General features: G+C 41.8%; 1 protein-coding gene and 1 non-coding gene across 2 annotated transcripts; one reads left to right on the forward strand and one right to left on the reverse strand.

Annotated features, from left to right (window-relative positions):
* Window positions 1-21166: 21166 nt before the first annotated feature.
* Window positions 21167-177966, forward strand: diaph1 (diaphanous related formin 1). Its single transcript, XM_080201194.1, has 17 exons — window positions 21167-21519; window positions 100234-100260; window positions 104548-104691; window positions 106859-106960; window positions 110325-110455; window positions 115070-115150; window positions 117352-117412; window positions 121247-121386; window positions 122402-122510; window positions 123541-123651; window positions 125592-125710; window positions 140182-140298; window positions 154882-154997; window positions 155224-155288; window positions 158253-158432; window positions 170820-171434; window positions 177829-177966. Exons 1-17 carry the CDS (start codon window positions 21415-21417, stop codon window positions 177964-177966), a joined length of 2361 nt encoding a protein of 786 aa, XP_080057320.1. The 5' UTR covers window positions 21167-21414.
* LOC145352048 (U2 spliceosomal RNA) lies at window positions 166370-166559 on the reverse strand. The gene has a single exon (XR_013888503.1). It is a non-coding gene; the product is annotated as a U2 spliceosomal RNA (small nuclear RNA).
* Window positions 177967-258440: the final 80474 nt, after the last annotated feature.

A 258440-nucleotide genomic window follows, 5' to 3' on the forward strand; every position in this document is an offset into this window, starting at 1 on the left:
TTTCTTTACAGCTGACTCCTGGAGTTATTATCGTGCTGTATATTACTCAGGTGAAAATATTTTGGAGGCACAGGTGCAAATCCCAACACAGCAGCTGGTGGAATTTAATTTCAATTAATAAATCTGGAATATTAAGCTAGTCTCAGTAATGGCGACCATAAAATTCCATCGGTTGTTGTAAAAAATAACCTGGTTCACTTATATCCTTTAGGGAAGGAAATCTGTCATCCTCCCCAGTCTAGCCTATATGTGACTCCAGGTCCACATCAACATGGATGATTCTTAACCGTCCTCAGTTCAAGGGAAATTAGGGATGGGCAGAAAAATTGCTGGTCTTGCCAGTGACACCCACATCACATGAAAGAATAAAAATAATTCCAGTAGTCATTGACACCAGACATGAAGTTCATCTGGGAATCAGACAAAAGATTTATTGCCATTATAAACAGAGGGAAACAATTTTCACTCCTTCTCACCTTATCTTGGCTACATTGGATTCAGCAATAAAGTAAAGAGAACTTGTCACTGCCAGGAATTTGTATTAATTATTGTTCTAAAGGAAGGTTCATGATTAAGAACAGGAAATTCTCACAATTTTTTATATATCTTGAAATGTACAATCGTCAACCTAATTCAGTTCATTAAACCATCGGACCATCCTGTCACACAACAGGACATAATGTTGCATCATCTTTCTCTGGTAACTGTTCAGTTTCTCTTGTTAAGAACCCTCACTGAAGTTAAATGCGAGGGGATCCCAAAACACAGAAGGGTAACTTGGAACATGATTCTTGTGTTTTTTTCAATTTGTTATAATGTGAGAACAGATACGCAAACCAGTGAGGGAAAGGCCCAGACTTGTGGTAGTCATTCACATAAAAGATTTGCTAATAGGAACATAGGAATTAGGAGCAGAAGTAGGCAAATTCAGCCCTTTGAGCTTGCTCCGCCATTCAATCAGATCATGGTTGATCCTCCCTGGTCTCAAATCCACCTCTCCACCTGGCCCCATATCCCCTTGTCACTTTTTTTTATCAGAAATATATCTATCTCCTTCTTGAACCCATTCAACAATTCAGACTCCACCGCGCTAGGGAGCAGCGAGTTCCACATTTTCACCACCCTCCGTGAGAAGTAATTCCTCCTCATCTCAGTTTTAAATCTACTGCATCTCGACCTATGCCTGTGACCTCTTGTTCTGGATTTCCCCAAAAAGGAAACATTTGGCCTACATTCACTTTATCAATCCCTTTTAAAATTTTATATACTCGACCAGGTCCCCTCTCATCCTTCTAAACTCCAGCGAGTACAAGCCCAAACTGTTTACTGTCTCTTCATACGTCAACCCTTTCATCCCTGGATTCAATCTGGTGAACTTCCCCTGAACTGCCTCCAATGCCACCACACTTTTCCTCAAAGAAGGAGACCAAAACTGGGGACAATACTCCAGAAGTGGTCTCGCCAATACCCTATACAATTGCATTCTTGTTGAGTGTTTTGCTAACAAGTAAAACGCCCAATAAGAAAGGCTACACTCCAAAACAAAGGTACACTTAACTACAATAAAGGCTACACACAAACACTGTATTTTGGAATTAATCCTGTTCTCATCTATCTATGTTTCGGAACTCTGCAATCTGTCCCTTGTCCATAAACAATCATCCCATAGAACTCTTATCAGTTAAATCCAGCAAATTGTTAACACCCATGTGTTATCGACGTTGATGAGAAAACCTTCAGCTAAGTGGAGATTTTCAAATCAACAGCTGAAGGTTCTTATAGTCAAAGGAGATTCTCCACAACTTTGACTCTGGCTGTGAGTAAGGAAGGAATTCAGAGAACTGTATGCTCGATTGGACAGGAAGGTGGAAAAGGTTCAAGGAGGTTCGGGCGACGAATGGATCCCAAGCCATGTAATGAATTATGAACCTAGACACAAATCCTTTTCCTGATAGTTTATTCATTTACAGAATGCAACAATACATATATCTGCCTCCTACTAACTTCTACTTCCTGAGCAAGAAGTAAGGAGGGCCAAAAGAGGTCACGAAAAATCATTGACCAGCAGGATTAAGGAAAATCCCAAAGCTTTTTATACATACATAAAGAGCAAGTGGGTAGCCAGGGAAAGGGTTGGCCCACTCAAGGACAGGGGAGGGAATCTTTGTGTGGAGCCAGAGGAAATGTGTGAGGTATTAAATGAGTACTTTTCATTAGTATTCACCAAAGAGAAGGACTTGGTGCATGATGAGTCTGGGAAAGGGCATGTAGATAGTTTGTGATTTCAAAAACCTCCATCAAAGAACAAAAAGCAAAGAATATTACGGCACAGGAACAGGCCTTTTGGCCCTCCAAGTCTACACTGAATGAACTAAACTCCCTACTCTTCCGGGGACCATATCCCTCTATTCCCATCCTATTCATATATTGTCAAGATGCCCCTTGAAAGTCACTATAGTATCCACTTCCACTACCTCCCCTGGCAGCGAGTTCCAGGCACCCACCGCCCTCTGTGTAAAAAGCTTGCCTCATACATTTCCTTTAAGCCTTGCTCCTCGCACCTTAAACCTATGGCCCTGAGTAATTGCCTTTTCCACCCTGGGAAAAAGCTTCTGACAATTCATTTTGACCATGCCCCTTGTAAATCTTCCCTCAACTAGCTTCTCCAATCTGCTCATGTAACATCCCAGGAACTACTTAGGTAAAGTTTTTCTGTACTGACTCTCCCTGAAACCTTCACATCCTTTGTAAAGCACAGTGCCCAGACAAGGACACAAGACTCAAGTTGAGGTCAAATCAGTGTTTTTCATTTCTTTCCAATTCTCTAATTCTTTGAATTGTTATTTTATGATAAACACTGAGTTACAGTAAGAAAGAAAGTTAATTTTAAGTAAGGAAATTTCATTTGTGCAGTTATTAGTGAGTGGATGCTTGAAACGTCATTACTTTCGTGGTCTTACGAATTGACAAATTGCTCATTTTCAGTGATGGTTTAGTGGTTGTCCATTTGTTCAGTGGGTAGCACTCTCACCTCTGAGTCTGCAGATTGTTGAATTGTGTCCCACTCAAGAGATTTGAGCCCAAAATCTAGCTGAGGCCAAGGGCGGCATGGTAGCACAGCTGCTTCACAGCTCCAGAGTCCTGGGTTCGATTCCCGTCTCGGGTCACTGTCTGTGTGGAGTTTGCACATTCTCCTCGTGTCTGCGTGGGTTTCCTCCGGGTGCTCCGGTTTCGTCCCACAGTCCAAAGATGTGCGGGTTAAGTTGATTGGCCATGCTAAGAAATTGCCACTTATTGTCCAGGGATGCGTAGGTTAGAGGGATTAGTGGGTATAATATGTAGGGATATGGGGGTATGGCCTGGGTGGGATTGTGTTTGGTGCAGACTTGATGGGCCGAAGGGCCTCTTTCTGCACTGTAGGGTTCTATGATTCTATGATTCTTATTGCATTTCCTCCATTGCAACACAGCCTACATTCCCAAAACATTTCACTGTTTGCAAAGTGCTTTGAGATATCTCTAGATCTATCTTTCTTCCTTCTGCAGATCTCCCTGTTGGTTAATCTAACTTAATTGGGCGAGCTGTTTCAGTCTTGTTCACTGAATGCCAGTTTCCCGGCACAATACTTCCATACAGATTGGTGCAATGTTTTAAATTTATGACGACAGTTACATTTAAAACGAAGTTGCTTGTATTTTCACGCAGCAGACTTTTTCAGAACACAAACTATGCTTTAAGCTCACAAACTGGCAAGCTTTTAAACTCAAAATTTAGTCATGCATAAAAATGTTATTAAAGATTAACCACAACCAATAAATCTTCAGCTTCCAGGCTTGGGTTGAGAAACTGTTCATGTGACTGTTCCACCTTTAACCTGTGAATGTTGTCACTTGACCTCCTCACTCTGGGTGATTTATCACTTTTTATCAGGTACCATACAATCCCAAGTGTAGATGATGCAGGAACCAACCTTGAGTTCTGTCATGCCTTTATTCCTGAAGACTAAAATTTACAGAAAGCTTTAATATCTATTGCCATTACATGTAGAATTTGCAACAAGCAGGGAGCAACAGACACTTAAGGAGAAAATAGTTTTTTGCTTACATTTAAGGAATTTTCAAACTGCACTTTAAAGGGTTCAAAACTGAGAAACAAACTTTCATGTGTGGTTGTGGGACTGGTGCGGGGGGGGTTGGGTGGGGGGAGAGAGAAAGAGAGAGAGAGGGTATCCAAAGACTGACTGACATCTTTAGTAAAGACAAAGGAACACAATGGCTGTTTCATCTCTAGGACCCTGTGTGTAATTGCCTCCCTAGACTAACTGTTGTATCTCAGGTCCAGTTGGAATACACAAAGAAGGGCCTGCTTGCCTTCTGCTTGCCGAAGTCTGCCCTGCTGACCAGTCTGTCTGTGTGTGTGCTGCGGGGAAAACCACCTGGACATTATCCACACTAAAGGTATATAATACAGCAGCAGAGAATTCCCTGGAAACAAGAAATAACCACTTCTGCGAAAAGATCTAAAAACTCTCTCTGAATGTGGAAGTCAACCAGCCAGCAAATAAAAAACTACAGTTGGAAAAAGGAACTGAAGTATCTGTACCAAACCACAGAATAGTTAAATCGAAGAATCAAACTACTCACCTGCAAAAGTCAACTATATTGGAATCAACTTGCAATGGCTGCAATGCTTCATCATCAAATCTTTGCAGTTCAAGGACTGTTCCATATAACTTCTTATTTTTATTTACTTACAAAGAACAAAGAACAAAATCAGCCCGGGAAACAGGCCCTTCGGCCCAACGAGCCCGCGCCACCATCTCAACACCACCAGTCCCCCTCTCTACCCATGACCCCTATCTAATGTTTTATGGCCATCCAGATTGAGGGAAACTGATTTAGGGATGATTTATTCCTGCCAATCAGCCTAACAGCACATCTTTGGGGTGTGGGAGGAAACCGGAGCACCCGGAGAAAACCCACGCAAGCACGGGGAGAATGCGCAAACTCTCACAGACACTGGCCCAAATCCATGTGTCTGCACAGCAATCAGCGATAGTCACCAAGCTGTCATCTTGCCCAGTACCTTGTCCAGTTTAGGCACACACAAACGACATGAAGCACTAGGCCAATCTCGAACAACCAAGAGCAGCCCCAGTATGACCCATCGCGTGTATGCCCCTCGTTGGACACGAGGTGGACCGACTTAAAACCTGTGAATGAAAGAGAAAAAACATTATTATCATACTATACCCATTTACATTACCAGGGACACCCCAATGCTAATGACCCTTATTTAAAAGGTTCTTCTATATCCACCTATCTCCAACTCAGTCATGTGCCTGTCTAAGTTACTCTTAAAGGACTCTAGCGTGTTTGCCTCCACCTCCTTAATGATGGACTCATTCCTTATTTCGACTCAACATGAATCTGGATGCATGTATTTTCTCCCTGCATTTTTAGTAGTTAATAAACTTATTGTATCTTAACTCAAGAAAGCCTGGTTAACTTGGTTCCCTTTAAAACATAACTAATGAATCTGGAAAAGTTATCCAAGGAAAAAGAATCTTGTTGCTATCAGCAGAGGATATTGAGGTAATTAATATTAACAGACAAAAAAAATGAACAAATTCAGGTGACTAAAGGGCGGCATAGTGGCACAGTGCTTAGCCCTGCTGCCTCACAGCGTCATGGACCTGGACTCGATTCTTAGTCTTGTGTCACTGTCTGTGTGTAGTCTGCATGTTCTCCCCGTGCCTGCATGGGTTTCGTCTGGGTGCTCTAGTTTCCTTCCACAGTCCAAAGATGTGCAGAGAAGATGGATTGGCCGTGTTATATTTCCCCTTAGTGTCAAGGAGACTAGCCAGGGTAAATGCCTGGGGCTATGGGCTTATGGGAATAGGGCCTGGTTGGCCCAATTGTGGTCAGTGCAGGATCGATGGACTGAATGGCATCCTTCTGCATTGCAGGATTCTATGATTAAAATCTGACATCCCCAGGGCCTGCTGGCCCGCACCCTAGGGGGCTAAAAGAAATAGCTGCAGAGATGGCTAATGAACTGGTTATGATTTTCCAAAATTTCTTTGATTCTAGAACAGTCCCTGAAAACTGGAAGCTAGCAAATGTGATAGCACTATGCAACAAAAAAGGGAGAGAGGAAATAGGGAACTAAAGACCAATTAGTCTGACATGAGTCATCAGGAATCTCTTATTGAGGAAGTCTTAAAAAAATTAGAAACTTATAGTATAATCAAAGACAACATGGTATTACTAAAGGAAAATCCTGTTTGACGAATCTATCAGAGTTTTTCTGAACATGTAACTAGTAGGATAGTTACAGGGGAACTAGTAAATGTAGACTTGATTTCTAAAAGATATTTGATAAAGTGGCCATGAAAAAGTTTAAGGTTTTAATGCATAAAATAAAGAATCATGTGGTAATATATTATCATGAATAGAGGATTCTTTAAGAGAGAGAATGGAATACATGTCACGGTTTCAAATTGGCAGGCTGCGACCAATGGAGTACCACGAGGATCAGTGCTGGTGCCTCATTAACACTTCACATGGGGCAAGAAGCCAAGAATAATGTATCTAAGTTTGCTGATGATAACAAGCCGGGTGGGGAAGTAAGCTATGAGGAGGACACAAAAAGACTGAGAAGAGATATAGACAGGTTAAATGAGTGGGCAATATAACAATATAAGAAATAGGAGCCAGTATAGGGCATACAGTTCTATGGGCCTGTTCTGCTATTCAGTATAATGGCTGATCTTTAGTTTCATCTCTAATTTCCCAAATCCTCCCCTTATTTCCTGATTCTCTAAGAGATCAATATCTATCTCTCTAAGCCTTAAATGTATTCAACAAGAGAGCTTCTATAGCTCCCTGGGGTAGAGAATGCTAAATATTTACAATCCTTTAAGTAAAGAAATTTATCCTTATCTCAGTCTTAAATAATTGATCCTTATCCTGAGACTGTTGTTATGGTCACGTAAAAGATGTTTCCTCCAAGTGTTCTGTGAACTAAGAATGTGCATACGTATATGTAGCCACATTTTAATTGTAACTGGTTTAATTTAAAAATAACGCTTCAGCAACCCAGCAGACGGAGGGCAGCGCAGGTACACGTGGTCACGGCCCGACGGGTCGGTTCGCTCCAGGATCGACTTTATGTTTGTGTCCCGCGCGCTCACGGTCAGGCCCACCGACGTCAGGCCGGTGTTCTTTTCTGACCACTGCCTCCTGCTGGCTGACTGTCAGCTGGAGGCAAACCAGAAAGTGGACAGGGGGTCCTGGAAGCTGAATGTAGAACTGTTGACCCCAGAGAACCTCGAAGAACTCAGGAGGGTTTACCACGGTTGGAGGACCGTCAAACCCTTCTTTGAGTCTCCATCGCTCTGGTGGGAAACCATCAAAGGCAACATCAAAAGGTTCTTCATTCGCAAAGGGGTTCAGAAGGCCAGGGAGAGACGGGGGGACATGTCCCGACTCCAGAAAAGCATGCAGGAACTGCTCCAACTGCAGTCGATGGGGGTCAATGTCAGGAAGGAGCTCCAGGAGGTGAAGAGCCAGCAAGCCTCGCTCTTTGCCTCGGAGGCCGCCAAGGTCATCTTCCGGTCCAGGGTCCGCTCCGTGGAGCAGGACGAAAAGTGCTCGCGTTTCTTCTTCCAGAAGGTACACAGAGAAACCTCTGTGATCAGCAGCCTGAAGGAAGAGGACGGCTCAGTAGGGTCATCGCAGTCTGACATACTGAGGATCTGCAAATCCTTCTATGCCGGACTGTACGACCTGAAGCCGACAGACAGCACAGCCTCCCAGTCTTTCCTGTCATCTATCACGCAGGTCTTAGACGACGGCGAGCAGGACAGCCTGGACAGACCGGTATCTCTGGACGAGCTGACCAAGGCCGTCGAGTCCTTACAGAAGGGTAAAACTCCCGGAAGCGACGGCTTACCGGCGGAGTTTTATTCGGCGTTGTGGGACTTGACGGGCCCGGACCTCCTGGAAGTATACGAGAGTATGCTTCTGGAGGGCAGGATGTCAGAATCCATGAGGAAAGGCATCATTACCCTCATCTACAAGCAGAAGGGGGAGAGGGAAGAAATTCGGAATTGGCGACCCATTTCACTATTGAACGTGGATTACAAAATTCTGGCCAAGGTCATCGCCAACCGGGTCAAGTCTGCTCTGGGGTCAGTAATCCATCCTGATCAAACCTGTGCTGTACCTGGCAGGAAGATCTCTGACAGCCTGGCGCTACTCAGGGATACGATCGCCTACGTGCAGGACAGGCAGGTGGATACGTGCCTCATCAGCCTCGACCAGGAGAAAGTGTTTGACAGAATATCGCACAGCTACATGATGGATGTGCTCTCCAAAATGGGCTTTGGGGAGGGAATACGCAATTGGATCCGGCTGCTCTACACAGACATCAGTAGCGCAGTCTCAGTCAACGGGTGGGAAACAGATAGCTTCCAAATCAGGTCTGGAGTCAGACAGGGCTGCCCTCTCTCCCCCGTCCTTTTTGTGTGTTGCATTGAACCCTTTGCCCAGGCCCTCAGAAGCGACCCAGGCATCAAAGGGGTGACAATCCCAGGCAGTGGAGGCACGCAGGTCAAAGCCTCCCTGTACATGGATGACATGGCTGTCTTCTGCTCGGACCCATCGTCTGTTCGCAGGCTCCTCCAGGTCTGCGAGCAGTTCGAGCTGGCCTCGGGAGCCAAAGTCAACCAGGGAAAGAGCGAGGCCATGTTCTTTGGGAACTGGGCCGACAAATCCTTTGTCCCCTTCACCGTCAGGGCAGAGTACCTGAAGGTGCTGGGGATATGGTTCGGAGCGGCAGGGGCATGCATCAAAAACTGGGAGGAGCGCATCGCGAAAGCCAGGCAGAAACTGGGCTTGTTGGAGCAACGCTCCCTCTCCATAACAGGGAAAAACCTGGTGATCCGGTGCGAGGTGCTGTCTGTGTTGTTGTACGTGGCGCAGGTGTGGCCTATCCCCAAATCCTGCGCTGCAGCAGTGACGCAGGCCATCTTCAAGTTTATCTGGAGATCAAAGATGGATCGCGTCCGGAGGGAAGCGATGCACAAATCTCCAGAGAACGGAGGGAAAGACGTTCCCAACGCCGCCCTCATCCTGATGGCCACCTTTGTGTGCGGCTGCATCAAGCTGTGCGTAGATCCTCGGTACGCCAACAGCAAGTGCCACTATTTTTTGAGGTTCTACCTGTCCCGAGTGTTGCGGAGGATGGGTCTGGCCACACTGCCGCGGAACGCTCCGAGTAGTTGGACCGTACCGCAGCACCTGTCCTTCGTGGAGAAATTTTTCCGCAAACACACCTTTGACCACAAGGCGATTAAGCAGTGATCAGCGCGTAACGTCCTTGGGGCCCTGAGAGAAAAGGAGACGGCGGATCCTGTCGGATGGTTCCCTGAGCAGACTGTCAGTGTCATCTGGCAGAACGCCTCATCACCAGAACTGACAAACAAGCACCAAGATCTGGCTTGGCTGGTGGTGAGAAGGGCACTCCCCGTCAGATCCTTTATGCACGCTCGAGGTCTCAACATCACTGCACGCTGCCCTCGAAGCGGCTGCGGGGCTGATGAGACGGTCGCACACCTCCTTCTGGAATGTGCCTTTGCAAAGAAGGTCTGGAGCGAGATGCAGTGGTATTTGTCGAGGTTCGTCCCGAGCAGCTCGGTGACGCAGGACTCTGTGCTCTACGGGCTGTTTCCGGGAACGCACACCAAGACAAATATCCACTGCTGCTGGAAGGTCATCAACTCGGTGAAGGACACACTTTGGTCCGCCCGAAACTTGCTGATCTTCCAGCTGAAAGAACTGTCCTCGACCGAGTGTTGCAGACTGGCACATTCCAAGGTCCAGGACTACGTGCTGAGGGACGCGCTGAAGCTTGGGGCAGCCGCCACAAAGGCACAATGGGGAAAGGCCACGCTGTAAGGCCTTTTAATGGAGGCAGACCGAGGGCCCAGGAACTGCAGAATACCCTCGACCTGCGTAACTGTGTGCCCATCTGAGCACTAACGGCACACAGTAATCTTTTGAGGCGTGTATATAGTTTTTAAGTATTGAAATGTAATCATCGTAATTAGTACAAATATGTAAATATTGAGACATGGACATAGTTTTTCAAGTACTGAAATGTAGTCACTGTAGTTTGGACAGATCCGCAAAAATGTTTTGATTCCGCATTGTTTTGCTACTCGAAGCCCTATACATTGTAATAGATTACTTGAGATTTTTATGAATAAAGTATATTTTTGGGAAAAAAAAATAACGCTACAGAAAAGTTTTAGCCTTAAACTAGAAAGGGTTAGCATTCTCTGTTCTGGTTCCAGAAAAAGGTTACTCTTTACGTCAGTTATGTAATTAAAATGCTGGTCTAGATAAAATATATTTATAAAGGTGGGATTGAGTCCTGTAAGATATCAATGCAGGCCTATAGCTTGTAGTTGGAGTGTTGGTTGAGGAGATGTATTCAACAACAACCTGTTCTGGCCCCCCAGGCTGACACAATAGTTAAATAAGCCCACCAATGCCTCTTCTTTCTCAGAAGGCTAAGGAAATTTGGCATGTCCATTACAACTCTCACCAACTTCTACAGATGCACCATAGAAAACATTCTTTCTGGTTGTATCACAGCTTGGTATGGCTCCTGCTCTGTCCAAGATGGCAAGAAACTACAAAGGGTCATGAACAAAGCCCAGTACACCACGTAAACCAGCCTCCCATCCATTGACTCTGTCTACACTTACCACTGCATCAGAAAAGCAGCCAGCATAATTAAGGAGCCCATGCACCCCGATGTACTCTCTTCCACCTTCTTCTGTTGGGAAAAAGATACAAAAATCTGAGGTTATGTACCAATTGACCAAGAACAGCTTCTTCTCTGCTGCCATCAGACTTTTGAATGGACCTACTTCACATTAGCTTGGTCTTTCTCTACACTTTAGCTATGACTGTAACACTATATTCTATGCTTTCCCATTTCCTTCTCTATGAATGTTGTGCTTTATTTGTATAGTGTGCAAGAAACAATACTTTTCACTGTCATATATGTGATAATAATAAATAAAATCAAATCAAATCTTTGGAATTCGCAACCCTAGAAGGTTCTGGAAATGCAATTATTGAGAGTGGTAAAGACAGAGATTCTTAGGTTTCTGGAGACTAATGACATCAAAGGAGATAGCATGGGAATGTGGTGTTGAGGTAAATGAGTATGCATGATCTAATTGATGATGGAGTAGGCTCGATGGACTGATTGGCCCACTCCTGCTCCAATGTCCCGTGATCAGTTGCCATACTGGAGCAGAATCAAACAATTTGGTTTCTCACATAACAGGATAAGAAAAGTTCATTCAGTCAAACTAGTCAACATATGTACTCCATATCAGATTCCAACCAGTCTAATTCCAAGAGAAACTGCTAGAAAATCTCAGCAGGTTGGGCAGCCTCTGTGAGGAAAGAAAAGAGCTGACATTTCAAGTCCAGATGACCCTTTGAGTGTTGAGATCAATCTCAACACTTTGTAAGAGTTATTCAATTAGACCTACTCCCCTGTCCTTTCCCCAGAGATTGGCAAATTATTTTCCCTGGAAGTATTTTTTTCCTCTTCATGTTAATTATGTCCTTGGTCTGGACTCAGTTCATAAGTGAATACAATTCTACTGAAAAGCATTTAGACAGTTACATGGGTAAGATGAGTATAGAGGGAAATGCACCAAATGCGGGCAACTGAGATTAGCTTAGGGGTTTAAAGAAAAGGGCAGCATGGACAAGTTGGGCCGGAGGGCCTGTTTCTATGCTGTAAACCTCTATGACTCTGATCTGTTTACATTCACCATGTTCAACCCTTTTACAGCCATCTTCTTTGAGAAGTTTGGACTTTTGAAGAAATAATCCCATTTTACAATGATGGAAAAGATGTGTTATGGATAGGAACAGGGGCAAAACTGGACTGACTTTATTTTCTCAGTATCTGTGTTTTTAATTTTTGAAATAGGCATTGGGGTGATTCCTCAAACCCAGGTTTATGGGGTCAAGTTTTAAAGTGAGACACAACAAATTCACTTCGGGATAAATTCAAAGTAAAGTTTATTCACACATTCAATGCCGGAAATGATTGCACCTTGACACAAATGCACAGTACACAGTAAGAAGATAAGGAAGAGGGGTTTTCGAGCTATGAATAACTTAAAAGAAAAAGGTCCTCAGAGGTCGAATCATTTCATATGGTTGCCAATAGTCTCAAACATCAGAATCCAGCAATGGTTCCTTCACAGAGGAGATATAGTTCAGCCAGCTGAAGCAGGATTTTGCAGAATTCCTTTAAAGTTTATGGTGACACAGAGGGATGAGGTTGGTATCTAGAGGCTTGGTCCTTTCAACTGGCAATGACAAAGATCTTCCAAAGAAACAGTGGTCAAGGTGATTGTGGCATGATGTAATCTGTTAGTCAGCCTGGAGTTCTGCTTTGATCTTCTCAGGCTGGGGGTTAAACGCCAGACAGAGTTGTGGGTTTAAAAATATAACATTAAAACCTTCCATAGGCCAGAAGCTTAGGTCATGTGATGTTGTCCATTAATGAATCAATTGTGGGCTAACAAGTTTCCCTGCTTCTTGTCAAAATTCGCTGTTCACTTTAGAAGATAAAGAAAGATGTTTGCACCTCTGCATATATAATAAGTTTCAATAGCTTCCCCTTTGTTATATGACCAGGCTGGGTGACAGATCATCTGCAGGTCCCTGGTTTCATTGTGTCCTCACTGTGAGAGGGTAAGATTCCACAGGGATCAGGGTTGAGCTTTTGTCCTGTAACTGCTATTGGAAATTTCCGGAAAGTGTAGGCAACTTGTGAATCATGTTATCTGAAGCAGCCGTCTATTGGTTCTGCAAAGTCCACTTTTTAAATAAGTAAACTGTGGTTTAACAGTTTATGATCTCTTTCATGTTTTAGGGACACTGTACTTAGTATTGCAAACATGTTCCCTTCCAAGGTTGTTACTTGCCCTTAGTTTTGGAAAGTCCTTTCTGTGGTAGTGGGAAGAGAATGAAGAAAAACGAGGAGAGACACGTCAAAAGATGTAAAAATAATCACAAAAACTCAACTCAACAACAGAAGAGCTAACTCTTTGCCTCAAACTATATGGGAAGCTTCCTTTATATCTAATGGAAGAAGTATACCGAAATTACAACACAGAAATGAAACATTGGTTTACCTTCTACATGATTAAATGCTCATATTTACCCATCCTATCCCAGTATTCAAGCCCTTTTATTTCATTTGTCTCTTCAATCCAATCTTGAGTGTTGCCATAATTGGTGGTTCAGATTATGCAACTGGACTTTGTGTGACCCTATGGAGATTGCCTGCCGCATTCCTTACATTATAACACTCACTGCACTTCAAAACACTTGATTGGTTGTGTAACAAATAGGGAAGTGGCCAATTGCTTTAGCACCGTACATCTATGAGCAGAAATAATTTAACTTTTGAAATAGACTATAGTGTGGATCCCCAAACATTCTGTGTAGTCAATGTTAATGTTTCTCATGGCAAACACTCTTCAAGAGTAAATCAGAAGTATTCATTTAACCTAGAGGTGGGGGGGGGGGGGCAACGGTGGAGTGGTCATAACATCTACACACACACACACACACACACACACACGAAGGGGATAGAAGAGAACTAGAAATAGCTAAAAAAATCCGCAAAGATATGAATAAAAGTCATAGAATCCTACAATGCAGAAGGAGGTCATTCAGGCCATCAAGTCCTGTTTTCAGCTCCCTGAACCCACCTGAACCTTAGCTCCTACATGACGAAACCCTCACTAAATTCTGACATTCTGGATTCTAACATTCACGTGAAGTCCAGAGATGTGCGGGTTAGATGGATTAGCCATGCTAAATTGCCCCTTAGTGTCCGTGGGGACTAGCTAGGGTGAATGTATGGAGTTATAGGGATAGGGCCTGGGTGAGATTATTGCCGGTGCAGACTCAGTGGGCCAAATGGCCTCCTTCTGCACTGTAGGGATTGTATGACCTCCAACAGCAGATAATATGTTCACCTCCTCTTGACATTCAATGGCATTACGATCATTGAATCCTCCACCAACTCCAATCTGCGGGTCACCATTGACCAGAAACTTAGTTCAAACAGCCACATAAATCTTGTTTCCCCAAATCAGTGCACCATTTACAAGGTACAGGTCCAAAACGTGACAAAATATTCTCAACTTGCCTGGAAATTGTTAACGAAAACAAAAATATGTTTAGAAAATTCCAAATGTAAAGTTCAATTAAAAAATTGCAACACAGTTCTGTGTTATTGATTGCTATGAGTATGCTTTGAATCACGCTGCCAATTTCCTTCCATAGCAGGATGAGATTGAAAACAAAAATAGTTTGAACATATTGCACAACAGAGGAAATCAATTTATTGATTCATTTTTTAACCCAGATATAAAAACATTGCTCAAACAATTGGCATGTTATTGGTGGTGTAATTTACCTCTTTGTGTTACAACAGCGACTGTATTTCAAAAAAAAATTAATTGGATTAAAAAGAGCTTTGGGATGTCCTGAGGTTGTGAAGCCACTATATAAATCTAAATCTATCTTTCTTGTATGTTATATTCGAAACCTATTCCTGCCAGTAGGGGGAGAGTTAGTAGGAAACATAAACCAGGCAGAGGAAATATACGACTGAGATATCAAACATCTATAAACATTCACAACTTCCTGAAATTACTGTTCCTGTACAGTGGAAGCCGGTTGGGAGATTGGGGTGAACTTAAATCATAAATAAATACATTTCAATATTTTAACGCTACACTACAATAGTTCAGCAGATAATAGGGAAGACAAATGGAATGTTGGTCTTTATTTCAAAGGGAATGGAGGCTAAAAATAGGGAGGTCTTGCTAAAACTGTAAATGGCATGAATTAGACCACACCCGGAATATGGTGAAAAAAAATTTGGTCCCCTTATCTAAGGAGGGATATACTTCATTGGGAGGCAGTCCAGAGAATGTTCACTGGGTTGAACGCAGGTATGGAGGGATTTTCTTATCAGCAGTGGTTAGGCTGGGCCTGTACTCCTAGGAGTTGAGAAGAATGAGACACAAACTTATTAAGACATGTAGGATTCTCAGGACGATTGACAGTTTTCTCCTCTTGTGAGAGAACCTAGAACCAGAGAGCATAATCTCAGAGTAAGGGATGTCGCATTTAAGACAGAGAAGAGGAAGAATTTCCCCTCTCAGTTGGGAGTGAATCTGTGGAATTCTTTACCGTGGAGAGCTGCAGAGGCCGGATCGTTAAGTATGTTCCACGCTGAGATAGATAGATTTTCAATCAGCGAGGAAATCAAGGGGTAAGGGGATAAGGCAGGAAAGTGGGGTTGAGAATTATATCAGATCAGTCGTGATCTTATTGAATGTAAGAGCAGACTGGATGGTCTGAATGGCCCACTTCTGCTCCAATATATTATAGTCTTATAGTTACCACATCTTGATTTTCAAAATGGATAATGTATTTTCAAAAGAAGACCAGAATTTAAAAAAAAATTAAATAAAGCAAGCATTTGTAAGCTGCCATTGGGTGTGATTTCAGTGCCTGTAGTTTCACATTGTGTGACAAGTAGTGCAATGACAGTGTTTGTAGTTTCACACTGCGTCACAAGTGGTGTAATGACATTGCTTGTACTTACAGTGTTGCGCTCTTCAAGTTTGCAGAATGTGATTTAAAAAAAAACACAAAAAGTTGCGTTTTCAGAATTTAAAGAAAGGGAAATATTCCCGTTTGTAACGGCTGAGAGTAGTGGATGCATTGCCTGAATTTCCCAACAGCACTGCGAGCATTTTGTTTTACTAACAACACAGAAAGAGACGGGACCTCGTTTCGTTACAGAGGTTTTAAAAGTGAGAGAGGCTGAGCAATTCAGTGTTGAAAGTGAGGTGTAATTTTGAAAATGCATCATGGTCTTTTTTTCTTTGCTGTTCTAAAGGAAGTTACTTAGATGAAAACACACACAACAAAAGAATGATTTATAAAAAAAATCATAAAATCCCTACAATGCAGAAAGAGGCCATTTGGCCCATCGAGCCTGCATTGACAACAATCCCACCCAGTCCCTATTCCTGTAACCCCCATGTATTTACCCTGCTAATCCCCCGACACTAAGGAGCAATGCGGCATGGTCAATCAATCTCACTCGCACATCTTTGGTTGAAAAGTGAAAGGAATAAATGTGAGTTCAACGGTGTGCAGATTAGATGTGATTGCAGGAGGTGCAGAGGAGATTTACCAGGATGCTGCCTCAGATGGAACATTTAAGTTATGAAGAGAGGTTGGATAGGCTTGGGTTGTTTTTGCTGTAAACACAGTAAGAAGCCTGACAACACCAGGTTTAAATCCAACCGATTTATTTGATAGTAAACTCACAAGCTCTCGAGGTTCCCCTCTTCACCAGGTGAACGGAGAGTTCCGTCTGAGGCCAGGACTCTCCATTCGCCTGTCGAAGAGGGGAACCTCGAGAGCTTGTGAGTTTACTATCAAATAAATCGGTTGGATTTAAACCTGGTGTTGTCAGGCTTCTTACTGTGTTTACCCCAGTCCAACACCGGCATCTCCACATCATTGTTTTTGTTGGAGCAGAGAAGACTGAGGCTAATCGAACTGTATAAGTTTATGAGGGGCATGACAGAGTGGATAGGGAGCAGCTATTCCCCTTAGTTGAAGGGTCATTACTAGGGGGTATTGGTTTAAGGTGCGAGAGGCAGGGTTTAAAGGAGATGCATGAGGCAGATATTATACACAGAGTAGTGGGTGCCTGGAACTCATTGCCATGGGAGGTAGTGACTTTTAAGGGGCGTCTTAACAAGTACATGCATAGGATGGGAATAGAGGGATATGGTCCCTGGAAGGGTAGGACGTTTCAGTTAAGTCGGGCAGCATGGTTGGTGCAGGTTTGGACGGCCGAAGGGCCTGTTCCTATGCTGTGATTTTCTTTGTTCTTTGGTCAGTCACAAGGGGACATATGTTCAAGGTGAAGGGCAGGAGGTTTAGGGGAATTGTGAGGAAAAACATTTTTACCCAGAGAGTGGTGACGGTCTGGAATGCAGTGCCTGGGAGGGTGGTGGAGGCGGGGTGCCTTACATCCTTTAAAAATTATCTGGATGAGCAGTTGGCGCATCATAACGTTCAGGGCTCTGGGCCAAGTGCTGGCAAATGGGATTAGGTGGGAGTTCAAGTGTTTCTAATGTGTTGATGCAGACTAGATGGGCTGAAGGGCCTCTTTTGGGCTATATGATTCTATGATTCGAGGTGGATAGGCTATGTTTTTATATATATTCATTCATGGGATATGGGCATCACTGGCTGGTCAGCATTTATTGTCCATCCCGAGCTGTCCTTGTTCAGAAGGCGGTTGAGAGTCAACCACATTACCATGGCTCTGGAGTCATATGTGGGCCAGACCAAATAAGGATGACAGATTTCTTTCCCTAAAGGACATTAGTGAACCAGATGGGGTTTTCCGACAATCGACAATGATCATCAGTAGATTCTTAATTCCAGATACTTTTTATTGAATTCAAATTGCACCACCTGCCATGCTGGGATTCGAACCTGGGTCCCCAAAACATTTCTGGATTAATAGTCTAGCGATAATATCACTAGGTCATCACCTTCTGTGAGGTTACAGGAATATGAAGGGGGAGAGGGTCTGGATAAGATATTCTGTCAGAGAGTCAGTGAAGATTCATGGGCCGAATGGCCTCTTCAGCACGATAGTAGTCATGATGTGGATATGCCAGCGTTGGACTGTGGTAAAGACAGTAAAAAGTCTGACAACACCAGGTTTCAGTCCAACCGATTTATTTGATAGTCAATTCACTAGCTTTCGGGTTAGCCCCTTCGTCAGGTGAGCGCCATATCCTGTTCTTATGAGGGCATCTTTCAGCGTCTGGAGGTGTCTGTCACGATCCTGGCGCTCGACTCATAGATCGACAGTTCTGATGCGCCACAGCGAAAAATCGCACCGATCTCCTCAGAAGACAAACACGGGACACAGTGGACAGAGTACCCTTCGTCGTCCAGTACTTCCCCGGAGCGGAGAAGCTACGACATCTTCTCCGGAGTCTTCAACATATCATTGATGAAGACGAACATCTCACCAGGGCCAGCCCCACACCCCCACTTCTTGCCTTCAGACAACCACACAACCTCAAACAGACCATTGTTCGCAGCAAACTACCCAGCCTTCAGGGGAACAGTGACCACAATACCACACAACCCTGCCACAGCAACCTCTGCAAGTCATGCCGGATCATTGACATGGATACCATCATCACACGTGAGAATACCATCCACCAGGTACACGGTAAATACTCTTGCAACTTGGCCAACATTGTCTACCTGATACATTGCAAGAAAGGATTTCCCGAAGCATGGTACATTGGGGAGACAATGCAGACGCTACGACAACGGATGAATGAACATCGCTCGACAATCACCAAGCAAGACTGCTCCCTTCCTGTTGGCGAACACTTCAGTGGTCATTGGCATTCAGCCTCTGACCTTTGGGTAAGCGTTCTCCAAGGCGGCCTTCACGACACACGACAGCACAAGAGTCGCTGAGCAGAGACTGATAGCCAAGTTCCGTGCACATGAGGACGGTCTCAACAGGGATCTTGGGTTCATGTCGCACTATCTGTAACCCCTGTGACTTGCCTGGGTTTGCAAAACCTCACTTACTGTACTGTCTGGAGACAACACACATCTCTTTAACTTGTGATCAGTGCTCCTTCCACTCACATTGTTAGCCACTTTAAGACTTGAACAGCAGGTTAGGTGTAAAGATTCGCATTCTAATCAGTAATCTGTAAACTGTCTGTGCTTTATATGCTCTGTCTGAGGCCAGAACTCTCCATTCACCTGACGAAGGGGCTAACCCGAAAGCTAGTGAGTTTACTATCAAATAAATCGGTTGGACTGAAACCTGGTGTTGTCAGACTTTTTACTGTGTTTACCCCAGTCCAACACTGGCATATCCACATCATGACACACTATATGTCAGTGTGTTGCTGTGACTGTGAATGAAGTGCTGTGTGAGTGCAGAGAAGTGCTGTGTACGTGTGTGTGCGCGCATGCAGTGCTGGGTGTGAGTGTGCACTGTTGTGTGTGAATATGCAGTGCTATGTGTGTGAGTGTACAGTGCTGAGCGTGCAGTGCTGTGAGTGTGCAACACTGGGTGTGTGCAGTGCTGTGAGTGTGCAACGCTGGGTGTGTGCAGCGCTGTGAGTTTAATGCTGCGTGTGTGCAGTGCTGTGAGTTTAATGCTGCGTGTGTGCAGTGCTGCGAGTTTAATGCTGGGTGTGTACACTGCTGCGAGTTTAATGCTGGGTGTGTACACTGCTGCGAGTTTAATGCTGGGTGTGTGCACTGCTGCGAGTGTGCAATGCTGGGTGTGTACAGTGCTGTGAGTTTAATGCTGGGTGTGTGCAGTGCTGTGAGGTTAACGCTGGGTGTGTGCAGTGCTGTGAGTTTAACGCTGGATGTGTGCATGCTGTGAGTTTAATGCTGGGCGTGTGCAGTGCTGTGAGTTTAATGCTGGGCGTGTGTAATGCTGTGAGTTTAATGCTGGGTGTGTGCAGTGCTGTGAGTTTAACGCTGGATGTGTGCATGCTGTGAGTTTAATGCTGGGCGTGTGCAGTGCTGTGAGTTTAATGCTGGGCGTGTGTAATGCTGTGAGTTTAATGCTGGGTGTGTGCAGTGCTGTGAGTTTAATGCTGGGCGTGTGCAGTGCTGTGAGTTTAATGCTGGGCGTGTGTAATGCTGTGAGTTTAATGCTGGGTGTGTGCAGTGCTGTGAGTTTAATGCTGGGTGTGTAGTGCTGTGAGTTTAATGCTGGGTGTGTGCAGTGCTGTGAGTTTAATGCTGGGCGTGTGCAGTGCTGTGAGTTTAATGCTGGGCGTGTGTAATGCTGTGAGTTTAATGCTGGGTGTGTGCAGTGCTGTGAGTTTAATGCTGGGTGTGTAGTGCTGTGAGTTTAATGCTGGGTGTGTGCAGTGCTGTGAGTTTAATGCTGGGTGTGTGCAGTGCTGTGAGTTTAATGCTGGGTGTGTGCAGTGCTGTGAGTTTAATGCTGGGTGTGTGCAGTGCTGTGAGTTTAATGCTGGGTGTGTGTAATGCTGCAGGAGTGCCGCCCTGCACCTGTTCCCTTTCCCCAGGCAGTGAGATCGCGCTGTCACTCAGTCCGGGGGGCGGGGCAGCTCCAGCGCGGAGTCTCTCACAGCGGAGCCACCTTTGATCCATACCGCCCCCTCTCCCTCCGCCCCGCCCCCTACCCCCTACCCCGCCCCCCCGCTGCCCGCTGCCCGCCTCTCACATTCGGACCCGCCCCCTCACCCTCCGCCCCGCCCTCCTTTAGCATCGCCCCGCCCCTTCACTCTCTGGCCCGCCCCCTCCCTCTGGCCCGCTTCTTCGTCCCTCGGCCCCGCCCTCACTCCGCCCCGCCCCCCTCACTCTCCGCCCCGCCCCCTCACTCCACACCGCCCTTCGCTCTCTGCCTCGCCCCCTCGCTCTCCGCCCCTCCCCCTCACTCCGCCGTGGCCCCCGGCTCTCCGCCCCTCCCTCCACGCTCCGTCCCGCCCCCTGGCTCTCCGCCCCGCCCTCCACACTCCGCCCCGCCCCCTCATTCTCTGGCCCGCCCCGTCCCTTTGGCCCGCTTCTTCGTCCCTCGGCCCCGCCCTCGCTCCGCCCCGTCCCCGCCCTCGCTCCGCCCCGTCCCCCTCACTCTCCGCCCCGCCCCTCGCTCTCCGTCCTGCCCCCTCGCTCTCTGCCCCGCCTCCTCACTCTCCGCCACTCCCTCTCACTCCGCCACGCCTCCTGGCTCTTCGTCCCGCCCTCCACACTCTGCCACGCCCCCTCCCTGTCCGGCCCGCCCCCTCCGCCCCGCCCCCTGGCTCCGCCCCCGCCCCTCGCTCTGTCCCGCCCCCCTCTCAGTCCTGACCGCCCCCTGTCCCCGTCCCCCTCTCTCACCCGCCCGCCTCCCTCTCTATCTTTCTCCCACCTCCTGGAGGAGGCGACAAGCAAACTGACCCCGTTTCAAAAAAAAACCTCCACGGCGAGCGGAGGGAGAGACGCCGAGCTGCTTGCCCGCCCGCGCTTAGCGGGCTTGCGTAGGAATCCCCGCCGGCAGCCTGCGCCTAGGCCCCGGCTTCCACAGCCCAGCCCAGCCGCTCAGGCTGGAGAAGCCAGAGCGCGGGAGAGGCTGTGACAGGGAAGCAGCGACCCGCCATTAAAAACCCCCTGTTCCTCCCAGCCCAGGATTAAAACCAAACACACCTGTTTCACAGAAAAAAAACTTGGAGAAAGTTGAAGAATGGAGGGACATCAAAGGAGTGAAGCTTCAGGTGTTTCCAGAGGCAAGGACAAGTCCAGTAAGGCAAAGAAAAGCCTGGACGAAGGAGAAAAGAAAACCAAATTCGTGAGTCTCTCATTTAATTCAATTATTGTGAACTGATTCGGGAGTAAAGACTTCAAGGCTGTTTATATTTCTCTGGGGATTTTCACACTAACTTCATTGCAGTGTCAATGTAAGCCTACTTGTGACACTGATAAATAAACTTATTCCTCTCTGGTTGAAGCAGGTCCCTTACCTGTCTGTGCAGGTACTCTCCACCACCTCCCCTCTACTTTCCTTAAACAGCCTCAAGGTGTTTTTTTGCTGTAACATTAATGGGCTGGATTTGGTCCAGGTTTTGGAGATTTTCTTTCACATGTACAGCTCTAAAGTCAAGGGAAAGTAGGTTGGACCCCTCACTGTGGTCTTTGGCGCCCTCCCTGCCCTACATTTCAGTGTGAGAAAGATTGAGCTGGTGGTGTATGTTTGTGGAAGTACAGACACTACTTACTTCCCATTTCTTGCAGAAGGGAAGTTGCTTTCTTAATGCTGCCTGTTAAATGTGCCAGGCAGTAACACGCAGCCCTCTCTTGCATTGCTTAAGAACTCGTGTACATAAGTCGCCGTTCATGGTAACGCCTGACCTGGTTAAGATAAGGCGTCAGATCAAGATCAAGATGGGACTTCTCTCGTCAGACTGGATCTTGTTTGTCTCTTTCGTGGGGACCTTGAATTGGATTCAGTTGGATTTTGAATTTGGTTTTTGGAGCGAGAGAGGGATGGGTTTGGGTTTGCCTGGTCCATTCTGAGCACTGGCTTTGTAATTTTAACTGTGGAATAAAAATTAAAAATAAAAGTCAAAGTTTAAAGCTTGAGCAGTTGTTGGAAATTATGTTCAGTATTTTCGTCACAGATTTCTGCAGCGCCAGGTCACTGCATTTACTTCAAATGAATAAGCAAAATTTGAGTTCTTTCTGTGCTAATTTAAACATAGGGAAGTCTTGAAGTTCCTTAAAGTTTACTAAAGCTGTTTTATAGTTTACGATTCTACAGTGCTAACATGTCTCGAGCTCAATTGAAAGGCATGCATTTTTTGACTAATTTTGCATGTTCGATGGCTGAAGCATGACTTTGAGAGACAGGTACAGCAGTAAAATGTAATGAAGATGTTTGTTTATTCCAGTACATACATACGTGACCAGTTTGTACAGAGTACACAGTCATTACATCACTTCTTAGCACTGTCATTCATGTTGCTCAAACCAATTGTCCACTGAGGCAAAATATGAATTGTTTGTTGTTATAGGTTTCTATTGGTATTTTGTCAAATTAAAAAAACATTTTTGCAAATGTTTTGTTTGTCTATATCTGGAAATCTGCATAACAAAATTTAATCAATTGGTTTCACGAACCTGTTGTTTTTAGATGTAATTTGTTTACCTTTGCACCACAGGCCTCAGCCTGTCTTTGTTTAATTATCAATAGCACTATTGTCTTTCATAATCATTGTCTAATATGTTATTCATTTCATTGCTTTTTGTGGGTTCTTGCTGTGCCTGGATTGGCTGCCGCATTTGCCTAGAAAAACAATGATGACTACATTGTGGAATAAATTTTCTTCTGAAGCCCTTTAGGACAAAGGATGTAAAAGACACTATACAAATTCAAGTCTTAGCTTGGAAAGCTTGTTGGGCCACTTTGAACATTGCATTTCCAGTGAAAAATTATCTCAAATTCTATCATTTTTCATGCCTCAGATTCCTTTGACCTAGTATCAGCGTTATTATACTACAATGGAGCCTTTCAGTAACCTTTTCTTTGTGGGTGCCCGCGATGGCTCTGTGCAAACTCATCTTTAGATGACAGATTGTGACTTCAAGCCTCAATCTAGCGATTTAAGCACAATAATTAAGGCTGACAATTCAGACTGGATGTTAAACCAAGGCCCTGTCTGCTTTCTTGGATGGAGGTAAAAGATCCCTACGTGCTATTTTCAAGAAGAATAGGGTCGTTTCCTCTGATGTCTAGGTCGATATTACCCTTCAATCAACATTTAGGGATGGGCAATAAATGCTGGCCGAGGCAACAGTGCACATGACCATAAAATGAATTTTAAAAACTATTGACCAGATAATTTTTTTTTAAAAATTGCTCTTTACGGAAGCTTGTAATGCTCAAGTTGGCTGCTATGTTTCCTACATCACAACTGTGGCTACATTTCAAAATTACTTGCTTGGCTGTAAAGCACTTTAGGAAATCCTAAAGTTGGGAAAGATGCTATATATATATCAAGTGTGGTGATATGTTGACAACACTTAATTTTGGAAATGGCTTATTCATCCTGTGAAGTTTTAGTGTGATATTCTTGGAGAACATCCTTGTGAATGTGGCATTTTAAAATGTTGATGCAAAATCGTTGAATTGTTAACAAAATTGAGAATGTTGGCATGATGCATGCAGATGAGGAATAAATTCAAATATCACCCAAACAGAAAATGCTGGAGAAACTCATTAGGTCTGACAGCATCTGTGGAGAGGGAATAGAGCCAATGTTTCGAGTCAGCATCATGCCACAGATGCTGTCAGACCTGCTGAGTTTCTCCTACATTTTCTGTTTTCAGATTGTAGCATCCACAATATTTTGCCTTTACCTTAATGTAACCAGTGCCTTGAACACCAACAGAATTTGAAAGCTGAATAATGAACTAGTGTTTTACAGTATTCAATTCAGAGGAACAGTTGCCCTTGGCAGTGATAGAAGTGTTTAATTATTGGATTTATTTTGCATTCTGCGTATCTGAATTTTTCAGTAAGTGGTGAAATTCATTTGCAAGACTTCCATTGGAAACATACTCTGAAAAACTACTATTTTGCTTCCAGTCAGTGATAGTTGAATTGGTTTCTGTGCAGAAGGGTCGATGTAGCATTACTTTCTGTGCATTTTCAAATAGAAGTAATTGGCAAAATGAAGGAAAATACCTGAACTATTTGCCATATTTCAAGTGTAAACTTTTAAGAACTATACTAGCCTTAAATTTTTTTCACGCAGCATTTATAATCTGGAATGCACTACCTGAGCTAGTGTAAGCAGCATCAGTAGTGATTTTTCAGAAGAGAATTGGGTGCACGTGGAAAGGAGAACTTTGGGTAAAGAGCAGACAGTGGAACAGATAATTGGATAGTTCAAGGGTGGGCAGACAGACACAGTGGGTCAGCAATCATTCCCCTTCTCCAATTCACAGAACCATAGAAACCCCCCATCTGGCCCATCGAGTCTGCACTGACCACAACCCCACATATTTACCCTGCTAATCCCTGAACACTCAGATCAGTTAGCATGGCCAGTCAACCCAACCTGCACATCTTTGGACATAACCCACACATAATTGTCCTTGATGAGCCACTTTCGTGAACTGCTGCAGTCTATTGCTGATCTAGCCTGACTAAATCTGCATAAGATTAACAAATCAGTTGTAGAATGGTTGGGGAGTAGTGATGAGTAACACCATCCTTGTTATCATTCCTCGACTTGGATCTGGTACTGATTTTTATGAGTAAGTGATTTGTGTTGATCCCATGTTATGTCTGCTGCTTGTTTTTTTTAAACTGCTTCTCGGGATATGAGCATTGTTGACGAGGCCAGCATTTATTGCCTATTCCTGGTTGTCCTTGAAGAGGTGATGGTGAGCATCTTCAACTGAGTGACTTGTTCTTTCAGAGGGAAGTTCAGAATCAGTCATGTTGTTGTGGATCTGGAATTATATCTACGTCACACTGGGTAAGGATGGGAGATTTCATTCCCCGCAGGACATTGGTGAACTCTGTATGATTTTAAAACGATTCAGTAGTTTTGTGATCTTTATTAATGAGACTAACATTTTACTCCAAATTTACAAATCAAATTTAAATTCCACTAGTTGCTGTGGTGGAATTTCAACTTCTGTCTTTAGATGGTTAGTCTAGGCCTCTGAGTTACTAATCTGGTAACGTTACTGTCATGCTACCATTTCCATTGTTGACATGTTGAAGAGGTTAGCCATTATTTATCAGCTGTGTATAGATCAACCAGTAACTCCATTCTTTGGAGTAGGAAATGGAGGCATTAAGCTGAGTCTTTTTAAGGTTAAATTGGTGACACGAGTTCAAAAAAGGTCAGGGCAGCCCTCTGGGAAATCTTGTATGTGAGCTGGGTAATGTGGTTCCTTTGTGGAACTCAAAGGGTAGACTTGTTATGGGAAAAGTGGCAACCCTTCCTTGGTTTAAGTGGGATGATCTATTTTGGAGCATAATCCAAGGTAAAAGTTTTTTTAAGTTTATTTATTAATGTCTTAAGTTGACTTATGTTAACATTGTAATGAAGTCGCTTGAAAACCCCCTAGTCGCCACAGTCTGGCTCCTGTTCAGGTACACTGAGGGAGAATTCAGCCTGTTCACCTAACCAGTACAACTTTCAGACTGTGGGAGGAAACTGGAGCACCTGGAGGAAACCCACGCAGATATGGGGAGAATGTGCAAACTCCACACAGACAGTGACCGAAGCCGCAAATTAAATCTGGGCCCCTGATGCTGAGTCAGATGTTTGGTTGACTTGAAAAGTGAGGAATTTGTTGACTGTTTACCTTCTGGAATCTGGTGGTGCATTGGGCAAGTTGCCCTTCTACAGCGTTAAAAAGAGAATTTGCCTTTATCCTGCATGTTTCACCATCTTTGGACAGTCTGTATATTTGTAATGTTGTCACTGTTATGATGTGGGAAATGGACCAACCAATTTGGCCCCACAAACAAGCAAAGATGTAATGACCAGATAATCTGTGCTAATGATGTTGATTGACAGATAAATATTACTCGACTGTCCAGGGGAGCTCCCCTACCCTTTGGAAAAGAGCCCTGGGACCTTTTACAGCCATTTGGCAGACTTACTGTCTTATTCAAAGAGGTGCAATTCTGGCAGTGCAGCACTCCCAGATTTGTTCTGCTTGAGTGAAATTTGAACTCAGATCCTTTTGATATACTGTGCTGACACCATTTAGCGGAATGTAAGAAAATCCAATGTAATCATTAATGATCACATTTTGCAAAGGAAGATTTGTTATAATAACCATATTGATATAAAATCAGTTTCCACATAGAGCACTTATCTACAAAAATAGAACTATTTTTAGTTCTTTAAGTGACTATTGGAGTATGGAAAAGGCTTCTCCTTTTGGCTCTCCAATAGGTAGTAATGACACAACACTACAGCATTGGTTGCTGTTGAAAAGTTACTGCATTAACACCATTCTTCCCATACAAAAATGGAATGATATTTCAGTAGGTACCTGTTAACTTACAGTGTGGAGAGGTGAAGTTGTTGCCAGAGGGCTAATCTTACACACAATACAATTGGAACAAAATTTAGTTGTGTTTTATACCCTTAAAACCTGAAACCTATTCATGAAGTTATGGTCAATTTTTAATGGGGTATTTCAATACCTGTGTAAAAGTTTTCAGATGGAGGAATTCATCTACTGGTATTCTACCATGGAAGAGGTCTTGTGGCACAGAATCGGTAGCATCTCTGCCTCTGAGCCAGAAGCTCTGTGTTTAAGTTAGTCATAGTCATTCAGTACAGAATGGGCCCTTTGGTCCACAAAGTCTAGACTGACAAAAATACGAATGTACGCTAATCCCACTTTACAACACAGTGGTTAACACTGCTGCCTCGCAGCTCCAGGGACCAGGGTTCAATTCCCTGCTTGGGTCTTTGTTTGTGGAGTTTGCATGTACTCCCTGAGTCTGCGTGGGTTTCCTCCTACAGTACAAAAATGTGCAGGTTAATTAGGTGAATTGACCATGCTAAATTCTCCCTCAGTGTACCCAAACAGGCACCAGAGTGTGACAACTAGGGGATTTTTTATAGTAACTTCATTGTAGTGTGAATGTAAGCCTGCCTGTGACTAAAAAATAAACTTTAACTTTTAGCCTTGAATGTTATTAGATTTCAAGTGCTCATTTGCGTACTTTTTAAAAGTTGAGGTTTCCCTTCTCTACTATCCACCCAGGCAGTGCCTTCCAGACTCCCACCAGCCTCTGGATGAAAATTATTTTCCTCAAATCTCTTCTAAACCTCCTGCCCCTCACCTTTTAAATTATGCCCCCTCATTATTGACCTTTCAACTAAGGGGAACAACTGCATCCTATGCACCGTGTCCATATCTCCCATAATCTTATACAGCTCAACTAAGTCCCCTTCAGCCTTTTGTCATCTAAAGAAAACAATCCAAACCTATCCAGCCTCTCTTCATAGCTCAAATGCTCTATCATGGTGAATCCAACATCCTGGTGAATCTCCTTTACATCTCCTCCAGTGCAATCATATCCTTCCTAAAATGAGGTGACCAGAACTGCACAGTATTTCTAGCTGTGGCCTAACCAAAGTCTTGTACAGCTCCAACATAACCTCCCTGCTCTTATAATCTTTGCCAGGACTGATAAAGGCAGCTGTCACTTGTGCGATCTTCAATAGCCTATTAACCTGTCCTGCTGCCTCAGGACTTGTTGGAAGACATGTTCATAATGTGGCTAAATGGGTTGATTGTCAACCTGTAAGTTCTTCCAACATCTCTAAGGCAGTTGGCAAGAATGAGAGCCCACATCTGGTACAGTGATCCTTGATGCAGTGTGGCACAGTGGTTAGCATTGCTGCCTCACAGCACCAGGGATCGGGGTTCAATTCTGGTCTTGGGAACTGTCTGTGTGGAGTTTGCCAGCTCTTCCCATGTCCCAGTGTGAGTTTCCTCCAGGTGCTCTGGTTTCCTCCCACAATCCTAAAATGTGCAGGTTAGTGAATTTGCCTTGCTAAATTATGAGTGTTCCAAGGTGTGTAGGTAAGGTAGATTGGATTATGGATCGGAGAGGTGGTGTAATGTGTGGGCCTGGATTAGATGCTAAATTAGTGCAGACTTGATGGACCGAATGGCTGGCTGCCTGCACTGTAGGGATTAAATAGAACATAGAACACTACAGCACAAACAGGCCCTTCGGCCCACAAGTTGCGCCGATCACATCACCTACCAACCTACAGACCTATCTATAACCCTCAATCTCATTAAACCCCATATACTCATCCAGAAGTCTTTTAAAAGACCCCAGCGAGTTCGCCTCCACCACCACTGACGGCAGCCGATTCCATTCACTCACCACCCTCTGAGTGAAAAACTTACCCCTAACATCACTTCTGAACCTCCCTCCCCGCACCTTAAATCTGTGTCCTCTCGTAGCGACCATTTCAAACCGGGGAAATAGCCTCTGAGAGTCCACCCTATCTATTCCTCTCAACATTTTGTAAACTTCTATCAGGTCGCCTCTCAACCTTCGTCTCTCCAGGGAAAAGAGTCCCAGCTCCCTCAACCTAACTTCATAAGGCATGCCTCCCAGTCCAGGCAACATCCTTGTAAATCTCCTCTGCACCCTTTCAATAGCTTCTACATCTTTCCTATAGTGAGGCGACCAGAACTGCGCACAATACTCCAAATGAGGCCTGACAAGGGTCTTATAAAGTTCCAGCATTACCTCCCGACTCCTAAACTCAATCCCTCGATTAATGAAGGCCAGTACACCATACGCCTTCTTGACCACCTCCTCCACCTGCGAGGCCGATTTAAGAGTCCTGTGGACCCGGACCCCAAGATCCTTCTGCTCCTCAACACTACTCAGACTTCTGCCCTTGATAGTGTACTCGTTCATCCCGTTGGTTCTGCCAAAATGGACGACTACACATTTATATTCTCTGATTCTATGACCTTCAAGCTGTCACTTTTCTCGCTTCAGGCTTGTGAGCTGTTCCTGGAAAAACTGGCTATGGAAAGCACATGTAAGCATGTGCTTTATCTGCTTCAAGCATCTGTAAGTGTGGGAAGTTGTTCAAGTCTTTTTCCAATGTCTGATTCTTTAAAAAAAAATGATGCAAGGAATGTGGATTACACTGGCTAGGCTAGCATTATTGCCCATCCCTAATTGTCATTGAGACACTGCTGAGCCACCACTTTGAACTGCTGCAGTCTAAGTGATGCAGACACACCCATAGTGCTGTTGGGGAGGGAGTTCCAGTATTTTGACCCGTTAGCAGTGAAGGAATAGAATATATTTCCAAGCCAGGATGGTAAGTGGCTTGGAGAAGAAATTACAGATGGTGGTGTTTCCATTTGTCTGTTGCCCTTGTTCATCTAGGTAATAGCGGTAATGGGTTTAGACGTTGCTGTCTTAAGGAGCCTTGATGAGTTCCTGCCGTGTATTTTAATGGCGAAGTTGTTGCCTGTGTGTGTTCATGGTGGATGGAGGAAATGTTGGTGGATGGGGTGCTAATCAAGCGGCTGCTTTCTCCTGAATAGTGTTCAGCTTCTTGTGTTGTTGGAGCTGCATTTATCAGGCACATGGAGTGTTCCATCACACTCCTGACATACGTATTGTAGATGGTAATAAGGCTTTGGGGAGTCAGGAGGTGAGTTACTCATCGCAGGATTCCTAGCCTTTGACCTACTCTTGTAGCTGTAGTATTTATGTGGATATTGCCTGGCACTTCTGTGGCGCAAATTTTACTTGTCATTCCAAGCCTGAACATTGTCCAGGTTTGGATTGGTTCAGTACTGTCCTTGTGATTTCCTGCTGATTTTCAGTGGGGCAAGACAGTAAATACATGGCCAGCTAATTGATTATCTCTAAAGTAATTAATTGATCAACAATGGAATCATTTTGGTTAAGTACATTTTAACATTTCAGAAGCACTCTGATTTGTCCATGTGAAGTCTGCTGCACTCAGAGCTCAGCAAGAAGTCCCACAACACCAGGTTAAAGTCCAACAGGTTTATTTGGCAGCACAGGCTTTCGGAGCGCTGCCCCTTCATCAGGTGAGTGGGAGTTATGTTCACAAATAGGGCATATATAGATATAAACTCAATTTATAAGATAGTGGTTGCAATGCAAGTCTTTACAGGCAATCAAGTCTTAAAGATACAGACAATGTGAGTGGCGAGAGGGCCAAGCACAAGTTAAAGAGGTGTGTATTGTCTTCAGCCACGACAATTAGCGAGAATGTGCAAACCCAGGCAAGTCGTGGGGTTACAAATAGTGTGACATGAACCCAAGATCCCAGTTGAGCCAATCCTCGTATGCGGAACTTGGCTATCAGTTTCTGCTTAGCGATTCTGCGTTGTGTGTCATGAAGGCCACCTTGGAGAACGCTTACCCGAAGATCAGAGGCTGAATGATGTTCGGAGATCAGAGACTGAATGTCTATACTTTTAAGACTTGATTACCTATAAAGACATGCATTCCAACCATTATCTTGTAAATTGAGTCTGTCTATATATGCCCTGTTTGTGAACACAACTCCCACTCATCTGATGAAGAGGCAGTACTCCGAAAGCTTGTGCTGCCAAATAAACCTGTTGGATTTTAACCCGGTGTTGTGAGACTACCTGCTGTGCTTACCCAATCCAATGCTGGCATCTCCACATCATGGCATTGAGAGCTGCCAATTCATTACTAATGTACTTCACGGTATTGTATTTGCTTCTGGTTAATAGCAAGTCTACAAATTGGAAGGTCGGTCGTTGTTGATATTAGTGTTGCTTTGAATGATGTGATTACTGGGCAAACTTGATTTTCGACATTACAGAACAGCTGCTTGTAGAGTTACGTAGAGCAACAACTTTTTGTAATGCTGGAAATATGACTTATTTTGCTACATTTCCTATACTGCTGACACTTTAAATGATTTTCCTGCTTCAGGCCCTATTCTCCTCTCTTTCAACATAACTGTCATCACCTTCCTTAGAAATTCCATCTGTCACCCCGATGACCTGTTGCCACATCACTAACTTTATTTGCCTTTCCAAATTCCTACAGTGTGTAACACATTCCAGATCTGTGCCCATCCCTCCTGCAATTCCTTTCTGAATCACTCTATTCAGGTTTCCTGCTTCTGTCTTGCCTTCAGAACTGCTAAAATCAAAGTTATGATGGGCATTGTCTGCAATTCTGATTTGTGGTGCATTATTTCTTGACCACCAATCTTTCTTGATTCTAACCTTAACCATCTAAGCATCACCTGATTGTTGGAAATATTTTCATTTCATCTTTGCATCATCTTGAATATATTCTTGGTTCCGTGCACCCAAGGAATTCGCTTGATCTCTCTTGATGATACCAAGGAGTGTGAATTTAACACTAACCTGATGACATACATAAGAACATAAGAAATAGGAGCAGGAGTAGGCCATCTAGCCCTTCGAGCCTGCCCCGCCATTCAATAAGATCATGGCTGATCTGTTGTGGCTCAGTTCCACTTTCCCGCCCTCTCCCCATAACCCTTAATCCCCTCTCTTATCAAGAACCCATCAACCCGCTTCTTAAAAATATTTAGCGAGGCAGCCTCCACCACTTCAACGGGCAGAGAATTCCAGAGATTCACCACCCTTTGAGTGAAGAAGTTCCTCCTCAACTCCGTTCTAAACCGCCTCCCCTTTATCTTGAGGCTGTGCCCCCTAGTCCTACTGTCTTTTTTGAGCGGGAAGAGTCTCTCCACCTCTATCCTATCCATCCCATTCATCATCTTATACGTCTCAATGAGATCTCCCCTCATTCTTCTAAACTCTAACGAGTACAAGCCTAGTTTATTCAGCCTCTCCTCATAGCTCAATCCCCTCAACTCCGGTATCAGCCTAGTAAACCTCCTCTGCACTCCCTCCAGGGCCAAAATATCCTTGCGCAGGTGCGGCGCCCAAAACTGCACACAGTACTCCAGCTGCGGCCTCACCAATGCCCTATACAGCTGCAGCAAGACCTCCCTACTTTTATATTCAATCCCCCTCGCTATGAAGGCCAGCATCCCATTCGCCTTCCTGACCACCTGCTGCACCTGCAAGCTGGGTTTTTGCGACTCATGCACAAGGACCCCGAGGTCCCTCTGCACCGTCGCCTGCTGCAGTTTTTCGCCACGTAAGTAATAGTCCTTCCTACCATTCTTCCTACCAAAGTGGACCACCTCACACTTGCCAACATTAAATTCCATTTGCCATTTCCTGGCCCATTCGCCCAGCCTATCTAGATCCTTCTGCAGACTCTCCACACCCTCCGCACAATTTGCCTTTCCCCCAATCTTGGTGTCATCAGCAAATTTCGACACCCTGCACTCAGTTCCCTCCTCCAGATCATCTATATAAATGGTAAATAGCTGAGGCCCCAGCACCGACCCCTGGGGCACCCCACTAGTCACCAACCGCCAATCCGAATAGCACCCATTGACCCCCACTCTCTGCCTCCTATTTGACAACCAATCCTCTATCCACGCTAACACCCTACCCCCAACTCCATGTCCCCTGACCTTCTGCAATAACCTCTTGTGAGGTACCTTGTCAAACGCCTTCTGAAAATCCAGAAAGACCACATCCACCGGCTCTCCTCTATCCACTGCCCTAGACACATCCTCATAGAACTCCAGTAAATTTGTCAGACACGACTTCCCTTTAATGAAACCGTGTTGCATCCGCCCTATCAAGCAATTCCCTTCAAGATGTCTCGCAATTTCCTGCTTAATGACGGATTCTAACATTTTACCTACCACAGACGTTAAACTAACCGGCCTATAATTCCCCGCCTTTTGCCTGGCACCCTTCTTAAACAACGGCGTAACATTAGCCGTTTTCCAATCTTCCGGCACTTCCCCGGAATCCAGCGACGTCTGGAAAATAACCACCAAGGCATCCACTATCACCTCCGCCATTTCTTTCAGAACCCTCGGATGCATTCCATCCGGTCCTGGGGACTTGTCCACAATCAGCCCCTCCAGTCTGTCGAGCACCACCTCTCTAGTAACAGTAATGTCATTAAGACCCTCCATTCCTACCACCTTTCCATCGCTAACACCCGGCAAATTATTCAAGTCCTCCTCCGTGAAGACAGAAACAAAAAAGTTATTCAAGACCTTAGCCATATCCCCATCCCCTACCACTAGCTCCCCTTTCTCATCCTCTAAAGGACCAACGTTAATACAATACGATCCTTTCCTGCCTTTATTAATCCCTCTGCTTCCTCTGAAATTTCAAGCTGCTTGTCTTCAATATAGCCTGGGCTGAGCCACAATTTAATCCAACCAAGCACTGGAAGGACTAAAGTTGTCAACTTTCACTTCCATCACAAACTCAAAAACATGTACCACTGACTCCATCTCTCTTTTGACCAGCCTCTGGCTGAACCTGCTTTTCATAAGCAGGGCACCATAGTTTACCCTGACCTGACCTCTGAACTTTTAATTCCGTGTCTGCTCAGTTTATATGCCAGACATGCTTTGTTACCTCTATAATCTCCTATCTAGTGCTGTTTTAATAGGTTCCCTTCTCCACATCGTGGCCATTTTAGCTCCCCTAAACCCAAATTGTGACTGCAACAAGTTCTTGTCTTGCATCTTCCTGGTCCTGTGTACCAGCATGTCACATATAAAATTCTCATTCTTACGCTTAAATCTGACCACGTTCTTTCCCTTCCCTAGCTCTCATGTCCTTCACCACTACACTTCCCAACTCTCAATCCCTCTGACACTGATCTTCATATTTCCTTCCCATTTTTTCCACCAACGTTGCTATTTATTCTGCCACCTAGGCTATGTGCTGTGTAACTGGCTCGCAAAAATGCTGCAACATTCCTTCTCTCATATTCTCTTTCAAACCCACCTCTTTCAGCAAGCATTTGACTTTTCAATCTAATATTTTCTCACTCGTTAGCAGCCACTTTTTTTTATATTTTAATGATTACACCTCTGTGTCTTGAGTTGTTTAGATCTTTGTGAACACAGATATGAGCAACAGAGGAATGATGATGTGAAATTTTCCTGACGGCATGTTTGTATTTGTGGCCCATTGGTAAATATTTTAATATTTCCAAATGTAGAACTGCAGTAATTATTTCACCAGACGGCATTATAATTTTCACCCCTTACTTCCAAGTAATGGCTCCAAGGAGGGAATATATAGATTTCTAACAGTGGAAGGGCACAGGTTTAGGAGGAGAAGGCAGTTCAGATGTACTTGCAAAGTTATGAGAGACAAGTGCCTTGGAGGTGGACACAGGAGGTGTGGCAGTGTGGTCAACCAGTTCATTTTCAAAGAAAGTGAAAAGGGATAATGCAGTACAATATTCTGGTGTAGATTGCAGTTGGCGACGGGTGAGCGTAAGTCTGATTGAAAGGATTAAAAAACAAAGGTTGATGATGCATGTTTCCACAAATTGGGTGTCAACGGTACCTCCCAGAATTTGGATTGATGATGACGTGTTTAGGGGGGCCACAGAGGTCAAGGTTTTTAAGATGATGCCACAGATGTCAGAGATCCTAACTGTTGTTGAGGTCAGCTGATTATGGCTATGGATGGAAGAGCTGATCTAAAGGGTGAAGTAGGTTAGTTGGGAAATTGGACAAATAAAGAAAGTAGGGAAGCAGTTTAGGTTTAAGCTGAAATTGCTGTTAATTTCCCCAATTGAGCAGGAAACAAAAGAGACTTAAGTTACTGGAGTTTTGGAGGGTGATGGAATGTGATAAGTATAGTGAAGGGTGAATTTCTTGAATGGAGATGCTTGTGGATTTCCTGTGGTTATGGTCACGACTAAAGATTGTGCAATAACCTCCATGATTCAAGCCGGAGGGGCTTTGATAACAAGCTTTAACATTCACTGATAACAGTTGTTGTTGTTCAGAGGACTACATAAGCTATATGGCATGAAACAGATCATTTGGTTAAACCAGCCCACACTGGCATTCATCCTACTCCAGCCTTCTCCCATCTTTCTTCATTTAAATCTGTCATCATCACCCTCTATTTCCTTCACCTGAATGTGCTTGGCAGGTTTCCTGTTAAATGCATCTTTACTATTCACTTCACTACTCTGTGGTAGTGAGTTCTACATCCTGGCCACTTTTTGTGGAAGGAAGTTTATTCTGCATTCCCTATTGGTGACTACTTTAGTCATTTTTTTTCCCCCAGAAATGGAAATATTCCCTCTGTATCTACTCTGTCAAAACCTTTCACAATCTCTGGTCAGCCCTCAGCCTATTTCAAGGAAAAAGCATTTTACTCCTTTCCTGATGCATATTAATGTTTACTGTATACATATTCATAGCTCCATACTAACTGACAAATTAATAACACAAAACAGAATTGTTTTGTATCTGATTAGATTTGCACCTTCATGGATTATCATTAAATGAAAAGCACTTTCCCGAGCCTTCTAGCTTTTGGAGGAACAAGTTTTACTTCCCATGTTGCTTGGCTACCTTGGAGCAAAAGAACAATTGAAATGGAACCTGGAAAGGAGAACAATTTTTTCACTGCCTATATTGCTTAGGGAAATGGATTAACATTGACGAGCCAGGTTTTAGTAACGTTAAAGATGCTCACTTGTTCTGAATAAAATAATGCCTTTTCTACATATGAGATGACATTTTGGTGGGATGGCTATTGAGAAGCTTGATACAGGAATAGGTAGCATGAAGCAGATAATGGAGAAGGTTAGAGGAATCTATTCCCCAGGTTTAGTTCAGTTGGGCATCATGGTCGATGCAGGCTTGGAGGGCCAAAGGACCTGTTCTTGTGCTGTGATTTTCTTTGTTTCTTTGGGAAAATGTGACCGGACAAGAGATGAGCTATGTTTTGTCAGCTAGCAATGAGCCATGTACTGACTTGGTTGTTTTGGAAGATCTGATGAAAGGTCACAGAACTGAAACATTGATGACTTGCCTCTTTGCAGATGTTGCCTGATGTGAGTGTTCCAAGTTATTTCTGTTTCTTAGTTCAGATTGTGGCACTGTGGTTAGCACTGCTGCCTCATGGCACCAGGGACCCGGATTTGATTCTGGCCTTGGGTGCGAAGTCTGCACGTTCTCCCCATGTCTGCATGGGATTCCTCTAACAGTTCAAAGATGTGCAGGTTAGATGGATTGGTCATGCTAAATTGCCCCTTTGTGCCCAAGGATGTGTAGTTCAGGTGGTCTACTCATGGTAAATGTGCAGGTTACGGGGGTAGGGCGAGTGGAGGATAGCTGGTACAGACTCAGTGGGCTGAATGGCCTCTTTCTGCGTTGTGGGGATCCTGTAGTTCTAAGATGTCGAGATTGGAATGGAGAGAAGCTTTAGGCCCATCGAAGAAACAGTGGGAAGACAGGATCAGAAAGTTAGCAAAGGATAGAAGTGAGGCGAAATGGAGCAGGACAAGCTGTAGAAATGATTCAGGGTGAGAAATGTGAAAATGTTATAGAACAAAATTCCATGATTATAATATCCATGTGCAAATTAGGTTTTAAGAGATTTTAATTGCTCCAATTTGTTTCCTAATTTCCTGCCTCCAGCCCTGAAATTAATTTGTGCTCAGGTTTACTGTTGCAGTTTCTGGTAGTGCACTGTTCTGTAAACTCAGACACCATTTTTCATATGAGCAGTGAAATTGGTGATCTGCAGCACAGTGAATGACTTGCACACTTTCCACACTGTTGTTGGATTGCTATGAAGCAAGAAACAGTTGCTAGACATTGCTGTCTTAGTTGAGCTTTATTAATTCAATTTAGGTTGTGCTTGAAACCTGACACTTTGTTAAAAGGTTATTTACTGGTGTCACAAGTAGGCTGACATTAACACTGCAATGAAGTTAATGTGAAAATCTCCTAGTCACCACATTCTGGTGCCTGTTCAGGTACGCTGATGGAGAATTTAGCATGGATTATACACTTAATCTTAAATTAGAATAGAGAAAACTGAAACTCCCAGCAGATAAGGCAGTATCTGTAAAGAGAGAAAATAAGTTAGCCTTTCATATTGATGACATTTTGTCAGTACCAAATTTGTTATAAATGAGTGATTTATAAGCATGTATAGGTGTCTGTGACTCGAGGTTAACCATTCAGTTGCCACAATGCAATTGGCTGTATGCTCTGAAGGACGTGGTCAGACCTGCTGAGATTTTTCCAGCATTTTCTGCTTTTGTTTTAGATTCCAGCAGCAGTAATTTACTTCAAAAGTACTTCATTGGCTGTGACATTCTTTGGGAAGTCCTGCAGCTGTGAAGCTATATAAATATATATTTCTTTGTATAAATTCTGGTGCTTAATGTGCCAGTGGAGGAAGTTAATGTCTTTTCATAGCAGAATAGAAAACCACAATATCGCCCATTTCCAGCTGAAGAAGTTTTATTTATTTAGAAAGTAGCTGATGTCATAAACAGGTGTACTGTCACTTGTTCATAACTTAATTTCTGAATGGCTTTTAATAGAATAAATGCAATATGTCAGAATAATTTGCCTAATACTTTTCATGGATGATTATCTTTGTTCAAAGTAGTATTTTATCATTTTTGCAGCTCTTTGCTGCAGTTTCCAAGGATATAGATTTTTAAATGTGAAAAATCCATCTATTCAAGCCTGCTTTGGGCATTTGCAGCCAGCATTAATATATCACATGTAAATTAATAAAACTCCCAGGATAATTCATCACACTATGAGCAGATAAACATTTACTCTGAGTCAAGGAGGAGATAGTGGAGTCCTGAATAAAAGTTTGGTTATCAAGGTATATTTTAATTGTCTCAAAACTGGAGGAGTGGGTGGGCTTAGGGAGGTTTGGAACCTGGCTGACAGTGATGCGGGATGGAAGTAGGGATGTGCATAAGAGACCAGAGTTGGAAAAGCGTTGAATTCTTGGAAGGAGGACTAGCTAAGGTAACTGCATGGTGTTATGGGGATAGGGCCTGGGTGGGATTGTGGTTGGTGCAGACTCGATGGGCTGAATGGCTTCCTTTTGCACTGTAGGATGCTATGATTCGTTCTTTATTTCTGACCACTTTTCCGTTTCCAATTCCCATGATCTGTTCACTCTCATAACTTGTTCATTAGTACATATTCCAGTTCTGACAGACAGTCATTACCTTGAAAGGTTAACCCAACCATTTCCTTTCCGTCTCAGATGCTGTCTTAAACCACTGAGTGTTTGTAAATTCTTACTCTGTAAATTCTTCAGCTTGGTGGCTGGAAGCTGATGGTGCTGCATTTCAATTTGCTGCACTGGTCTTTTGGTAGTGAAGGATTAAAATTTCCAGCTTTGGAGCTGCGCTTTTTCCCACTGCTGATTTTCTCTTGATTTTTTTTCCCTTTGAAATCCGATTTAATAAAGTATTAACTGTTAATCGGAAACCCAAGATCATAGCTCAGGAGCTGTATATAATTATCATCTTGAAATTGTTTAGGACTCAAAGAAATAATTCACTGAAACTGTTGGCTAATAGGATTATGGTTTTAAGTCTTAGATCAAGATACAGGTTTGTCATGAATCAGTGAAGGTAAGAAATTAACTTAGCGACAAGTCCACAGCTTGTATGCATTTCGGTGTGGTCAGTGTGTTTCAGCCCATATGTACACACAGCAGATTTTTCTACATTATTAGAAATGCTATTTGCACAGAAACATTTCTCATTAAAGCAAAGAAAGCAGAATCAACTTAACCTGTTTTCAATAATTTCATTGCACCTCTATTTATTTTATGTCCCTGCCCCCACTTTAAAGAATGAAATTTAGCTATGAGTGAGTTGATCTGATTTATTGTTGTCTCATTATTAGCATACAGTGAAAAGTATTGTTTATTGTGCGATATTACAGACAAAACATACCGTTGGTAGAGAAGGAAACGAGTGTGTTGAATGTAGAGTTACACTCATAGCTAGAGTATAGAGAAATATCGACTTAATGCAAAGCAGGTCCATTCAAAAGTCTGATGGCAAAAGGAAAGAAGCTGTTCTTGAGTTGCTTGGTACATGACCTCAGACTTCTGTATCTTTTTCTGACGGAAGAAGGTGGAAGAGAGAATGTCCAGGGTGCATGGGGTCTCTAATTATGCTGGCTACTTTGCCAAGGCAGCGGGAAGTGTAGATGGAATCAATGATGGGTGATGGATTGTGCTACATTCACAATCTTTTGTTGTTCCTTGCAGTCTTGGGCAGAGCAGGAACCATACTAAGCTGTGATACAACCAGAAAGAATGCTTTCTGTGATGCTCCTGTAAAAGTTGGTGAGAGTTGTAGCTGACCTGCCAATTTTCCTTAGTTTTCTGAGAAAGTAGAGGCGTTGGTGGCTTTCTTAACTATAATGTTGGCATGGGGGAGACCAGGACAGGTTGTTGGTGATCTGGACACCTAAAAACTTGAAGCTCTCAAGTCTATGTATGCATGCACTCTGGTTTTTCAGATCCCTTTCAACAAAATAAATAGATTTCACGGTGCGTATCTGTCAATAAATCAGGAAGTTGTTTTTATTCTGTCTGTGAACTCTGATTTGTTTTTGTTCCAGCTTCCATTGGTAATATGCAAAAAGGGGAGGAAAAGCAATGAGGACCATCAGATTATCTATAAATGGGGAAAAGCACTAACCTCTCCAGCTAGTATTGGTAGCTTTGGGGGAGGCAGAAAATCTGCGACCAATTTGGAAAATCCTTGGGAGAATTTATTCCTTGAAAAAGAATCAAATAAGCAGCAGTGCACACTCCGCCCCTCTCCCCATCCCAACTCCTGTCAACCCCAAAGATGCATTCAAGTATAACGTTACTGAAATTCAAAAGTTCCTTAAAGGTGAAAACAAGCTCCATTGATTCCTGCAGTACTGTTGGTTCTTCAGAAGGAGCTCTTCAAAATGCAGCTAGTGAAAATACAACCAAACTTATTCCAACTTATAAATCAAAGTAAGTGTTTAATAAAGAAATATTACTCCAAACTTGGGGCCTCACCTTGAACCAGTCCAAGCTCCCCACAATTCTACATAGTTCCTTATTTATACTGAATCAGCTTGTCAGTTGACTACTACATTCCTCTATAATTGGTTCCATGGTTTACTGGGTCAGCTGACTCTTACATCTTGTTCCCATTGGTCACATTACATCCAATACAAAGCTGTCGCTGGTTACATTCTAACAACCGTGACCAGAAAGATGGTGGTTAGCCCTGGCTCGATTGCTGTACTTACTCCCCCATCTCGAAAAACAGTCAGTGGATGACAGAGCGAATCATGTCAAGGAGGAGAAATAGGAAAACAACAAAGGCAGAAGAGAAGTGCGAGGGGAAAAAAGTAGCAGTGGGACAGTGCAGATGGAAAACTAGCAAGTGGAAAGCAATAGCTGGCAAAGACAAATGGAACAAGTACACTCTGGGACAGCAGAGATCGGCAGGAGAAAAAGCAGATAATTTGCCTCGCTGTGAGCTATATCACAGGAGATCCGTAGTAGAACAAGACAGACCGGGGTAAATGCAACTTCAATTGATCACCAGTGCACAATAACTCAGTTTGCCGCATGTAATGCTCCTATTGTGGGAGTTTCATGAACAATAACGCAGTCTGCTGTATGAAATGCAACTATTGTGGTAGCATCATTCTTAAACTGAGTTCGCAAAATTGTATGAAGTCTTCTGAAAGCAACAGAGTTCTGCACCATATAATTGAATATGTGAATAATTTCTGATCCTTGTTAAAATGTTCTAAGTATAAATTGGTCTTGACGTTCAGGATGTAGAATCATCACCAGGGTGGTAATTGACATGAGTTGTTTTATGTATTTTTTTTAAAACACTGGTATGTTACAATAGCAAGATCTAGGCTTGTTGTAGATTATAATGTTTCTACAAATAAGATGTAACATAGGAACATCGGGGAGAGCATGAGTGAGTTGGCATTGGCTAATGCTTACTGGTCCATCAAACAAGTTTTGCTTGCCAATTTCCTTTCCTGTGGCTGTTATCTGCTTGCTGGACTATTGCTCCATGGTTAACGGTTATCCTTATGTAATTCACCGAAATGACCAATCATGCCTGAGTTTGAACACTGGATACAGACTGGCTCGTTAACATAGGTGACTGGCCTTTACCGCTCAAGTTTACTTTGCCTTCCAGTAGAATTTTCTCATTACGTTTATGAGCTAAAACTTGTTTCCTCATCTTAATGGAGGAATATTTGGAGCAGCTTGAAATCTGCAAAGGTGAGGCCGCAGCTGGAGTACTGTGTGCAGTTTTGGGCGCCGTACTTACGCAAGGATATTTTGGCCTTGGAGGGAGTGCAGAGGAGGTTTACTAGGCTGATGCCAGAGTTGAGGGGGTTGAGCTATGAGGAGAGGCTGAATAAACTAGGCTTGTACTCGTTAGAGTTTAGAAGAATGAGGGGAGATCTCATCGAGACGTATAAGATGATGAATGGGATGGATAGGATAGAGGTGGAGAGACTCTTCCCGCTCAGAAAGGACAGTAGGACTAGGGGGCACAGCCTCAAGATAAAGGGGGGGGGGCGGTTTAGAACGGAGTTGAGGAGGAACTTCTTCACTCAAAGGGTGGTGAATCTCTGGAATTCTCTGCCCGTTGAAGTGGTGGAGGCTACCTCGCTAAATATTTTTAAGACGCGGATTGATGGGTTTTTGATAAGAGAGGGGATTAAGGGTTATGGGGAGGGCAGGAATGTGGAACTGAGCCACGACAGATCAGCCATGATCTTATTGAATGGCGGGGCAGGCTCGAAGGGCTATATGGCCTACTCCTGCTCCTATTTCTTATGTTCTTATGTACTGACAACGACCTGAGATTTCTTAGTCACCACTGCATTTGTTGACTTGCATTTGCTCCCTTACCAAGAACACCTTGAGTTTAATTTGCATGGCTTTGTTTCTCCCCCCCCACCACACATGCGTACATACACACGCGCACACTCATACAGTCAGTCTCTACCTTTCAAAATCTTTTCTCAGCTCCAGTTTTGACCTTTTGTGCATCCCTAATTTTCTCATTGGTGGCAGTGCCTTCAGCTGCCTGGCCTCTTGCCCTCCCTAGGCATTTGCTTCTTCATGTCTCTTTCATTCCCCCATTGTAATGCTCGTTAAAACCTACCTCTTTGACCAAGCTCTTGGTCATCTGTCCTAATACCTTCGTAATGTGGCTTGGTGTCAAATTTTGTTGGATAATGTTCCTGTGAAGCACCTTAGGACATTTTTACTATATTGCAGACATGACATGAAGGCAGATTGTGGAATAGCTCAGCAGTTTGCTTGATTGATCATTGTGTTGCATTTTGAAGGATTTATTTGCATTTCCTTAGGCCAAATGATACTTGTCAGTTTAACTGTTGATTAACTATGAGCTACTTTGAAATCAATACTCATTTGTCCATCTGTAATAGTATTGTAATATCATACAGTAGCTGAGTTCATCTAACAGCTGCATTCTCAGTAATAGTTTAGGCAGAAAACTAAATATTTTAATGTGCCAGTATCGTTGAGTGCCCTGTCAAAAGGTTGCTTTGGGAAAGAATAGTGGAAATTCTGCGGTTTAAAATACAGTCAATGCCTAATAATGTGTTTATGATTTTATAGGATGATAAGCCCAGGATTAATGTGGAATTTGGCTAAATTCTTACCTCATAAGTGGATTGTGCTACAGGTGACCCTATTATTCCATTACTTTGCTTAATAGTATCATGGAATTATAACTGTACAGTAGGTGGCCATTTGGCTCATTATGTCCATGAAAAAAAATTCTGCGAAGGAGTACAGTTACTGACCCACACACTCCACATCCCTGTGCATTCCTTTCTTTCAAATATTTACTAGCTTTAGAAAATGTAGATCAATTTACAGTACTGAAGAGGCCACTCATCTGTTGTATCCATGCTGGCTGAAAAATGAACTAACCCTAATCTCATTTTCCCGCGCTTGATCTGTAGTCCTGGAGGTCACAGGACTTCGGGCACGTATTCGACTACCTTTTAAATGAGTTGAGGATTTGTATCCCTCCTACCCTTTTAGGGAGTGCATTCCAACCCCCTGCCACTCGCAGGGTGAAAATACATTTCCTCATCTCTCCTCTATTCATTTTAAATTTATATCCACTCCAATGGACTTTTCTATTAGGGGAAATAGGTCCTTCTTATCCGATCAATGCAGGCACCTTCCATTTATATTCTAGTATTGTTGTCTTATTTGGTTATAATCCTTTCTGTAATGAAAATGACCTTTATTTTAGTTATTAAATCTAATAATCATGGACTGTATTAGCACTTCTATAATATTGTAGATCTCATGTCTTAAGTATGCCATCACGATAAATTCTACAAATTTATAGGATTAAGACGTTATCTTTTGTTGACCTATAACAATATTTTTGTAAATGTTTATACAGTGAAAAGAAGAGAGGAGTGCAGTAGGGTAGGTAGGGATAAAGGGAGGAACTGTTCTGGTTGTTTTGTGTAGCAAAGTGAGGAGTTAAGGAGATAGTGACATCATAGCTTCTCAATAGTATTGCAGGCTAATCAAATTTGGCAATAGCAATATGAAGGCTGGAATTCTGCAATCTTGTTTGCTCCCCCACTGTTGACAGCGTGTGTGGAGAATTTGGTACTCAACCAAAATTCCATTCACTGCAGCAGAACCAGAAAATCCTAACCACAGGCAAGCTTGGAGAATTCCACACCAGGTGAAATTTGATTTAGGTGCAAACTTGCTTTAAGTGGGTAAGATTGATAAGAACATGTGAAAGAAAAGGAATACCATGTTGGCTATATTGTACCAAGGTAGAGTTGCTCTTGGACTATGAACCAGTTGGGTATGCCTACAGTTCACACATGTTGCCTCCTTTTTTTAATCCATGTGTTTCAAAATTGATAATTTTGTTACTCCCAACCTTCAGTTGTAAACACATGCCATTTCCTCCTGCCAGGTGTCCAGAAAAAGGGATCCTTACAACATTAATTGCCGAGTGACTGTATTTCTGGAGGGTTTGGCCCTGCTATATTATTTCTACTTCTGAACATAAAGGAAAGATGGCTGTACACTCCTCCCCCGTTTTGAGGCAGGGAACTGACTGGTGGCAATTTAACCTGAGGATCACCACACCTCAGGTGAAGGGCAAGGTTGAGAAGGCGGTGCCTTCATGAATAAGCTCAGTTTATGTTAATCGTTAACCTGCCTTGGTAACAAATGGTGCTTTGTATTTTAGGAGGAAACAAATTTAAATACCATTAGATTGTGATTTTTAAACGTGACAATAGAGCAAATTCAGTTACACTCAGTTACCGAAGTGATTTGGGAGAAAACATTAATAAGGTAGAAGCCAAATATCCCACTTTCAATAATTCAGATGTTGCAACGAGTAATTCGGATTTACGGACTTGCACCTGGTGAATTTGGAACAGATGCAACTTAGTTTCATTGGCAATGTTCTGCCAATATTTTTATTTGACTTGAACATTTGCCTATATTTTGCCTGTGTATTATCTAAATGTACCTAAATGGTGAATATGCTGTCTATATGTAGTTTTTCCTGATTGCTAGTGATGGGGGAGGAGAGTAGCAGGAGGAATTTTTCAAAAAGACTACTTTGCAGCCTTATGATTCACGCCTGCAAATTGTTAGTTCTGTTTACTTGAAGAACACTTGTTTTTGTGTTGTTTTAATCTTTTGCTTCCCTGTCTCTACTCCAAGCTCCATTGCTTCAATATTTATTCATGTTCTGGTTTCCCTAGAGAGAGAGTTTTATTTGCAAACGTCTGTCATATATTTTCTTGAGTTGAGGATTAAAATAGTGTTTCAAGCTTCTCATTTCTATTCCAGTTATATCTTTGATCATGTTAAATTTCTTATGCAGCATTGAGGTTCTTCCCTGACTCTATGGCTTGTATGCTTCCCCTATGTCTTGGTGACCACAGTTGCATGCAGGTATCCAAGATGTGTCTTGACTGGCACACTGCATGGTTTCAGCGTGAGGGTCACAGTCTTAGAGTAGACAGATTGGTTTCATTTTCTTTTGGTTTCACTGTTTGCTGCTTTGCAGTGACGTGGCTATCCTTGTTTAGATTACTCTACTGGTATTGTTTTAATGCTAACACTAACCTATTTAAGATGAGTGGATTTTTGTCTTTGGAATGAATGAATGAATCAAAAAATCAAGATTAAGTATGATGTCTTTTGTAGCCTTTCAAGTTAACTATAGTATTCATTCAGTAAATAGGTCTCCCATTCTTTGTTCCAATGTGTAATAACTGCTACTTGTTCGTATTGAATTTCACCTGTTGTTCTGTTCTATTGTAAGACTTACTTAAGTCCTCCTTCAATTTCTTTTTGCCTCATTGGACTCGACTGCACCCTGAATTTATTATCCCCTGAAAATGATACTAGATTGCATCATCTTGCCCAGTCAAGTTGAAAACAGCCCATCCTAGGTTGCCATAGGACAATGATTTATCTTTTTTGTGGCAAGAGGACAGTTTGAGTGCAGAGGGGCTAAGGATAGACTTGATCTGCACTCTGTCTTCTGCTTACTGTATGTAACGTGAGACAGACTTAAAGGGATGTCCAGTCTTTCCAAATGAAGAAGCTGTTTAGACTTTGCTGCTTTGGAACTAACTAACAGAAATGTGAAATAGCTGCCCTGTTGAAAATGCCTGTTTTTATTCCTTTTTCCTTTTCCCCCTCTTAACCAAACAATGGAACATGACTTGCATCTATGTAGAAACATGAATGCACTAAACTATCCCAAAGCGCTTTGCAGGCGTGTAATGTGAAGAAGGGAACATTGAGGAGCCAGTGATGGAATATTGGGCCAGGACAAATAAAAGCTTAGTCAGAGATTTTAAGGAAGAGTGAGCTGGAGTTCCAGGGAGGAAAAACCAGAATGTGGGGCTTGGATCTTTTGAAGAGATGGCAAGAACTTAGTGAGCACTGAGTTCTAGAGAGGCTGTCGAACTGGAAAGGGCTGCAGAAATAATCAGGGCCTAGGCCATGAGGTTATTTCAACACGGTTCAGAATTTTAAAATCAAGATGTTGGTGGACTGACGTCCGATCTAAGGCAACGCGGACAGAGTTAATGGAACCTGGTAGAGGCTAGAGTATGAGCAGCAAGGTTAGCAGGAGCTCCAGTTTCCGGAAAATGGAGGATGGCGAATATCGAGTCTGATGATAAAGGATTTTAGCATCAGGTGGGCTGAGGCAGGAACAGAGACTGGTGATATTGCAGAAAGTGAAAGTAGGCCATCTTTTTGATTGAAAATACATCAAAAACTCAGATTAAGGTCATGTAATATTCCAAGGCTGCAAACTCTTTCCTTTAGTTTGAGCTAGTGGCCAGGAAGGCACAAAAACCTACACTAAGATAATGGCATTTACAGTATAGAAACTTCTACCTTGGTGCCTGCCTCAGGGTGGAAGAGTAAAAGATTTGCATTTTCGGAGAGGAAAAGCGCAATGATATTCCAGCCAGCTGCATTACTTGACCAAAAACATCCAATTAAGAGGAAAATGATGTCATCTGATCAAAGAACAGCATGTTCCAACTCCCATTGTCTCTGTTGGGAGTGAGTTTGACTGCTAATTCTGAGCTTTAATGAAACTTCAGTTTAAAAAAAATCTAAAATTTTACTAAGGGCTTTTTAAAAGTGGAGGAGGGAACATGTTCATAACATGTTCAGTGTCTTGACACCAGTTTTGTCGTGATGATGTGTCTCTTTTTACTGCCCAGTGTCTTTAGTGGGACATTTAAGAAATGCAGAAAGTTTTGGTGAGTCTAAATGGTCATTAGCAGCACCACCATGGGTGGTGTGAGGAGAGAACTTGGCTTGTGAATGGACTGTTTCCAATTAATCTAGTATTGTACCCTACCATGCCCCTGTTCCAGAATATACTCCAAATTGGGGAGTTGTGTTGATTAACTTCTCTTGTTACAACACTGGATCCTTGTTGGAATTTTTCTAAAATTGTTTCTTATTTGCATTTCTTCATGGAACACATTTGGATAAGCTGTGCTGGCTGTACCAAAGCGGAACAGCCCATGACAAATGATGCCCTGTTGGCAAGAATTGGTGGTAATTTGATGAAAGATTTGCATCATGAATTACATTAATCATAGAATCACAAAAAACCCGATGGAGGCCCTTTGTCTCTCTGATGGCTCTTTGAATGAGCTATCCAATTAGTCCTATACTACTGCTCTGCAAATCACTCTCTTCAAATATATGTTCTGTTCCCCTTTCAGAGTTACTATTGAATCTGCTTCTGTTCTCCATCAGGTTGTGCACATAATTCATCAAGTTTTAAAAACAAAATCCTTCTCATTTGACCGACTCTTGGATTTTTTTGCCATTTTTTTAAAACCTGTGTCCTGTGGTACCATCCTTTCATGGAAACAGGTTATCGTCATCTGTAAGCATCAAGGCCCTTCGTAATTTTGAATGCTTAATTTGATTCTCTTTTTAATCTATTGCTCTAAAGAGAAAGATCCAAACTGTTATAAATAAATGCATTTCCAGCATGTGGTGTTGCAGGCAAAGTTGGCCACTCCTCCTGCCTTCACCTTTTGCGGCTCCACATGGTGAGGTATTCCCACGGTGTTCTGGAAAAAAGGGAGTGACAGGATATTGATCCAGTGACAGTGCAGGACGGTGATATAGTTTCAAGTCAGGACAGTGGCAGAGGCCACATTAAGGAAATGTTACTAAGAAAGCCTTGAAAAGTTGCTTCAGTGCACCTTGTGAATGTTTAAGTAGGTGGATGGGATGCCCACCAAATGGACTGCTTTATTTTCTTGCATCGTCTCCAAGGCCTTGATATCCTTCCTGAGCTCTGTTCTAAGCAGTTAAGTGCATGGTGCTTTATGTTGATAAAGCTTGCTGTCGGTACAGTTACAGAGAAAGCCTTCTCGCCTGATTGAGTTTCTGTAAGGGCTCTTTTGTCTGAAAGCAGTTTAGTGGTGTGCAAGTTGTCAGTGTTGCAACATTGGAGCTGACAGGGCAAGGCTCAAGATTTACAGCCAAACTTGAATTATTTTAAGGTGTTGGTTGCTAAATAGAACTGAAAAGGGTGGGGTGCTGATTTTTGCTTAGTGGAACATTTGTTACGCATATACATGTGGAGGTATATTTGTAAATGCTCAAATTAATACCTTTGTGGTATTATCTCTTCTTCTGCAAGCTTTGAGATGTCCCAGTAACCAGAGTGAACAAACCACCTTGATACTGCACTCACACAGAACAGAAAGTGATTCTTTCAGCGAATCAATGCTTCCCTATTTTTAATGGGAACCAGGAATACAATAGTGCCAGTCTCTCAGTGACACAAGTCGGGAATTGAAGCCTGGTCCCTGACGCTGTGAGGCAACAGTGCTAAGCAGTGTACCACCTAGTATCAGGAGTCACCCATTTGGCTTCTCTTGACCTGCTTTGACTGCAACCGCAGCCCTCTGAGGTTGAAAATTCCAAAGATTTTCATCCCTCTGAGGGGAGATGCTTCTCATCTCGGTCCGAAATGGACAACCCCTTATTCTGAGCCACTAGCCCCTTTTGTCTGTCTGGGTGGAGTTTGCACATTCTCCTCGTGTCTGCGTGGGTTTCCTCCGGGTGCTCCAGTTTCCTCCCACAGTCCAAAGATTGCGGTCAAAGTTGATTGGCCATGCTAAATATGCCCCTTAGTGTCCTGGGATGCGCAGCTTAGAGGGATTAGTGGGTAAAATATGAAGGAATATGGGGATAGGGCCTGGGTGGGATTGTGTTTGGTGCAAATTCAATGGACAGAAGGGCCTCTTTCTGCACTGTAGGGTTCTATGATTCTATTTCCAGACTTTCTTCCTCCCCCTACTTAACGTTCCCCGCCGACCCATCCTTCCTAACCCAGGTTTTGTCAGCATTTATTTCTATCTGCAAAAGATGACCAACATATGGCAAATGATAAATTTCTGATGGCCTTGTCTTCCTACAGCATACCTTTGTCTGAATTCGCTATCCAATAGTCAACAGGATGGTGCACACCAGTCTATAGGCAATATCTCCATTTTTCTGTCATCAATTAGTGAATCCCAGGTGTGATAATCAATGTTCAGGGCCCTCATGCCATGTTTGCAAGCATCTTAACAGCTGAGCTTTGGGCATTCTACCGGTGATCGGGCTCTGGCCACTTCAGCATACAGAGAGTCATAGAATCAAAGACACCCAGCATTGTTGGGGAGGCCATTCGGCCATTAAGTCTGCACCAACTCTCTGACAGAGCATCCAAACCTTTCCTGTAACCCCACGTATTTACCCCGCTAATCCCCTTAACCTACATGCCTTGCTGAAGGGCAGTTTTAGCATGGCCAGTTCACTTAACCTGCACATCTTTGGACTGTGGGAGGAAACCGGAGCACCTGGAGGAAACCCACGCAGACACCAGAAGAATGTGCAAACTCCACACAGTCACCTGATGCTGGAATTGAACCCAGGTCCCTGGTACTGTGAGGCAGCAGTGTTGAGCACTGTGCCACCATGCTGCCAGTCCATGGGCATGTGGCATAAGAACAAGAGTAGGAGTAGATCACGTGACCAGTCAAGCGTGCTGCACCATTTTGGACTATCGTGACTACTTGTTCCCCACATTCCTTAATTCCCAGAGAGACCAAATATTTATCTGTCCCAGACATTCACTACCTTGGCTAGAGTATTCCAAAGATTCACAATCTTTTGAATGAAGTAATTTCTCCCCAACTCGGATTGGCCCCAGATCCTGAGACTTTGCTTGTGTGTTTTAGATTCCCCAACTAATGGAAACAATCTCTCAGCATCCACTCCATCAAGCCCCTTCAGAATTTTGTAACATTTCAATGAGATCGTTACTCATTCTTCTAAACTCCAGAGAATATATGCCCTATTTACTCAGTCTCTCAAGGTTGTGCCATCTTCTATCCTGCAGACATGCCCAAGGCAGTAAAGCCATCTCTGGTTGATGTATGAACAAACTAGGGTGTTCTGCCTTGATAGGACTGCTGTGTTTGTGATTTTTTTTGTCCTGCCATCGTACACACACAATGTCCGCAGATGAAAATTCTGGATGATCTTTTCTTGAAAGCTGTGAGTCGCCTATTTTTCACAGCTATACAACATGGTGCAGAGAACACAGGCCTTTTAAGCCATCAGATTGGTCCCAACGGTCTGCTTTCACATTTCTTGAATTAGCTGAAGGCGGTAGCTACTTTCCCTATGTGTGTACAAATTTTGTATTGAGGAATAGATTGTCTGTCACGAGGTAGCAGAATTTGCAAACTGGTTCCAACAGTGTGTTATTTAGTGTGATCAGAGACAGAGATGCAAAATCTTGCTCTGTGACCATAGTTTTCTTGATGCTGATATTCAGCTAGAACAAGTTAAAGATGTGGCAGAGATTGTGATCGGAGCTGAGTTTCTTTGGGTGACTAGCTCATCATTGTCAGCATAGAGGATGTCTCTGATCAGAATGTGATGTGTTTTTGACTTCATTTCCACTCTTGAGCTTGCCACCTAACCGGGTGTGCAAGTATACTTCATAGATGTCTGCAAAGAATGCAAAGTGCAGGAACATGGAGAAGAAACTGCCAAACAGTGGGTGCTGGGACTATTTTGCTCTATTCTTCACTGTGAAACTGTCAGAAATGTAGCAATCAAGTAGCATAGTGCAGTGCATGCTGGTATTGAAGGAGCGGCTGCAACTGAGGCACATTGGTGGACAGCCAATTTTTCTTAAAATCTTGTGAATCCTGTTTGGCTAACTGTGTTCAACGCCTTTGTGACGTCTCCAAAAGTGAAGGGGTATACCCCTGTTCTTTCCACTTGTAGCCAGCATATGGAGAGGACCCCCTACCTTCCCAACCCAGGCATTGCAGCAGTAATTGGAATGGACAGTTTCAGTACCAGGAAATAATAATAACTTGTGTTTATATAGTGCCTTTATTCTAATAAAACACTGCAAAATTCTTCACAGGAGCATTATGAAATCAGAGTATGGCAATGCCACATAGATAATAAGCTAAAAGCTTGGCCAAAAAGGAAAATTCTCAGAAGCATCTTCAAACCCCATCACAGCAGCTGGTGGAATTTAAGTTCAATTACTAAAAAAACCTGGAGTTTAAAAAGCTAGTATCAGTAATAGTGATCATAAAACCATTGTCGATTTGTCATAAAACCCCAACTGGTGAACTGAAAGGAAATCTGTGGTCCATGCCTTGTCTGACCCCAGACCCACAATGATGTGGTTGACATTACAATGACCAAGCAAGCCATTTGTTTATCAGACTACTAAAGAAAAGTTTAAAAAAAAGGAAACTTGACCATCTGGCATCAAACTAAGCACTGGAAATGACAATGGCACAACTGCTCCCCTGCCCCCTTTCCTGCTTAGCTGGTGAATCAGTACTCCATGTTGAACGTCATTTGCAAGTAGATGGGAATGGCAAGGGCACAGCATGTACCTTGGGTGAGGTCTTCAATGTCTTTCGTCAAAAGTGGCTCATAGCACCACTACTAACCGAACTGACCGAGACCTAAGGATGTTGCCGCTAGATAATGTTTGCAGCAGACAGTGAGGGAGCCAACAAGAGGGGAAAAACATATTGACAGCATCCCCTTCAGTATACCTGTCAGCAGTGCATCTATAATGACAGTATTGCCAGAGGATCACTGCTCTGTCCTTGAGGATAAGACCCTGGCTTCACTTTGAGAATGCCCTCTTTTATATTGTGTGGCACAACCATTGTGCAAAATGTGATAGATTTGAGACAGATCTGACAATGTAGAGCTGGGCATCCAGGGGCTGTTGTGGGCCATCAGTAGTAGCAGAATTGCACACAACCACAATCTATAACCTCAAGCCCTGGCATATTCTCCACTCCACTTTTAGCATCAAGCTGGGGTATCAACGCTGTAGTCTTACATCAAGACTACAGGGGGGTATGCCAGGACAAAGCAGCCCATTTAGTTGGCACCACATTCACAAACATGCACTCGCTGCGCCACTGACTCTCAGTAGCAGTAGCATGTACTATCTACAAGATGACTGCTGCAGTTCACCAAAGATCTTTCAATTGCACCTTCCAAACCCATGACCATTTCCATCTAGAAGAACAATGGCAGTAGATACATGGGAACACCATCATCCGCAAGTCACCATCCAAGCCACTCACCAGCCTGACTTGGAAATATATCGCTGTTCCTGCGCAGTCACTGGGTCAAAATCCTGAAATTCCCTCCCTAACAGCATTGTGGGCAACCCTCAGCACATGGACTGCAGCGATTCAAGAAGGCAGCTCACCACCATCTTCTTAGGGGCAATTAAGGATAGGCAATAAATGCTGGCCAGCCAGCGACGCCCATGTCCCACGAATGAATGAAAAAAAACATTTGTGACTTCCATATTTCCCTATATTACAACATTGGCACATCAAATGTACTTATTTGACTGTAAAATCCTTTCATGTCATGGAAGACACCATATAGAAGATACAAGCCTAGCGTGATGTATAATCACATGTGCTATTCAGTAGGGATGTTATTTGGCATATTTACTAATACAGACAAAACAAGGAAAGACTGTTTCTCTTTTAGTATCTCAGCGGATGTCCATTTACTGGGCTGTTGTGTCTGAGGTTGGTTAAATGCTTTAAATTCCACTTGTCCACTCAAAACTCAACTCACTTGCCTTCATTGGTCATTCTGATCTGCATCAAAAAAATTCTTGTTGAATAAAACCTTGCATGTCACTGGGTGCATGAATCATAAAGCTGAATGCATTTTATACTTCAAAACCCTCTTAATGCTTCATCTTTTACATAATGTCTTATTTCAGTGGTATCCAACTGTTTTCAATGTAATTACTGTCCTCCAGATTTAACCAAGAGCACTTGTGACATTTGCGCCAAGTCACTAAATTCTGTAATTGGGATACCCACATAATCTGCTGGGTTTAATAAAAAAGAACTGCAATTAATATATAGGAGCTCAAGAGATTTGCATTACTAGGACCATTATACTATAGATGAATGTAATTATGTGCACAGCAAAACCCTTCAAACAGATGATACAGTTTGTTAGTTACGCTGTTTTTCAATGTTGCTTTGAAGGTTAGTTGGTTAATTGAATGATGTGTTGAGGCCCTTATATATGTGCTTGAACCAATGAATTGGATGGATGAAAATCTGGTTACTGGATCACCTGATGGGCAGTATTTCCAATATAATGCAGCAATCCTTTGCTATTGCGTCAGAGTGTTGGCCTACTAATGACTCAATGTATTGATCTCATTATGTATGCACATTCAGAGGCCCCAAATTTAACCTTGGATCTTTCCAGAGTTTCTTACCTCAAAAGGGATAACAATTGAGTGCTACAACTGCCCTCCAGGCCTCTAAAAGAAGAGGACAATCAAATATCAAGTGATGACCTCTGCAGCTGAGATACACATTAAGATAAATATCAGTTGTGGCTGGAGGAACATCAGCTTGGTGAAGGATGCTCTTTGGTATACCTGAAGCTTTCTGGTGTTCCATGCAAATAGTTTTCCATGAGTGTTTGTTGGAGCTTGTCACATTGCAAGATCCAGGATTGCATACTGAACCTTGGGGCAATCTCTACAAAGGTGCATAGGGAAAGTCCATGATCCAAGACTTTTCAGTCATAATTTACTGCGTGCAAACTGGGTAAAACACCTCAGGCTGCATGTTTGAGATGTAATTCTTGTAAATATTAACTGTCATTATAAACAATGAGGAGACAGTACAGGAATGAGATAGAGAATCTGGTGAACTGGTACGGCAACAAACCTCTCCCTCAATATCAACAAAATGAAGGAGATTGTCACCAATTTCAGGAAGCATAAGGGAGAACATACTCCTGTCTACATCAACAGGAGTGAAGTAGAAAATGTTGAGAGCTTCACGTTTTTAGATGTCCAGATCACCAACAACCTGTCCTGGTCCCTCCATGCCGACACTATAATTAAGAAAGCCCACCAACGCCTCCACTTTCTCAGAAGACTAAGGAAATTTAGCATGTCAGCTACGACTCTCACCAACTTTTACAGATGCGTCATAGAAAACATTCTTTCTGGTTGTATCACAGCTTGGTATAGCTCGTACTCTGCCCAAGACCACAAGGAACTACAAAAAGTCATGAATGTAGCCCAATCCATCATGCAAACCAGCCTCCCATTCATTGACTTTATCTATACTTCCCACTGCCTCGACAAAGCAGCTAGTATAATTAAGGACCCCACGTCCTGGACGTTCTCTGTTCCACCTTCCTCCATTGGGAAAAAGATACAAAATTCCGGGGTCACATACCAGCCGACTTGAACAGTTTTTTCTCTGCTGCTGTCAGATTTTTGAAGGGACTTACCTTGCATTAAGTTGATCTTGCTCTACACTCTAGCTATGCCTACAACACTGCATTTTGCACTCTCTCGTTTCCTTCTCTATGAACAGTATGTTAATGCATGTGATTATAAAAAATCAAATCAAAATGCAATGAGTAATGTGCAGAATTGGAAGAAGCAGATTTAATTTGCACTAATGTCATGTCAACTTTGAAAGATTCTTTAATATACTTTATTCATAGAAGTACATTGGGTTAAGAAACACCTGGATAAGGGCTGATTGAAGGCAGGATTGTGGATTAAGAGCAGCACAGTGGTTAGCACTGCTGCTTCACAGCGCCAGAGATCTGGGTTCAATTCCAGCCTTGGGTGACTGTCTGCATGGAGTTTGCACGTTCTCCCTCTGTCTACATGGGTTTTCTCTGGGTGCTCCAGTTTCCCCTCTCAGTGCAAAGATGTGCAGGTTAGGTGGATTGGCCATGATGGGAATATGGAGATAGGGCAGTGGGGGAGGACCTCATTATAATACTCAGAGTTAGTGCAGACTCAGTGGGCCAAATGTCTGCCTTCTGTACTGTCAGGATTCTATAATCTTGTTCACGGTGGAGCATTGTAAAACAGATTGACTAGCAAACTGTGCTTTGCTGTACGTAATATTATCACAGTCCTGGCAATGCAAATCTCTTGAGCTACTATGTATTAATTGCAGTTCTTGTGTTTTATTAAACCCAGCGGATTGTAGGTATCCCAATTACAGAATTTAGTGAGTTGGTACAAATGTCACAAGTGCTCCCAATGCACTTGGTTAAATCTTGGTGCCAAGGGCCTCATAATTGACCATTTTTGGCAAGAAATTCTGCACTTGTTAATGGCTGTAGAATCCTCAATGTAACAAGAATTGACACTTTACGAGAGAAAATCCAGGATTTAAAAAAAAATATTTTAAGTGATTAATTTAAGCTTTCAGGAAAATTCATTGCTTGTTTTAATCCTGTCAGAATCCTGGGCTGAAATGCAAATCAAAGAATTTAACCTGCTTATTGCCAAATGACACTCTGCAATTGCATGCTCAGTGAGAGGATGTAAAAGCCCACACACTTTTCAGATTCAAGCACCAAAGTTAGAAGCTGATATTTCCTGTTATAGTAACCACAAGAGAGAAGTAGCAAAAAGACGACAAATTTCTCTGGATCAACAAAGGTTGTGGCACAACGCAGCTTGCTTAAACAAGTTGCAGCTGATCTATAACATGCTTTTTTTACTTTTCTTTTAAAATGAGCATTAATTAGTGTTTCTGAACCAAGTCTCAAGAACCCACACTGTTAAAGGTTGGGAACTGCAGACAAGAAATGTGTCAGAGCTTTGAGAGTTTGGAAGTCATTTGCAGTTGCAGCATGTTTATGAACTAACAGTCATTGCTTGTGCATTTCGTCAGTCAAGGAACTATAGTACATGATGGTAACAGGAAACTTGTGTTAAGTTTGTAGAGTGAGATGGGTTCCTTGATAGGATTTTCATAAAAATAAAATTCTGTTTGAAATTCTACAGCCAAGATTTCATTGGTTATATCAATATTTTTCTTCAGTGTGTTTGTGAAAGTGTTCGAATGTTTTCGCTGCTGACTTTTTTTGTTCATTTTTATTCCTCCTTCCTTTCTTCTTAACCTATTCCGTAAGAAAAGAGTAGTCAAAGAATTCTGCTTGAACTGACTTCGATGAGGTGATACTTTGACTGTCCAACAACTTGTATTTATTTAACGTAGCAAAGCAGCTCAAGGTACTTTACGGAGATTATCAAACAGAATTTGACAGCCACATAATAAAGTTTTAGGACAGGTGACCAGGGACTTTAAAAACATTTTTAAAATTGATTTATAGAATATGAATGTATCAGGCTAGACCAGCATTTATTCTTAATTGTCCTTGAGAAGATGGCAGTGAGCCAATGCTTTGAACTGCTGCAGTCCATGTGTTGCAGGTACACCCACAGTGTTGTTAGGAAAGGAATCCTAAGGCCTTGACCTAGCAACATTGAAGCACTGGCTGATGTAGTTACAAATCAGGATGGTGTGTAACTTGGAGGGGAATTTCGAGGTGTTACTATTCCCATGCATCTGTTGCTCCTGTCCAAACCAAGTAGTGGAATTTGTGGGTTTGGAAGGTGCTGTAGAAGGCATGAGTTGCTGCAATGCATCTTGTAGATGCTATACGCTGTTGCCACTGTTGAAGAAGTGAATGCTTAATCTGGTGGATGGGGTGCCAATCAAGTAGGTTTCTTAGGTATTGGTGGAACTGCATTCGTCTGGCTTGTGGTGACACTTCCATTATTTAAGTCAGGTCGAGATAAAGTTGTAAGATTCTTAAGGATTATTGTAAAAGATGAGAGGGGATGAAGACGTTTAGGGAAGTAATTTTCAAATTTAGAGCCCATGCAGCTGTCAACATGATTGCTAGTGGTCGAGTAATTAAAATTAGAATGCTCAAGAGATCAGAAGTGGACAAGTGCATGGAAGGTTCTTGTGCTGGAGGAGGTGAAAGAAATGAGCAGAGAGAGGTCATGAAGGGACTTAAAAATGGAGTGAGAACTTTAAAATTGAGATGTTGCTCAATAGTAGATCAGCATGGTGAGTGGGACAATGCACGTTTGGATGCAGACAGCAAAATTTGGATGAGTTCAGGTTTGTGCAAACAGAAGGTAGGAACCTGAACAAGACAGTATTGAAATTCTCAAGTCTGCAGATATCACAACAATGGATGAGGGCTTTGGCTGAGGAAAGGGCAAAGCTTTAATGTTTGGGAGGTGGCAGTAGGCTGTCTTGGTAGTGAAGTGGTTACATGGTTGGATCATTACATTTTGAGAGTTCTTAATTCAGGAAGATAACCGCAGTTTGCTAATACAACACCCCCCACCTCGCCCCGTTCCCAAGCCCCTTCTAACACCTTTGTCGTCACTACACTTGAGATATCTTGTACTTTGCTGACTAAGAGTTGCCGCAGAGTTATTCAGAATCCTGAGTGAGGCCCACTTAACAGTAAGATTAAATAAGCCAAGTAAAGCATTTTCATCTACTGTTGCAAACCCTTATGAACATAGTATTGTTCCATTGTCTGATTGGCAGTTATTTGTCACAGATAATGAAAACCCTGTGCCGGAAGATAAGTGTTCTGACTAATTGTGGTTTTGTTAGTCCGTGATGTAAATGTTATAAATGGTGCTTTCAGGTTAAATATTCAAATCATCGTGAGCAATCTAGTCAACACTGACCAGATTAAAATGGTGCTTATTTAATACTTTTTACTTTTTAAGTATTTAGATAAGCTAATTTTACTTGACGTCTGTTAATCTCTCAACTTCCTGTATTCTGAGTAATGCAAAAGGTGTGGCTTCTTGGCGGTTGAGTCATTTTATAAAAAGAGACACCAGAGCAGTTCAGAGGATCTTGACCAAGTCTTAAACCACCATTGTTGCTTCCCTATTGCTATTTCTGTTGGTTGGGGCGGGGTTCAAGAGTCTGTGGATTCCACAATGATTGACTGCTTTCCAAAGAGAAGTGAAAACTTGCGATGATTGTTACCTAATGTTGACTGTTGTCTTGTGTGAGATGAGTTTCTGGTAATGCCAATTGAATCTGTCATGCTGCAAAAAGTCCCTGAAACGGCTGCTTAGTATGCTATGAAATCAGATTTGTCAGAAGCCAAAGGATGTGTGGGTTTGGGAAATGAAAGGTGCAGTCTGGTGCTGGAGTAGGTGCTATTATTGAATAATACAGATAGAATGAGGCTATTTGGCCCATCATGCCTCATTCAGCAGGTTGCTCTGTTTTGAGTTTGGTTTTGAAACGTATTTGTTTGGGACAATTTAAGGAGCAACTTGTATTGCTTTCAGTTTTGCTGTACTTTTCCTAGGAGTGCTTGATGCTGCTGTAATATGTCAGCACTCACCTCCTTCGTCTCAATCTATGAAATGTAGGAAATTCAAAATATGTGCAGAACTGATAAAGTTCACTGCTCTGATTTCCTGTTTAAGAAGTAATCAGAAGTTCAAAAATAGATGTGCAAATGGTTAAAATTTGCCATTTTAAACAAAAAATATCCATGCAGTGTATTTATTTAGCCCCACAGGTGAAATTGCAGTGTTAAGTGAGCAGAAGTTAAAGGCAGTAAGCAATGTCATAGATGAGCATCTTAATGTTTATTATTGAGACTGACACAAACTGCATATTCCCTGGTAACATTTGGGAACATTTCATTCATAGAATTGCTATAGTGCAGAAGGAGGCCATTCAGCCCGTTGAACCTACACTGATCACAATCCCACTCAGGCCCTATTCCCATAACCCCACCTTTTATCCTGCTAGTAGCCCTGACACTAAAGGGAAATTTAGTATGGCCAATCCACCTAACCTGCACATCTTTGGAGTGTGGGAGGAAACCGGAACACCCAGCAGAAGCCCGTGCAGACACAAGAATGTGCCAACTCTATGCAGACAATGACCTAAGGCCAGAATTGAACCCTGGTCCCTTACGGCGGCAGGAACCCGGGTTCAATTCTGGCCTCAGGTCATTATCTGTCCTACAAGTCCAAATTAATTATTACATGGGAATGGGGAAGGACAGAGATGGGTAAGGTGCAGCTTCTTCCTTGCACTCCTGGTTTTAATATTTGGTGGGAGGGGTGTGGGGAGAAGGGACAAGGAAAACAGCAGTAGTGCACATGTACAACATTTATAATTGATTTGCTATGCGACATGAATACTGCTTCCGCTCATGTGTGATGCAGAGCTGCATTACTGAGTCATCAGGTTTGGCAATACCCCACAGTTTTGGCAGGAGTTTCATGCAAAAGCGTAATCACGAGCCTGTATGAACTGTGCCAATACCTCCCTGTACAACTCTTAGCTTTCCACACTGCATAACTTGATGAGGCAGGAGGGGGACAGGACTTTGACAACCATATTAGCAGTAAGAATCTACTAAAAATTTAAGACTTGGAGTATTTGAGTTGGGGGTTGAGGAGGAGTCGGGATGGTTAAATTATGAAGCTCTGGTCCTGGGTGCTGAGAGGCAACAGTGCTAAACGCTGTGCCACCCTGGCTGGTCTCCCATATTCTTTCCTCAAGTCTGAGGGCACAACTCTCTGCCTGTGGCCTAACCTGTACCAAATCCTATTCAACCATCACTCCATGCTCACTGATTACACTAACTCCCAGTTGAGAAATACCACAATGTTAAAATTCTTGTCCTTCCAAATCATCTATTGTCTGGCCTCTCCTTATCATTGTAATCTCTTTCAACCTCTGTAATATTTGCAGGCTTTTCCTCTGGCCTCTTCAGCATTCCTGATTTTTTGATCATCGCACCATTGGTGGCCTTGCCTTCATCTTGCATTTCCCCCTTTAAGACACTCCTTGAATCCTACCTCTGTTTTGGCCACCTGCTCAACACCACCTCACATTGCTTGACGTAATATTTTGTTTCATAATGCCTCTGTAAAGTGTCTTTGAAAATTTTATTATGTTAAGGGCTGTATAAATACAATTTATTGTTGTCACAATCCTTATTTTGGAATCAATCCAATCAATGCTTTCTGTCCTCTCTACAAAGCCTTTGCAGTCCTTCATAAAATGTGGTGCCAGAATTGGACACAATACTCTAGCAGGGAGCGAAGTAGTGCTTTAAGTAGGCTAAGCTTCTTGGATTTTGTGTTCCGTGCCTCTGATTACAAGGCCTAGAATCCCATAAGTTTTATTAACTCTCCTTGCACCCATTTTAAAATTCTACCATTTAGCCTGTGTATTCTCTCTTTTGTTCTTCCTGCTATCTGCTTTATCAATTGCTCTCTCCACCTGTCCTGCCATCTTCAATAACCTATGCACAGATACACACAGGTCTCCTTGATGTTGCAACCATGTAAGAATTTTACCTTGTGTTTTATATAGTTTCTCCATGTTCTTCCTGCCAGAATGCACTGCTTCATACTCTCCGCATTCAACTTCACCTGCCACCTAACTGCCCACTCCACTGATTTATCTATATTGTTTTGAAGATCATGATACTTCGAAGTTTTGTTTCAAAGTATAAACTTTGAATCTGTCCCCTGCACATCACAATCCAGACTATTAATAATATAGCAGGAAAAGCAAGGGTCCCAATATCAATCACTGGGGAAGAGCACCACAAACCTTCCTCAAGCCTGACAAATATCCATTGACTATTCTGCTCTGCTTCTTGTTGTTCAGCAGTTTTGTATACATGTTGCTACTGCCCCTTTTATTCCATGAGCTACAATTTTTTTCTCAAGTCTGTTGTGTGGCACTGTATTGAAAGCCTTTTGAAAGTCCATGTACACCACATCTTCAGCAGCATGGTGACATAATGATTAGCACTGATGCCTCACAGCGCCAGGGATCCGGGATCTATTCCAGCTTGGAGAAGTCTGCACATTGTACATGTGTCTGCATGGGTTTTCTCTTGGTGCTCCTGTTTCGTCCCGTAGTCCCAAAGAAGTGCTGGTTAGGTGAATTAGCCATGCTAAATTCTCCTTCCATGTACCTGAAGAAGTGCTGGCGTGTACCAACTGGGTGATTTTCACAGTAACTCCATTGCAGTGTTAATGTAAGCCTACTAGTGACATTAATAAATAAAAGTTTTAAAAAAAACTTTACCCTCATCAGCCCTTTGCCTCAAGAAAACTCCAAGTTAGTTAAAACACAATGTCCCCTTTAGAAATACACTGGTACTTCCGAATGAAGCTATATTTTTCCAAGCGACTACTAATTCTATCCCGAATAATTGTTTCTAGAAGCATGTACGTTACTGATATTAAAGTGACTGCCCTGTAATTGCTGGGGCTATCCTTATAGCCTTTTTTGAAAAGAAGTTCTCAATCCTTTGGCAGTTCCTCTGAGTCTAGAGAAGGCTGGGAGACTATCGTCTCTGCACCTGCAATTTCCATTCTCGTTTCTGTCAATAGCCTAGAGTGCACCTCATTCAGTCCTGGTGTCTTGTCAACTTCCAGTACTGAATTAGTTGATCCAACATTTTTGAACCCTTTAAGGGCATAGTTTCCATGTCTGTGACCATGGATAGCATCTACGTCCTTCGTAAAGACGGATGCAAAACATTCATTTAATTCCCCAGCCTTCATATGTAAAATCCCTTCTAGATTCCTAATTGGCCTATTTGTCTTTTGATCACACTGTTATTATATTTGGATTCCCCTTTATGTTGGCTGCCAGTTTTTTCACATCTCTCTTTGCTTCCCTAATCTGCTTTTTCACCTCTGCAAACCTTCTGTACTTCTCTTCACACTCAACTATATTTTCTATCCGGTACCTGTCAGAAGTGTATTTTTTTCTTATCTTAATTTATGTCTCCTTTTTCATCAAGGGAGCTCTGGATTTTGTTAGTCCTATACCTCTACCTTTTGAAGGAATATCCCTCAGTGGTGTCCGGACTGTTTCTGTTTTGAGGTTACCCATTGTTCAACTACGGATTTTCCCAACAGCCTTTTGTTCCAGTCTAATCTATCCAACTCTGTTTTTGCACCATTTGAAGGTGGCTGTCCTCCAGTTAATTATTTTTTCTCGGAATTGTTTAATTTGCTCTTCTATCATCATCCTGAATCTTCAAATACAAAGATCACTGTCTCCTAAATGTTCCTCCACTGCCACTTGATCTACCTGGCCCATTGTGTCACATCGCCCACCACGGAGCGGCATGGTGGCACAGTGGTTAGCACTGCTGTCTCTCAGCACCAGGGACCTGGGTTTGATTCCAAGTTTGTGTCACTGTTTGTATGGAGTTTGCACGTTCTCCGTGTATCTGCATGGCGTTCCCCCTGGTGCTCTGGTTTTCTCCTAGTCTAACATTGATCATTGCTAAATTCTCCCTCAATTACCTGAACAAGCACTGGAGTGTGGCAACTAGAGGATTTTCAGTGCAACTTCATTACAGTGAAATGTAACCCTATTTACATTTGTAATGTAAGCCTACGTGGCTAACACGAGGGGACATAGCTTTAAATTAAGGGGTGGTAATTGTACGGATGTCAGAGGTAGGTTCTTTACTTTACTCAGAGGGTAGCAAGGGCGTAGAATGCTCCACCTGTAGCAGTTGTGGACTTGCCAACTTTAAGGACATTCACATGGTCAGTGGATAGGCATATGGATAACATTGGAATAGTTTAGGTTAGAGGGTCATTAGATTGGTTCTACTGGTTGGCGCAACATCGAGAGCCGTAGGGCCTGTACTGCGCTGTAGTGTTCTGTGTTCTACTTGTGACACTAATAAACAAATTTAAAAAGTAGTAATTTCAAAGAACAAGATATAGCAATGCATCCACATATTGCTGGAGAAAATTTTCCTGGATACAATCTAGGAACTTTTGCCCCTGTCTGCCTTTTACACTACCAGTGTCCCGGTCTGCATTTGGGTAATTAAAGCCCTCTTCATTGAAGCTACTGTCATATTTGTATCTCTCTAGTTTTCCTACAGATTTGTTCTTCTACATCCTTCTCAATAGACTGAGCAATGTAATAGCACCTGTTTTGTTCTTTGAATCCTCTGGGATATCCTCGAGCATCGCAAAGCTATTTCTAATCAATAGAGCGCCTCTCCCTCTTTCCTAACTTTGTTGAACACCTTGTACTCAGGAATAGTTTACATCCCTCTCAGTTCCTTGAGCCAGCACATTCTGTGTCTGATTTTACCATCATGTTATGCTTGCTTTCGGGCAAGCAAATTTCATAAAGTTGGGCATGAGGCAACTAGTGCCATCTGTGCCCACCTCTACACCGGTTCCCTCTTTACCGAGGGCCAAAAATGGCCGCCATTGGGGGCAGGGCCTGTGACTATTCTCAGTGCATTTGCATGCATTTAAATTTACTTAATGGAATGCATGCCCAAACCTACTGGCGCTTACCCCTTTACCACTGTGATTGCCCATCCAGATTTGGCACGAAACAGACATGGTCCACAAAGGTTTGATTTGGGCGCTCCAGCTCCCGAGGGGGTAAGTTCAGAGCTTCTGGCGGTGGAGTGTAGCGTGCATTAGATGGCTCCCTGGTTAGGGGGAGGGGAAGGAGGTGGGTCAGATGCCTCCCTGGGAGTTTGGGGGAGGGAGGCGGGTCAGATGGCTGTCTGGTGGGGGCCGGATGGCAGGGGAGCGGGCAGTGGGGAAGTCAGCTGCTACTCTGCATGTGATTGATGGGGAGAGAGGCCTGCAGTCAATCTGAGTGGCGGGGGTGGGGGCCATGGGGGAGGCATTATCTGGCCCAGGAGCGATGTGGCAGGGGAGCGTTTGTTTTTTTTTAATTTCTCATACGCAGTTAGAGGTGCCAATTTGGAGCTGCAGGGTTTGGGTGCGATAAGCCCCGTCCACAGACTTCTGCAGCACGATGCAGAATCGCTGCTATTTTTTCAGGCAGGGTGCATTTGGGGGCGCCTGAGAACAGATCTAAATGCCGGATCTGAAACACACCCAGTTTCATATCTGCCCAGCAATTAGAATTAAAATGGTAATATAAGGCTCTCTGTGTCTGTAACTCCCCTATTTTATTTACTAAATGTATTCACATACAAGTACAAATAACCCTGATTTAGACACTTTCTCCCTTACTCTGACTTCACATATTAATTCATGATTCTCTATAATAGTGCTTTCTGTCCTCCCAGTGTTTTGTGCATCTTGTATTCCTCCTGAATATTTCCTCTTGGTTCCTATTTCCTTGCAGAGTGAAGTAGTCAGTCACCATAACTTTTTTTATTCATCAACCAATTCTTTATCTTTGCTGTTGGCCCTTTTGTTTGATTGACTGCAATTTTGCTAACAAGCCTAATACGTGGTACTTTCTCAAGACTCCTTTTGAAAGTTCTGTATTCATCAGTATCTTTTGTTGAGGTGCCACACAGGAGAATAGTAAGTAAAATTGGAGAGCAGAGTTGGGGGAGATGTAATAGATTAACAATTGATTAGCAAACGGAGCCTGAATAAATGGATCATGTACCAGATGGCAGGCTGTTACTAGTGGGGTACGCTGGGAAATATGAAGAAACAAAGGGATTTTTGTGGCAAGAAGATGAAGCACAAAAAAACTGGTACACAGCTACAAATAGAATAAAAACAAAATGCTGGAAATACTCAGCAGCTGTGGTAACATCTGTGGAGCGAATAATGGGAGTTAACACTTTTCTTCATCATTCCATCAGAAATTCATATAGAAGTCCAAGAAGAGAGGTGAAGAGTCTAAAATGAACTATGTAAAGGCAAGGAAAAGGTGAAAATTGGAAGCAAAGATGCAAATGGAATGTTGGTCTTACAAAGGCATTGCATTACAGTAATTTACAAAGTTCCAATTATAGACAGACTTGGTCTGATCCTATCTGGAGTAATATGCTGTTTTGGGAACCACATCTCAGGAAGGGAACATGGTGTTGGAATGGGTCCAGCGCAGATTTACCAGAATGATGGAGTTCTGATGAAAGGCACTGACATTAAGTCTGTTTCTCGCCACAAATGCTGCCATACCTTCTGGGCATATTCAACATTTTTCTGGTTTATTTTATTCAAAAATACTAGGGTTTAACTTGTTAAATTATTGGGCCGAGTTGAATAAATGTGGCTTGGATTCTCTCTGATTTAGAAGGCTGAGGAATGATCTGATGGAGTGTTTAAAATGATAAAAGGATGAAGTGATAAAATGGTGAAATGGATATAGTAGCAAGTGTGCCATAAAAGTATCAGGCAATGATCATGTCTAACAAGTGGAGATCTAACATCTCTCCTTGGTATTCAATGGCATTACTAAATGCCATTGAATATAGTGATGAATTAAATTCATCGCTATCCACATCCTGGGGGGTTACCATTAACCAAAAACTGAACTAGCCATTTAAATACTGTGGTTACAAGGCCAGGCCAGAGGCTAGGAATCCTACGGCAAGTAACTCACCCCTGACTCCCCAAAGCCTGTCCACCATCTACAAATCAGGAATGTGATGGAATGCTTGCCTGCATGATTACATCTTCCAAAGCGCACAAGAAGCTCAACACCATTCAGCACAAAGCAGCCCACTTGATTGACATCCCATTCATTCACCTTTGTCAGAAACTGCCTCCACTACTGATGCAGTAGCAGTGTGTGCCATCTACGCGATACAGTGTGCAGCTCACTGAGTTGCTTTGCTTAACACCTTCCAAACTTGTGACCTCTACCACCTAAAAGATCAAGGAAATCAGATGGAACCGCTCTACCTACAAGTTCCCTCCCAAGCCACATGCCATCCTGACTTGGGGCTATATCACCGTTTCTTCACTGTCACAGGATCCAAATGTTGGAGCTCCTACGCCCACAGCAGAACTAGGGGTATGCCTACACCAGATGGGCAGTAGCGGTTCAGGAAGGTAGCTCACCATCACCTCCTTCAGGGCAAATAATGCTGACCTAGCCAGCAATACAAACATCTCATGAAAGAATGAAAAAAAGAAACTCTCTTTCCGCTGATTCCAGAGGAAGAGTATTTGGGAGTGAAATTTGGAAGCACGTTTTTGAATAAATGGTAGTGGACATGTAAAATTCTTTAAAATCCATGACTCCAAACTTTTATTAGGTAAGGATTTTTTAGATATGCATCAAAATGAAAATAATTATTACAGATCAACCATGATATAATTTAGTGGTAGTATGGCCTCAAAGGGCAGAATGGCCTTGTTCTGTTCCTATATTCCAATGTAAAAAGTCTGACAACACCAGGTTTTAGTCCAACCGATTTATTTGATAGTAAACGCACAAGCTTTCGGGGTTAGTCCCTTCGTCAGGTGAATGGAGAGTTCTGGCCTCAGACAGAGCATATAAAGCACAGACTGTTTAGAGATTCTAATCAGTAATCTCTAAACAGTCTGTGCTTTATATGCTCTGTCTGAGGCCAGAACTCTCCATTCACCTGACGAAGGGACTAACCCCGAAAGCTTGTGCGTTTACTATCAAATAAATGGGTTGGACTAAAACCTGGTGTTGTCAGACTTTTTACTGTGTTTACGCCAGTCCAACGCCGGCATACCCACATCATATATTCCAATGGCCAGACCTTTACAAAAATCAAGTTTTTTTTTCAACATATAATATTGTGAGCTGAATTTCTTTTAAGCTCCATAGTGGAAAATTTTGTATGACCCATGTGACATGGCTCTTTAAGCTAAAATGGTTGTTACATTGATGTTTTGCCTCATTTCATTTAGTAAACATCTGTTCTGGAGGCAGAAATGGAGACAGTACAGGAAATGTTTGATGTGATTTATTCCTGTTGTAGGCTGCTTGTTTCAAGCAATTCCATGATCAGGGTGAAGTGAGTTCTTCAGGATGTGTGGTGACGGAATATGTTAATAGGTCCATTGCCACAATTGCAGTTTCCCTTTGCCCACTAATAAATTTTACTTGACTGCTTCAAAACTTTTGGAAAAGTTTGGAACTTTTTCAATATCAAAGGACAGATTTGCAGAAGTTTCCTGACTGGAAAGGTTTTGGGGAAATAGAGAGCCACGGGTTATTGTATCCAGTTTACTAACAATAGACTGCACGTATCAAGTTCTGGCGTAGCGAATGGGGAATTCCCAGTGTAATTTCTGTGGATTATGATAACATCACTACTTAACGCACTGTGAGTCGTTGAATAAAAGCTTTTTATTTCAATGGTGTTCAGAATTACTGTCAAGAGTTTGTTACAGTGGGCAGGAATAGACGATTTAGCCCTTTGAACTTGTTCTACCATTTCACTACAGCTGAGCTATGACCAAACTTGATATAGCCTTCTTTTCCCATCTGTTCTTAATGCCTTTGGCTAACAAAAAAAATCTATCCATCCCTGATTTAAAATTAATGATTAAAATCTTTGTGAAAGGGAGTTCCAAACTTTGGGATGAAAAATATTTCTTAGTTTCATAGCTGAGGGACCTGCCTCTTAATATTTTGACTTTTCCCCAGTCTTAATCCTAGACTCCCCAGCTAGTGAAAATAGTTTGTCCCAATCTGTGCCATCTTTTCAACTTTTTTTCCATGGAACTTTTTAGTTGAATTTTGCATCTTGAAGCATGCACCATGCAATGGTCCCAGTTGATATAAATTGGATGAGAAGGTTCCCAAATGGAATCATGGAGGAAGAAAGCAAAGTTTTTAAAAAATAAAATGTGGGGATGAATAACATCACAGGACTGCTAATTAGGTTAACAGCAAGAAAAAGAAACAAAACATGTCAAAATTGGATGATACAGTACTTCTTTACTTCCCCTTAGCTCAAGAATATGGAATGCAAAATACATTGTAAGCTACAGTGGTTTCATTAACTCAATACCCCTTTAAAAGCACAGATTGGCTGGAGTCAAGTACACTCGCTCTACTCTGAACCTAAGTGAGTGTCTGTGGATTTCTCCTCAGCATCTCCCCAGATGATTGTCACATGAGTTTCCAAATTCCACTCCCAAAAATGAGCTGCTTTCACAATAATGCTTTCCCTTAGTAGTTCACATTCTGAAATCCAGTTCAGGTTTTCCAAGTGACTTGTTTCAACAAAGCCTGCTGTTCCACGTTTAACAACAAATTTAGATTCCTCTTCTGTACAAACTGTTCACAATTGGTTTAACTCTCGGTTCCCAGGTTATTAAAACGGCGTCAAACTTTTGATTTATCTCTAAAGTCTGCTTTCCGACTTTAAATCTGGTCACTGCGATTATCTCTTCCTTGAATTCTCCTGAACAATACCTTGGTGTCTGTTCTCTTAATTTGAATCATCTTAAGACATTCTTCCAGTCCCAATTCCCTGGTTATCTGAATTGTAACTGGCTCCTTGGTGTCCTGCCTGTTTACAGCTCCCTTGTCCTGTTCAATTTTTCTTATGATGTGGATATGCCGGCGTTGGACCAGAGTAAACACAGTAAAAAATCTGCCAACACCAGGTTTAAGTCCAACCGATTTATTTGATAGTAAACTCACAAGCTTTCGGGGTTTGCCCCTTCGTCAGGTGAATGGAGAGTTCTGGCCTCAGACATAAGAACATAAGAACATAAGAAATAGGAGCAGGAGTAGGCCATCTAGCCCTTCGAGCCTGCCCCGCCATTCAATAAGATCATGGCTGATCTGTCGTGGCTCAGTTCCACTTTCCCGCCCTCTCCCCATAACCCTTAATCCCTTCTCTTATCAAAAACCCATCAACCCGCTTCTTAAAAATATTTAGCGAGGCAGCCTCCACCACTTCAACGGGCAGAGAATTCCAGAGATTCACCACCCTTTGAGTGAAGAAGTTCCTCCTCAACTCCGTTCTAAACCGCCTCCCCTTTATCTTGAGGCTGTGCCCCCTAGTCCTACTGTCTTTTTTGAGCGGGAAGAGTCTCTCCACCTCTATCCTATCCATCCCATTCATCATCTTATACGTCTCAATGAGATCTCCCCTCATTCTTCTAAACTCTAACGAGTACAAGCCTAGTTTATTCAGCCTCTCCTCATAACTCAATCCCCTCAACTCCGGTATCAGCCTAGTAAACCTCCTCTGCACTCCCTCCAGGGCCAAAATATCCTTGCGCAGGTGCGGCGCCCAAAACTGCACACAGTACTCCAGACAGAGCATATAAAGCACAGACAGTTTACAGATTACTGATTAGAATGCGAATCTTTACACCTAACCTGCTGCTCAAGTCCTAAAGTGGCCGACAATGTGAGTGGAAGGAGCACTGATCTCAAGTTAAAGAGATGTGTATTGTCTCCAGACAGTACAGTAAGTGAGGTTTTGCAAACCCAGGCAAGTCACGGGGGTTACAGTGCGACATGAACCCAAGATCCCTGTTGAGACTGCCCTCATGTACGGAACTTGGCTATCAGTCTCTGCTCAGCGACTCTGCGCTGTCGTGTGTCGTCAGAGGCTGACCTTCGGTTAAGCATTCTCCAAGGCGGCCTTCACGACACATGACAGCGCAGAGTCGCTGAGCAGAGACTGATAGCCAAGTTCCGCACACATGAGGATGGTTTCAACAGGGATCTTGGGTTCATGTCACACTATCTGTAACCCCCGTGACTTGCCTGGATTTGCAAAACCTCACTTACTGTACTGTCTGGAGACAATACACAACTCTTAAACTTGTGATCAGTGCTCCTTCCACTCACATTGTCGGCCACTTTAGTACTTGAGCAGCAGGTTAGGTGTAAAGATTCGCATTCTAATCTGTAAACTGTCTGCGCTTTATATGCTCTGTCTGAGGCCAGAACTCTCCATTCGCCTGACGAAGGGGCAAACCCCAAAAGCTAGTGAGTTTACTATCAAATAAATCGGTTGGACTTAAACCTGGTGTTGTCAGACTTTTTACAGTCTTTCTTATGGCAGAGCTTAAGAGATGTTCACTCACTAGTGTCCTGTCCCTAACTGCCAGCATACTCAGCGAAAACTAAGAACAAAGGAAATCTTTTCCCCCTGGGAAGTAGCCCTTGTTGTTAAGCAACCATTGCTAGTCTATTTACTCTTTTCAGGTGGCCCCCTCTAAGCACAATAGAAACACAATTAGAACTGAACCAACATGCACACGTACAAACATCTTTGTCCGGCATGAATAGAGTTAACCTTCCAAGCACAGAATCATTTAAATTAAACCTGCTTTAAAAAATGCCTATTTCCAATGTTTACCAATACAAACATAAATCCCTTAAAATTACCTTTGTTTTTCTAACAACCAGTAGGTATTATGTTAAACTGTAACTGAGAACTCAGACTAATTGAGAGCTTTAATAAACCACTTCATAATTGGATAACTATATATGACCATTAGCGCTACATTGAAATGTGGAAGTAAATGAGAGGTAGCTTCATTTACTGTATTGCTGTGGTTGGATAAAACATTCTGGCACTACTTACTGCTTTTATCCTAGCCTTCTCCTATTATTGTAGTTGCCAGTATAACTTCAGAAAATCTTTACCAAGTGCATGATATCTTCTTTCACAAAGCAGGTGTGGTTTTAAGAAAATGCATGTATGTTTAATTCAACTTGCATGTAAATAGAGGCAGATTGAAAGCGCTGGGTGCCAGAGCAAATTGCTTTGGCCCTGTGATTTAAGTGGGTGGGTTAAGGATGATATTATAATCATAGTTTTATAGCATTGAAACAGGCCCTTTGGCCCAACTTGTCCATGCTGCCCGGTTATTACCACTAAGCCAGGCTCAATTGCCCACATTTGGCCCATATCCCGCTATACCCATCTTACCCATGCAACTGTCTAAATGCTTTTTAATAGATAAAATTGCACCTGGTTCGATTACTGCCTCTGGCAGCTTATTCCAGGCACTCACGACCTCCGTGTGAAAAAAATTGCCCTTCTGGACCCTTTTGTATCTTTCCTAACCAATTTTTCTCTTTCAATCGATATTACCAAAAAATTACCCTCGATTGCTGTTTGCGAAACCTTGCTCTGCACTGATTTGCTTCTGAATGTATCTATGCATCAGAAACAGAATACTATTTAAACGTAGATAGGCTTCAGAATGCGACAGTACAAAGGGACTCGGATACATAAGAACATAAGAACATAAGAAATAGGAGCAGGAGTAGGCCATCTAGCCCTTCGAGCCTGCCCCGCCATTCAATAAGATCATGGCTGATCTGTCGTGGCTCAGTTCCACTTTCCCGCCCTCTCCCCATAACCCTTAATCCCTTCTCTTATCAAAAACCCATCAACCCGCTTCTTAAAAATATTTAGCGAGGCAGCCTCCACCACTTCAACGGGCAGAGAATTCCAGAGATTCACCACCCTTTGAGTGAAGAAGTTCCTCCTCAACTCCGTTCTAAACCGCCTCCCCTTTATCTTGAGGCTGTGCCCCCTAGTCCTACTGTCTTTTTTGAGCGGGAAGAGTCTCTCCACCTCTATCCTATCCATCCCATTCATCATCTTATACGTCTCAATGAGATCTCCCCTCATTCTTCTAAACTCTAACGAGTACAAGCCTAGTTTATTCAGCCTCTCCTCATAGCTCAATCCCCTCAACTCCGGTATCAGCCTAGTAAACCTCCTCTGCACTCCCTCCAGGGCCAAAATATCCTTGCGCAGGTGCGGCGCCCAAAACTGCACACAGTACTCCAGCTGCGGCCTCACCAATGCCCTATACAGCTGCAGCAAGACCTCCCTACTTTTATATTCAATCCCCCTCGCTATGAAGGCCAGCATCCCATTCGCCTTCCTGACCACCTGCTGCACCTGCAAGCTGGGTTTTTGCGATTCATGCACAAGGACCCCGAGGTCCCTCTGCACCGTCGCCTGCTGCAGTTTTTCGCCACGTAAGTAATAGTCCTTCCTACCATTCTTCCTACCAAAGTGGACCACCTCACACTTGCCAACATTAAATTCCATTTGCCATTTCCTGGCCCATTCGCCCAGCCTATCTAGATCCTTCTGCAGACTCTCCACACCCTCCGCACAATTTGCCGTTCCCCCAATCTTGGTGTCATCAGCAAATTTCGACACCCTGCACTCGGTTCCCTCCTCCAGATCATCTATATAAATGGTAAATAGCTGAGGCCCCAGCACCGACCCCTGGGGCACCCCACTAGTCACCATCCGCCAATCCGAATAGCACCCATTGACCCCCACTCTCTGCCTCCTATTTGACAACCAATCCTCTATCCACGCTAACACCCTACCCCCAACTCCATGTCCCCTGACCTTCTGCAATAACCTCTTGTGAGGTACCTTGTCAAACGCCTTCTGAAAATCCAGAAAGACCACATCCACCGGCTCTCCTCTATCCACTGCCCTAGACACATCCTCATAGAACTCCAGTAAATTTGTCAGACACAAATACCTTGTATTTGACTCTCAAAACATGATCATCTGTCTACAGTGAGTCAGCAGGAAAGCACATGAATATTGGCCTTTCAAACTGGAGTTGGGGGCGGGGGGGGGACCGCTGGCAGGCAGATAAGAATTAGGGAAATCTTATGCAATTTTCCTTGTCTTCAGCTCTGTTGAAGGATCTTCAAAGTTTACTCTATTCTGGCCAACTAGCCCGGATGGAGTACCTGGACGAGCACTTATATCCTGCGTGGATATTCACAGACATCTTCAACATCTCTTTACAACAAGCTGAGGTCCATAGCTGCTGTGAGGAGATGACCATCATCTCAGAAAACCTAAGAAAAACCAAGCAGCATGACTTCATGACTATTGGCCAGTGGTTCTGATATCAATCATTATGAAGTGCTCGAAAGTCTAGCCGTGGGACAAATCAATTCCAGCCTCCCAGACTGCCTGGATCTAGTAGAGTTTGCTTACCACTGCAACAGGTCCACAGCAGACTCCATCTCCCTGGCCCTGCACTCAACCCTGGAACACCTAGATAACCAGGACACCTATGTCAGACTTTTATTTATTGACTACAGCTCAGCCTTCAACGTTACTATTCCCATGAAACACATCTCCAAACTCTGTGGCGTGGGCCTCGACACTGCCCTCTGCAACTGAACCCTGAACTTCCTAACACTCAGAACGCAATCAGTAAAGATAGGCAACAACACCACGATCATCCGCGATCATCCTCAATACTGGTGCCCTATGGGGCTGTGTTCTCAGTCCCCTACTATATTCCTTGTATATCTGTGACTGTGTGGCCAAATTCCCCTCCAATTCGATTTTCAGTTTTGCTGAAGACACCACTGTAGTGGGTCGGATCTCAAACAATAATGGTTCACAAGTACAGAGAATCTGGTGAGCTGGTGTGGTGGCAGTAATCTCTCCCTCAATGTCAACAAAACAAAGAGATTGTCATCGACTTCAGGAGGCGTAAAGGAGAACTTGCCCCTGTCTATATCAATAGGGACAAAGTAGAAAGGGTTGAGAGTCAAGTTTTTAGGTGTCCAGATCACTGACAACCTGTCATGGGTCCCCCCATGCTGGCACTATCGTTGAGAAAGCTCACCAACGCCTCTACTTTCTCAGAAAGACTAAAGAAATTTGGCATGTCAGTTACAATCTCACCAACTTTTACAAATGCACCATAGGAAGCATTCTTTCTGGTTGTATCATAGCTTGGTATGGCTCCTGCTCTGCCCAAGCCAACAAGGAACTATAAGAGGTCGTGAATGTAGCCCAATCCATCACGCAAACTAGCCTCCCATCCATTGACTCTGACTACACTTCCCACTGACTCGGCAGAGCAACCAGCATAATTAAGGACCCCATACACTCCGAACACACGGTCTTCCACATTCTTTCTTCAGGAAGAAGACACAGAAGCCTGAGTTCACATACCAACAAGTCAAGAACAGCTTCTTCTCTGCTGTTGTCAGACTTTTGAATAGACTTACCTTGCATTAAGTTGACCTTTCTCTACACCCTAGCTATGACTGCAGCACAGCATTCTCATTTCCTTCTTTATGAATGGTATGTTTTGTTTGTATAGCATGCAAGAAACAATACTTTTCACTGTTAATACATGTGACAATAATAAATCAAATCCATTCTCTTTCCACAAGTGTTAGAACTTCTGAGATTGTCCAGCATTTTCTGTTTTTATTTGATTCCAGCATCCATAGTATTTTACCTTTCAAGAAGTAGGGAAGACTTGTTAAAATTGTAGAGGGCATTGGTGAGATCACAACAAGAATACAGTGTGTAGGTTTGGTTGCTTTATTAAAGGAGAGATCTTCTTTCATTGGAGACAGTTCAGAGAAGGTCACTAGGTTGAACATGTGGACTTCTGTTCTGTAGGGAGCAGTGGAGGCTGGATCATTGAATATATTCAAGGCTGAGTTGGATAGATTTTCATTAACAAGGGGCAATCAGAGAAGTAGAGTTAGGCTCGAAGGGCCAAACGATACTTCTGCTTGTTGTGATTCTTGAAGTGAAGGATGCTGAGAATAATGACAAATAGCGTAGCAGTTTGGATTTGTATCCATTCAAGCTTAGGAGAATGAGGTGATTTTAGTAAAAGGAATCAAATTGTGACAGAGCTTGACAAGATAGATGTTGTTCCCTTGTGGGTGAATCTAGAACCAGGGGATACAGTTTCAAAATAAGAGGTCCCTCATTTAAAAATGTTAAAAGTTTGTTTACTAGTGTCACAAGTAGACTTGCATTAACACTGCAGTGTAGTTACTGTGAAAATCAAATTTAATTTAAACTTAAGACAGATGAGAAGGAATTTTTCCTGTGGGTAGTTAGGACTTTAAATTCTGTTCCAGTGAACAGTGGTAGCTGGGTCAGTGACTAGAATCATAGTTGAGTTAAACAAATTTTTGATCTACAAGGGAATTGAGAATTATGAATGTGGAGTTATGACCACGATAGCTTGGCCACGATCTTATTGAATGATGGGAGCAGGCTCAAAGGCAGAATGGCCCTTTTTTTATGATCCAATTGCAGTGCCAAAGGAATTCAACTTTGCTATTTCCTTGGAAATATAAGATGTTAAATAAATGTGACAATCTTTCTTTTCTCCATTTATCATAGGAGAATGAAAACTTGCGCCTTTGTGTGTTTATTCGGTCCATTTGAGAATTTATCTTTTCTCCAGACAGAAATGGATAAATGTAACCAATTCATTAATAGTACAGAGGACTACTGTATAATCAAATGTCAACAGTTAACTGGAACTGTTGGTTCCTTCGGTTTGAAATGCTTCAATATGTTACACAAAGAAATTTTGTTGGTTGGTTTGATGTTGCTCCGCTTCTCTGTTGCAGAGCAAGTGTGAAAGCGTACTTGAAGCCAGAGATTTCATTCTAATACATTTCGATCATCTTACTTTGCATAAAGGCAAGATGAGGGAATGAAGTTTTTCCATTTTTGTTTTTTGCTCCTGTCAGAGATTTAATGAGGCGTTCCCCTCAAATAACTTCAAACTCAATCTCAACATGCTCACGTATGTTTTGTGCAAAACGTTAGTGCCTTAAGAAAAGACATGTTTCTCCCATTGCTCGGTTTTACACAAAATAAAGATTATCTTCATTCAGAATTGCGACTTTGTCATTAATCTTTTCTATATTAACTTCCTCAGAATGACAAAGTAGGATTTATAAATACAGCTAAGATCAGTGCTGCTTATCATAAAGTCTAAACATAGGAACAAGACTAGGACATTTAACCTATTGAGCCTGTTCTGCCAATCAATAGGAGTATCCCATCTCTGACTAAATTCCATGTGCCTGTCTTTGCCCCATTTTCCTTGCACCTTTTAGTTAACAAAAATCTGTAAATCTCAGTTTTAAAATTAACCTTTAATTTAGCATCAAATACAGTTTGCTGAAGAGGAGGGATTTGATGTTGCTATTGTTTCTTCTCGCCTCTTCCCTTCATTATTGGAACCAAACAAACAAGAGAAAGGTCATGTCAATTTGCCTTCACTCATTCACCTACCACATTTTCAATTGCATGGTTTTTTGCCTCCACTATTTTAGTTGGAACTCCATTCCAGTATTAGATCAGTGTGTGAACATTAAATTCTTGGTATTGATTCTAAATTAGTTATTCACCAGTTTGAATCAATGTCTGTTTGACTACTCCGGTTTCTCTCTTCCACACTACTCAATTTTATATAGGATTATGTTCTGTCATCTCTTTTAAAGTCTGAAGAATCCAGTTTTTTCTCGTGATGTGGTTCCTTTAGCTAGAAATTTGTCAATGCTATCCCCATTTCCTCCGTAGCAGATACAGCTTTGATCTCCTGTCAGTGTTGAGTTAACTGATCTCGGGTGAACAACAAGTTGTAACATGCCAACTTAAGAAGTCTCAGCTGTTTTTAAAATTTTCATAGCCTTGCTGCTTCTTGTCACTGATTCTCTTCTGCCCTAGATTCCGTGATGCCTGCAGTTCTGGCCCTGTGTAAATCCCAGTTTTAGTGGCTCCACCATTGGCTGCTGTATATCGCATATTCAGCCTCTAAGCTCTGGAATTCCCTTCCAAAACGTCTCTGCCTCTCCTGTTTTGTGATGCTTCTTTAAGCTTACCTTTTGGCCCAAACCTTTGGTTACCTGTCCTAGTATTTCCTTGGTGCCAGCTTTCATTTTGGTGACATTTCTGTGATGTGCCTCAAAACACATTTACTTCGGTACTACACTATATGAATAAAACTTCTTGTTTCTGTCTTCAATGTTTTGGGTTAATCAAGGTAGATCAACGAAAGCTTTTCTTGCCATAGTGCAGTGACCCCGATTGGGAAGTCAGAATACGGTTCAGTTGGGGTGGTCCCATGACTAAATGGCCTGCTGACACTTGAGACCACACATAAAGGATGGGCACGTGTGTAAGATTGAGCAAGCAAGAACCCAAGCAAATGGTCATCTTTGTCAATAGAGATGTGGAGAAAATCTGAAGAATAAAAGATGAAACACTCTAGTTTGGAACCTTGATAAGTTACCATGTTGCATTATTTTCCCAACCTTTGATTGAAGGGAGGGGATTGTAGTTCCAGCAATTTTTTTCATGAAGCCGTGGGACATGGGCACCGCTGGCTGGCCAGCATTTATTGCACATCCCTAGTTGCCTTTTAGAAAGTGGTGGTGAGCTGTCTCCTTGACATGCTGGTGCAACTGGTTTGCTAGGCCATTTCAGAGGGCAGTTGAGAGTCAACCACATTGCTGTGGCTCTGTAGTCACATGCAGGCCAGACCAGGTAAGGATGACAGATTTCCTTCCCTAAATGACATTAGTGAGCTCGATGTGTTTTTCCGATAATTGCCAATGGTTTCATGGTCATCCATGGATTCTTGATTCTGGATTTTTTAAAATCAAATTTAAATTTCACCATCTGCAATGGCAGTATTTGGACCTGGGTCCCTGGAACATTTGCTAAGTTTTGGGTTAGTACTCTAGCAATAATATCACTAGTCCATCACCTCCCCAACAATGCACAACTAACTGTAGGAGTAGATTCCCCAAATATCTGGCTGAAGGCACTGGATATTGCAAAGGCTATGGGTCCTGACAATATTTTGGCAATAATACTGGAGACTTGTGCTTCAGAACTTACTATGCTCTTAGCCAAACTGTTCTAGTACAGCTAAAACAATGGCATCCATCCAACAAGGTGCAAAATTGCACAGGATGTCCTGGAGACACAGAACAGGACAAATTTAAATTCGGAAAGTTTAACCACAATGAGAGAGAGAGGGTTTTCGGTAACTCCAAGGTTGGTAACCAGAGAACACAGATTTAAAGTGAGCATAACAGAACCAGAAGTGATTCGAATTATTTCTTTAGGCAATCAGTGGGCAGGACTTAAAAATCACTGGAAAATCTCAGCAGGTCCAACAGCAACTGTGGGCAGAGAATAGAGTTAACATTTCAAGTCTAGGCTCGATTTATTGGCCCTCTTCTCTCCCCACAGATGCTGTCAGACCTGCTCAGATTTTCTAGCCTTTTCTGTTTTTGTTTCAGATTTCAGCATTCGCAGTATTTTGCTTTTAACTTAAAAAGCACTGTCCGATGGAAACTGTTTCATTTGGAGCCTTTTAAAAGAGAATTGGCTAAAAGGAGAGAAATAAATGCAGTGAAAGGGCAGTGAAATTGGACTGACTGGATTGTTCTTTCAAAATGCTGATGTGCATGTGATGGGCTGATTGGAGTGCTTTTTGCTTCTATAAATAAGTAATGAGGGTTTGGACGATAAATCTTTCTTGTCTACAGTGATTTTGTTGGCACTGAGCACAGTGCATAATGTGCTGGTTTAGCATTTTTTTTTAAGAAGACATTGTGTCCATGAATAAGGTCGGTGACATCTTCTAGGATTTCCAGACTCAGCCTTCAATGGGGTTAGATGTCCCTTTGGAGCAGCAATGGAAACTGTGGAGAGACGACGCTGGCAAGTCAATCCTTGACTCATGGAATTGATGTAATCAAAAAGCAAAGGGTGGATGCTGATCCCAAAGTGCTCTTAAACACAGAGCACTTGCAGTGGAGAGTTCAGGGCCTGGGATGTTTGTGCACCAGCTGACGAAGAAGACCATTTGCTTGGGTTTTTGCTTGCTCAATCTTACACAAGTGCCCATCCTTTTATGTGTGGTCTCGAATGTCAGCAGGTTATTTAGTCATGGGACCATCCCAACTGAACTGTATTCTGACTTCCCAATCGGGGTCACTGCGCTATGGCAAGAAAAGTTTTCGTTGATCTACCTTGATTAACCCTAAACCTTGAAGACAGGAACAAGAAGTTGTATTTATATGTGTATGTGTGTGCAGGGGCGAGAGGGCGCGAGGTTTCACTGAGGCTGCAGGAGTTTCTCTGGGTCGTTTCCTAGGCCCAACTATTTTCAGCTGCTGCAGAAATAATCTTCCCTCCATCATAACGTCAGAGATGAGGACGTTCGCTGATTGTGCAACGTTTAGCTCCCTTCACAATTTTTCAGATACTGAAGCTACTTGTGTTCATACGCAGCAAGATCTAGACAATATTCGGACTTGGGCTGATAACTGACAACCAATGTTCATCGTAGCAGATTAAGATGATAGAATCCCTACAGCGCAGAAGGAGACTGTTCGGCCTATCGAACCTGCACCAGTACCACGCAGGGCCTTTCACCGTAATCCCCATATTTATCCTGCTAGTCCCTCTGACACTAAGGGGAAATTTACCATGGCCAATCAAACTCATGTCTTTGGACTTTGGGAAGAAACTGGAGCACCTGGAAGAAATCCATACAGACATGAGGAGAAAGTGCAAATTCCACACATGCAATTCACCCAAGGCTGGAATCAAGTCACAAGTGCCGGACACTTTCCAACAAAAGTGAATCTAACCATCGTCTCTTGACATTAAATGGCCTTGTTGAATCCCTTACTATCAACATTCTGGGGTTGCGATTGATCAGAAACTGAACTTTATAAATATTGTGGCTACAAGAGCAGATGAGAGGCTGGAAATTCTGCAGTGAGTAACTCACCTCTTTACTCCCAAGGCCTCTTTACCAGGCAAGACACAGACTGGTGTGTGATGAAATACTCTCCACTTGCCTGGATGAGTAGAGTAACACTCAAGAAGCTTGACACAATGTAGGACAAAGCATCCCCCTTGATTGGTACTCCATCTGCCAACTTAAATGTTCAATCTTTCTGCTGCTGACACACAGTGGCAAGTGTGTACCATCCACAAGATGTTCTGCAGCACCAAGACAGCACTTCCCAAACCCACAACCTCGACCACTAAGGAGGACAAGAGCAGCAGATGCATGGGAGCACCACCACCTGGAAGTCCCCCTTCAAACTACACTCCTGCCTTGGAACTAAATTGCTGTTCCTTCACTGTTGCTGGATAAAAATTCTGGAACCTCCTCCCTAACAGCTCAATGGGTGTACCTACAACACAGGAACTACAGTGATACAAGAATGTGGCCCATTCACCACTTTGCAGTTCGTTTAGGGATGGGGAATAAATGCTGGTCTAGCCAGTGACATCCACATATCATGAAATAATTTTTGATAAGCCTCGAATCAGGCCATTTGAGTCGATCTAAAGTTTATTTATTCGTCACAAGGCTTACATTAACACTGCAATGAATCTTCTGTGAAATTCCCCTAGTTGCCACATTCCGGCATCTGTTCGGGTCAACACAGCTAACCAGCATGTCTTTGACGCTCTGGGAGTAAACCGAAGCGTCCTGAAGAAACCCATGCAGACACGGGGAGAATATGCAAACTGCACACAGGCAGTAACTGAAGCTGGGAATTGAATCTGGGTCCCTGGCACTGAGACAGCAGTGCTAACCACTGTGCCACCGTGCTGCCCAACCTGTTCCATTTTGTACACTGCATATGCATCTCCTCTCAATTTACTTCATCCTAACAACCTCTCCGTCCCTTCTTTTCTCTCTCATGAACTTATCCAGCTTCCCCTTAAATAAAACTATGCTGTTTCCATCAAAGACTTTATGTGGTACCCAGTTCCACATTTTAATCACTCTTTGGGTAAAGAAGATTTTTGTCCAGTTCTGCGATCTGATTGGCACCACTGGTGCCGTGGCATCAGAAAATTACAGCTGAATTAGAACAGGCAAACACTTGCACATGACCTAAGTGAGATGAGGTGGTTTTGTGTTAAATGCTGATGCCACGTTTAGAAACAACTGCGGTGTAGTTTTGTTCTGTGAGTTACCTTTTAATTAAAGTTGTTTTGGCGCTTAACATATCATTAACCTAAATTACATTAGCATAGAGGATATCGTTTCACACTAAATGCGCTTCTGTTATCTGTTTTTCTTTGTAATGAAATGTGAACTCTGCTGAGTGGGCCAAGAGGCACCAATTGAAAGAATCAGGTGGGTCCCAGACCTAAAATCTGACCTGTTTCTCTCTACGGATGCTCCCTGAGCAGTATTTCCTGTTTATATTTTAAGTTTCCAGCATCTTGCCTTTGCATGTGATTTTGCTGAACATATAATAATTTAATAATTGCATGTCGCCTTCAAAATTGCCACCTGCTGGATATCACAATATATGGCACTTCTTATTTATAATATTTCCAAATCCTATTTCTCGTAAAAAAAAATGACCATTTTGGTTTCTATCTCTTGAGGTGTTGTCCCCTGAAATCTGCTGTCATCATCCCCTCCTTTTTTTTGTAAAAAGTCCTTGTAAACTGTCCCACCTCCAAACCTCCCTTTTCTCTTCAAAGGCCTTGAATGTGTTGTTACCTCCTAAATCCATGCCCTTCTTTCTTTAAACTCCATGATTCAAACATACTTCCAAGAAAAGGTTTCTACCCCGACTCTAGTGCCAAAACAGTTCTCAGCAATGTTACAAATTACATTCTATGCGACTGGGACAAAGGTAAACATCTTTCCTCATCATTCTCAACTTATCTGCAACCTTGGACATGGTTGACCATGCCATCTTTCTCCAACCTCTCCAATGTTGTCCAGTGGATTCCTTTTAATGACTGCTTAGTTTTGCTCCTTAAGTATTCTCCCTTTCTTCTACTATCTTCACCAAAGACTGCTGCTGTTATGTAATCTTTACAGACCCATCCCGATGGTACTGAGCAAATCTTGCAATGATAGAAGAACTGCCATCTTGGATGAAATGCTAAACCAAGGCTACATTTACTTGTTCAGGTGGATGTAAAAGATCCCATGGCATGAATAAAAATGGGCAGGGAATTCTCCCAGTGACTCAGCCACGTTCTCTTTGGCAACACCACCAATAACCAACTATCTGTTTTGTTGTATTCATTATAGATCTGGGCATCATTGGCTGTATTGCCAGTACTTATTGTAATGGAGGATTCCGCAATGGTAATGCCACTTAATGTCAAGAGGTGATGATTAGATCCTGTCTTGCTGGAGATGGTCATTATCTGGCACCAATATGGCATGAATTTTACTTGCCACTTCTCAGTCCAAGCCTAGGTTTTGTCCAGATCTTACTGCATTTGGACATTGACTGGTTCAGTGTTTGCGGAGTCAGGAATGATGCTGAACATTGTCCAGTCGTCAGTGAGCATCTCCACTTCTAATCTTGAGGAAGAAAGGTCATTGATGAAGCAGCTGGAGATGATTGGATTGAGGATAGTACCCCGAGGTAGTGCCCTGGAACTGAGATGGTTGACCGACAACCACCATTGATTTCCACCCTGGTACCTTGCTGTGCATGGAGTTCAGTTATTCTATCCAGCCTAACTAATTTACTGGTTATCAAGAACTTGGTGCATTCAGCAAATACAAAAGGGCACTAGCTGAACGCAAGTTCCTTTCATTAAAAACAGATTTAATTTGAACACCAGAGCAGATTATTTTAGTTGTTTTCAAGAAGGCATTGCACATCTATTGTCCACATCTGAGTTTGAATTTTATTAGTGTCACAAGCAGGCTTACATTAACATTACATTAACACTGCAATGAAGTTACTATGAAAATCGCAACACGCTAACACCTGTTTGCACACGCTGAGGGAGCATTTAGCATGGGCAATGCATCTTCTGAACCGTGGGAGGAAACCAGAGCACCTGGAGGAAGCCCATGCAGACACTGGGAGAACATGCAAACTCAGCAGACATTAACCAAGCCAGATATCGAACCAGGTCCCTGGAGCTGTGAGGCAGCAGTGCTAATTACTGTGCCAACATGCCGCCCTCGCACAAGAAGTTAAGTAAAGTCGCTGTAATTTACTACTTGTAACTGTTTTTGATTAGCAGACAGTCCTGGAACTTCAGACAACTGAGCAATTGTGAATCTTCAGTAACTTAGTTGGGCTTCCTGCAACTGAAATATAGACTGAAAATAACATGTCTTGCTTTGTTTGAATCATACCAGCATTCTTGGAATTTGTGTGCAAACTTTATTCTGTGTACAATATATATCAGTACTTTCTAAATCGATTGTCAGAAAATACATTTGAACTGACGGTAATTGGTTGAGTTTACATTAGTGAAATTTAGTTTTGGCCATGGATTGCTGTGCACGTACTGTTCATTTCAGTTGGAATAGTGATAACTGGCTTATTTAAACAGAAGTAGCTAAATTTCAGTTAAATTTAAGTGTACGTGAGGAAGGAGGCGCACAGATCAGATTTTGAAAAATGTTGCCATCAGAGTGCAGATTCAGGTGTCCTACATGGACCATGTTGCAGTCTGAAGTGCTTAAATACATAAAAAAAATTAAAGACATTTCAAAATAGGCGTTACAAGTGTTGTCTACATAGAACAAATTGCACTGAGGTGCTTCAATATAATTGTAACACGTAATATTCACTGCACAATATTCACCACATGCATTCAACGTGAGTCATACAGCCAGAGAGGTTCCACACACTCTGCTCGGTGCACTATTGCTGAAAGGTCTTAGTGCCTCTTCCCCATAGTTAGAAGTCAAGTAGAGCTACACAGTATGTTCAATGCACAATGCCCTAGTTGGCATAGTAGCTGGTTTGTCAAGTGATTTGATTAACATTACACTCATTGTCACCAAGTATTTATTGTAATCCGGATCACTGGAATGTGTCAGGCCACATAAATGTAACAAAGTTAAGAACATAATGTGAACATAAGAAATAGGAGCAGGAGTAGGCCATCTAGCCCTTCGAGCCTGCCCCACCATTCAATAAGATCATGGCTGATCTGAAGTGAATCAGTTCCACTTTCCCGCTTTCTCCCCATAACCCTTAATTCCCTTGTCTATCAGAAATCTATCTACCGGTGACTTAAATAAATTCAACGAGGTAGCCTCCACCACTTCAATGGGCAGAGAATTCCAGAGATTCACCACCCTTTGAGTGAAGAAGTTCCTCCTCAACTCTGTCCTCTCTTCCCCTCTTCCTCCGCCATCATCATCTCCGCCATCATCATCTCCGCCATCATCATCTCCGCCATCATCATCTCCGCCATCATCATCTCCGCCATCATCATCTCCGCCATCATCATCTCCGCCATCATCATCTCCGCCATCATCATCTCCGCCATCATCATCTCCGCCATCATCATCTCCGCCATCATCATCTCCGCCATCATCATCTCCGCCATCATCATCTCCGCCATCATCATCTCCGCCATCATCATCTCTGCCATCATCATCATCTCCATTATCTTGTAAGTTTCTGCAAGATCCCCCCGCCTCAGCCTTCTAAAGTCTAACAAGTACAGACACAGTCTATTCAATTTCTCTTCATAAGCTAACCCCCTCATCTCCAGTATCAGCCTGGTGAACCTTCTCTGTACTCCCTCCAAGGCCAATATATCCTTTCACAAATAAGGGGACCAAAACTGCACACAGTACTCCAGTTGCGGCCTCACCAGTGCCCTGTACAGTTGCAGCAAGACCTCCCTGCTTTTATATTCTATCCCTCTCGCTATAAAGGCCAACATTCCATTCACCTTCTTGATCACCTGCTGCACCTGCAGACTGGGTTTTTGCGATTCGTGCACAAGGACCCCCAGGTTCCTCTGCACTGAAGCATGTTGCAGCTTTTCACCCTGTAAATAATAATCCCTCCTACTATTATTTCTACCAAAGTGGATAACCTCACATTTGCGAGGTGCCCTTCAGTGGGAAACTTTTTAAATACCGTAGTAGTTCATGTGTTGTGTGGTCTGTTCAGCATTCTTATCTCTATACTATTACATAATTTAGATTGCTGCAAAGCTATTTTTGATTGCTCCAGAATATTGCATGTAATTTGGGTGCAAAGGAGATCAAATTACAAAAAGTGGCATAAAGCCCATATCCTTCACGTTCACTTTGATCTAACTGCGCTGACCAAGTCACCATAGTCCCAGATATCCAGAGGCTGCCTCCCGCCTTTGAAGGGGAGGGAGGATCACCACACCTCAGGCAGGGGGCCAGGTTGAGAAGGTGGGCCTTCCTGAATAACCTAAGCCGAGTACGGGAATTCAACCCATGCTGTTGGCGTTGCTCAGTATCTCCAACCAGCCATTAAGTGCAAAGTAAAATATCAGGCAATTCACAGGCCACCTCGCGTGGCAGGCTGGTATACATGAGGAGATGGGTTATATAACTGTTATGCTAAAATAGTGTTGGGTTCAGCAGAGCGACTGAGGGGCTGGTGAATATTACCTATGAACATATGAATTGGAGCAAGAGTAGCCCATTTGGCCCTTTTTGAGCCATTCAGTATGATAGTGCCTATCTGATGGTGACTTTAAACGCCACTTTCCTTCTGCCTCGTTCGTTAGTCAAGAATCTGCCAACCTCTGACTTAAAAATCAATGAAGAAAGTTGCATTGACTTTCAAGCTTCAGAGAAAAAAAATTCTCATCTCTGCCTTCAATGGGAGACCCTTTATTTCTAAGCGAACCCTACTTCTAGTCTCCCATGAGGAAAAACATTTTCTCCTGATCCATCCTTTCATGTTGCCTCAGGATCTTGTGTTTCTGTCCTGGTATGGGATGTGCTTCCCATCCAGTGGTGCAAAAGAAAACCTGGGCATCAATCAGTTGCATGAAGTGCGCATCTAGACTTCTCTCGTTCTCGCCTGATGTGCAGAAATGTGCCAGCAGGGATTAGCCAGTACTCCAAAAGTGAAATACCGTAGATGCTGGAAATCTGTACCTGTGGAGAGAGAAACAGGTTAAAGTCTGTGGCCTATTTCTCTCTCTACATAAGCTGTTAGGTCGCATGGCTATGGGGACAAAAGCAATGGACCAAGGTTAATGCAAAGGGCTGGCACAATGGACTGAAGGCCATTTTCTGCACTGTACGAATTTATACACCTACCCATGTGGAGGTTGGTTATTTCACTTGACTGGATGGCTAGCATGTGGTGCAGGATGATGCCAACGGCACAAATTCAATCCATGTAGTACCAGCTGGGGTAGTTCATGTAGTATGGTCTCTTCACCTTGCCCCATCCATTTGGATGATGCCTCCTCGAGCTATTTAGCTAATTGTCTCTACTGCCCATTGTCCTTTGTGAACTAATTACTTAGTCCATATCCATCTGCTAAAGCAGGTTGAAGTTTTGAGTACAGCATCAATCAGTTCTGATTCATATTAAGTATTTGCTCTTTGTACTTTCGTGCGTTTTTGACTTGGGTAGAAATACTGGGGAAGAAGGAGTCATGTTTTCTCCGTTTCTTTTCTCTGACTCTACATAGTTTGGCAAAAGAACTTGTCTTCCTGTTGTGTACTCTGAATCTGCTGTGTTGGAGCGTTCATTCTAAAATAGTAAAACTTCTACACAGATGAGTAATCCTGTCAACGTTTGTTCAGACTGGGTGTGTTTGAATTGTCTGCTAGTCATCGCTTATTTTTGTTTCCATTATACTCTGTTTTTAATAAAGCCAAGTTTTAAAAAATGTCAGAAGAAGAGTTGTCATTATATATTTCAATTTCAGGTTTGGTTTCTAAAGCTTGATGATGAAGATGTTTCTGACATTAGGGTAATTTTAGAATGTTAGCTTTAGTGGAATTGAAAAACATTTGATCTGTCTAGTCTGGCACTGGCATCTTGCTTGGAAACATCTGGTAAAACTAGGAGGTATAACCTGGATTTTCCAGCACACAACAATGAGCTTTTTGCTTAAGGTTAACCGTAGAATCCATAGAGTGCAGGAGGAGGCTATTCGGCTCAATGAGTCTGCACTGACTCTCTGACAGAGTATCTTATCCAAGTCCTCTCCCCTGCTCTGTTCCTGTAACCCCACACATTTACCATGCCTAATCCATCTGACCTGCACGTCTTTGGATTTGGGAGAAAACTGGAGAATCCAAAGGAAATTCACACTGGGAGAATGTGTGGAGTTTGCACAGTCACCCAAGGTTGGAATTGAACTCAGGTCCCTGGCACTGTGAGCAATGCTAATCACTGGGTTATGAGAAAACAGAAATATCCAGGTGGTCAGGCATCATCTGCAGATCCTTCTGTTTATTGATCTGAGGCGGTAACTTTTTCTCTCTCTCTCCACAGATGCTGTTTGATCTTAGCATCTCCAGCAGGTTCTGTTCTATCTCAGATTTCCAGCCGTCTGCAGTATTTTGCTTTTATATTTCATTCCAGTCTCAAAGACTCATTGGTCAATATTGCACCCATGATATTAATCACTAATCAGTGACCCATCTGATATTGGTATATTCTTTGATGAATGCTTTACATATCACCTTGACTTGTGTGTTTCAGAAACATAGTTTTGATTGGGTTTTGGCTAGCTAGCGATATTTCTGCTGGTTGACCCATCTGTTTACAGACCTCCCTCTGAGTGATTCTGTATCTCGGCCTTGCAGTCTTTAATAAGACTTGTAGTTGTCAGACTGAGCTGCAAACATTCTTTTGAAAATGTCCTTTAGTAAAGTACTTTCTAACTGCCCTAAAACCTTGGCTAAGTTGTGTCAACATTGTTGTGACGATAAATTGAAATTTGAGATATCTCTCACACCCCATCCACTAGCTCAGCAATGACCAAGAGACTGAATGAACTTGCTCAGTTGCTGTTGACCTGGCTGCTTCTGTCACCTACATGGAAAAACAGTCTTCACATTAGGTTTTCAATGTTTCCTTGGCCACCTTGTTTCATGTACCTCTGTGCAGGGCTGTAAGTGGCATCTGATCTATTTCCATTCTTTAAATGTGCCCAAAGTATCATAATTATTTCCAGTGGACCTTCTGTACAAGAATTTGATTCCCATCCAAGCCATGTCCAGGGCGGCACTGTGGCACACTGCCTCACAGTGCTAGGGTCCCAGATTCAATTCCGGCCTTGGGTGACAGTCTGTGTGGAGTTTGCATGTTCTTCCCGTGTCGGCTTGGGTTTCCTCCGTGTTTCCTCCTACAGACTCAAAAGACATGCTGGTTAGCTGCATTGGCTAAATTGATCCGAGTGCCAGCTGGATTAGCAGAGTAGATGCTTGGGGTTACGGGAATAAGGCCTGGATGGAATTGTGGTCAGTACAGACTCAATGGGCCAAGTGGCCCCTTTCTGTACTGTAGGGATTCTATGATTTCTATGAAATGTCACTCATGAATCTTTGTCTCCTGGATACTCTCAGTATCCCCTCAATCCGCTCATGTCTGCTGCTGTTATTTCTCTCCTGCCCACCTTTTCAACATTCAGCTCTCTGATAATATAGAGACAGCCATTTCATCATGAGCTCTTGTCTTGGTTCTTTACCAATACCTCCTGGGCCCTTCTGTGTCCTGCTGAATCTTCAAAAGCAAGTCCAGTGCTGCTTGAGATCATCTCTGCAGCTAATTGGGCCAAGGCTCACAATCATTGCACGGAGGTAAAATACAGCTGGAAATCCGAAATTAAAACAGAAAATGCTAAAAACACCAAAAGTCAGGAAGCGTCAAATTCTTCCACTCGTTCAACGCTAATGAAACGGGCCAGTTTCCCCCCAAAGTTTTTTCCAATTTTTTTAACCTCCCAAGATTCTGGAATATCCAGCTGTTGATTGGAAGAATTGGATATGACACGAAACCTGAACTGTACCGATCTGCCAGGCCCCCTTTGGAACTGTTGGGAGGCTTTTGCGGAACCCAGTTTGGGGACCTGTAGAAACTTGTGCAATCCTGTCTGATACTTTATCAATTGTGAAATGGATGACCTTGGATAGAAGACACGAAAAACTGCCTGGCACTGCTGCTCTTGAGCACTTCCTGGTAATATGTGCCAAAAAATGAACACGTGGATGTCAAAGATGTAGTGGGTGGCACGGTGGCGCAGTGGTTAGCACTGCTGCCTCGCAGCACCAGAGTCCCAGGTTTGATTGGGACATTGTGCAGAGTCTGCATGTTCTACCTGTGTCTGCGTGGGTTTCCACCGGGTGCTCCAATTTCCTCCCACAGTCTGAAAGGCATGCTGGTTATGTGTATTGGCTAAATTTTCCCTCAGTGTACCCAAACAGGAGTGTGGAAACTAGGGGATTTTCACAGTAACTTCATTGCACTGTTAATGTAAGTCTACTTATGACACTAATAAATAAACTTAAAAGAAAATGGGGACCAAATTTGACTTGGTGCCAGTGCTCTACATGAACCTAAAGAATGACTGTAACACTGGAACCATGGCACAGTCATGATGCAGCACCTATGTAGTTGGGTGGAGCAGTGTGATGTGTATAATTAACAAATTATCTTTACAATTGATGTATTTGCTCTTCAGGTGTACACAAGAAAATCAAACTTAATCACTTAATACTACTTGTGGGTTGTTTATGTATTTTAAAATGCAGCATCTCCCTCTGGTGGAAGCAGTACAGCACTGCATTGAAATCTCACACACGAGCAGTTAGTAGTTCATCTTTATATCGTGGGCAGTATTTTCACCACTATCTAAATAAAATATAGTAGCATTTCCATTGTGTTCACTGAAACGTTTTGGGAGTACAATTATTTTAGAAGGAACTTGATTGTTTAAGAAACTCCACTATTTAAGAAAAGTGTGAGAAAAAAATGCAGGAAATTGTAGAACCGTCAGTCCAACATTTGTTAATAGAATATGTACACTATTAGTTAAGAGAAGACTGACTGAGCACCTACGGAATCTTGAGCTAATTAGAGAGAGCCAACATAGCTGCCATTTACAAATTTAGTGAACCCAATTGAAACCTTTTATAAAATATCTGAAGTAGAGGTCAGAGGAATGTCTGTTGATGTACTTCTTGTGGAGTTTCAGAAGGATTAGATTCCATACAATTAAAATGAAAACTCGTGGAATTAGAGGCAAGTCATTGACTTAGTACAGTGGTAAAAGGAGGGAATTAGGGACAATATACTTGGTTTGGAAGTAATTACTAATGACCAACAAAGATCTGTGTTGGAGCCTCAACTGTTGGCCTTTTTTATTGGTGATTCTTCAGTACAATAGAGATCCATACATCCAAATTTGCAGATGCCGCAAAGATTGATGGTATAGCCAGCAGAGCACACAAGCATAAAATTGCACAAGACATCAATAAATCGAGTGACCAGATGGAACGATGGCATTAGAACAATTTTGTTAAACCTAGAAAGAATCGATCAGAGTATTACTTAAATAATGAAAAACTGGAGACAGAATGCTTTGTGTCCAAAACATAGATCACTAAAATGTAGCAAGTCAGGTACAAGGATAGTCAGAGGTTAATGGAATGCTAGCTTTTTTTAATGCGTGGATGTCGAGAACAAAACTACACCAAAGCTCTCGTTAGAGCACCTCTGGCATACTGGACACAGCCACTTAGGAATGACACATTGGTTTTAAAAGGCATGCAGTGCAGCTTCACCAGAAAAATGGTCAGACTGACACCAGAACCTTTGTTGCATTCATCAATGTGACCAAAGCAATTGACTCAGCAAATCATGAGGCTGTGTGGATTGTATTCCAAAGATTTGGATGTCCAAGAAGCCACATCAATAGTACAACTGCTTCATGATATGTGACTTTTATTTGTTGTGCGATGTGGGTGTGTTGCTGGCAAGGTCAACATTTATTGCCCATTCCTAATTTCTTCAGAGAAGGTGATGATGTGCTGCCTTTGTGAACCACTACTGTCTGTTGTAAGAACATGCACAGTGCTGTTAGGAAGCGAGTTCCAGGATTATTACCCAGTGATAGTGAAGCAACAGTGCTACAGTTTCAAGTCAAGCTGGTCTGTGACTTGGAAGGGAACTCTTAGGTGTTCATGGAATCACAGAGAAACCCTACAGTGCAGAAAGAGGTCATTCAGCTCAAGGAGTCTGCACTGACCACATTCCCACCCGGCCCATATCCCTACATATTACCTGCTAATCGCTCTAACCTATGCATCCCAGGACACCAAGGGGCGACTTAGTATCGCCAATTAAGCTAACCCTCACATCTTTGGACTAAGAACATAACATAAGAAATAGGAGCAGGAGTAGGCCATCTAGCCCTTCGAGCCTGCCCCGCCATTCAATAAGATCTTGGCTGATCTGTCGTGGCTTAGTTCCACTTTCCCGCCCTCTCCCCATAACCCTTAATCCCCTCTCTTATCAAGAACCCATCAACCCGCTTCTTAAAAATATTTAGCGAGGCAGCCTCCACCACTTCAACGGGCAGAGAATTCCAGAGATTCACCACCCTTTGAGTGAAGAAGTTCCTCCTCAACTCTGTTCTAAACCGCCCCCCCTTTATCTTGAGGCTGTGCCCCCTAGTCCTACTATCCTTTCTGAGCGGGAAGAGTCTCTCCACCTCTATCCTATCCATCCCATTCATCATCTTATACGTCTCAATGAGATCTCCCCTCATTCTTCTAAACTCTAACGAGTACAAGCCTAGTTTATTCAGCCTCTCCTCATAGCTCAATCCCCTCAACTCCGGTATCAGCCTAGTAAACCTCCTCTGCACTCCCTCCAGGGCCAAAATATCCTTGCGCAGGTGCGGCGCCCAAAACTGCACACAGTACTCCAACTGCGGCCTCACCAATGCCCTATACAGCTGCAGCAAGACCTCCCTACTTTTATATTCAATCCCCCTCGCTATGAAGGCCAGCATCCCATTCGCCTTCCTGACCACCTGCTGCACCTGCAAGCTGGGTTTTTGCGACTCATGCACAAGGACCCCGAGGTCCCTCTGCACCGTCGCCTGCTGCAGTTTTTCGCCTCGTAAGTAATAGTCCTTCCTACCATTTTTCCTACCAAAGTGGACCACCTCACACTTGCCAACATTAAATTCCATTTGCCATTTCCTGGCCCATTCGCCCAGCCTATCTAGATCCTTCTGCAGACTCTCCACACCCTTGGCACAATTTGCCGTTCTCCCAATCTTGGTGTCATCAGCAAATTTCGACACCCTGCACTCGGTTCCCTCCTCCAGATCATCTATATAAATGGTAAATAGCTGAGGCCCCAGCACCGACCCCTGGGGCACCCCACTAGTCACCAAGACTATGGGAGGAAACTGGAGCACTCAAAGGAAACCCACACAAACACAAAGAATATGCAAACTCAACACACAGTTACTCAAGCTGGGAATTGAATCCAGGTCCCTGGAGCTGTGAAGCAGCAGTGCTAACTGCTGTGCTACCGTGCCGCCCCAGTGTTATACAGTGACAGGCCCCTTCCCACCAGTACTGTACCCCAGTGTTATACAGTGACAGGCCCCTTCCCAACAGTACTGTACCCCAGTGTTATACAGTGACAGGCCCCTTCCCACCAGTACTGTACCCCAGTGTTATACAGTGTCAGACCCATCCCCACCAGTACTGTACCCCAGTGTTAGTGATAGACGCGTCCCCACCAGTACTGTACCCCAGTGTCGGACAGCGACGGTGTTCCCATGCATCTTCTAATCTTGTTGCTCGGGGTGGCAGAGGTGAGTTTGGAAGATGCTGTTGAAAGAGCCTTCATGAGTTGCTGCAGTGCATCTTGCAGAGCGTATACTCTTGCTGCCACTGTGCATCAGTAGTGAAGGGAATGAATGTCTAAACCTACATGATTGGCATCCTTTCTACCACCATAAGCATTTATTCCCTCCATCACTGATGCACAGTGGCAGCAGAGTGTATCACATTCAGTGCAGCAATTCGACAGCATCTCCAAACCTGTAACTTTTACCACCCAGAAGGACAAGTATATCACCACCCGCAAGATCCCCTCAATGTCACACTCGAGTGAAAGTTTGATAGTGGATGGGATGCCAATCCAATGAGCTGCTTTGTCCTGGGTCGTGTCAAGTGTGGGTGTTGTTGGAACTGCACTCACCCAGGCAAGTGGAGAGCTTTCTATCACACTCATGAGTCAGGCCGTGTAGATTGCGGGCAGGCTTTGAGCAATCAGGAGGTGAATTACTTGCTACAGAATTCCCAGCCTCTGACCAGTTCTTGTAGCCATAGTAAAGTTGATTAGTCACAAGTCAGGCTTACATTAACATTGCAGTGATGTTACTGTGAAATTCCCTTAGTCATCACAGTTGATGCCTGACCAGGCCAATGCACCCAACCAGCACATCTTTCAGAATGTGGAGCAGCACGGTAGCACGGCGGTTAATACTGCTGCTTCACAGCTCCAGGGTCCTGGGTTCAATTGCCAGCTTGGGTCACTGTGTGTGTGGAGTTTGCATATTCTCCTCGTGTCTGCGTGGGTTTCCTCCGGGTGCTCCGGTTTCCTCCCACAGTCCAAAGATGTGCGTGTTAGGTTGATTGGCCATATTAAGAAATTGCCCCTTCGTGTCCAGGGATGCCTAGGTTAGAGGAATTATGTGGGTATAATATGTAAGGATATGGGGGTAGGGCCGGGTGGGATTGTGTTCGGTGCAGACTCGATGGGCCGAAGGGCCTCTTTCTGCACTGTAGGGTTCCATGATTCTGTGAAACCGAAGGACCTGGAGGAAACCCTCACAGACAGGGGGAGAACATGCAAATTCCACACAGACAGTGACCCAAGTTGGGAATTGAACCCAGGTCCCTTGCGCTGCGAGGCAACTGTGCTAACCGCGGCGCTACCGTGCCACCCGTATTTATATGGCTAGTCCAGTTCAGTTTCTGGTCAATTTTAACCACCAGGATGTTGGTAGTTGGGGATTCAGTGATGGTAATGCCATTGAATGTCATCGTTAAATTCTGTTTTGATGGCGATGATCATAGTGTAGCACGAATGTCACTTGCCTCTTAACATCCCAAGCCTGAATATTGTCCATGTCTTGTTGCGTATGTACACATGACTGCAACTGTGGGAATGTGAAACAGACACCATCAAAATCCAGACTGACGTCAAGCATGGCTGCCTGTCAACCCTCATTATTTGCAATTTCCCTGATGGTGGCTACTCACCTGATGAAAAATCAGTTATCCTCTTGATATCAGTATTAAAACTGTTGAGATGGAAAACACTTTAAACTCAGTGGTTTCTTGTGACAGAACCAAACTGACCACCATAATGATTTACATTTTATGAATGGCTGTAGTGTTGTTGCTCAGATTTGCAAGCTGCTCTCAATTCAGATGTGCACAAGAAACTTGGCCTGCCCTTAAGTTGCGAAAACAAAGCTCTCATCAACCCATATCCAGTCAGCCAAATATTCCACTTTTCTTCCACAATGAAGCAGAGACTCTGGAATATTTTGAGCACTTCCCTATGTCTTGGTAACTACCTCTCTTGCAAGGCTACCATTGATGAGAATATTCAACACCTCAGCAGCTGTGTCAGTTCAGCCTCTATAAACTACATCTGTGAGTGTTTGATATCAAAGACCCCTGAAAATGAGCAAAAATCCTCGTGCACAGAACAGTTGTTGTCACCACACTCCTGTGCAACAGTGATACATGGATTGCGTATCAACGATACAGAAGAGTGCTGGAAAATTTCCATTGTTAATGTGTCCACTGCATCCTCTGGATTCAATAGGAGAACCATCAAACACTAGTGTCCTTCTCAAAGACAGATCAAGCATAACTTTAGCAAAAGAATCTTTGATGGACTGGACGCTCTGTACAGATGGCTGAAGAGTGCCTCTTCTGTTCTCAACCTGTCCTTAGGTGGCCATCAGTTCAGGAAAGAAGGAAGAAAAGTCACACCGAAGCTCTCTTCTAAGCCTGGCAATTTTGACATTCAACATTCAAAATGGCGACAACTTGTGCATCAAGCTCCACCACACCTTGACCACAAATGCCTTATTGAAGTGGAACAGTGGCAGAGAAGGAAAGAGAAAGAAGTAAATCCTGCACTTTGGGTCCCATTACCTCATGGAACATCCTGCCCCATATGCCCACAGATGTGCTGGTTGATAATTGGCACATTGGGTCACAGGAAGATCGATGGCAGAAGCCTGCGACCTTGAGAAGATGCCATCCTCGGATCGAGGGGCAATAGATGAAGACCAGGGTTTTCAGGGATTAGATTGAGGAGAGCTCATCGGCTGACTTTAAATTTCCCGCATAGGACGTGATTTGATATTTTGAAAAATTTGAAAGGAATTGCAAGGGAACTGAAGAGAAATATTCCTGCTGATTGAGAAAGTTTAGGGAGCGTGAAGGGTCTTTTTCCAAATGGCAGGCAGTGGCTAGTGGGGTACCACAGGGATCGGTGCTACAACTGCAGCTATTCACAATGTCTATTAATGATTTAGATGAAGGACTTAAAGGTAATTCGCAGATGAGGCTAGTTAGTCTTTCTTTGGTGGTCGGTAAGTTAATGGAAAGGGTCCTGAGAGATAGGATTTATGACCATTTGGAAAGATGCAGTTTAATCTGGGATAGTCAGCACGGTTTCACGAGGGGTAAGTCCTGCTTCTCAAATTTCATTGAATTCTTTGAGGAGGTAACTAAATGTGTGGACGAAAGTAGAGCTTTTGATGTCGTATACATGGATTTTAGTAAGGCGTTTGATAAGGTTTCCCATGGTAGGCTCATGAAGAAGATAAGGATGTGTGGGATAGAAGGAAATTTGGCTGATTGGATAAGTAACTGGTTGTATCACAGAAGACAGAGGGTGGTGGTGGAAGGAAAATTTTCAGACTGGAGGCCAGTTACCAGCGGTGTACCACAGGGATCAGTGCGGGGTCCTCTGCTATTTGTGATTTTTATCAACGACTTGGAAGAGGGGGCTGAAGGGTGAGTTAGTAAGTCTGCTGATGACACCAAGATTGGTGGAGTAGTGGGTGAGGTGGAGGCTCTTGCAGGCTGCAAAGAGACATTGAAAGGATGCAGAGCTGGGCCGAAAAGTGGCAGACGGAGTTTAGCCCTGGTAAGTGTGAGGTGACTTATTTCGGTAGGACAAATTTGAATGTGGATTACATGGTCAACGGCAAGGTTCTGAGGAATGTGGAGGAACAGAGGTCTTGGGGTTCATATCCACAGTTCTCTGAAGGTTGCCACTCAAGTGGATAAAGCCATGAAGAAAGCTTAGTTTGTTAATGTTTATTAGCAGGGGGTTTGAGTTTAAGAGCTGTGGAGTTATGCTGCAGCTGTATAGGACCTTGGTGAGACCACATTTAGAATTTGTGTTCAGTTCTGGTCATCTCACTATAAGAAGGATGTGAAAGCATTGGAGAGAGTACAGAGGAGATTTACCAGATGCTGCCTGGTTTGGAGGGTAGGTCTTATGAGGAAAGGTTGAGGGAGCTGGTGCTTTTCTCTTTAGAGCAGAGAAGGATGAGAGGTGACTTAGAGGTTTATAAGATGATGAAGGAGATTGATAGAGTGGACTTGCAGAGACTAATTCCTCAGCTGGATGTAGCTGTTACTAGGGGGCATAACTATAAGGTTCATGGTGGAAGATATAGGAGGGGATGTCTGTGGTAGATTCTTCACAAAGTCGTTGGAGTGTGGAATGCACTGCCTGCTGTGATAGTGGAGTCAGACAGTTTAGGAACTTTCAAGCGGTTATTGGATAGGCACATGGAGCACTCGAGAATTATAGGGAGGGGATAGCTTGATCTTGGGTTTGGACATAGTCGGCACAACGTCCAGGGCCGAAGGGCCTGTACTGTGCTGTAATGTTCTATGTTTCTATGACACGAAGCTGGGTGCGAGAGTGAGCTGTGAGGACGATGCAGAGATGCTTCAGTGTAATAAAAGCCATTTACTGCCGATGCCGGAATCTAAAGCAAAAGCAGAAGATGCTGGAAAATCTCAGCAGATCTGACAGCAACTGTGGAGAGAGAATAGAGCCAACGTTTCAAGTATGGATGATTCTTCATCAGGATGTTAGCTCCATTCTCTCTCCACAGATGCTGTCAAATCTGCTGAGATTTTTCAGCATTTCCTGTTTATGCTTCAGTCTGATTTGGATAAGCTGAGTGAGTGGGCAAATGCATGGCAAATGCAGTATAATTTGGATAAAATGAGTTTATCCATTATCTTATCATTATCTAAATAAGAATGCTCTTGCTATAAAGGGTGTGCAGAGAAGGTTTAAATTTCCTGGGATGGTGAGGCTGATGCGTGAGAAGAGATTTAAGATGGTTAGGATTATATTCGCTGGAGTTCAGAAGAATGAGGAGCATCTCGTAGAAACTTCTAAAATTCTAACAGCACTAGTCAGAGTAGATGCAGGAAGGATGTTTCTGATAGCGGGGGAGTCCAGAACCTGGGGTCATTGTCTGAGGATATGAGGTAAACCATTTAGGATTGAGATTTCCACCCAGAGAGTGGTGAGCCTGTGAGATTCACTACCACAGAAAGCAGTGGAGTATTTTTACATGGAAGATTATAGCTGTGCAGACTGTGAAAGGACCAGTCCAAACTGAACTAATTTTACATGTATTGAGAATGAGTTGTAGTAAGAAATCAGATCTAAATTTATGACTGTAATGTCAGATTACAGGACTCTGAAGTCAGTTTGCTTGACGTACAATAGAAATCAAAATGAAAATCGAAATAGCCTGACAGGATACTTGCAAGAATTGGCGTTTACAAAAATGTATTTCACTTTGTGTCTTGTACTGCAATCTCTGATATCATTGTATCCAGGGGTTGCCATTGACAATTCATTAATGAGTCATACAATTCTTCACTTTTTCTTTACTAACTTCATTAATATCCAACTTTGGATCTGGATCTTTCAGAGGCTCCTCCTTAAGTAACCTCAGTAATTGTGGAATCTTGCTGAAATTTGGGCAGTAATGCCATTTCTGTGATCAGGGAAGGGGTTATTGCTAGCGCCTCAGTTGTGCGCTGCTGTGGATCCCCATAACTGTAGCTGGTGTTGAGATTGAACCCTCACTGAGCGCAATACTGCTGATAGTATAATTGAATGTGGCAGTTGGTTGGTGTTCTGGTTTGGTATTTGCCCTGAAATTATCCGGCGTCCAAATTGAACAGCCACACCCCTTGTATTTCAGCAAATAACCTAAAGAAAATCACCTCTAAATCAATCGTTGATTTTTGAAGCGCGTGACCAAAGGCTTGGATCTTATACTTCAAGACAAAAGTAGGAACACTAGTCTGAAAAATAAACATGTCCTTACCATTATTTAGAGACCAGATCCTAAGCATTTAAACTCTGATAGTATAATCTGAGGCCAAAACACCTTTTTTTAAGGAGGAGTTAGACATAGCTCTTGGAGTGGAGTAGATTAAAGGATATGGGGGAAAGCAGGAACAGGTTACTGATTTTGATTTGATTTATTATTGTCGCATGTATTATCATACAGTGAAAAGTATTGTTTCTTGCATGCTATACAGATGAAGCATACTGTTCATAGAGAAGGAAACAAGCATGTGCAGAATGTGGTGTTACACTCATAGCTAGGGTACAGAGAAAGATCAACTTAATACAAAGTAAGCCCATTCAAAAGCCTGATGGCAGTAGGGAAGAAGCATTCTTGGTTGGTACGTGACCTCAGACGTTTGTCTCTTTTTCCCGACGGAAGAAGGTGGAAGAGAGAATGTGGGGGGAGTGTGGAGTCCTTAATTATGTTGGCTGCTTTGCTGAGGCAGTGGGAAGTGTAGACAGTCACTGAATGGGAGGCTGGTTTGCGTGATGGATTGGGCTACATTCAAGACCTTTTGTAGTGTCTTGCAGTCTTGGTTGGAGCAGGAGCCATACCAAGCTGTGATACAACCAGAAAGAATGCTTTCTGTGGTGCATCTGTAAAAGTTGGTGACAGTCATAACAGACATGCCAAATTTCCTTAGTCTTCTGAGAAAGTAGAGGCATTGGTGGGCTTTTTTTTAAACTATGATGTCAGCATGGGGGGGAATCAGGACAGGTGGTTGGTGATCAGGACACCTAACACCTTGAAGCTTTCAGCCCTTTCTGCTTCCTCCCCATTGATTTAGCCAGGGGCACGTTCTCTTCTTTGCTTCCTGAAGTCAATGACAATCATCTTTTTGTTGACATTGAGGAAGAGATTATTGTCACCACACCAGTTCACCAGATCCTCCCCCTCATTCCTGTACTCTGTCTCATCATTGGTGTCATCAGCAAACTTGAAAATCAAATTGGAGGGGAATTTGGCCACTGTCATAAGTGTATAAGGAGTAGAGTAGGGGGCTTATGAGGTGCCGATATTGAGGATGATTGTGGAGTTGTTGTTGCCTACCTTCATTGATTGTGGCTTCTGAGTTAGCAAGTTCAGGATCCAGTCACAGAGGGAGGAGCCGAGGCCCAGGCCGTGGAGTTTTGGAGATGAGCTTTGTGGGAATAATGGTGTTGAAGGCTGAGCTGTTGTCAATAAATAGGAGTCTGGCATAGGTGTTCTTGTTATCTAGGTGTTCCAGGAATGAGTGCAGGGCCAGGGAGATGGCGTCTGCTGTGGACCTATTGCAGCGATAGACGAACTGTAGTGGATCTATGCAGTTCGGGAGGCTGAAATTGATTTATGGCATGACTACCCTTTTGAAGCATTTCATAATGATGGATTTCAGAGCCATCAGACAATTGTCATTTAGGCATGCTGCTTGGCTTTTCTTTGGTCCTGGGATATTGAGCTGAATGAACGGCTGCAACCATAACGAATAGCAGAGCAGGCTCAAAGGGCCGAGTGGCCTTTGCCTGCTCCTATTTTCTATGTTTTTATGACGTATTGTTAAAATCAGAACCAGGCCATTCTGAAGATTAGAAAATCCTTCTTTACAAAAAAAGTGGTAAAAGTGAGGAGGGGCTGTCTCCCACAAAAAGCTCAATTAATAGTCAAAGTTATAAAAGTCATCAGGTGGATAGAGTTACAGTAACAAATCAGCCGTTATCTTACTAAATCGTGGAGCAGGCTTGAGGGGCTGAGTGACCTCCGATGTTAGAGTTTAGAAGAATGAGGGGAGATCTCATTGAGACGTATAAGATGATGAATGGGATGGATAGGATAGAGGTGGAGAGACTCTTCCCGCTCAGAAAGGACAGTAGGACTAGGGGGCACAGCCTCAAGATAAAGGGGGGGCGGTTTAGAACGGAGTTGAGGAGGAACTTCTTCACTCAAAGGGTGGTGAATCTCTGGAATTCTCTGCCCGTTGAAGTGGTGGAGGCTGCCTCGCTAAATATTTTTAAGATGCGGGTTGATGGGTTTTTGATAGGAGAGGGGATTAAGGGTTATGGGGAGAGGGCGGGAATGTGGAACTGAGCAGTGACAGATCAGCCATGATCTTATTGAATGGCGGGGCAGGCTCGAAGGGCTAGATGGCCTACTCCTGCTCCTATTTTTTACGTTCTTATGTTCTTATGTCACAAAATGATTTCCTTGAAGCTGGTGGAAGGGTGATGGTGCTGGTTTTGGGTGTTTTCTGAACTGTATTTTCTCTTTGGTGGTGGACTGACACTTATCTGTTTTTCTATTTATTTCCAACCTACAGACTTTTAAGAAGCTGATTCCTGATGAGGTGAGCAGCTTGCATGTTTTATTTTGCTCTGCTCTTTGGCTGTGCTTTCATGCTCTTGTAACTTGTAAATTACTCTTGTAATGCATGTTATTTTCGGCAAACGTAGAAGTATTTTAATTCCATGATTAACTGCAAATTGTAGATACGTAACGTCAGTTACTGTGGAGTCTGGCACTGCTAGTGTTATTTACAAATGGATTTCCCCTGATAAACGTTCAGTGAAATGTTAGTTTCTTATATATACAACATTATCATTCTAATTCCACTCATAGTTAACATGCTGCTCCAGGACAGTGGGAGCTGTGAAGGCTCAGAAGTGTTGGGGGAAATTACATCAGTTGGGGTGCAGTAAATCCATTCTTAACATTGTTTTGAGTTAACGATTGTCACTTAATGTAGTCTCTCGTTTGAGCGTCACAAATTTCATTTTGATGTTTCTTGCAAGGCCTGATTAGTACCATGTTGGAGTGTTTTTTGCCTCTCCGCAAGCTGCAGCCTCCCAACAATCTCCCCCCGCCCCCCCCCAACCACCATTCTTATCAATCTTTTGTCTTTTTTTTTGTTTTTATTCCAATTCAATCAAATCAAGTCCAATTCAGAGTCTCAACAAATTGGGACATTCCCGATCCAAGCTGACAAGACAGGGCTCTCACCTCCTGTCTTGGGCTTGATCTACATGATCCAAGCTGATTAGAGCAGGTATAGCTCCTCCTTCAAGGCTTGATCTCATTTGCATCTTAACCAAAAGTACAAGATGCTGCTTTTAAAAATTGCTTCAAATGAAGCTAAAATGTAATCTTATAACTTCAACCAAGCACACAGCATGTCCATACTACACTTGATCTTAGCCAAAAGACCAGGTTTCCTTAAATAAGGATACCAATACCGAACACATCACTCTAGGTGTGGCCTCGCTGGTGCCCTGTCCAGCTGGAGCATAACACCCCCCCCCCCCACTCATTCTTATCATCAATTCCCCTTATAATAAGCAATAACATTCTATTAGCTCAGCTTGGATATGGAATGTCCCAACTTGTTGGGGCTCTGAATTGGCTTTAATTTGACTTGATTGGATTGGAATAAAGTAAACAAAACAAAATCTATTAGCTCTCCTAATTACTTGCTATACTTGTAGACTAGCCTTTTGTGATTCGTGGACAAGGACACCCAGATCCCTCTGTGCCTCAAAGCTCTGCAATCTCTCACCATTTAGTTAATAAGTTTTTTTTGTTCTGACCAAATTAGGAATTTCACATTTCCCATATTATATCCCATTTGCCAAAGTTTTACCAATTCAATCTATTTATGTTCTTTTGTAGTCTCCTTCTGTCCTCTTAATAACTTTCTTTCCTCCTATCTTTGTGTTGTCAGCAAATTTAACGACCATGCCTTCAGTCTGCAAGTCATTTATAGAAATAGTTTAAAAAAAGAGACACCAGCACCATGTATGTTAGTCCCCTACACCATGAGCTTGTATTTTCCACAATAACCTTATCAAATGCCATCTATATATTGGATTACAACACATCCACTGGTTTCTCTTTGTGATCCCTTCAAATAACTCAAATGTATTGGTTAAATATGATTTCCCTTTCATAAAACCATATGGAGTCTGCCTGATTGCCTTAAATTTTTCCAAGTGCTCAGCTATAACATCTTTAGGAATGCCTTCTACCTTTTTCCCTTTGGAAGATGTTTGGCAAACTGGCCTGTAGTTTTCTGCTTTCCGCCTTCCTCCCTCCTTTGAATAAAGGAGTTACATTTGCTCTCTCCCAATCTAATGGAGCCTTCTCCAAATCTGGGGAATTTTGGAAAATTAAAACCAATGCATCAACTATTTCAGTAGCCACTTTCATGACCTTAGAGTGAAGTCCATCGGACTTGAGGGTTCTTAGCCCACAGACCCAATAGTTTGCTCATATCACTTCCCTGGTGATTGTAATTTTTCCAAGTTTCTTCCTCTCTTCCACTTCCTGAATTACTATTTCTGGAATGTAACTTGTGTCCTCTGCCATAAAGACCAGTGCAAAATACCTGTTAAATTCATCTGCCATAGTCCTGCTTTCCATTATCAGTTCCCTAACTTGCACTTTCTATGGAACCAGAACTCACTTTATTAACACTTTTTTTTAACCTATTATGTGTAGAAACTCAACTGTCTTTATGTTACGAGCTTGCTTTCTCTCATACTCTACATTTTCCCTTCTTATCAATCTTTTTGCCATTCTTTGTTCTTTGTATCCTTTCCGATCTGACCTGCCACTAGTTTTTGCACAAGTATGTGTATTTTCTTTGACACTGTCTTCAACTTTTTTAGTTAATCGCAGATGATGGGCCCTCCCCTTGGAATTTTTCTTTCCCATTGGAACGCATGTATTCTGAAATATCCCTTTGTCTGCAACTGAACCTCTATTAATCTATCCCTTAAATATATTTGTCATTTCACTCTAGCTAGCTTCCCTTTCACACCCGCATTGTTCGTCTTATTTAAATTTAAAATGCTGATCTTGGACACACTCTTCTGTTCCTCAAACTAAACGTAAAATTCAATCATATTACGATCGTTGCTAACTGGAGATGCCTTCACTGAGGTTATGAATTAATCCTATTCAATTGCACAAAATCAGATCTTATATAACCTATGCTCTGGTTCCAGAACATGTTGAAGCAAATCCAAAAACATCCTATGAATTCCTCATTTACCCAATCTGTTCATCTGTTTTGTTTTGAATGCTATGTGTGTTTAGATACAGAATCCTTATTGTCCATTTATTATTTTTGTAGTATCCAGCCTTATCTGCTGATTTAATCTTAAATTTGTGCTCTCTGCCCTTCCTGCCACATTCTGTTTATTATTTCTCATATTAGTATTTATCTCTCTTGCCTTATCTTTGGTATACCTACATCTTCCCACATCTGATCACTTGCCCTCACAATTCAGTTTAAAACTAACTGCCTGCCTACCTCCCAAGTTATGCAGTACACTAGCACATCAGCCCCAGCATGATTCAAGTGCAGATCACTCCAACAGTGCAGATTCCGCTTTTCTCAGTACTGCATTCAAAGTGCCGTGAACTGGAACTCACCTCTCCCACACCAGTCTTTGGGTCACACGTTCATTTCTCTGATCTTATTTGTCCTGTGTCAAGAAACATTTTTATTTTAAAATTCTCACTCATTTTCAAACCCTTCTATTGTCTTATGCCTCCCTGTCGTTATAGACCTACTAGAACAGTGATTAGCACTGCTGCCTCTCAGCACCAGGGACCTGGGTTTTCATTCCCTGCTTGGGTGACTGTCTGCATGGAGGCTGCACATTCTCCCCATGCCTGCGTGAGTTTTCTCCAGGTGCTCTGCTTTCTTCAGTCCAAACATTGTGCTGGTTAGATGCATTGACTATGTTGTACTTGCCCTCAGTGTACCCGAAGAGGTGCTGGAGAGTGTTGACTAGGAGATTTTCACAGTAACTTCATTACAGGGTTAATGTAAGCCTACTCGCGACACAAATAAATTTAAACTTAGACTTAAACCCCACAACCCTCAGATATCTGCGCTCATCTGATATTGGTCTCCTGAGCAGTTTTGATTTTAGTTGCTCGCCCACTGGTGGCAGTGCCTTCAGTGCCTGGATTCTTCCTCCACTTCTCCCCCTTTCTACCTCACCTCCTTCCTTTAAAACACTGCTTAAAACCTGTATCTTTGATCAAGATTTAGAACATTCAATGCACCTTTGTGTTATGTTTCATAATGCTCCTGTGATGTATGTTGAACTTTGTTATGTTAAGGCACTATATAAATGCACTTATTTTATAATCTTGTTAACATGTTTAGCAGTACATAGTTAAATTGCTCCAGTTGTGTTGTGGCAGTTGTGCTTCACATCTCCTTTTTCTGAATTTCTCAAATGTATTTTTCATCATGTAATGAGGCACAGGGGCTTGCGGTATGAGAAGGTCAAAATACTGCAGATGCTGGAATCTGAAACAAAAACAGAAAATGCGAGAAAATCACAGGTGGTCTGATAGCATCTGTGGAAAGAGAATAGAGCCAACATTTCGAGTCTAGATGACTCTTGCGTAGTGTGATAGATTGATTTCTAAACTGATGAACAATAGCTTTTTCTCTTAAAAGGATAAATGCGAGCTAAACCAATGAGCATGCAGCAAAGTGATCCACAGACTGTTGGTGATTTTCTGGATAGATGCAGATTTTGCTGTACTGATATCCTTGTGGAAAGCTATGGGGAACTTAACGTGTATTTAATTCTTTCCTGGTCCTGTCTTGCAGTTGGAACGATTCACCAGTATTCGGAAGAAGGAGAAGCCATACGTTCAGTCAAAACACCCAACAACACCAATTTATGAAAATCAACCTTTTGCGCTGAACACACTGTCTGATACTGAAGTTCTGGAACTGTTTGAGCAAATGTTGGTAGGTGCTTGGCCTTTCAGCCTTTCACAAGGGTTAAAACCTTTAAACATGCTGAAAATGTGAAATAGAACTATAAATTCTGGAAATATGTAGCAGGTCTGTCGACATGTGGTGAGAGAAAAACTGGCTTGTGTTGAGGTGGAGATAGAATTTCAGCAAAGGATCTCCAGCTTTAAACATTGGCCCATGACCTCTGCAAAGTAGCACGCAGTTCAGAGTGCCCCTCTGGCCCTAGTTTTTTCTTTATCACCTAATCTTCAAACTCAGACTGGGCTCCAGAGACCAGCTGGGTCATGGGCAGCTGGGCCAGATGCAAGGAAGTCACATTCTTTTTACACACTACCCGCCATAATGGAGGTGCAGTTATATGTCCAAGCACTTCTTAGAGAAACCAAGGAGAAGGTAAGTTTGTAAAAAGCTTGTAAGGTAAGCAGGTAGGTTTGGGGTTGGTGGGGGGAGAGCGGAAGGGGTGTCAGGTGGCAAGTAAGATGGTTTGTGTGGGAGTTGGGTGGAGAGCCGGGAAGCCAGTGGGGGGGTGATGGGAAGTCGGGTAGTCAGTGAGGGAGGCGGGGTGGCGAGTCGGGTGGTCAGCAGGGGGATGGCGAGTTGGCTGGTCAGTGGGGGTGTGGGGTGGCGAGGTAGTGGGGAGTCAGTTAGTCAGTGGGAGGGGGTGGGGTGGCAAGTCTGGTGGTCAGAGGGGGGATGGCATGTCAGGTGGTCAGTGAGGCAGTGGCAAATTGGCTGATCGGTGGGATGGATGGTGAGTTCTGTGGTTGGGAGGTTAATGACACAGTGAGGTGATAAGGGGATGGTCAGTGGGAAGGTGGGGAAATCAGTGCCTGTGGGTTGCATGTTAAGGTCATTGGGGTGGTCATGGAGTCTAGTGTGGAGGATGATGGGGATGTTTGGTCAGTCATGTGTGGAGTTGAGGGTCCACATTTAATAGGTATGACTACTATACTTACCCAGAAGTTAGAAGCGGTTTGAATTCTTCTAACTTTTTCTGAGCAATGCGAGGTTGCAGGGCAATCGGACCCATCTGAAGTTTGTATTTACATTTGTGCTTTTGAATGGTTGGGAATGCTCCACTTAGCATTTTTCCAACTGAATCTATCATGACCCTCTTCCCTTTTCCCTATCCGCTTATCTAGCTTCCCCTTAGATACATCTGTAATGCTTGCACTAGTCATTCTGTAGTAGAGAGTTCCAACTCAACTGACTTGTGTCTTTGAAGAAGGATTTCCCAGATTTTCCTTTTCCTGAAACCAGTTAGAGGTTTGTTTGATTTTTACAGTGTTTCGTTTTGGAAACTGGCAGTGTTAAGTTGAGAATTAATGAAATGGATTATATTTTCTCATCCATTTCCCATGTTCATATTTGGTTTTGCATAAAATTACAGGGCATTCTTTTTAATAAAATGGGATATTGATTGTTGTTTGGTAATGCAGAGCTTTAACATCGCTGGCTTTAAAAAAAAAGACATGCTTTTGAAGCTTTCCATCTTACGCTCGTAGAACAGATTCATAAGAATACAATTGTAAGGGCGCAACAAATTATGCTGCATGAGAAGATTGGCAAAGATGTTGCCATGGAGAATGCAGCAGGGAACAGTTAACTGCCAATTTTCTAAAAATTCAAATCAGGCAGGTTGACTGGTCAAGGAATATAGATTTTATATTGTATTCATTTTGAAACAAGATGATTAGGCAGTGGACTAGTTAATTTAGTCCTCGAATGAGCTATTGAGCCACATAGGAATTCTTAGGTTTAACCTGTTTTTGGGACCTGGGATGAGCAGGAATATAGCGTAGGTCCAAACCTTGTAACAGTCCTTCAATTTATTGTATAAAAATGTTGTTACTTGACAAATATTTTAAAGAAAATATGATCAGATTTGCTTTGGGTTGTTAAAAAGTCAGCCTGTGCCTTTAGCAAAGTCGGCCTGTGTCGGTAGCACAGTATGACTCAGAACCTTCAGGAAGTGGGGATGGAAGTTTGAAGATCTTTATTCCTGTCCATAAGTATATTTTTCAGAATTATTATGCTACAAAAAATTGGGAGAGCTTTTTAAAGTGGATCATTAGGGGACTCTGTTGTGAGATAACAATAATCTCAATTGCAAATTTCCACTCATGAAATAAATATGATTTTTTTTAATCTTTAAAAGCTTGACATGAATTTGAATGAAGAAAAGCAGCAGCCGTTGAGAAACAAAGATATGATGATAAAAAGAGAAATGGTTTCACAGTACCTTCATACCTCCAAATCTGTAAGTACTGCATTATTCCTGCTGCTACTGAACTGGAGAAGTTCTATCAATTTTAATTTTGAGACACCATGTCATAACTTCATTTCAATGCATTTCGGGTTCATATGGCATAAAATTTTATATTTCAGCTTTTTCCATAGACCTATATGGAATGATTAAACTTAGAACCATAGACAGATTATATCATGGTTGGAGGCCATTCAGCCCATCATTTCTCTGCTGGCCAAGAAGAAGCAAAAATGAACTAGTGTCTTATTTTAATCCCACTTTCCAGCTCTTGGTCCAGAGCTGCACAGGTTACAGCTCAGGCGCCGACTCAGGTACCTGTTCAATGAATTGAGCCTTTCGGCCCCAACCTCCAACTCCGATAGTGAATTTCAAACACCCAACACCTCTGGGTAGAAATGTTGTTTTTCATATCCCCTCTAACTCTTCTGCCAGTCAGCTTAAGTCGAAGCTCTCGGTAATTGACCTCTCAGCCAGGGGAAGCAGGTCTTTCCTGTTTACCGTAGTTAAGTCCCTCATAATTTTGTACACTCGCATCAGGAAAAAACTGTTTGGATCAGTACTCTGACAAAGGGTCATCAAGACTCGAATTATTAACTCAGCTCTCCCTCCACATATGAGATTTTCCAGCATTTTCTATTTTTCTTTTGGATTCCAACATCCACAGAAATTTGCTTTTTTTTTCTTATTTTCCCATTTTAAAGTTTTTAATTCATTCATGAGGCTTGGGCATTGTGAGCTGGCCAGCATTTATTGATGTGGGAATGCCGGCGTTGGACTGGCGTAAACACAGTAAAAAATCAGACTTTTTACAGCATTTATTGCCCATCCCTAGTCGCCCTTGAACTGAATGGCTTATTGGTCCATTTCAGAAGGCAGTTCAGAGTCAACCACTTTGTAGCTCTGGAGTCATATGTAGGCCAGATCAGGTAAGGACAGCAGATTTCCTTTCCTAAAGGACATTAGTGAACCAGAGAGTTTTTCTGACAATTGCCAATTGTTTAATGGTCGACAATAGATTCTTAATTCCAGATACTTTTTATTGAATTCGAATTCTACCAGCTGTTGTGCCAGGATTTAAACCCTGGTCCCCAGAACATTAGCTGAGTTTCTGGATTAACAGCCTAACGATAATACCACGAGACCATCGCCTCCCCATGGTATACAAGACCATTTCAGACCAGTATTCCTATTTCACCGTTTTACTTTTTTTTGATTCTGGCCCTCAATTTGGTCATTCCTTAGCCGCCTCTGTTCTCAGGAAAATAACATTAGCCGATCTAATCTCTCCTCATAGCTGTAATTTTCAAACCCTGGCAACAATCTCCATTGCACTCACACCAGAGCAATTATGGCCTTCCAATGTGGTGGTCACAGTGGTGACCAGAACAGTGTGCCAAATTCCAGCTGTTGCCTAACCAGTGTTCCAGAACTACATCTCTGATTTTGTATTCAATAAAGGAAAACATTCCATATTTTTTTTTTGTTACCTTATTCACCTACCCTGCCACCTTGCATTCCAAAATGTCTCACTTCCTCTACTCCTGTCAATATCTACTTGTTTATTGCATATTCCCTTGCTTTGTTTGCCCTCTCTAATTGCCTTACTTCTCTGGATTGAATTACATTTGGCACATTTCCGTCCACGCGATCAAGCTATTGATATCACTCTGGAGTTCATAACTTCACTATCATCTACATTTTCTTGTCATCTTTAATAAAATAAATAATAAATATTTCCAATCATGTCTTCCATATTTAAGCCCAAATTATTGATATATACAACAAACAGCAGGAGTCTGAAGACTAAGCCCGGTGGAACACCAGCACTTTCTATTCACAAAAACATTCATCCACTGTTACCTTTGTTTCTTGTTACTTAGCATGGATCCAACTTGCCACCTTCCCCTGTATCTCACAGGATTTCACTTTTTTGATCTGTCTGTCTTGTGGACAATGTCAAATGCCTTACTGAAATCTATGTAGACAACATCCACGTTATTGATTTCTCAGAAAATTCATTTAAGTTAGTAGGACACTATGTTCTTCTAGCAAAATAATATGATAGAATTCTTTATCAAGGTGAAGGGAGAGGTAGTTGATTCTGAGACCTGGGTCCTGAATCTCATTGAAGGTAACTATGATGGCATGAGGCATGAGTTGGCTATGATGGACTGGGAAACATTACTGAAAGGACAGACATTGGGCAGGCAATGGCAGGCATTCAAGGTACAAATAGGTGAACTCCAAAAGTTGTTTATTCTTATTTGGTGCAAGAGTAAAAGGAGAGTTGTGGTCAAACCATGGCTTACAAGGGAAATTAGAGATGGTATGAGATTTCTTTGAAAAGTACAAATTGGCAGGCAAAAGCGTTAGATCTAAGGATAGGAGACAGTTTAAAATTCAGAGGAGGACCAAGGGATTGATTAAGAAGGGAAAAATAGAGCATGAAAGTAAGATAGTGAGGACTGTTAAAAAATGACTAAAATTTTATGTGGATACGTAAAGAGAAAAGGACTGACAAAATGAATGTAAGCCCCCTACAGGCAGAAACAGGGGAATTCCTAACGGGGAACAAAGAGATGGTTGAGGAACTAAATTCATACTTTGCTTCTTTCTTCATAAAGGAAGACATGAATGATGTACCAGAGGTTCTAAGAAACAGAAGTTTTAGGGAGGAGCTGAAGAAAATCAGTACAGATATTCTTTTGGGGAGGTTAATGGGATTGAAGGTGGATAAATCTCCAGAGCCTGCTAATCTTCATCCCAGAGTACTTAAGTAAGTGACCCTAGAAATAGTAGATCTATTGGGCGTCATTTTCCAAAATCCTTTGGACTCTGGAATGGTTCCTACAAATTGGAGGGAAGCTAATGTAAGTCCATTATTCAAAAATGGAGTTAGAGAAAAAACAGGGAATTATTGAAAGTGCAACCTTGAAATAAGGGCCAACATTCCATTAGCCTTCCTGATTGCCTGTTGCATCTGTGGGCTAGCTCTGTACCCTCTTTCCCTTTGTGTTGCAGCTTTCTGCAGTTTTTCTCCATTTTCCTGTTGTTGCAACTTCCCATTTTCCTGTATTACACACCATTTGCCAACTTTTTGCCCACAAACTGATTATTAACTGAATTCTTACAGATTTTGTAAAGAATATTCGTCTCTTAAAATATCCAGCAAATCAATGCAATGCATTTTTAGCCTGGCTGATGAAGGCCAGAGCCACCTTAACGTGTCAGTGTTTGACCAATACTCCTGGTTAAAATGGAGCGAGCCTGAAGTCCTACTGTTTGTTACATTCTATCTCCCTCAGTTGTTGAATGTGAGTGTCTTTCTCATATAGAATTCACTTTTCTCTTTTAGGGCCAAAATCAGAAGGAAAGTTCCAGATCAGCATTGATGTACATCCAAGAATTGAAGTCAGGAGTACGAGATAATCAACTGCTAAGTTGTTTGGAGTCCTTGCGTGTTTCCCTTAACAATAACCCAGTCAGGTAATGAAAACAATATGATTTCATCAATATGGAACATTATGTTCAGCAATTTTGCATAATTTCAGATCTTGTTTTGACACCTGAGATATTTGTTTTTGAAAAACCATGTCTGCTCATAACAGCTTATGTGAGGATTCAGTTGAAATGTTGACCTTGATAGGACATTGGCAGAATGGCTAGTCTCAGTAGGTGTTTCTAATTAACTTCATATATTTGGAAGGGTTGGAGTTAATGTTCTGTTGCTAAATAAAATTAGAGTATCTGCCAGATGAAGTTATCTGAGTAAACAATGTCCAGGCTTTCACAGACTTTTTAAATTCATTCACAGGATGTGGTTGTGGTGGCAAGAACCACATTTATTGCCTCTGCCCAATTGCACTTGAGAAGGAGATGCTGAGCTACTTTCTTGAAGCAGTGCAGTCTGTGCGGTGAAGGTTCAGCCATGGTGCTGTTAGGAAGGGAGTTTCAGATATTTGATCCAGCAGCAATGAGGTGTTTAGTCAGTGTAGCATGTAACATGTTGGGAATTTGAAGATGATGATCTCACTGTCCTCAGTGGCAGAAGTTAAAGGTTTAGGAGATTTTGCCTTTTGCACGCCGTGAGCAGAGTTGATTCCAGTCTCTTTATCATCCATCAAAAAACATTGCAAATGTGACGCCACTGTTTAAAAAAAGAGGTAGACAAAAGGCAGGTAACTGCAGGCCGGTTAGCTTAACTTCTGTAGTAGGGAAAATGATTGAATCTATCATCAAGGAAAAAATAGCGAGACATCTGGATATAAATTGGCCCATTGGTAAGACACAGCATGGGCTCATGAAGAACAGGTCATGTTTGACTAATTTGGTGGAATTCTTTGAGAACATTACATACGCAATGGACAACGGGGAACTTGTGGGTGTGACGTATCTGGATTTCCAGAAGGTATTTGACAAAGTGCCACACCAAAGACTGCTACATGAAATAAAGGTGCACAGTGTTACGGGTAATGTATTAGCATGGATAGAGGATTGGTTAACTAACAAAAAGCAAAGAGTGGGAGTAAATGGATTTTTCTCTGGTTCGCGATCAGTGACTAGTGGTGTGCCTCAGGAATCAGTGTTGGGACCGCAATTGTTTACAATTTACATAGATAATTTGGAGTTGGGGACCAAGTGTAGTGCGTTAAAATTCGCAGATGACACTAAGATGGGTGGAAGAGCAAAGTGTGCAGAAAGTCTGCAAAAGGATATAGGTAGTCTTAAGTGAGTGGGCGAGGGTCTGGCAAATGGAGTACAATTTGGTAAATGTGAGGTCATCCATTTTGGTAGTATTAACAGCAAAATGGACTATTATTTAGATGGTAAAAAATTGCAGCATGCTGCTGTGCAGAGGGACCTGGTGTCCTTGTGCAGGAATCTCAGAGTTGGTTTGCAGATGCAGCAGGTAATTAAGAAGGCAAGTGGAATTTTGTCCTTCATTGCTAGAGGGATGGACTTTAAAAACAGCGAGATTATGTTGCAGCTGTATAAGGTACAGGTGAGGCCACCCCTGGAGTACTGTGTATAGTTTTGGTCTCCTTACTTGAGAAAGGATATACTGGCACTGGAGGGGGAGGGGATTCACCTAAGTTGATTCCAGAGTTGAGAGGGTTGACTTATGAGGAAAGACTGAGTAGACTGAGGCTATACTCATTGAAATTCAGAAGAATGAGGGGAGATCTTACAGAAACATAAGGTTATGAAGGGAATAGATAAGATAGAAGCAGGGAAGTTGTTGCCACTGGTGGGTAAAAATAGAACTGGGGGCGTAGTCTCAAAATAAGGGGAAACAGATTTAGGACTGAGTTGAGGAGGAACTTCTTCACACAAAGGGTTGTGAATCTGTGGAATTCCCTGCCCAGTGAAGCAGTTGAGGCTACCTCGTTGAATGTTTTTAAGGCAAGGATAGGTAAGTTTTTGAACAGTAAAGGAATTAAGGGTTGTGGTGAGCGGGCGGGTAAGTGGAGCTGAGTCCACAAAAAGATCAGCCATGATCTTATTGAGTGGCAGAGCAGGCTCGAGGGGCTAGACGGCCTACTCCTGCTCCTAGTTCTTATGTTCTTACTAGTCAGCTGAATATTTCCAGCCGAGGCATAAGAACTTTCGTACTTCCTATTGCAGCAAAATAATATGGACAGTTCTAATATGAAAAGAAGAGTGAGCCTTAAATATTTTAGTTAATACATGCTAACCTACTTCGTAAAGTTTATAAAAATAAATACAAAATGTAATTTGCTGGTGAAAGACTGTGATTCAGGATATGCTTTTTAAAGTGTTCATCATCACATTATAACTATTGGTTTAGATGTGCAGTAAGCATGTCATCTTCTACTTCTGGACAACGTGTAGACTTTGACCATGTGCTGATTCATGTTCACCAGCCAAAAGTTCTTTACATAACAACTTTTGCAACCCAAGACTATCTCAATATGCTTTACAGCCAATTAGGTACTTTTGTAATATAGTCACTGTTTAACGCTGGTAAATGTGATGGCCAGTTTGTACAGAGCGAAGTCACATAGGCATCACTGAGATAAATGAGAAGATAATCTATTTTGGTTGAGAGTTAAATATTGACCAATACTCGAGGACAACTCCTGTTCTTCTTTGAAAATGCCGAGTGATCTTTTACACTCGCCTAAGAGGGCAGGTGGGTTTCATGAAGGTTCACCAGATTAATTCCTGGGATGGTGCTTTGTCCTTTGAGAAGACAGGGCCTGCATCAGTCCAAATTGTTTTTCAAGTATCTTTGGTGTTTGTAGAAACCGTGTAATGTAGAAGGAGGCCATTCAGCCCATCGAGTCTGCACAGACAACAATCCCACCCAGGCCCTATCCCCGTCACCCCACATATTTACCCTGCGAATCCCTCTAACCTACACATCCTGGGACACTAAAGAACAATTTACACATGGCCAGTCAACCTAACCTGCACACTTTTGGACTGTGGGAGGAAACTGGAGCACCTGGAGGAAACCCACGCAAACATGGGGAGAAAGTGCAAATTTTATACAGACAGTCACCCAAGCCAGGAATGAACCCAGCCCCCTGGAGCTGAGAGTCAATAGTGTTAACTAACCACTGTACCACCGTGCTATCCTTGTACCCGTCTCCTTCTGACTCAAGTGGAAGCACTGCACACAAAACCAAGACTGACTTCTTTAAGGCACAGTCCTGGCCTCTTCCACAACACAGAATAAAATATCACTCATTGTGATATCAAACATGTTTTTGATTAATCTGACTTCTCTGGGATTTTTATGCTTACCTGTTTAAGGTTTCCCAGGAACCGACAATGCTGAATTTATTTCTAAACAAGTAAAATTATGAAAAGCTGAGGTCTTAGTTGGTATAGTGGTATCAAGAACTCAAATTAAAGGACGTTGCAGAAGTCAAAATCAGAATGAGCATTGGTATATATGACGGCAAAGAGAAACCTTGTATTAAGGTTGCATTTTTGGCAATCTTGACTTTGCCTTGTCTTTAAAGCAAATTAAGTACTCTGAATGATAGAATCCCTACAGTGCCGAAGGAGGCCATTGAGCCCATCAAGTCTGTACCAACTACAGTCCCACCCAGACCCACTCATAACTCTCATTTACCTTGTTAATATCCCTGACACTAAGGGTCGATTTAGCATGGCCAATCGACCTCATCTGCACATCTTTCTATAGGTACTGTTGTAATGTAGAAAACATGTAAAGAACAACTTGCATTTATGTAGCACCTTTATTTTCATAAAATTGTTCATGGTATTTCACAGTGTGTAATCGGGCATTAATTGACATCAAGCTAAAGGGGACATTTGGACGGGCTAGTGAAAGCTTGGTCCAGAGGTAGATTTTAGGGGGCACTTAATAGGAGGAGGGGGAGATTTAGTGGGACACAAAGTGAATGGGGGATCCACAAATTACACTTTCACACAACGCAGATTCGGTGCCTAGATTGTTCCTGGGTCCAGTGCATCCTTCAGCACAGACCAATACAAAACCTTACCTTTATCAAAAGAAACTTGGTTCTTCCAGCGTTTTCAGCTTGTTTGTATTGACACCTTTTCTGAAAAGTTTCAAATGCTGTGCAAAATATGATTGTCTATTAATGATTTCTGGTACTCTGTCATGTTAAGTGCTTGTTCCCTACACACAGCCAAATCTACTTTGAGTTCCTAAACTGAAATTGTAAGGAATGATTGAAGCTGGTTTCTAGTGTCACTCTGATCACTCTATGGCAAAAACAGTAAACCTAGGAAATCCACTGGTGCTCCTTTGGTAGATATTGAACGTAAAGTGTTATCCTTAGTGCCAGGAAATCACTGGCATGATTCAGCACCGAGGCGTTGATGCTTTTGATCAACATTAACACCTCTGTGACAACTAATAACATTAAGCTGTTACTAGAACCAGCTGCTGCCAAGCAAGTCTTGCCATTTAGTACCTTCAGCTTATCTACAGAGGTGGTCAAAACCATAAGCAAATATTCCTCTGAGTAACGTTGAAAAGTCCACTGAAATCCCAAGATTTGTCTGACTCAAAACTAGTGTTTTGTTCCCAGTGGCTGCAGACTGTATAGATTAAATATTTGTTTTTTCTTTAAACAGTTGGGTGCAGAACTTTGGTGCAGAGGGACTCGCAACACTATTGAATATATTGAAAGGGCTGCAGGATGAGCTGGATCCAAGGTAAAGTAATAACACTACTACAGCTTTAGTGACTATCTTTTCACAAGTATCCTTGAGCTTGTCTTTGCTGACTTGAGTCACGTATCTCTATTAAAAGCAGTACTTAAATGGCCTTTCTTCAATCTCGCTACAGGCTCGTTTTAAATCTTGCCCCTCCTTTTCAACTATTCTCCTTCTTTACAAACTTGTTAAATGTTCAAGAGCATTTGTGGTAAAGGTTTGCTTGGTAAAGACACTCACTCGCCCTTGTGGCACTGAGTGATGATTCCAAGTGCACTTCCTGGTTTGTGTTAAGTTAACTAATCTCTTGTTGAGCTATTACAGTTAGCAACAGAAACCCTGGGGTTAGGAAAGGAAACTTCCTATCAGGCCATTTCTTTGAGATACCCAGTGACTTATGCTGGAGGATGCCGGTGGTGGTGCCCTGCCCAAAAGCCTGTCCTTTGGTCATTTTCCATGATTTGCTGTCCTGCACTTCCCCCATCAGTTCCTCTCAATATCGTCTCATTTCTCAACTTCAGCGAGTAATATGATTAGGGAAAAGAATGCATGAGGTGCTTCGCCATTTCATTCCTCGTCGGCTTAATGGAAATGCAGATCCTTTTCCTCAAGGTTCCTCAATCTGTTAGCAGCTGTTGATCTTCAAGAGAGTAGCTCTTCTGCCATCATCTCCAAACATTCATTGGTGCTGTAGTTGGCCATTGATCAAAACCATGGGGTCAAAGAACAACACAGCATGGGAAACAGGCCCTTCGGCCCATCGAGCCCACGCCGACATTTTAACATTGAGTCCCCTCTCCACCCATGACCCTTGTCTATGCTTATGGCATTCCACATTGAGGGAAGACTAATTTGGGGACAATTTGTTACACCAGTCAGCCTAACAGCACATCTTTGGGGTGTGGGAGGAAACCGGAGCACCTGGAGAAAACCCATGCAAGCACGGGGAGAATGTGCAAACTCCCGCAGACACTGGCCCAAATCCATGTATCTGCACAGCAAACGGTGATAGTCACTGAGCTATCGTGTTGCCCAGCATCTGGTCCAGTTTAAGCGTACACTAACGACGTGAAGTACTAGGCTATTCTCGAAACAACCAAGAGCAGCCCTCATATGACCCATCACATGTATGCCCCTTGTTGGACAAGCACCTGTGGATTAAAAGAGAAAAACATCAGTATTATCCACATCCTTATACACACATTCAAGGGAATCAACAAGTGAGCCAGAAAATACGTTGGAAGGTCCATAGGAATTAATTGATTCCCAGGGACGTCCCAAGGCTCCTGAACCTTATTTAAAACAATCTCCTATATCCCTCCATCCTTAGCTGGGGCTGGGTTCAGATGTGCAGAATAAAAAAAAGAAGAAAAGCCAAAGCATATGATGAGCAGAAGAGCCTTTCTTTATGCTGTAATGACTCTATGACTTCATGATAGTGATGCAAACCCTCAAGACATCTGGCACCCTCTGGAAAGAGAGAAACATTTGAGATTGATAACCTTTCAAGCTGGGTACGAGTATCAGTTTTTAAACATGTGCGGATGTGAGGAAAGAACCAAAGGGAAAGCTGTGATAAGGCAGAACTCAGGAATGATTAAATGACAAAAGAAAAGTTGGTACCGTGCAATTGGGGGAAGAGGAGGGTTGTTAGTGGAACAAATGAAAAATTGGTCTTGTGGAGATTTGGAACACAGTGGCACAGACGTTAGCACAGCTGCCTCACAGCGCCAGGGCTCCAGGTTCGATTCCAACCTTTGCACATTCTCTCGTGTCTGTGTGGGTTTGCCCCCACAATCTAAAGATGTGCAGGTTAGGTTGATTGGTCGTGCTGAATTGTCCCTTAGTGTCCACAAGATGTGGAGCTTAGGTGTTCAGTTGGGTAAATATTGGGGGGTTATTGGGATAGGGCAGTGGTGTGGACCTGGATATGTTGGAGAGTTGATGCAGACTTGATGGGCCGAATGGCTTCCTTCTGCCCCGTACGTGTTCTATGAACATGCGTGGATGTCAATTAGGTCAATGTTGAACTCTGAGGAAAGGTACTAAAGTCTGAAAAGTGAACAAATATTTGTTTTTCCACAGATGCTGCCTCTGCAGCTTTATCTATGCCGGCTGACCTGTTACAATTGGTCACAGGATTAAAAGCACAATTGGGTGCGGCACCAACTTTTGTTTACGTGTACTATTCTCTTTTGCAGTGTGAACTACAAGATTCAACATGAAATTATCAGATGCCTGAAAGCTTTTATGAACAACACGGTAAGTGTTTCAATAATGTTAGCTGGATTGGTGTTGGAGCCACTTGATAGAACTTCAATTTCTTAATATTTGGAATTTTATTTAACTCCTTATTAACTTGTTTAATTACCTGTAAGCACCAAATATTATCAACCATTGTCTAACTCAGGAATGGAGACATTTTAAGCCTCTCAAAAATAGTAGAGGCTCAGATGTTTCTTGAGCTGAGGCTCAGAGTGTTCATCTTCTGACTGCAGAGTCACTGAGGATAGCACACAAGTCAATAGAGGTTTACAGCATGGAAACAGGCCCTTCAGGCCAACTTGTCCATGTCGCCCTTTTTTAATAACCCCTAAGCTAAACCCAGTTGCCCGCATTTGGCCTCTATACCCATTGTACCCATGTGACTATCTAAATGCTTTTCAAAAGATAAAATTGTACCCGCCTCTACTACTACCTCTGGCAGCTTGTTCCAAACAGTCACCACTCTGTGTGAAAAAATTGCCCCTCTAGACATTTTTACATCTCTCCCCTCTCACCTTAAACCTCTAGTTTTAGACTCCCCTACCCTTGGGAAAAGATATTGACCATCTAGCTGATTTGTGCCTCTCATTATTTTATAGACTTCTATAAGATCACCCCTCCGCCTCCTACACTCCAGAGGAAAAAAAGTCCCAGTCTGTCCAGTCCCCCCTCATAAGTCAATCCGTCAAGACCCAGTAGCATCCGAGTAAATCTTTTCTGCACTCTTTCTGGTTTAGTAATATCCTTTCTATAATAGGGTGACCAGAATTGCACACAGTATTCCAAGTGTGGCCTTACCAATGTCTTGTACAACTTCAACAAGACATTCCAACTCCTGTATTTAATGTCCTGACCAATGAAACCAAGCATGCCGAACGCCGCCTTCACCACTTTGTCCACCTGTGGCTTCACTTTCAAGGAGCTATGAACATGTACCCCTAGATCTCTTTGTTCTGTAACTCTCCCTAACGCCGTACCATTAACTGAGTAAGTCCTGACCTGGTTAAGTCTACCAAAATGCATCACCCCACATTTTCTAAATTAAACTCCATCTGCCATTCATCAGCCCACTGGCCCAATTGATCAAAACCCGTTGCAATTGGAGGTAACTTTTTTCACTGTCCACTATGCCACCAACCTTAGTGTCATCTGCAAACTTGCCTCCTATATTCTCATCCAAATCATTCATATAAATTACAAATAACGTGGACCCAGCACTGATCCCTGAGGCACACCTCTGGTCACAGTCCTCCAGTTTGAAAAACAATTCTCTACAACCACTCTCTGGTTTCTGTTAAGGATCAATTTTGTATCCGTTTAGATACCTCACCCTGGATCCAGTGAGATTTAATCTTACGCAACCACCTACCATGCGGTACCTTGTTGAAGGCCTTACTAAAGTCCATGTAGACAACATCAACTGCACTGCTCTCATCTACCTTCTTGGTTACCCCTTCAAAAAACTCACTCAAATTTGTGAGACATGATTTTCCAATCACAAAGTCATGTTGACTGTCCCTAATCTGTACTTGCATCTCTAAATGCCTGTAGACCCTCTCTCTCTCAAAATACCTTCCAACAGTTTACCCACCAGAGATGTGAGGCTCACTGACCTGTATTCCCAGGCTTTTCCCTGCAGCCCTTTTTAAACAAAGGCACAACATTTGCCACTCTCCAATCTTCAGGCACCTCACCCGTGACAATTGATGATTCAAATATCTCGGTTAGGGAACCTACAATTTCCTCCTTGGCCTCCCACAATGTCCTGGGATACACTTCAATGGGTCCCGGGGATTTATCCACCTTGATGTGCTTTAAGACTTCCAGCACCACCACCTTTTGTAATACGTACACTCCTGAAGACGTCACTATTTATTTCCCAAGTTCTGTAACATCCATGCTTTTCTCAACAGTAAATGCTGATGAGAAATGTTCATTTAGGATCTTACCCAAGGAGATAAATCCACAAAATGGGGTGAAATAAAGATGGGTGAAGTGCTTTCTATCCTCCTTCCTTGCAAAGATCAGTTTTCACAACTCACCTCCACTTTTTCAAGGGTTAGCCAGTGGTGGCCACATCTCACGACAGAATAAATCTTAAGAATAAATAATCTCATGCATATGTTCATTTTTGGATATTTCTTCCTCCTCTAGTTACTGTATATATGAATGTACAAATCAGGAGTAGGCCACTTGGCCCCTCGAGCCTGTTCTGTCATTCAATAAAATCATGGCTGTAAGAACATAAGAAATAGGAGCAGGAGTAGGCCATCTAGCTCTTCGAGCCTGCCCCGCCATTCAATAAGAGCATGGCTGATCTGAAGTGGATCAGTTCCACTTACCCGCCTGCTCCCCATAACCCTTAATTCACTCATTGATCAGAAGTCTACCTACCCGTGACTTAAATATATCTAACTAGGTAGCCTCCACTACTTCAATGGGCAGAGATTCACCACCCTCTGAGAGAAGTTCCTCTTCAACTCTGTTCTAAACTGCACCCCCCACCCCCACCTTATTTTGATGCTGTGCCCTCTAGTTCTGGTTTCCTTTCTATGTGGAAAGCATCTCTCTACCTGTACCCTATCTAGCCTCTTCATTATCTTATATATCTCTATGGGATCCCCCCTCAGCCTTCTAAACTCCAACGAGTACAGACCCAATCTACTCAATCTCCCCTCATCTCCGGTATCAGCCTGGTGAACCTTCTCTGTACTCCCTGCAAGGCCAATATATCCTTTCGTAAATAAGGGGACCAAAATTGCACACAGTACTCCAGTTGCAGACTCACCAGCACCTTGTACAGTTGCAGCAAGACCTCCCTGCTTTTATATGTTATCCCCCTCGTGGTAATTTCTGTCCCATATTCTTGCCTACCCCTGATAACCTTTCACCCCCTTGTTAATTAAAAATCTGTTCAGCACTGTCTTAAAAGTCGTCAAACAGACTGCCCCCACTGTCTTTTGCGGAAGTGAGTTTGAGACACACACTCCCACTAAAAGAAATAAATTCTCTCCATCTCTGTTTTAAGTGAGTGACCCCTTATTTTTAAAATGTGATCCTACCTCTAGATTTTCCGACTAAAGGGACCATCCTCTCCACATTCTCCCTGTCAGTACCCCTCAGGGTTTCGATCAAGTCGCCACTTACTCTTCCAAACTCTCGTACACGCAAACCCATGCTCTCCAACCTTTCCTCGTAAGACAGCCTATCTATTCCTGCTCTTTAGTAAATGTTCTCTAAACTGTTTCTGATGCATTTACGTTTTTGCTTAAATAAAGAGACCAGTGCTGCACACAATATTCCAGATGTGCTCTCACCAATTCCTTACACAATTGAAGTATAACCTCCCTGCTGCTGTAGCCAATTGCCCTCACGATAAACTATAACATTCTGCTAATTTTCTAATTACTGTAAGTTTTATGGGAGGCCCTTCTCAGGTCTGCAGAATATTCCAATATACAGCTGGCAAGATTTTCTCGAAGTTTGGCTCAGGCTACAAACCACTAATTCTCCTCTTTCCCTCCCATCCAATTCTGTGCCACACATTAGGTGGCTTTTTGACGCCTCCAGCTGGTTCATGCTTCAAGGCTGTGCTGGGATTGTCAGCTTTCCTTCCAAAGCATGGCACTGAAGATGTGTAAATAAGGCGAAATGAAAAGAAATAACTTGGACACGGAGAGGGTTGCAACGAATCTGAAATGAGCAAACACATTTCCATGTTTCTCGTGTAAACCCTTTATTAGAACACAATATATCACTGGCACCTTTTTCTTCATTTATTCACGAGTTGTAATTGTGGAAGGCGATGTGCTTTCAAATTTCTGTTTGCAGTATGGGATTAAAAGGGTGCTGGATTCAGAAGATGGCATTCTGCTGTTGGTGAAAGCTGTTGATCCCAATGCTCCAGCCATGATGGTAGATGCTGCCAAACTCCTGTCTGCTATCTGCATTCTGCCAGGTCCTGAGAATATGTAAGCACACAACCCTTTGAAAGTAACAATTGTTGCACAGATATTTATTAACATTGATATCCGAACTTTCGGACCATAGATCTTACAGAACTGCCACTAATTCTGTGAATATTATCACGTGCATCACGGCACAGTGGTTAGCACTGCTGCCTCTCAGTTCCAGGGACTCGGGTTCAATTCCAGCCTCTGGTGACTGTGTAGAGTTTGCACTTCCTCGCCATGTCTGTGTGGGTTTCCTCCCACAGTCCAAAGAGGTGTGGGTTAGTTAGATGGGCCATGCTAAATTGTCCCTTTGTGTCCCAAGATGAGTAGGTTAGATGGATTAGCTATGATAAATGTGTAGGATTACAAGGATAGGGCTGGAGGAGAGAGCCTGAGTAAGATACTCTGAGAGAGAATCTGTGCAGACTTGATGGGCTGAATGGCCTCTTCTACACTGTAGGCATTCTATGACTCTGTTACCTCAAAATTTTTTTTTTAATCATGCCATTTTATAAGGCATTTTATGAAGTCAGATATGAATGTTAAAAAGAAGCTGAGGGTGGGAAGGTTAGTACATTTTAAAAAAAAATCGTTCATGAAGTGTGGGCATCGCTGGAGGGCCAGTATTTATTGCCTGTACCTAATTACCTTGAACTGAGTAGCTTGATAGGGTATTTCAGAGGGCAATTAAAGTGAACCATATTGTTGTGGATCTGGACTCGCATGCTGGCCAGATCAGATTTCCTTCCCTAAAGGGCATTACTGAACCTGGTGAATTTTATTACAATGATTTTTAATTCCAGATTTTTATTGAATTCAAATTTCAACATCTGTCATAGTGGTATTTGAACCCTGGTCTCTGGATTACAGTCTGGTGACGGAGCAGTGTTCGAATCTGCGCCACTGGATTTCAAGTCCAATGCCTTAACCACTCAGTCATTAAAGCGGCATGCTATGAAGTGACAATTGGAAATGTGGACTTAATTAGGAGCTACTTGACTCTGATTTTTATTAATACACACTCCTCTTCTAGACATGAAAAAGTACTGGAAGCAGTGACAGAGAGAGCAGAGCAGAAAGATTGTGAAAGGTTCAAACCACTGTTGGATGGATTAAAGATGGAACAGAGCTTACAATTGAAGGTAAGCCGTGCATATGGAAATGCAGTAGGACAAAAACCCAGTCCATTTTTAAAATCTATAATTTTACCCTAATTTATGTTGGGGGTTATCATTTTGTGTATGATGGAAAATTCATAACTCTTTTATTGGTCCTGTTATACTTAAGATATATTCTTTATTTCAGGATGCACTGGACGTTTACACATACATGATGGTAGTAATGGACGTGATGGTAGTAATGGGTTTATGATAAAAGTTTGAACATCCGGGATCCCCTAATATTGCTCAGCCAATACAATATCACTTGAACTTACTTGTTACCCTGTGGTGTGAATCTAACAGGTTATGTTTAATGTTGGTGTTGATTTATCATGACAAGCAACTTCTAGGACATTGTATTGGCATGGTCATCAAACACATTACAAGATCAACTCGCAGAGTAAAAAAAGAGTTCCAAGCAGCTTTCAACCTATTTGGATTTATTAGTTGTCAGTTGGAAATATGACACCATGTCTTGCATACGTTTGCTGATATTTTTTAGTTTGACCTTTCTGGCAAAATATCTTTCATTGCTGAAGTCTCTCCCAACAGCAATGGGTGAGGTATTCGACGAACAGTGAGTGAGCTAATGCAATATTTAATTTGAAATTTCTCCACAGCACATGTGCTGAATCGAACTCAGAGCTTTGATACGGACCTTAGATTGTTTTTATAAACCTTGTCATTCTGGTGCCCTTTTGGCGGATGGGCTGCATCTTAAAGGAGAAAATCATTGAAATTGCCTCTTCCGTCTGCATAAAGCAACTTGATGGGCCTTTCCAACCCCACACCAACCTGATTGAATCTTAAATGCAATGTTGCCCTGAAACCTTGGTCAACTGACATTGTGGACAGAGATGATCAAACTCTAATTGTTGTTAACCTGGGACCCACTTGGTTCTTTGAATTATCTCTGCTGTGTATGTTGTAACAATATTTGGGCTTTCAGTAATGAAGCATCATCAGTACAATTGCCTTTCATCTGTTCTGGGATTCTTCTCTCTTTGTTCAGGTGGCATGTATGCAGTTCGTTAATGCCCTCATCATTCCTGCAGACGAACTTGACTTCAGGATTCACTTGCGGAGCGAGTTCATGCGTTTAGGTCTCAAAAAGATCTTACCGGTAAGCACTCTGTTATATTCCCTAAAGTCAATCGATGAAAGAAGAAACCAAAGCTAGCCTTTCCTTAGAATAGATTTATTCACAGTGTGCAACAGGTATGGACCTCCAGCTTCCATTCAACTCCTGTCCACCTGTATGTACTTAACCTTAGTTGATACAATTAACTCTTCTTGGGAATATCGGTTTTTATGCAATTTTAAGTGAATTTTGTTTATGCAAACTTTCATCAACCCAATTTAAACTGTTGTCTTGTAAGTAAAACAGTTGAACTCCAAAGGGAAGGAATTGTTAGGTGAGTTGTTTAAGATCTTTTGCCAATGAGGAAAGTTTTAAGGCGGGTTGCTAATGGAGGAGAGGGAAACGAAAAGATGTCGGGGATTCCAGAGGGAATTGCAAAGTGTCTCAATTAGTTGGGTGTGTTTTGATTAGTGTTGAGACAAGGGAGGAAACATGCTCAAGAGGTCAGAGTCAGACGACCTAAATTGTTCAGTTTTTTGGATCAAAGATTATGGGGAAAAGGCAGGGGAATGGAATTGAGAAATCTGTCAGCCATGATTGAATGGCGGAGCAGACCGATGGGCTGAATGGCTTTCTGCTGCTTCTATGTCTTATGGGATTGTTAAGAGAATGGTGTTCGAAATGTAAATGCTGAAACAGGCCAGGGAGATTGAAGGGTGAGATGGCAGTGAGATTTGAACCTGTGAGTTTTATGTTTGAAGTTTTGGGGAACAGGTTAGATCAGCAAGCCCAGGGATGGCGGTGATTGTAATCTGAAACAGAATGGAGCAGAAGACATTTGGATGAGTTGAGTTTCATAGAGGAGAAAGGATTGTGCCGTAGGGTGGCAGATGTATGGAATTCATTGCCAGAAAAGGCTGTGGAGGCCAGGCCATTGAGTGTATTTAAGACAAAAATAGGTTCTTGATTGGTAAGGGGATAAAACGTTATGGAGAAAAGGTGGGAGATTGGGGTTGAGAAACATCAACCATGATTGAATGGCGGAGCAGACTCAATGGGCTAAATGGCGTAATTCTGCTCCTATATCTTATGGAAGGACTATCAAGTGTACTGGAAATGGTAAAAGCACAGATGGAGACCTCAATAACCGTGGCTAAGATAGAGGCAGAGCTGGACGATGTAATCTGGTGAAAGTATTTAGTTTTTGTGGTGAAAAGCATTTGGTGTCAAAAACTCGATTTGAAACCTTCATTGGTAGCTGAGGATGAAAATGTTTAGGTTCAATTTGAGACTGTGTGGCTGGGAACGGAGGTGGGCAGCAGCTTAGGCTCTGTGTCTAAATGCTCCTCATAAACAACTTCTCCTTGCAGAGAACATGGTCCAAATGTTCATTCAGTTGATACCAGGCAAGGAGGGACTTTTCTTATAAGGGAATGTTGACTAGATTGAGCATGTAATCATTGGCGTTTGGAAGAATGAGAGGTGACTTTACTGAGACAGAATTTTCAGATGGCTTAACAAGAGAGATTCTGAAAGATTGTTTCCGCTTGTGGGAGAGTCTGAGACCAGAAGACAAAACCTCAGGTTGCCAATTTCAGACAAATTCGGAGGAATTTCTTCTCTGGGGTAGTGAATCCATTGGATTCTTTACCACAGAGGGCTGTTGAGGCTTGGTCGTAAGGTACATTTTTGCCTGAGATGGACAGATTTTTAATTAGTAAGGGAATCAAGGGTTATGGGGATAAGGTGAGAAAGTGGAGTTGGGGATTATCATTTCAGATCAGTCATGATCTCATTGTGGAGCAGTCACGATGGGCTGAATGGCCAACTTTCACTCCAACTTCTGTGTCATGGATACTTGAGTTTCTATACGTTCCTACTTATTTTGGTACTCTAAGATGCAGAGTGTTTAAGGGTCAGAAATGTTAATGCATCAACAAACACTTGAAGGTGTCTGGATTGTTTCATTTACTGTCTTCTAGGAATTGAGGAAAATTGGAACTGAAGAATTAAATGTGCAGCTGACTGTTTTTGATGAACACGCGGAGGAAGATTCGGATGATTTGAAAGGCCGTCTGGAAGATATTCGAATCGAAATGGAATATCCTTTCAGTGGAACGTGGCAGTGCCAGATAGCTGTGTGCCTGTCTGTGGCCAAGATTTTTCCAGCCCGTTTGTGACTGGAAAGTTACAAGTCAGTTGACTTTCTGCAGGACATGACAATCCCGAAAGCGGGCAGGTTGGAAAACTGATCCTTCTTATTACAGAGGTAGCTTTAGTTGTAAGAAAATCGTAACACACGTGGTGTTGAAGCTTCCCTCTTTATATGGAGACAAACAGTTACATTTCTCCAGATTTTGAGCAGAGCGATCAAGCTGGGCAGCAATCTTTGAATTCTGAATACTCTTTTCACAAAATCATATTGTACAAAGAGCGAAGAAAAGTACAGCACAGGAACAGGCCCTTCGGCCCTCCAAACCTGTGCTGATCATGATGCCTGCCTAAACTATAACCGTATGCATTCATGGAGTCCATATCCTTCCATTCCCATCCTATTGATCTATTTGTCTAGATGCCCCTCAAAATGCCGCTATCGTACCTGCTCCCCCCACCCCCCACCCCGGGCAGCACGTTCCAGACATTCACCACCCTCTGTGTAAAAAAAAAACTTGCCTTGCACATTTCCTCTAAATTTTTCTCCCTGTACTTTAAACCTGTGTCCCCTAGTACTTGACTTTTCTACCCTAGGAAAGAGCATCTGTCTATCCACTCTGTTCAAGCCACTCATAGTCTTGTATTGAACTAAAACCATGTAAAGTTAAAGTTTATTTATTAGTCACTAGTAAGGCTTACATTAACACTGCAATGAAGTTACTGCGACATTCCCCTAGCCGCCACAGGCCGGTGTCTGTTCGGGTTGATGCACCTAACCAGCACAGCTTTCAGAATGTGGGAGGAAACCAGAGCACCCGGAGGAAACCCATGCAGACACAGGGAGAACGTGCTAACGTCGCAAAGACAGCGACCCAAGCCAGGAATCGAACCCTGGTCCCTGGCACTGTGAAGCAGCAGTGCTCATTACTGTGCTGTTTTGATGTATATCAAAACATGGCCATAGTATATGCTTGTTGGAGTCAAACCCAACCAAAGGACGATGGCTTTGGTTGTTGGATGACAACCACCTCAGTCCCGTGAAATTAGTGTAGGAATTCTTTAAGGTGGTGTCCACCTTCAGCTTGCTTCTATCATGCGGTCAGAATTGGAGGCGTTTGCTGATGATTGCATAATGTTCAGGACTATTTATGACTTCTCAGATACTGAAACTGTTCATGCCTGTTAACAGCAAGACCTTGGCAACATTCAGCCTTGGGTTGATAAGTGGCAAGTAACATTCACACCACACCACACCAACAAAAGAGAATCTGACCATCTTCCTTCGATGTTTAGTGGTATTACCATAGTTCAATCTCCCACCATCAACATCCAGGCTGTCGTTCACCATTTAGTTAACTGGACTAGCCACATCAATACTGTGGTTCCACAAAACAGGTCAGAGGCTGGGAGTTCTGTGAAGAGTGACTCCCCAAAGCCGATCCACCATGTGCAAGGTACAAATCAGGAGTGTGATAGAATACTCTCCACTTGCTTGGGGATGAGTGTAGTTTCGACAACACTCAAGAAACTCGACACCATCCAGGTCAAAGTAGCCCGCTTCATTAGCACCCCAACCTGCACATTAAGCACTTCCTCCCTCCACCACTGACGAACAGTGGCAGCAGTGCACACCATCTAAAAGATGCACTGCAGCAGCTCTCTCTCCTTCAGTGTCCTTCCAAATAGCCAACCTTTACAATCTAGAAGAACAAGGGCAGCAGATGCATGGAAACACCATGACCCGGAAGTTCTCCTCCAAGCCATACGCCGTCCTGACTTGGAGAAATATCACCATTCCTTCAAAGTCACTGGATCGGCATTCTGAAACTCTCGCTGTCTAAAAGCTTTCCTATCTTATTGGAGTGCTTACCTGGGTGATTTGCCCAGACCACCCCCGCACTACTCTCCAGTTTCTCTCTTGTTCTGATGCCCATGAAATGGTTTGCACAATGGAACACAGTGTGAGGTAATGCATTTTGGAAGGTCTAAAAGATAGGAAATATACAGTAAATGGCAAAACCCTTACAAATATTGATAGGCAAAGGGATCTGGGTGTACAGGTACACAGGTCACTGAAAGTGGCAATGCACGTGGAAAAGGTAGTCAAGAAGGCATACGGCATGCTTGCGTTCATCGGTCGAGGCATTGAGTTTAAAAATTGGCAAGTCATGTTGCAGCTTTATAGAACCTTAGGCCGCACTTGGAATATAGTGTTCCATTCTGGTCACCACACTACCAGAAGGATGTAGAGGCTTTGGAGAGGGTACAGAAAAGATTTACCAGGATGTTGCCTAGTATGGAGGGCATTAACTATAAGGAGAGATTGAGAAACTTGGTTTGTTCTCACTGGTTGAGGGGAGACCTGATACAAGTCGCCAAGATTATGAGACGCATGGACAGAGTAGGTAGTCAGAAGTTTCTTCCCACTTTGGAAGAGTCAGTTACTAGGAGGCACAGGTTTAAGGTGCAAGGGACAAGGCTTACAGGAGATGTATGAGGCAGATTTTTTACACAGAGTAATGGGTGCCTGGAACTCGGGAGGTAGTGGAAGTGGATATGGTAGTGACTTTTAAGGGGCATCTTGACAAGTACATGAATAGGATGGGAATAGAGGGATATGGTTCCCGGAAGGGTAGCGGTTTTAGTTAAGTCGGGTAGAATGGCCGGTGCAGGCTTGGAGGGCCGAAGGGCCTGTTCCTGCACTGTAATTTTCTTTATTCTTTGGAACAATCTGCTTTCACTTTCTGTGCCACTGCTCATCTCTGAACCTGGATACCTGTTGACCATTCATGTCTACCATGGAGCTGGCTTGAGATTGCTTTAGTGGTGCTACATATAAGCAAGTTGTTGCTGTGTCAATGCCCAGAGGAATGAAGTGATGCAGGAGGTGCTGGCAGGTAGTACAGGAGTGTTCACACTTGGTTGACATCCATTTTGAATGAGACCAGAGCAACCTAGTGCAATGTGCTGCAAAAATCCAATTAGTATTAGTTGGTAGTAATCAGGCCTAGCATGTGGTATCTCGATCTCCCAAGGTAGCTTTAGTCACTGGCTTGTTTTGCCACTTGTTTTCCACGTTGGGATTCACCTCCCTAAAAGCTTGAGTTATTTAAATTATAAGAATTAATGAGCTGATCAGGAATTAACCATTGGACTGTTGTGGCATAGTTTTGTGTGCATTTTAGCTTGTGTGTGGGTGTGATAGAGTGGGCCTTCTGGCTTAAAACTTTATAGATTCCAGAATGGAAACTATGTGAGAATTAATGTGTTATGTTAGAAAAACATAAAACTTCTTGCCATCACTCCTGGAATAGAAATTGCCTGTCTTGCACTTTGAAGGGCCTGTTCTAATGTTAGTTTCTTTTGAAATTGGCCTTCCTGGCAGTGCTGTTTTTGTCACTGAGCTGTCAAAAAAACTCTACATCAGCTGAAGTTTTTAACAGCCTTCCTTCATCTCTGTAACTCAATTGTTTTTCTCCCTTTACATCTCTTTCCAACTGCGAACAATTAGTGTGTTTATTTTTCTACCTTAAGCATACATTTGGAGAGACTCTTCCCGCTCAAAAAAGACAGTAGGACTAGGGGGCACAGCCTCAAGATAAAGGGGAGGCGGTTTAGAACGGAGTTGAGGAGGAACTTCTTCACTCAAAGGGTGGTGAATCTCTGGAATTCTCTGCCCGTTGAAGTGGTGGAGGCTGCCTCGCTAAATATTTTTAAGAAGCGGGTTGATGGGTTCTTGATAAGAGAGGGGATTAAGGGTTATGGGGAGAGGGCGGGAAAGTGGAACTGAGCCACAACAGATCAGCCATGATCTTATTGAATGGCGGGGCAGGCTCGAAGGGCTAGATGGCCTACTCCTGCTCCTATTTCTTATGTTCTTATGTTCTTATAATGACTTTCTGAAATCAGATTGCCGACCTTAAAAGCTCAAAGTTCTCTTCATTTTCAACATTAAAAACCGTGAGGGAATTGAAAGGGTGGGGGGTGCAGGATGATGGGTGCAAAGGGAAACATAAATTAAAGTCCACATAACCAGGGTAAATTCAGGGGAATGTTTCAATTAACATTGTGAGAACATCAGAAAACTAACTTTATGTTAAGCTCTAAGTTAAGTTGAATTAATTATTTACATAGTTGACAGAGATCACATTTGGAAATTGGAGGTGTCAGTGTTAATTAAATCTTTAACCCCACGCGATCAATGAAATGACTCTGTGATACTTTGTTTTATTCAGTGTAAGACTTGGCACATGCTTGTTCCCATTGGCTGGGGAGTCTAGAACTAGGGAATAGTCCAAAATTTGATCCGATTCCCTCGGGGTGAAATTAGGAAACATTTCGGGCAGCACAGTGGTTAGCACTGCTGCTGCACAATGCCAGGGACCCAGGTTCAACTCTGGCCTTGGGTCACTGTGTGGCGTTTGCACATTCTCCCCATGTCTGTATGGGTTTCCTCCAGGTGCTCCGGTTTCCCCTCACTCCAGAGATGTGCAGGTTAGGATGATTGGCCGTGCTAAATTGACCCATAGTGTAAGGGAGACTAGCTAGGGCAAATAGTGGGATTACGAAGATAGAACCTTGGTGGGATTGTGGTCGGTGCAGCATCAGTGGGTCAAATGACCCTCTGCATTGTAGGGATTCTATGATTCTCCATATAAGGTGTTGGAAGTTTGGAACTCTGCTTCACAAATAGCAGTTGATGTTCGATTAATGAAAGGATTAATGAGTTAAAGGATATAGAGCAAGGTGGATGGTGGAGTTAGGTTGCAGAACAGCAGTAGCGAAACAGACTTGAGTTGATGGGTTGCTCGTTTTCTGTTCTCTTCTTGAATGGAGGCATCCTGACTGTGTACAGGTAAAGAAGCAAGCAACTAAGTTGCTGCTGGTTATTCGTTATGTGGGATACCAGGAAACAAGTATTTATACGACACCTTTTACATAATGAAATAACCCAAGTCACTTCACAGTGACGTTAAGGACTAAAGTATATTGGAGAGAAAAGAAAGCTTGGGTGAGGTCTTCTCACTGTTCAGGGTTCTGAGAGGTAGTTATTAGCTGAGCCTCGATTATCTCACACGCCAAACTCTTACCATCCACTAAAACAGAAAAGCAGTGAAGGCTTAAGAACCAAACATGAAATGCATGGATCTGAACACAAGTGTTGTCAGCAAATTCAAATGCAATCTAGTGATTTTCTTTTTAGCAAAAGCGGCAATTTGAACTGTAGACGTTATAGAGCACAGATTTGTGTTATCCAGCCTGTTACTCATTGCTTGAACAGTCTAGAACTAATATGGCAAAGATGATGTATGATACTTTGCTTAAAACTTTGAGATTTACTATGTGGACTGCAGTGTTCTATATAGCCCTAGGACCGCATTATACATTTTATGAGTACCCGGCAGATACTCTCTTTTAAATTGTTCTTATGCCTGTGTTCATGTCTTGAGTCCTCCAAGCCGCATTGGTCATTTTGAAAGCATTCTAACCAAACCACTTCTAGTGCTAATTGTTCATTCCTCTGGTGCTTCAGTGGTGATTTTAGTTTCGTCTGTTCACTTCATATTTCTATTTTTGAGTGGAAATCTGACCCATTCTCTCCAGGAAAATGATTTTGGTTTTAGTTCAGCTTTGAAGAGGATGTAGAGCAAAATTTCTGTGAATTATGTGCAGTTCAGAGTGAGTCTGGTGTGTGTGAGAATGGGGCCTGAATATAGTACAGATTTATCAATTATTTAAATTTCAACTCCCCTTTGCCCATTTAACAAAAAAAAGCAGCTGATGTTCTGGCGGTATTGGGACTGGTTGCTATAATGAAGCTGCGCCACTGGAGGGCAGCAAAACCAAAGGAAAAGGAAACACTCAACTTTCACAGCAGGCTGGAAACATCTGTTTTGGATCTTCGTTCACCATTAGAAGACATGTTCTGGTGAAAACAGATCTGCAAATCATAAACACAGTGGCGCCTGCTCAAAATGAATACATAACTCATTCCTGGAATTTCCTGGGCTTGGCTACTGGCATTTAGCAATAACTAAGCATAAATCCTGTTCTAAACCTCCTGCTGCAACAATCTGTAATTCATTCAAAGCTGATCAGATAACATTGAATCTCTGAACTAGCTTTGAGGCAGCAATTAACTAGTTCACTTCACGTGAATTGTATGCACAGAATCCAGTCTGTTTTAATTGTGGGAAGTTTTTTTTTCATCTTCTGACAGCCTTGTAGTTGTTTTTGGAACATGGTCCCACCGACCCTGTCATTCCCTCACTCTCTATTTTACAGGGTACGGGTGTTACTAACGAAATCGGCAGTCGTTGCCCATTCCTAATTGTCGTGACTAAGTGGCTTGCTAAGCCTTGATGTGGATGTGCCGGCGTTGGACTGGGGTAAACACAGTAAAAAGTCTGATAACAAATACATCGGTTGGACTAAAACCTGGTGTTGTCAGACTTTTTACTGTTGCTAAGCCTTGTCAGGGGAGTTAACCACAATGCCTGTGCCTCGCCCATACTCGGAGCTTAGGCATTGGTCTGGTTGGTAGGAAGTTGGCAGCGAGGGTATGGATGACAGTTGTTGTTGCTTCTGTGCTCAACTGGAGCACACTTAGGAGCAGCTATTGAGCATCATCTTGAGCTGTTTGTGTTGTTTTTTTCATCACTCTCTCTGTACACTAAGGGTGCTGAGGCATTTGTAATTTCCCTTCTATCCCGTTGGCTGAAATTAATTATCTTGGAACTGTACAGCCCTGCCTGCCATGCTTGGGTAAAGTAGATTTAGGGAGAAACTGTTTTAGCTGGTCAGGGGAGAGATTTAAGATAATTGGCAGAAGAAGCAAGAGATTTTTTTTCACACAGCAAGTTGTCATGATTGGCAGAGCGGTGCCTGAAAGGATGGTGGAAGCAAATTCATCGGTAACTTTCGAAAGAGAAGGTGGATAAATATTTTTTAAACGTATATATTTAGGGATGGGTGAAAGGACTGGCATGATGGGCCAAATGTTTTCTTTGTGTGCTTTAAGATTCTATAAAGAGTTTGAAGAGACGGCAGGGTAGCACAGTGGTTAGCACTGCTGCTTCACAGTGCCAGGGACCCGGTTCAATTCCCAGCTTGGGGTCACTAACTGTGTGGAGTTTGCACGTTCTTCTCGTGTCTGCATAGGTTTCCTCCCACGTTCTGAAAGATGTGCTGGTTAGGTACAGTGATCCAAACAGGCGCCAGACTATAGCAACTAGGGGAATTTCACAGTATCTTCATTGCAGTGTTAATGTAAACCTTACTTGTGACTAATAAATAAACTTCTAATGTGGTCAGTGTAGCTATTTTGCTAATAGAGTGCTTTACTCATATCGAGGAATAGAGAATTTACACTGAAGTCCTGGATGTAATGGATATTGCGAAATCAAAGCCATTCCTTAGAGTTTTCCTTTTGAAGCCCTGTATGAAATCACAGCAAAAATCTGCATTCCATTGCTGGCAGTTGTTAACATTACTGGGATCAAATTTTAAAGTGTAGTCCTGTACTTGAAATTGATCGCTGACTTCCTTTGAAAAGATTGTGTTAGAACAGTGCAGATGAAAATGATGGAGTTTGGGATTGGTTTTACAGAGAGTTTTCAAGCTATTCCGATGAGTGAGTTGCAGTTTCTTGCAAATTCTTTTAGGGTTAAATTCCACAGCCATGAGGGATCTTGAGAAATGAAACAATCTCCATTCATTCACTCATCTGGCAGGATGTCTCAGACATGTTTCTGTTTTAAAACTTTACATAATCATGGTTTGGAGGTTACGAAACCAATCACCAAATGTTTAGAATGTTTTTTGATTTTGATTTGATATATTATTGTCACATATATTAACATACAGTTAAAAGTATTTTTTCTTGCGCTCTATACAGACAAAGCATACCATTCGTAGAGAAGGAAAGGAGAGAGTGCAGAATGTAGTGTTACAGTCATAGTTGGGGTATAGAGAAAGATCAACTTAATGCAAGGTAGGTCCATTCAAAAGTCTGATGGTAGCAGGGCAGAAGCTGTTCTTGAGTCAGTTGAAAAGTGACTTCAGACTTTTGTACCTTTTTCCCAACGGAAGAAGGTGGAAGAGAGAATGACGGGGGTCGCGTGGGGTTGCTAATTATGCTGGCTGCTTTGCCGAGGCAGCGGGAAGTGTATACAGATTCAGTGGATGGGAGGCTGGTTTGTGTGATGGACTGAGTTACGTTCACGACCTTGTGTAGTGTCTTGCAGTCTTGGACAGAGCAGGAGCCATACCAATCTGTGATACAACCAGAAAGAATGCTCTCTATGGTGTATCTGTGAAAGTTGGTGGGAGTTGTAGCTGACATGCCAAATTTCATTTGTCTTCTGAGAAAGTAGAGGCGTGAGTGGGCTTTCTTAACGATAGTGTCACATGGGGGAACCATGGCAGGAATGTAAGACAAACAGATCCTGATCAAACTGCACAGAGTTATGGTGGGTTTGCGTTTTGAATACTGCATTCAGTTCTGGCAAATATGACTAAAACTGAGCTCGTGGCTTTCTCAAGTATCCACCCAGACATTATTGAACACAACTAACAATCTTGTTAGAACTCTGTCTCCCTCACCAGGGATTCCAAATTTTCACCTTTGAACATCGTTTCCCTCTACCACCCTGCCTTTTTCCGTCTTGTCTGTGGAGACAGCACACTCCTAGATTCCCGGGCCAGCACTCCAGCATCAAATTACTGACCAGGTTTCAGCTCTTCGGCCAAGCTGAGCAGAACGCTGCTGCTCCAGAAGGGTTCTCTTTTCACCAGTAGTCCTTAGCACGGAGTCCCCAACTTTTCACTAGCTCTCCAGGGTTTCTCCTCAGCCCTCAGTACCTGGAACCTGTCAAACTCAGCTCCCCGGAGCACCCAACACTTCAGCTGATTGGGGCTTCCTCCACTGACTCTGGCTGACTGAAGCTTGGATTGGTCAGGGTGACCTAGCAAAACACTCCCAAGAGGGTTGGAGGATCCCACGCCCTGAATAGAACATAGAACACTACAGCACAAACAGGCCCTTCGGCCCACGAGTTGCGCCGATCACATCAACACCTACCAACCTACAGACCTACCTATAACCCTCAATCTCATTAAACCCCATATACTCATCCAGAAGTCTTTTAAAAGACCCCAGTGAGTTCGCCTCCACCACCACTGACGGCAGCCGATTCCATTCACTCACCACCCTCTGAGTGAAAAACTTACCCCTAACATCACTTCTGAACTTCCCTCCTTGCACCTTAAATCTGTGTCCTCTCGTAGCAACCATTTCAACCCGGGGAAATCGCCTCTGAGAGTCCACCCTATCTATTCCTCTCAACATTTTGTAAACTTCTATCAGGTCGCCTCTCAACCTTCGTCTCTCCAGGGAAAAGAGTCCCAGCTCCCTCAACCTAACTTCATAAGGCATGCCTCCCAGTCCAGGCAACATCCTTGTAAATCTCCTCTGTACCCTCTCAATAGCTTCTACATCTTTCCTATAGTGAGGCGACCAGAACTGCGCACAATACTCTAAATGAGGCCTGACAAGGGTCTTATAAAGTTGCAGCATTACCTCCCGACTCCTAAACTCAATCCCTCGATTAATGAAGACCAGTACACCATATGCCTTCTTGACCACCTCCTCCACCTGCGAGGCCGATTTAAGAGTCCTGTGGACCCGGACCCCTAGATCCTTCTGCTCTTCAACACTACTCAGACTTCTGCCCTTGATAGTGTACTCGTTCATCCCGTTGGTTCTGCCAAAATGGACGACTACACATTTATCCGCGTTGAAGTCCATCTGCCACTTCTCCACCCAGTCCTGCATCCTATCTATGTCCTGCTGCAACTTTTTCCATCCTTCCAGACCATCCACAACACCACCGACCTTAGTGTCATCAGCGAATGTTACAAGCTTCACCGGTGCTAGCTTGCAAAGTTCACTGGGGCAAAAAAAAATCATGACACACATTCCACAGCACCCAAAAAACCAAGCACACTCCTGGGAGAGAGAAGTTTCCAAAAGGAAAAGGTTTTAAAAAAAGAGGAAGAGAAGGGCTAAGAGGCTGATCCATTGAGTCACATGTACGACTTGCAAAGAAAGTTTGAAGAAACTTGGACATTTCACTCTGGAAAGGTGAGACCTAGGAGATGATCTGACAGAGATGTATCAAATTATTTTGGTATGAGAGCATTAAAACTGAAAGTTAAGTTTAAATTCAGTTGTGAACAGAGGCAGCAGGTAGCCAGAGGCTTAGGCAAAGATATAGATTCTAAGGAGGGGAGAGAGGTGGGGGGAGGTTTGGAGAGGGAATTCCAGGGCTTAGCACCTGGGCAGCTGAAGGCAGAGCCACCAATAGTGGGGCAAAGGAAGAGTGGGTGGTTGGGTTGTGGTGGGGGAGGAGTTGCTCTAGGATTCATTGATGGTGTAACAGAATTTCTGGAGAGTTGTGTGTGTGTACGCGGGAGGCAGGCGAGAGCAAGTATAGGGAGACATTGTTAAAGAAATGCTGAGATGAGTGAGAAGGAAACCTGGATACTTTTAGATGGGGACATTTTATCTTTTGGAAAACCTACATTTTTTTAGAAATAAGCATAAATTGGGCAGTGTTGATTCTTTGTACTGTTAAGATTTGAATTGAAGAGTGATTTTTGTATAATGCTCTGGCACTAAATCGAAATTTGAAGCGAATGGTAAAATCTTAAAAATACTAAGAGAGCAGCTGATCCGTCAGCCTGGCCCAAACAGTCAGGAACCAACCGTGTATCTTGACTGACTACATTTGCTTCACCCCATCGGCAATCACAAAATCTGGGTGAGGTCAGAAAAAAACATTAAAAAATCCTGACAACAATTCAGAGAAAAAAAACCTGCAGCATGGTCGTACGTAGTGGATGAACAGTCCATGGGCGTTAAGGCTAAGTGTTGGTCTGGTGGATATCAGCTAACTGGTTAAGTTCAACAGCTACTTCCAGTTATAGTAAATCTTCATAAAGTAGTAAAATGTCCCAAGGAGCTCTAGTGGTTGAACATAGGAAATTTAGATCACATTTGGGGTATTGCATGCAGTTTTGGTCACCACAGTACCAGATGGATGTGGAAGCTTTGGAGAGAGTGTAAGGAAGGTTCACCAGGATGTTGCCTGCTCTCTTGGCTGTGAGGTGAGGTTGAACAAACAAGGGTTATTTTCTCTAGAAAGACAGAGGCTGAATGGAGACCTGATAGAGGTCTACAAAATTGAGGGGCGTGGACAGGGTGGATAGTCAGAGGCTTTTTCCAAGGGAGGAAATGTCAATTACAAGGGGGCACAGGTTCAAGGTGAGAAGGGGGGGAGTTTAAGGGAGATGTGTGGGGAAGTTTTTCATGCAGAGAATGGGGGGGTGCCTGGAATGTGCTGTCAGAGGAGGTGGTGAAAGCAGATACATGAGCAACATTTAGGAGCCTTTTGGATGGGAACATGAATAGATATGGAGCGAGTAAGGGCAAAAGGTTTTTTGTCATTTAATTAGGGAATCATGATCAGCACAGGCTTGGAGGCTGTACTTTTCTTTGTGCAATGACTTAATTATGCAGTTTATGCATTAAATCATCAAATCTTACAGCACAAATGGAGGCCATTCAGCCCTTCACGCTATGCTGGCTGTTTGAAAGAACTGTCCGATTAGGTTAGTTTTTTTTAACTCAAATATGGCTTACCTCCATGGTAAGAAGCCTCACAATACCAGGTTAAAGTCCAGCAGGTTTATTTGGTAGCATGAGCTTTCGGAGTGCTGTTCGTTCATCAGATGAGTCTGATAATGGGGCAGCGCTCCAAAAGCTTGTGTTACCAAATAAGCCTGTTGGACTTTAACCTGGTGTTGTGAGGCTTCTTACTGTGCGTACCCTAGTCCAGTGCTGGCATCTCCACATCGTGTTTACCTCCATGAGTCGGTGAGAATCTGCATATCCACTTGAAATCTAAGAAGGATTTTAAATTTTACTTTTTGTATTTGCAGTTTGTCTAAAAGCAAGTTGAGTGTTAAACTTTGAAGCACTTTCTTTTGAAAGTTTTAACCGTTTGGTGTTATTTTTAGTTGGGCAAAATGATTGAGCTATTGAGACGATAATTGTTCTGTAGATGTTGCTTGTTCCTTCAAAAAGAAAGTGCCTCTAGTGCAGGTAAAGCAATCTGACTCCTTTAATTATACTTGCAGATGAATAGAAGGGGATAAAAAGGATGTTGCTATTTCACATGCAGATGGAAGGATTGTGCGGTGATAATGGGGAATATACAAGAACTTGTAATTATGACAGTAGTGCCAAATCATTTAAATTCTGTGGCATTATAAAATTCATGGCAGATTTCTGTCTTAATTTTGTATTGAGGATTAATATTAGGAATGTAATGGGTGCACTAAATGTGGATCCTTCAAACAACTTGGTATGATTACCAATCAACGTGTCTGCCTTATGCATACGGTTCCCGTACTAATGTGCTTATTCTATGACAGAAAATGATTCATTTTGCATTAAAAGGAAAGGCTGGTGTCTATATCACCGCTCCATTTGTTCTGTTCTCCTCAGTCACTGAGCTCATCTACACAATAGAAACCACACCAATTGACTGCTGCTCCAAAGCAACTGTTAGCTCCAAGAGCTTGCTAGTTCTTAGTCTATTGTGCAGCTTCAGTTAATGCCTTTTTAATGGTTCTATCCAGGTGAGTCACTCTGATATGCATCCTCTGGAAAGTTAGCAAAGAAGTTTGAAATAAATTGCTGAAAATTCTCAATCACCAACTGAAAATGAACACCAGACCAGTTGGGATACGGAAGAGAAAAGATGGGCTATGATTTTGGGTTTGACGTTAATCAGCGGAGGGGGTGTAAGATTGAGGGCCTTATCAACAGGGAGGGAGTGCAGGTTTTAGGGTGTTATTGAATGGGAAGAATGCAGACGGGAGCTATTACTGATGGGCTTGGGAAGTGCATGAAGAGTGCAGGATAAGGCTGTGTAATTCACTGGGGAAGTGCAGGGATGTAAGTATTATCAGCAAGAGCAGATGTAGTGCAGGGTAACAGGGTTATTACCAACAAGGTACTCTCTTCCCTTTCCAAACCACTTACCCTGCCATTGCTCACAGAATTGTCCTGATATTAACCTTAGCTTGCCTAGCTTTTTTGTGAGCCTCCACAATCGGTCTGGGTACTATTCTCGGAGCCGCTCGTCGCGCCATTACTGGCAACAATCAATAACAATGACTACTTGCATTTATACAGGAAAAGAACTGCTACAACCGCATGAAATTTTAATCAAACTTAATGTTACTGTGATGCTAACAAAGCACTTCATATCTTTTTACATTGCACCAATAAACATTGAGACATTGACAGAAGAGATCGTAGAGCAATTTATTACAACCAGTTAAAAATACCAATCGATCAAAGTTACCAATTCCCCCCAGCTGTCAGAATTGAAATCCCTGCTGGAAAAAAATCCTTTGAGTCTGAAGTCTCAGCCAAACTTGCATAATGGGGCCAACTAGTTCAACTGAATAAGACCTTACACCTGTCCTCATAGCCCATATTATGCATCATGTGAGAGGCAAGGACTAGAGGAGGCAACAGTCTTTAATGCAACTGGGTCAAAGCCCCAGACATCCATGGTGGACCTTTTCACCAGACCGCATTGGCACTCTGCTGTTCCTGTGGCTGCCTCCGATATGCTCAGGGGGTGGGCGGGCGCTGTCTCTATCCTTCATCCACTTATCCACTGTCCCCCTCCCCAACTCCCAAAGTGATGATCATGCCATTTGAGGGACCTTTCTACCTAGGTGGGTCTGGCTAGTAAGGAAATTTCCCTTCTCGAGCTTCCTATCTCGGAAATGAAAATCCGGGTCTGGTTGTCTTCCGTCGAATAGTGTTCCTTCAACTTTTTTGTTTTAATTTTTCCAGGCTTGTCCTTTTACTTTGGAAACGTTTCTTATTCCCTCCTCTTCCATTCAACTTTCAGCAGCATCTTTGGGGCCCAGTGATTTTTGATCTATTTACAGTGAAGAGTTTCTTGCGTGCTATACAAAGCATATCATTCATAGAGAAGGAAAGGAGAGAGTGCAGAATGTAGTGTTACAGTCATAGCTACGGTGTAGAGAAAGATCAGCTTAGTGCGAGATAGGTCCATTCAGAAGTCTGATGGCAGCAGGGAAGAAGCTGTTTTTTGCGTCAGTTGATATGTGACCTCAATCTTTTGTGTCTCTTTCCCGACGAAAGAAGGTGGAAGAGGGTGAGGGTGGGGTCCTTAAATATGCTGGCAGCTTTTCAGAGGCAGCGGGAAGTGTAGACAGAGTCAATGGATGGGAGACTGGTTTGCCTGATGGATTTCCGTTGACAAGAATTCAGGTATTGTCGTTACGTTTCCTTAACGATAACTGTACAGATGTGAATGAAGTCTTCCAGATGCTGCTGAACACCGTGAAGGACTCCAAAGCAGAACAGTATTTCCTGTCCATCCTTCAGCACTTGCTTCTGATACGCAATGATTACCAAGCCAGGTAGGTGATTTTTTTCTTTGTGTCACTTTAAAATGCTATTTCCCCATAAACATTTCATAACATTTCAAAATAATAAATCTCCTCGCAACACACAAGGATTTTTTTCCCTGTGCAATAGTAGTTTAGGTTCTGTGCATCCTTTGCTGTTGGTGTCAGCTCCTGTTTGTTTTTGGGTTCTCTATCCTTCACATGCGGAACAATTTGTACCGGTTACTCAAACAGTAGCCCAAGCTAAACCAAGTATGTAACTGGCACGATAATGGGCAAGACGTTGGGGGAACTAAAACGAGGAGAGGGGCACCTGTGATACTGCACATAGATATAGCTGTGAATACGATTAGTACTGACACATTGCCTGGCGATCTCAAGCCGAGGTAGGAGCTGAGGTGTTGGACAAATGGACAGATCGTGTGACAAGGTGGTCTTCAAAGAACAAGTAAATATTTGACCAGTACCTAAATGAAAATCTAACTACTGTTTCCCACACTCAATAGAAAGTGCAAGTTCCTATTATTGTACGGCAGACTTAATCGTCAAATGGGGTTTGTCCTTTCAGGACGTTTGTAAGTAATCTCCTTGGCCTTTGGCTAAGATCAAGTGTCAGATCACTGCCTTATTCTGTTGAGGAGAAACAGACACAAAATTAATTTGCATTGAGTTCTGTGGCTTGGTGTCACAGTTTATTTACGCTCCTGTGAAGTGCCTTGAGGTATTTGGGGTGGTGCGAAGGCACAGTGGTTAGCACTGCTGCCTCACAGCAGCCAGGACCCAGATTCAAATCCGGCCTTAGGTGACTATCTGTATGGAATTGGCACATTCTCCCCTTGTTTGTGTGGTTTCACTCCCACAGTCCCAAGGTTAGGTTGATTGGCCATGGTTGGTGTTGGGTTATGGCATGGGGTGGAAGAGAGGGCCTGGGTAAGATACTCCGTCAGAGAGTTAGTGCAGTCTCAATGGGCCAAATGGCCTTGTCTGCACTGTAGGAATTCTGAATTTATCGTGAGAGGCATGTCTGCGTATGGATGATATAATGTAGAAAAGTTAGAATTTTATTGAATTGTTCTGAGTTGGGAGTAGGCAATATTTCAGGAAAAGCATCTACTCAGTGGCCTCCCAGTCTTTGGAACCCATGTAGCTGAATGAAATCCACTCTTACATTTCATATTAGCCCGTTGGCCCTGCCATGGGGAGGCAGTGGCGTATTGGTATTGTTATTAGATTAGCAGTTCATTGACTCAGGGTAATGTTCAAATCCCATCGTGGTGGACGGTGAAATTTCAATTTCATGAAAATCTGGAATTGTTTTATTAGTGTGACAAGTAGGCTTACATTAACACTGCAATGAAGTTACTGTGAAAATCCCCTAGTTGCCACACTCCGGTATGGTGACCATGAAAGTGTTGTGGATTGCTGGATAAACTCATCTGGTTCACTAATGTCCTTTAAAGGAGAAAATCTGCTGTCCTTACCTGGTCTGGCCTACATGTGACTCCAGACCCACAGCAAAGTGGTTAACTCTTAGATGCCTTCAGGGATGGACAATGAATGCTGGCCCTAGCCAGCGGCACCCACATTTCTCAAAATAATAATAAAAAAAGGAGGTTGGAGGTTTAGAGGCGCCGTTTTTTGTGATGTTTGAACCTGACTCTGAACACTGATCTGTCAGGAAACTGAAGTTTGACTCCTGTGAAAAGAAAAGATTGGAGAAGGTTTGATAGGAGGTGCTGAAAATCATGATGGGTTTAGACAGAGTGGATCAGGAGAAACCATCACCACAGGCAGCAGTTGGAGGGATACGCTCTTGAGATACTCTGATTGGCAAAAGAGGCAGTGAAGTGATGAGGACAATCTTTCCTAGTCGGCAAGTGGTTACAGACTGAAATGCGCTGTCTGAAAGAGTGATGGAGGAAGATTCAATCGTAGATTTCAAAAGACTATTGGCTAAGCACTCGCAAAAGGGGAAAAGACTAATTTGCAGGGTTACAGGAGAAGGACAGAGGAGTGGGACTCATAGAGCTGCTCCTGACAGGAACGTATGGACTTGATGGGCCAAATGGCCTCTTTAAGCTGTAACTATTCTATGACCAGCAACTTGAGATGTTGATTTAAGCTGTCAGCTCTGGCCACTGTGATTCCCTGGCACAAATCTGGGCAGCTCACGAAACTGCACAAAATGGAAAATCCTCTCGAAGAACCTTCTCTTTCCTCTGGAGTTTATTTGAGCGTTGGGATAGTTTTTGTTCTAATTGTAGTGAATCATATTGAACAGCAGGTGGTAGTATTGCTCTTTCAATTCAAGGTGCTGTCGCATTTATTCAGCGTGTAGCAGATTGCTCGTTCAGCTGTTATGGTCTCTGATTTAATTTAATTTGCATTATTTTCACATTCACTTTTCTGGTATTCTGAATGAATTGGTGATGTTAAAATAAATGCAGTATGTCTGTCCTGCACTGGAGTCCTGCATATATCTGTCAATGACTTGCAATGAAAGGTTATTTGACATTGTAGAATCATCCACTAGTGAGAGAGGCCATTCAGCCCTTTGTGTCCATGCTGGCTGTATGTCAGAGCAATCCAGTAAATGTCTTTCCGGTGTTCTTCCTGTGTAGTCCTGCAAATCATTCCACTTCAGTTGGACACTTGGCTCAAAAAGGTTTTTTGAGCCAAGCCTTTGGTAGGGAGGACGATAGAGAAGAGTGTTTCGCAAGAAAGTTCCAGAATAAAGACTAGACAACCGAGTCCATGACCACCTGTGGTGGAGTGATGGGAAAGAAAGATGCCCAAGAGGACAATGCAAGTAGAAGTAAGTTTAAGGATGAGTGTCGAGCTGGGCGCGATTACACACAGGAGGAGGATTGAGGTCACGTAGGAATTTAAATACAAGGATGAGAAATTTAAATGTGAGGCATTGAAAGACTGAGCCAATGTAAGTCAACCAGAGGAAGGGTGAACAGACCCGGTGTGACATGGGATACAGGAAGCAATTGTAGGTGGTAGTGAAGGCAAATTTAATAGGGTCCTTTCAGAGACTTCTGGATGAGTACATGGATTAATAGGATTGAAGGCTATAGATAAGCCTAGTAGGCAGAGATATGATCGGCGCAACTTGTGGGCCGAAGGGCCTGTTTGTGCTGTAGTTTTTCTATGATTCTATGAAATGAGTTTGATGAGTTGCTGAGAAAAGGGTCAGGAGGGTACCTCACCATCAAACGCATCATTTAGATGCTAAGGTGCATCGTTCCAATTCATGCTGTGAAATTTAATTGATAGTGAAGTTAAATTCTATGCTAGGGAGGGAGGTGACTGTTGATTCCAAGTAGAAGAAAGCAGGCTATCTGAGGGGTAGTACGGTGACACAGTGCTTAGCACTGCTGCCTCGCAGCAGATTCCAGCCTCGAGTCAACGTCTGTGTGAAGTTTGCCTGTTTTCCCAATGTCTGTGTGGGTTTCCTGTGGAAGCTCCGGATTCCTCCCACACTCCAAAAATGTGTTAGGTGGATTGGCAATGCTAAATTGCCCCTTAGTGTCAGGGGAACTAACTAAAGCATGGGGTTATGGAGATAGGGCGTGGTTGGATTGTGGTTGGTGCACACTTGATGGACCAAAAAGCCTCCTCGTGCGCGGTGGGATTCTGTGAATGAACAAATTGACAAATCAGGGGAGGATCAGCTGGCTCAGTAAATCTGCACTGTGAAGACGGGAGCACCCTCGCTATTCACTTCCCCTTCCCCGGCATGGCTAGATAATTCAGGAGACTAAAACTCTAGACTGATGAGAGAAACAATACTCTGTAAATTTTCCCTCTAACCCCTCAGGCAATCCTCGCCTTCTATATGACGTGACCTTTTCCAGGATGCAATGAATGCATCATTCTTCTCAGTTCTGTGCAAGCCCTTTTTTATTTTTTCACAGTGTGACGGCCCTTGCCAGACACAATAAATTGTTTTGCTTTTTGGCTGGAAGGGGTTTTATGTTTAATGGAAAAAGCTTTTCAATATCTGATGAAATCTGAGTTCAGACTGTAGGAAAACATTTCCTCATTGTTCTGAGTACATGTCAGGTCAGGGATGCTTACAGTAATTGAGTGTAAGCTTGCTGCGTCACTGCTGCCCTTTGTGGAAGCCTCGGTGATACAGTATTCATTTTGTCCGAGCACACAGGATGTTGCCGAGACTAATCAACCATTACCTCATATCTTGTGACCCCTGCAAATCTGAAACTTGGCAGCCTTCAGTCAGAATAGCTTTAAGCAAAATGAGGTCTTGGCTACTGCTGATATATGGCACTAGCCATCAAAATGTTGCTGAAGGAAAGAAGAATTTCAGTGTCAGGTTCAAAATTTTGAGAATTATTTACATACTGAGGATAGGTTGAGAGAGCTCGGTTTTTTTCCCTTGGAGAGACGAAGGATGAGGGGTGACCTGATAGAGGTGAATAAGATGATGAGAGGTGTTGGTTGAGTGGATTCTCAGAGGCTTTTTCCCAGGGCTGAAATGGCAGCCACAAGAGGACACAGGTTTAAGGTGCGGGGGAGTAGGTACAGAGGAGATGTCAGGGGTAAGTTTTTCACTTGGGTGGTGGCTGAGTGGAATCGGCTGCCAGCAGTGGTGGTGGAGGCAAATTTGATAGGGTCTTTTAAGAGACTTTTGGGTAAGTACATGGAACGTAGTAAGATAGAGGGTTATAGGTATGCCTAGTAGGTAGGGACATGTTCGGGGCCTATTTGTGCTGTAGTTTTTCTATGTTTCTACTCCATCACAAACCAACTGTTGTAATTGATATAGCCTGTAGGTGGCAGTGTTGTTCCATCATTGAAATATACAGCATCTGCTTCTGAACTTGCAAATGCCTTTTAAACTTGTTCTGAAGTGCAGGTTTTCAAAAAAAATGAATAATTTTCTGTGAAAATTACATTATTCTTGCGGTAAACTCTATACTTTCTCGTACTTGACTTTGGACTGACAGATTCCTTATTTACCCCACCTTCTTTTCACTATAGAATTTGTGTGCCGAAAAAGCCATTTTTCCAAATAGCCTGCACCGACTGTAACAGAGTATCTTACCCACCCTATTTCCCTGTAACCCCACACATTTACCATGGCTAACTCAGCTAACTGAAGCATCTATGGGGCAATTTATCAAGGTCAATTCACCTAAACTGCCCACCAGGGAGAAGTGCAAACTCCACGTGGACAGTCACCCAACGCTGCAACTGAACCTGGGTCACTGGAGCTGTGAAGCAGCAGTGCTAACCACTGTGCCATCATGCCACAGGTTTTTGTTCTCTCAAAGCCATGTGGAGTCTCAGTTTAGCTGGGGTGCAGTACACAAGAATTACATGCCACTTTCCTAAAGCCCAGAGGATGCATCATCAGCCTTGCCTACCTCAGTGGTAACATTCTCATCGCTAAGCCAGAAGGTTGTGCGTTCAAGTGCCACTGCAATGACTTGAGTGCCCAATCTAATCTGGCACGCTCCCAGTGGAGTGCTGAGGAAGCACCGCACTGTCGGAGGTGCCGTTTTCAGATGAGATGTTGTACTGATGCCCCGTCTGTCCTTTTCGGGTGGATGGGAAAGATTCCGTGATTGCGAAGACGAGCTGGGGAGTTCTGCCCTGGTTCCTGTTCCTATCTCCCTAGCAACATCGCACATTGCAAAACAGCTACCCAGTCACTCACTCCGTTGCTGTTTGTGGTGGTTTGCTGTGCGGGTATTGTTTCCTTTGCTTGCCCACATTGGTAAACAGTGATTACCCTATTGATTGTGTGGGGCTGAGAGGTTTTGTACAGCTGATTGGCAGTGTACAAATGCAAGTACTCTCTCTCTTTTTGACACCTGAAATGCAGGTTTGCTAGCGACCTGGACAGTGGGAATTGTGTGTTTTGGCTTTATTAGAATCCATACTCGGTGTGACTGTCCGAAAACGCTTCAGTTTGAATCGCCCCACCAGCGTAGGCCTACTATAGTGTTTAGTGAGCAAAATAACACCTGAATTGTCACAATTTCTTGAAATATGTCACTAAATCACTCATATCAATATTTATGAATCATTTCAGGTGGCATTTAAGCAACTTTTTTGGGAAGATTTTAGGTGACAGTCCAGCTTTAAAAAATAATATATGCAGGGGCTGGGGGAGTGACCTCTTTCTGACAGGCAGCTGTCAGATTCCAGAGGGCTGTGGCACCAACTGCTTTAGAACAGAAGATGTCACTGTTGCCCTTCAAGTAAAGGGTGGGTGTTGTCTTCGTAAAAACCACACAGTGCAAATCTTAATTTTTCTCTCAATTTTGTTTTAGTTTAAAATGTTCTGTTCAGTGTTTTTCAATCTGCACCTATGTTATAGGAGTCAGCAGTCCGTTACATGATGTTGTTTATATTTCTGAATTAAACTGGAGTACGTGTCTCTAATTCTGAACAGATGGCTTTGTCAATGAATGCAGCTCCATCGCCAAACCACAATCTGTTTTTATAAATCTTTTAACAAAAAAAAATGGTTGGAGGAATAAAGAAAATGCTTCAAACCTCCCTTTGTTTCCCTCCCTCCCTCCCTCTGGAAATTATATTCAGAATAAGTCCTTTTTTTGTGTTTCGTTTTATTTTTTAGAAAGAAAAACATACAAGCTCCCTCTTTGTGTTTGTGATTCATTTTGTTCCATGTTTCTCTTCTTCACGTACTCCATTTTGCAGCATTCTGCAGCCTGGCACATTATAGCAGAGCTCATTTCTCTCTCTCTCTCTCTCTCTTCCCCCCCCACTACACACACCTCTCCACTCCATTCTCCGCTCTCCCAGGACCCTGGCAGCTTCAATTTGCGAGAGAGCTTTTTCAGGGATTATTGAGCAGAGGCTTACTGTGAGCCTCTCTAATAAATTAAATTGCCAGGCAGTTCGATTAAAGTTATTTTCATCCCCAGCCACCATCACACAGACTGCTAGAAGCCGGATTGAAAATTGAGACTGAAATGTAGATGAAAATGGAGAAATGCAGCAAATAACTACGATGCTGGGGGACATTGTGACTTTTAAAAGCATTTCTCACTATCAACATATTGTGATTTTTTTTTTCTTTCGCAAAGAAAATCTTGGGCACATCTTGTGTCGAATGAATGAAAGTGTAGTTTTATGTCTGTGCTGCCATACTGCAGTAACAAGCTGTCTCCCTTGTACTGCTGGGTGCCCCTCCCTTCTTTGTTTGAAGGCTGCAGCAGCATTTTCCCTTCTTCCAACTCTCCATTAATCTTTGAATTGCTGAGGATTTTTAAGGACACCGTTAGATAAATATTTGTGCAAAGTAGTTTCTTCTTTGAACATTAACATTAAGGCTGCTGTGGGGGGGGGGGGGGGGGGACATTTTGTCGAGGTGAAATAAAGGACAGCATTGTTCAAATACAGTCAAAAACCATGTGTTTAACCCTTTAAATAACAATTGAGCAGCATGAGTTTAACACAATCTGCGTTTAGAAAACTATTAAAAGGCTCTTCACTTTTCAGTCAAGGTTGATCACTCATTGAGAATTTATTCCACGTGTTGTTGCTTTCTGTCCACCCTCATGACTGCCTCCACCTCTCACCTTGCCTCAAATGTGATCCATTCCCAGTCGATGCTGGCAAGATCATAGAATTCCTACAGTGCAGAAGGAGGCCATTTGACACATCGAGTTTGTACCAAATACAATCCCACCCAGACACTATTCCCGTCACCCCTCATGTTTACTTTACCAATCCCCCTGACACAAGGATTAACTTGGCACGGCCAATCCACCTAACCCACATGTTTTTGGACTGTTGGAGGAAACCAGAGCGTGCGGCGGAATCCCACGCAGACACGAGGAGAAAGTGCAGACTTCACAAGGACAATGACCTGAGAATTGAACCCAGGTCCCTGGCACTATGAGGTAATTAGTGCTAACCACTGTGCCACTGTTGTCTTATCAAAGTGATGGGTAAACCTGGACTGTGAGTGGTAGCAGTCCGTTTGGTTGGGGACACTGTAGTTGAACCAAATTTGTTCAATCTCCATGTACAGTCACTTCACCTCATCACTGGGCTACTGGAGAGATGGGTGTTTAGTGGTTGTGTTGGTCGTTGTTGAGTGCAGCAGAGTTTGTGGATCGACTCGTCATCTTCTGTTTGTCTTTTAGGCTGTTTGCCTGTTCGTCCCAAACAATTAAACAGTGTAAACTGACACCTCTGCAGTATTGAGGGAGTGCTCTGCCAGTGGAGTTGCTGTTTTTCAGACGAGGCATTAAGCCGAAGCCCTGAGTGCTCCGGTAACTGGGCATGAGAGATCCAATGGCTGTTATTTCAAAGAAGATCAGTAGTGCTCTCCCCGGCTAATATTTATTCCTAAACCAGCAACAATAAAACAGGTTGGCTGGCCCTGATCGCATTGCTGCTCATGGGACAGTGAGGTACACACACAGCTACTGCTTTTCCAACAGTGACTGCATTGTTAGAGACTGTAAAACATTTTCCACAAGCAGCAATGAAATAATGGCTGTTTTTCAGTCATGCTAGCTGGGGGGTGAATGGCAGGGGAGACATTACTATGTCTGAATACCACGCTGTATCCCACTGGAGAGTTTGAAAAGGACAACTCTGTGCAGGAACTGCTTCTGAGTCAGAACTTCAACAGATACAATTCTTTAACTTTAATAACATAAAGGAAATACCGTCAGGAAATGATTGTTCCCTTAAACAGGAGAAGATAATTAAAACAAACTTGAGCTGAATGTGGAAAAATGATTTCATATCTTAATCATCCGGCAACGTTCTGTTTCCCGAGCAGCGCTGGCCAAATTCCTGCCCTGGTCAGAACTTCTAATTGACGCAGAATGATTTAAGGGAGCAGGAAGCCAAATTCAGTACTTAGCAACCTTGTGTGGATTCAGTAACACACACGTATAATTAATTATCTGATCTGAATGTTGCCTGTTTGAGGTCCTTCGTTTTAACTGTTTAATTTTTGTTTCTTAATAAAGTGATTGCTGCAGATTTTTGCCAGCTGTCCTCAGACGGCATTACTCCGTGCGCTGAAGTCAGAGTTGGGTTGAGACCTAGCCTTGGAAACAGTTATTGAGATTAACAAAGCTTACTGAAACTGCCTTCCGAAAACCACAGCTTCACTGTCGTACATGGAATCTTACAGCACTGAAAGAGGCCATCTGGCCTATTGAATCTTTCCCAGCTCCACACTGCCTCCCATTCCTCAACTCTCTGCCCCTTGCCATGCAAATTATTCCTGTTCAAGTTTGTATCTGATTCCCTTTTGCAGGTTAATAAATCAGCTCCCACCATTCCTTCAGGTACTGTCTCACAGATCGGAAACTCGGTTGGTCTTTCCTGTGGTAAATTTGCAAATTAATTCTGTTCCCTCTGGTTGTCAACATTTCACCAAATCTCAGAATTGGTATGTCATGTAAGGAGACCATTTGGAGGTACAGCGGTTAGCACTGCTGCCCCACAGCGCCGCAGAGCCAGGTTTGATTCCTGGCTTGGGTCACTGTCTGTGTGGAGTCTGCATGTTCTGCCTGTGTCTACAAGGGTTTCCTCTGAGTCTTCTGGTTTCCTCCCACAGTCTGAAAGAGGTGTTGGTTAGGTGCATTGGCCATGTCAAATTCTCCCTCAGTGTACTCGAATAGGTGCCGGAGTGTGGCGACAATGGGATTTTTCACAGTAACTTCCTTGCAGTGTTAATGTATGCCTACTTGTGACACTAATAAGTAAACTTAAAACTTAACACTATCAGCTTCATTAACTGCTCTATCTGTCCTGCCATCTTCAATGTATCTGTGATATGCACCCGAGACCTTGCACCCCTTTCAGAATTTTGCCCCTTTATATTGTCTCTCTGTGTTCTTATCAAAATGCATCACCTCATACTTCTCCATGTTGAACTTCATCTGCTACCTTTCTGCCCACTCCACCAACTTGTCTATGCCCTTTTGGAGTTCTATCATTCTGTCATTTGAAACAGTTAGTCCTTATTTATCCTATCAAGACCTCTCATTGTGTTGTGCACTTCAATTAAATCACCCCTTATCCTTTGCTGCTCTAAGGAGTACAGCATTAAACTAGTCTCTCCATGTAACTGAAGTCCTCCTCACTTGGTAACATTTTGGTTAATCTCTGCATACACTACAAGGTCTTTACATCCTTCCTCTTGCATGATGCCCATAACAGGCCACAATTTCCCAGCTGAGGCTTAACCAGAAATGTTTGACGTAGTTTCCTTGCTTTCATCCTCTATTTATAAAGCCCAAGGTCACTTTTTTTTTTAACATCCACATCAACTTGTGCTGCACCTGCGAAGAATTTTTTGTATGTGAGCCCCCATTCTCTCTCTTCCTGCACCTCCTTTTGGATGGTACTATTTAGTTTACATTGATTTTCCTCACTGTTCTTACAGAATGTTTCTGAGCATTAAGTTTCATCTCATTTCATCCATACGCCTACATCCCCCCTCATTTACAAAACGTCTTTATACATACACCAGCTGATCTCCAGAGCTAGTTAATGTCATGGGGGGCAAGTTGTGGGTTCGCTGGGACTACAATGATTTGTGCCTTTGTTTGATTGCCTTGGGGAATATGCCAACAATTCCTAAATTAGGCTGACTTTTTGTTTCCCTCCCTCAGGAGATTATTTGATGGGGGGGGGGGAGTGGCCCAATTGTACACGTAGCTGTACCAGAGATGGTGCGGAGAAAACATTCATTAGAATGTTATCAGGAAAGTGGTTATAACCATTAGCAAAGACGAACAAGCTACGGCTACTTTCTCCATGAAAGTAAAGATAGCGAGGTGGCCTAATAGTCATCATTTAAGATTAGAATTCAAGAAGGTACTTCAGATGTTGAAGATACCAAAGTTAGGGACCATAAATGTAAGGTAAATGTCTTTGTCTTGTAAGAATGTGGAACTCGCTAATGCAAGAAGTAATTGAGGCAATTGGCACAGATACATACAAGGCTATGCTAGATAAGTGCATGAGGCGGAAAGGGATAAAAGGTTTCAAGGTAAAATAAATTTATGTATCAGCTTTCACAGGGTGTCCCAAAGCACTTTACAGCAAACACAGTACTCTTACAGTGTAGATACTGCTATATTGTGGGAAATGTTTAATCTGCTTGCATATGCAAATTCCCACAAATAGCAGTGTGATAATGTCCAGATAATATGTTCTTTTCTGACAATGATTGAGGAATATTCGTAAGGGCACGTGAAATAATCACCCTTTCCTCTTCAAGCTTGTACAGTAGAATCTTTTTTACCCATCTGAGAGGACAGACAGCATTTGGCTTCACATCTCACCTGAAAACACAGCACCTCTGACATCGCAGCACTCCCACAGTCTGCACTAGACTGTCAATTTTTGATTTTTGTGCTCAATTCCTGGATGGGGACTTGAACCCAAAACCTCTGACTCTGGTTGAAAACAAGTGACTCCAACAGGTAGGAGTGCATAAACAGGAATTAGAAAGGAACACAAACTGAAAAAGACTGGATGGGCTGAATGGCCTGTTTCTTTCCTGTATGTTCTTAGATAATTCTGTTTGGTAACTGGCTTAGATTGAGTTGATAGACCAAATAGTCTTATTCCTAGCTATTTTGTACGTGGTCTTTGGCTGCAACATGATTAATGTTTCATGTTTTGGTCTAAACTCTGAGAAGCTGAGCATGCACCAAAAAAAGGAAAAGTTCAGTTATTTATTAGCCTTTGAGGCATTGGCTAATAGCAGCATTGGAAAAGATCCTAATTGGGTGTTTTGCTCATGGGACTAGGGCATCACTGACTAGTAAGAAGTATCACAACATCAGGTTTGTGGGGCAGCGCTCCTCAAGCTAGTGGCTTGTGCTATCAAATAGACTGTTAGACTTTAACCTGGTGTTGTGAGACTTTTTACTGTGTTTACCCCAGTCCAACGCTGGCATCTCTACATCATCACTGATGAGCATTTATTGCCCTTCTCTAATTGCCCGTGAGCTGTTGTCCTGACCTGCTAGTGCCCAGGTGGTGTTGGTACACCCACAGTGCTGTTAGGAAGAGAATTAATCTTTGTAACAGTTTGATGTAACTGAGTGGCTTGACAGATCATTTAAGAGTCAACTAGATGGTTGAGGAGTCATGTGGCCATGGCAGATTACAGATGGATTTTTGCAGCAATCCTGGTCACCATTGCTGAGACTAACTTTTAATTGCAGATTCATTCATCAAATTCATCAGCCACTATGGTGTCTCTAGAGCACTAACCTGGGCCTTCTGGATTACCAGTCTAGTGACATTACCATTAGGCCACTGTGATCTGTGACAATGCAAGCATTGTTTAGTTAACCCTAACGCACCAAAGTGACACTCTGGGATTATTAGGATGTGGGGCACTGGAAGTAGGAATTTTATATAGTGTCCTAATTGTAGAACCATTGCTTTGCCTGTGGAATGTGGAGAGCCAATGCAGTCTTCAGCTGAAGTAGAACTGAAGAGCAAGGGTAATTAAAAGCTTTTATTTTATACTGTGCAGTCTGTCCTTTTTTTATATACGGCAACATAAACGCCTATGTCACATGTTTAGAACAAGAAAGTCAGTGTAAAATTGTCATGCTGTAATTATAGCCACTAACCAATGGTGAGATTGCAGTCCATGTTTTGGATGGGAGTGTGTAATTAGTGTGACAGGTTGACATAGTAAATTTCCATTATAAACCTAGACATTGGAATTGGTGAAGTTTGCTGTAATTTTCAAAAAAAATTGAAGTACATATAATGGTTGCAAGAACTTGTATGGAACCTGTTTGAAAATAACTCAGTTATTGAATGGCTTAAAGAGTCTTTACTGCTTCCATTAATCTATGAAACTTGCAAATACTCATTGTTGCTGTTGTAACTGAACAGGTTCAATGCAATCCATTCATTCTTTGAATTCCCACTGCCACAATTTTCAATATTGGCTTCAATAGAATCGTAGAACTCCTATAGCACAGGAGGCCATTTGGTCCATCGAGTCGGAACCGACCACAATCTCACCCAGACGCTTATCCCGTAATCCCTCATATTTACCCTGCTAATCCCCTTGACACGAGGGTTAATTTAGCATGGCCAATCAACGTAACCTGCACATCTTTGGACCATGAGAGGAAACCAGAGCACCTGAAGGAAACCCCGCAGACACGGAGAATAGTAACCCAAGGCTGGAATTGATCCTGGGTCCCTGGTACTGAGGCAGCGGTGCTAACCACTGTGCTGCCCCACGGTAGGAAGAAGGAAGTATGTAACAAAGATCTAATTGACCATACTGCTTGGGTCTGAGAGTTGATTGTGCTGCTGAGTGTTTATTGTAGTGCATGTGGGTTTATCACTGAGCTCGTTGATCATAAAAAGCCAAAAGCTGAATGGGGATTATTAGCCTTCCTATTTTCCTCTCTATCCCTACAGCCTAGAGATGTTGATACATTCTGGAGTGCCCTTCTGTGGGTGCTACTGGCTTTTGTTAATCTCAGTTCTGTCCTAATTCTGGGTGTGTGGACCTGAGTTCAGTGTTGGCTGGGGAGTGGAAAATATCACAGCCAAGTCTAATTTTTCGGGGACATTTTGTTGACCCCCCAATTTTTAGGAGAACCATCTTTGTTTGACACTGGTGTACTTCCCTTCCGTCCCACTGTTTCTTCACCCGTCAAGTTACGTTGCGATGAAATGCCGTTGTGGGGCAGGATCGTGCAATATTTCCTGTTGTGGTGGCAAGCGGAAAAGCGCACCAAATCTTCCGACCTTATTAAATATGCACTTGGTGTTTTGGTTCTTATTTAGTGATGGGACAGGCCTAGATAACATGTTGTGTCCACCATTGTATCTGGTCACCATATTGTAAAGTTGGCCAACATCACTGACCCAGCATTGAAGAAAGAAGGTGGATCTCTTGAAAATGAGGATAGCAGCACTATCTTTCGAAGCTGAGACCAGAAGGTTGTCCTCATTAGAATGAAGATAAATCTCTAAGAACTTTCTAAGACTGGAAGATGGACCCCCTCCAGGACATGAAATCTATTAGGTTCACCTTACTCACTGCTGTAATATTTCAGGGTTGTAGCAGTCTCTATTCTGAACTCCAGAGGCAGCCCTGGATATTGCCCAGAAACACTCATTACTTTTCACCGTATACTAATACATGTAACAATAGTAAATCGGATCAAAAGATGAGTCCCTATGTCTACACATCATGTTATTCCAAACATGTTTTGTGCAGGCGGTTTTCCTGCTGACAGCACAGAGAATCTGGTATGGGGTGTGGAGGTTGTGCCTTCATCTGCATCTCATTAACAGGATGTAGAATGAGGCTTATGCCCACCTCCGGTTTGTTTTCCAACCATGGTGGGAACCAGTGGAAAATCTGTTGTCAATTCATGCTGGCATGAATCCAATTTCTGGATATCCTGCCATATTCACCCCTCTGCCCACCATGGGACCCAGCAGCGAGGACGTGAGGCAAGCCTAATGCCAAAAATAAACTCAAGAATTTGCAAATTAATTTACTTATCAGAATGAAGCCTGAAAGGAAATACTTGAGTAAAATGTCCTCTTCATTTTCAGGCCACAGTATTACAAGCTTTTAGATGAATGTGTCTCTCAGGTAATCCTACAAAAGAACGGATCTGACCCTGACTTCAGATGCAGAAAATTCACTCTGGATGTGGAGCATTTAATAGGTAAGTACAATCTCTGATCACCTTCCTCTGATTAATTTTGTCTGTATAACTACCACTATACTGCAAAATTGATTGATTGTGTTTAGTTCTTTGAGACTTATTAGCAAAGTATTGAGAGATTGTTCAAGTACAAGTGTTTATTTCTTTGTTTTGTTTCGATGTTGGAATCTCACACTGTGTCAGATTGGAGGTGCCTAACAGCACTTGGATTGATTTTGTTTTGCAGACAATTTGATTGACAAAACCAAAGTGCAAATCAGTGAAACCAAAGCTGCAGAACTGGAAAAAAAGGTAATTCAGCAAAAAAAAAGTTAATTTAGTTTTGAAGGTAAGTGCGGCCTTTGTACAACTTGTGATGGACAGGTCTGCTCAGAACCAACCAAAGAGGTGTCAAGCGGTCAGGCTTTTAATAAAGTGCTGTCAGAACATTCAACCAGCTGGCTGTTGATAATTTCATATAAAGATGTTTGCATTTAATGGTTTGACAAAAAAGGTTAGCTGTAGCAGTGCTTAGGAAATAGCATAGTGAATTTTCATTAAAAAAAATTAATTTAGCTGTCAGTGCCAGCATACTTCAGACTGACCCCTGTAATTCCATTATAAGAAGATTCTGTCTACATCTTCCACACACAGTCCCTACATTTTTTAATACAATTTAGAAGTTGGTTTGGTGAATGCTAATAATGTTAATTTTCTCTGGGATTCTTGTTCCTAAATGTTTCGCACCATTAGTGTTGAATTGGCTGGCCTGTAATTGCCATGTTTAAACATCTCCCTGTTTTTGAACAAGGATATAACATTTGCAATCCTCTGGTACTTTGGGTTCCACCCCTCTAAGGAAGGTTGAAAAATTGTGTTCAGTATCTCTGCACTCTCCTAACTCTTACTGTTCTCAGATGCATATTATCTGGGCCAGGTTATCTGTAACAGGATTCAGGTTGATTTATTGGTGTCACAAGTAGGCTTACGTTAACACTGCAATGAAGTTGCTGTGAAAATCCCCGAGCCCCACGCTCTGGTGCCTGTTCGGCTACACAGAGAGAATTTAGCACAGCCAGCGCATCTAACCAGCACATCTTTTGGATTGTGGAAACCCAAACCCACACAGACACAGCAGAACATGCAAACTCCACACAGACAGTGACCCAAGCCAGGAGTTGAACCCGGGTAACTGGCGCTGTGAGGCAGCAGTGCTCACCACTGTGCCACCGTGCCACTCCATGGTTCTATGCTTATGGATTGAAGAAAAAACACACATAATTAGCTTCCGCTGGGATGGGAGGAATGAGTCAAATAGGCAAGTTAGACACAGTTTGGAGAAATTGCCAGACTGTAGGTGATTTAAGGGATTGTCAAAATGCAGATCATCTATTCATTTTATTTAATGACATTGGTTTAATTGTGTTTCCTGAGCTTACTTTCACTAACCTCATTGTAATAAACGGAAGTGAGGAAAGAACAGATGAAAGAGAAAACTGATCAAAATATTCTGACATTCTGATCTAGCCTTATTTATAAGGGGCTTCTATTTAATAGATCTGAAAAGCATACAATAAACCAAGATAACCCTTTGTAATTGAAAATGCTTCTGCTTGAATATCCTATTTATTTTTGTGAGAGGGTTTCTTTGAATTTTCCTCTTTCTCTTCATATTACCTGTACCTTTTATTATCTCTTCTCTTGTTCTCCCTATTTTCTCTCTCCATGTCTCATTTTCTTCCCCCTTTCTCAAATTGGAACATTCCAATTCACACATTTTCCATGGATGACATGGGCCTCATTTGGGGGCTTGGTACAGATACGATGAGCCAAATGTTGGTCTCCTGTGCCATACCAATTCTGTGATTCTCTGTGGATGAGTGTTTTGGAGGTGGTCAAATCCTTCCTTGGCAGCTGGATGATTTCGCATCCACTTAATTAATAAATATGGAATAAAGTGCTAGTTCTACTAATAATCATCATGAAATGACCAGATTGTCATTAAATTCCTACCTGGTCCACTGTTGCCTTTCCGGGACGGAAATCTGCTATCCCACATACAAATCCAGACTCAGTGGCTGACCTTTAACTGTCCTTTGAAATGGAATGGCCCAGCAAGCCACTCAGCTCACCAGAACTCGAGGGGAAATAGGGATTGGCAAAGAATGCTGACTTTGCCATTGATGCCCACATGCCTAGAACAAATATTTTTAAAAATACCTATTTGTAATTTTTAAAGTTTTATTGTAACTCTGTATCATTCTCTAGTTCCTGTCCTTTATTTGCTGTTGCCTGTCTGAGCTCATCATATCCATGAGATGCACTTCCTGCTCCACTGATATCCTTACTGAATTGTTGATCAACCAACTTCCCCTCCTGATCCCCATGTTACTCAATATTGTTGAGTATACTCAATATTGTTGTCCCTCTCAAACTATTGTCACTCTCTCCCTTAACTCTGCTGTTGTCACCAATCTGATCTTGCAGACTTCTGCAAAGTCCTTTGACGTGGTGTCACCTCCAAAATCTTTCCTGGAACTCTATGTTTGAACCCCTCCAATTCAGTTTCTGTCCCTGCCACAGTAGTGCAATAGCTTTATCAAAGTCATAGTAAACTATCCTTCCTCATCCTTTTCGATATGTCTGCAGTCTTTGACACTCTCTGGTTAAACCCACCCACCCCCCCCAACAACTAAACCCTCAAAGATATCTATACTTACCTGACTCTAGTCTCTTTCACATCCCTGATTTTAATTGCTTCAGCATTGGTTACTTCCCCTTCACCTGACCAGCTCTGGAAATTCCTCACTGTATCTTGCTGCTTCTCTACTACTTTTCCTCCCTCAAGGTACTCCTTAAAATCTAGCTCTATGATCAAGGTTTTGGCCATTGATGTAATCTCCCCTTGTGTGGCCCAGAATTATACTTTATTTTTGAATGCTCCTATTATGTTAAAGACGCTACATAAAAGTAAGTTGATGTTACATTAACAGGAATGCTTAATTGCCGATAAGCTTGTTGTAGTTCAGTGGTAATGACCAGTACAAGATGCTGCTTTGTAATTATGTGTTTTGATCACCAAATTGTTTTGTTAATTCTCTTCCCGGTAACTGTCGCCATTCCACATCATGTTCCTAATCCTACGTACAATGCTACGTGGAGCAAGCAGGTGAATGGGATTCGTTGAATGGCTCGACCAGAGATATGATTGGCTGAATAGCCTCTTCTGCTGTATTGTCCTGTTTATGACAAATACTTCTGTTGTTTTTAAAACAGCTTGATGTGGAATTGACAACTCGACATGAACTACAGGTAGAAATTAGAAAAAAAGAATCTGAATTTGAAGTAAAGGTCTCTGAGTTTCAAACAAAGCAACAGATGCTGGAGACGGATAAAACCCAGGTGGAGACTGATAACAAGAAACTGCAGAGCGAGATTAGTCAACTAAATGAGCAGGTAATATATCCAAGATACTGTGTAATGTGCTGCATGTTAATTCCCTGGGGTGCTGCAATCTCTCGCTAGTTTCCCAAATGTACATCGAATTGGGTGAGAGGTGATTGGATCAAGATGATTAAAATGATGAATGGATTAGGTGGGGCAGATAGAGGAAAGCCTTGTTGCAGAAAACTACCAGACTGCAATGGTGTTCATCTTAAAATTAGAATCAGGTCATTTAGAGGTGAAATTAAGGACTCTTTCACACAAAGGGAAATGGAAATCTGGAATACTCTGCTTCCAGTCGAAGCTTTCAGGAATGAGATTGAGAGATTTTTGTTGGATGGAAGTATCTTGGATGTAAAGCATCGGCAGGGGAATTGAGCTCAGGGAGATCTGACCTAATTGAATGGTTGAACAGGCTTGAGAGGGCTAAATGGCCTTTCCCCAATGCCCATGTTTCAAACTTTATTCGTTAAATTAACATATTAACTATTGTTGGAGTGAATGAATGTGAAGAGATATCCAAATATTTGTAAAATGTCCCTCTGTCTTTTAAAAAAACATCCTATATAATGACTTGCACAGCTGTTTTATCATTGGGGCAGCACGGTGGCACAGTGGTTAGCACTGCTGCCTCACAGTGCCAGGGACCTGGGTTTAATTCCTGGGTCAGTGTCTGTGTGGCGTGTGCATGTTCTCCCCATGTCTGTGTGGGTTTCCTCCAGGTGCTCCGGTTTCTTCCCACAGTACAAAGATGTGTGGGTTAGGTGGATTGGCCATGCTAAATTGCCCCTTAGCATCAGGGAAACTAGCTAGGGTAAATGTATGGGGTTATGGGCTTGGAGCCTGGGTTGGATTGTGGTTAGTGCAAACTTGATGGGCTGAATGGCAGTCTCCTTCAGTGTAGGATTCTATGATTCTAAAATGTGGCTTTTGAAATTACCGAACAACTGTTAATGGTAAAATTCAACTGGGAGCAAGATGCGCAGCGTTTGATCAGCCATTTATTATACAACCTCATCCCTGTCCTTTGTTCTTTCTATTAAGTTCAATGGAAGGTATGACCTGGTGGAAGGAGTGCACACTGGGTGACCCATCCACTGCATTGTTGACTTTACATTTTAATTAACTGATTTGATGCTAAGGATGCTGATCTATCAAGAGTAGAAATATGTTTATCAACGTACTATTGAAAATGTAGCCTCGAAGCATTTTGTAACAGGCAATATAAAAATGGGAAAATGTTGAGGATACTCAACACTCTGTAAGCTAATGGTACAGTTTTGAATCAGTCATCAAAACTAGTTTTGGCTTTGACTACGTCCAAGCAGTTAATTTTGTCGCCGTCTGCACAGATGCGGTCTCACCTGCTGAGTGTTTCCAACACTTTTTCTTGCCAGATTTTCACCATCTGCTGCCTTTTTGTGCTTTTGTTAATGTAACCTGAGATCAGTGAGTAGTTAATGGCCCCAGCGTGGAGGTTTCACTGTGGCTCCCTCTACTCACATTGGAGCGGGTGTTGAAAGGGCTGCGCATTTCTTTCAATCTGTGTGTCGCAGAAACTTGATCTCTTTAACACGCATTGTTTTAATGATGTGGCATTTGTGCAGACATTCCTCTCATAGTAATAATCCGCACATAGTAAAACTGCGTCTGGAAACTTACTGTTTCCACTTCATAACCAACTAATATTTACTAAGCCTGGAGCAAGACTGCATTCTTTTTTAGGTTTTATTGCAAAGTTGTCTATAAATAGTGTCATGAAATTACAATCATATGTTTTCAAGTACATGCCTCAGCTCCACATATAACACTGTCTCCCCACCAGAATTCTGTTTGCCATATTTGTGTAAGGCCTACTACATTTCCTAGTGTGAGGAACCCAAGAGAGATCCTGATAACAGTCCCATCCCACTTTTATCACCTGACCTACATGTCAAAGCTGTATCTTTTGGCAGCGGGTACATGTCATTCTTCCTTTTCATTGTTCAGCTACCTTGAAGGATAGCCAAGGTTATCAGCTGCCAAAGCAACCCTTCTTTTAACACTCTTGTTTTTTAAAAAAAATCCTTCCTGAGCAATACCACTTCCCCCACAAATTTAATTTTGGATCATGTCTAGCATTCCATACTGGTGAAGTATGTGTTGGATTCTTACCCTGTGTTTTACAGGGTATGTAGAGTGGAGGAATGCCACTCATTGGATTACTCTTTCAAGTAGCTGTCACAGGCTTGTTGGATGAAATGACATCCTTCTGTATGAGTCTACAGCTCCCAACTCCAGTCGATGAACAAAGTGGCAATGGTCCTCTTCCCTCCTGACTGCTTTCCAAGCATTTCTTGAAAGCTTAGCAATTTCATGTGAAATTGAGAATTAAGAAAATTATTTCATTGGGATGGATGCTTGGCATAAGTACTTAGGTTTGGAAATTTGTCATAATCCTATAGCAAATCCTCAGTACTCTTTGCAGTACTTCTGGTCTTTCAAACTCAGCCGACGTAGTTTGGTTTTGTGGTCAATGGCAGCGTGCTGATTAGCAGAGATTTGATAATGTGTCTTCAGGCAAAACACATGATACCTTTGATCTCCAAGAAGGAGTCTAAATTTCTGACCAAAGACCCATCACACTCAAAAGTCCAATTGCTGCCACAAGATAATCCCTTTGGCTAAAATAAGGGATCTGGCGCTGCCCTTTGGTACCGATGCTTGTATGATGTATAAATAATATCTTGCTGATCAACTGTCAGCCTTTTGTTGTGATTCATCTTTATTTTGACTTTGTTCTTTGAGTCAGCTCTCTATGACACGTGACAAATCGCTTCCTTTTTGTAAAACAAATATTCTAAAGCAACTATTGATATCTTTGGACATGTTGAAGAGAACCGGTTTACAACTCCTTGCAGCCATCCATATTGCTCAATGGATGTTCCCTTGTGCAGGAAGGTTCCGAGTAGCAGCAGCTGAGTATAAATCAAAAACTGTTGTAGGTGGGCACGGCTGCAAATTCTGTCCAGGTTTTCGGTTGCAGTTCTGTATCACAACCTTGTATCGTCATGGTTGTTCTTACTGCTGTGGCAGTGTGATCCTGCTGTTATTTGGAAACACATGTCCAGTATTTCATCAGTTATTTAAACCATTTGTTAAAATGAGCTGTACTTGCCAACAGAGATGAACACTCCGAAACTTCCTTTTCAGGTGTATATTAAAAAATGTCGTACCCTCTAGTTGGAAGTACATGTCAGTAAAAATAGATCAGTTTATTATATTGGAAGGAAGCCTTTGACTTAACAGCAGACTCCATTGAATAACCAGGAAACTTTTCAATGCTGTGGAGAGTCGAAAGATATTTCCAGTGTTCACAGATATTTAAGGGATTGGATATCTGTTCTCTCAGGTCTTTGAAAACCCACAGAATTCTGAAATGTGGCCATTCCTGCCTCCCCCCCAACCCCCTCAATGGACTTCCATCCCTTGCAACTAAAAAACCTTCCCATCTGCTTGACATGAATTACTATTCCAAACTTGAAGCCTGGCACGGGTAGTGGGATTATCTCCCAGGAGTTTATGTATTGTACGAAAACATCCCGTGTGCTACTCTAGCTAAGGGGATTGTCTTTTTTTTCCTTTGGGCAGCTTCCTTGTCTGCTGCAAGAGGACTGCATCTGTTCCTGCTGCTATTTCCTTTTCAGTATGTGTGATCTTTCCTCTCAAGACACAAGGGGAAGCAGAAATCTGCTGTGCATCATGACCATTGTTAGCCTTTGTCCTGCTTGTGTGTAGATTGAATGTGACTAATGTAGAACGATGCTGACTTAAATAAAGGTTAGAAATGAGCAGAAAAGTTAAGTTGCTTTGAGTCAAACTAATGAGTTCTTTTTAAACCAAAATCTTAAATTTTCAGTGCGTCGCTGTGATTAGTACACAAGATAATTTATACTTCACTGCTGATGTTTTTGGAGCAGCTGATTCCTAATGTTGCTGAAAAGAGAGGCAGAACCAACACTATTATTCAGTAAATGTTTACTTTAGCAGCTGTTCTATTCACTGATCGAGAACTGTGCTTTTTTGTGCTTTTTCTTTAGTATTTAAGCAGTGCTGCCAGTACTGTTCCAGTGCATTTTTCTTTCTGCGTCAGCACCGCCTTGCAAACAAGTTCATCTCATCTTAAAAGTAGCTGTTGTTTGAGATGGATTTTTTTTTCAGGAATAACAAGCTATGCTTGATTTTTTTTAAAATTTTGGATTATATCTTATTTGGAATTGAGACTGCTGTTTTATTGAAATTGCTCATTTCATGCTTTTAGGCAATTCAGTTTTTCTTTGGTTTGAGATTGTTTAGAATGGACAATAAATTGTTTCTTTTAGACAGAGCACTGCAGCCTGAAAAGTAAGACTTTTTAAGGTTGTCCAGAAATTTTAAATACCTTTTAAACTACTATAATTTCTTACAAAAGCCCACAAAAGTTTTGTCAGTGCCACATTATTTTTGAAGCTCGAGCAGGAAGTTGAATAGAATGTTTCTGTTTTACGAGAAACATGCTCAACAATTGTTTTTTGAAACAAAAACTGAATTAATGAGGTCCATTGTATAAGAAATCTGAGTTCATGTTTAAGTCACGCTTCTTAAATGCACTCCTTCCCTTTTAAAGAGAAGTTGCCATATGCTGTGCCTTAGACCTTTCTTTGCTGTTACAACACTGCTTGCATCAAGTAGCTGAAATTCAGAGTGGCAGACATGGGACATCTGGCCAACTGTAGCTATTATGGTACCATTGTGATATCCAGAAAGCTGACAGCTTAATGATTGTAATAAACCAGGCACTTAATATGGAGAAGAAAATACCTTTGTAGAATCCTTGAAACATCTGCCCAAACCTCATGCATTCCACACACACCCCATTGGATGAAGACACAGCTTTATCATGTTCCATCCATATGTCTGGCCCGGCCTGCTTCATCTGTTTTGCATTACAAGGCTGCACCAAAGTTCAGCTCATGGGAAGAATCGATCTCTTTTCACTAGCTCCAAGGTATGTCATCCTGTGGAAGAGAGAACTTGAAAACTGGACAGCCCATTATGATGATGGACTATCAGGGCAAAAGAGAAAGCCATGAGTAAATCTCTGCTGTTAGGCCATGACAGTCGACTGAGACTAGGTTATATCAGATTCCAGCCCACCTTAATTTGGAAACATTTTGAGTCCAAATTAATAAGGAAGAGCCCTGGCCAGATCAACTTCTTGTATGGTTTTGTGTAACAAAGCCAGTTATGTTATCTTTTAATATGCTTTTATGTTATCTGGGTGCATAAATGAATTGCATGCCTTATGTATTCACTAATGAGAATTAAGCAGAACTTAGACAATGTAAAATTAAACGTGCTGAGAGTTGAGTCCAAACCTCTTCATTCTCCAAAAGAGCCCTTTGTCTCCCTTGTTTCCCAGTTCTTGTTAAAATAAAATAAATGTTTGCTTGTGTCGTGTGAACAAAAGGCATTTTGTCTTGCTTTGAAAGTGAAGGACAACCATTAAGGTTGAAACTGAAAGAGAAATAAAGGTGAAAAAAAATCAATAAATAGATGACTCTTGGCCCTGATTTTAAAGGCTTTTATATTATGGGAGAAATGGAAGGTTGAGGAGGGGAAGTATTATGGAATTTCGTGATTTAGGGCGTTATAATATTAGATGGGAGAATAAAATGCTGACTTTCACAACAAGGATGCAGAGGGAAGGATGTATGGTGTGTAAATGTAAGGAGGTAAACTGGCCAACAAATGGATTGAACTTTTGTTTCCACTTGGTGCACAGAATGTTCTCCCTATCAAGGTGACACAAACAGCAGCTGTTGGCACTGCTCTTAGCAGGATATTAAGAACCTCAAATGAGAGGAGGAGTAGACAACATGGCCCCTTGAGCCTGTTCTGCCATTCGATATGATCATGGCTGATCTTCAGCATCAACTCCCCTTTTGTGCTTCAATTCCCTGAGAGATCAAAGATCTTTTTATCTCCGTCTCAAATGAATTCAATGATGGAATATCCACAAGCTTTGGGGTGGAGAATTCAACAGATTTATAACTGTTTGAAAGAAGAAATTTCTCCTCATCTCAGTCCTCAATGAGTGACCCCCTGTCCTGAGACTCTGGATTTGCTGGCCGGGGGAATCATCCTCTCTGTGCCTACCTTATCAAGCCCCTTCAGAGTCTTGCATGTTTCAATGAGTTTGATAGGATAGAGGTGGAAAGACTCTTCCCGCTCAAAAAAGACAGTAGGACTAGGGGGCACAGCCTCAAGATAAAGGGGAGGCGGTTTAGAACGGAGTTGAGGAGGAACTTCTTCACTCAAAGGGTGGTGAATCTCTGGAATTCTCTGCCCGTTGAAGTGGTGGAGGCTGCCTCGCTAAATATTTTTAAGAAGCGGGTTGATGGGTTTTTGATAAGAGAGGGGATTAAGGGTTATGGGGAGAGGGCGGGAAAGTGGAACTGAGCCACGACAGATCAGCCATGATCTTATTGAATGGCGGGGCAGGCTCGAAGGGCCAGATGGCCTACTCCTGCTCCTATTTCTTATGTTCTTATGTTCTTATGTTCTTATATTGCAGTGAAAGGTTGATACTTGGTGGTGTAAAATGCCTTCATGGCCTCAACACCCTGTTAATTCTTTCCAAATGATGTCTTGAGGGTGTGAGAGGAAGGGTTGATGGTCAGTTAGGTCATGCATTTTGGAACCAGTATTGATTTGATTAAGTGTATGTTGGTTTCATGTGATAAAAGTTTACTCTGGTGAATTTAGATTTCAAAAATCCTCATTAAATGTGAAGTAGCTGGATTATGTAGTGTTCTACTAGTAAATTAATATATTTACCAAAGAAAATTGCAAGGAATCAATGGATTATTTTTAGCTCCTGGCACACTCCATGTTGCCAGTCTCTAATGCCCAGCTTTCAGAAATGCACAAAGCCATGATTCGTAATGATGATAATTGTGATTGTTTTATAAGATACTTGCTCTCAAATCAACTTTTCCAAATCTAATTATTACAGAACTAATTAACACTTATTCTTTATGGATGTAACTTCAATTTCTTTCCAGGGACCTGATATTTTATACAACTGTAACCCTAGAGAAACATTGTAATTTTAGAATACACTCCACGTATCAAGATGAGTCCTGATACTGCACAAAGCTGGGTCATAGTCGGCTATTCAGCCCCAGGAGCCAGTTTGCCATTCAGTTCGATCAAAGCTGATTGGCGTTTGTCTGTCTTAGTGCAGTAACCATCCGTACTCTGAATAAGTTTTGATACTTCCCATTGACCTAACCTCAGTAGCTTTTTGAGAGTTCCAGATTTCTACCAGCTTTTGTAGTAAGCTTCAAAATAATAAATATTTTTTCTTGTATTGAAGAGTCCTCCTTCCACGTAACTGAACATGAGAGCAATCTCACAGTAAATGTAGTGTGAAACTCCTTCTCCATTTCCACCATTTCAAAACTTTTAAGTTCCAAAGGCTTCTGTTTTCAAGTTGCATGGAATATAGTAAAATCTATTCAAGATCTTATTGAACGCCAAAGTCGTAACCGAAGGAATGCACATCAATTATCATGTTTTCAAGTAGATGATCATCTGCCCATTGCATTAAAGTTTCCTGGTTTCAGGGAAATGTCTGTCAAATAAAATGGCGATGGGTCAATTCAGATTTACATTTTAAAATGTCTTTCAAAATTATAATGGAATAATTTGTTTAGTCTCCAAGCCATAAACCATGCATGTTATGAAACATTATCAATTCTCCATTGTAGCTGTTAAGGTACTGACTGAATCACTTGCTGGATTTTTTTTGTTTATATATCCAGTTCAATCCAATCAAAGTCCAATTCAAAGTCTCAGCAAGTGAGATATTCCCAATCCAAGCTGACAAGACAGGGCTCTCACTTCCTGTCTTGGGCTTGATCTACAGGATAGAAGCTGATTGGAGTAGGCATTGCACCTCCTCCAAGGCTTGATCTCATTTGCATCTTAACCAAAAGGTTGAGATGCCGCTTTTAAAAATTGCTTCAAATGAAACCACAATGTAACCTTATGATTTCAACCAAGTACAGCATGTTGATATTACACTTGATCTTGGCCAAAAGGCCGAGATGATATAATACAAATATAAGTAATGTTATTTATGTTCCAACACTTGAAGCTCAACACCACCCAGAACAAGGGAACCTACTTGATTAGAATTCCACCCACCACTTTAAACATTCACTCCCATGGGTGGTACAGTGGTTAGCACTGCTGCCTTCCGACTTGGGTCACTGTGTGGAGTTTGCACATTCTCCCCATGTCTGTGTGGGTTTTCTCTGGGTATTCTGGTTTTCTCCCACTGTCCAAAGATGTGCGGGTTAGGTGGGTTGGCCGTGCTAAATTGTTTCTTAGTGTCAAGAAGACTAGCTAGGGTAAATGTATGGGGTTATGGGGATAGGGACCTGGGAGGGATTGTGGTTATTGCAGACTAAATGGGCCGAATGGCCTCCTGCACTGTAGGATTCTATGATTTTCCACCGATGCACATTGGCTGCGATATGTACCATCTACAAGGTGCACTGTAACAATTCACCAAGGCTTCTTTGATAGCATCCTTCAAACCTGTTACCCTACCACCAAGAACGATAAGGGTAGCAGGTGCGTGGGAGCACAACTGTCTGCAGGTTCCCCTCCTCATCCACACATCTTCCAGATTTGGAACCTAATCACTCTGGCTGGGTAAAAATCCTGGAACCCCCTCTCTAACGGCATTAGGTGGATGTACCGAGACGGCTCAAGGGCAATTAAGAATGACAATAAATGCTAATCTAGCTCGTGCTGCCCACATTCCGTGAATGAATAAAAACATGAAGTATTTTTCCACTGCTTTTCAGGAAGGTTACATTGACTTTTAATTCAGAATGATGTTTGCCTCCTGCATTTTTAACTCTAACCTGACAAATGATACAATGGTTTGAATTACCACATGATAATCATGTTGTAATTCATCGTGTCTCATCTTATATCCTCTGAATTGTAAAGTGATGCCTTCATATAGCAATGTTATTGCCAAGAGCTGCAAATTGTGAGAAGCTTTCATTGCTGGAGCTGTTTCATGAACTGCCCCGGAGAAACCAGTGGAGCATTGTTCATTTTATTTTCTTTGCTGCATTGCACAGTTCATCCACACACCATAATACTTGAACACTGTCTCAGCTCATTACCTCTATGTTGGAGGGGCACTGCAGCCAACTTGATGTCCTTTGCAAAGCAGTGACTCATTTGCCAAAAGCTTTTTAATTGCACTAAGACTGATTGCAATCTTGATGGCCCGAATTATTAAAAACTTATTTTTTTCTGTCTTAATTACTTGTAGCAAGAAATTACTTGTTTCTTTTTGCTAGATGCAGATAATGATTATGTTTTCACTGCTTTGTGTAGAAAAAAATCATTGCAAACATCTGAATATACAAAGAGACCTGTCTTTTCTGCTATTGTTATGAAAAGCTCCTGTTTCCTTCTAGAATCTTTGTTTCAAAATATTATTTGACCTTGCTTAAGGAGGGATATTCTTGCATTAGAAGCAGTTAAGAGAAGATCCAGTTGGTTGATTGCTGAGATGAAGGAGTTGTCTTATGAGGAAAGGTTGAGCAGATTGGTCTGATCCTTTTTAAATTCCAATGTGTAAATAGTGATCTTGAAACAAAAGATTGAGTGTGTTGACAGGGTGGATGCTGAGGAGATATTCTCTCAAGGTGGAAATTAGGGGTCTCTTATTTAAGATGGACTTGGGGAGGAATTTCTTTTCTCAGAGGGTTGTTAATCTTTGGAATTCTCTTCCATAGAGAGCAGTGCAGGTTGGTTCATTGAATATATTCAAGGCTGAGTTAGACAGATTTTTGATTGAGAAGGGGTTGAAAGGGAATGGGCATGAAAGTGATGTTAAGGCCACAATCAGATCAATCAAGGTTTTACTGAATGATGGAGGAGGTTCAGTGAGCTAAAGGCTGCATCCTGTTCGTATTTCTTTCGATCATCAGAGCATCGTCTGGGATAGGAAATTCAAAAGATTTGCCCCCCTTTCAGTGAAGAAATTTTGGTTTTACAGTCCTAAATGTTTGGCTACTGAAACTACACACTTTTCGGAGCCGCTCTGCATCCTGTCTGTAAAGTCCCCTCAGAATTTCAAGCATTTCAATGAGGCCACCTTTTGATTCTTCTGGAGTCCAGTAAATTTAGGCCCATTGCAATTGATCTCTCATCACCAGGTAACCATTGTTCTTAAGAATCAATCTGAACCTTGGCTGCCTTTCTCCTTAGGCAAGTTCCCTTGGATAAGGGAACCAAAACTGCACACAGTACTTAATGAGTTGTTCACCGAAGCAGCAAATTAATTGCAGCGAGACTTCCTTTCTGTTGTACTCCAATATCTTGCCTTAAAGGCTAACATGCCATTTGGCTTCCTAATTTCTTATGGCTCCTGCATCATAACTTTGGTGATTCATGTGCAAGGATACTCCAATTTCTGAGTTCTTGTTTTTGGAGCTGAGCCAGCCTGCTTGAACTAATGTTCTCATGGATTGACTAAGAGGTCCAAGAAATTTGCAAGTGGAACATTTGAGATAATTTCTATTTGATTCTCGTGATTCATCAGGGAGGCTCAGTGATGCAGGCAGAATTTGGAGCATCTGGTTCACATTGGGACTGTATTTGCGATGTGTGATTTGGGAGAAAAAATTAGTGTTTGTGCTAAGAGGCCATGAGATTCCAGTTAAAGAACCAGTGTCTCACTCAAATCATGTTGAAATATCGGACTTTGCAGACACGCAATTTGACCTTGTATTAACAAAATGGGAACTTCAGGAAGACTGGAATCTGGCCAGGTTAAGAGGCTTTTAATGGTATTTTGAAATCGTGAAGCACAGAGGAAAGATATTCACCCCATTATGCCTGTGCTTGCTCTCTGCAATTTGTTCCACTAACTTGCTGTTTCCCATAGCCATGCCTATATTAATTTGCTGAGGAAACGTTGGCTTACCTTCCAATTCGGCACTTTATAGAAATCTGGACTCAACACTGAGTTCAACAACTTCAGACCATGAACTTTGCTCTCCATTTTGAGTTTTTTTTAATCTCCAAGCAAATGCCAGTCTGTGTCTTGTTCTCATGTTTTTGCTTTCAGACAGCTCTGACTTCTGCTATTTTCACATTCTGCTAATTTTGATTTCAAGTAATGCTAACCTTTATTCTGCTATTAACATCTACTCTAAGCCAATGGTTTACTCTTTAATAAAGGCAAAATAATGCAGACCCTGGAGATCTGAAATAAGAACAGAAAATGCTGGAAAACCTCAGCAGATTTGGGCATCCGTGGAAAGTGAAACAGAGTCAACGTTTTGAGGTTGAAGACGACCTGCTATGTCACTTGATTTTATACTCTTCCCAGCTGAGTGTGTTCCGCATCAAGCTCTCAGGAAGACTTCCAGGTGGCAGTACCTGTTGCAGAATTTCTTCCAGTCTTGCCCCTGAATTGATGAAGCTGTGCCATGAAGCAATCCCATTTTGTAGTTCTGATAATAGTGCATCAACAAAATATTGAGCCAAGAACATCTTGTTTAGGGTTTATTGAAAAAGAAACAGTGGTCAGATTAACATACACTTTGGTGCAGATCTTTGTCTAAAGGTGGCTTCAGTGGCTTTCTTCGTAAACAAACAAAAACATTCACAAGTGATGTGATGATATACGTTGAATTATATGATTATATATTGAATTGATTGCTGATGAATATCTTTTCTTTTTGTACATGTATTCTTGCTTTTGTGTAAATCCATTAGTGTTAGTAAGATGGCACCATCGAAGATAAGGGCTGGGACTTTCTGGCCTTCTGTGCCAGCGGGATCTTCTGCAGTTGTTGAAGGTACACTTCCACTGCATGTTTCCTGGCAGCAAGACCTGCATTCTGGTCCTGCCATTGACAACAGCAGGACCAGAGGATCTCGCTATCAGCTGCTTGATAAATTCCGCCCAAGATCTTTTGATTAAATGTTCAAAGTCTTTTGTGTTGCTCAGTACTCTACCCTTGGTGACCTGACAATGTTCTGTACCTAGTTATCTTAACTAAAGATGTTTTCTATCCAAAGAAAATGCATTCCTGGGTTTTCCTGAATTTTTAATCCTTCCTACATTGGTCTGAGTGTTACTGTGATATAGACAATTGGACCTGTTGAAGACATTGTACTGATATTAATTGGGTCTTGAGTTGAACAATTTGTTTTGAATGCTAATGTAAAATGTTTTTAACTTGATCATTTATTTTGTGAAAACTGCAATAGTTATAAGATTCCATGATCGCAAGAGTTTAGTGTGTTCACAATGTGTTAATTTTGCCACAGCTTACACAGTTATCCAAGGATTTGGAAGAAGCACAGACAAAGTTGGCCAACATTCCAAAAGAATTGCCCCCAGTGCCAGATCAAGTTAACAAGTCATCGCCACCACCAGCACCACCTCTACCAGGCCAAGCAGGAATTCCTCCTCCACCTCCATTACCAGGTCAAGCGGGAATTCCTCCTCCACCTCCATTACCAGGTCAAGCGGGAATTCCTCCTCCACCTCCATTACCAGGTCAAGCAGGAATTCCTCCTCCACCTCCATTACCAGGTCAAGTGGGAATTCCTCCTCCACCACCTCTACCAGGCCAAATCGGAATACCACCTCCACCTCCATTGCCGGGCCAAATGGGAATCCCCCCACCACCTCCGCTACCAGGACAAGGCGGACCACCACCACCGCCTCCGCTACCCGGGTACGGTGGGCCACCACCACCTCCTCCGCTGCCCGGACTAGGTGGACCTCCACCACCACCACCTTTCCCTGGAATGCTGCCTCCACCACCTGGAATGTTTGGTGGTCCTGTTGCTCCAGCTGCCCCCGTTTTGCCATTTGGGCTGGCACCGAAAAAGGAATACAAGCCGGAAGTTCAACTCAAAAGACCTAACTGGCCAAAAGTAAGGCTACCTTCAGATAATCTTCTTTAACTGTTCAACTAGCATATTTGTGTTATTTGCAATTGTTGTTTTTAAGTGTTTTATTGGCAGCTAATCTGTAATTTTTATTTCTGTGCTTAATTTGAGAATGTTCTCTAATATTCCTTTATCTTTCATAGCAAGCACATTATAATTAGAAACATTTTTTAGATCTGAGGTTTTGCTCAAGCGTAATACTAAACCTGTTTTCCTTGCTGATAGGTTCCATCTGCTTTCATATACATTATGCGGGACACCTAACAGCACACCAATGTCTTGCATTCTGTTCAGTTTGCTGCAATGATTTATACTGTAATATTGCTTGCCTTTGGCTTCTCTGCTTAAGCAGTTTTATTTTTTAGTTTTGTCATTCTGTCATCTTACTCTCTTCCAGTGAAGTGACTTCCAAGATGATTACTGCGTGGAAGGTTTTTGTTCCTGATTCATTCCCCATCTCTTGGTGCATAGTTTCTTGGTTGAATCATGCCCAGCCTTCTGTTTAATACAACAGAATGCAGCATTGCACCTGGTCCCTTGCCAATGCTGTGACTCATAACCTATCTGAATTATTTCCACCTTCTTACACCCCAGAGATACAATTGCCAGCTATCTTGAGAATTGATTTTATTTTATGATTCAACAGTCTTTCCCAACTGGAATTTGAATGATCTTGGTGAAAAATGAATGTCTTGCTTCATTCTGTTTTACTGTTAAGACCAACACCAGTTCCTTTAGTTGCGAGACATTTCCACTTCTTTGACCATTACACCCACTCCCATGGCAATTAGGCTGTGCTCTAGTCAATGGCACCAAAAATGGATTGTTATCTCAAGTTGGATGGTTGTGTATTCAACTTGGGGGATTCAAACAGTTGGCACTTCATTATAGAGCTTGATAACTTATGACATGTGCTGGATTTTGGCGGCTAATTCCATACTTAAAATTAGCTAGCATTTCTTCACTGCCGACCAGGACATGGAAGCTGTGTGGAGTTTGCACATTCTCCCGTGACTGCATGGGTTTCCTCTGGGTGCTCCAGTTTCCTCCCACAATCCAGAGATGTTTAGGGTTAGGTTGATTGGCCATGCTAAACTGACCCTAGTGTCAGGAGATTAGCAGAGTAAATATGTAGGGTTACGGGAATAGGACTTGGGTGGGATTGTGGTCAGTGCAGACTCGTTGGGTGGAGTGGCCTCCTTCTGCACTGTAGGGATTCTATGAACGTAACATCATCGAAAGAGATTATCTTTCTGCCTGCTTTGTTTTTGGCGCTAGTTGTACTGAATGTAGGTGCATAATGTTTTCCTGCATGTAAACGTGATTTATGTATGAAGTAATGTGAGGTGTTAGTGAGAACTGTATTCATCTAGCTACCATTTGCACTTCGTGTTGTGGGAACTGAGCTGTAAATTATCACCTTTCTCTCATATTATTTCTCCACTGAACTTCCCTCCTTTTCATCTCTTATCAAATCCCCTCCTTCATTAACTATGCCTCCAGTACAGTACAATCAAAGTTCTGCAGTGTCAGTTGCCAACTTTCAGACCTAACGTTAAACTAAAATACCTGCTGCGCTCTCAACTGGAAAAAAATGCCGCTCAAAGAAGAGCAGGGGGTGTTCGTCCAGTATTGTGGCCAATATTTATCACTGAATTTATCTATGGTTCTATGAATTAACACTTTAAAATATTAAATTAATAATTTTTCACACCCTTGTTTCTGGGATCTTGCCATGCGCAAAATAGTTGCCATGTTTTCATACATCGGTACAGTGACTTGTGGTAGTCTCCCTCTTATTTATTAGTGTCACAAGTAGGCTTACACTATCTGCAATGAAGTTACTGTGAAAATCCCCTAGTCGCCACACCCCAGCGCCTGTTCAGGTATGCTGAGGGAGAATTTAGCATGGCCAGCGCACCTAACCAGCACTTCTTTCAGACTGTGGGAGGAAACCAGAGCACCCAAGGAAACCTACACAGACACGGAGAGAATGTACAGACTCCGCACAGTGACCCAAGCTGACAATCGAACCCAGGTCTCTGCCGCTGTGAAACAGCTGTGCTCACCACTGCTACTGTGCAGCCAATTTGAGTAGGCTCAAACTGTAAGTGACTTTATTATCTTCTGTGGGTTTCTGTTGTGACTGAAGAGTTTGATGCAAGATCAGCATTGACACCCACAAAATTGTCAGTTCACGTCTTTGCTGTTTGTGAGCCTCCTCTGGGCACACTGGATGTTGTGACTTTAGCATAGATGAATCTCAAAGCATGTTGTATCAGATTTATCTACAGGATTAATGTTCACTTTGACCCTTCTATCAGTATCTATAGAAAATTACTTCATTTATTTCTAGCCATCCTTTCCTCATGCTCTAATTTCCCCTCCCTCATTTTAGTCATTTTTATGTTCTGTCCAATCGACTGACCTGCCACCCATCCTTGCGTAACTATTTAGTTTAGTACTATCTAACTACTTTAGTTAACTGCAGGTCCTTGCCTTGGAATTTTTCGTTCTCATTCCAATTTATCTATTCTGAAATATCTATTTCAATATCTGCCATTGCATCTCTGTAGTCTTATTCCTTATTCTAACATGCCAGTTCACTTTGGCTATCTCTTCTTTTATGTCCTCACAATGTCACTTATTTAAGTTTCAATTACTAGTCTTGGACCCACTCTTCTCTCCCTCAAACTAAATGTGAAATTCAGCCCTATTTTGATCACTGCTACCTTGTGTCTCCTTCACCAGGAGGTCATTAATCAATCCTATCTCATTGCACAGTTACAGGTCTAGTATACCCTAGTCATGGGTTGGCTCCAGAATGTGATACTCTGAGAAACTGGTTCCAGGGCTATTGAGGACAAAGCAGTCCATCCACAAACATCCACCACTAAGCACAGTGACAGTAGTGTATACCGTCTACAAGGTGTACTGCATGCACTCAGACTTCTTAAATAGAACTTTCTGAACCCATGACCACATGCTATCTAGGACAATGGCAGCCGATGCACAAAAACACCAGTCCTCTCCAAGCCACTCACAATCCTGACTTTTAAATATATTGCCGTTCATTGCTACTGGGTCAACATCCTTGAACTCCCTCTGTATCAGCACAGTGGGTGTACCTACACCTCATGGACTGCAAAGGTTCAAGAAGGTGGCTCACCACCACCCTCTCTAGGCCGATTAGGGATGGGTAATAATAGTCTCATGGATAATAATTATGTGTAATAATCTCATGAAAATTAGGAAGTACCCTACGTAGAGAGGTGAACTCTTCCTTTTTGTTGCCTAGTGATGCCTGCGCACAGTGGACTTAGTTGAGAGGCCTCCCTGTTCCAATAGCCTACAGATCTTCACAGGTGAAAAATGGTCAGTGATGTGTATAGCAGGAGACATGAAACTAACCATCATGAGGCAACAGTACCTTTGGAAAGTTGGGGTTGGCTTTTTGGGGATGGAAATGATCTGGAGGAGGGAACCGAGTGCAGGGTGTCGAAATTTGCTGATGACACCAAGATTGGGGGAAAGGCAAATTGTGCGGAGGGTGTGGAGAGTCTGCAGAAGGATCTAGATAGGCTGGGCGAATGGGCCAGGAAATGGCAAATGGAATTTAATGTTGGCAAGTGTGAGGTGGTCCACTTTGGTAGGAAGAATGGTAGGAAGGACTATTACTTACGGGGCGAAAAACTGCAGCAGGCGACGGTGCAGAGGGACCTCGGGGTCCTTGTGCATGAGTCGCAAAAACCCAGCCTGCAGGTGCAGCAGGTGGTCAGGAAGGCGAATGGGATGCTGGCCTTCATAGCGAGGGGGATTGAATATAAAAGTAGGGAGGTCTTGCTGCAGCTGTATAGGGCATTGGTGAGGCCGCAGCTGGAGTACTGTGTGCAGTTTTGGGCGCTGCACCTGCGCAAGGATATTTTGGCCCTGGAGGGAGTGCAGAGGAGGTTTACTAGGCTGATACCGGAGTTGAGGGGATTGAGCTATGAGGAGAGGCTGAATAAACTAGGCTTGTACTCGTTAGAGTTTAGAAGAATGAGGGGAGATCTCATTGAGACGTATAAGATGATGAATGGGATGGATAGGATAGAGGTGGAGAGACTCTTCCCGCTCAAAAAAGACAGTAGGGCTCGGGGGCACAGCCTCAAGATAAAGGGGAGGCGGTTTAGAACGGAGTTGAGGAGGAACTTCTTCACTCAAAGGGTGGTGAATCTCTGGAATTCTCTGCCCGTTGAAGTGGTGGAGGCTGCCTCGCTAAATATTTTTAAGAAGCGGGTTGATGGGTTCTTGATAAGAGAGGGGATTAAGGGTTATGGGGAGAGGGCGGGAAAGTGGAACTGAGCCACGACAGATCAGCCATGATCTTATTGAATGGCGGGGCAGGCTCGAAGGGCTAGATGGCCTACTCCTGCTCCTATTTCTTATGTTCTTATGAAATCAGGATTTCAAAAAAAGCGTATTGAAGGAAAGGTTGCGCATATACGTTCAGTGACAGCTGAATTTTGAACTCAAACTAAAATCTAAATTGTGAAAATTACTTTGCAGCTAGTTGCATTGCATATAATTTGAGAGGAGCTTTGGTTAATTTAAAATATAATGTTTTGCTGGATCTGTGACTTCGATTAATTAAAAAGTAATTAATCCGAGAAAGATGATAGAGAAATGTGATTAACAGGTTATCAGAAAGCTAGGTATGCACTTGTTGAGTGTCAATTTTAATTTAAAATTAATGAATAATAATTACTTGTATCTAAATGCTAAGTAATGCTTCACATGGTGAACTATAATGACAGGCATTTCTAATATATTTGGTATTTTTTATAGTTAGTGTTTCATTATTTTCGCTTGCAGAGGTTTTTGCAACTTGGTTAACCTATTGGAAAAAAGATTTTAAATATTTTTCAGAAAACTCCATACTAATGATGGAATTAGGATTTTCTCTTGATTTCTTTTAGTTTATATTTTCCCTTTTGTACACTTTTCAGTAAGTGTCTCAGTTGGGAGATTCAACTGTTTTGGTGATGAGCTAGTTCCCTTGCTGTCATGGCTTCACTCCTGATGAATGGAAGTAAACTAATTCTGCTGGGGTGGGAATCAAGAGGAAATATTAGAAATATCACGGTGCACAAAATACTGGGAGACACAAAGCACTAGTATGGAGAACAATATGTTAATAGATGAAGTCAGAATGAGGTGAAAAGTAATGACATCTCAATCAGAGTTATTGTACATGAATGTGAGTGCATAGATTATAGTGAATAAGATTGGGGAATTACAGGCACAAATTGCTTTGAGGCAATAATGAAGACCTGGCTCAAGAAAGGGCAGGGCTGGATATTAAATAATCCATGGATACACCATTCAGAAAAGATAGGGAAAGGAGGAGGCTTGGTGCTATTGACTAAGGAGAACATTGGAATGCTGGGGAAAATGGATGTCCCAGAGGATTTAATGCCAATTGGCTAGAGCTAAGGAACAAAGGGTGCAATTACATTGTCTGCCAACTAGTGAGAAGGATGTAGAAGAACAAATGTGCAGGGAAATTACAGGGATGCAATGAAAGAACAAAGAAAACTACAGCACAGGAACAGGCTCTTTGACCCTCCAAGCCTGCACTGATCATGTTGCCTGACGGAACTAAAACCCCCTACCCTTCCTTGGATCATATCCCTCTGTTCCCATCCTGTTCATGTATTAATCATTATAGAGTAGCTATGAAGAGGTACTTTCATCGCCCAAATGCAGACTGGGACAGTGGTGGTATAAAAGGCAGAGAGGGGCGTAAGTTCCTAGATTATGTTCAGGAAATATTTCTTCACAGTATGTGTTCAGTCCCACAAGAAAGGATGCACTGTTGGACATGGTTCTTAGAAATTGCTTGGGACGAGTAGATCAAGTGTTAGTGGGAGCACATTTAGAAGGCAGTGAACAGTGTATTCTAAGTTTCAGGATGATGGTAGAAAAGGATAATAGGCAATCTAGAATAAAAATAATTAACTGGAGGAGAGGTGACTTTAATGGGGCAAAAATGGAGCTGGGCTAGTTAGACTGGAATGAAAGGTTGGTTGGAAAATCTGTAACTGAATGATTCAAGACAGAAATGGTCCAGACAAAGTTACAGTGTATTTCCTTAAAAGGGAAAGGTATGACAATCTAATTCAAGGCTTCCTGTGAAATAGAAATTAATATGTGCTTATGGGGAGAAAATACAGTTAAGAACCAAGAGAAATCTAGTGGGTTCGGAGGGGAGGTGTTCTACCAGGTTATTCCTTCATAATTACTAATCTATCTTCTCCGTAAAACAAGTCCTTTACAACCATCAATTTTTTTTTAATGTAGCCTGTTGTATCATAAACATATTTTTCTTTGCTTTCAGCTTGCACCTAAAGATATGAATGAAAAGTGTTTCTGGGTCAAGGTGAAGGAGGACAAATACGAAAGTAAAGAGCTCTTTGCAAAACTCACTGTTGCATTCTCTGCACAGACAAAGTGTGAGTATCAGGTTGGGCTTTAATTTTGTTCAGTAAATTTCTATCCCAATTTAGCTTTGAACTCATTCAGATGAAGAATAAATGTGATAAGGAAAGAATCTAGATGTGAGGAGATCGAAGCCTTGGGCCTATGGATGAGTATTCCCAAATTTGCCATTAAAATAGTGGAATCTGTGTTTCTGGGGCTTGGAATGAAAGAAAAACAAATTTGAGAGCAAGTTTTATAGAATCTGATGACATCAAATTCTTCTTTACCTTTGCCAAATAATGGAATAGCTGAGGAGATGAGCTATATTCTACTTCACGCACATCTTCAAAATATAAAACTTGAAAATAGAATGACTAACTGGCCTATTAAACCTACTCTTGGCCCATATTTCAGTCAAAACACTCTTTCCCCCTCACCAAAAACCTTTTATGCTCTGCCCTTTATTCCCAATTGAATCAGAAACATCTCTTGATCTCCCCTTAACCTCCAGCTCCATTTCTCAACAAATATTGATCCTGTTCCCTTTTCAAAGGCTGTTTTTTTGCTACCCTGTTCCAAACGTCACTATTCTGTTAATGGATGTGGTGGCTGCTCTGAATGTTGTATTTATAATCTACCTTGGAAGTGTTATAACGGTTATGTGCTTGCTGTAAGTTAGCACACCATTCTGACACCCTTGTTCTGAATAATCCATTACCTGGTATAATTAAACTGTGGTTTTCCAAATTTAATAACAGGATCAAGCGTTTCTGAGCTGTCATTAAACAAGTGATCCATTTTGCCTGTCAAATTTGTACATGAACCACACATCTTGAATTCTGTTCAGGATCTACGTCTGTTGTGCTGGATGAAGCATACATTCCCCTTTCTACTGAGATGAAAAAAGCTGATTTCAGCTTCAATCCCCTACTTACTTAGACATAACAGTGCATTGGATATAGAATTACTCAACCTTATCGACCGTATGTTTTTAATAAAGTATAGGAAACTCTATGCACACTAATGGCTTTGGACACAGAAATATGTGCATCTTGTTCAGGATGTCACATATTCATTTGAGTTCTTGAATTTCGGTACAATCTTCAAAGAGTGAATGGAGGTCATTGCCTGTTGAAATGAATGGCAAACAGGTTCGGAGTGTATTAATTGACAATACAAAATAACTCAACAATGCAACACAATAATGACCAATTTACATTGGATGCACAAACAAAGAGATGGCTGAGGACTTTGAAGGGCTGATTGCACTTCTTGTACTTTAGCTGTTTTCTTGTACTTGTATCTGTTATAAAGTTCTGTGATTTTCACCCTGTATCAGAATCAGTAAAGCGATCATTTTAGCTGTTACTAAAGCTGTGGGAATACCTTCATTACAAAGACTGTCATAGTTTAAGAATCAGGCTAATCGCCATCTTTTCAGAGGCAGTCAGTGATGGGAAATCAATATTGGTTTTACCAGCAGTACCCATAATCCTGAGAATGAATTTAAAACAGTAGTGCAGAGTTAAAGTCTGGCCAGAGGATATTGTAGATCCAGCATCACACCCTGGCAGACAAGCCCTAATTGCATTAATCTCCTAATTCAATAATTCAATCTTTGGGTTCACATGCTGGGACAAGTTTTTGCTCTTATGCATTGAGATATCATTTGCAACATGCACTAGATTGTTTTTGTTTATTTCCTCAGAGAATGTGGTTGACACTGTGGCAAAGCCACGTTTATTGTCCATTCCTTGTTGCCCTAAGAAGGTAGTAAGCTGCCTCCTTGAGTGATAATTGTATTTCCAACAGATAATTTCTGAGGGCATTCGGGTGGTGTGATGAGTAAGAATGACAGGGAATTTGTAAAGCAATTTGGATATTATGACAATTAAGCTGCTTTAGTCATAGAGGTTTGCAACATGGAAACAGGCCCTTCGGCCCAACATGTCCACGCCACCCTTTTTTTAAAACCCCTAAGCTAGTCCCAATTGCCTGCATTTGACCCAAATCCCTCTACACCCATATTACCCATGTAATCTTCTAAATGCTTTTTAAAAGACAAAGTCATTTTTTAATGTACTTATTGACAAATGACTCCCAAAAGGAGTTGTAGAAACATAGAAGATAGGAGGAAGCCATTTAGCCCTTCAGGCGCTCCTTCATTCATCATGATCATGACTGGTTGTCCAACTCAATAGCCTAATCCATACTTTCTCCCCATAACCTTTGATCCCATTCCCCCCAAGTGCTGAGAGAAAAAATATTTCCTCATCCCCATTTTGAAAGGGGATTTCTTTCTAACTTTATTTCTAATCTGTGTCCCTAGCCTTAATCTCTCCCACAAGGGAAAAATCCTTTTCAGCATCCAGCCTGTCAAGTCCGTTCAGAATCTTACATGTTTCAAAAAGGTCATCTCCCATTTTTCTAAACTCTAATGGATACAGGTCTAACCTTTCCAACATTTCTCTGCAGGCAACCCTTTTATCCTAGGAATCAGTCATCTGAACCTTCTTTGAACTGCTTCTGATGCAATTGTATACTTTCTTAAATGTGGAGACCAAAATCATATCCAGTATTCCAGATGTGGTATCGCCAACATCTTCCACAACTGAACAAAACTTCCCTACTTCTATATTCCATTCTCTTGTCAATAAATGACAACTTTCTTCTTACCTTCTTAATCACTTGCTATAACTACAGACTAAATTCTTTCTGATTCATGTAGCAGAACACCCAGATCCTTCCACACTGTAGAGTTCTGCAATCTCTCTTTAAACAATATGCTGCTTGTCTATTCTTCCTGACAAAGTGAGAATGTTCACATTTTCCCAGGTCAATTTTAAACTTAACAGCAAACATCTCCCCACTACTCATGATGCAATGATCCAACTTCCATCACTGTAAACCAACTAGTTGAAGTTTTATATGTGTAATGGTATTCTGCCCTGGTACTCATGATGACTTTCCTTTCTTTTTCTGCTTTGAATTGCTCCACAATGGTGAACTGTGCAGCTAGTAAAGGTAAGACAATGTTTTGTTATTTTCAAACCTGGTTTTGTCAATAAACTTTGTGGCTCCTCAAACATGTAGCTTTTTGAGCAGTCAGTCGGAAGCCTTCGTGAGCTGCAATGCTCGAGATTCCATGCACCATGACTGAGCATTTTTAAAAACAGCTGGCCCCTTATATATATTTTTTTGCTTGCTTGTTGCAAGCATGAAGAAGAAAACTAAGTGTTTATACAAATAGATTAAAATGATGAATTTAATTGAACAATTGGGTACAAAAGTTGCTGGAAACTCCAATTGGGTTTACATTATGTGGGAGGGAGCTGGGCCAACATAAATCAGTTTTGATTGTTTCCCTCAGCCTTGAGGATTATCTAATTTATGAGTCTGGAACTAAATCAGTTGTTCATATTTCTCATCCTGACTGTATTGATTTTTTTTGGCGTAATATTGGATTGATTATGCTACTAGATGCTATTTAATGACTTGTGTTGTCCAAATGAACCTGTGGTTTAAACAGGAAGTCTCTGACTTGATTAAAGTCATGGCTGGCTGAAGTTTCAAGTTGTTTCATGTTCTGTTTTTACCGGATGTGATATGTACTGGACCATTCATTTCAGTCTTGATAGGAGATCGTACATTTAGGTCTTTAATTGTTCCACTGCAATTTGTGGTTTGCACAAAGTTGCTAAAGTTGAAATGAAAATAAATTAATCCAAACTTTTATCAAATTATTGTTTTCCTGTCATCGTTATCAAACTTCAAATGTTGGCTACTGAGGAGATGTTCATAACAACTGACCTCAGTTTAATTTGTTTTGTCTTGAATGATTGTGTATTCTTGTTGTGGTGAGTTTAGGTTTTGGTTAAAGCTGAAAGCCAATAAACAAAAAGTATGTTTATTTTTTGGAGAACTGGTCTGTGTTGGCACCACAATAGTTGTGAGTGGTTTTGCTTCATTCTAATATTTATAGCATAAATATGGCTGGATCTTGTTCTTCGGGTTCAATCTGACATCAGAACCAATGGAGAGAGATTTCTTGGCAGAGGGGACCTTGCTTTGCTTAACTTTTGACTAAACTTCACGTTTATTTCTGGCGCAAAGTGGCTTTGAGATATGCAGTGTTACTTAACTCGTGGAGTGTGAATGTACTCCAAGACAACTAATTTGTGGCTAGCCATGATATATTCTGTTTATAAAACTTGTAGATTTTTTGCTTTTGGGATAGAAAAAAGGATTTATTATTTACAGATGAAGAAAATCGTTTAAAGCTGTTTTGTAATGATGCTGTAATATTCACTGCAATTTCAAATCAGACCAGCACTTAAATTGTCATGTCAGGGGAAGTTATGGTCCAAGTGCAGTAAAATGGGATTAGTGTAGATTGGTATTTGATGGTCAGCATTGACATGGTGAGCTAAAGGGCCTATCTCTGTGCTATATGATTCTATGTCGATGTCATTGTTACACAATAACCCAGATGGATAGTTGAAGTCTAGAATGGATAGTCGGTGTCTTTTTCACGGGATAGAAATGTTAGTTATTAGGGGACGTAGGTTTAAGGTAAAAGGGGGAAAGTTTAAAGGAGATGTTAGGGGCACATTTTTTTACACAGTGGGTGGTAAGTACCCAGAATGCGCTGCCAGAGGAGGTGATAGAAGCAGATACAATAGCAGCGTTTTAAGAAGCAACTTGATAGATACATGAATAGGCAGAGAATAGAGGGATATGAACACATAAAGATAAAAGGTCTTTAGTGTAGCTGTTGCAGGCTTGATGGGCTGAAGGGCCTGTTCCTGTGCTGCCTTGTTCTTTGTTCAACATATACAATTTAACGATGCACCCTGGAAATTGCACTCCACTGTTTCACAGTATGCACACTTTACATCCTTCAGCTCAAATTTTCCTTACTGCTAGTTGGGGGAAAAAATTGCCCTAAATAACCTCTTGAGCTGTCAAGCAGAGAAATTTCACATAGCGCATTAATAAATCATTTGTGTGATAGCATAATTCCTCGACTTTGATTACAATGAAAATGAGAGAATTTAGCTTTAGTTTGGAATTTAGTTATAGTTGGAAAGGATTCAACAGTATTCGGCTCCACAAGCTAAAAATTTAAGACTAAATTGAACTTCACCCAAAGTAAGTGGGGGTTCTATTTGAGAGGTGACTATGGGTTTAGTATGTCAGTGGGGCCATACAAGCCAGAAAGTTTCATACTTGTAGTTTCAGTGGTACTTTCACTGGATATTCTGTATTTAGAGTGGGGGTAAACCCCCTCATTATTTTCAAAGCCACCTGCATGTCTTCCCTCTGAGGAGGCTGAAATATTGCATTTCAACTGTCATTGACAGAATTCCACAATCCCTAAGGGTATATACAAACGTTCAGTCGGATTTGTACTACGCACTTAAATATACTTCTACGTCTGTGTTGCCAGCTTGTGACAGAGAGGTTATTGTTCACTAATGTCAGACAGTTTTACCAGTTAGAACAGTCTGCATATATTTGACTGCAAATTTCAGGATATTGTTTATTAAAACAAACCAGCGTATTCAAGGGTATTAGTTCAGAAGAGAACCAATCCAGTTTCATGTTTATAGTACAAATATCTTTATCTGTGCAGGTTTCACTTTGTAACAGCAACTTCAAGTCATAAATTAGCTTGCATGTTTTCACGAACTAGATAACCAAAATATGATCTGTTTTGACCATCTGTCCCATTTTAAACAGGCTCTGTTTTCTGTGCACGCATGGGGGCAAAATAATTTTTTTTTCTGAATATCCTTTCTCCTCTTATTGCTGTCACAGACAGCACAAGATAGTCCAAGTAGGCGAGAGGGAGGGGAAGATGTGGAGAGCATGGGGTTGGGTGGAGGAAGATAGGGAGGAAATAGGCAAGATAGTACATCAGCTAAATATGTTCCCTTTTAAGGTAATCGGAAGCAGTTAATTATTAGCTTCCCTCCTGCTCCAGTATATCCTACTGGCCTGTCCCACCCTCTTTCTGCTGTTGCTGCTATGTGGAAGCACCGATTGCTGCAATGAAAATAAAATTGTAGAGTGCGTGCAATATTCCATTCTCTTCGCATCCACAGCTGAGCTCACACACCAGATGGACTTCAGTGGTTCAAGAAGTCAGGTCATCATCACCTTCTCAAGGGAGAGGTGGTTGCACTGGACTAGTCATCCAGAGACCTATTCAAATATTCTTGGACATGGGTTCAAATCCCCACTGGTGAAATTTAAATAAATCTGCAACCAAAAAGCAAGTCCAATGTGACTGGGAAACTATTGTTAATTTTTGTAAAAAAAAACCCCATCTGGTTCTTTAGGGAAGGAAATTTGTCCTTATCTGTTCTGGCCTAAACATAAACCCAGTCCCAAAACCATGTCATTGGAGGCTGAATGCCATTGACTGCTGAAGTGTTCCCTGACTGGAAGGAGAACACTTAAGCATTCAAAGGCGTTCAGCCTCTGATCTTCGGGTAAGCATTCTCCAAGGCGGCCTTCAAGAGTCATGACAATGCAGAATCGCCGAGCAGAAACTGATAGCCAAGCTCCGCATACATGAGGACGGCCTTAACTGGGATCTTGTATTCATGTCACACTACATGTAACCCTCATCATTTGGCCAGGATTTGCAAAATCCTACCAACCATCCTGGCTTGAGACAATTCATACCTCTTTCACCCGTAATTATCCTTCTCTCCACTCACACTGTTTGTATCTATAAAGACTTGATTACCTGTAAAGATTCACATTTCAACCATTATCTTGCAATTGTGCTTTGCCTACACACTGCCGTGTTTGCGAACCTACCTCTCCACTCAGCTGATGAAGGAGCAGCACTTCTAAAACTCGTGATTCCAAATAAACCTGTTGGACTTTAACATGCTGTTGATTATGTTTAAGGCAGAAGTAGATAGATACTTGATAACCTTTCACCTCCTCCCCCCAACCCCCCCCTTTGTTTATAAGGGGTAGTTGAGAGGTTACAATTGGATCAGCCGTGATCTTATTTAATGGCAAAGCAGACTTGAGGGACCGAGTGGCATAGTCCTAATTTTTCACTCACATGATTCAGTACTGCTCCGTGTTGAACAACACCTGGAGAAAACACTAAGGATAGTAAGGATGTATTCTGAATATACAAAGTGTACTCTGGGTGAGGGACTCCAATGTCCATCACCAAAAGTGGCTCGCTAGCACATCTATCAGCAAACTGGCCAGCCCTAAATGAAATAGTCAATAGAGTGGATCTTTGGCAGGCAGAGAGGGAAGAACTTACTTGACCTTGTCCTCCCCAGTATAACTGGCAGTATTGGTAGAAGTGACCACCATACAGTCCTTGTGGAGTCAAAGTCCCATCTTCACATAGAGGGTACCCTCCATCGCGTTCTGTGTATCTACCACTGTGCTAAATGGGATAGATTTCAAACAGATCTAGCAACTTTAAATTAGTCATCCATGAGGCTCTGTGAGCCATATGTGATTTGATTTGTTACTGTCACATGGATTGGGATACAGTGAAAAGTATTGTTTCTTGCGCACAATGCAGACAAAGCATACCATTTGTAGACTGCATAGGGGAGAAGGAAAGGAGAGGGTGCAGAATATAGTAGTGTATGCAACCATAATCTGTAACCTCTTGGCCAACATATCTCCACTTTATTATTACCATCAAGCTGTGGGATCAACTCTGGTTCAAGGAAGAATGCAGGAGTGCCTGGGAGGAGCAACACCAGGCAAACCCAGAAATGAGGTGCGAAGCCACAACTGAAACGGTTCAAGAAGCCAGTGCACCACAATCTTCTTGAGGGAAATTAAGTGGACATAAATGCTGGCCTAGTCAGCCACATCCCTTAAACAAAATTTGAGGTTTTTTTTGTCTTGGTACCATTTAAACTAGTCCTCATAAAAGTTTAAAAAAGTATTTTAACAATTACAAGTAGGCACAGGTCATAGCGGGAGGGGGAAAGTTTAAGGGAGGTGTGTACGGGAAGATTTTCATGGAAAGTGATGGGTGCTTGGAATGCGCGGCCAGAGGAGGTGGTGAAACCAGGCATATTAGCAACATTTAAGAGACATCTGGATGAGTACGTGAATAGGGAGAAAATAGAAGGATCCGGACCAAATAAGGGCCGAAGGGTTTTTTAGTTTAGTTATGGCATCATGATCGACACAGACTTGGAGGGCTGAAGGGCCTGTTCCTGTGCAGTATTTTTCTGTAGACCTGGTCAGGTTGATGGTCTAATGTCCAAATCAAGAGCAGTGGTACTTGCCAGATGAATAAGAAAGGAAGTTAAATACATACCTTCAAATGTGACTTTCCTCATGCAACAAATTTATCTCGTTTGACCAAATTCTGACAACTGATCCAAGATTTTTTTTCCCCGTCCCTCCTTATCAATTCTGCTGCTGCTCCTCACCTTGTGAAATATGCTATCCTTGTGAAATTCTTAACTTGAATAATTTCTGTTTTTTTGCTGTAAAAGCTAAAGGAATAGTACATTGGTCGGTTCTGCATGATGCAGAAATTAGGTAATTTGTAAGACCAATGTTGGAGCCACCAGAAGTTACTGCCTCCCATTTTCCGCCTGGCTTGCTGATTATTCTCATACAAGGAAAGTGGTGCAATTTAGAGTGAACAAACCTACCTTTCCACTAATTCTATTGTTTAATAATTAATACTGCATACTTAAAGAAAATCCATGGTCTATATATATGTGAGTGACATGTATTTTTTAAACACATCTTGCATTCTTAACCCCAAAAGGCTGTGATGCTTTTAGGAACGAAACAAATATATTTTTGTTCCATGACAGTATCATGGGATATGAAATGAAGGTGCTTACCAACTGGGATCTAATTGAATGACAGAGTATGTACACTTAAGGGACTCAATGGCCCACTCCAGTTCCTATATTCTGAATTCTTCAGGTATGCAGGAAAGTACTTAGATGTGAAATTCAATGGCAGTAGTGAAAATGCTTTCATACTTGTACCAATTCAATAGATGAAGCGATAGAATAGGTGAACAGTTGCCATGTGCTGAAGTTTACATCAGGTACAGGAAATAGTTAATCAAATTTAATAGATCATAAATTTAGTAATTCCACTGAAAAGCTGTGCAGAAAATGTGGATATGATGGAGACACCATTTCTATGGCTGCTACATGTGATAATCTCAAAAATGAGCCTTGCTTCACAAACCATTCTACCTCATCTAGTTGCATTGTTTTTCAAAGACCTCCCCAGGTTCTGCCTGATTGCTTCCTAATCTGTGGACCATCTTTTATACTATTTTCCACGTGTGCATCATTATGAGAAGTGATTGATGTGTACAATGTTAAAAAAGATTGCTAGGGAGAGCTGCTGCAAGAATAATGTTGTAATTTGAGCTATGGGCAATCACTGTGTAATATTATGGATTTAGCAGACAGGCTTTGTCTGTTATCTGTACAGGAGAGGGCTCACATTTCTTAGCAATTGCCTTTCATTAGTGGCCATTGCTTCTGGTGAGTTTTGTTGAATTTGAAACTAGTGCATAAGTTATTAATTTTTGAGTCGGTTTATTTATGATGCACTTATTGTGCCTGCTTTGTAATTGATGTTTTTCTGATAGGGGAATTAAGGGTTATGGGGAGAAAGTGGGAAAGTGGAACTGATCCAATTCAGATCAGCCATGATCTTATTGAATGGCGGGGCAGGCTCGAAGGGCTAGATGGCCTACTCCTGCTCCTATTTCTTATGTTTTTATGTTCATGGTTTTGAACACAATGATTTAAATCTTCCGACACTACAATTTTTTTCTATATTTTTAAAACTTAAAGTAATCCTAACTCCGAAAACCAAAAGTGCTGCTCTTCTTTAATTGCTAGAATGATGTAACGCAATTTGTCTGTTAAACCTGTAATCATGCTTAGGATCTAATGGTTCATTCTGGCCAGCCGTTGTTCAAATTGAAAACCCAATGATAGAGATACCTAGAGGTAATAGTATCAAAACAACATGATAACTACAATCTTAATATAAAGGAGATGTTTCTATTGTTTTATTTCACTATTTATATCATCAGGTTGTCCATCCAGCAGGTAGTGTAAATGATATCCTAAAAATAACTAATTTAACTTGAAAAACATGCAATTTTGAAATATCACATCTTATTTTTTATTTCTTTACCTTTGACCCTTAGCTTGTATCAAGTTATCATGAATCAAATACCCTTGAAATGTTGTAATTGTGAAAATATCTTAATTATTTATACAGACGTTAAGCTGAGCCTTGAATGTCACCACACTCTAGCACTTATTATTTCTTTTTCTCAACGTTCAATTTCTCTCATCTGGTTCTTTCCCTTACTCTTTGTGAAAGCTGAAAGTTATACTATGGTATGGCTACATTAAACTTTCTGCTCTCCTTTACGATTTGTAAGTAGGTGTTCTTCATGTACAGATCTGGATGGTGAATGTTAGGGACTAGTTTCAATAAAAGGAGGAGAGGCAGTGGCATAGTGGTAATGTCATTGGGCTGGTAATCCAGAGGTCGCGTATAATGCTTGAGGGACAGTGATTCATTTGATGGAATTTAAAGTTAAATTTGTGCAACAAAACATCTGGATGTAAAAGCTAGTATCAATAATGGTAACCATGAAACGATCATCAATTGTTGAACACATCTGGTTCACAAATGTCCTTTAAAGAAGGAAATCTGCCATCCTCACCTGGCCTGGCCTACATGTGAAGTCAGATCTGAAGCAATGGGTTTGACTTTTAACTGCCCTCTGAATTGGTCTTGAAAGCCACTCAGTTTGATGGCAATTAGGGATGAGCAATAGGTAACAGATGCTGGCCTTTCCAGTGATGCCCATTAAATTTTTTTAAATTTACAAATGATTTCACTGTTATCCAGCTGCATTTGCTCCAAGTGAAAGGAAAAAAAGAAATATGACCACATGCATCCTAAAGCGTTTTCCATCCAGTGCAACGCTTCAGAAATACTTACAGAAGATTGTGAGGCATTCACTAAGTTGGGTAGTGTTTGTGGAGGAATCTTTAGAGAGATTCAGGCATATCACACCATGGCTGTTGAACTAATGTTGTTTCTGGACCTGGCTGTGCATAGTTGATTACCACCCAATACGATTCACTGATCCAAAAAGAGAGAAATAGAATTAAAAAGTGTAGGTTAAATTGAACGTTTAATGCTTCAAGACAGAGCAATTTTGAGAACAGCACTTTGATAATAAAAGGTGCCACAATCCATTATTTATGTCGGAAAATGTTTTTGTGTAGAAAGGCACAATTTGCCATGCCAACGGCAATCAAAACAGGCAGTGTTAGTAATGGAACAGATCTGAGGACCATTAGTGCTTTTACAGTGCTTAATTGTGTGATGATGAGAGAATCTTGTGCTTGCCAGGTTGTTTGTTCAGTGATTCAGCTGAAGTCTCTTGGACTTTCTATCCCCCACTACTCATTCTTGTCCCAAAATTTCCTGCCTATGTTACGTAGTTTTTTAAACCAGCGTTTGCATTTGCAGTGGAATAATTTCTTATGAATGTTGATTGATTGCATTCCATGGTTTGAGAATAATCAGTTTGTAGTCATTAATGAGACCCAGCATGGTGAGGCCACTTGCAGTGAAACTGGTGCCATCAATCAATTAACTACACCAAAAAGCAGTGCCAGACAAAAGGTCAGTAAATAGTTTTCCTGCATTTTTTAAACTTTTCCCCAACAGGTCTTTGTACTCTGATTTCCCATCAACAAGCCTTCAATTCCACACTGTTCGATCTCAGCAATAACTGAGATATGTTTGAAATCATTGCATTTGTGGCTAAATGTTGCCACCAGATTGTAGATCTTTTGGCAGCCTGTGGCATAAAAGAGTTGTGCTTTATTGGCTAGGCATTGTACACTCAGAAATGTTGTGTCTATTTTGGCAGTAAGGAGCATGATGCCCTTCTCCTCCTGGAGATCAGGATAATAAATTTAAAGCTTATTTATTAGTCACAAGTAAGGTTTATATTAACACTGCAATGAAGTTACTGTGAATTTCCCCTAGTCGCCACACTCTGGTGCCTGTTCAGGTAAATTCACCTAGCCAGCATGTCTTTCAGAATGTGAAAGAAAAGCGGAGCACCCAGAAGAAACCCACGCAGACACGGGGAGAAGGTGCAAACTCCACACAGACAGTGACCCAAGCCGGAAATCGAACCCGGTTCCTTGGTGCTGTGAGGCAGCAGTGCTAACCACTGTGCTTCTGTACTGCCCCATGCCAATATAGTATAAGCTGACTTGTTGAAAGATATTTTCATGAAAAGCAGCCTCCCAGCTCCTCACCTTAGACAGCATTCAGATTTTTGGAGTAATGAACCTGTTAATGGTGAAGGACGTCGCAGAAGTGTGAAGTAATGCATATCAAAGGACGATTAAGAGAATAGAAATGGTCCAATTCCTTTGAAAAGGCATCAGTTTAAAACACTAGCTCTGTTTCTCTTTCCGCAGATGCTGCCAAAACTGCTGAGTATTTCCAGCAATTTCTGTTTTCGTTTCGTACAATAGCTAGTAGTGTTTTAACTGAGATGTAAGAGCAGTGAGACCTGGAAGCTAACATACACAAATTTTCATATATTTATATTATCCTGGACTCTGTATATAGGCATGAAATACAAAAGCAAGGAAGTTATGCTAAAATTTCGTAAATTACTGGTTGGGCTCTGTTTGGGTGTTCTGGGAACCACACTTTGAAGGATGTCATGGTCACAGAGAAGTCTAGAAGAGAATTGCCAGAATGTTATGAGAGAAAAGAAACTTCAGTTATGTAAAGAAAGTGGATGAATTGTCCTCCTTTGAAAAGAGAAAGTTAAAAGATTTAATAAAGCTGTTCAAAATAATGAAGGGTTTTGATATATTTAAGGATAAACTGCTTCCAGTGTCAGAAGGGTCAGTAACCCGAGAAAACATGTTTGACTAAAGTAATAGAGGGGAGATGAGAGTTGTTTTAATGTCTCAAACTATAATGATTTTGAATACACAGCCTGAAATGGTGGTGGATGCAGATTCAGTAGTCACTACCATGGCAGTTGATTGAGTTTTTTAATTCAAGTGATCAAAATCTGGGATATTAAAACAAAATCTAGTCTCAGTCATACTGGCCATGCAGTGATCATTGATTGTTGCAAAAGCCCATCTGATTTACTGAAGCACTTTTGGCAAGGCGACCTGGTCTGCAATACATGTGACTCCAGACCCACAGTTAACTTTTAACCGCTGTCTGAAATAGTTCTAGTCAGGATGGGCAACAAGTGCTGGCCTTGCCAGCGACAGCCGCATCTCATGAAAGAACAATTTTAAAAAGGTGTAATTTTCAAAAGGAAAATTGGATATATATATATATATATGTGTAGAATTGTGGGTAAAAAGCATGGCTATAGGACTAAATAGTTAACTCTTTCAAAGAGATGACACAGGTATAGAGGGACAGTTGGCTTCCTTTGTCCCACATGATTCTCTGGATCCCAATCATCTTGTGTATCTAGTGCCCACAAAGCTTACTTCTTTTGCAAAGAATTAATGGCAATCAGTCCATCATAGGACTCCTGGTCTAAATCTTTGAATGATACAGACTCTCAATGTATCAGAATATAAATAAAGAGCACATACAATGCATTAAAAATACATTGATACTCAGTCATCCATGGGCCAAGCTTATAAAGACCACATCCCCCAAGCGTATGAACTAGCCTAAAACAATTTCATTACTATAGTCATTTGATAATCTGGCCACATCTGTTGCATTCAAATATTAATTTGAAAACAAGGTTAGGAATTAATGTGCCAAGTCCACTTGCCAGGTAAGACAACTGTATCTGTGGGTCAAAATAATTTAGAAGTACAACTCCCACTGTTGGGAGTTAAACTGAAACAGAACTCAGTGTCACAAGTACAATTTACTGAGTCCATGTGCATTCAGGGTTGAGACAAACTGACAGTGCCATTTCATAATCCCCTGAATAGTTTTCATTGCATCAATCTATTATTCTCCTTGACTTGAGTACTCTTAACAAGCATCAGTTTGTACTAAACCATTTTAAATACACAGACAATGTAGTTATAACTTGCTCTGTTCATTTATATTTCAGACAAATGGTTTTTTATTGCTAACACTTTGCTTAATGCCATCTGTAGTTTTCAAGTAGTGCCTCATTTGGCCACCAAAAAAATGATACTGTTCATCTATATAATGTAAAATATTTTCTAGAGATTAGTGCAAATTAAAGTGCACTTGAGAATAAGTATCAATAGATTTTGAAGGAACTGAGGAGGAAGATTAGGCTATTCAATCCCTCAAGTCTGATTATGCCATTCTGAGAGATCTGATCTGTATCCTGACTATATTTATCTCTAATTGCTCCAACTCCATTCTGGCTAACCAGCCTATTAAACCCCAGATTTGAAGTTTCCTAACTTCTCTCCTAATGGCAAAGCCTCTGATATTAAGCTTGTGCCCTCTCGTCCTATTCTTCCCCCCCCCCCCCCCGCCTGATGAGAATGTTTCCCTTAGTCAACTCCTATCAATTTCTTTCAAAAGGCAAAAAACATTTATTAAATTATCTCAGCTATCTATATTCTTGGGAATATAGGCTTAGTTTATGTAACTTCTCCATTGTTTGTGGGAACTCTGCTACAGCTTTGAATTCAACGTCAAAATTTTCAACAAACAGCCCTTTAAGCTCTTTGCAATGTCCATATTTGCAGTCCAGGTCACTGTCCACAGGTTTGAAGGTCTTTAGAGCAGAAACAAGTAATGTACACAAGGTTTCAGTTAATCCCTCTTTACCAGCTGAGTGCACAGAATCCTACTCACACAGGGGATTACTGGGTAGAAACATTGGGCTGTGGATTTGAAAGTGTGCTGAAAAAATCCAGCTTCTGACCACTCTGCAATTGGCATAGGTAATTGCTTTTGCTGAAGAGCTACAGGATTATGAATAAGACGCATCACCCATGTAGTACAAAGCCTATTGATAAATGAGGTTTAACCCTGAGAAGGACCGTAGGAGGAGAGGTAATAAGCCGTGGATAACAAAGGAGGTGAAGGAAAGTGTTAAATTAAAAACGGAGGCGTTTAGAGTAGCTAAGAGTAGTGGGCGAGAAGAGCATTGGGAGAGGTTTAAATGTCAACAAAGTTTCACAAAGAAGCTGATAAAGAAGGGTTGGAGAAACTGTGAAGCTGGGCTAGCACTTAATATAAAAAAGGATAGCAAGAGTTTTTATAAATATATAAAAAGGAAGAGGCTGGCTAGGGTGAACGTTGGACCCTTAGAGGATGAGAGGGGGAACTTAGTGGTAGGGGATGGGGAAATGGCTGAGGTCTTGAATAACTTTTTTGTTTCGGTCTTCACGGAGGACGTGAATAATTTGCCGGGTGTTAGCGATGGAAAGGTGGTAGGACTGGAGGGTCTCAATGACATTATTGTTACTAGAGAGGCGGTGCTCGACAGACTGGAGGGACTGATTGTGGACAAGTCCCCAGGACCGGATGGAATGCATCCGAGGGTTCTGAAGGAAATGGCGGAGGTGATAGTGGATGCCTTGGTTATTTTCCAAACGTCGCTGGATTCCAGGGAAGTGCCGGAAGATTGGAAAACGGCTAATGTTACGCCGTTGTTTAAGAAGGGTGGCAGGCAAGAGGCAGGGAATTATAGGCCGGTTAGTTTAACGTCTGTTGTAGGTAAAATGTTAGAATCCGTCATCAAGGAGGAAATAGCGAGGCATCTTGAGGGGAATTGCTTGACAGAGCAGACGCAGCACGGTTTCATTAAGGGGAAGTCGTGTCTGACAAATTTATTGGAGTTCTATGAGGATGTGTCTAGGGCGCTGGATAGAGGAGAGCCGGTGGATGTGGTCTTTCTTGATTTTCAGAAGGCGTTTGACAAGGTACCTCAAGAGGTTATTGCAGAAGGTAAGGGGGCGTGGAGTTGAGGGTAGGGTGTTAGCGTGGATAGAGGATTGGTTGTCAAATAGGAGGCAGAGGGTGGGGGTTAATGGGTGCTATTCGGATTGGCGGTTGGTGACTAGTGGAGTGCCCCAGGGGTCGGTGCTGGGGCCTCAGCTATTTACCATTTATATAGATGGTCTGGAGGAGGGAACCGAGTGTATGGTGTCGAAATTTGCTGATGACACCAAGATTGGTGGAACGGCAAATTGCGCGGAGGGTGTGGAGAGTCTGCAGAAGGATCTAGATAGGCTGGGCGAATGGGCCAGGAACTGGCAAATGGAATTTAATGTTGGCAAGTGCGAGGTGGTCCACTTTGGTAGGAATAATGGTAGGAAGGACTATTACTGACGTGGTGAAAAACTGCAGCAGGTGACGGTGCAGAGGGACCTCGGGGTCCTTGTGCATGAGTCGCAAAAACCCAGCCTACAGGTGCAGCAGGTGGTCAGGAAGGCAAATGGGATGCTGGCCTTCATCGCGAGGGGGATTGAATATAAAAGTAGGGAGGTCTTGCTGCAGCTGTCTAGGGCATTGGTGAGGCCGCAGCTGGAGTACTGTGTGCAGTTTTGGTCGCCGCACTTACGCAAGGATATTTTGGCCTTGGAGGGAGTGCAGAGGAGGTTTACTAAGCTGATGCCGGAGTTGAGGGGGTTGAGCTATGAGGAGAGGCTGAATAAACTAAGCTTGTACTTGTTAGAGTTTAGAAGAATGAGGGGAGATCTCATTGAGACATATAAGATGATGAATGGGATGGATAGGATGGAGGTGGAGAGACTGTTCCCGCTCAGAAAGGACAGTAGGACTAGGGGGCACAGCCTCAAGATAAGGGGGGGATGGTTTAGAACGGAGTTGAGGAGGAACTTCTTCACTCAAAGGGTGGTGAATCTCTGGAATTCTCTGCCCGTTGAAGTGGTGGAGGCTGCCCCGCTAAATATCTTTAAGACGCGGGTTGATGGGTTTTTGATAAGCGAGGGGATTAAGGGTTATGGGGAGAGGGCGGGAATGTGGAACTGAGCCATGACAGATCAGCCATGATCTTATTGAATGGCGGGGCAGGCTCGAGGGGCTAGATGGCCTACTCCTGCTCCTATTTCTTATGTTCTTATCTGTAACTGTTAATCAGGTCCAAGTTATAAGCAGTCTAAGAGTTTGGGTGATGATATAAACCACAGTATTTTTTCAAAATATAAATTCTTAACTGCCATTTTATCTCAGATATACTATGTTTATTAGAAATTTTTGACCAGTGGTATTTTACAAGCAGTTAAGTTTTAAATTAGTGTATTCATTGCTGTATGTAGGAAACAAGGTAACAAGATCCCACAAACAATAATGTGATGATGGTGAGAAAACAGTATTGGTTCAGGGATTAATACTGGCCAGAGCAGCCCTACTCCTCAAAAGTGAGAAAACTCTTTTGCATAATAGTACCATGGGATTGTTTACACCCTGCTGAGAAGGCAAAGTGGGCTTTGATTTAACATCTCTTCCAAAAGATGACACAAGACTGGGGCATCAATCGAGATTGTTTTGCTGAAATCCTCAAAATGGAACGTTAAGCGGTGAATAGGAGGACTTGCTCTTGTGAATATATCTGCCTTTAGTTGTCACTCCTTGTATTTGCGCTCCAAATTCCATATTTTGGGTGAAATGTGGTTAAGGAATTCTGTGATTACAAAACATTATATGCACAGCTATTTATTTATACTATTCAAGCATTACAGAATGTATGCCATTTGTTTCCCTGAAGCGTTAGCTCAATTTATCTTTTTTTAAGCTCCTGCATATATTTTTTGTTAACTTTCTTATTTTTAATGTTAGCACACCTGTGTGGAGCATAAATGTCAGAGAATGGTAGCTAAAACAAATTGAATTATGCAGACAGGATGATATATATGCCAAGTGCATGGTGTTCGAACCATGTTCCTTTTGAAGGTTACATCAATACGTTTTCACCCAAAGTACATCAAGCTGACAGGTTTTCAGTTTGTTGAAAAACTGCTGTGAATATAAACTTGTTTGTGTTTGCTTTTGTTCATCATTGGTCTGGTTTGTAATTCCCAGAATAATAGTGTAGAAGTTAGAAGATCTATGGTTTGAAAATAGTAAATGAAATTAATTACTCCAGAGCTTTATTGTAGGTTAAGGGTTATGGTAGATTGTTTAAAGCAATGAATACCCAAGGTAGGGCTGTAAAGGTTCACAGTCCTTGAATATTCATGCCAGAAATTTTGCGCTCTTGTAATCAAAAAAAATCTTTAAAACTCCCTGCTGGTTGATTGACATATCCACCTCTTAATTGCTTTTCTGAGATGTGGTATAGAAAGGTCACATCTAGTGGAACTGTCAGAATCTGGGAAGCTTTACCTGCAAAGGTGGTGAAAGCTAATTCAATAAATAATTTTAACAGGGAGTTGAGGATGAAGAGTTTACAGGGTTATGGACTAAAAGCTGGGGTGCAAGACTGTTCTTTCCAAGAGCCAGCACAGGTGTGACCGACTGAATGGCTGCCTGCTGTGCAGCAAGTTCCTATGATTCTATGTAACATGTTTGCTTATTTCAGTTTCTTTAAGCTTTTTTTTCAATAAAGAAATTTTTACACACGTACTTCAGAGAAAGCCCACGAGAGAAATTATTCAATAATTAAATCTCCATGTTTGTGACTGTAACATTTAAAGTTACAGTCACGCTTTCTGCTCATCAAGCTTCTTGAGTTCAAAATAATTCAAAAAGTACTTCTGTGCTCACCAATTTTGCTAAGCTAATTTTGATTGAGCGTGCATGTTTACCAACTAAACCAAGCTAAAATTGAAAAATATATGGCAGTAAACTTATAATTGAAGATGACTGATTTGCAGGATTATGTGGAAAAGCTTGGTAGTGGGACTAAACTGGACAGCTATCACAAAACAGAGATGACAGACTGCATGACCACCTATTCTGTAGCATTCTGTGCAGCACTGTGGAACAGGAAAGTCAAAGTACATCCTGCATACTTACACTGTCATTGTCAACCCATCTAAAGAATTAGATTTCCCAAGTGCCTCCAAAGACAATTAATAACAATGCTGTTGGTGGGATAGACAATGAGCTGAGCAACCAGCTTGTTTTTAGAGGCTAGAAATGTAGTTTCTCACTTGATGGTTTGTATGTAGAGTCTTAGCCATTGGAGAAGATTCAGCATTCAGAAAACAATGTTGCTGTTTGAATACCATGTTGTACTGCTATCTGTAATTGAAGCATATTGGATCTGACCCAACTTAAAAACTTCATATTGTCTGTATAAACTGTTTCTGGTATGATTCTGGAGGAGGAAGGGGGCATTACAGCTGACATAACCAGGAAATAGGGTGCCTAACCTAAATTTAATGTCTCATGTTTAGTCTGATAAGCAACAATAAATGTGAAAGAAGATGGAAGTAGGAGGAGAAGAAAAGATGGACCTATTCACAAACTACATAACATAGTCTCAAATGAAATGCTGAGAATATAACTTCCAAATTTGACAATGAAATATAAAACTTCTGTATATAATATGGCACAAATCAAATGCTGTGCCACAGAAGGACAATAGGTGGTTTTTAAGTTATGATTCTTCCTGGTGCTATCATAGAAAATGTGTTCTGCTGTTGTATGCCAAATCCGACATCAGGTTAACACTGCCCTGAAGCACTTACAACTTGAACAAGAGCTCCGCAACTGTCACTATTTTATAAGTATCATAAGATCATGAGCATCTGTGCAAATGGTCTCTTGGTCATGTTCCAAATTCTATGCTAGCCTGCTCCATGGAATAAGTTCCTCAATTCACAGAAAATACAGAGCTCATGGGAAAAATATATTTGGGTAGTGGTATGCTCCAACATTTGCTTGAATTTCCATTCAGTATTTCCTTTTTTTGTGTGCCTTTTTTTACATGTCGAAAACAACATGGCGATGAGTTAACCTATTCCTTAGCCAATAGGAACAATATATTGTGACTTGAGTAAACATATTTTATGGGCTGTTGCTTTTGTTAGCTCCATATTCATGTGAGAGTCTCTTGCCAAGCTGAGCAGCATCTGGTAGCAGTGAGGGTCTGTTCGGGTTAAATGGCTCTATTGGGAATGTGAGTGTGGTGTAGTGATGGGGACAGCTGATCTTTACAGAATAGTGGTGCTGTAAAAAAAAATGTTTTCGTGAGGCTCAGTCCGAGCTGCAATCAATTATGGAAGAAAAATGCTAGAGTTAAGGAGAGCTGAAAGGATCCTTTCTGCATAAATATTTCTCTGCTTTTGTCATCTTTTTGAATGGGGTGAAAAAAAAAGCCTTTTCTTCCGCGTGAGCAATGCTTCTGTGCTAATCCTTTATCCACAGTTCGGGAAGACAGAGACATGATGGGAACAGATGTGCTCAATTGATGTCACCATTTTTCGGTCAGGGAGCACCCCTTCAGGGAATTGCAGATTTTTGTTGTTTTTTTTATTTTCTCATGCAAATCATGTGCAGTAATTGCTCAAGTGTTCCAGCAGTGCAAGAGTTCTCCTTCAGGAGATGTGTTGCTGCTGCAGTTGGTGTGGTATTTTCTCCTGGATACTAAACTTTATATTGTCTAATGAGTTTTGTTAATAATACCCGATGCTCTTATGTTCTTATGAAGCTGACGTCAGGTAGTCATCTCCTCTCTTGTGGAGTGCTGCTCCCCTGATCTGGCCTGCTGCCCCGCCCTGTATACTGATAATTTTCCAGAGTTCAAAGAATGCCAGATTACATGGGCAAAATTCTCCAATGGACCCACCAGCATTCAATACTAAGCCACCTGACTGCCATATGTGGAGCAAATGAGGTTTTATGTCACAGAATTCCAACAGTGCAGAAGTAGGTCATTTAGCCTGCACCAACTCTCCGACAAAGCATCTTAACTGGGTCCTATCCATGTATTTACCCTACTGATCCCACTAACCTACACATCTTTGGACAGTAAGGCAACGTAGCATAGCCAATCCATCTAACCTGCACATCTTTTGGGCTGAGACAGGAAACTGGGGCGCCGGAAGGAAACCACGGGGAGAACATGCAAACTCCAGACAGTCACCCAAGGCTGGGATTGAACTTGGGTCCCTGGTGCTGTGGGCAGCTGTGCTAATCACCGTGATATCATGCCATCCCAAATTTCCCAAAGCACTCCACAGAACTGTTAACAAAATATGACACCAATTTGTGGCATTAGAATTCTTAGTTACTTTGGAAATGCTTGAAATAACATAGAATAGAAGCCCCACAGTGCAGAAAGAGGCCATTCGGCCCATCAGGTCTGTACCATCCACAATCCCACCCAGGCCCTATTCCCGTAACTCCACATATTTACCCTGCTAATCCGCTGATACTAGGGTTAATTTAGCATGACCAATCAACCTGACCCGCACATCTTTGGACTGTGGGAGGAAACCGGAGTACCTGGAGAAAACCCATGTGAACACAGGGCAAATATGCAAACTCTGCTTGGGCAGTGATCCGGGGCTGGAGTTGAACCTGGGTCCCTGATGCTGTCAGGCAGCAGTGCTAACCATTGCTCCTGAGCAGCCTGAGAAGCTGTGTCTGAGTGACAAAGACAAAGTGAAAGTATTGCTATATTATTAATATTCTTTGTAAGGCTGGCTGATGCTTACTTGGTATTCTGGCTCAGTATACTAGTGCAGCTGACAGCCCTGAAGATTGAAATATTACTTGGAGGAGAGTAATATTTTCACCTCTCTGCACCTGCCCAGAGTGTTTAAGAGAAAAATCCAATGATCCCCTTCAACTGTTGAGAACAATGGGGATTGCAGGAGGGGAAAATCAAATGACAAAATCAGCGCTTTGTTACTGAGCTTGAATTTCCAGTGAAATACACTGAAAAGCCACTAAATAATTGGTGATTTTTATTAATATGTTGGAATGTTTCTGTTCGGCTGTGTCTTTTTTGTGTCCTGATGCTGCTCTGAAATCTTTCTGCTGGTACGTAAAAAGGAAAGTGCCAATGTGATCTATGAGAAATCAATGTGCAGAATTATCTCAAGTGATTTTGCTCTGCTTCATACTTGCCAGCTATGGCAGCTGAGGAGCTTACTGTTTAGCTACACTTTAAAGAAAACATTTTGTTAGCTGCTGATTTTAAGAAAGCCAGCAAACCCTTCTCAAAATCAGTGTAAGGTTTGACTGCAATAAATGACCAATGGCGGGCATGCTTTTTGTGCCAGGTTCTCTCTACTCATCCCTACCTCTCCCAGATAATTAAAATTTTAAAGGCTTTTACAAGGTCAGTACAGGCTATCAGCAGTGTTGGGCCAACTTCTCTCCAGTAACTCAGCTGTCTGAGAATTGCCATATGGAGAATGAAATTGCCTGCTTGATGCTACACATGATACGATTATCATTACTTTGCTTTCTTACCCCTGCTTATGATATGGAAGTGCTTGGTGCCAGGTTATTTTGAAGACCTGAAGAAGATTTGTAGCAGATTTAAGGAAACAGCAATTGAAACTGACATTTGTTTTGGATTTCTGCAAAGATAGTTTGTAATTTTATTCAGAGTTTATTTCTTACCAGCTGCATGTTTGATCACCGGCCTGCTAAATATTATGTTTTCGCCTGACTTTTTGAGCACCGTGTGGAAATTAGTGTCTCACATCAGGGTATGTGGGTTTAAAAAGTCTAATGGATGTGGCATAACTGATCTGCAGCTTGCATATTCCTCTTAATTTGAATACTAATTGTATGTACAAAAGCTTCAGGACAGTCGTGATCTAAATGTGTTCTGTCATGATTCTTAATGAGAAAATATCATTTCTAACAGGGAACCAGAAAGTCTGAATCTGTGCTTGGTCAGTTGAGCTCAGTTGGAATGGTAATTGGTACTTGTATTGCTGTCCAGCTGCTTCATCTTAGCCGGTTACTCCCATGGCAAAGACCCTGAGGCAGCTATCTGGTGCAGTAGCGCGGCTGCGCTCAGCAAGGTTGTCAGGTGAAATACCAGAGAGTTCTTTGGCACCTTGAAGAGAAAAGAAAAGGAGAGGGTAATAAGTCCTAAGAGTCAAATTTCCTGAGGAAAGGAGCACTGAAAGACTTGCGAGTATCACTCCTTGCAACTTTTTCTTTGTATTTGTAAACTTGTACAATCCATTGCTTTGCCTTTTCAGCCAAATTTAAGTCCATAAAGGCGACAGCCTAGGAGTTCATTTTCAATTCAGATTTAAGATTGACCATGATTCAGGGATGAAACTGACAACAAACAGCTGCAAGCTGTCAAAATATTAGACAACTCATACTTCATTTCCAACAGTAAGAATGTTGTTTGCTGCCATTTATCCAAATAGAAAGCCCCTATGTCCCAGAAAATGTCTGGTTCAGTTCTGGGATACTGATTATCAAATAAATAGGTTGGACTAAAACCTGGTGTTGTCAGACTTTTTACTGTGCAAAGCACAGACACAGGCTGATCACTAGTTTTATTCAATACTTCATTTTTACTGATCTATATTCCCCTCAGGAAAGAGAAGCTAGTTTTAACTTTCCAACACAAGATGAGGAAATAAATTTTCAACCAAAGCAAAATTTACACTGAATTCACCATTTTGGAAGTATTGAATGCTCAAAAATGTGATGATAAACCCCTGATATTATAGAACAGCCCATTCAGCATCTGAAAGTGGGGGTTAAGACCCTCCAGGAGTTTAAAGGGTTTTACCTGAACAGTGAGGCTTTCTTTGCTTATTCAGATGCAGGCTGCATTGTGTGTCATTCCAGCATTTTCTAATTTTGTTTAAGCTTTTTGGCATTTTAAATCTTCCCCCATCAGAATTCTGTTTTCTGAACCTCAAACTGTCCTTCAGCAATAACATGTATTTCAATCTATTTTCCCATGTTCTACTTTTTCACTTTCCCTTCTCCTGTCCCCTCCCCCCAATCTGTATGATGAATAACAAATATGTAGCTAATTTGACGCAGACCTAATGCACCATCTTTTGATGTAAAATTACTCTTGTGACAGTCAAGGATTGAGAGCGCCAACTTCTTTAAAAAAGAATCTTTCAGTGACTTCTGTGCCTGCATCCACAGGTGAGCCCGAGTTACTCTTAACTCTTGTTTTGAATTTTTAACTAAATGAAAATTAAAAATGCAGCACTGCTTTCAGTAATGGCTAATCTGTGCACATGTACACACTGCTTTGAACCTCACTGTTGTCATTAAGTAGACTAACCACATTTTTACATTTATTTCTAATATATTATTCAGGACTGCTCTCAATAATGTATTGCCGCCTGTGGAATGGGAGAGGCAAAGAAAAAGGAGGAAAAAGCCTTAGACTAATTTAAGAAAATTGCTCTTTTCAAATTTCAAAGGCAACCAAGCAAGCGCCAGAGACTTCAATAGCTTTTATCAATAATTACAACCACCCCTCGCTCACTCGAGAGCTCTTCAATTCTCAGCAACGAATAATAAGTATATCCCACTTTTAAAACCGGATGCTCATTTTCTGTTGTCCGGTTTATTTGAGTAAAGGGTAACTAACCAGTGCTGCTGAGATCTAAAGACTGGATCACATCCTGATTAGTAAAACTACTTTTGTTCTAGCTACTTCATAGAATCATAGAATCCTGTAGTGCAGAAGGAGGCCACTCAGCCTGTTGAGTCTGCACCAACCATGAACCCACCAACACCCTATCCCCATAACCCCAAGCATGTGCACTAACGAGTTCTCCTGACACTAAGGCAATTTAGCATGGCCAATCCACTTAACGCGCACAACTCTGGACTGTGGGAGGAAACCGGAGCACCCAAGGGAAAGACACGCAAACACATAGTGAATGTGCCAACTCCACACAAACGGTGACCAAAGCCAGGTATCGAACCCAGGTTCCTGATGCTCTGAGGCAGCATTGCTTGCCACCATGCCGCCCTTAATTTTCTGTTTGAAGAATTATATTTTTCTGTGTCTATGCCTTTTCAAGTGTAAAAATTATCTGGATTGTAGTAATATGTAATACATTTACCCCCTTTCCCCTGGTTGATTGTGATCCTGTTTGTAGTCATTGAGCTTTCCCAAAGCCCTACTCCTTGGCTGAGAGATAATTGGTTTATCCCTTCAAGTACGTAACATCAGTTGTGGGAATACTTTTGATGTTTTGGCTTTCAGCACATCTTAGGGTTTCAGTAATGAATCCCTATATTTTCAATGACTTCCTCCATGCTGAATTTTCCCTGTGTCGATGTACTCCTTAACCCCATACATTAAAGAAGAAATGATTGTTAATTAACCTCAGCAGATCTTTGATTGCCTGTAGGTCTTGCATTCTGCCTAATGCTTCTGTACATTGATTAAAAATTAACTACGTTCCTTTTGTGTGGGCTTTAATTTGAAAAGCACAAATTTACAATGCTGGCTTACATTGATGGTGACTGCGAGGAATGCTACTAATGTCAGGTTATGGAAGTCAGGCGTGGGGCTGGTATCCTAATACCTTGTATGTATGGGAGCTTTGTCATCAACAAGGATAACGTATGTCATTCATCTCCAGACCTGCCTCAGTTCAGCTGCATCTAAGCATGCCGTTGTTAACTCTCGGCTTAACTATTCCCAAGCATTCCTGAACAACCCGCCTTTGCATTAATTCAAAGCTTCACTGCCCATGTTCTGAGTTCCAGTAAGTCGCATAATTATTGATGAAGGGTCATCCTGATTTGAAATGTTGGCTCTGTTCTCTCTCCTCAGAAGTTGTCAGACCTGCTGAGATCCTCCAGCATTTTCCGTGGTCAGCAGACATCCTTGTGTCTGCTGGCCTACTTGCCTGCAAGTCTGGCAAGGCCTTGATTTTAAAATTCCTGTCCTGGATTTCAGCTTACTTCAAGGAATTGCCTCTACCTATCTCTGTAATCTCTACCAACTCTGCAGCCTTCCATAACATCTCTTCATTTCTCAATCGTCCTTTGGACTATTTCTGATTTTAATTGCTTCACTATTAGCGGCATGCTTTCAGCTACCTAGATGTTAAATCTACCTAGATGTTAAATTTTCTCTCTTCGCCTCTCCACCCCTCTCTCCTCTTCACCAAGCTTTTGGTAACCTGTAGTAAGTATGTGGCTCTGTGTCGAATTTTGTTTGATAATACTCTTGTGAAGGCCATAGATCTTTTGTTGCATTAAAATACTGCATAAATTCATGCTGTTATGTAGTGACTTAAATGGAAAAAATGCCTCAAAGCTCTTTCCATGAAGAAAAGGAGGAAAAAAGAAAAATAATGGATAAAAGAAATAACAGGGCCACTGTCAAGCCAAGAGTTTTATTAGAAAGGAGTTTTGACAAGGCCTTTGACGATCTTCAGCTGGAAGTGTTAGGTACTTGATTCAGCATCATGCCTTCAGTTTTCTGCCAATACAAATCACTCCACATGATATCAAGAAATTGCTGAAGAGCCTGGAAATGGCAAAGGTACTGGGTTTTGACAATATTCTGGCAATAGTATTGAAGACCTGAATTCCAGTACTTGCATCACCCTTAGCCAAGTTGTTCCAGTACTGTGACAACACTGGCACCTCCCTGGCAATATGTATGCCCTGTACCCAAGAAACTAGACAAATCTAACCTGATCAATTAGTGCCTTACAAGTCTGCACTCGACCATCAGTAAAATTATGTAAGGGGTCATTAACAACACTATCAAGCGGCACTTGCTCAGCAATAACCTGCTCGTTGCTCTGTTTGGGTTCTGCCAGGGCCACAGCTCCTGACCTCATTACGACCTTGATTCAAACATGGCCAAAAGAGCTCAACTCGAGGTGAGTGTGACTGCCCTTGACAACATTTGACAGTGGCATCAAGGAGCCCTGCCAAAACTGAAATCAGTGGGAAGTAGGGAGGACCGTTTTGCTGGTTGGAGTCATACCTGCCACAAGAAAGGGTGATTAGAAGTCAATCATCTCAGCCAGAAGATCACTGCAGGAGTTCTTCAGAGCAATGTCCTTGGCCCAACCATCTTCGGCTATTTCTTCAATTACATTCCTTCTGTCAAAGGGGTCAGAAGTGGGGATATTCACACTCAACTTCCTGCGGTCACCATTGACTGGACACTAGCCACATAAATATCATGGCTTACAATAGCTGGTCAAAGGCTAGGAACCTTGTGGCATGTAACTCATCTCCTGACTCCCCAAAGCTTGTTCACCATCTGCAAGACACAGGTCAGGAGTGTGATGGAATATTCTCCACTTGGCTGGAAGGTGCAGCTCCAACAACACTCCAGAAGCTCGACGGTATCTAGGACAACACTGGCTGCTTGATTCTGCAAGCATTCATTCCCTTCACCACTAATGAACAGTGGCAGCAATGTGTACCATCTAAAGATGCACTGCAGTAACTCACCATGGCTCCTTAGGCCATGAGCACTAACTATCATCTTGGAGGACAAAGGCAGCAGGCACCTGGAAATGCCACCAGCTGAAGGTTTCCCTTAAAGTTGCTTGCCATCCTGACTTGGAAGTATGTTGCTGTTCCTTTGCTGTCACTGGGTCAGTCCTGGAATTCCCTCCCTAACAGCATTGTGGGTGAACTTAAACCTTGGGCTGCAGCAGTTCAAGAAGGCAGCTTACCACCTTCTCAAGTGCAATGAGGGATGGACAATACATGCGGATCTAGCCAGCGGCACATACATCCCATAAATCATAGAATCATTACTGTGCAGAAGAAGGCCATTTGGCCCAACGAGTCTGCATGATCACAATCCCACCCAAGCTCTGTTCCCACAACTCCACATGTACCTTATCAATTCCCTGATACTAGGGTCAGTTTAGCATAGCCAATCGACCTAACCCTCACTTCTTTGGACGAGGGAAGAAACCGGAGCACCCAGAAGAAACCCGTTAATTAATTAATTTTAAAAGTAAAGAAGGAAAGGTGAGAGTATTTGGGCTTGAAGCTGGAAAGACGAGGGCCAAAGTGACTAATGACTCTGACAAAGGGTGGATAAGTGGGCAGGAATACGAATGCTGGAGCAGATGTATTCTGTCCTGGATAAAATTGGCTCATTCAGAAAAAATTGACACTCAAAATGGGATCTTCTGCATCCGTAAGGTTCAGTTATACATTGGCCATTAAGTCTGCCAATGAAACAATGGGTAGATTTTGGGTCGTCACGCATTTAGGCCACTGTTTGTACAATTAGGAGCGCTGATTTCAGCACCCATTACAAATCTAGCTTGTGTTCGGACTGAGTGGCAAAATATTTGATTTAATGAAATAGTAGTGGGAATACAACTAATGTTTCATATAGAGCCTTAAACAGAGCTGGATGAGCACAAGTTGCTTTGAATGTTTGTGGGAAATTTGTGTAGTGTGGCCAGATTCGTATTAAGTTAAAATGAGATCAATCGACCATAATCTAATTGAATGGTAGCTGGGCGCAAATGGCCTGCTCCATTCGTACGTTCTCTTTTTCGGCTTTTATTTTTAAAGTATGAACCTTGTCACGTTGCCCAATATACAGTTACAGGGACAGCAAGCATTAGAGAAAGATTTTGATTTTGTATTGAATTCCTTGCTAGTGTTTCATCACAGTTGCCAGTGGCAACATAAACTGTAATGTTCTTGTTTTGTAAAAGTACCAGTACAATTTTTTTGGATTAATCTTGATTCAGAGAGTTTATTTTTCTATAAAAATCACACTGCTCAGTTGAAGAATTAAGTTGTAAATAATTTACAAAATGAGCGAGTTGAAAGTTATTTAAATGTCCTAGTTTTTAGATAAGTGGTCAAAACGTAAATTTAAAAAGATCAACTGTTTAAATATTAAAGGCTGAAGAGTTATTGAGGAATATTTTATTTCAAACACTTTGATTAACAGGAGAATATATGTTTGGCTTTCAGCTCTAATGGTATTAATCAAGGCTCTATATGAAACATTAGTTGTACTCCCACTACTATTCCATTAAATCCAATATTTTGCCAGTCAATTCTGACGCAAGTTAATTTATATCAACAGCTGTTCTAACCAAGGAAATTAGTCATGGTTAAGGCTGGGTCTTGAGCTTCATTTTTTTCTAACTCCAGGAAGCTTGTCATCTCTATTTTCCATCGATCAAAAGTTGAGGTCATAAACCATTTTGCTCTCTGTTGACATCCAAGAATCAGGCAGTGAAGGGAGTACGAGGAGTTCTGGCTATTAGGAGGAGAAGGTAAAGAAAGACTTCACCACAGGCTGCCACCTTGCATTCACCGAAGAATGGTTTAGCATAGACCTGGGGAAGAACGTTGTCTCCAATTCAGCAAGTGTGCAGTGATGAGTGGATGAAGTGTCAATGGGAGTAAATGAATAGATTTTTTTCCTCCAAACATAGCTTGGTGATCAAGCATAATATTTTAACTTGGTCATCTGATTAGTTGCAAGTTCTGGAAGTTCTATTTCAAACTTTGGAAGGGCAGGCGGTCAGTTAAAAGGTGACCAGGCATTTTGTGACACATCCGTACCTGCTGTTCATTTAACTAACTGTAGGATTTCAGCAGTGGTAGAATGGTCTGTTGCAAACAGGTGGTAGGTCTTAATAATAATCGGAATCCAATTAAGTAATTGAGACCACTACATTATTTGTAGCGCCATGATTTTTACTACTTTGTCCCACTGGGATCTGTCAGACATTTATACTGGAAGCTGGTAAAAGATCCAGAAGTTTAAATAAATTGGATCTCAGATCAGTGCCATTATTGGTGCCTGCTGCTCACCAAAACCCCACATTTACACAAGCTCCCAATTAAGATGGGTCTCTGGTTTTAAATGTTGGAGGCTCCTTTGTAGATCTTATGCCATGCCTTGCTGTGGTGCAGTGCACTTTTAGTTTAATATCGGTGCGATTCCTATATTATATGGATGTGTAGTCATCCAAATTGAGTCAGGCAAATGAGGAGGCACTGAGTATCTGACTGAAATGTAATTGGAATCTTTAACTTAACTCAGTATCATCAGGTGTAAGCCATGCAGAGCCTCCTGTCAAATTGACCTACTCCAACTTGCCTTGTTAGTCTCCTCTTCCTTCCATTGTCCAATTAAGTAGCGTACCATTCACAAACAAGTTGCTTTGAATTAGGTTTCAACTCATGGTGCTCTCTCACCAGTACAAACCTAGCCTTACCCAGCTCACTCAGCTTTGTTATAGGGCTGTGCATTGTATCTGCACTTGCCATTATGACTGATCTGCCATGCGATTAGAGATGGCCACTAATCACTCCATGACAAAGTGCACTAACCATGCAATGCCACAATAAAATAAATGACTTGATATGTGAGGTTTTTTTTACTCAATTCAGCTTGAGTTAACTAAGTGTGCTGCTGTTCACTTTATGGTACGCTGAGTCAGAAAATGAATCTATTAATTGTTTTCAACATCAAAAGCTTGGCTAGGCAGCATAGTTTTCTACTTTATCTCCTATCTACCCTTATTCCCGTTCTACTCTTGACTGAAATTTGCGGTATTTTGTCACAGCTACAATACACCTACTCTGTTAGCTCAATAAGTAATTACTTGGGCCATTCTAAATGGTAAATTTGTACAATAATCCATACAAAGCAGGTGTCTTGCCTTTCTCTGTGTAATCAATTGCATTGTTCTAACATGAGTGGTTTATGAAGTAGTCTACTGTTTATTTTTAAGGGAGGTGCATTTTTCCTAGGCAGGTTTTCAGCTGTAATTTAAAGTAGCTGAATTCTTTCCAAATTTATTTTGCGCTGGATTCGCAAAAGAGCCTGGATTTCTGAAGAGAGATTTAATGAAATCTTTGAGCGGAAAGGATAAAACAAACACCATAAATAATAGACCTAAAAAAAAGGCCGGCAAGGTCAGTTGACATTGGAAAAAGAAGAGGTAGCTTAATGTTTCAGGTACAATCTTTTACTGGATTAGCTTGCACCTGGAGATTAATTCATTTTTCTCTTTCAGAAAGCATTCTTGCCAATGAACTGGATAATAATTTCAGGGCCAATGCATTTAGTATTCCTTGGCCATACATAAGCTGTGGGAAAGTAATTTCATATGCATGAAGTTGTGCATTTGCTAAGTATCCATTATGGTGCTGAATATACATCAGGCGCCTATTGCATTAGTTCAATGTTGAGTTAAGGTAGAAACACCATGGGACTTCATAAAATGGCTGTTTACTTCCAACTTCCTTCCATTTTGATTTATTCAAAAGTTAGGAGCACAAATGTACAATATTTACAACTGCAATTTTAAGTCTCTGGCAGTGTGTGGGTTATATTACTGAACTAGTAATCGAAAGGCCGATACCAATAATTCTGAGAATGTGGGTTCAAATCCTAGAACTTCAATTTCAATATAAAATTCTGGAATGAATAAGACGGCTTATCAAGATGATGATTCTGGAGTAAAAATAGGCTAGTTGTAAAGACGCAGATTTCCTTTAGAGAAGGAAATCTGCCCTCTTAATCTACTATGGCCTACTTATAATTCCATTCCAATATTGTTATTGACTTGTAGCTGCCCTCTTAAATGCTATAGCAGTCCACCCAGATGTGTCCAATCAGGGCAACTAAGGATGTGCAACAAATGCTGACACTGCCATTGATGGTAAGAAGTCTGACAACACCCAGGTTTAAGTCCAACTGAAATCGGTTGGACTTAAACCTGGTGTTGTCAGACTTCTTACTGTGTTTACTCCAGTCCAATGCCAGCATCTCCACATCATGACTTGCCATTGATACTCATCTTAAGAATGAATTAAGAGAAGAGAAATATATTTCTACTATTTTCACTTGATCCTTTGTCAAATAAATTTATTTTGGTTCATGAACTGTGCTTTAGTCTTTGGAAAATTAACCTTTGATTTTTGTGTTCATTTTGTCATCCAAATTTTTATAACTTTCAACTTCTTTCAAGCTTGTGGCATAACTTTTGCTGAAATATTTGGGAAAATTACTCCGCTTTCATGGTTCTTAGCAGATAAGTTTAAATCTGACAAGGAGTTTTATCAGCTGCTGGAGTAACACAAAATCAAAAAAAAAATGAACTATATGAAAAGGCTTTATTGTTTAGTGCCAAACAGTCATCAACTTGTGGATGTATTTTTCACAGCCGCCGACCGTAACTATTCTGCGCTGCACTCGGATCACTCTTGATCACTATATTTCCTGCAAAGAAGTCAAACTAATTTCTGTCAGATAATTTGAAACTTCAGGTTTAGTTTGATTTGATTTGAGTTATTATCGTCACATGTATTAGCATACAGTAAAAAAGTATTGTTTCTTGTGCACCATACAGACAGAGCACACCATTCATAGAGAAGGAAATGAGAAATTGCAGCATGTAATGTTACAGTTATAGCAAGACTTGCAAATTAGAAGGAACCCATGTTCCTTCTTATAAAACAAAGATGTTTCACTTCTGCAGCTTTTGATTGCTTACATTTTTTTTTACTCTGGTTACTTTGCCTGGTGAATGCTTAAGCCTTAAACGTTTTAGCAGATGAATTTTCAAGGCACAGCTCAGGGACCGGTTATATCCACTCGATGATATTAGATGCTTGTTGTTGGATCTTTCTCTTTCAAATGTTGACTGATTTGCTGTGAGCATACAATTTTTACTTTTTTGTTGCATCACCTTTTGCAAAACTCTTTCAATATAGCAAATCATCCCTGGGATGGCTTTATGGTGGTGCCTAGATCCAAACTGGAGAAGACAGAATTGGGGGGCTGTTGGGAAGGGTTATGTGTAGTTGATTTACACACACTTAAATACTGCTTGTGGATTGCCCAAAGTTATTTTATGCAAAGGCCTTACAGCTGACAAAGAGAGGGCTTGAACATGTTGGTGATAGTGTTCCCAAGGTGAAAGACCAGTGAGCGTGACACACACTGCAGTTCCTTTCCTCCAGCTCCTTCGAATACTGACCCTAAGAAATGTAACAGATCTTGCATTGATGCCGGACGTGCATGCTCATTCGTTTCTTAGATCCAAACACCAGATGTTTAAGTAAAGATCTGTAATGGGAGAAGTTGAAATTATGGATTTGGAAAAGATCTCCAGCTAAGCCATTAAGATGAATAGAGAAAAGATGTTTTATATTTATGGATTGAAATTGTGTGATATAAAATTCATTACCTGTGCAACAAACCAAAACTAGGCTCATAAATTAAGATAGTCAATAATAAATCTAATCATGTTTTTACCCAGAGAGTGGTTAATATAAGGAACTAGTTCTAAGTTTAATAGCTGAGATGAATCGCACATCTGCATTCAAGAGAAATGATGAATGCACAAGATAAAATGGAGATGAACTGAAATAAGGTGGGAGGAGGCTTGTGGAGCTTAAGTATTGGAAAGGACCAGTCAGACTGGCCTATTTCTAGGCTGTAAATTAGATATAATCGATAGGAATGGCAACAACTTTTACAGAACTCTTCCTTTGAACTGAAAGTGGCAGTGAAACGCTTTTGCAACTGCATTACATTCATGCCATAGCGTAACTGTTGAACCATCACTCATTAGAAGCAATTCGCCATTTATTTTATGAATAAATGCATTACGCAATGTGGTGAAGAGCCATTTACAGCCCAGGAAGAACCCAGGCTTTAACCCATGAGGATATGCGCTGAGTCAGTGGCTCCCTGCCAGGAATTCAATCAACCTCAGTTGTCTTTGAAAAAATCAACCAACTTCATCTGTGTTTGCCGGCTATCCAGTGAGCCTTCCAGAAAAGTGCATCAATTGAAGACAAGATAAACTTGTTGACAATTACTGTCTAAGATTGTGTGTGATGACTGGTGCCCAGTGAGGTACTGAAAGTTAGTCAGCGCATACAGTCATTAATTTCAACTGATGGTTTATTTATGTTTGTAATTATTAAGTATTTATATTTGGTGCACAACGTGATTTTCTTTGTGACTATGCTGTGCATCCAGAAGTTTTTGTTTTTAAGAAAATGGGGCTCAGGCCTAAACTTTCTTTTCCTTTGAAAATATAACTGGTAAAAATAATTGCAAAATTGGTAAATGCAAGAGGTTACGTTTTGGTAAGGAGGTCACAAAGGAATGGAAAATAAGTATCTAAGTAAAGCGGAAGACCAAAGGGATCTACAGGCACAAATAAGCTAATAAGATCATTTAAAAAAGAGCAAGCCCGGAACTAAAGTTTATTTCTAGAGCAATAGAATTGAAAATTTATAGTCAACTTCTTTCGAACCTTGGCTGACCACACTTGGCAAGTACTGTGCACGTTGTCATGTCAGCAGTGGCTCAATTGGTAACACAGAGGCCTCTGAGTCAGAAGGCTGAGATTTTAAATCTCCTTCCAGAACTTGAGAACAAGAAGAAAAAATTGAGAACCAAGGTTTATTTCTAGAAGGACAGAAATGGAAATTAGAGAAATTGTTAAACTTGAAGCAAATCTTGATTGGATCACACTTTATCAGTGCAATATTGAGTGAGTGCTGCACAGTCTGAAAGACGTGCTGGATAGGTGCATTGGCCATGCTAAATTCTCCCTCACTGTACCCAGATAGGTGCTGGAGTGTGACAACTAGGGCATTTTCACAATAACTTCATTTGTGGTGCTAACGTATGCCTACTTGTGACACTAGTAAACAAAGCTCGAAACATTGTCCATGTTTTTTGGCTGAAACATTAAATTTGACAATGTTAGAAATGCAGATCTCTTGAGAGTAACCAAATCATACTTCAGGAGTGAATTGAAAGCAGGTGAGATGCTCATTGAATCTTGTACTTGAGATTTTTTTTTAAGTTTTTCCCTATTTGGGCAGCTTCTGGACAGAGAGAATAGCCAGAATGGAGACTAGTATTTGTACTGATCTACGGTATCACGACAAAACACTTGTGAATCATCAGAATGTCTTCTGCTGCCTAATTTGATGAATGAATATTCATCTATAAAACATGGCGGCAGAGGACTGACCTCGATCTCCTCAAGTGGGAAAATAAAGAAAACAGAAAGCAAGCTCAAGTTCCCAGCGGATTTTGAGGTGAAACGTATGAGTCATGCTACAGGATCACAAACTACCCACCAGTCTTTCTGAAATTGGGACCATATGTAAAATGGAAGAACAAGAAGGAGATGTGGACTTGGGTCACTTCCTGGAGCAAGATATGGCTTCGGCTTTGTCTTTCCCAGGAAGAAGAAAGTATTTTCAGAAATGAATGGAAGTGACTTAGATATTGAAGAGGGAATACTGATTCTGCGACAATTTATGGACAAAATTTACCAAAACATGACTTGTTAGACACCTACAAGGTGTCGTCGATATTTGATAAATGAAATAACATGACTAATCAGTCCATAGAAGAATAACTAAAAGACTGAAGAAATTAGATCTAGAAATTACAGAGTTTGTATTTGTATTCAAATCACTAGATTGTGCACAAATCTGACGCGTGGCAAGACTTGTGGTTTCATGGTAAGGATCTTCTTTTTGACCAAATGGCCACTGCTATAAAAAGATTTTGGAGAAACGAGCATTCCCAGCTGCCTTCACAAGAGACGTTGGAAATTCTACAATGGTACAAAGGATAGAGGACTCTCAAAATTAGTACAGCCTCATCGTAGCTGCTTATACAAAGAAAGAATTACTCAAAGACATCCTGAGGTGGATTTAATTTTTAGTAGATCTATGGATGAAGGGGAAAAGCAAGATTGGGGCGATAGCCAGCAGCAAATGAATCCCAAAACTAAACAGGGATTAATTACTAGATGTTTCCAATGTGACTCTAAATATCACAATGTAAGGAATTATCTGAAAGTCAGAATCAATTATTTGAATCAACTCATGAAACACAGCTCTGATGCTAAAGGTGATAAGGATAAATGGCAAAATATTATATTAGTGACAGCAAACTCAAGTCAGTGCGTAAGTATCATGGTAGATGATTCATTCAGTTGTGCTGCACTAGATAGTGGCTGTAACTCAACTGTGTTCGTTCAATTGGCTAAGCTGTTATTTAGAAACCCTTGACCAAGCAGATAAAAGGAGAGTCAAAGAATATGAAAGCACTACCTGCTTTCAATCTGTGGACAATAATGTATCAACGTCTTTAAAGAGAGTGGTCCTCCCATGTGGAAATTAAAGGAATGGGTCATTTTGTCAGCTTGAATATTGTTTCAAGTGATGTACTTTTAATGACGAGTCCTTGATGACAAAAGCAAAGATGCTTTTGGACATGGAGAATGACAAAGCATTTATTTTTGGTAAAGCAGTGAACTTACAGTTCAGTAGAACCGGACATTCCATTGACTGAACTGGATTCTTGTCAAGAAATTCAACTAGTATTATTGACCTCTGGAGACAAAAGTTTGGCGAACAAGAAGAGAATCATCTGGAAATTGCATAAACAATTTGTCGATCGTTCGTCACAAAGGTTAAAGCCACTGCTACAGGGTATCGGAGTTGTGGATAAAAATATGAATCCCTTGTAGAACAGATCACATCTCAATCTCATACATGTATCAACTATCAGAAGACTCTGCTGCACCTGGTTGGAGGTGTCACATTTCGACTAGGAACTAAGTGATAGCCATGGATCTGGAAGTGTGGGACAAGGATCAGAGAGTATTTATCTATTACATTTTGAATTACATATCTGTGTATTATATGTGGCAACCATGGTCATAATTGACAAGGACAGATGGACAAGAGTGGATTAAATTATGAATTGGGCTGTGAAAGTGGGTTGGTACAGGTATCGGGTCACCAACAAAATTTTTAACAGATAATGGAGATAAATTTGCACATGAAGCTTTTAGGCACATCTGTGAGAACTTAAACGTGCACACTGCCACAAAATCCATTCAGCAATGGCTTGTGTGAAAGTACATGTGAAAAATTCCTTACAGATGATTGGTGGGTATAAGCCATACCAATTAACATATGACAGGAATCCAAAATTGCCTTCAATACTATATGACGATCCTCTAGAAATAGAAGGAACAGCTAGTGGCTGTATATGCCAACAGAAAAGCATTTATAAAAGCTTTTTCATATTTGTTTATGGGATGTGAACATCATTGGCCCAGCACTTATTGCCATTATTTAAGCGTCAACTACATGGCTGTGTTTATGGAGTCACACATAGGCCAAAGGAAGGAAATCCATCTGAATCAGATGGATGTTTACGACAATCAAAAATGGTTTCATAGTCATAGTTAAACTTTTAATTCTGGAGTTTTATTGAATTTGGATTTCATTATTTACCATGGTGGATTCAAACCTGGGTACCCAGAGCATTACCATGGGACTCTGGATTACGAGTTCAGCGACAATACTAAGTCAGAGAGATATCAACAAGAGAAAAGAGGCTGCAGTCTTACGATAGCGTAGCATGGGAAATAGAGAGCTTTTAGGAACAAAGGACAGAGGTTAAAGTGCCCATGATTGAGAGGTGCTTATACTACTAATAGATTAGAAGATGGAGCGTTAAAGTGGTTAACTCTTAGTTAGAAAGCTGGAAAGAACAGAGTATATATCCAGAGTTTGATGAAGGAGGTCGACTTACACCCTCTCAGATGGATCTGTACTGAAAGGTTCCTACCAGGTGGACCTAGAAGACCAAGACTAAGTTAGTAGCCGAAGGTTTTGAGGAATGATTGGGATGGAGATCAGGATTGACTCTCCCACTGCTGGAAAGGTGATTTTTCAAGATCATTTTAGACATTTTTTAACCACTTTGAAGTATAAACCATTGATATCAAAGTGGCTTTGCTTCAGGGTAACGTCTCACGAGGGAAGCATTCTTAAAACGTCTGAAGGAAATACCATAAATAGAGGGGAAGCTCTAGAAATTTAATTAATATATTTATGGGTTAACGTTATATTGGGTCATATGATCTGCTTGTTTATCTCGCCCTTCTCAAAGGTTCTTTATTGATCTATATTGTGCTTGTGAACTATACAGATAAAATGTGTTATTGTTCATACATTCCCCTCAGTGTGATCTGACTAATTTTGGTTCCAGGTTGAATTCGCTTGTAAGTTAGGGCTGTGTAAATCAGAGGGTATGTTTATCTAGAGCAACTTTAATACGTTCATCAAAAATCAACATTGGTGACTGTTATGGTCATCTTTTAGTCACATTGAAGATACAAGGTATAGTTCTTCCACAGATCTGGCAATGTGTTCACTGCCTCTGAGCAACATCATTTGTAGAGATAATGTCATCTTCCACATGATTCTTGTTGAGAGAGAGACTAGAACTAGGTGAGACAGTTTAAAAATAAAGGGCCTCGCATTTAAGATAGAGATATGAGAAATATTTTCTGAGGATTGTTTGTCTGTGGAATATTCTTCCTGGAAAGCAGTGGAGGCAGAGTCACCTGAATATTTTTAAGGCAAAGGTAGGTAGATTCTTGATTGACTCCGGAGTTACAGGGTTGAGGGGCAATCAAGTTTTTTCAGGGGACACAGTGACGCTAACTAGACCAGCATTTATTGCCTATGTGTAATAGCCATTGAGAACCTGTGTTGTAGGAACACATAGTGCTTGGGCCTCAGTCAGATCAGCCATGATCTTATCAAGTGGCAGAGCTGTTTGAATACTTCTGGCAACTCTTCCTTTGTCTGTGTTATTGGACAGCTCCACAGCCAGAATTGCTTCAAGTAAGCATTATTGCCTTTGCCCTGACCACAAACTCTGTTGCCTCGTCATTGGTTGCACCTTCTTCCCAAGTCACTGCATTAGGTGAACCGGACTCTTCAGTTTATCCAGAGCCCTGCCCTTATCCGAATCCATTCTTATGTTTCTGCTCACCCATATTTCCTATAATCATTGAGCTACATTGTACCTTGGTCCATTAACACCTTAATGTGAAAATTCTCATTGGCGTGTTCAAATTCTTTCATGCTATTCTCCCCCCATCTCCTGATACCTGGAATCCCTTTCAGCATTGACAGCCTTCTGCATTAAAGAACAAAGAAAATTTCAGCCTACACACCTTTCAGCCCACCATTAGCAACCATGCCTCCAGCTAAGTAGGCACTAACTTATGGAATTCCTTCAATAAGCCTCTGCTTCTTCACTTCTCACTCCTCCTCTACGACACTTGCTAAAACCCATTGCTTTGTTCAAGCTTTTATTCCCCTTTCCCAACATCACTGGTTTCAGGTGTCTTCTTATGCCGTTTGAAATGTTAAAGGTGCTAAATTAATGCAGAATTATGGTATTCCTGATGTTGAGATTCAGGAGACATATGGGTGTCGGGGTGGAGAGGAATAACAGACATTTATTATTTTTAATGATACTTATCATCGAAGGAAAAGATGAATGGAAAAGTGGAGCTCTTATTTGGGTTCTCCCATTGCCAGTGATGAATATTTTAATCCCATGTGCTCCAAATTGAGTTATTTTTGATTAAAAAATAATCCATTACTATAGTCACTAACATAAGGGCTAACACCGATACTTATTTCAGCAAGTTTAATACGTAACACTTTTGAGTACTATCTGCCTCCCTTCCTGCAATTTGGGTCAGTGAAAGACAAAAGGCTCCCAGCTACTGGCTCAAACATTGCTTTGGTGAATCAAGCCATGTATCTAGATGAATGCACTGTGGCTTTAATTGTTTCCATGATTTCTATCTTTTGTTCAGAATGCTGGCTGATAAATTCTCTTGAGTGGTTTTTACACAATAATAAAATTTCATTGCAGAGGCTCCATGCTGTTTGGTTCCCTGGCAGCAAGCATTCATCTTACAGTGCTAATAGCACAAAGCATTATTTTAAATGCCAGCGACCCTACTGGGTAAGAGCTTCTGCAGCAGAAAACCCATTTGTTTTGATGAAAGAACATTGCGTTTGCTTCTAGCTTGTTTTGGATGGTAAAAATACTTTTACATAATGCTCCTTTATTTGATTCTCATCAGCCTTTGAATCAAAAAGGACATAACCTAGTGAGGGCTGGTATCCTTTTATTCAAGCTTCGATTCTTTTATAGAATATGTAGTTGCTTTCTTCCAGAAATGAGTTACCATTTGTACCATAGTACCTTCAGCACGTTGTTGATCTGAATCTGAATCATGCAGAGCAGGAAGATCGAAAGCTCAAGTTAGCAGGCCTGAGCCAGGATAGTGAAGGGAGTATTATAAGTAGATTTTGATGTCAGTGGATGAGGCGGGGTGGTTTGGTAAATGAGCCAAGATTTATTTTTTCTTTCCTTGGCCAGCCATGCTGGTTCAGAAATTATCTTGTGCAAAGATCAGATTAGGTTAGAATTGGGTTTATTTCTAACCCTTCTTCCCAAACACCTAACTCTCCACCATATATATAGTCTCAAAGTATCCATCAAAAGATTTCATGATGGATGGCTTCCTGCACGAGTAACAGCAACAGTCTTTGGAACTCGATTCCAAATGTGCCTTATGCCTTCAGGAGCACGGAAGATTGGTTGAGTTGGAAACATAATATTATATCCCTTAAAGGCTGTTCCACTATTCAATTGGATGGTGACTGGTCTACATCTTAACTGCAAATACCTGCCTTAGTTCTGGAGCCCTCAGTACTCCTGCTGCACAAAAATAGACATTTTAAAAAAATTTAAATAGTGTAATATTTGTCTTGCAGCTTTCAACACGGAATTTGATGTTTAAGTCTTTGTATGATACAGATTAGATGTAGTTTAGGAAGGAACCATTGGAAATATTTGAGCTCGTGATAATGAAAATGTAGATCATGGTGTAGATGCCACAAGGGTGCTAACGACCTCGGAGTCCTTGTGCATGAGCTGCAAAAACCCAGCCTGCAGGTGCAGCAGGTGGTCAGGAAGGCGAATGGGATGCTGGCCTTCATAGCGAGGGGGATTGAATATAAAAGTAGGGAGGTTTTGCTGCAGCTGTATAGGGCATTGGTGAGGCCACAGCTGGAGTACTGTGTGCAGTTTTGGTAGCCGTACTTAACGCAAGGATATTTTGGCCTTGGAGGGAGTGCAGAGGAGGTTTATTAGGCTGATGCTGGAGTTGAGGGGGTTGAGCTATGAGGAGAAGCTGAATAAACTAGGCTTGTACTCGTTAGAGTTTAGAAGAATGAGAGGAGATCTCATTGAGACATATAAGATGATGAATGGGATGGATAGGATAGAGGTGGAGAGACTCTTCCCGCTCAGAAAGGACAGTAGGACTAGGGGGCACAGCCTGAAGATAAAGGGGGGGGGTGTGGTTTAGAACGGAGTTGAGGAGGAACTTCTTCACTCAAAGGGTGGTGAATCTCTGGAATTCTCTGCCCGTTGAGGTGGTGGAGGCTGCCTCGCTAAATATTTTTAAGACACGGGTTGATGGGTTTTTGATAAGCGAGGGGATTAAGGGTTATGGGGAGAGGGCGGGAATGTGGAACTGAGCCACGACAGATCAGCCATGATCTTATTGAATGGCGGGGCAGGCTCGAAGGGCTAGATGGCCTACTCCTGCTCCTATTTCTTATGTTCTTATGTTCAAATGACAAAGCAGAAGTAGGTTTATTTGGTAATGGTTCCACGATGAATATCCTTTGGATTCTTTCAGAGTTTAGAAGCTCGAGGCATCCACTGCTGTTATGGTTAAGACATGTCACTATGACAGCTGACATTTAATGTAACTCTTTCAACTGCACCTTCCAAACCTACTACTAAGAGAGACAGCAGATGAATAGGAACCACACACAATCCTAACCTGGAAATATATCGCCGTTGCTTCCCATTCATTCAGTCAAAATCCTGGAACTCCCTCCCTTTGGGGGTACCAACACCACATGAACTCCGGTGGTTCAAGAAACTGGCTGTGCCATCACTTTCTCAAGGCCAATTAAAGTTGGATAATTAAAATGTTCCCCTAGCCAGCAATTCCTATGTTCCATAAATGAATTTTAAAAAACAGTGGGATAAATAAAAGTCCATCAATGTTGAACAGCCTCTGGTGGAATTCAGAACATGCCAAGTGATGTATGCTCCCTTATCGGAAACCTGTACAGCAAAGTAGTACGTCACAAGAACTGCAGCAGTTCAAGAAAGCAGCCCGCCAATACTACTTGACGGCAATTAGGAACGGGCAACAAATGCTGACATGCTGTGAAAGATTAAAACCAAAGGACCCTCCAGACTATCTTCACAAATTACTCATACAGCAAGAGGAATAGGCTTAATGCAAGAGGGAAGATAGAAGCAGAGTGATAATGATCCAACCCAGCAGCAACTCCAGATACGTAGATATGTTCCTGTGCAGCTCTTTTCAAATAGCTGCAGCACAACATCGTCCAGTGTGTATTGTTTCTCACAATTTGACAGAAGTACAAATCAATCCTTTTACATATCGCAGGTTTTGGAGAAAGATTCGAAGTCAATATATTCCAACAACGAAATAGTAATAGAAATTCAGAACAAGCATTACTGTTTGTGTTAAATAAAGTCTGACAAAAGAATAAACAACAAAACTGCAAAATGCTGGAAATGAAGGATGATTCGGTTAGTTGGCACCTGGCAGAGAGAGTGGATTCATGTTTCAGGTGACAGTCCTTTGTCAGCTGTTACTGGCGGCTTTGGCCTTTCTTGCAGGTGCTGATCAGAGGGCCCAATTATGCATTTGTTTCAAATTTCCAACACTCCCAGATGTTTCTGTTCTAAGAACACAGAGATTGAGAGAATTACAGGGACTCCAATTCACATGAGTACACACTCACAGTGAATCAAGCCAGATAATGAGCCAAGTGACAAACCCAGCCAATATGAGGGCCACTGTGAACGGGGAAGTGTTACGGGTGATCTGGTTCTCCTCCGGGATGGTCAGAGTCAGTCAGAGTTTGAGCAAGTTACATTTGGGGAGTGTTGTACTTTCTAAAAGGTGCTCGGGCCTTTCATGGATATGAACTAAATCTTCCTGTGCATGCTTGGGTGATCTGTGAAGTGAGATGAAAGTGACCTTCCATTGAAAGCTGCCTTCCATCTCCTATTAATGGCTGGATTAATTGAACACACATGTAAGCAGCTCAGTTGTGGAGCACTTCCAACGGAAAAAAAATGATATCAGTTGGGATTTATATGCAAGAGTGCTGCTCTTTAATAGGTTTTTGCAAGGTTTAATGGAACTGTCTGTTCCGTTTCTGCAGATAGACTGATTATTTTTTGTGTTTTTATAAATTCAATTTTAGGACATTTCTTGGATAATTGATGCATCCAATATCACATGTTAATTCCTGTATGGCACTTTTGGGTGGGTATATCAAAGCAAACAGTTTGAAATTTATTCAGCAACCAGGTATCTAAGGAAACACAACACTGTTTTAATCAGCTTAACACAACTAGTACTTGATGTGCTGTGAAGCCCTAACTGTGGTTTCTGTCAGTGTTTTATGTGTTTAATTTGCATGTTGAGTGAATTTTGGGGAGGGCTTTGCTCCAAAGAATATTCATGAAAAAAGGGAATGACAAGCTTCCCACCTTCATCCCATCTTCTTTGCCATCTCACTATATCTATCATTTACTCCTATACTCATCTCTCACTCTTGCTCCCTCCTTTGCCTCCTCACCTCTGGCCCTCCTTCCCTCGCCCGCCTCCCCTCTGGTCCCCCTCCCTCATCTTCTCTCCAGCCCGCCTCCTCTCTGGCCCCCTCACCACCATCACCTACCTCCCCCCCTTCCCCCCCCCCCCCTTCCCCCCCCCCCCCCCCCCCCCCCTTTCCGGAGAGAGAGGCCAGTAGAGTATGCACACTCTCCCACTCATGTGCCTCACACTCCTTCTGAAACCCATTGACATTAACCTTAATGACCTTCTGTGCTAATTTATCCCATCAATCTCTAATCCCTTTGGGTGACTTTCATTCCTACCCTCCTCAATTCAAGATATAACAATTCAAATTATGGAAATACGTAACAAGAGCTCAAAGCATCGAGCAGGTTAGTAAACATCCATGTGAAGGGTAATTGACCAACATTTTTGGTTTGTATACTTCAGGATTGAAAATTAAATGGTGCAAGCAATTCTGAATAAAATCAGAAAAAGGTAAACCAAAAGGAAAAAATAGTTATGAAGCAGAGAAATTTAGAGAGGATAGTGGAATGATTGAATCAGTACTTTTCATGATTCAAGGGAAGCCATTTGACTCACTATGTCTGTGCTGGCTGTATGTAAGAGCTATCTAATTAGGCTCACTCTACTGCAAGATTTTTCATGTCAGGTAAATGTCAAACTCCTGGATTGCTGGATGATGACTTTTTATTTGATTTCTCCTCGTACTATTGCCGCATCTCACTTTTATTGCTTTATTTACTGATTTGACTAATTGAGATGTGGAAGTATTAGTCGGAGACACGAGATAAAAATTAATCATTCAGGTAACGCAGCCTGGTGGATTTGGTACTGCACTTGCAAGGTTGTGTTCAAATTTCACTTTGACGAGCTGTGAAATTCAATTTGATTGTATAATTAGTGGACCTGCAGCAGAAAAATAACATTACAACTTCCGGATGGTCGTAAAACCGGAGGAGTTCACTAATACTTTTCAGGAAGGGAACGAGTCACCTAAACAACCTGTGTAATTCCAGCATTTCGTTTTCAATCTCCAATTGCAGTTTTCATTTTAGCTCCTCAACAAAAGCATAGCCATATCATATGGAAACATAATTTTCATTATCTCTGAAAAGTATCCAGCTATAAACCTAACAGCAAGCAATTCTCACGCTTTAGTTTTTGAATTCTGTGTCAAACTGCAGACACAGCTTTTAATCATTTACTACAGCACAGAAATGTAAACGCATACCCCTGCTTCATCACTCAGGACTGCAGGAAATGGCCGTCAGATGAGTCAAAATGGCAGGCTGGATTTTTTACAGAAATACAACTGAGACGTATCCAGTAATCCTCTCTGGGACAGCAGTGAGAGCTGAAGCCTGTATTAGTGCTGGACAGCTATTTGGACCCATCTGTCACTTAAGCATACCAGTAAAATTTTAGTTTCCAGAGTCAAGCGAAAGTAAACCTATTAAAAGCTAATAAGTTTTATGTTTCCTCGGAATTAAAACTTAATAATGAACAGAAAATGGCAAATGACCAGTGTTGTGTTTTTCCACTTTATCCAAACTCTGTGTTTACGCAGTTCCTGTTAATGCCAGTGTGGCTACAGTACTTTGATTTTCTACAGTTGCCTTAGATTTTCAGTACAGATGGGCAGCTTTGTGATTGCCTGTTCAAACTAGCTTAAAGCTACCCCACCCTTGACCAGATTTTTAAATCACGTTGCTGAAAGGCTAAGTGTGCCTTTACCTTGTTGAATAAAGAGTCTGATGTGAAACCTAAACACCAGGGGAGATGGGGACACATTGGTAATGTCACTGAATTAGTAATCCAGAGGTGCAGATTATTGCCCTGGGGACATGGGTTAAGTTTCCGCCATGGAAGTTGAACAAATTTAAGTTCAGTTAATAAAATTTGTAATTGCAAGTTTGCTTTGGTAGGGCAACAATGAAGCCATCATCAGTTGTGAAAAAGAAATCCATCTCATTCAGGAATGAAGGAAATCTGTTGTCCTTACCCAGTCTGACCTACACGTTGACTGCAGAGCTACAACAATGTGGTTGCTTCTTAACTGCCCTCTGGAATAGCCCAGTAAGCCATTCAGTTCAAGGGCAATTAGGGATGGACAACAATTATTGATCTTGCCAGTGATGCCCACGTCCCATCAAATAATTTTAAAAAAGACTTGTAGGGCCAAATGGCCTGTAATGTGTTGCATGTTCAATACACGTTTTATGTACTGAAAACATTGCTTTGTTTTCTGTAGGGGTACACAGCCAAATAATAAGATTGACAAAATATGATTGTGTTTGTTTAGAAGTTATTTTAATGTTGTTGCATTCATCTTAGAAAAGCCTGTACCAATGCTCCTGTCCCAATGAAAACAGACACTCCTGAAATTTATAATGGATTATTCTCCATTTCACGTTAGCTTTCCAACTCTGAATAGAATTGTGAATTTAAGTTATGTGGTGCAGAAATCTATGACCGTTGGATATTGAATTCAGTACTGACATATTAATGCTGAGTCCCATGGAGGAATGATGGCTACATTTGAGTCTCTGTGCTCATGAACTGATGCATACCAAGCAAGGGAATGGCAAACTGAGATTGCATTGCTCCCCAACAAAGGGTGATAGAGTCCCTGGTGCCCTCAGCAACAGTGCCAGATTGGGAGTCCAAAGACAATCATGTGGGGTCATTAAATATTTTCAAAGATTCTTGACTAACAAGTGAGTCAGTAGTGTAGGAAGGAAAGTGGAGGCCGTGATCAGATCCACAATGATCTTGCTGAAGGAGGAGCAGGCCCAAAGGGCTGAATGGCCTACTCCTCCCAATTCATATCTTTGCAACTCTGTTCCTTTGAGTCTGTTTTTCCTCTGCGTCTGAAAATGTATTCTGAGCATTATTTTTATTTCCTGCATCCTCTCCTGATGAAAAAGATTGAGATTAATGCTCCTAGAGATTTCTTTCTCCCTGGTCCTGATAGGATAGATTTGTTAAGGATGGTGGGGAAGCTGTGCTTGCTGGAACATCAATCTGATCATGTGAGAGAAGTAAAAGTGAATGCATGAAGCAAAATGCAAAAAACTCTCACCACCTTGTCCAAACTGATGGCTCTTTCAGTAACATTACTCTTTATGCTCCATCCCATGATGTTGTAAACCTGGAATTGTTGCCTATTAAAGTTAGTGAAATAGCAAAATCAATATGGTTTATTACAGGATGAATTAATATGTAGTTCCAGGATGATGTGAAGCATGCATGTACGTCACTCCACAGTTGTACGGGACTGTTGCAAAGTGAGATGGCAAATTTTAGTTGACTCAATCTTGATCATGTCTATATAAGTATTATAGCACCATGAAACCATACCATTCTTACAGTACAGAGGTCATTTGACCCATCATGTCCACACCAGCCACTTCCTTGCCCGCCCCTGCATTCTCGCACACTCATCCTTTTCAGATACTTAAAAAGTTTAGTAAAAATTAATGGGATACAAGGGAGCCACTCTGCCCCTCGTATCTAGCTGGCTGAAAAATGAGCCCCCAGCTGTATTATGAAGACAGTGTGGTACTGGGAGCTCACCAATTAGTCTCATTGACATGTACCAATATTAACATCTAATGTTTCTTCTGGAAAAGCCACATATTAAGATATGTGAGATTAGTTATTAGAGATTACTGTGGCCCCTAAATCAAAAGACCTTCTAAGATACTCAACCTTGACTCTCATATTAACAGTGACCATTTGGCAAGGCACAAAAAGGATCCTAACCCATTCCTCCTCACCTGCCACCCCCATGGTATACCAACAGAAACCAACATTACAATAGGGGACAGGATGTTAGGATTGCAAAATCATTGAGTATGCAATTGAGAAAAAAAGAACTTGAGTTCAGCAATAAATAATTTATTATTTTTAAATCCTAAAAAAAATTAAACTGTGCTACCAATTCTGCTCACAGTAAGAATTTGCAAGAAACAATGAAAACTTTAAAAACCTGTACCTTGTGAAAATTATTTGTTCTCAAAATATTGAAGTCAGTTATGTGTAATCATTATGTAAATGTCTAATTTTATTTACATTTCGAAATGATTTACAAATGTCACTCCTGTGAATTACAGGCACAAGATAATGTTAAAGGATATTTATATTTTTTAAAAAGTTGAACAAATTCATTCAAAATAGTGATTATTTAGATTACTTTAAAACTAATAAACTTTCAAGGCACACCATGTGTCGCACCAAAGGGCACAATCTAAATCATTTCTCCATGGGAACCCAGGTTCTCCTTGAGGATGTTAAAAGGCTTTTGTGGTAAAGGGACACTGCGACAAAACAAAATACTTGGCAAAATGTGTTTTTGTTTCGAAACACACAACACAATGCAACTGCCACAAGAAAGTATTACTTCACTTGCATGTGACAAAGTGACACGTAAGCTGTATGGGGTCTTCTCAGCTAAGCAATTGAAAGTTTGTCAGAAAATTTTCTTCTGAAGGTGTTGCCTTCTTTCACAGTCTTTCATTGTCGGGTATCTCTAACAATTTTTTGTTCATTTGGTATTATATACTTGTGAATATGTCTATATAAAAGAATTTGCACTAAACTTATGTTTTTGGGAATAGTAAAGAGAGCAGTTGGCAAGATTGCCGTATAAAACATACATTTGCTTCTGAGTTTCCTATAACATTGTGAAGAGCAAGTAATGAAGTATTAAAATAAAATCTTACATTATCTTGTGCAATACAAATAACCCCAGAAAAAAAGCACAATTTGTGCCATAGTAACTGCAGAGCTACATTGGCAGCGTTATTAAAGCTTTCAAGGCCAAGCAGTTGACTGATTAGGCAGCCTTTCTGTATGGTGCAATCAACACCCAAACCTCCTTTTTAATAGCCCTTTTAATGATTTTCTTCTGCAGACTGTCAGCATGTTGTGGAAGAGCATTATTAATTTTATTGTATGAACATTGTATCATATCTAAATAATTCCTGTCCTGGAAGGCAAGTGTACTATTTCATTTTGAGTCCCAAAGAACCTTTCCTTCGCTGCAATAATCTTTTTGTTTTTTTAGAAAGTTACGGAGGGCACAATGTGAATTTTGCTGCATCAATGAATTGAAAGACACATTTTCCCCTCATGTTCTCTTGTCTTGCAAATGGTGATTCAAGTTTAAAGTTTGTTTCTAATAGCTCACTGAATTGGTTATTAGATTTGGGACTCTAGATGCAGATTGGCTATTCCACTGTAGGAGGCATCGTACCTAAGTCCCAGTCCTTTCTATCGATGCTGGATGGCAATCAGGAGTGGCATTTTTTCTGTTTTTTTCCTATGACCTCTATAAACTGCAGCCACTGAAGAGGCTTTTTAAAAAGATCAATGCATTTCCACAAATGAATCAACTATTAAATTCGCTAATTATTGAACTTTACATGCTGAAGCATAACTTTACAGATCACAGAATGCTACAGTGTAGAAGAGGCCCTTCAGCCCATCGAGTCTGCACTGATGTATGAAAGGTTCTGACCTGCCCACCTAATCCCATTTGCCAACACTTGGCCCATAGCCTTGAATGTTATGGTGTATTTAAAGGATGTGAGGCATCCCGCCTCCTCCACTCTCCCAGGCAGTGCATTCCAGACCGTCACCACCCCCTGAGTAAAAAAGGTTTTTCCCCAAATCCCCCCTAAACCTCCCACCCTTCACTTTTAACTTGTGCCCCCTCGTAACTAACCCTTCGAATAAAGGGACCAGCTGCTCCTCATCCACCCTGTCCATGCCCCTCATAATCCTGAACACCTCAATCAGATCGTCCGTTGGTCTTCTGTGCTCCAGAGAAAACAACCCAAGTCTAACCAACCTCTCTTTATAACTTCAGTGCTCCATCCTGGCAAATCCTCACTGCACTCCTTCCAGTGCATTCACATCCTCCCTCTAATGTGGTGACCAGAACTGCACACACTACTCCAGCTATGGTCTCACCTAAAAGTTCTATGCAACTCCATCATGACCTCTCTGCTTTTGTAATCTATACCCCAATTGATAAAGGCGAGTGTGTCGTATGCCTTTTTCACCACCCTGTTTAGTTGAACAGTGAACTGGAATTGTAAAGATAAATGAGCGTTCTTCATTCGATTGTGACTGAGAAATATGAGGTGGAAATGGTAGATGTGCCCTTAGAGTAGGAAAACAATGCTCCAAATGTTGTTTGAGGTGACTAGGAGGCAGCAGAGGCAGAGTTCCTGTGTTTTACTTAACTCGGGGCTGAGGCACGGGGGCCAACCAGCAACAGTGAAATGTGGGGCACCACTGGGGTTGGGCAAAAAGAGCCATGCAGTCAGCCAGTTAGAACTTGGGGTAGCAGCAAGGGGAGCAGCGGCAACTCGATCCCCAGGGTTGAGGATGACGAGGTTGTGAGGCAGATGCTCGAGACTACAGGCAGCCATCGAGCAGCCAGGGGAGCAGGGATGATGACCCTCCAGAGCTGAGGAGGGCACAAGCCTGCTCTTTCAGAAAATTAATTAAAATCAAGATCAGTTAATAGGAACGAAGCTATCAATTTGATGATCGATGGTTTGCAGACAACCTTTCCAAATGTGGAAATGATTCTGAAAATGTTTTAACAATACCTGTCGCAATGCATTCTCTTTATTGAAAAAAGTTAAAAATGATTAGCAAAATACGATGAGTCAGGAACATTTGACAGGTTCAACGATATTGACGATTGAAAGTGCTTCTTTACAAGATTTTATTTACGATTATGTAATTGATTTTTCTGAAGAGAAGGTGTGAAAGAAAAGCTATCTAAATTTGCCATGCCAGCAAGGAATGAAGCAAGAAAATCTTAAAAATGTGTCCGTCTTTCATATTTGTGTTTAAATTCAGATTTACAAAATGGATCTTTGCTGGTCTGATATAGTGGCTGCAGCTGGTCACATGCTGATAGTTCGAATCAGCATTGCTCTCAAGACTGGCCTTCAGAAAGTTTCTTCAGGATAAAGAATGGAATCCTGCAGACAGAGTCACTGATATTGGACTTGGAATTGGACACACTCACTCACATGAATTTATGGCAACTTTTAGATTTTGTGAGAGAATGTAAGGAAATTAACTGTTGAACCTGAATGGGACACTGAAATATACTGAGTGGCAACGTGTGCATCTTATTGTGTTTGTTCCTGCGCTGGACTAGCTGAATTCTGTCCTACGTTGGCCTGTGCTGCAGTGATGTCTTTGGCTAATTCCAAGATTGCTCACCTGAAAGTACACATATCTCAGTTTGGACTGCCTTTACTGTTATTCTGAGGGGGCATCATCCAGGTGTGTTTTTACAAATTAAGAAGTGGAGATCAGGAGAGATGTGATGTCATTGGGGGGGGTGGGCTCAGAAATGAAGGTGAGTGAGAGGCCCCACAAAGTGCAGCTCCATCTCCGGGCTGAGTTATTAAGTCCCACCACATGAATTACTCCCACAGCTTCAACTTGCTTTGAATTAAAGCAGCTTTATGATCGGCGTTTTTAAACTAACTGCCTTTGTAAAGATTGAAGGGTGAGTATGGGCACTGAAGAAGAACATCAACGTGCACTTCTGATCAGAATTATTTTGAGTAAAGTTACATACACACTGCAATGAAGTTACTGTGAAAATCCCCTCTTATACCTCCTGGACGCACTGCTGTGCATTTACTTATCAGGTAGTGCAACAGTCCCTCCGGAAATCAGGCACTCCTAGCCAACAGGGGTTGAAAACAAAACCAGAAAACATAAAATTTGCTACAAATTTATTCTAATGTAAAAAATGCCAGAATGCAGTTGTGCTCGCTTTTCCCTGTGAAATTATGAAAATTGATCATTTTTATATTTTAATGCAAATGGAGCGTAAAGCTCAGTTGCGCATGGTTGTAAAAATGAGTGATAAAGGTTCTGAAAAGTGAAGCTTGCTGCACAGAATTCCCAGCTGTGACTAAGTTATAATTACACCCTGAGACTTAATTACCATATGGCATTTAATCAGTCGAAGTGTTGATCGCAGTGTTAGAAAACTAAAGAAAAGGAGGACGAAAATTCTAGATGGAGTGCTTAACGTTATATTGTGGAAAAGGGAGAATCTGGGTATTGACAAATTAAATCGGAACCCCAACATAGTGGATCGAAGCACTCCAGTAACCTTAAGGAAAGTCTAGCATACCACAGAAAACACTGGTATTGTGACAACAGTTGCCATTGTAGTGGTTTAAAATTCTACCTCTCATCATCCAGCTTTATGAAAAACTCACTACTGTCAGGATGATAGTAAATTTTGAAATTTCCTCCTCTAAAAATGCAGATTTGTTTGTTAAATTTTAATTTGTGGAAGGCATCTCACCCCAAGTATTCTAAATACATATATCCATTGACCGTGGCCAGGGGCCTCCCACATTCCCTTCACCCTGTGTTTAGCTAGTTAGAGAAATATTTGATCCCACTGACAAAAAGTGTGAACTAAATGCAGGGCACAAGTTGGAGACATGCGGTTTACATTAATATAGCGCTGTTTGTGAAATAAGCCTTGATGTTTATTGGGAGAACAGGTAGATTATGATCAATAAGTGGATCAAACTATAAGCTCAGTGGTTAAAGATTTAGCTAAAGTGGTAAGTTTTGTTTGAACAAAGAAAATTACAGCACAGGAACAGGCCCTTTAGCCGTCCAAGCCTGCACCAGCCATGCTGCCCGACTTAATTAAGACCCCCTACCCTTCCGGGGACCATATCCCTTTATTCCCATCCCATTCATGTATTTGTCAAGACGCCCCTTAAAAGTCACTATCATATTGCTTCCACTACCTCCCCCGGCAATGAATTCCAGGCACTCACCACCCTCTGTGTAAAAAAAAAAATCTGCCCCGTACATCATCATTAAACCTTGCCCCTTGCACCTTAAACCTATGAACCCTAGTAATCGACTCTTCCACCCTGGGGAAAAGCTTCTGACTATCCACTCTGTCCATGCCTCTTATAATCTTGTAGACTTCAATCAAATCGCCCCTCGCCCTCCATCGTTCCAGTGAGAACCAACCAAGTTTTTCTGACCTCCCCTCATAGTTGATGCCCTCCGTACCAGGCAACATCCTGGTAAATCTTTTCTGCACCCTCTCCAAAGCTGCCACATCCTTCTGGTAATGTGATTATGACGATTATTAAGTTCACGTGCCAGCAAGAGAGCAGAGGTCGCAGTGTCTTGAAAAATAATTTTTAAGCGCCAGAGTTTATTGCTCAGATATTGTTGCCAGTAGCTAGGTAAGGGGAAGGAGGTACTTCGGTAAGCCCAAAAATTAAGCCACCAAGAGATACTGACCACATGAAATGATCAAGTTCTGGCACCCTTGATTATGAACCACTAGTTTCCCAGTGCATTCTGTTGATGGATTTGGCTGGACCTCAAAAGGAACTATTAAAAGTTTTAATCTTTATTACTTTGCTAATGTTAAACTAATGTATGGTGCAACTGTACTGAGAGACTGTGATGCAAATGGCATCAAGCAATGTGATGGGATCCCAACCTGGCACTGAAGTAGCAGAAAAGAATTATTGTACCACCTTGAGAAGGTTAAAAAAAGAAACAATTAAATGAAATGCCCATTGGAAATGAGAAATATTTGAAAAAATTAAATCACTCCTGCCCTGCCGGTTTGGAAGCATTCCCAACAGTGTCTCAGTGGATAAGTTTGTTTATGCACTTCATTAGTCTGAACAAAAGAATGGGGAAGGGAAGAAGAGTGGTGCCTATTCAAAAGAATGTACATTACACTGACTTACAAATAGAACAAAACAATTTACAGCAGGAGCTGGCCTGGCAAGATCATTTTGTTCAGAATAATTCCCAGTGTCCATGCAGGAAAAGGTGAAACCCTGTTAAGTGAACTGTAAAACTGTGGAACTTCGTAGCACAGGAGACCACTTGCTCCTTTGTGCCTGCTAGAACAATTTAAAACTAATCCCACTGTCTTGTGCTTTCTGCCCTGCGCCTTCATCTACCCATCCTCCCATTGCCTTATGTTATCATCTGCAGAGGTTTGCCCAGTATCCTTTGTTTGGTGCGTTGGCTTTGCTTAAACTGCTCCCTGTTGCAAAGCATTCCATCGTGCCACAACTCTTCATTTCCTTTAACTGCTCCCCTCACTGATATTGATGTGTCCTCATCACTGCCTCTCCAACCAGAGAAAGTTAATTTCCCTGTCATTTCATGATTTCAGAAACATGATTAAATGTGCTCATATTTTGACTTGGCTTAAGTCTGGGGAGGATTGTAACTGGACTATAATTCTTGGTGTCTGCAGCTACATATTTGAAGAACTTTTGTGACGTAAATTTTTAAAATGCAACGTTTTGTGACATGAAGCAAAGGTCACTTAAAAATGAGTATTTAGTTTTCAGGAAGGGTCATTCGGATTGAGTCCGTTTACCACAGCTGGGTTGTGTTTCACCTCATTACTGCTGGACTTCTGAGGCCAGCACCTCACAATATGTTGTACCTCGGGGAACAGCAGTGTTGACATTAACTGTTTAATCTTGTTTACACTTCCTGGCAACTGGACCAAATGGTGCCCCGACTTGCCCTTTTAGCCCCAGGAGGTCGTGTGGAATCTGGACTCCTATTGTGTGGGAGGGCACAGTGGGGGTTAGCAAGATGTAAAAGATATTTGAGATTTTTAGTATAACGGATACCTGGGAGTGATTACAAGGCTGTGCTGTTATTAAGGGACTCAGAAGTTACAAAGAGCAGGCAACCTAAAACTGTTACCTGATCTCATGAGATGAGGCTGCTGCCTTGAAAGGTCATGGAGTGCTTATATTTTTGTTTCGGGTGCCTTTGTTTATTGTTGGTCAGACGTGCTTATTTTGGTAACCATGTGATGATCGTACTGATGGATGGATAACTGTGATGGAATCATCAAAAGCTTACAGTCAACAAGTAGTTGATTACTGGCCATAGTACACAATAGCATATTGCTTTCTCGCATGTTCACAAAATGGATTTAGCATTCCGTATTGTTATAATGAGCCATTACAGGAAAGATTGAAATGGGTTTTTAATATGTCTATCACAAAAACACTTTCTTGGGTAATGTTCTATGGTTTGAGGATTATTAAATTTGCCTTACAAAGCAGATAGTACTGCTTAATGTTATCAAAGTATAGTTGTGGACTAACAGATTTCCCAAGATAACAAGATATTTGCTCAGGAGTGACTACAGTTCAAAAGCACTTTGTTGGTTTTAATGCATCTGAGGTTGTGAAAAGTACTGTATAAATAGAATCATACTGCACAGGAGGTGGTTGACCCATTATGCCTGTGCTAGCTTTTTAAAAGAAGTATCAATTAGACCTGCTCCTACCCCATAGCTCACTACCGTTTTGAAAGCTGTTTTTGAATCTACTCCCCTCTGTTTTCTGACAGCACATTGTAGATCATAACTTGCTGTTTTTAAAAAAAACTCATCTCCCTCTGGCTTTTTGTGTCCTTAGGTTACTGACCCCTGTGCCATGATGAATAATTTGCTCTTAAGACCACAAATGGTACTGAACATTGTCCAATCATCAGTGAACGCCCTCATTTCTGACCTTATGATGGAGGGAAGGTCATTGATGAATCAGCTGAAGATAGTTGGGCCTAGGGCACTTCCCCGAAGAACTGACTGGATCCCAAATTCTAATCCAGTCAGCCATGAATACTTACCCAAACTCAATCTTTACATTCATCCTACATTCTCCTCCTCTTTTATTGCTGTTTTGTTTCTTTGACTCCATATACATTCTGCCATCTGAAGCAAATATACAGGATTGAGGGCAAGGAGCTGTAACAGGTACAATGGTGACAATGCAACTTCAAAGAAAAGCCATTCCAAATCCTGGATTGTCTGTCACCTTCTTCTGTAGAGCTCAGAGTACAATACTTGTCCTAATCAGGTCATGACTTCTTGTGTGCTCCTGAGTAAATTACCGTAACATTTAGGAATGTGATGTCCATTATTTCCAAGATAGCAATTATAATTGTTTTACGCTCATGCCAAAGCTGCCTTAAAACAAAATTTTTGTTGCTGGAGAATGTTAATGGTTTCCTGCACTTCAAGAAGTAATTGGTAAATATAGTTCCTACAATGGACTTTTAAAATCCTAAATGCTATCTTTGAGTCTGCTCTGGCACAAAACCACAAGAAAAATGACCCAGCCAGGGCTTACAAAAGAAGTTAAAGAAAATATTAGATACAAAGAGTGTAAAGTTGATTTTTTATTAAGTAGCAAATCTGAAGATTGGAACCAGTGTAGAGTTCGCAAAGGAGGACCAAGAGATTGATAAGAGGGGAAAGAGTATGTGAGTAAAAGTTTACAATCAGCTTATATATCAGTATATAAAAATTAATATATATCAGTATATAAAAATCAGTATATAAAAAGGAAAAGATTAGTGATGACAAATATAGGTCCCGTACAGACCAAACAACACAGGAGAATATATAATAAAAACATGGAAATTGCAGAGCAGTTAAACAGACTACTTAACAGTGGAAGACACAAAGTTCCCAGAAATGCTAAGGAACCAAGGATTTAGTGAGAAGGAGGAATTGAAGGAAATTAGTATTATTAGCAAAAGAGTGATTTGATTTTATTATTGCCTTGTATGAGTGTTATACAATGAAATGTATTGTGCTGGAGAAATTAATGGGATTGAAAGCCAACACATCCCCAGGATCTGATAGCCTATAGGATACTAAAGGAGGTGGCCATGGAAATAGTGGATCTGTTAGTTTTCAAATTACAAAATTCTATAAATTCTGGAACAGTCCCAGCAGATTGGAGCGTAGCAAATGTAACCCCACTATTTAAAAACATAGAGGGAGAAAACGGAATTACAGACTGGTGAGCCTTACATCGGTAGTAGGGAAAATGCTAGAGGATGCAATAACCGGACATTTAAAAAATATCAACAGGATAAGACAAATCAATACGGATTTATGAAAGGGAAATCGTATTTAACAAACCTACTGGAGTTTTTTGACAACTTAACTAGTAGAATAGATAAGGGTAAAGCAGTTCATATGGTGCATTTGGAATTTGCAAAAGAGGTTAGTGTGCAAAATTAAAGTTTATAGGATTGAGGATAATATATAGGCATGGATTGAGAATTGTTTAGCAGACAGAAGAAATGAGTGGGTCTTTTTCAAAGTGGCAGTGACTATTGGGGTCCCGCAAGGATCACTGCTTGGACCCAGCTATTCACAATATAAATCAATGATTTGGATGAGGGAACCAAAAATAATATTTTCAAGTTTGCTGAGTGTTGAGGAAGAAGCTAAAAGTCTTCAAGGTGATTTAGACAAGTTGAGTGATTGGACAAATGTGCGGAAGATGTAGTATAATGTGGATAAATGTGCAGTTATTCACTTTGGAAGGAGAAGCAGAATGGCAGAGTATTACTTAAATTGGAGTTGATTGGGAAGTGTCTGTTAACTTACATTGGGACTTGGATGTCCTACTAAACCAGTCACTGAAAGTAAGCGTGCAGCTACGGTTAGCATTTAGGAAGACAAATGGCATGTTAACCTTCGTTGCAAGAGGACTTGAATATAGAAGGAAGGCTGTTTTACTGCGACTGTGCAGGGCCTTGGTGAGGCCATGCCTGGAGTATTGTGTGCAGTTTTGGTCTCCTTATCTAAGGATATGCTTGCCATAAAGGGACTGCAGCAAAGGTTCAGCAGACTACTTTCTGAGATGGCAGGATTATTGTATGAGGAGAGATTGGGTCGACTGCTCCTATATTCACTGGATTTTCGAAAAATGAGAGGGGATCAATTTGAAACTTCCAGCATTCTGACAAAGCTGGACAAACTGGATGCAGAAATGTTGATTCCTCTGACTGGGGATGCCTCGAACAGCCGGTCACAGTCTCAGGAAATGAGATAGGCCATTTAGGACTGAGCTGAGGGGCCTCTTCACTCAGGGTGCTGAATCTGTGGAATTCTCGACCACAGATGGCCCTAGAGGCCAGCTAACTGATATCCAAGAAGGAAATAGATTTCTAGATTCTAAAGGTGTCAGGGGGAGAGCACTTGAGTATAGTGTTGAGATAGAGAATCAATCATGCTCATCCAGAATGGTGGAGCAGGCTGGAAGGGCCAGATGACCTACTTCTGCTCCAGTTTCTATTAATTGACTTCAGCCAGACCTGAGAGAGAACATTTTGCCGGAGCTCAATTATCAGCCTTTGTGTTACTGAGAACAATATACTGTCTAGGGCAGGGCCAAGCAGACAGAGCTCAAGTCGATTGGAAGGAAAGCTAGCTACCAAAGCTGCCTTCTAGAGGGGTCCAGCTATGGGTTAGTGAAGAAGTCTCATTGGCCCGGCACTTTGGCTTTGCTGGAGATCCACCACTACTAGAAGTCCATCAAGCTATTGATCCACAAGCAGTCCTTCTATCGCCTGGTGCAGGAGATCAATCAGGACTTCAAGATCAACCTGCACTTCCATAGTTCAGCCATCATGGACCTGCAGGAGCTCAGTGAGGCTTACCTGGTGGGGCTGTTTGGGGACTCTAATCTGTGCGTCATCTATGCCAAGCGAGTTATCACCATGCCCAAAGATATCCAGCTGGCCCACTGCCTCTTTGGGGAACGCGCCTAAAAACCCCTACCAACCCATGCTAAAAGTTGTATCTGTGCTGGATATTTGCCAAAGGGCCAACTTTAACTGTAATGTTAGTAACCACTGCCCCCTCCTCCCATCCTACCCCCAAGATTGGATATTCCACAAAAATGATCTTGACTGGCACATGAAAAATAATCGTTGAGAGGAGATTCAGAAAGCTGCTACTATCATGGTATGATGTCCTTAAGCAGGATTGAGAGAAACTTGGACCAGGAGTGAAAGCCATTAAAAAAATAGACTCTAAACTTTATTTCTGATTACTAACTCAGCTGGATTTAATATGCTTCTATCTCATCCATACTTAATTCATAGTGTGTCACAGAGATGCACACCATCAGTGATCTGACCGGCCCTGACATTTTGTTAAATCTGTAATGTGTTTTTCTGAACTTCAGAAAATATTTTTTTTTTGCTGATTTGGTGCTCGAGTTCTCAGTCTGTGTAATTTTAAATTTGTTTCTCAAATGTCAATTTGCAATATCCGTCTTGGCTGACATTTCCAAGTGGTATTCTCATTACTGAGAGCCTGCAGACAGATGATAAGGATGTAAAAAGGCGAAAAAGGACACAGGAACATGTGGGGACAATCTTTTTGGGTTTTAAGTTTAGGAGAGTGCGGAGAGTAGGGTGACATGTGGTTGCTTTCTCGGACATGATCCTTCCACCTCCATGCATCTTTCTGTAGCCAGAAGAGGGGATGGAGCAAATTAAAGTGTTTCTCATGATCATCCTGACCATATACAAGTTCATGCAATCCTGTGACATGTCTTCAGGATCAGGTCAATTACTTTCCTTTTAAGGTTCTCGCAGTAAAGTGCTTTCTTTGTGTCATGGCTTTTAACAGAGGCCATCCCAGTGTTTTATATGGATGAATGAATTGTCCATATTGCTGAGTGACATGGTGTAGAAAGGCATCAAATTTATAACTGATGCTTACCCGCCTCAACTTTAATCTCTGCCAGGTTTTATTGACACCATTGAGCTGGGGTTGGGAATGGGAAGGAGAAATCAGTCTGTGTTTTTGCTTCTGGTTGCTATCCAGTAACCCATAATGAAATATGTGTGGGAGTAGGACTATGCTTGGCTGAAATGTCTTCCAAGGTGTTGAAATCCACTGCCACCGAAGGTTTGCTGTCAAGGCTTTGTGAAGAGTGTTGGTTTAATGGGGTGTTGAATGACAGTCCACCTACATGGAATTTTATCCCAACATGAGCATCCAGGCTAATATTGTTTCTGGATAAAATTGTGAATTGGTAGCTATCAATTATGCATCTAATGTTTTATAATTTCCATTGGCGGGCAGCTGAATCATCTTTTGCTTTCATCCAAAGTCCAAATTACCTCTTTGTTTTCGAGATAAAAAGAATAAAACCCCCACCTGTCATCGGGTAAAGCTGTTGAATTAAGAGGAAGTGTGGACAGATGGCAGACTTCACTCCTAATTCAGTGCTTCACACTAAAGGAGCTGAATCATGGGCTTCACTTCACTCATTGTATCTTCAGGTAACCTGAAGCACCAGTGACTGTCAAGAATTGTTCTTAAAAATATACATCACAATCGCAGGATTAAGAAGAATTGTGTTTGAGGAGTTCCAGTGGTGCTACCACAAACAATGTGAGATTGTATGGACCCTAGGAACTCTCCAATAGTCTAACATTTACCGCAAGATTGCAATTTATACCTCCGGATTAGTGTCTGGCATTTCTCTGGGTCAGCGCAACAGCCGTGGTCATGTAAAGTATCTTAACCTGAGCACTGTTTGTGAAAAGCCAGCTTTTACTGAGATTGACTTGTCACCATGTGCTTTGATCTGCTTTCAGCCCTTGAACAGCAGTTTGGTTAGTGGAAGGAAAACTTAATCTGCGTTGTTTACTTAACGACAACTTCCTAACAGAAAACACACTGGACTTTTGTTCATGTTTTTGAAGTGACTGTTAGCATGCACTTTAGCCAATTAAGAATTACAGATGAGCACCCACAAAAATTACATTTTTATCCGTAACAGTGAGGCTGCTTTGCTGGCTTGTTGAGGTTCTTGATTAGAGTAAAGAAACCTCATCCAGCTCTCAGTTGGTGTTTTTCCGTAGCTTATTAGTGTTGAAATGCCTCATTTCGCAATAGAAAGAATTGGAATAAGAGCTCTATCCCATCCCGGGGCAAATCATCTTGCGCTGTTTTTAATCATTCACTAAATATTTTCATGATGTAGCCGTAGATTTGTTCCTGCTTACTGCAGTTCCTGAAATTGTTTGTTATTGGGATTGACTTTTGAAAGCCGTGGCTGAATACTCTGAGAAAGACAAGAAGGGCTGTGCGTGGACTGGGTGGAGGTGAGGGTTCAAGATGGCGCCCGGAGGGGCACGGAGATGAATAATGGAATGGCAAAAGGAAGACCGAGAGAAGAGAAGCTGCATCCCGAAAGGCTGCATGTAAAACTCATGGTCAAAGGGGTCAAAGGATTACCACATCTTTTACTGGAAGGTGATGCGCAAAGACACTAGATGCGGTGGATAGGGACCAAGTGTGGCATGGACGTCTTGCAAGAGATGGACTCGGGGGTCAGGTGGTCGAATCTTCTTGAGGCTGCTAGCCTTTTCCCTCTGGGATGCTGACATCCTACACAGTCTGGTGAAGACGTATGAGTTGGAGAGAGTGATACGAGTGTGCTAGATTGGTTTATAAATATGGTACCGGGACCGTAGAACCCACCAGCTGATAAAGAATTAGATACCAGATGACGCAAAGGAAAAGTCGCCTGTACATAATTAATAAGGTTCCAAGTGCAGAATCTGATGCTGAATCCTACCAGTCTGCCACCTCACTTCCCCTCAAAATGGAAGAATTCCACCCTCGTGTCTCCCTTTCTCTCCCCTTGCTTTTTCTCTCCTTCCTCAGCCCCAAGCCACCACCGCCTCCATTGCTCTGGTAAAGTGACTCCAGATGAAACATTTACTTATATATCTGATAAGGTAGCTAAGTTCGACAGTCACATTTGAATGTAATGCCACTCACTCATGGAGAATATAACTTCACGGAGGAATCTGTTACTCCGACTTGATTCACCACATTCAAATTAGGGGAATAGTAGCAAACCAGAATTCTACATCTCCACTCAACCTCACAAGGTAATCGCAACTAAAATTCAATCTTCTAAAAAATTCTCCTCAAATTAAAAAATTAATTTGCCGACCAGGAAAACATCTCCTTGGGGTATCAATTGTCATCTTTAATCATTTAAATACCTTGACTATTGTAATTTTTGTTGTTTAATATTAATGAAAGAATAAATTTAAAATGAATCTAAATTATAATTTTTTTCCTGTCCAAATGACTTGTGATATATAATGTAAAATACCCGTTTTTAAAGTAGCATTTTTATTACATTAGAATGTGCACACTTTTTAATTAGGCACAGTACTCACTTTTATATTGTTTTCATATTGATTTTGCAGAGAGGGTGCAAAATGGTTCCAGGGTTTCAGTTATGTGGATAGATTAGAAAATCTGAGTTTATTCTCCTGGGAGAAGAGAAGGTCCAGAGAAGATTTGATAGAGGTGCTCAAAATCATTAGTGTAGTAGATAGAGAAAATCTGTTATCGTTGGCAGGAGGATTAGGAAATCAACACTGAGCAGCTACTTCCTATGGCTGATGAATTGAGAACATGGGGGCACTTCCTAGTATAAGCGGCTGAACATTTAACACTGAGACGAGGAGGAATTTCTTCATTCCAAAGCTTGTGAATCTTTGGGCTCCTCTATCCCAGAGGGTTGTGCTTACTCCATCCTGGGATAAATTTAAGATCAAGGTAGATAGATTTCTGGGTGTCTCAGGGAATTGAGGGATGCAGAAAAGTGCAGTTGAAGCCAAAGATAAACTGTTAACCACCACAATGAGCAACACCAAAATGTTTCTTGCCCTTCCTGAATAGCTTCATCTGCAGCAAGGTTCAATAGTAATACAGATCCTGGGCAACATCATTAACTATCATCAAATCTGCATTAAATAAACAAAACTTTATAATTGCTGTCAATTATCTCATACAAATAGGAGGTCACATCCTTCAACCTGCTTCATCATGCAATAAGATCATAGCTGGTCTAATTTTAACCTCAACTCCACATTCCTGCTTACCCCAAATATCATTTCACTCCCTTGCTTATGTAGAATGTATCTGCATCTCCAATAACTCACTTTCTGGGTAAGGACTGGGAGGGGAAGAAATTGCCTGGGATTCTCGCACTTTCACATTCAACAGGTCATGCTGAAAGGTACATGTACATGAGTTCTGAGCAAGTTCTAGGCTCAGCTGTGACCCTCTTGACCAAATATCCTGCTGGCCATGTGTTATATGTGTTTCACATGAGAATGCATACAGCAAAATTTTAACCCTAAATAAATGAGTTTTGAGTCAGTTTGAATTTGGCCTATAATGCTCATTTAGTAATGAAAAGAGTTCATGCCCACTACAGAGATTTTTTCATTTTTTCGGAAGGTAATGGCAAACCTTCTTCTAATATCTTTCAAATTAATCCCAAATGTGGCAGAGTCATTAAGCAGTGAATAATGGTTTTCATTTAATTTTTTTAATTGGTTTCTCAGATGTGAAACTATCTGTCATTCCAAATGAATAAACAAGTTTCACCCCTTTCTCTATCTCTAATCATTAATTCAGTGAACTAATTGTAAGCTAGTGGTGTCTGGTTTAAAGTTTTTTAAAACGTTTGACCTGTACAAGCCACAAATCCATTTGGAAAGATATATATGGAGCAAAATACACCAATCATCTTCTGTTCTACAAGCACTTTTGATAGATCAGAGTTTAGATTGGCTTGAGGAGACATTACCACCACAGCTGTCACAAGAGGTGTAGTCCAGATGGTAAATATTTATTGCTAATTTTGTAGCCATAATTATCACACTACTGCAACATAATTTCTCTTGCCTTTTTCCTTCCCTGTTCCAAACTAATGGCTTCTTGGGGGGTACAGTTCCTTGTGAATTGTATATTTACAGGTGATTAGATAGAAGGAAACATTCTATGTTGGCCTGCACAGAAAAGCTATTTCAGAAGAAGTCAAACAATTGCTCGGAATTCTAGTACTCCTGTTTTTTTTTCTCTCTCGACCTCCCTATAATCCCGTGATCCAATGGTCTGAGGCCAATTGTAATCTCCTAATTATTTATGACAAAGTTAACACAATGCAGATAAAACCTGTGACCTTGCTAATCCACATTTAGTCAGTTTACAAACTCGACTATCAGGGCATCTCTGAGTTTGTGCTTGCATATCAAGGCTCTATGGCTGGGGTAGAGAACTCAGAATTTAAAAAGCTCCATGGCTAGATTTTGCTGTTCAATATTATGACAGAAGAATGCCAGTTTTGTCAGTTGAAATGTGGCTCAGCATTCTGAGATGAAATCACAAAGTTTCAAGCACAAAAAGAAGCCCTTTGGCCCCTTGCATCCTGGATTTCTTAGGATTGATAACTTGAAATAAAATCATACTATTTTGAAATTTGGTGCCTCTTATTTTAACTTGCCTTGAAAATTATCTAGTTATTTTCCTTTGGGAATGTTCCGCATAGAACCTTTGGAAGATCTATGTTCTATAAACATCTTGTAAAATAGTGGTGTTGCTCAATTGCTTTATAGTTGATCTTGTTTTTGGGATTTAGCCCACAAAGGCATCTTGTTGCGGTGCAAGTTAACATGCAGTGAGGAAATCATATAACACAATCAATCAATAAATCTACACACTCTTGTATGTTTTCCATTTTATAATACCTTCTTTTAAGGTGTATTTTTCAAACCATCAAACCCTCAATAAATTTTTCAAAGATTCTAGGCGGGTGATGACAGAGCACTTGAAGTCTGCATGGATTTCACTAAGACTTTAGACAAGGTACCGCATGGGAGACTGATCATTCAGGGCAATTTGGCAAATTGGATCCAAAATTGGCTTTATGGCAGACGGCAGAGGATGATGGTTGAAGGTTGTTTTTGCGAAGGGAAGACAGTGTCCAATGGTGCACCGCAGGATTCGATGTTGGCTGCCTTGCTGTTTGTAGTGTAACATTAATGATCTAGATGTGAATGTGGGGGTATAATCAGTAGGTTCGCAGATGACATGAAAATTGGTGGTGTAGTACATAACAAGGAGGAAAACTTTAGATTGCAAGGTGGGCTATTCAGATGGGCCGGACAGTTGCAAATGGAACTTAACCCTGAAAAATGTGAGGTGATGCATTTTGGGGAGATTAACAGCAAGTAAATACACAATGGACTACAAGATGCTAGGAAGTACAGAGGACCAGAAGGACCTTAGGATGCATGTCTACAGATCCTTGAAGCAGCAAGACAGGTAGATAAGGTGGTTAAGAAGACATATGGGATACTTGTTTTTATTAGCTGAAGTATAGAGTATAAGAACAGGGAGGTTATGATGGAGCTGCATAAAACACTTGTTTCGCCACAGCCAGAGTATGATTTGCAGTTGGAAGGCTGTGATTTACCAGGATGTTGCCAGGGCTGGAGTGTTTGATGGAGAGAGAGGCTGGTTAGGCTATTTTCCTTGGAGCAGAGAAGGCTGAGGGAACCTTGATGTGTACAGAATCATGAGGGACATAAATAGGATCGAAAGGAAGAATTTTTCCCCATCGTAAAGGGGTCAATAACTGGGAGGCATAGATTTACGGTTAGGAGTAGGAGATCTTGAGTGGATTTGAGAAAAATCTTTTTCACCCAGAGGGTGGTGGGAATCTAGAACTCATGACCTGAAAGTGTGGGAGAGGCAGGAGCCTCACAACATTTAAGAAGCGTGTAAATAAACACTTGTCACAGCATAGAAGGCTATGAACCAAGTGCTGCAAAATGGAATTAGAATAGATAAGTATTTGATGGCTGGCACAGACATAGTGGGCGAAAGGGCCTCTTTCTGTGCTGTAAAACTGACTATCGCTTTATGACTAAATATTTTTATTTTCATACTACTTCATTCTCTTCTCCCAGGTCCCTGATTCTTGCTTGGGTGGGGTTTTCACCATTAGTAGGCACCTTCGATACCATGTGTACATACTTTATCAGTCAATGAAGAATGCCCTTAACTCGACTTAACCTATGGTTTCATATCCTGAGTTGATGTCATCCTCTGCTTTGGGCTGTCTTCCTAATGTGAGAAAAGCAACATAACCCAATGCAGTGCACATAGGGGATTTCTCCCCGTTATCCAGGCCAACATTTGTCCATCCACCAAACCCTTAAAACCTGACGAGCTGGCCAAGATTATGTTGCTGTTTGTAGGAGCTTGCTGTGCACCAATTATCTGCTGTGATTTCCGACATGACAACAGTAATGCGAGCTGAATTTCACAAGTTTCCTCCCCACTCTCCCACCCACCACAATGCTTAAAAGAAAGGGAAGGGATCCTGCGCAGGCTGAGGATAGCTGTACCAAGATTATCAACCATTAGGGTGACAAAGTCCCACCTCAGAGAGCAGCAGTTCAATCAGAACAATGGCCACTGCTTAGGGGTCTTACCTGGTGCCAAGCTGGCAGGTCTTGGGTGGGGGAGGAGGGAACTGGGGCTGGGGGGACCTTGGGAGATGTTATCAGCTACAGGGTGGGCCCTCAATGGACCCAGGAGGCTTGTCAAGTAGTCCCCCACCCACCCACCCAGTATCAGCCTTTGCAAGAAAACCTAAGTTAAACACTTGGCGTGGACGTCTCCTGCCTCCTGTTAAATAATACTTAAGGATCTGAATTCGCAGCTGCCTGATGCCACTCCAGCTGTTGATAAAATTGTGCTCGTGCCAACAACCAGGCTGACTGCTGAATGTTGTGTCCTCCTGTATTCATACCTGCCAGTGTGGGAGAGCATAAAATTCAGCCCGATGCTTTATTTTAAAAATGCATAATTTTTGATAAAGTGCTTTGGGAAATCCTGAAATTGTGAAAGGCATCATATCAATGCAAGTCTTCCTTGAATTTTTCAAATTGCTGTACATGAACCTTAATGGTGTATCTTCCAGCTTTTCAGCCTTGGATGCCATCACAGCCATATCTAACCTAATCCATTGTTCCCAGAAAGTTCGATGGGGAATTAGCATTAGCACATTTTTTTTGCACTTAACTTCAAGGACGTAGAGACTAATCATAGTAGCTCGATGCTAACTAATGCATTAACGTTTGAGGATGAGATCTGGAGCCTAAGTTTCCTGACCCCAGTAATTCCATGCTCAATCCTGCATTGCACAAACCCAACAGGGTCATCAGGGGAATGGAAAATGACTTGTGTTAGTCACTTGTTTGGTAATAAGTCTCTGTAATCATGTATTTCACAGTCTTTAGTCAATAGTCTTAATTGAGAAATAATGCTAAATATCATCCTGCTCTTCAATGGATTTCTTTGCTGTGGATTTCCAGTTGTTGAACTTTTATAGACCCCTCCAGAATAAAACCATGTATTGTATCGCAAGATTCATTGAATTTGAGTTGGTTAACCAAGCAGTGGCATGTCCTTGAATGCCAGGACAGATGGGTCAGAATATAGATTTGTGTCTGTCCTTTCAGTTTAGACCCCGATGAGGTTCTTTTCAAACTGACAACCTATTTTGCTAAAGTTCCTTCACAATGGAGAAACATTTCATATTGTGGAACATTATAACAATCCATCAGCTATAAAATTGCTGCTTCAAAACAGCAAAATTAGCTATTGCATTACCATTTACTCAAAGAAAGCTCTCTAGAGCATAACACTGCATCTTCTGTCAATCTAACTGCTTAATTCTTCCTTTTGTCTGAACTGGTGATTATGGTGCTCTATGTATTAGACTGGGTTGCCATGACTACTAAATGCTAAGGATGCAAACAACAACATTCAATAACTGGACGCTGTTCTCTAGCTTTGTGATTTTAAAATATTCTTTTAGTTCATGCATATTCACAAATATTGTTTTTTTTTATTGTTTCAAGTTTAATATGGCAAATCATTGCATTGAAAATTGTGGGCATGACAACAAATGTGTCCCAGTAAGCAAGATGAAACATTGCAGTGGATGTCATGAACAAACTAAGTATCTAAAATAAGAACAGTTAGATAAAATTATTTTACGGTTTTTATTTCTGACTCAATAATTCAATGGCTGTGCATCTAAATAACCTTTTAGTACTCTTCATGATCATAAAATGGCCATGATTTTGTCAAATAAATTACAAAGGTTTTACAGCTGTCTGAGTTAAAAGATAATTCTCAAGAAGTGGCTGTCCAAATTTATTGCCCATCCCTGTTTGTCTAGGCAAGTGTGAGGTAATGCATTTTGGAAGTCCAATACAGATAGGAAACAATAAATGGCAGAACCTTTAAGAGTATTGAAAGGCAGAGGGATCTGGGTGTACAGGTACACAGGTCACTGAAAGTGGTAACACAGGTGGAGAAGGTTGTGAAGAAGACATATGGCATTCTTGCTTTCAGTGTCTAGGGTGTTGAGTTTAAAAATTGGCAAGTCATGTTGCAGCTTTAGAACCTTAGTGAGGTTGCACTTGGAATGTAGTGTTCAATTTTGGTCACTGCACTATCAGCAGGATGTGGAGACTTTGGAAAGGCTACAGAAAATATTCACCAGGATGTTGCCTGGTATGGAGGGCATTAGCTAGAGGACAGGTTGGAGAAACTTGGTTTGTTCTCACTGGAACAATGAAGGTTGAGGGGTGACCTGATTGAAGTCTACAAGATTAAGGGGCATGGACAGAGTAGATCGTTGGAAGCTTTTTCCCAGAGTGGAAGAGTCAATTACTAGGTTTATGGTGTGAGGGACAAGATTTAAAACAGATGTATAAGGCAAGTTTTGTTTTACACAGAGGGTGGTGGGTGCCTCGAACTCACTGCCGGGGGAGGTAGTGGAAGCGGATACGACAGTGAGTTTTAAGGGACACCTGGACAAATACACGAATAGGAAGGGAATGGAGCGGGGGGGGGATACGGTCTCTGGAAGGGTAGGAGTTTTAGTTAAGTTGGGCAACATGGTCATTGCAGACTTGGAGGGCTGAAGGGTCTATTCCCGTGCTGTAATTCTTTGCTCTTTGTTCTTTGTCCCAAGATTATGGTGCAGTGCTGATGAACCACCTGCTTTAAGAGCTGTTGTCCTCCTTGTCATTATGCTTCCAGGATGGTGTTATGTAGTAAATTCTAGAATTCTGATCCAATGACATTAAAGGAACAGCCATATAGAGTCGTAGAGTCAGACAGCAATACAGCACGGAAACAGGCCTTTCTGCCCAACCAATCCATGCCTACCGTGTGCCCTCCCAGCTAATCCCAATTGCCCACATTTGGTCCATTTCCTTCAAATCCTTCCCTGTCCATGTACTCATCCAGCTGCTTTTTAAGTGTTGCTACTGTACCTGCTTCAACCACTTTCTCTGGCAACTCATTTCATATATGCGTGAAGAAGTTCCCTTTAAAATCTTTCCCTCTCATCTTAAACTTATGCTCTCTGGCTTCAAATTCCACTCCCTTTTCTATGCATTCATCCTATTTGTGCCCTTCATGATGTTATGCACCTCAATAAGGCCACCCCTCATTCTCCTATATTCCGAGGAATAAAGTCCTAGCCTGGCCAACCTCTCTTTATAACTCAGACCCAGCAGTCCTGGCAGTGTCCTCATAAATATATGTGCAATTTAGGATGGTGTATAACTTAGCAGAGAACTTGGAAATGAAGATGTTTGCCTGATGTTACTTTTTTTTGTGGCTGAAGGGGGATAGGAACGATCAGAATAAGCTTGCCTGTTGCAGTGTGTTCTATAATTAGGGTGTACTTGAGACAGAGTACACTGGTGGAGGAGTGTGTTGACATTCGAGTTCTGTTTTTGTATGCTCTGACAGGCGTTGATACAATTGTAGGTTTCAATGGTTTGCTTTTTTTAATGATATATGCAAAATGTTACTGATCTGCTCATTTGTGTACCAAAGCTGATTGGTTCATGGTAGCTATGTGACAGCATTCTGGTCATGTTTTCCTTATACTGGTTGCCTAGCAGGGTTCTACTCCCAGTGATTCCATTCTTGCCCTTCTCCAAGTCACCCCCAAGCACTTGGATCCAGCCACAATGATGATTTTGCTTCAATTTCTCTCCAGCTCCATTCTACATTTTCCAGGCCACAAGTCATGTGCAAGAATTACTCATGCTTAAATCTGGAACAAATTGCAATTTGGAAAATTGAATGCTAGAGACTTGTTTATGTGAAATGTATTTATGTTTATGTGGGAATTAATGCATTAATATGCTTTGTTTTTAATTGGAATTTGCGAAGCCAGAAAAGGTAGAAAATAATTTTTTGTGTCTGTAGGCATCACATTTGGAGATAATTAAGTAAAGGGTATAAATAATTGGAATTTTACTGAAACAAAATGCCTCTGGACAGCACTGACCTATATTTCAGATTGAAATGCTCTTGTGTTTTTTTTCTGATGTCAGTAATATGCATGCATTTGTGTTCAGTCTATACACCTAAGTCAGATGTATTGAATAAATATTTTTTGGCTCCAATTTTCTTTTTGCTCCTTTTCTGAAGGATTGACTCCAAATGAATGCAAGGAATCTACTCTGACAGCTGTCAAGATGCAACAAATGTTCTTCGTTGTCTTGGGCAAAGTGGGGTGGCTTTGTTCTCATTGCTGCTCACTGACTCTGCTGGAAATTACATAGTGTGGATAACATCAAGCTTGATCATACTGTCTTTATGGTTGATTAGCATTCTAGCACTCATCGTCCAAGCTAGCACTTAAAGAATAGCCACTTGAATGAGCTCTTGGAAGATGGTCTGTTCCTTCTGCTGTTTGAAAGTGTCAGCCATGGCTCAGTGGGTAACACTCTTGTCACTAAGTCAAATCCAGAGACTTGAGCACAAAAAACACAAAAGTCCTCCATTGGATTTTCAAATGAGTTGGAGAAGCCTCTGTTCTCTCGGTAGATGTAACAGATCTCGGCACCTTTTTAAAAAAGGAGAGTCTCCTCGCTATCCCTCAATCAACATCACTTTTACAGAAAGCAGATTATCTGACCGTTACCAGATTGCTGTGTGGAGGAACTTGTTTGTGAAAACAGGTTCCCATGTTTCCAACATAACGAGAGTGATTATATTTCAAAGTACTTAATTGCTGTAAAGCACTTTAGGATGTTCTGAGGTCACGCATGGAGCTATATAAATGCAAGTTTTTTTATTTGTTCTCTGTATCAATTGACACCTTTAGAGAAGGGAAGAAAATGGTCAGGGTAAATGTCCTTCTGATGTCTCAAAGGTACATTGCTGGAAATCTGAAACGAAACCAGAGTGCTGGAAAATCTTATCAGGTCTGACAGCATCTGTCATCCAGACTCAAAACATTAATTCTCTCCACAGATGCTATTAGACCTGCTGAGATTTTCCAGTATTTTCTGTTTTTGTTAGATGTTGCAGCACCCTCAGTAATTTGCTCTTATCTTTCTCATGGTAGTTGACTGCAGTTTGTTTGGAGATATGAACAGCATTTAACTGCTGAATACTGTCAATTGAATTGAGAGGATTTTATTTTTGCCGTGCGTGAATTTAAGAGTGTACACAGTTCCACATTCTGGCTTGGAAATTGTGTTGGAACTTTAGACATTTAAAATAAAATTCACAATGCAAACAGTGAAGTGATATTCAACCCTTTAATTTTCTTTTCAGCATGTACAATGTTCCTGTTTAGTGAGAAAGCAACAATGGAACCATTTTCTTTTATATCTATAATTAGACTGCCTATGGGATTGATATTTCATGTGTGCAAGTCTCAAAGTAATCACATCCGTGAACAGTACTTAATAGCAGTAGTGTAGGTGTTAAAGTGACACTAAATACTGCATCTTATCGTGAAATGCTGTCAATGTCCAATCTGCCTCCAACCAGCATTTCAATATTAACAAGCCAACATCAGTCTCTGGAGTCTTAACCAGCCCATTTTTAATGGTTTCTTCAGCTGGGAGGTAAAGTGTCACGAGCGGCAAAAATGACTGCCATTTTGTTTTACCCTGAACCTTGCAGCTTGCTGAGCTGTGTGGACCTTCTCTCATTATGACAAGTTTCATGGGTACATGCATCAGAATTTCAAGCACCACTTAAAAACAACTACTTGTGTATTGGAATTGTCTATTATGGGTTTTTTTCAGGTTATTTCTACAAGCTTTGAATAAGTTTGTATGACTTTGCAATGCCACCAAAAAAAATTCAGAGCACTGTCGAAACGAACAGTACCAAGGTTAAAACTGCTAGAGGATTCTCCAGCAATTGGTCATCTCCTGATAAGCAAAACTTCTCACTGAATGATCTTGAGTTCCAAGTTACTTGGTGGGGTGGTGGAACAAAAGTTCTGAGTATACTGCATCCAATGCTTATGTTTATGCCGCAGTTTAGCAAGACAACAAAAACAACCAACCAGAGCATTCAATATTATTTCTAGAGGGATAGAATTGAAACATAGGGAAGTTGTACGAGTTCTTTATTAAGCCTTGGTCCAAATACTGCTTGCAGTTCTGAAAAGCATAAAGGAGCACCAGAGAGGCTGCAGAAGAGTTTTGAGGATGGGACCAGAAATGCAAAGGTATACATATTGGGAAAGCACTGGCAGGCTGTTCTGTCATGACAGAAGTTGGTTGAGGGATGACTAAACAGAGGTCTTCGCAATTATGAAAAATTTAACTAAAGGCCATCAATGTAAATCATAAAATCATACAGTGCAGGAGGAGGCCATTCAGCCCATCAAGTCTGCATCGACCACAATCCCACCTAGTGCTTTCCCCATAGCCCCATGCATTTACCCTAGCTAGTCCCCCTGACATTAAGGAGCAATTTATCATGGCCAATCCACTTAACCTGCGCACTTTTGGGCTGAGAGGAAACCGGAGCACCTGGAGGAAACCCACGCAGACACGGGGAGAATGTGCAAACTCCACGCAGACAGTGACCCAAGCCAGAAATCAAACCCAGGCCCCTGGTGTTGAGGTAGCAGCGCTAACCACTGCGCCCACCGTGCTGGTCACCAAGAAATCCATGAGGGAATTTAGAAGAAATTTCTGCATCCAAAGAGTGCTAACGTTGAAGTTGCTACCACAGTGAGTGGTTGCAGCACAGCATTTATGGGGAGACTTGACAAGCAGAGGAGGGGGAAAGGAATCGTGAGTTATTTTGAAAGATTTAGATGAGAAAAGATGGAGAATAAATAGTGACATTGAGCCATTCGGTCGAATGGTCCGTTCTTGCGTCATACATCCTATTTAATGAACTTCTGGCATCGTACAGCAGATTTCCTTTTACTCTTGAAGATATTACCAAATAGAAACCAGAGTTTCAGCCAAGATCCATGGACTGCAGTGTGAACCAGCAGGGAACGCATTTGTTATGATTACAAGAAAGCTTGGCATGCATTTAGTGTTGTTTTCATTTGTGGTTCACATTTCTTTCAGTATTCTGCATGAGTTCTTTGTCCGTAGTAAACAGACTCATCAAACGCCATTAGGATTGCTTGATTAATTTCACAATATTAAGACAAAGTTGAAATTTAACTGCTAAAATGCACTTAACTGATATTGTTAGGACCTTGATTCATAAAGCTTAATGAGGTTTTCTGTAATTTACTTGCTAAATGCTGATTTGTTTTTAAAATTATAGTGCAGTAACATACAGCAGCCCCACCTTTTTGTCATGTTCTTTAGAGCTGGAGTGTCCCAGGCTTCATATATCTCTGCATTTTAAACAACAGATGGAGCTGATGGGAACTAGTCACAGATTGAAGTGCTAAATGGAAGCTGAACAACTTTTTAACCCTTTGACTATCTCAATTCCTTTGTTGCTTTGGGGTTTCTTTACCACATGGAGCTGTAAATGTATTCCTGTTTTAAATTGCAAATTGAAAAGCTGCCAAAGCACTTACAGCTTCGTCCTAAATAAAATATGAAGTAATTTATGATTTGATATCTGGTCCCATCGCTGTTCATTGGATAAATCATCTCCAAATAGATTCTTATCTGTTTTATTTGTACCTTTGTTACATTTTTCTGAAAATAGTTGTATTTCTTTAAAGTCATGCTTATGAGAAATGTGAATTTTCTTCTGTAAGTCTGTTATGAATTAATTGTGAATGTTGGTGTCCAAATGTGGTGCCACAAATTCTAACTATAACTATGGTTAGTGCATGTGTATCTTGTCATGTTTTTAATTTATCGTCTATTGATATCATGGCCCTGCAGTAGTTCAAAGGCAGGGCAGCTGTGGAATGTTCTGTAATACATTTTGACTACGTTCTGTAGTTAGATAGAAGAACTTCAAACTAAAAGTTGCCTATAAAGAAACACAGTTCTGAAGGGAAGATCAAAGGAACATGCTAAATTTATTACAGAACACAGAGCAAACAAAGAACTAGCAAAAGCTCGTAGTGCTTGAAGGCTCACTGACTTCCTATTGAAACCAGATGTTTGTAATTTGGTTTCCTTGATTTTCTCCCCATAATGAACATGACCAAAAAGAGCAATGTGTTTGTATATTGTGTAACGTGCAGCTGCCACTGGTGTGTCACGGCAAACAATCTGTAGCAGTACTATTGTCAATGGTAGAGTTTACAATACTTTTAAAATAGCAAGGAAATAGCAAGACAATGTATCCAGTGTCTGTCGGTCCTCTAGCACTTCTCATCATCCTTAGCTGAATGACTTACAGGGGCTGTACTAAGCTTACCACCACATTCTTGCAGGAAGCTTTATGGACCAAGAATTGTTTTGCTGAGAGGACTACAGTAGATTGAAGGGGTCAGTTGTAATTTTCATTGCACGCTCTGTATAATTTGCTGATGTTTCTGGGTTAGGCAGTTTAATCCTCGGGGATTTCAGCAGCACATCTGTGCAAATTGAGAAAAGCAGTGGCCTTGCAGCAACTGCTTGCAGGACAAGTGAGATTGCATTTGAGAATGAAATTTTTTTTGTCACTTTATTTGTCATTTTGTTTCCTCTTTACACAACTCCAGCAAATGTCATAAACAACTTCACTAAACTAATGATTTGATAAATCTGGTAGATAGGCTTTACATGTAATGTCAACGATCATCACAGAGTGTAGTACAATTTCTTGTGGAACGGGGTCAAAATGAGCTTGCATAGTTGATGTGAGCTGTTTTCATTTTGTTGCCATGTTTATTGGATAGTTGGTGTAGGAACCTAAGCTGTTCATTAGCTTAGGTTCAGCCCATTTCTTTTTGAATAGGTTTGCATCAAGAATAAATGCAGAGGAGACACTCTCTGGCCTCGTCTTATTTTCTGTTGCAGCAACTTGAAATTTTATAGCACCTTGAGCATAATAAAACATCCCAAGAAGCATTACGAAACACAATATGACACAACCACACAGCAAGGCTAACATGAAACACCTAGAGATATTCTATGCATTATAGATGCATTACAAATACAAGTTGGTGTATAATGCTGAGTCCAGTGACCATCCTTAGTACTTCTACACAGTACAATCTGAAAATTTCATATCAGGAAAGATAAAAGCCAGCAATTTCTCATATTTTGTACTGATCTTGTGTGGATTTCGGCTTTACATTAATAACAGGATGACTTGAGTGCAAAACCACCCAAGTCAAATGTGAGTGAGTGGAGTGAGAGCATCTTGGAGTAGTAGTAACCTGTACAAAATTAATTTTAAGTTTCCATTTTTTTGCATTACGAGGGAGCTGTGTTGTAAATGCACACTTAGGGAGGGCATGACACAGTGTCAGCAATATAATTCTGACCTTCCCTCAATCAGTTGATAATGGTCTCAAACCACTATGTTCCGACAATAACCTCTAACATTTATATGTCACGTTTTAACGTAGCAAAAGTTCCGGAACGCTTGACAAAGGAGTCATTAGGTCAAAGAGAGACATTGAAAGGGCTTTTTCAGAGAGATGGAAAGGTTAAGCAAGGGTATTTGAGAACTCGGGACCCAGACAGCTGATGGTACAGCTGCAAAAGGTGGGACAACAGAAGTTGAGGATACACACAGCACTTGAATTGAAGGAAGACTGAGACCTCAAAGCATCATTATATTCAAGATGCTACAGAGGGATTAGGCAATGTAAGGTTTGCACACACACACATGAGAATTTAAAATGAAGGCATTGTGGGTAGTGAGCCCACCATTTATGAAGCATTCTTGGTGCAAGTTGGGTCCTGGCAGCAGAATTTTGGATGCGATCACATTCACAGAGAGATGGGAGATCAGAATAGTCATGACCAGAGGTAATAAAAGCAGATAAGAATGTTTCAGCAACACGGAACAGTGAAACACTGCTAACACTGCTGCCTCACAGCGCCAGGGATCCAGGTTCAATTCTAGCCTTGGGTCACGGTCTGTGTGGAGTCTACACCTTCTCCCTGTATCTGTGTGGGTTTCCTCCCACAGTCCAAAGATGTGCGGGTTAGGTTGATTGGCCATGCTAAATTGACCCTAGTGTCAGGGGATTAGTGGGGTAAATATGTGGGGTTATGGGATAGGCCTGGGTGGAATGGGCCAAATGGCCTCCTGCACTGTAGGGATTCTATGATAAGCTCAGGTAGGAGTGGTGATACAGAACGTTATAAAGGTAAAAGCAGTCAGCTTTCGTGATGGAGTCGATATGTGGTCAGAAGTACAACATAGTTGAAGATGTAAGGCATCCCACTATTTTGTCACCTAATCATTATGGCAGGCGAGTTTGCTTCATTTTGTAATTTCCCTGCAGGCCAGTCAGTTTTCCCTGCTTTTGGCGACAGAAAATCAAGGCATACACATTTCTTTGTGCATTACTGATGTGGAATTTTTAGCTTCTGGAGCTAATGATGCCCAGTCTAAAGGCAAAAAAAAGTTTACTTTAAACTTTGCAACAGAGTCTTGCTGTGCGCAACATAAAGTCGATTTCCTTCAGTGAGAAGCTGAATTTTATGTGAATCTTTGTTGGTCTTCTGTATCATTATTCTGACCTACTTGTCTGTAAGATTAATTAAGGAAAGAATTTAAATTCTAATGATTCTTCTTGGCTCTTCTACACACAGCCTTGTTCTAATGAAATGGATTGATTGGGTTTTTTTTGCTTTGATGAAGATAGTAGTCGTCTTCCCCCGAGAGTGCAGACCTGTTTGTACATTTTCTTCTGCATGGACTAATGAATGAGATATAGTAATCAACTAGAATCTTAGTTTTCTGACCTGTTTGATCCGAGTAAATTGCTATTCTGAATAGCTACTGTGCATTAGTTTAATTAAAAAGGAAAGGAAGGAAAGAGAGCCTCAGTGGGACCAGATAAGACTCTCGTTAATACTGGTACTGAAATACATTTTAAGGGTTCTTTTTTGATCTTTGGTAAATTGCATATCATCTATTTCTGAAATGATGTCCATACACAAAGATGTAGTCTCTTTGAATTAGATGAAAGGGTGTCTTTTCTTTTGTTGTCCGTGGTCTTTCTACGTCCAGGCATTCTTAATTCCTAGGAAAAGTACTTACAAATTACTGGCCCAGATCTCTAATGTTCTCTTTGGATTCGGGAGTGATGGAAAAAAAACAAATATAGTAACTTACCCAGTCTCTCTCTCTCAAAGATCTTAAGAATTTTGTATGTATTGAATTATGTCAAAGGCAGTGGCTATGGCTGTGCAGGCAAATGCAGCAACAGTCTTGTAGGACCCAGAAGTCCGATTGACTTAACCTCAGTGCAGTTGTGCATTGTAGTGTCAGCCCAAATTTTGTGTTAAAGTGTGACTTACTGCTCTGTCCACTGTGGTTCCCATTTGGACAAACCAGGAGGCCCAGTGTTTTTATCCACAGCCTGTGCTAAAGTAACGCTGTCAGCCAGGATAGCAATCAAGTGACTGCAGTATCTTCAGTGTCCCTCACTGTGCAATTCAGTTAGCCTTATTGGAGGATGTTGGGCGAGGACAGGATTTTGTTTAGTTGCAACTTGTCTGTCAACAAGTTGTCTGGGCGCTCAAATGGAAAATGGTGGTCAAACGACGTACCAGCGGTGGGTCGACATTCAATGAGCTGCATCCCAGCCTGAGTCACTCATTTTAGGAGTTATAGAAAAGAGTGAAATTTACAACAAAAAGAAGAAAACCAAAATGGAACAGAAGCTGCTTTTTAAAGACAGTCTTTTGAGATTACTAGCATTTTCAACAGCCTCAGCAACAGCAGTAACTAAATCCAGCAGAGGCCAATGTGGTGGGAGACTGACACTGCCATTTGTTCTTAAGTAACACACCTTGTTTTTTTTTGGAAGATTTAAAATCCAGGGCTCTCAATCTTGATAAAAGCAGTCCTAGCTTGTATTTCCTGTTGCTTGATCGTGGAGTGACCTAGTCAGGGGCCATTGGGAAGGTCACATTCCAGAATTTCCTGCTGCCTTTGTTGAAGAAGGGATGCCTGCCAGAAGGAAGCATTCGGCGGCAAAGTAAAGCAAGGGTCTACAATTTCATCTCAAGTTCTCAAAACCCTTCTCAGCCTTCATTTCATTTCCGTCATCATTGCTAAATTCAAATGAGGCGAATGACAAATTAATCTCTTCTATTTTTATGTAGTCATTTGGCAGCACAGAACTTGAGCATTCTGAAAAAAGACATTTTTTCGAAGCTTTTCCTCTTGCAGTGATCAAGAAAATCACAAGAATATCATTGTATAACACTTTATACTGAGTGTGGACTAATTGGCTGTCAGTAGAACTCTGGTAGAGATGAGAATGCACCAACTAATAATTACTGATAATTAACAGCCAAGCATTTAAACGAGGCAGTTTGATCCTGGTCAAAGCATTTTCCTGAGGAATGATCCAGCAAGTGACTTTCACTTTGTTTTGCTGAAACAGGCACAATGTGAGTACCTGTTCTTTCTGACTGCAAAGAACAGTGCCCTGTATATTAATATATGTTGCTTCCAGTAAGCGCAAATGCAGCACAATGCTATTCGAATGACAATCTTAATTTGGTTGTCAATGAGGATTATTTAACAAATGTTATCCAATCGCAGCATCATATGTGATGTTGGACACCGTAGATGCAATCTAGTGGTCCCATTAACTGTGGATGCAATTTCCATGATGGCTGCTAAATCTCACAAGGGGGAATAATTATATTTTTCCAATTTGAAATCCCCCCCCCCACCTCTTTTTGGAGAGATAATTATGTTCATGCCTTGGAAGGGCGTGACCCAGATTTAAATAAATGTTAATATAATTAATGGGCTTGGCGCTGTAGTGTCATCAACAATGTATCCTCCACCCTGGTGACGTGACATCATACAGACACGAATCACTGCTCGTTTTTAAAAGCAAAATCCAGTTGTGATAACCACGCCAGTGACACAGAGGCATCTGTGGGCCCCTGGGGTTGAGAGCCAAGCTGTGCGGTGCACCCTGTCTAGTGAGACTTAGACTAATACAGATCTGACAGATCAAGTTACCTGTTATTTTCTTGCTGTTCTCTCATTTTCCTTTTTCACTGGTGTTCAAAAATTAAAGTAAGTTGCTATTTCTAAGTGAACAGAAATATAAGCCCTTTACAAATGTTAAAAGTAATGAAAACCCTGGGTTGGAAAACTTTCCTTGCTGTTGAAACTCAGTTGACTTATTTCCTGTTCAGTGCCCACTGGAAGCAGGCTAAGAACAGTTCAAAACCAGTGTATTGTAGAACTGTATGTGTCAATTAACTTCCAAAATGCCTTAGAGATCAGAGTTGTTTCTCATATGCAAAAATATACCAGTAAAGACAGTTTCTGTTCCTTGGATCACATGCAGAAGCTGAACTGTAAAATGTTGATATGTAATTTTTCAAAAGACCTGCCCAATAATGCTTTTTCACCAATTTACAGTTAATGAATTAAATCTTGTTTATGGTACTACACCAAGCGTTATCCAGATTCTCATGGAGGCTACCTCCTTGTCTTACCCCCTCAGTTGCTGAATGGTGTCCCTCACACTACACAACCAATTGTCTCTCTCTTCATTAGAGAGATGCCTATGGTCCTGTGTAGACTCTGGCCAAATGTCCAGCAATGTACAAGTCCCGTGAAGTAATGTTTTCAGAAATTGCCACATATCACAATGTAACTTTCAACTTGTCCAAATTTATTGTGTGCTTTAGAAATTTGGCTTGAATGACTCCTGGTGTAGTACCATAAACAATGTTCAGTGTGAAACCTATATTGTCCACACTACCTTGATGTTAACATTTGAAAACATTAGTTGATTTGTTCAGAAAGATTATTTACTATTTGGCTCTTTTAGGGACTGGCTGCAACCATGACTCTGTTTTCCCTGTGCAAGATTATCTGTCTTAAGGTGTTTTACTGTAAGATGCATCATATGGTATGATTAAGGCATTCATTGTAAAATAAAAGCAGATGGATCCAAATTAAATGCATTCCCAATGCAATCATAAAATGTCATTGTGCAAAACTACTGCAGATTATTTGCCCCTTTTTTGTAGAGCTTCTGATTGCAAGCACGATGTTTAAATGTATAATCCTGAATACCGTGAATATTATTAACGCTTCCTGTTTATTTATGGCTTCCAATCTTGCACATTGATGAGTTGGTCCATCATCCCTGAGGACTCAGTGCTTTGCAATTGTTACATATTCCATTGGTTGAAAAGGAGTATTCTTGTATAGGCTTTTGCTAGTTGGTTTCTTGTGGTGAAGCAGACTCCAGGTCAAACAGAGTGGCAAGGAAAGGGAGGAAAATGCAAAGAGGTGAGTGGGTGCAGGAAACTTAACAGCTGGGTGAATGAGAAAAACAGCATACCGCCTCAGTGGGAGACTTCGTTGACTGGGAAGTGGACATGTGGAAAATTCTCTAAGTTGCAAGGTTGAGAAGGGATTGGACTTGTATTTTCAATTTAAATTGTGCATTTTTCACCATTTTGAATAAAACTAATTTCTGAAACTTTTTAATTCCTGATGATTTATTGCAGTGTTTGGTGGAGAGGAAGATGGGGAGGGGGTTCTGGAAACTATCTTATTGGAGGGGAATTGGGGAATTTGGGAATCAACCAATGGTGGAAGGGTAAGTGTCTGAGAAACTCCAGAGAGGGGAGTTAGGATAGCTGGGGACATGGGATCTAAGGCCCTTGGTTGAGAGTTGGAGAGATGGTCAAAATTCTCTCAATGGAGGGGGAGATGAAAGAGCCTGTATGGTAGGAAGTATTGATATTGATGTGTAAAGAGGTAAGACTGCTTTAGTGGGATTGGGTTCAGAAATTACTTAAACCCAGGAGGATGGGTTCAGAGAAATAATCCGTGTGTAACCTGGGC

Source organism: Carcharhinus amblyrhynchos, chromosome 13 (genome assembly GCF_965287045.1).
Source record: "Carcharhinus amblyrhynchos chromosome 13, sCarAmb.v2.hapA, whole genome shotgun sequence".
Lineage (NCBI taxonomy): Eukaryota > Metazoa > Chordata > Chondrichthyes > Carcharhiniformes > Carcharhinidae > Carcharhinus > Carcharhinus amblyrhynchos.

Bases quoted from the DNA above. Each gene is read 5' to 3' on its own strand.
- diaph1 (XM_080201194.1), top strand. From the start codon at position 21,415: ATGGAGGGACATCAAAGGAGTGAAGCTTCAGGTGTTTCCAGAGGCAAG. The intron at 115,151-117,351 runs GTAAAGTAATAA...TCTCTTTTGCAG, and splicing joins CAGGATGAGCTGGATCCAAG to TGTGAACTACAAGATTCAAC. The intron at 117,413-121,246 runs GTAAGTGTTTCA...TTCTGTTTGCAG, and splicing joins AAGCTTTTATGAACAACACG to TATGGGATTAAAAGGGTGCT.